Source organism: Lissotriton vulgaris, chromosome 7 (genome assembly GCF_964263255.1).
Source record: "Lissotriton vulgaris chromosome 7, aLisVul1.2, whole genome shotgun sequence".
NCBI lineage: Eukaryota > Metazoa > Chordata > Amphibia > Caudata > Salamandridae > Lissotriton > Lissotriton vulgaris.
In genome coordinates, this window is record NC_141695.1 from 1,502,963,317 (window position 1) to 1,503,233,373 (window position 270,057).

The window sequence follows — 270,057 nt, forward strand, 5'->3', positions numbered from 1 at the left end:
AGGCTGTCGCTCAGCAGGCCTATGATGATGGATATGCCGAAAACTGACCCTAAACCTCAACGAAATCACCCCCATGGGCAGGTCACACGAACTAGCCAATTCCCAAACCACCCCCACAGAAAAAGCATGGTGAAAATGGAACTATGAGAGAATGAAGAGTCAACTCAACGGATGAAAATGGAAACAGTGGACACCATTGCTTCTAACCAACACTCAAGATGACCCAAAGCAGGTGCAGGAACAGTGCCAGAAGCTCACAACCATGTGGGTACTGTAGTAGAAAACCCCTCTCTTCTACCGACTGCCCAGTACCAGACCCGACACGCTCTGCATGTGGCTGTCAAAATCACTTTGCGAGAGTATGCAGAGGAGTTCAAGGGAGAAGAAGTAGAAGAGGAACATTGCCAGCAAGTGTTAAGACTTTCTTTCAAATTAAAAACACACCAGCCCCACAAACATAACCAGCAAGTGAAGACTCAGTCCGCTGAAAGTCTTGTCTAGGCATGGAAAGTGAAGAAGATAAAGAGGTCTTCTTTATCTCCGACATCGACCAAGGGTCCAGTGGTAGATGGCCTTCTTCAAAATGAGAAGTCACCAACAACAGAACACAGATGGTCACTCAGATTGAGACAGGGGTGTCAATTTCATATGCAAGAAACCATTTTCACTCCTCCAACCCCAGCTCACACGACAGAACAAAAACTTCCATCTTCGCATATGGTAGCGTAATCTCTTACTGATAATAGGCCTATACCCTACTTTGGTACAGCACGAATCTCAGTCTCTGCAGACTAAATTCTTCATTGTCAACAACTGCACTGACACCCTCTTCAGCCATGACATTTACATATTGCAACAATACCAGGGAAATCAACTCGATCTTCAAGGAATCGAAAGATCTCTTTATAGGATAATGGTACCTGAAAGCTAGACCTGTTCAACTACACATCAACAACACTATTACCCTGATTTGCCATCCAACATTGAAGAGTCCCATTTTACTTTCAAAAGAAGGTTGAGCTTCATCTAAAATGACTGGAAGACATGGGAGTGATTGAAAGGGTGACAGGGCAGACACTATGATTAACACAAAACATAATCAACCTGGGGCTATCAGAATTCGTGCATGATCATTGACATGCGGCTACCCAATGCAGCAATCAAGGGAGAAAAGCACATAACCCACACTGACATATAGCAGATTTGAATGACGTGAAGAGGTTCTGTAGTAGGGGATCTCTGTGTATAGTCATAATCTAGTGAATAGTCCCGCCCATGTGCGTGTACCCCGGCAATCAAAAAATAATCTCTTAAGTTGTCGAAATGATGCAGAAACTGCAAAGACACTTAAGAGAGAATTTAAAGACAAATAATGCAGCCTATATCCACAGGCTACACTGTCCAGTACTTCAACTAGAAATTCCACCAAAAATCACCACACACAGCACAGCCTGCTAGTTTCTACCATAGAGAAACCTGCCTCCCCCAGTCAAAGACTCAGGAATGATAGAGAGGAAGGTAGGGACAGACAAGCCCCATAGGCTGCCATTATGTGGCTTAAATAGGATACTGTGCCTTTAAGAGAACTTTCCAGAACTTCTCCCAGTATCCCAGAATGCATAGCAGGTCCCTCTACTTTCAGTTCTTTTTTCCGGCTCCTGCTTACAGGACCCTGGCATTGAGCTCTCCCTTTTTCAAGGGTTTATTGAATTTGTTTTTGCACTTTTGAATTGTAAAAAGTGTTGCAGTTTACTTCTTGGTGTTCTCTTCTCCTTTTTGTACTGTTTTAGGCATTTTGGGGCTCCAAAATGCCTGGCCTTTTTGTTAAGTGCCCAGCATGTGAGAGGAAGAAGGCCAAGAGTGACCCCCATGATGTCTGCATTGTGTGCCTTCCAGAAGATCATGGCCCTGAGGATTGTGTCATCTGCCAGCAACTTTCTGCTCGGACCCTCAGGGACAGATTGAAGATCAGGCTGGCTGGCCTGGAGGATAGGCGTCTACGGGCTGCAGGTGGGTCTGGGCAGCCTGGGAAGGTTCCCTCTGCCTCTGCTGAGGCCCCTGGGGGGCTCCCCGGGGGCAGGAAGTCCAGCAAACGGACCGTTTCTCCGTCGACGTCGATGGCATCGACGACGGCGTCGAGAGGGATGACGACGGCGTGCTCCCCTTCTCCCCGGGGCTCCGGGTCGAGACGCCGTGGCGGCTCGCCGTCGAAGGAGAAACCGACGTCGAGGCCGCCGTCAACGTCATCGTCTTCGTCGACGTCGAGTTCTTCCTACCGACGCCGAAGGCGAAGTGACGGGTATCGGCGCTCGCCGTCGAAGCGGCACCGACGCTCGCCGTCGAGGCGACACCGTCGGTCGCCGTCGAGGCGACACCGCCGCTCGACGTCGAGGGGCTCCTCGACGTCGAGGACATCAAGACGACGGCGGCGTTCGTCGTCGAAGACGGAGCGCCCGACGTCGAGAGGGCGACGTGAGAAGTCGCGGAAGAGGAGGTCGACGTCGAGGAGTAGACGGTCGACGTCGAGGAGTCGACGGTCGACGACGAGGAGAAGAGGTTCGACGCCGAGGAGACGGCGATCGACGCCGGAGTCCAGGAAGCGTCAGTCGACGCCGGAGAAGCGTCGCTCTGCGTCCAGCAGACAGCGGACAGCGTCGAGGAGTAGGTCACCCTCTCCAAAACGGCAGAAAAGGGACTCCAGTCCCAGGAGTCACGCGGCTTCCAGTGGGCGCAAGAGGAAGCGGTCGCCTGCGGATGGGGATGGCTCTCCGCGCCCTTCGCCTAAAGGGTCACCGGGCTCGGTGTACTCGGAAGTGTACACCCCATCTCGGCCACGGACTCCGACTCCTCCCCCTGTTCCTAAGGAGGACCCTCCGCCCAAGCCACCACTGCCTTCAGGAGACCCTCCTCCACCTTCGGTCCCTCCGCATGGGCCAACCCCGCAGCCGAAGGTTCCTCCTCCGAGGTCCACTTCCCTGCCGTCCCTGCCTGTTCCTCCCAAGGGGACCCCAAAACCGAAACCCTGGGAGGAACCGACGAAACCCCGTGAGGATCCACGGAAGTCCCCTCCACGTAGACCGAAGGATCGCCCGCGAGCTGGCAGGTCTCGCTCTCGCTCGGGGAGGAAGGAGAGATCGCGGCGCAGATCATCCACAATGTCGAGGCACCGCCATAGGAGGCGTGAGTCTCGCTCGCACACGAGGTCCTCTGGAACCAGGGACTATTCCCCTACCCTATCGGGGTCACCGGACACCAGAGTGTCCCCGATAGATGACCTAGTTGCTTTCCACGACGTCCTGCTGAGGGGGGCGGCGAAGCTGGGCATATCGCTGACAGTGCCTGCGCCAAAGACGTCGGTCATTTTCGAGACTCTACATCAGAAGCACCTGGCTCGTCCTCTCCTACCTCTGGTACCGGGCCTGGAAGAACCGGCTATGGCTCTATTTCTCACCCCGGCGGTGACGAGGGCGGCTCCATCACGATTGCTAAAGAAGTACCGGGCTCCCGACTCGGATCCGGCCTTTTTGAGAGCGGAGCCCCCGCCTGACTCTGTCATCGTCACGGCAGCCCGCAAGCAGCATGCCACTACTCCGTCCTCCACGGTTCCCCCGGACAAGGAGTCAAGGTGGATGGATTCGGCGGGGAGAAAGGTCTGTGGAACCTCCGCTACATCCATAAAAGCGGCGAGTGCCACGGCCCTGTTGGGCCGATACGACCGCGCCCTCTGGGACTCCCTCGAGCGCTTTGCGGAGCATTTGCCTCGGGAGCAGCGTGAAGACTTCATGGAAGTCCTGAGTGAGGGGATGCTGGTGGCCAACCAGATAATCAGCGCGGCAGCGGATTCTTCCCTGCTGGCGGCTCACGGATTCTGCCACGGAATCAACCAGCGACGCCACGCATGGCTCCGGCTTACGTCCCTAAAACCGGACGCACAGCAGAGGGTGGCCAATCTGCCGTTTTCCGGAGAGACCCTCTTCGGAAAGCATGCGGATGATGAAATGGCCCGCATGAAGGCGGAGGCAGAAACGCTCACGGCTGTGGGCCTGGAAAAGCCCAAGGAGACCAAGAAGCAGTACCGCCCCTTCCAGCGGCGGTTCGGCGGACAGGGCCGAGGAAGAGGACAGGCTTCGGGGCACTCACAACAGCAGCAGCAGTTCCGTAAGCCCTTCCAGAAGCGCCAGAGGGGCAGAGGTGGCCAGCAGTCGGCCCCGGCGCCCAAGGGCCAGGCTGGGTCTAGGCCCTAGGAACTTACTTCCCCCGGATCCGTTACCCACTCCGGTAGGGGGAAGCATACAACTTTTTCTGGCAGAGTGGAGAAAAATTACTCAGGACAAGTGGGTGCTGAATATTGTTTGCAATGGATACAGTCTTCGGTTCACCAGCCCTCCTCCAGCGATTCCCCCGGTCAGCTCGCAGTTTCAACTGCGCGAGCTTCAGGCGGAAGCGGATGTCCTGTTAAGGAAAAGGGCGATAGAAGACGTACCTCGGTCTCAGAGAGGAAGAGGTCTGTACTCCCGGTTCTTTCTGGTTCGCAAGAAGGACAAGAACGAGTTCAGGCCCATTCTGGATTTGCGACAAGCAAACAAATGGATTCGCAGAGAAAAGTTCCGCATGCTGTCGTTGCATCAGATTTACCCTCAGTTGCAACAGGGAGACTGGCTTTGCGCTATAGACCTACAGGATGCTTACTTCCATGTGCCCATTGCACACAAACACAGGAAGTTCCTGCGGTTCCAAGTCGGCACCAATCACTATCAATACACAGTACTCCCATTTGGACTGAAGTCTGCGCCGAGAACGTTCTCGAAGTGCATGGCGGTGGTAGCAGCGCACCTGAGGAAGCACAAGGTGTTCGTCTACCCGTACTTGGACGATTGGTTGATCAAGGCATCCTCCTTCTCGGAAGCGCGAGCACACTTCCAGAAGACGTGCGTTCTCCTGAACAAACTGGGGCTGCACATCAACATGGCCAAGTCTGTCCCGACTCCGGTCCAATGCATACAGTACTTGGGAGCCTCCATCAATACGCTGTCAGCAAGCGTGTCTCCTTCGGAAGAGCGACGATTATCACTCCTTTGGAAGGCTCAGGCTCTTATGACGACTCCATCTACAACAGTGAGGACGGTGTCTTCTCTACTGGGATCGATGGCCTCTTGTATCTTCCTGACGCCACACGCACGGCTGCACATGAGACCGTTGCAGGAGTGCTTGGAGGACCAGTGGGATCAGAGGAAAGGATCTTGGGACGACAAGATTCGACTGTCGCTGCATGCTCTTCAGTCTCTGAAGTGGTGGTGTTCGGCGGAGAATCTCCTCAGAGGGGTTCCCTTTCACAAGGACATTCCCACGCAGACTGTCGTGACGGATGCGTCTCTTCTGGGTTGGGGAGCGCACTCCGGGACTCTACAGATTCAAGGCACGTGGTCACCGATGGAGGCCACGTATCACATCAATTTCCTGGAACTCAGAGCTGTTCACTTGGCACTGAAGGCCTTTCTTCCGACCTTCCAGACCAACTCTCTGCTTGTACGGACGGACAATACCACCACGATGTATAACCTCAACAAGCAGGGGGGCTCGAGATCGCGCACTCTGTCACTGGAGGCGCAGACGATCTGGCACTGGCTCCTAGCCAGAGGACTGACGATAACGGCCACCCATCTACCAGGTGTGCAGAATGTTCAGGCAGACGCACTGAGCAGGCTGCTTCAGGAAAACCACGAATGGGTCATCAACGACGAAGTACTAGGAGAAGTCTTCGCAAGGTGGGGAACTCCAGACGTAGATTTGTTCGCCACCGCCGAAAACAGCAAGTGCAGAGACTTCGCCTCCAGGTACTTCCAACAGGGGACGCTGGGGAATTCGTTATGGATCAACTGGACGAACGGCTTTCTGTACGCCTTTCCTCCCATTCCCCTGATTCCGGCGGTACTCATCAAGCTGGCCCGGTCCAGAGCTCGGATGATACTCATCGCCCCGGAGTGGCCCAGGCAGTGGTGGTTCACGGACCTACTTCACCGGTCTCTCCTTCCTCACATTCGGTTGCCGTGCAGGCCGGACCTTCTCACGAAGTTCGGGGACGGATGTTACACCCCAACCTCTCGTCTTTGAGTTTGGCGGCATGGCTCCTGAGATAGTGCAATATGGCCATCTGAATCTACCCGATGACTGCATGGACATACTGAGGGAGTCCAAGAGACCTTCCACTCGGACTTCACATGCTTACAAGTGGAAGAGGTTTTGTATCTGGTGCCAGTCTAAGAACCATGATCCTACGACCTGCAAGGAAGATGTCATCCTTCCTTACCTTTTACATTTGGCGCAGTCTGGCCTTAATGTCCATTCCATTAAGGTACATCTTGCTGCATTGACTGCCTACAGGAAATGCCCTTCACAGACTTCCTTTTTCCAGATCCCTGTGATCAAAGATTTTCTGGAAGGATTGAAGAAAGTATTCCCTCCTGTCAGGCTTCCTTCGCCTTCATGGGAATTGAATGTGGTGCTGTCCAGATTGATGAAGGAGCCTTTCGAACCCATTCATAAGGCTTCTTTGCAGCACCTGTCCTGGAAGGCGGCGTTCCTCGTGGCCATTACATCGGCCCGCAGGGTGAGTGAGATTCAGGCGTTATGTTGTAATGAACCTTATACTGTATTTCATGCTGCTAAGGTTGTTATGCGTACTCACCCTAGATTTCTTCCCAAGGTTATTTCTGATTTTCATGTCAACCAGACTATAACTTTGCCTACGTTTTTTCAGAACCCTTCTTCCCCAGCGGAGAGGTCTCTCCATTCCCTGGATGTTAGGAGGGTGTTGAAATTTTATCTAGATAAAACCAAGGATATTCGTAGGTCTGACCAGTTGTTCATCAATTATGGGTCGGTCAGGACGGGTCTTGCGACCTCGAAGCAGTCCATCTCCAGGTGGATTGTGTCCTGCATACAATTGTGTTACCAAAAGGCTAATAAGACCTTAGGAGGTAAGCCTAAGGCTCATTCCACCAGGGGCAAAGCTGCCACGACGGCTCTGCTCCGTAACGTGCCGATTGCTGAAATCTGCAAGGCAGCCACTTGGAAGTCGGTTCATACCTTTGCTAAGCATTACTGCCTGGACACTGACGCCAGGGCAGACGCTCAGGTTGGGCAGGCTTCTCTGCGGAATTTGTTCGCACAGTAGTGGCGTTATGTATTTTTTCTCCACCGCCGCGTTGGTGTGGGGATGGGCTTGCCATTCTATTCACTAGATTATGACTATACACAGAGATCCCCTACTACAGAAGGAGTAGTTTCTGTCCTGTAACTCCAGTTCTGTAGTAGGGGTATCTCTGTTATAGTCATAAGCGCCCGCCCTCCTCCCCGGTGGAGATTTTTCATCATGTAAAGAATGCGACAGGTCTGGCGTGCTTCGCCTTCAAAAAGAACTGAAAGTAGAGGGACCTGCTATGCATTCTGGGATACTGGGAGAAGTTCTGGAAAGTTCTCTTAAAGGCACAGTATCCTATTTAAGCCACATAATGGCAGCCTATGGGGCTTGTCTGTCCCTACCTTCCTCTCTATCATTCCTGAGTCTTTGACTGGGGGAGGCAGGTTTCTCTATGGTAGAAACTAGCAGGCTGTGCTGTGTGTGGTGATTTTTGGTGGAATTTCTAGTTGAAGTACTGGACAGTGTAGCCTGTGGATATAGGCTGCATTATTTGTCTTTAAATTCTCTCTTAAGTGTCTTTGCAGTTTCTGCATTATTTCGACAACTTAAGAGATTATTTTTTGATTGCCGGGGTCCACGCACATGGGCGGGACTATTCACTAGATTATGACTATAACAGAGATACCCCTACTACAGAACTGGAGTTACAGGCCAGAAACTACTCCTTCTCAAAGCTGGACCTCAATGTAGGGTACAACTAGTTGATGCTGGAACAGGACAAAAAGTTTATTACCATCTCCTCAACCCACATCTGATTAAGACAATACCAGAGTCTAAGCTTCGGGGCCTCCTCAGCTGTCAAAGTGTTTCAGAACACAATCGAGTGACTCTGCATGGGCTGCTAGGGTTTTTAACCTCAGAGACAACATCTTCATCTATGTCCAAACAATGACTTCGCATAACAAGAGATTTTATAACACCCTCAACGCCTTGAAAAAGGAGGCTTGACTTTACACAAAGAAAAGTGCATTTTCATGAGAAAGACAAATTGAAATTCTTTGGATATAGGTTCTATGATGAGCAACTCAGCATTGACCTCCAGAAGATTGTGGACATCAGGGTGGTGCAAGCACCCAAAACTGCTTCAGAGAGCCGTAGTTTGCTGGGCTTGAACAATTATTATGGACATTTTATTCCCAACTTGGGCACAATATCACAGTCACGCTGCAAGCTCACAAAACCATCCACTACATGGTCCAGGTGCCATGAACATTAGGCAGCGTCCAGGGACATTGGAACAGCCACCCCTTTGGAAGCCGCCAATGCACTGTTTTGACACTCAAGCTAGGACTGATCTGATTTTGGACACCAGTCCAGTTGGGCTGGGCAGTCCTATTCCAGGAGCAACGGTGGTAACAGTGGTATCCACACTGAGAAACGGTGCTCACAGTGTGAACAGGAAGTGTCAGCAATCAGAAGGTTGTGCAATAATTTCCACCTTTTTCTCTACGGAAGGGACTTGACTGTTGTATAACACTACATACCATTGGTTCAACTCTTTAAATGACCAACCAATTTCCTGCCACCACGGACTGAAAAATGGGACCTCTGGCTTCAGCGATTCAGTTTTGAGGCCAAATACAGACTTCGGTCAGACAATCTGTCTAATTACCTCTCTTGACACCTAGCGAGACACTCCACAGGGAGCCACCATTCGGCTGAATTCATGGAGGCCTTCGTACAACTCATATCCCAAGGATCCTGATGTAAAGCGACCTACCTGGAAGAGATCGAGTGCACAGCAAGGAGGATCCATTCATGCAGTTGGTGAAGACAGGATTACAAAACAATGGCTGAAAGACATTCCTAAGGGCAGCCCTAAGCAGAACTATGAAAAGTCATGATCTGAGTATCACTGGAGTGGCAAGGAAAGGAAAGGAAAGAGAGTGGCGCACCAGCAGAAGGACGGAAGACCACTTTACCTTGAAAACCTCCCTCCACCTGTACCGCCGCCTACTGAAAAACAACAAGAGAAATGCCCTGGCAGACCTCATCGAAGCCAGCACAAACCACAGCAAGGAGCTCTTCATCATCGTGAGGGGATTCTTCAACCCTGCAGCCACCGAGAATGACATCACTCCCTCCCAGGAACTGTGTGACAACCTTGTGGACTTCTTCCAAAGCATGATATCGGTCTTCTATGAGAACTTCAAAAGCTAACCCTCTGCCGTTCAAAGCATCCACAAACTCACATCTACAAATACAAACTCTAAAACCCTGCTCACCACTGGGTTCCCTTCACCACACTAGACGCCATCACCATCATGAACTCTGTGCACTCAGGACTACCCACTGACCCTGACCCCACATGCGTTCAACCTCTGATGCAAGACAATTTAGATGAACTCTGGAAAGTTCTGAACACCACCATCACCGCTGCCTCCTTCACAGAAGACTGGAAACATGCAGAAGTGAAACCCCTCCGGAAGAAGCCATCCACCGACCCAGCAGATCTCAAGAATTACCGACCCATCATGCTACTCTACTATCCAGCTAAAGTCCATCGAGAAATCAATCAACCAGCAACTCATCCAACACCCAGAAGATTACAACCTCCTGGACCCTTCCCAATCAGGATTTCGAGCCAACTACAGCACACACAGCCACAAACAACATCAGAAACAGCAGCCCCTATCCTTCTTGGCCTGTCCGCTGCGTTTGACACGGTCCCTCATCACATCCTGATCAATAAACTCCACCACATTGGGATCCAAGGAGACGCCCTCAAATTGATCACCTCATACTTCACCGACAGAACCCAAAGGATCCGCCGTTCACCTCAGACCACAAAAAATCATCTGTAGAGACCCCCAAACCCCACCATTGTCAAAACCTGCATGTACCCCCTGGCCGACTCTGTCAGATCGTACGGACTCAATATCATCTCCTACATCAACACCCAGCTCATCCTCTCACGGTTTGAAGACCCCTCCACCAACAAAACCAACTTCCACAGGTGCATGAGGAACATCGTGGACTGGAGAAAAACCGACTCTCTTAAACTCAACACGGACAAGACAGAGGTCCTCATCTTTGGAAACAACCCCTCGCCATGGAACAACATGAGATGGCCCGCAGATTTTGGCCAACCACCAGCCCCAACAGACCATGCCCTCAACCTAAGCATCATCCTGAATAGCAAGCTATCAATGAAGAAACAAGTCAATGCAAGATCATCCGCCTGCTCCCTCACCCTTTGCATGCTGCGCAAGATCTTCAGGTGGCTCCCGGTTAACACCATATGGACCATCACACAGGACGTTATCACCAGCAGACTGGACTACGGAAACTCGATCTATGTAGGAATCACCTTCCGCCTTCTGAGAAGACTTTAGACAATACAGAACTCAGAAGCAAGACTAATACTCGACCTCCCCAGAAAAACTCACATCACACCCCCTCTCCACATACTGCACTGGCTCCTGATCCAGAAGAGATGCCAGTTCAAGATGCTGACCCACGCATACAAGGCCCTGCACAACGAATGATTGTCATACAGCAACAAACACAAGACCTTCTGCCAACCAGCCAGACACCTTCGATCAGCTTCCCTCTCCCTCACAAACATACCACGTATCCACCGAACTAAGAGTGGGGGACACTCCTTCTCGCACCTGCCGGGCAAGGCTGGAATGGCACCCCCCCCTTCACCTCAGGACCACACAGTCACTCCAGCTATTCAGAAGAGAATGAAAGAACTTGTTATTTGAATGACAATACCACCATGCAGCAGCAACAGCTCTAGTGCCTAGAGACGCCTATGGTTGATATGCCATGCTCTATAAATGTATGATTAATTGATGAATTGAACCCTAAGAAGCTTCCAAAGTCAAATAGTCACGTTAAAAATGAAAGTCCGCAAAAGAAAGAAGGTGTGATTTCCACAAATAGACAAAATGATGGAAGCCATGATCACATCATGCCTACTTTGTCAAGCCACTGCTATACAACATGTGTTGACCCTGATCCAGCACGAACCCAATAAATTGATCAGGGATAAATATTCAACAACATCACATACTTTGGCCCATACACATTCACCCAAATCCCTGATGCACCGGGGTCAAGTTTGTTAACTTTACTTTAATTTACTCTTGTTTACTCAGACACACATTTTAAACATCCTGTACTTTTGGCGTATTTGAACAAATGTTAATCGACTTTTCATCTATTTGGTCGATGAACCAACTAGCTGAAGAGTTGATGGCAATGGTATAACACAAAGACATAAATCATAGAAACTGGCTAAAATAACCACAAACTCTTGTTGAGATTTAATAATTTTATCTAGTAATAATAAATGCTCATAGCGATTACATTCATAACTTCAAATACTGGAAACCTCATGAGAGAGAGCAGCAATCTAATCATAACAACAACTGAACTATCATTTCAAATATATGTTTCAAAGAGTGGATAGATGAAGAGACATTAGATACAAGTAAAAATATATCGATTTAAATTGATGGGGATAGATGATGAGACAAAAGTTTCATAGACAAGAAATACGACTGCAAAATAATTCTACAATGTTAAATTGGATCAGATGCAAACCCAAGGGATCTATAAGGGAAAGCCACCACCCAGGCCTAGGCAGCCGTGGGGATCCCTGAACCAAGAGTCAGAGATCAAAGATTCAAGAAGCAGGATAGGGACAGGACAGGAACAGCTAGGACTCTCTGCAAATCAACGAAAAGCGAGGCATACCTCTCTCTCTGACACCTTCAGCCTAAGGGACCTAACCACACCCCTAAGGCACCTATTCTTACACCCTAAAAGTACATGTCCATCCCACAAAAGTTGCTAAATTCACACTTTCTAGCTAAAAGATTGGTTGAATTCTAGGGGTGGGATGTCACCTCACTATGAACTCATGTACTTTTGACTACATCATTATTCTAAAAAAATGTTATATTGTCATGAATTAATCCCTCTCTCATAAGTACACATGTAACATAATTTTATTAACAATTCATAACATTCTTCAACTTCTTATGCCGTTCCCACCATGACGCTGGCTTTGGCTGGCTTTCGATGTTCTGTACTTCACCAGGTCAGGATTTTTCAGCTTTGCACAGCAGTTTAGTCAAGTGGTCACATGGATCTTGCTCACTCTTAATTCCACCCGCCCTCGGTTAAGCCAACTTTAAAAAATGGAGGACTCGTCCATTACTAAAAGAACGAAAACTAACATTTATTAACTATGTGACAATGCAATTTTCACTGTTTATCACCCACTTTAGTTCTACTTCATATTAATGGTTAGCCTAGCATAGCACAAGCAGAAAAGCTGCATTATCTATTAGTTTAAAACAACAACACACCATGTTTTTTACTAAATACGCATGCAGCCTTTCCATGCAAGCCTTCTAGGTTCGTTCTAAGCACAATATTATTCAATTTACAGTTATTTAGGCATTAATTCTGAATAGTTCATGCATATTGCAAAGCAAGCTTCCCGCGTGTAGTGTAAATGTGCACATTAGTTGTTCTAACACTGCTTACAGTTAGTACGTATTATAGGGGTGTTCAATTGAGCAGGTCTCTTTTACAAAATCCTGCTCCATCAACCCTGATCATCACAGACAAGGTCTGCATGTAACTCTGGGTGAATGTCAATGTCGACCTATGCAACCTATTGAATGGAAAACAACTTCTCGTTCTTATGGGCTCCTAATCCAAGAATCCAGTGGTTGAAACTGTTGAATCATCAACGTTTGAGCAGGTCAAGCCCAAGCTTGAGAAGATTTTTGTGGCGTACGGTCTTCCAGTTCTCCTCAAGATGGGCAATGAGACACCTTTCTGTGGGCAGGATTTCAAGGAGAACTTGTATGAACTTGGTGCAACACCACAAGATAACATATAAATAATCTCAAGCCAACAGAGATATAGAACTCTTCATGAATACATTAAATAAGACATAGCACATAGCAGTGGAAAGAGGTGACATCCTCCAGTGCTTCACAGTTTCTTGCATGCTTATAGGAACACCCCACATTGCACAACCAAGTGTTCACCCTCAACAGTACTGTTTAGGAACGCTTTGAGAGACATGATCCCTCCATCCCAAAGGTGGGTGCCGCATGAAAATGAGCATGAACAAAGTCAATGGCGACAAAAAACCAATAATAGTAGCGCGTCCAGAAAACATCAGTCTAATACAGATGTGCACACTAGCTATTAGGAGTTGCTCAGAGATTGGCATCCTGGTTGTAAATATCAGGTACCAAATGATTGCACCCCGTGATACAAAGGGTTCCATGGTTTCCTCCAACAGAAGAAGTGAGACTGTTACTGGTAACCTGTCAATGTTTCAAAACATACCCTAAAGTGAGGAGATGGACTATTCCCAGAGGCAAAGGGCAGTAAAGGACATCCAGCAGTGGGATTGGAAGAAAGGTTGGATAATGAAAGTAAAAACAAAGCAATTGCATACCACATACTAGCTCCAAACTCTGAGGAAGAAGTCACAGGCACGTTCTTCACTGTCAACTAACCCAATATTCCCTCTGGGAGTCCCCCTGACCTCCAAAGAAGCTTAGAGACTTTGTACGCCATTGACAACAATGGATAGATATGTTTGCTGTATTTTATTGGGTATTCATTATATTGGTGATAAGGGATGGAGTATGCCACCCGGCACAACGTAAAGGAAAGAGATGCACAGTGATGAGGGAGTGTAATGATCATACTTTTATAGCGCTGTCACCTTACGGGTATCCTGGCACTTGTGACTGAGAGGGGAACCTTGATGGAAAGAAGGTCAGGCCGAGTATATAGAAGGCGGAGAGCTAAGATTTTGGAAAGAGACAGGTTTTTAGGCTCTTACGGAATTCAGTCAGGGTGTCTGCTGGTCTTAGGTTCAGGGGAAGTTCATTCCAAAGGAGGGCACCCACCACATTGAATGCCCTCCCTCAAAAGACAGTGGCACTGCAGCCATTCCCCTTTTTCAGGAGCGTCACAAATAAAACTATATCCAGGTGATGCAGCTTTATATTTACGTCCGATAGATTGAATATAGCGACGGCCCTGCAAGCAATCCAGAGCTACACCACGTTGGGGGGGATATAAAATCAATGCACCAAAAACTGAGTCATTGTTGTTTAATACCTCTACTGACGCTTCACCCCCAGATGTTAGGCGAAACTATAATATGCACCCTAAAAGATATCTGGGGATATTTTATTCCAATTCTATTCTGGACAGTTATAGTTTAAACTTTGTCCCCTTGTTGACTAAGATTGGGTGCATATTGCTCTTAAAGATGATAGTCTTTTATTATTTCCTTTATTACATGTTACTACAAATTAATGTAAGTCTTCTTTCTTAAATTAGAGAGTCCTTTTTCATCATTTATATGAGGCAATAGATCCCCCTGGGATGTACCATGTTACAACGCATACCGTTACAACTACCTACCATTACAACGCGACCATTACAACGCATACCATTACAACGCATAGCGCTTTGGGGTGCTGGATAGTGGTAAGTATAATTTACTATTCTAACTCCAGTCCCCGTGGACCCTAGGGAAGGTGTTGGATAGTAAATTATACTTATTCCCTATCCTATAGCGCCCCCCAGCGCAATGCGTTGTAATGGTATGCGTTGTAAAAGTCGCATTGTAATGGTAGTGCGGAGTAACGAATGCGTTGTAACAGGTGCATACCATCCCCCTGGGATAGCTTAAACACACTCCAACTGCCTGAGACAGAGGGGGCTTAGCTCTTCGCTGTTTAAGGACTTATTATCTTGCATCCATTGTCCTACAGCTGCGTTGATTCTCTATGCAGGAATCTCAGTTCGATAACCCTTTGGTGATACATGTTAGATCACTGCAAGATTGCTTGCTTTCGAAGTGTTATCCACGATCCTAAAATGCCAAAGAAAGTAAGGTATAAGACCTTGCTGGCTATAAGAGCTATTAAGTTTAAAAAAAATGTAAATTTGAGCTAGCCATGGTTCATGCTGCTACCCCTTTATCTTGCAGCTTTAATCTTTCTCTCTGTTTTTAACCTGCGGTCATCAAGAACTGGGCAAAGCTTCATATTTATAAAATTGTGGATTTTTTGGCCTCAGATAGAGTAAAGATGCTGGTTGAGGTTTGTGCCAGCAGCCCCGCACAAGAAGCTATCTTGAGTTTTCCCTATAGACAGATGGTCTCTGTCCTCAATAGTCTGCCACTGTTCAATGTCCATAGCTCGGCGGGGCGGGTTGGAAAACTTCTCCAACCAGAGAATGTGAATGATTCTTTGAGCTTCTGGTATAAGGAGCTTCGTTTGAACAATTCCTGTGCCCAGCCCCCTAAAATCTGGATTAAATGGCAGGAATTTACACATATTGAGATCTACGCTGAGAGTTGATCAAAGTAGTTTGACTATGGATTTACACTGTTGTGGGGGAGGGGGGTAATTTTCATAGGATGATGTTTTTTAATGCCTGGATGTTATATTATACCCCAGAAAGACTCAAGAGAATGTTTCATACAGCCACAAGTAGGTGCCCCATATGTAAAGGATTGGGAGATTGGGGGCATATGTTTATGACCTGTAAAACAAACTCTAAATTTTGGCTGCAGATTTTTTAATATATTTCTTTCAAGGTCGGCTACGCGTCACTCCCGCACCCAGTTCCATTCTGCTTGGCCTTACTATTCCCACACAGGTTGAGGAATAGGGCGCCCAATTTAACTATATCTCTGTTCTGGTGGCCAGGTCTATTATCACCAGTCACTGGAGGTTCCCATTGAAACCTACATTTCAGGAATGGTTAAAGAAAATAAGCGAAGCTTGTATAAGAGAACATTGGCCTTTCGCCCGCTTGAATAAGATTCATTGTTATGAAAGAATTTGGGGGGCATTTTTCTGGGGAAGATGCGCAAGATGGGGGGGAATTGAAAATTGGCATAGATTCCTTGTATAGACTTACTGACATTTTGTACATTTTAGATATGTATGTTTACTGCATTTGCACCTTACCTGCCGGCCGGGTGCTGGATTACTTGATGCTGCCATTTGCAAGTAAGTATTAGTTAACTAGGGGATGTCGGCTCTTAGGGTAATAGTTCTATTCGAGGGCCCCTGGACTGCTTAAAAATGTATCATGTTATGTACCATCACTTTATTACTGTTATATACTTTGTGACGGGGTGCCACTACTACAGTGGCGTAACAAAACTTGAGGGGGCCCCACGCAAAGTACTTAGAGGGACCCCCCTCTCTGACCCACCACCTATCACTTTAGTTGAGGGTGGGCCCCCTGGAGCTCAACTCCCCCTCCCCCCCTCCTCCCCTCCTCCAGTCTGGCCAGACTCAGGTCACTTTTGTAATGGTTGGTCAGAGGCTGAAATTGGCATTGCACAGTCACTTTACTGTTCAATTTATCTAATTTACTGTGGCAGATCTAAATATTGAATCGAAAAGAGGAGAATATGTGAATATGATCATTCAGGGCATATGGCCTAAGAATGTTAATCGTGTATTTTACACTGCTATCAGCCAGTTCAATGCCTTTTTAAGCAGGCTGCTATCTGCCTGGCTATATCTTTTTGGTGTTGTTTCTGCACTCTCACTTTATAGGAGTGGGTAATCTGCAGAAATAAGTGCCTCGCGAAGGAGTCTGCATAAGGAGAATTCTAAATTGACAACATTTTTGGATTAGGATGAGTCACGTCTCTGGGGCAAATAATCTGATCATTCCTGTATGAAAATGTGGGAGTGCCTAATGCTGAGGTAATTTTTTGTACTGTATTCCAAGCAATTAAAAAATGTACTTAAAAAAAACACCTTGAACAAGCCAAGTAATTTGAACAAGTGAATGCTCTATCCATGTAATAGACATTTGTTATTAATTTGTAACCCTTTAAAGCACTCCGCTCTCAACATTGATGTGATCCATGCTAAATTAAACTTCAAATAAATAATAAGTATATCTATATTTTGTTAACGAAACAAAGTATGTGCTTTGAATATGAATATGGACTGAAGTGTTTTTATATTGAATAGTTATACTTCTCATATCAATCAATCAATCAATCAGGCGAATGTGTATAGCGCGCTACTCACCCGCTAGGGTCTCAAGGCGCTGGGGGAAGGGATCCGCTACTGCTCAAATAGCCAGGTCTTGAGTTGTTTCCTGAAGGAGAGATAGTCCTGGGTCAGCCGTAGGTGGGTGGGGAGGGAGTTCAATGCCTTGGCCGCCAGGTAGGAGAAGGATCTTCCTCCGGCGGTGGCTCTGCAAATTCGTTGGACGGTGGCGAGGGCGAGGCTGGTCGAGCGGAGCTTGCGGGTGGGGGTGTAGAATGTGAGACAGTTGTTGAGGTACTTGGGGCCCATGTCGTGGAGAGCCTTGTGTGCGTGGGTGAGTAGCCTGAACGTGATCCTCTTGTTGATGGGGAGCCAGTGCAGGTCTCTCAGGTGGGCAGAGATGTGGTTGCTGCGGGGGATGTCCAGGATGAGTCGTGCGGAGGCGTTCTGTATGCTGGAGTCTTTTCTGTAGTTTGGCTGTGGTTCCAGCGTAGAGGGTGTTCCCGTAGTCCAGTCGGCTGGTGACGAGGGCCTGGGTGACCGTCTTCTTGGTTTCGGTGGGGATCCACCGAAAGATCTTTCGGAGCATGCGCAGGGTGTTGAAGCAGGATGACGACACGGCGTTGACTTGTTTGGTCATCGCAAGGGAGGAGTCCAGGATGAAACCCAGGTTGCGTGCGTGGTCCGTTGGCTTGGGGGTGGTGCTTAGGACAGGGGGCCACCAGGAGGCGTCCCAGGCGGAGGGGGATGATCCCAGGATAAGGACTTCCATCTTGTCCGCGTTCAGTTTCAGGCGGCTGGTCTTCATCCATTCTGCGGCGTCTTTCATTCCTTCCTGGAGGCTGGCTCTGGCGGTGGCGGGGTCGTTGGTGAGGGAGAGGATCAGGTGGATGTCGTCAGCGTAGGAGATGATGTTTAGATTGTGTTGACGTGCGATGGCTGCGAGGGGGCTCATGTAGACGTTGAAGAGGGTGGGGCTGAGCGAAGATCCTTGAGGTACTCCGCAGATGACTTTGGTGGCCTCCGAGCGGAACAGGGGAAGGCGGACTCTCTGGGTTCTACCGGAGAGGAATGTGATGATCCACTTCAGGGCCTCCCGTTGGATGCCGGTGTTGCTGAGGCGCTGTATTAGTGTATGGTGGCATACTGTGTCGAATGCTGCTGAGAGATCCAGGAGGATGAGGGCAGCTGTTTCCCCGTTGTCAAGCAGGGATCTGATGTCGTCGGTAGCTGCGATGAGGGCGGTCTCGGTGCTGTGGTTAGCTCGGAAGCCGGACTGTGAGGGGTCGAGGGATCCGTTTGTCTCGAGGAAGGCGGCGAGTTGATTGTTGACGGTCTTCTCAATGACTTTGGCAGGAAAAGGGAGGAGCGAGAGATGGGGCGGAAGTTCTTGAGATCCGTGGGGTCCGCGGTGGGTTTTTTCAGGAGAGCGTTGAGCTCGGCATGTTTCCAGCTCTATGGGTAGGTCGCGGATGCGAAGGAGATGTTGATGATGTCCCGGAGTTTGGGTGCGATGATGGAGTCTGCCTTGTTGAAGACGTGGTGAGGGCAGGGGTCGGTTGGGGAGCCGGAGTGGATGGTGTTCATCATGCGGGTGGTTTCTTCGGTGCTAGTCGGGGTCCAGGTGCAGAAGGTGGTGTTTTGAGAATATTGAGGACAAATGCATATAAATACGTTTTGTATATGGAACAATATTTGATGAAAATAAAATTCGCTGAAATTTCATAAAAATGGCAGAAAACATAAAACAAAATTAAATAAAAAGGAAACAAACCTTTTATGCCGCACATTTATGTGAGCTTTGATGGAAGAATAAGGTTGCCGGGGGATTTTTGTTTCGAATGATGGTTGAGGTGCCAGGACATGTCTGGGTTCATGGAAATGTGAAAGCCCAAGTATCGGAAGCTCATCCGCCGAATGGGTAGGGGCCCTTACCATTCCACCATAAGAAAGTCCCCATGGATTGGGATGAGGAGGGACTTACTCCAATTAACTTTCAGACCGAAGGCCATTTAGTAGAGGCAGAGGATGTCTAGTGCTCGTGGCCCCGATAGGATTGGGTGTCCAAGAAAAAGGCGGATATCGTCCGCGCATAACACATTTCTGTCATCGTGTTCATCATCCTACTGCCATCCCCTCATCTGTACATCAATGCGAAAGAGGCATTCCAATGGTTTAATGGTAAGCGCAACAAGCATTTGCAATGCAATAGGTCTCGCATTAGGAAAGTTTGAGCTATTGGTATTGTGAATGACAATTTTTTTATTTATGTGTTGGTTTTGAAAATTGCGAAATTAATAGCTTTGTCATTTACAATGCCATTAGTTATAACTTTCCCAAATGTAACACCTATAGCATTTGTAATGCAATATGTGTTGTATTTACGTGACTTACATGTATTGCTATTACAAATAACAATGGCTTTTAATTTTTTTAAATAATTAATATTCAAATAAAAGTTATTGTAATTTATAATGGCAATAGCTTAAATTTTTGTAAATAACTCTTGTGAAGATTATGTCCAGTGTCAGTCAGTCAGTCAAATACCCTTTATTCAATTTGTTAAAATCATAAAAGGCATAGAATTTACATACAAGCATAAAAACAAGCAATTCATATATTTACAGATGGGTACAAGACCCTTGTAAACAGATACGGTGCAGTTAGTCAAGATAAAATCAGCATAAAAATATTGTTAATTAAAATAATACATTAAGTGGTGCATTTTTTGTCTTAATTCTGATTGCCGCCACTAGAAAACTGGCCACACAATAAATGATGCGGGTGTTACTCAACAGCTGGAGATAGATTAAAGCGGGCCTGACTTAAGTAAAGCCGGCCTCTCTCAGAATTGGTAACAGATATTTTTTCCTTATGCCCATGTAAAGCCCGCAAATCATGATGAAATGCATTGTGTCTTGTTGGGAAAATGTATCGCAGTTACAGAGTGGGCCCTCTTCTGGTTTAGCCCATGATTGGTAGCTACCCAGCGAAAAATGGATCAGATTGAATCTGAATTTAGTCAATAGAAATCTGTGAAAGGGTTTGGTTACGATTTTAAGATATGGCTTGAGTGAGGGGGAAGTTGTTAGCATAAAGTGCGATCTAACTGTTGGTTTCACAAATTCCTGCTCCTTGCGAGCCAATCTAGCCCTATCTAGAAAATGGTTCAGAGTTCCGGGCGTCCCAACTGTGTAAAAGCATTTCTCATATATTCCAGCCAGGGTATTTTTTTTTGCAAAATCCAGTGCCATGACGTCAGTCAAGATAGCGTGGTTCAGGGTTAATTCTAGATTGAGCCATGTTTTTGCCCAGAATGTTAATGGGGCCAGTTTCAACCTATATGTAACGTAGTCCAAGCCCACCTCAGAATGGATCGAAAAGGTGGGTTGACTTGGGGACAGACAAAAGGTATCTCAAGAACCCATTTTCCACTCTTTGAATCTTATCTTGAGGTACATAGCCCCACAGAGGTGAGCCATAAGTGGCAATTGGGATACATTTTGTGTTATAAACTTTTAAGAGAGCCTTCGTGGGCCTGGCCCCTAGCCTCCTTGAAAAACCCATAAGGGCTGACGTGGATTGAGCCACAGATATGCTCATAGCCTTAATTTGGGGGGCCCACGACCCCTTCTCGTCGAAGAGGACCCCCAAATAACGGAAAACGGCAACCCTGGAAACCACCTCACCCTTACAGACAAAGGTTTTTGATTTAGACTTACATCTGTGGTGACCAACCACCATTGAATAGGATTTTTTAGCATTTATCTTTAGATCTAGCCGATCCTTAAAGGCCCCAAATAGGTTCAGCAGTCTCTGGAGTCCGATGCCAGTACGGGCTATTAGTACTGCGTCGTCCGCGTATAGGAGAGCCGGAATTGTAGCCTCTCCTACACGTGGAACGTCAACCCCCGCTGCCTCTAGGTACTTTCCCAGGCCGTTAATGTAAATGGTGAAGAGATGGGGGCCAGAATACAGCCCTGGCGCACTCCCTTCTCTGATTTGAAACGGCTCGTACACCTACCCTCCCTGGTGACCTTAACTGAGCCAAACAGCTCCTGGTGAAGGGACGCCATGAAGTTAACAAGTGACGGGTCGATCCCAATCTCTAATAGGATTAACCACAACTTAGCCCTGTTTTACCAGTTCGAAAGCCGAGGAGAGGTCCATGAATGCCAAAAATAATGACCCCTCCTTGGCTACCGTATATTTAGAAATTAAAAGGTGCAGGTTAGAACATTGGTCCAGGGTGCCTCTTTTCTCTCTAAACCCATATTGTATGTTAGAAAGACCCCCGCTACTCTCTATGTTATCCCTTAGCTTAAGCAATAAGACTCTGCCTAGTATCTTAATCGCAGAGTCTAGGAGGGAAATGGGTCTATAGCACCCCATTATGTTCAGTGTATTTTATTGTGACGAAAATCCAAGAATAGAAGTGAAATATTAACATCTTTTTGTGACATTTGTAATAACGCTTAAAACATTGAGAGAACATATTTGAACCAGTGATGCTGTGGTGGTGCTGAGTGATGATGTGGTTGCGCTGAGTGATGCTGTGGTTGCGCTGAGTGATGCTGTGGTTGTGGTTGCGCTGAGTGGTGCTGTGGTGGTGCTGAGTGGTGCTGTGGTGTTGCCGAGTGATGCTGTGGTGGTGCTGTGGTGGTGCTGAGTGGTGCTGGGTGTAGGAAGGTACATCCTGACTATGGTTGCCCCCAACTTTTTGCCCTGTGTTTTAGCTGGTTTTGGACATAGTCGACCTGGGACCCTGCCAATCAGGACCCCAGGCCTACTGCTCTCTCTTTAAAATGGATTCCATGTACCCTAGGTACATTTCCAATTGGTACTGGGCCACCCTATCAGACCCTGTAACTCAGGGCATGGGTGTACCCAGGGCTGCCAGGGGCTGCAGCATGTATTATGCCACCCCTGGCTGGCCTCCTAAATTTGACACAACTGGCTGCATGACAGCTGGGGCAAAGTCGTGTAATCACCCTTTGCTGTAGGTGTAGTATACCTATACCTAACCCTAAAATGGACACACAGATTCCTATCAGTCACTCCTATGGCAGGCCTTGACAATCCTGAAGGCAGAGTGCTTGGAATCGTGTGAGATGGTGCTCTGGCATGAGCTGAGCCTGTCTGCAGCTTGCGGAATCAAGTCCTAATAGCTGTTCCATGATATCGCATACCATATACTCTTAAGTGCATTATAATCCTCGCGGTTAAATGCTATCTGTGGTATTGCTTTATCAAAACATGTCGAGTAAGGTGTCATACGAATTGGAATACTAACCCCTCGCCAATTCTGGCGACGGGGTTAGCATTCCACCCTTCTAGAGGGACACGACATGTATGTAACTGTGAACCCCGGTTAAAGTTAACTGAAGCCTCAGCTCCACAAAATGGATGCTGCCACCACAGACACGAGTCTGACCCCCTGCAGCTGGGAGTCCTTCCAGCGAGGGGAGCCTGGACAAAGGGTTTCCTGTCAGGGGCGGTGCTAGCACCGTCCCAGACATGGTTTTGTGTATCCTGGGTAGGCAGGGCTTTACAGGAAGGTGACTGCTGAGCGGCACCCCGGTGCTCACTACGCATAGGCCGGTCTGAACCAGTTCCAGGGGCACACCAGCCCCTGGCCTGGGGAAGTCCGGCATGGCTGAGGGGTGTAACCACCCCCCACCTAGTCCCACCCATAGGCAGGACCTAGTCACCGGGTCAGCCCCCTTTTTTAGTATAAAGATGGGAGCGGGCCCCCTGTTAAAATTAGATCATCTTTGGAATCAAGATACCACTTTCTTCGAAAGGACTTCACGATTTCTTCTTCAAGATTCTCCCTTGTGGCTAAGGAGTAGTCACCCTGCATCCGCAGGCACCATCCTAAAGAACACTGCGGTCTGCTGCAAGTCCTTCATCACGAACCCGACGACCCAGCTCGACGAGACCCGGCTTCCCTGGCACCTCTGACCTCTACTCACCTCTACAGCCCAGCTGAGAACCGTGAGTGCGACGAGACCTCAAGGGACCGACGATCGCCAAGACTGCACGACATCTTTACTGCAAGCCCACCGTGTCCTCCACTGGTGAGTGCTTTGGGGTCCGAGAAGCCCCGACCCTGCGCAGCTCCAGCACCCAAGATCAGCCCCCCTGCATCTCCACGATCTGCGTGGGGCCCTTCTGCTGTTTGCTGTGCACCGCGTTGTTTGGCTACTAGCCGGCTGGCTTGTGGCCCTCTGAACGACGCCCAACGACTTCACGACTGCTGGTCTGGTTGCTCCAGGCTGGCCTTTGCTTCCTTCTTCAAGAGAGGCACCCCGGACCCTCCTGGTCCACTCCAGACGCCATTTTAGGTCCACCGCGTGGGCTTGAATTTGCCAAGGCTTTGTTGCCCAATCCTGGGTCCAGCGACGCCGACAGCTTCTCTCTTCGTGGGACAGCTCGATCCTCCATCCTGGTCGCCGACAACGCCTCCTGGTCCGTGAGATCTTCGAGTCAAGCGTCACCCACTCACCTAGTCGAGGTGGCTACCATCCGGTGCCCTCCTGGTGCCCACTGACTACTGGCTAGTAGTCTCGAACTTGGTCCCCTCTGCTTTCAGGTGTCATCGATCTTCAAGATCCAGGCTTGGATCCGACTGAACTTTCTTCACTGGTCACCGGCCAGCATCTTTTCTTCCGGCTCCTGGTCCGTCTACGAGGATTCCCGACGTCTTTTCAGACCTATGCAGCTGCAGCCCCTGGGCTAGGTAACTTCGGCATTTCGGTGCCCCAGCATAGCCTCACTATCCAAGGGTCAGAATCTACTTTCGTTTTCTCCCTACCAGGTCGGGTTCGCCCGAGAACACTAACTTTCTAATTCCTAGCTACCATAGACTTTTGTCCCGCATCTCGCGTGAGAGTGCACACACTGCACCCGAGTCCCCTAGGCCTCCTAGACATAATCTAACGATTCCCTAGTCAAGTCCTAGCGATTCCAAAAGCTATTAGTACTGTACTTACCTGCTAGGAATTTCGCATTCCACTTTCAGAGTATATGGTTTTCCGTGCCCCTCGGGCATTTGTATATACTGTGCTAACTTAAGTATTTTTGTAAGAGTTTTGGTTTGTGCTTAGTACCCTGTCCTCATAAAGAGTACAGGGCTGTTGTGATCTTTAAATAAATAACTGTTTATTTTCATAACACTTGTGTGGTGTCCTTTCACTTGGTATTCAAGGGGTATATGTGTGGTAAACAGCTGGCTTAACGCGCCCTCTCGAGTCTTTAGCCTTAGACTGCTCGTATCCACGCTACTAGGATAGCTGGTCTATAAGGTTGACTTACAACCAATCATCAATAAGGGTTGCTGGACTGATACATAGTGTTCACTAGAATAGTGAGCACTGCATATCAGGCCACCTTCTCACATTGGTGAGCAGCGGTTGGGATTTGAGCTTGCTGTTGTTTTACCACACGTATCCTAAGAATATCTTGTTGAAAGATCACATAAGTACTGTTAGGTACACATAACTAAAGCTTAGAATACTCTGAGTTCTACTGAACCAGCTGTTGTAGCTCCTCAAGGCTTAGCACACCTTGGCTACAACTCTAGCAAGGGACCAGTAGGTAACACATAGTGTAGGTAGGTGCATCACTTACACCACACTAGAAGCAGTATGTCGGTCACAGGAGGAAACACTGAGTCTCCCCTTGTGTCAGTTGACCCTCCACAGGTCATCCCTTCAAAATATACTGCTCTTAGCTTCCATGAGATGAGACAAGTGTGTACTCTCAGGAAACTAAAACAGGGGTCTAACCCCACCACTTCCTTTCTGATTGGTCTCTTAGAGGCTTATGATGCCAGTAGGGCTGGTAACCCAGACCCTTCTAATCCAGAAGGAAGTATGCCCTCCTTACAGGGTCCCTTTGATATCCATCCTCTCCATGAGGCAGATGATGCTGAGGAGGAGGATGAGTTGTCTGGGGATGAGGCAGATAAGGGACAGCTAGAAGTCAGTAGACTAAGCAGGTCCAACTTAAGCAGACATGAGCTTGGTACTGGGGGACTCCTGGGCCCACTCTCAGGTCAGCTTAACATTGGGAATGGACGAGTTAGGTCTCTATCAAGAGGCTCTAGCAGATCCTTTCGAACCAATGGCTCTCTCAACTCTTCTCACAGAGGAATGTCTTCCCCTAAGAGGAGAGTGTATGAAGCTGAAGAAAGGGCAGTCAAACTGAGGATTGAAAGGGAAGAACTTGCCCTGGCCAAAGAGAGACTTGCCCTTGCTAGAGAGCAAGAATTATGTGGGCTAGTGCCCACTGGTGGCAGCAATAAACCTAGCAATAGGGAAAGGAGTTTTGATAAAAAGCACCTGAATAAGATAGTGCCCCCCTTTAGGGAAGGGGATGACATCCACAAATGGATTACTGCTTTGGAGAGAGCCTGCACTGTGCAGGGTGTTCCCCAAAGTCAGTGGGCAGCTATCTTGTGGCTCTCCTTTGACGGTAAAGGTAGAGATAAGCTCCTCACCACAAGGGTGGAGGATGCTAACAATTACCAAGTCTTGAAGAATGTACTGGTTGATGGGTTTGGTTTAACCACTGAACAATACAGGATGCTGTTCAGAGACACCCAGAAAACTCAGTCTCAAGATTGGACTGACTTTGTTGATTGTGCCACTAAGGCTTTTGAAGGCTGGCTACTGGGTAGTAAGGTTACTGATTTTAAAGGATTGTATAATCTAATTATGAGGGAGCAAATCTTAAATAATTGTCAGAACCAGCTATTACATCAGCACCTGGTAGACTCTGAGTTGACCTCTCCACAGGAATTGGGTAAGAGGGCAGACAAATGGGTCAGAACCAGGGTTAGGCCTAAAAACCAGGGTGGTGACCAGAAAAAGGAATCAACCAAGCCTCAAGAGAAGGGTGGGGATAAATCCACAGAGAAGACTTCCCAAGGGCCCCAAAATTCCAACAAGGGTGGTGGGTCCCAGAACACTCCTTCAGAGCAGAAGAAACCTTATTGCCATACCTGTAAACAGGTGGGTCATTACAAAAGTGATGCCAGTTGCCCTAAAAATGGTAATAAGGGAAATACACCCCCAGGTAATACTCCTAAACCTCCTGTTACCACTAGTGGTAATCCCCCAGGTGGTGGGAGTGCCCCCAAGAATGTGGTGGGCATTACTCTGGGCCAACAGGAGGACTATGGCTTAGCCAGGTTCCCTGACCACACTCTTGTCTGTGAGACTGGCATGGGGTTTGCCAACTTCACTACTGGACCCCACATTTTGGGCAAGTATAGACAAGAAGTTTTAGTGAATGGTCAGAAAGTTGAGGCATTCAGAGACACAGGGGCCAGCCTCACCATGGTGAGTGACCATCTGGTCCCCTCTGCTCAACTGACCCCTGGTTTTACTTATCAGGTGACAGACATTCATGGAATGAAGAGAAGGCATCCCATGGCAGTAGTCAAGCTCAGCTGGGGTAATGTCACAGGGCCCATGAGAGTGGCAGTGACAGATAACCTACCTGTAGATTGCTTACTGGGGAATGACCTGGAACTCTCAGCATGGGCTGAGGTGGAACAAGAAACTCATTCCAGAATGATAGGCCTATCCAGACAGGTTAGTGGGGCAGTAATAGCTACAGCCCCAGTCCAAGCACCAGTCCTCCCTGAAAAGGTTGGAAGGGCAGTGGTAGCCACTGCCCAGGCTCAGACAGACTTTCCAGAACAGGATAGGAGGGCTGTGACAGTCACAGCCCAAACACAAACTGAGTGCCCTCCTGAAAAGGTTGGCAAGGTTGAAATGGTCTCAGCCTCTACTCAGACAGATAGTGAGGTTGTGAAGCCTGAAACCATGGATCACTCCACTCAAACAGAGAGCATTGAGGAGGAAGAAGAGTCTTCCCCCTCCCAGACACTAGGTGAGAGCCAGCCTCCTCAGGGAACTGACTCTACCCCTGCTGAAGGAACTGCCCCAGAGGTAGTCAGGCCTAGCCTGGCAGAGCCCCTGATGTCAGTGGACCCTTCTCAGGTGGGACCCAGTCTGGAGCAGGTAACCTGCACCTCTCTACCCTGCCTCAGTCAGCCCAGGGCTGCAGAGACCAGGGAGGCCAGTGGTGGACCCCAAAGGGCCCCCTGTCCAAAAGAACCCCTTAATCAGCAGATTAGGATCACTGAAGCTGGTAAACCTAGCCAAGTGAAAATAGAGCAGACTCCTGAGGGATCCCCCTTAAAAGTAGTTAGGGAACTCCCACAGCTGGACACTGTTGGGCACAGCCAAACATGGGGCCTAAAAACCCCAGACCTGACCTGTCCCTCCAGTAAGCCAAACAGAGGGACTCAGCCTCCAGCTTTAGGTAGCCAGAGGCTGACCCTGAGAGCTCAGTGCATCTCAGCTAAAGAAAGAAAGGCACATATGATGGATGGTGATTGGAGGAAGTTGAGCCCAAAGGTAGAGGAGCCTCACTTCAGTACTCCACCCCAGCATCAGCCTTCTTCTTTCCCAAGACACACCAGAGACAGAGATTCCCTATGGTGGAGACCCTCAGATACCCTTAGGGTGAGGGGTTGCCTAGTGGACCATGACACAGGGGGAAACCAAGCCAGAGCTGGTACTTCCTTATATGGCCACTTAGGTAATAGAGGCTTACCTGGACAAGGATAGCCTTATCTCCTTTCGTTTGGGGGGGGGTTGTGTAGGAAGGTACATCCTGACTATGGTTGCCCCCAACTTTTTGCCCTGTGTTTTAGCTGGTTTTGGACATAGTCGACCTGGGACCCTGCCAATCAGGACCCCAGGCCTACTGCTCTCTCTTTAAAATGGATTCCATGTACCCTAGGTACATTTCCAATTGGTACTGGGCCACCCTATCAGACCCTGTAACTCAGGGCATGGGTGTACCCAGGGCTGCCAGGGGCTGCAGCATGTATTATGCCACCCCTGGCTGGCCTCCTAAATTTGACACAACTGGCTGCATGACAGCTGGGGCAAAGTCGTGTAATCACCCTTTGCTGTAGGTGTAGTATACCTATACCTAACCCTAAAATGGACACACAGATTCCTATCAGTCACTCCTATGGCAGGCCTTGACAATCCTGAAGGCAGAGTGCTTGGAATCGTGTGAGATGGTGCTCTGGCATGAGCTGAGCCTGTCTGCAGCTTGCGGAATCAAGTCCTAATAGCTGTTCCATGATATCGCATACCATATACTCTTAAGTGCATTATAATCCTCGCGGTTAAATGCTATCTGTGGTATTGCTTTATCAAAACATGTCGAGTAAGGTGTCATACGAATTGGAATACTAACCCCTCGCCAATTCTGGCGACGGGGTTAGCATTCCACCCTTCTAGAGGGACACGACATGTATGTAACTGTGAACCCCGGTTAAAGTTAACTGAAGCCTCAGCTCCACAAAATGGATGCTGCCACCACAGACACGAGTCTGACCCCCTGCAGCTGGGAGTCCTTCCAGCGAGGGGAGCCTGGACAAAGGGTTTCCTGTCAGGGGCGGTGCTAGCACCGTCCCAGACATGGTTTTGTGTATCCTGGGTAGGCAGGGCTTTACAGGAAGGTGACTGCTGAGTGGCACCCCGGTGCTCACTACGCATAGGCCGGTCTGAACCAGTTCCAGGGGCACACCAGCCCCTGGCCTGGGGAAGTCCGGCATGGCTGAGGGGTGTAACCACCCCCCACCTAGTCCCACCCATAGGCAGGACCTAGTCACCGGGTCAGCCCCCTTTTTTAGTATAAAGATGGGAGCGGGCCCCCTGTTAAAATTAGATCATCTTTGGAATCAAGATACCACTTTCTTCGAAAGGACTTCACGATTTCTTCTTCAAGATTCTCCCTTGTGGCTAAGGAGTAGTCACCCTGCATCCGCAGGCACCATCCTAAAGAACACTGCGGTCTGCTGCAAGTCCTTCATCACGAACCCGACGACCCAGCTCGACGAGACCCGGCTTCCCTGGCACCTCTGACCTCTACTCACCTCTACAGCCCAGCTGAGAACCGTGAGTGCGACGAGACCTCAAGGGACCGACGATCGCCAAGACTGCACGACATCTTTACTGCAAGCCCACCGTGTCCTCCACTGGTGAGTGCTTTGGGGTCCGAGAAGCCCCGACCCTGCGCAGCTCCAGCACCCAAGATCAGCCCCCCTGCATCTCCACGATCTGCGTGGGGCCCTTCTGCTGTTTGCTGTGCACCGCGTTGTTTGGCTACTAGCCGGCTGGCTTGTGGCCCTCTGAACGACGCCCAACGACTTCACGACTGCTGGTCTGGTTGCTCCAGGCTGGCCTTTGCTTCCTTCTTCAAGAGAGGCACCCCGGACCCTCCTGGTCCACTCCAGACGCCATTTTAGGTCCACCGCGTGGGCTTGAATTTGCCAAGGCTTTGTTGCCCAATCCTGGGTCCAGCGACGCCGACAGCTTCTCTCTTCGTGGGACAGCTCGATCCTCCATCCTGGTCGCCGACAACGCCTCCTGGTCCGTGAGATCTTCGAGTCAAGCGTCACCCACTCACCTAGTCGAGGTGGCTACCATCCGGTGCCCTCCTGGTGCCCACTGACTACTGGCTAGTAGTCTCGAACTTGGTCCCCTCTGCTTTCAGGTGTCATCGATCTTCAAGATCCAGGCTTGGATCCGACTGAACTTTCTTCACTGGTCACCGGCCAGCATCTTTTCTTCCGGCTCCTGGTCCGTCTACGAGGATTCCCGACGTCTTTTCAGACCTATGCAGCTGCAGCCCCTGGGCTAGGTAACTTCGGCATTTCGGTGCCCCAGCATAGCCTCACTATCCAAGGGTCAGAATCTACTTTCGTTTTCTCCCTACCAGGTCGGGTTCGCCCGAGAACACTAACTTTCTAATTCCTAGCTACCATAGACTTTTGTCCCGCATCTCGCGTGAGAGTGCACACACTGCACCCGAGTCCCCTAGGCCTCCTAGACATAATCTAACGATTCCCTAGTCAAGTCCTAGCGATTCCAAAAGCTATTAGTACTGTACTTACCTGCTAGGAATTTCGCATTCCACTTTCAGAGTATATGGTTTTCCGTGCCCCTCGGGCATTTGTATATACTGTGCTAACTTAAGTATTTTTGTAAGAGTTTTGGTTTGTGCTTAGTACCCTGTCCTCATAAAGAGTACAGGGCTGTTGTGATCTTTAAATAAATAACTGTTTATTTTCATAACACTTGTGTGGTGTCCTTTCACTTGGTATTCAAGGGGTATATGTGTGGTAAACAGCTGGCTTAACGCGCCCTCTCGAGTCTTTAGCCTTAGACTGCTCGTATCCACGCTACTAGGATAGCTGGTCTATAAGGTTGACTTACAACCAATCATCAATAAGGGTTGCTGGACTGATACATAGTGTTCACTAGAATAGTGAGCACTGCATATCAGGCCACCTTCTCACACTGGGGTGGTGCTGAGTGATGCTGTGGTGGTGCTGAGTGGTGCTGTGGTGGTGCTGAGTGATGCTGTGGTGGTGCTGAGTCGTGATGAGTGGTGCTGTGGTGGTGCTGAGTGATAATGTGGTGGTGCTGAGTGATGCTGTGGTGGTGCTGAGTGATAATGTGGTGGTGCTGAGTGATAATGTGGTGATGCTGAGTGGTGCTGTGGTGGTGCTGAGTGGTGCTGTGGTAGTGCTGAATGATGCTGTGGTGGTGCAAAATGGTGCTGTGGTGGTGCCGAGTGATAATGTGGGCAGCAACTCACAGTTAGGTCTGGCTGGACAGGTTTTTATTATTAGCAATGCTTCAGAGATGAAACAGCATGGAGGGCTGTGTGGGTGGGCGAAGAAATCCGGTGGCAAATTAAATGTGCGTGTGGTAATTATGAAAGCGGGCGCGTGCTAAACATAAAGGCAGCACCCGTGTACGTCAAATGTATGTGCGGCCGCCTTTAAAGTGTCTTCTGTTGCTACTTGCCAGTCATTACAATGTAATTTAAACAAGTCGGTGGGGGGCGAAGGGGAGTGCACGAGTTGGAGTGAAGCGCTGGTGAAGCGTTGCGCTTCAAGAGCCTGGTTGGGGGAGGCGGGGGAGCCAACGAGTGCCAGGAATCACACTGTCAGCGCTTTGCAAGGTACACTGCCCTTCCAGGTTCTGAAGAGACCCAGAGTGATTGTGAAGCCAGAGATGGTTAATCTTTGGTTCGATCTTTATTAGAATGAAATTCCAAGATGGCCGCCGCTATTGCCACGGCTTGGGAATAGGTATGTTCTAGTCTTGCGCTGAGTTGAGGAGCGAGCGCGCTGTGCATTGCGCACTTCAAAAAAGATTTTGTCGTGAGTGGCCGTTATTCAAGAGCGCTCACTAGTATTGAGGAAATTCTAGTTAGAAATTCTTAGGTGTGGATTGAGACACCGAATTCATGTGACCCATAGTTAAGACATTGGAGTTATAGCCAGTGCTCCTTGTTCATAGTATTTACAAGTTCGTGAATATCTTCACTTGCAATTGTGAGTAGTACATTCTTCGTTGAGAAAAGTGACTTAGCAGGGTTCCTTAGTCACCGAACTTAATGACCTGAAAAGAAACTCTGTCGAGTTGTTCCTCGTCAAGAAACCAATCTGGTGAATAGAGAATTCCAAGCTACGTATCTCTCTTCAGACCGGTGGTTCGAGGTGAGGTATTTGAAGTTTCATCAACGGACCAGTATCGTCGGAGGAAGATGAAGTAAGACTTTACTAACCCTTCCTTGCGCTGAGCTTCTGAGTACTCTACAAGCCAGAACTTTCCCCTTGCGCTTTCCCTGTACTTTCCTTCCTTTCTTCCCTTCCTTGTTCCTTTTTACGCGTTTCGGCAAGAGTACTGGAGACTTAAACACAGAGACAATTATAACTGTTCATTCCTTTACAAGAGAACCGACCAGTGAAGAAGGTAGCGTAAACCATCCCCTCAGAGTGTAACATTGAGAATAACCTCAATTGCAAGTTACTTAACTTAACATTCTTTCTTCCAGAAATATCTATCTCTTCACTGGTAGCTACTCACAATCATATACAGAGAGAAGCAAGACTCTGAAGACAGCTGGTAGGATAGATTTGTATTAGAATTGTCATTCAGGAATTGTATCTAGGAGGTTGTTGAGTTGTCTTTCTCCCTGTCTGTGTGCATTAGGAACCCGAGCGCAGTCCCGAAGCCATAACATATCTTGAAGGACTAGAGGGTGCCAGCTGTTGTCGGAGTGTCTCTCTTTTCTGTCCAATTCCCCTTTCCCCGTCTCTGGTGCAGTTGCTTGGCTGAGCGACGTCACCGGAGGGGGGCATTGGGAGCTAGCATCAGTTCTGCTTCTGCAAAGAATCTGGGACCTGACACCGAGTGGGAGGGAAGCGCTGGCGAAGCGTCGCGCTTCAAGATCCTGGTGGGGGGGCGAGCGCTCACTGCGCACACTGGGGAAGCAACAGATGCCTGTGGGAGGGAGGCTGATGGCTTTGATGTGGACGTGCTTTCCACACAAGTGCACCATACGAACTGTCCGAAATTCGAATTTTATAAAACACTTCACATCAAAGCCTGAATCGTCTAAATATTTAATCATTATTGTGTGTTTTTTCAGGCCTCTGTCTCTGTAATGGTTTACAAGCCGATACGGATATTACTGTCTAACTTATTTTTAGGGTGTGCATGGGTATTTTGTTTTATACTCTCACATTGACATCATGCTCCTGTTGAGTCAAACCAAATATTAGTAGGTCATCTTGATAGCACTTGACCCCTTTCACACCTTTCAAAATAGAAGACATTACCCTCTGAAAAACTGACGCAGCCGACACAAGACCAAATGGCATTCTCTTATACTTGAAAGCACCCATAGGAGTGATGAATCCCGTCAGATCCTAAGAGCTCTGCATCAGCTCTGATGATATACCTGAGTAAGGTAGAGAGTTGTAAAGAATTTTGCACCACACAACGTAGACCTAATTTCATCTATATTTGGCAGCAGAAACTATCCAACTACCTCTGATATAACCATTAGGTTTGTTCACGACAACAACTGGTGCCAACCACTCAGATGCTGCTTCCACAGGAGTAATGTTATCTTGTTTGAGTAATTTTTCTTTCTTTTCTTTATTTTTTGTGTCCTCATATTTGCCACCAGATGGAATGACTCTAGATGGAAACTCTCAATTCTGCCAACAAAATACCTAACTGTGCGCCCTGGAATACTCCATTATTGCGTTTAGCTTTCAAGAGGTCCCCCAGAGGTAGGTTCTATACCAGTCCAACTCCCCTGATCAATGTCTCGATACCTTGTCTTGTCTTGGGGAGGACCGGACCGCAAACCCCTGGCATAATCATTGGACGTTTGTTGTCTAACTGTCCGACCATCTTATCAGTGGAGCCCAGATCTTTACCGCCTCCTCTCCTCCATATAACAGGTCTATTTTGCTAATAGTCATAACATTTTTTAGGCAATCTGCAAACCTAGGGAGGAATGGGGATTTCCATTCTCTACATATCTCCCTCCTGGCAATAATAATCACATAGAATATAAACTGGGTGATGCTGTCTCTAATATCATATTCCTCTGGCAAACCCATAAAGATCAGTCTAAGGTTGCACATGACTGATCTAGACAATACCTCCTCCAAAAAGGTGCAGACCGATGACCAATAGTTCTTAATCTTTATGCAGTCTGCAAAAATATGTACATCATCTGCCTCTGTATTTTTACATCTGGGACAGAGGTGTGGTATTCCCGATATTTTTGAGAGCTTGGAGGGTGTCCAATAGACCCTATGTGCCGTGTAGAGGTGATTTCTTCTGAGGTTGGCAGGTTTCACTATTTTTTGAGATGTTGCAAATGAGTCTAACCAGACCTCCGATTGTTTCTCCGGGTTTTCTCCTATTGTATCCCCCCAAAGTTTCGAAATCTCTTCCTCCTGCCTATCCTTTGCCCCAATTAGTATGTTATACCATGCTGAAACCTCACCCTTCCACCCTTCTTGTCTGTTAGCTAGATCTAAAAATTCTCAGCCCACTGTTTCTGACACCCAATTTTGGCTTCCCCACCATGATGATATTTGATAGTATTTAAACCTCGCTAGGGACCCTCCCGTCAGATTAGATATAGATGTCCAATCTAATAGTTCTTGATTTACCTGGACATCTCCCCATCGTTTTAAACCAGCCTCTCTCAGGGGAAGGGAGAGTCGATCTAGTAAGCATTCAGGTGTTCCGGGGGAGTCCCAAATTGGTGCCAAAAAGTTATAGTAGGGGATTTTCCAAATTTTGCAGGCTGCTTGCCATAGTTTTAAGGCGGTTAATAAAATCTTAAGGCGGACTTTTTAATAAAAATTTTGGGTGCCAAATTTGAACAAAAAAAATTCAAGACCCTTAGGATGGTCGGATAACAAAGCTTGAAACAAACGACCATGTGATGATGAGTCTAACTTGTTAAGCAGGAGTCTAAAATTTTTCAACTGAAATGCATAACAGTAAAATAACAAGTCTGGGAGAGCTAATCCTCCTCTTTTTAGCCCCCTCCTCAGCTTCTTCCATGCTATTCTTGGTGACTTAGATGCCCAGATAAATGTGCCAATTTTCCCCTGAAGATTTGAAATATCTTTAAGACAAAATGTTAGTGGAATGCTATTGAATAGGAAGGTCACTTTGGGTAATACTACCATTTTAATTAAATTAACTCTTCCATAGATACTGAGAGGAAGGTTGGACCATCTTTGGAGAAGTTTAGTTGTCTCTTTTACCACGATCTGCCAGGATACTTTGGGTGTCTCTTGTAGTTTCTGAGTGATGTGTATACCCAGATACCTGATCTTTGTTTTTGTATCTGGTATAGGAAATGGACTATTCCAACTCATTACATCTGTTTTATTTTTGTTAATACCATAACCTGAGACTGCTCCAAATTCCTCTGCTAGATTAAATAGCTTCGGGATGGCCTCTAGAGGGTTAGTGGTATATAGCAACAGATCATCAGCGTACAATGCCGTCTTTAGCTCCAGCCCACCCATATTAAAAGGAAGAATTGTTGGATCAGAACGTATCGCTATCACAAAAGGCTCAATATACAAGTCAAAAAGGAGAGGAGACAGGGGGCAACCCTGCCTCGTCCCTCTTGATATCTCAAACCAATCTGACAAGGCCCCGTTAATTAAAACCTTAGCTCGTGGACGCCCGTATAAGTTTTTGACAGCCTGAATATAGAGTGGTGGAAAGCCGAACCTTGTAAGGGTGTCCCACAGAAACACCCAGTTAACTTGGTCAAAAGCCTTTGCGGCATCTATTGCCACGATGGTAAGTGGCAATCCCTTAACATCGGCATAATCGATTGCACCGATGACCTGAAAAGTCAACTCGTTCAGTTGTCGTCCTTATATGAAACCCCTTTGATCAGGGTGAATGGCAGTTCTGATAACTTTGGATAATCTCTCAGCCAAAATCCCCGAGAATATTTTAAGGTCCGAATTTAAGAGAGATATAGGTCTGTATGACTCTATGTACTTTGGGTCCTTATTTGGTTTTGCTATTAGGGTGATGGTTGCCTCAAACCAGGAGGGTGGAATATCTCCTCTTTGATGGTAAATATTGTTAAAAAGGGACAGTAGGTGTGAAATAGTCACCTCTTCATTATCTTTATAGATCTCCGTTGGCAAACCATCGGGGCCTGGGGCTTTATTCCTACTCATCTTTTTTAACTGAACTCTAATTTCCCCCTCAGTAATGTCTCTCGACAAAGTCTTTTTATCTTCTTCATTCAATTGAGGTAAAGTCCTTTGGTACCACCATTTCTCCAAGTCTTCTATTCCAACCTTGATGTTTTCCCGATATAATTCTTTCATAAATCCTCTGGTTTCCTCCCTGATCTCTTCTTCATCAGTTAGTTGATCTCCGGAAGACCTTTGGTTTAGAGTTTCGATGTTGTTTCTGGTCCTGTCTGCTCTGGCCTTCCACGCTAAGAGTGCCCCGCACCTCTCTCCATATTCAAAGTTTTTTAATTTACTAATCTCCCATCTATCATGGATCTGTTTGTCGACTCTAGCTTTAAGACTCAACTGTAATCTTTGAAGCTCCTTTTCTAATTCTGGAATCTTCTCCCTTTCCTCCAAGGCTGCGTACTGGAGCTCCTGCTCTTTCTTTTTAATAGAATCTAGTTCTTTAGTTTCTATATCTTTTATCTCTCTTCTTTTTAGCCTCATGTGATATCCCAGTAAACCTCTAAGGAAGGCCTTAAATGATTCCGAAACAAACTGCTCTGGTGCTGAGCCCTCATTAAATGAAAAAAATTCCCTTATGCTATTTTTAATTTTAACTCCAATGTTGTCATCTAAGAGAATAGTTCTGTCTAGGGTCCATCTTCGTTCAGTAGCAATATTTGTAAAATTAATATTAAGTTGTACTACTGAGTGATCAGAAAGGCCCACTGGAATATGAGTAACGGATGCCAAAACTGATTTCAAAGACTGGTCTATCAAAAATAAGTCAATTCTCGAAAATTGTTTGTATCTCTTACTGTAAAAGGAATATTCTCTGAGGTTGCCGTTCTTAGTTCTCCAGGCATCCAACAAGTTATATTCTTTCATTATATTTTTAAGAGCAGAGAGGCATTTTTTGGGCAAGATGTATTTTGCTACAGAGGTACGATCCAATTGGATATCTAAAATAAGATTAAAGTCCCCTCCAAGAATCAAAGGTGCCCTACTCGGGATTAAGGCCCTTTCAAGTTTGCCCAAGAAAATTTAATTGTCCTCATTCGGGCCGTAAAATACTGCAAAAGTGTATGGTGAGCCAGTAATTACAAGCTCGACTATCAACCACCTCCCGGTCTGGTCTGTATCCCATCTCTGTACTTTAATGCCCTTGTTTGCTCTAATAATTATTGCAACTCCTCTGGATATTCCCTTTTGCCTTGAGCATAGAATATCCTGAACCCAGTGCCTTTTCTCGAAAACCTTTTTACACTCTTTTTCTTCAAGATGTGTCTCCTGAAGTAAAAATATGCTGGCTTCGAGATTCTTTAGAAAGTCACATATTCTCTGTTGTTTCTTGAAGCTTCCTATTCCGTTAAGATTCCAGGAGATAATCTTACTGCTTGCATGGGGATTTACTGCCATGGCCAAATTTTATTCTCCTGATTAATCTCCAGGGTATTGTCAGAATATCCATATAAATATTTATATATCCGTATTTGTCTATATATGTAAATGTTAATTTTAGAGTTTCTGTGCAAAAATGAGGACTTTTTTTTTGCCCCTCCCCTCCCCCCCTCCCTCCCCCAAGGAACCCTCCCTTCAACTTGGGCGTTTGTCCTGCCCCTATGGAGCTCTCCACCTTACAGCACCTTATCTACCTACTTGTCCCTTGCCTCGTTAGCAATGTCTGCTATCATCAGCGTGAATTAGTGTAAGTTAGTGTAAGTTGGTGTATTTTTTTTAATACTTCCCTCCTTCCCTTCCCTTCTCCTTACCTGCCTTCTTCCCTTAAAAAATTTTTTTTTTTCATTTTTCTTTTTTCCTTCTTCTTTCCCCTTTCCCTTCCTTTTCCTTTTTTTTATATTTTATTTAACTCCCTCGGGTAAGATGTGCGAGCCCCATTATTATGTGTGAGTATTTTTTTTCTTCTTTTTTTTCTCTTCCTTCCTCCTTTCCTTTTATATACATCGTACAGTTTAATGTACAGATTTTATATTTATCCTAAATCTCTGAGTCACTAAATTGGATCTTGACTAACCTACTCCCTTACCTACTCCCTCATTTTCTGAAGCAGTTCATCTACCTCCTCCGGCTGGTTATAGGTGAAAGTTTTGTTATTCCACATAACCTTAAGCAGGGCTGGAAACTTCATCTGTACTTTTGCTCCCAGTGATCTTAGCTCCGGCATTCTTGATCCCAGTTCCCATTGTCTCTGGGCCGTTCTGCCTCCTATGTCAGACCTGATCTGATATGGGTTGGCCCTATAATGGAGAGAGGCACTTGCTAGAGATCTACTCAGAATTAGCTCTTTAACGGTGTAGGTCTGGAAATAGACCAATATTTTCCTGGGCCCTTTACGATCTTGGTGTATTCTAAAAGGGTCTGTGTGGACTCTCTGGACCTCCGCTTCAAGGTCTATATCCGGGCGGTCTTTCAATACCCCCTCCCTTAGCAGTCTGCAGACAAAAGCTTTTATATCCCCTACTTCCTCTCCTTCAGGAATCTTCCAAATGCGGATATTGTTCCTTCTCGAATGGGTTTCCAGTCTTTCCATATCCATCATTAAGGCCTTGTTCTGTTTCTTTAAGGCATTTAATTCCTCACTATTTTCTGTTTTAGAATCTGAAAGGGTAGAGACCTTTTTCTCCAAGGTAACTGTTCGCGCTTCTATTCCTTCTAATCTGGTTTCCAATAGATCGAACCTGTCGTGTAGTCTTTTCTGATTTGTCTCTGAAGTTTCGAACTTCTCCATCAGGTCGCTTCTTAAAGAACAGAGCAGAAGGCCAATCTTGTCAAACTCCTGGGAGGTAGTGGAGATTGAACCAGTTTCTTTCTCTGTGGCTTCTTCTAACGCAACATGAATTATAGGAGCTATTGTGGATGCACTTTTGAGGGTTTCCATAGACTCAATATTACTACTTCCCGCTTTCTCTAATATCTGTAGATTCAAAGAGTCTTGATGAAGAGGAAGATTCTCGGAGGGACTATTAATTTTATTACAGCTTATTAGAATGTCATTGTCTATATTGGCTGGACTCTCTAGGTCTTCAAGATTTTCCTCAGTTTGAATTTCAGCTAATGGGGTATACCTGTTAACTAAGACTGGACCTGGTAAGGGGGGGGTGCCGTATTCTGGATGGGCCGCCGGGCATCTCCCATATTAGCTCCTTCTTCTAAGGAATTCATTTTCTCTAACACCTTGAAGTAACTTTTAAGAGAAGGAGTACTTTTTTGCGTTGAAATCTGCTGGGGAGATTTACTACTAATGGCTTTCTTAGAACTCGTTTTCTTCTTACTTTTATGTGGAATTAGAGGTGAAGGCCTCACCTTCTCACCGAGTACGGCTGAATCTAGAACCCCCTGCTGTTTTAGCTCTAGTTTTGACCTCAGCTGGTATCTATTCTTAACTACCTCTCCTCGGCTCTTCGCCTGCTTACTGTTTGCCCGGTCTTTCCCCTTATATTCTAAGACTCTAGTAGTTTTAGCTGAATATAGTTCTACTTGCGTGGGAGTATCAGTATCCAACACAGTATCTGTGCTCCCTTCCCTCTGGTTCAGCAGAACTGGCACTACTACTTCTGCTACAGGTGAAGCTGCCTCCATACGAACACTACCCTTAGCAGGAGTAACTAGAGAAACTAGGGAAAGGTACTTATTAATTGAAAAATGCCCCCAGCAGACAGGTCCTCTATAGTGTTGCAGTGGAAAAATGCTTCTCCTGCGCTGCAAAATATCCCACTTCCAATTAACCCCCTCCTGAATTCCACCACGACGTCTTAATTTAGCACTTATCTTTGATTTGCAGGGGTGCCTTGGACAAACTCCAGCGTTTGTAGCAGACTCCGCCGCCGAGTTTCCCTGGCCTGCTCTCGCTGTTCTCGCCGCCTTGTCTCTCACGTCCGGCGTCCGCCCTTCCTCCGCATCCTCACAGCTCACGCCTCCTGCAACCATCCCCTTACTCCAGGGTCCTAGCGCCGACCGCAGCTCCCGTAGATCTCCACCGCCTCAGTTCTCCTCGTCAGTTAGTAGCATGTAAGTACAAATAAAAGCCTCATTTTACTGCTAAAATCCGACGCGCAATCTTCACGCTACCTGTTCTCACCAGAGGGGCTCAATCGGGACATCCCTTCCGTCAATCCGATGGGCTCAGGTGAAGAGCTCTGCGACAGCCGCTAGCCTGCCGCTGCCATGTTCCTTTCCCAATCAATGGTTTGAGTAATTTTTCTAATTCATGTTCAACCTTCTCTTGTAATACAATTGGAACTCCCCTAACTTTAGCCACAGAGGCGCAGCTCCATTTTTCAATTTGATACAATGTTTATATCCTTTCAAGCAACCTACGTTATCTTTGAACAAAAGTGGAAATTCTGTCGCAAAATCATTTAATTTGCTTTCTACACCTTGAACTTGTAATTGCGGATCAGCATTGGGATTTAAAGTAACTCCCAACAAACGTTGATGCGGCCAGCCAAGTAATCCATCACCTTGTTTGGACACATACATTTTACCAACTATCAACTTATTTTTCATCTCAATACATGCATTGAAGTATCCCAACCTACTAATAGGTTTGACCTCCATAACTCCTAGCTTCACTTCCATTCTTTTAAGACTATTTTTATCGTGAAACTACTTACAAAATATTTCTTTCGAAATTATCTTGAAATGCGAGCAAGAGTCAAATTTCATCTCAAGGTCAAGCCCATCAATCCTTACTCTTCCTATAAGATGATCAGTAGATTTACTCTCTCGGACTTGACAAATCATTTCCTTTATATCCTTATTTTGAAACTTTCTTTATTTAGATCTACAAAACTTGATAAAATGTCCCTTCTTCCCACAACCATGACAGACAAAACTCAACGCAGGACACGTTTTCAAATTTGCTTTGTGACCTGACCTTCCCCAACGAAAACACTCAAAAATAGTCTTAGAAGCATCTTCTTTCTCTATTTCTTTAGAAGATACTTTCTCATGTTTTACTAGACATACATTTTCCTGTACTTCCTCCACAGTAGATGAAGTCTTACTCTTTTCACACTTTAGTTCATTAACACATTTGAGCATGTGCTCAACCCTTTTTGCTATGGATATTACTTCTTCCAAGGGTGGTTCATCTTTAAGCCATAAATCTCAGATTTTATCTTCCCTACACTTTAATACAAATTGATCTTGTATTCTTTCCTCATTAGCCTCCCCAAACTTACAGCTTGCAGCTAACTTCCTTAACCCCGTCAAGTAATCTTCTACAGATTCCTCTTTTCCTTGCTCCCTTAAACCAAAATGATATATTTCCATAATGGTGCCGAGCACAAATAATGTTTATCCAATTGAAGGATGCACATTTTATACTCAAAAAGGTTCAGAATTTGCTTTCTTCGATTTTTGTGCAAAATCATACAAGCACATATATGTAATACATTTGATAAAACATTAAAAACATTTAAGAATAGCAATCATAAAAATTACACAAGCTAAAAAATGGTCGTAGTAAACAAACCATCACGTTATCTATGCTTAATCCATGCTTGGGGAAGAACAAATAAAAAGGTACACAAGTAAGCGGCTCTATTGACATAAGATTTAGGCAAAGATAATCAGCTGAGTTTCATAAGATCCATAAGTCTTTTAGAAGTAAAAAAACAAACAAAAAAAAACAGTTTAGTGTCACTACAAAGTGATTCCCACAGTACACATGGTCTTCCTCAGGGCAATTAGTTTTCTCAGATAAGAAGCCACTGCTTTTACCACAAATACTGTTTCCAGCAACTTCAGCCTGCAATAAGCGGCTCTACATCCCCTGATTCCCCATTTAGTGAAAATAGGCTTTAAAAACATTTTCCTATGTGCCACATAAAATTTACAGAAGAGGATGGAATGAATATTCGATTGATCCTATGAGCCATCACAGGGGCACTTCACCAAGTGTTTGGACCAATCATTACAGTTAGGGAACGTTACCAAGCGAAAATAAGTGTCCGCCCGAAAGCTAGTCAGTAGCATTCTCGAGAAAGGACTAGACTCTAGCAATAAGTATAGCTGTATACCTGTACGGAGAATAAAAGACTGACCTGTCTTAGCAGTAAATTTATCTTTTTCGACAAGCCATCTTTTATTGTCTAAAAATTCCAGGATCAGCTTTTTAAGCGTAAGCCTTGGGACAGATTCTAAGCACTTTGGGTTCTCAAAATATTCTTTGTGACCAATGTCTGTTGCCATGGTTTTAATATAATGCAACCATTTAATATTTAGCGCACCATCTAACTGTAGACAATCAGAAATAACATTCCTATTTAGGGATGTCTCTGGACTAACCCAGATCTTATGCCACAAGAGAAAAGGGGAGGATTTAATTGTATCCTCGATATAGGAGATCCCCAGTTCACTATGGCTAAAGTAAATAGACATCGATTTAGGAGTTGCCAATAAATAACGGATGAAGTCGTTTTCGGTACGTTGTATCTGGTTGGTTCTGGTAAAACCCCAAATACCAGCGCCATAAATGCCGGTGGAAATGCATTTGGCTTTATATATTTGAATACGTTCTTTTACTGGGCGACCACGTAATTTCCTTGAGAAGTTTATCAAGGCACCATTTGCTCTACTAAATGCCAGATTTCTAGCATGCACTGCCTTGGTCCAACTCCCCCTGCTGTCAAAATGTACTCCTAGATAAGAAAAGCTGGTAGTATTTTCAATTTTTTTCTTGTTCAAAAAGATTGCTTTATTAGTTTTTGAAGAGGCGCTACATCTCATAGAGTATGTTTTAGAGACATTGATTACTAGCCCACGTGTGCTCATGTAGTCTGAGAATTCGACCACCACCCTTTGTAGGCCAATGACAGTGCGTGATAGAATTTCAGCGTCATCCGCATACAAAAGGATGGGAATAGGACTTCCGCCCACAGCCGGATAGTCGTACTGAAAAGTCTTAAGGTGCTGTCCCACACTATTAATATATAGAATAAAAAGAAAAGGTGCTCATTTAACCCTCTTTGTTCTTCTGTGGTAAGATCAGGTAAATTCTCCAATACCTCCTGACCTTCACCACCTAGACAGTGTAAAACCAACAAATGTTTTCTTTCAGCACTTAGATTTGTTCCACAAAAGCTTGCATAATGTGCTAAAATCTTTTTCCACTTGTTCATTTAACAAGTGGCTCTCCTGGACTACACAAGAAAAACGTTGGTGCAGTTACATTTGGCATGACTCACTTACTATTCTTTTTACAACCCAGAAATGCACCAAAATACTAGAACAGCATAAGTATAATGAAAATGGTGTGACTAGACAATATTCTTTACATTTATAGTGAAGTATTATCACACATAAATAAAACCTTTTTTTATGGACCTAAAACAGAGAAAGCAAAACATTTTTTTTATAAAAGTGTTAGTCACAAATACTTTCAAAATAAATAAATATGGTTGAAATAGAAAAGCTTTCTTTAAATTCTTCCTTGAGAATCAAGTACGTTTTCTTACAGACCAACAAAGATATGATTCTATTCTCTTAAAGATTCCTTCCTAACTTCACTTCCTGGTGTGCGGATCACCGTCAATGCCCATGTGACACACACATGCTCCTTAGACGAACTCTTTGAATACAGTCAACAAGTTGAAGACTGCCAGAGATACTTTTTACTTATTCCAATCTTTATTTCGACCATTGGCCATAAAAGATAAACAATAAAACATATACATCACAGTAAATCAACACACTTAAACAGTATAAAACATTGGAATTACATGTTGCTAAAAAATGCCTTAAAAACTATGGATCTTAAAATTAAGAGGGAGCCAGCGTCTTTAAGATACGGTTGCGGGTGTGCCATACATTAGTAAGAAATTTTGCCAGTGCAAACACAGTTGGGCCTGTAACATCAGATTTTAAAATCCTATACATTGGGGTATATTCCCTACAACCCATGTTTCTAATCAGTGGAAGGAGCCAGTATTTCCTCGCAACCCTGTAAGCTGGTCAAAAGAAGGCCACGTGTAAATCAGTTTCCTCCGTGGCATCACAGGCCGGACACTGCTTGGTGGTGGGAGGTGATGACCAGGAGCTGGTAAAAGATCGAAAGGGCAATGTGCCGTATCTCCATTGGAGAAACAACTTCCTGGCCAGCACAGGGGAGATGGCATCTAAAACCCCCTCAAACCTGTATAAGTCCTTGCTTTGTGCAAATACAGAGGATAGTGACCCTTCAGCCTGGCTATCTAGGGCCCTAGCTAGTTTTTGTTCATGGTATGCATTGGCCAGGGATCTCTTGGAAATGTTTAGTGCGGCATTAGCAGGATCAGTCCATAGGTCAGAGAACCCCATTTCCATACAAGTATTTTGGATGTATTTTATCCAGGGGATCCGAAGCGCTTTCGGGTGGGTCAATAGTTCCATCAATTCCGCCCTATAGGCTGCAAGATCGTTGCTACTCCACAGCCTACGCCAGAAGGCTATGGGTCTCAAACCTATTTCATCGGCTATTGGTCGTAGACCCAGATCTAACCTCAAGGGGAGGAGCGGGGTGCTGGGCGGAAGTGCGACTATCTGTCTGATGAAATTATTCTCTGTTAAGGACAGACTACGACAGAATGTGTGTCCCCACAGTTCCGCCCCATACATAGTTGCTCCCCTGGCCTGCACCTTGTATATCTGGATAAGCGACCCCAGCGGACGGTATGAGGAGCCATTCATCATCCGGGCGATGCCCCCTGTAGTTTGTACCAATTTAAGGTTCACCCTGCTCTGGTGGGATCCCCAAGACATGGTTTCATTGAGGGTCACACCGAGGTATTCGAAGGTGGAGACTCTCTCGAGCCGTGCTGCTCCCAATAGCGGGTTCAGCCGCAGTTTTTGGCTCGGATTCAAAACCATAAACTTGGTTTTGGCCGCGTTAATTTCTAACCCCCTGTCAGTGCAGAAGGCCACAAATGAATCGAGGATCCTCTGTATCCCCATAGGGGTTTTAGACAGCAGCAGGGTGTCGTCTGCAAACATAATTGCAGGCACCCTGCTGCCATTCAGTTTGAGGGCGTCGGTATAGTCAATGGCATTCAGGTGGGCGATTACCCCGTTGACGAAGAGGCAAAACAGGGTCGGTGCCAGCACACAACCCTGCCTTACCCCTCGGTCAACGGGGAATCTGTCAGTAAGTTCCCCGGACCTCCCACACCTCATTCGAGCGTAGTTATTGTGGTGTAGTCTCTGTAAGATTAATAGGATGTCCGGGGGAACGCCCATCTCTGCCAGGACGCTCCAGAGTTTCCCTCTGGGCACCAGGTCGAAGGCGGCCCGTAAATCCACAAAAATTGTGTAGAGACTGCCGCCCTCGAATATTGCTGCCCTCCAATAGATGATGTTCAATCTAAAAACCTGGTTCACTGTGGAAACTCCCTTCCTAAATCCCGCCTGATAGGGGCTAAGGACGCCCACCTCTTCCGCCCAGTCCTGGAGCCGATTCAGCAATACCCTGCCAAACAGTTTCTGTGCTACATCAATTAAACTGATGGGTCTGTAGTTGGCTGGGAGGAGAGGCAAGCCCTTTTTGAATATGGGCACCACCTCCGCCCCCAGCCTAGTACTAGGGATTTCCATGCCGCTAAGAACTCCGTTGAACAGAGCGTCAAGGTAGGGGGCCCAAACAATGGGCTCCTGTTTAAACAGGTCCCCAGGTAGGCCATCCAATCCCGGCGCCTTTCCCGAGGTGAGTCCTTCTATAGCAGCAGTGACCTCGCCCAGAGTTATTGGATCCCCCTCATACTCTGGCCAACCAACCCCGGTGTCAGTGATAGATTCTCCCGGCTCAGAGCTGTAGAGGGACTGAAAATGTGCCTGCCACACCCCTGGTGCGATGTTTGGCTCAATTGCCGATTGGAGATTTTCCGACCCCCCACTCACTATCCTCCAAAACAGTCGATGGTCTTTGATCGCTAGGGCCTTAGTAAGTTCTTCCCATTGATTTTCCTCCCATTCAGCTTTAGCGTGGGCAACGAGTTTTTTATAGGCCCGTCTACTTTCTCTTAGGTTGTCCCCCCCTAGACCCTCCTTGATAGATCTAAGGAGTTCCCCTTTTGCCCTTCTGCAGGCTGTGTTGTACCATGAGGATTTGCATTGCCGCCCCCTACTTGAATTCCGTGTGTTACTAAAGAGGTTAGGGGCCACAGCTTTTATGAGGTCCTCATGAGCCTTATATAATTTAGCCTGGGAGTCTTTATTATTCACCCCGGTATCCAAGTCCCCCACAATTTCCAAGATGGGAATTATCCCGTCATAGAGCCTAGGAAGTTTCTCCTTACTTGTGACCAGATGCTCCCACCTGATTCTTCTCCTGCTATTTTCCAGGAGAAGTTCAGGTTTGCTCCCCTCCAAAGACATCGTGGGAGTCTGGAGGCCAGGGTGAACAAGATCGAGCTCAAGTGCATTATGGTCACTATCTAACCTTTCCGTTACCCTAAAGTCCCGGATGGTTGGCCACTTCACTATTTGGACCAAGACATAATCCAAGCGAGACTCTCTTCCCACTCTATTATAGGTGGTTCTGCTGGGTATGTCAGATCTCATTCGCCCATTACATGCTCTAATTCCAAACTTTAGTGTGAGGGCTGTGATTTGTAATGCAAGTGGAGTCCATGCCTTCGGGGGGGGGAGCTTCTACCGTGGGCACTGACCATCTAGCCTCTTCTTCCATTGGGAACCCCTCTAGAAGACCTGGCAGTGGCTCAAAGTGAGAGTTAAGATCCCCTCCCACCACATAGGATAAGTCACTTGGTAGCTCAGATAGATAGTTCGTGAGTTCATCTATGGTAGGTGATTCCTTGGCAATTCCCACTGGCCTGGAATAGATATTAATTAAGACAAGTTTAGCTTGGTTTGGCCAGGATAGTAAAACCACAAGAATATCATCGGAGGTGGCCGGTAACCGTGTTGCCTCGCAGCCTAGGTGGGATGCAACCCAGGTTGTGAGCCCGCCTGACGGGCGACCTTTGCCCTCCCACCTTGCTGGGATAAAAAATGACTGATAACCTTGGTGCCCATAGTCTTCTCTTGCCCAGGTTTCCTGAAACATACAAACGTCTCCAGTCTCAATGTAATTTGCCCAGTCTGGGTCGGCCAGTTTGTTAGCCAATCCGGCAACATTCCACCAGATTAATTTCAAGTGTTCATGGGTGTCAGTTGCCGTGTCAGAGGGGTGGGCGGAGACGGTTTCAGATGCTGAATTAGTCGGTGGATCAGGAACGTTTCCAACAATAAGGCCAGATGGGTCAGAGAGTCTGCAGGAGCCATTGTCCAGAGTCACTGGGTTGTTAGTGGGCAGTCAGTCAACCCCGTCCAGACCGTTCAAGCAGTTAAAGCGGTTAAAATGAAAATAGGGTGTGTCAGGTAGCTGAAAATTTGGGCGTTGGACATAATCTTTGTGTCTGTGTCTACGTTCCACCCTTGTCCATTCTCCCTGCGGTAGGTCATAATGCATACGAATAGGAGGAAAGAAAAAGGAGACTGGCAGGGTCTGTATGGTAGAATCCAATGAACGGTTTACCCCTTCACAAATATGTAAAACAGTACCCGGGTCTTTGAAGGTTACCAAAATACAATCCCCTATTATTGTTTTTCTCGTCTTCCCCAGCCAAGGCACCCTTCTGACCATAATAATCTCGTTATTAAATTGTGGTGGTAGGGGTCGTTTCCAATTCAGCCATTTGATGACTTTTTTCTTCAGGGATTGGAAATCTTCGTTTTCTCCTCTTTGTAATTGGGGAGCACCTGCTAAAACCACCGTTAGCCTGTTGGCTTCTGGGGGCAAATCTGGTCTCCGTGGTCTTTGGGCGGGCCGGACCGGAGAGGGAGAGGAAGTGCTAACAGCTTGGGGGAGCCCAGAGTTGGTCCCTGTCTGTAGGCTATGGGGGGCAGGGTCTATTAACTGTGGAGGCATATTGGTTAGGGTGTTTCGTGGGGCCGGAACTGAAATAGCCATGAGTGGCTGCAGGGGGGGGGGCAGTGGGTGCGCCCTGGGGGGGTACTTTGATGTCACCCTGTGAGACTCCTGTGTTGGGTAAGGTACCTGTAGGAGGATTGGGCCCCACATTTTTGGATTGCTTACTAACTAAGGTGTTCAAGGTAGTAAGAGTTGCCTCTAAAATGGTAAGCCTGATCTCGACTTTTTTCAAGCTTTCACTAATGGGCTGCAAAAGTGAGCGAAGTAGGAATGCTATACTCCCTGGAGATGTAAGTGAGGGGGCTATGTTAGACAAATTAGCCACTAGGTCACTGTTGGTAGCAACAGTGATAGCACTTGAATCCTTAGGGGAGGTAGCGATATGCACAATATCACTGTCCCTGCCAGGGGGGGGGGGGTGCGGTTTTATGTTTTTTTCCAAAATCTAAGTGGGATAGTTTGGTTTTCCCCTGCCCCCCCCTTGTCTTCCTTCTGCGTTTACTAGGTGGAGGCCCATGCAGGTCCACCACAACACTTTGCTTTGGCTTACTTTTCTTACATTTGTTCAGCGGGGGGGTTTGGGTAACCAAGTCAACTGCCATATTGGATGTTAAGGATGGAGTGATCTCTATGTTCTTTTCAGGCAGAATACCAGGGGTGGTTAGGGTTTCCCGTAGTAATAGAGGAAAGTCCTCTTGAGTTGGTGGATTTTGGCTATCAGTGGGGGTACCTTCCTCTTGGGAGATGGGATACGGGATTATCTCAGTCAGGGGTCTACTTTTCATAGATTCAATTGAGCGACGACGCTCTGCCCTGCGCCTCTCCAAGGAGTTTTCTTTGCCTCCATCTCCTTTGGCGGATTTAAAATAATTGTCCAGCGTCCCTGTGTTGTTTCCCCCCGCCCTTGATGGGGTTTCACATGGTGCCGGTGAGGGCATGTCCGTAATCAGTTCCTCGGTACAGCTGGAGTTGAGAAGAATCAGATGAAAGAGAGTGGGCCCAGCCCAGCCTCTTTCGGCCCCTGACGGCCACAAACGGTCCCGCCCTTGTCCCGGACTTCTCCCGGCGCGCTCCCGCTTAGCGGGGAGTGTATTCTACCTTATACTTTGGTGCAGCTAGCCAATTGGTGGGAGGACAGGGGGGTGTGTCCAGCGGGGAGAGCAGCCCAGGTGTGTTCAATGGGCGCGCAGGGGCTCCTGGACACTGGAGTCCCTTCCTGCTCGCAGCCCCGCCGACACTCTGACCTGCCTGCTCCTCCTCCACAGCAACAGCAGACCCACACTGTCAGGCGCCTCCAAGCACACGGCGCTGCGGGACCCGCGAAGCGGGTCCGGCGAGGTTAAAACGCTGGCAGCGCTTCCAACACTTACAGCTGCAGCGGCCTCAGGAGCAAGGAATCCTCTTGGGTGGGGTCAGAAATCCGAGGTCCGATGTGGTCCAAAAACCAGCAACCTGCTTGGCTCAGGGTAAGGGTTCCAAAGATTAATTACGAGTGCGGGCTTTTCAAACAGTCAGGCGGGGGGCGTGTCCAGCGGGGAGAGCAGCTCAGGTGTGTTCAATGGGCGCGCAGGGGCTCCTGGACACTGGAGTCCCTGCCTGCTCGCAGCCCCGCCGACACTCTGCCCTGCCTGCTCCTCCTCCACAGCAACAGCAGACCCACACTGTCAGGCGCCTCCAAGCACACGGCGCTGCGGGACCCGCGAAGCGGGTCCGGCGAGGTTAAAACGCTGGCAGCGCTTCCAACACTTACAGCTGCAGCGGCCTCAGGAGCAAGGAATCCTCTTGGGTGGGGTCAGAAATCCGAGGTCCGATGTGGTCCAAAAACCAGCAACCTGCTTGGCTCAGGGTAAGGGTTCCAGAGATACACTTCCTGGTGTGCGCGTCACTGATAATGCCCACGTGACACCCAGGCTCCTCAAAGGAACTCCTCGAATTCAGTCGCCGACTTGAAGACTTCCCGAAACAAACAGTTCACTCGATTCACTACACGGTAAAGTGTCCACATTTTTATTTCTTCCTTCTTCTTAAAATATCGCGTTACCAAAAACTTGAGCGACTGATGTTTCTTTTTTGAAATAGAATAACACTTCCTCGTGCACTCCACTTACAGAGATTTACCGCTTCAGGAGATCTTAATGAACGTGCATGCCTCTCAGAACACCAAGCAAACAATGCCTGGCTCGCGGACCATTCAAACTTGCGCTCACAATGAATTCCTCGCACTGTGCTGACCAATTAATAGAGCTCGAGGCATCCTCGTGCTGTCCTCTCTAACCGCCAGCCCCTCAAAATCGTCAGAAAACTTCAGTAAAATAGATTTACAGTACCTTGCGGGTCCGAACCTCCCGTATATTACAAGTTGCCACAAATTCAAAGCACGACACACTTCATTAAATAAGTCACCATACCACGGTAACCTATTCTTCAGATAATCTTTAGCTTGATGTTGAGGTATCCCTTCCATTTTTAGATCCATGGCTCATCGCCAGTGAAAGGTTCTCCAAATCAACATACAACACAGGATCAAATTGATAAGAGGGTTTATTAATAACACCTCATCCGTCAGCCACCAGGCAGCAAATGACAGATGAGAAATTCTGTACATTCTAAGTTCTATAGAACTTGCATCACCAGAAATGAGTGAAGGAAGACACCACACAAGTATTCTCTTTTAATTACCGAATATGTGTAACAGATCATATATAGATGAATAGCGTGGTCTATGGGTTCTATGCTTGACCTGAACCCTACCTGTACCTCAGATAGAATATTTGCCCTATCCACCCAGCCTTGCCATTAATATAGTATAGCTGTGCTAAACGTCTTGCCAACTCAATCCAAAATGGTAGTTGGAGGGGCAGCTGCGATCCCCATTCTTATATAAGGGCACTAGGATAGCAGACCGTCTGGACTAAGGAATATTGGCATTAGCACTGGCTACATTAAATACTTTTGTGAGCAATGTAATGTCAACAAGTATTGGCAGAGCCAATAGGTCTTGCCTTTGCAAGAGTTTTTTTTCTTTGCTTTACAGTAGTGTGGGCGTAGGGTAAGTGTAGATTGTATGTGTTTTTGTTAATGAAATAGTGTGGGCTAGAGGGCTGCACAGAAGCATATGGTACAAGAGTGACTGGGAACTGGAGGGTGTGGGTTTCAGAGAAGCAGACAATAGCCAACACTGATCAATGCCATTAAGAACTGAAATTTGCGGCACTATGTTGCCTGAAAGAGAGAGCAGAAATACGCCATATTTACAAAGATATGTCATACTTCTGCACTCTCTTTGCACTTGCATACATATAGCAGCATTACGACAATGCAGGCACCTTTGCACCACAACGCACGGGCCTGTGTTGTGGTCAGAATAGTTTGTGCAGGGTGGGGTACTTTCCTCCACAGAAACTATTTTTAGACCCTTATTTATTCTTCTTTGTATGTGTGCTGCAAAATGCAGCACCCATGCAAAGAGATAGTAACAAGGAAAAATAAAGATATTTATCTTTTTTATGCTAGCCTTGCTTAGGCGCAATTTTGGCGCAAAGGCAAATTTACAGACTTTAGTAAACCTGGGTGTGTGTCAAAATCCATGGGTGAATACACAGTAACACCCATTCTCCACTGAAGGAATGTCTCCCCGATGCAAGGTAATTCAAGGCAGAACTATAAAATGTGTTACTTTTTTTTTCATTAAGCCCTGCAAATTGAGGTTTGCATGTCTCAGTAAATCCTGAACTTCATTTTGTGTCGGGCTGCGTCAAACAGAAAGTGACGCAACCCTTACGCAAAATGTTAGTAAATCTGGGCCCAGGTATACACTGCTTTAGAGAAGAAATAGACAGCGGTAGGCTGTACAAAGGCCATGTAGGACGCCTGTAGGGCAGATATATACAGCAGTGTGTGCTCAGAAACCATAGAGACAGCAAGACAGATATGAGCAGCAGCAGGGCTCACGTAGACAGCAGCAGGGCACATACAGGTAGCAGCAGGGCACACACAGACAGCACCAACGCACATATAGACAGCAGCAGGGCACACACCGATACCACCACAATAAAAATTGATAAATAACAGCAGGACGCATGCAGACAGCAACACAACAAAAACAGTCAGCAGCAAGACACATATAGACAGTAGCAGGACACATACAGGCTACAGCAGGGCACACAAAGACAGGAGTGGGGCACAAAAAAGACAGCAGAGTACATACAGACAGTAACAGAACAAAAAATATAGCAGCAGGACACACAAACAGCAACACAACAAATACAGTCATCAGGCACATACAGTCAGCAACAGGGCACATACACACAACACCACAACAAATATAGACAGCAGCAGGACACATATAGACAGCTGCAGGGCACAAGCAGAAAGTAACAATACAAATATTTGGCAGCCAGACAAATACAGAGAGCAGCAGGGCACACACAGTGAGAAACACAACAAATACAAATAGCAGCACGTCACTGTGGTATATCCTTCTTCTCTTTCTGTAGTAGAGCTTTAATATGTCATTGTAGAGTGTTGCCCATGTAATTGAGAATGTATTACGTTTGGTGTTCTAAATCAGAGAAGCGGTTGGAGCTTATCTGATTTAGACGCTTTGCTCTGTGCTCTGGTGGGTCCTTGGATTGAGCTAAATAAATCCATACTTTAAAATCCTATTTTGCCTCCTCCGCATCTTTACAATGGCGACGAGGTTCTTTTTAAATATATAATTGGACCCACTATGATTTTGAGCACATTTTAAATTTTTGACGAATTCATTTGAAGATTCGGACTTACGCTGCAATTTTCTTCAAGCGCTGTTCATGATGCTGGTTGAGGTGATGCCTCTTTGAAGCTCTAAGGTACTGTGATTTACGATCTATTTTGGGATTCCCAGTCGCTTATTGCTTAAGCGTCTCTGTGGCAGTTGGTCATCACACGTTCCTGCCTTTTTCCCATCTGATGACGTCCGTGAATCACAACGGACTTCTGGTGGAACGCAGCGCGTTCAGCACGCAACGTCTCTTCTATAGGGAATTCCGTATGCATCACTGAGACGCAGCGCGCTTCACTGAAAGGCAGCGCACACTACGCTACGTAGCGGCCATTTTAACTTTTCCTTGTCAGCTGTTTTCTGAGATCGGCTTCACAGCGCAGCAACGTTCTCTTCCCGACGCTGTTAAGCGACTACCTCAAGATTTCTACTGGCGAATTCAGTGATTCGCTCACTTTTACTTCGACTTGTTGAAGATTTCTGCTGGCGAATTCAGTGATTTGCTCATGCTTATTTCAAGCCGATATTTCATTTAGTGTTCTTGATGACAGCGCAGGTGTGGCAAACTGGGAATTCTTAATTTCCTTCTGTCGTGTTCACTTGTGCTGGTTACAGTCATTACTTCTGTGATTTGCACACAATATTTAAATGAGGTTGCAGTCTTTACTTCTGTGATTTGCACACATTTTTTTTTCTTTTAAAAGAAAAGAGTTCTTTTACTTCAGTTATTAGCTAGTGCATTTCATCTTTTCTTTACTACAGTGATGTGCACACTTTACTTTTGCTGAAAGTGCATTTTGCCATTTTATCTCTACTGTGATTTGCACACATATTATAGCAATTTAACTTATTTGTTTGTATTACTGTTTAAAATGGCAGCATCTCAAATCTGCAATCAACCTTCCATATTTCTACAAATACCTGGCAAACCCAAACTTAGCTGGAAAAAATGGTTTGATACTTTTGAGAATTATATAGTTGCTATTGATGGTACTAAATTCTCAGCGGAGAGGAAGAAGGCCATCCTTTTCAGTTATTTGGGAACAGCTGCCATTGAGATCTTCAAGAACCTTATGCCCATTGCACCTCCACTTGAAGGTGGTGATGGATGGAACGTTTTTGTCGAAGCTGTTGCTAGACTGGAAAAACAATTCGAAGATGAGCCTAACGTCATGATTGAAAGGCATTCTTTTCATAAGAGAAAACAGCTTGCAGATGAATCTGTTGAGGATTATATAGCAGCTCTAAGAGTGTTAGCTGCTAATTGTGAATTTGGTGCCTATGTTGATACTGCTTTAAGGGATCAATTTGTTTTTAATTGCGCAGCTAAAAAAGTTCAAGAACGACTCTTAGCCTGTCGCAACCCCACCCTGGCTGAAGTAATTGATTTGGCCAAGGGGATTGAGAGATCTATTGAGTCTTCTAAAGTCATTTCTGCTAATGAAAACAAGTGTACTAATGATGCCCCGATTTGTGCTGTTCAAATGCGCAGTAAAAGTAATTTTCAGCCTGGTAGAGTTTTAAGCTGTTTTAGGTGTGGCTCAAAGGCACACTTGGCGAATTCTCCAGATTGTCCTGCTCTCAAGAGGAAATGTACCAAGTGCGGTAAGATTGGTCATCTTGCATCTTCTTGTAGGATTCAAAGGAAGGGTGGTAAATCTGATACCGCTGTTTCCAGTGTTTCTTGTGTTCAGGATGATTTGGAGAATTTAGTCATTACCATTTATGATGATTCATTTGACAGTCACAAAAATAGTGTTTCTCTTCCCTTCAAGGCTCCTTTAGGGATAGTTCAGGTTGGGAAGATTGCCTTTGAAGCTATGGCTGATTCCGGTTCGCCTGTGACCATTTTATCTGATATTTTCTTTTATGAGAGATGGAAGGATGTTAAACTGGCCAAATCTGATATTAATCCTAAAGCTTTTGGTAATTTTAAGATCAAAATGCTAGGCTTCTTCGAAGACTCATTAAAATTTGAGTCTCGTGTCATTTTTACCAAAATTTATGTCGCAATTGATGGGCAGAACATTGTTGGTTGGTATGACCTGGGTAAACTTGGCATTAATCTATGTCCTGGATCTGATCATCCTATTCAGTTGAGGGAAATGTCTGTACACAGTATTTCTTTGGATTATCCTATTTCTCCTATTCTCAATAAGTATAAGAATGTCTTTGAGGATGTTGTGGGGGAGGTCAAAGGCTTTTCGCACAGGATCAAACTTAAAAAAGGAGCCTTACCTGTGCAACACAAGGTTCGCATGGTACCGTTGGGGGTGAGAGACAAGCTCAAGTCGCATTTGGATGGTCTCTGTTCCCAGGGGATCATTGAACCTACTGATAGCTCCGAATGGGTTTCGGCTATTGTTATTGCTCTTAAAAAGAACCAAGAGATTAGGCTCTGTGTTGATCTTCGATCTCTCAATAAAAATATTGTAGTAGAAACATATCCTTTGCCCAGAATACAGGAAATGTTGGCTGCTGTAAATGGAGCAAAAAAATTTTCTATTATCGATTTAAAGGCTGCGTACCATCAAGTCACTCTGGATCAGGAGTCTAAGGATTTGACGGCGTTCATAACTCCGTTTGGATTATTTAGATTCCTGAGAATGCCTTTTGGCCTGGCGTCAGCGGCCAGCGTTTTCCAGAAATTAATTGAAAATTTGTTTCGTGGCGTGAAGGGTGTACAGTCTTTTCAAGACGACATTTTAATTTTTGCTAAGTCTATTGATGAACACAATGTCACTTTAGAAATAGTCTTGAGAATTCTTAGCAGCAAAGGCATGACTGTGAGTAAAGAGAAATGTAAATTTCTTGTTAAAGAAATTGACTATTTGGGTCATAAAATCACTCAAGAAGGGATCTTTCCTAAAAAGGATATCATCAGTAGTCTAGAGAATGCCAGTAAGCCTCAGGACAAGGATGCTTTACGTTCCTTTCTCGGGCTAGGAGAGTACTACGCCAAATTTGTTAAAGGTTATGCTTTGGTTGTGGAGCCTCTCAGGCAATTGCTTAAGAAAGGTGCTAGATTCGTTTGGACTGATGTTCATGATTCTGCTTTTCATGGTGTCATCAAGCTTATTGCCAATGCCCCGGGTCTCAAAACTTTTGATCCTGAGGGGAAATCTTTTGTTACTGTGGATGCCAGCGCTATTGGTTTAGGAGCTGTTTTCACCCAGATGGTTAATGGCAAGGAGAGAGTCATCTCTTTTATTTCAAGGGCTGTTAGAGGAGCTGAGGTGCATTATAGCACGATCGAAAAGGAGGCTCTTGCCTGTGTGTGGGCTGTGGAGAAGTTGAAGAATTTTTTGTGGGGTAGGCCCTTTGTTTTGGTGATTGACCATAAACCGTTAGTCTATATGATGGATGGGGTCAGGAGTGGTAGCGCTTCCTCAAGGTTGGTTCGGTTGATTGCAAGACTGCAGGAGTTTAATTTTGAGATTCAGCACATTCCTGGTGGGAAGAATTTTGCTGCTGACTGTTTGTCCAGGTTGCCTCCACTTGGTGATACTCATGATGAAGTTACTGATCTGCATGAGTGTGTTGTAGCTGCTGTGGATGCGGTGGAATCTAGCAATTTTGGTATTGATGCGTGTGAATGGAACGATCATGCTTGTAAGGACAATGTTTTAGCTAAGGTCAAGTCTTATGTGGTTAGTGGTTGGCCTTCTGTTAAGAATATTGAGTCTTCTTTGAGGAGTTTTGCGCAGGTAGCAAGTGAGTTATCCATTGAAAATGATATTCTGTTGAGGAATGATTTATTTGTTCCACCTGGTAGCCTTAGAGAGAAGATTGTCAGGTTGGCTCATTCTGGTCATCCTGGTATCTCTGGATAAAAGGATACTTAAGTGTCACTATTGGTGGCCTGGGCTGGATTCCTTTGTTGAGAGGTTTATCAACAACTGTGCAGTTTGTGTCAGGTCTGCCAAACATTGGAAGGTGTCCACTGAACCTCTGTCTGTTTGTGAAGCTCCTGCTGGTCCGTGGGAAAGCCTCTCTATTGACTTTTCTGGACCTTACGATTGTCTTGGCAGGGAGAACAGATTTCTCATTGTCCTTGTTGACGATTTTTCCAAGTGGCTACATTATTCTTTTGTGGAGCATCCTAGCACTGATGCTGTCATTGGTTTTCTGGACAATGTCTTTAGAATTGAAGGGGCACCTACCTTCATTAGGTCTGACAATGGTGTTCAGTTCACCTCTACTAAAATGGGAGCGTTTTAAAAAAAGTTTGGTGTGTCTACTAAGAGGGCCCCTCTTTATAGTCCACGTTCTAATGGTCAGGTTGAGAGGGCCAACAAGTTTTTTAAGGAGGGGATCCAAGCTGCATTGGAGAGTGATTTGGATGTTTTTGACTTTTTAAAAGACAAAATTTGGAGTTATCACATTACTCCCAATACCTGTACAGGAGTCTCTCCTTTTTTTCTTATGAGAGGCAGACAAGCTAAATCTTTGTTTTTACCTCATTTTGCAAACAAGAGCTGTGTGTCTGGGAATTTTGAGTCCTCTGTCTCTAAAGCTAGGGATAATATCACCTCTGCACGGTTGTCTGGCAAATCTTATCATGATGAGTTTCATCATTGTAAGAGCAAAGTCGTAAATATTGGAGATTGGGTCAGGATTGTTAATCCCTCTCATACTCCTAAGGGTTTGTCAATGTTCAGTAAGCCATTCCTGGTGGAACGAGTTTCTGATTCCTCTGTTTTCCTCAAGGGTAGAGGGTGGTGGTGTAAAAGTTCTGTGGTTGTTCTGAAACCTGGCCAAGAATTTTTTTTTGATAAAGAGGGAGATGGTGAGGATGATGTCTGGTTTGATGACTCTTGTGATTCGTCCCTCAGTCCATCACCTGAGGATTCATGTGATTCGTCTTCTAGTCCTTGTCCTGACCCTGTTTTGGATTCACATGTACTTGTTGATGAGGCTGCTTCTAGTTCACCTGTTCTAGATTCTCATGTTAACGCTAAAAGATTTGTTAAGTTGCCTAAGAAATTTGATGACTATGTTTTGGATTGATTTTCTTTCTTTTGTGATTTTCTTTCTTTTGTTTTACCTTTCTTTGTTCTTTTGTTTTCTTTTTTTTGTTTTCTGTAAAAAAGATACATGTGGTATATCCTTCTTCTCTTTCTGTAGTAGAGCTTTAATATGTCATTGTAGAGTGTTGCCCATGTAATTGAGAATGTATTACGTTTGGTGTTCTAAATCAGAGAAGCGGTTGGAGCTTATCTGATTTAGACGCTTTGCTCTGTGCTCTGGTGGGTTCTTGGATTGAGCTAAATAAATCCATACTTTAAAATCCTATTTTGCCTCCTCCGCATCTTTACAGTCACACACAGAGAGCAACACAGCAAATACAGACCGCAGCAGTGCACAAACGGACAGCTGCAGGTCACACACAGAGCGCAACACAACAAATACAGACAGCAGGAGGGCACATGCAGAGAGATGCAGGGTGCAGAAAGAGGGCTGTAGGGACCATACAGACACCAGCAGTGCACATATAAACAGCAGGGCACATCGAGACCGCTGCAGGACACATACAGATTGCAGTACAACAAATAAAGAAAAAAGCAGAGCACATACAGGCTGGTACAGGGCGCACACACACACAGAGCAGCACAACAAATACAGATAGTAGCATGGTACATACCGGCAGCAATATGGCACATTGAGAGAACAGTACAAGTAATGACAACAACAGTAGCAAAGTAGAACACAACTACAGACTAAGGCAGTTGGGCACAAACACACAGCTGCACAGCTAAGGCCTAGGAGTCCCGGTATCCGAATGGCCGAGGCACGTACTGATAGAAGACAAAGGATACGGACAGCAACACAGTGTGCAGCAGCACAGAGAGCAGTGCGGTGCACCCTGTAGTAGGTGTCAGCATTCCTACATTTTTAGGTCTCGCCTGTCGATGCGCATGCGCATCGAGCTTGCGAGACTATGGGGGCTTAAACAGTCTTTAACCAACTTGCAAGGAATCGTGGCGATTCCTTGCAGTGCCTGTGAAATTCAAGCTCAATGAGCATGCGCATTGAGCTTAAAAGCGCGTGCACATGCCCCCAGCCGCCTGCCTTGCATGTATTTTCCCTCAGGCGCACTCCTCCCACACCCCTGCTCCGCCCCCTCCCCTGCCTGCCGTGTCGCATTTCTTTAGTTCCCTCAGCCTCACTCCAGGCCCCTGCTGCTTTCACACCCTCTCCCCGCTCCGCCCCCTCCCCTGCCCGCCGTGTCGCATTTCTCATCCCCCCTCCCCTGCCCGCCGTGTCGCATTTCTCCTCCCCCCTCCCTTCTCTGCCTTCCCTCCGTCTTGTTTTTTTTTTTTTACCCGCTCCGCCCCCTCCCTTTTCCCCGGAGTCACTGACCAGAGGACTCTTCACCATGTCTTCACCTCTATGAACAAGGTACTGTTTTAAAAAATATATTTTACGGCACTGCTTGTTTTAAGGAGGATTAGACACCAATTACTGCTAATCCTTCCAATTTATGAATAAAAATGCCTTTGCGTTACTCCGATTTATACTTTTTTCTTGTTATTTACAGATCTATCTCAGATCGGTAAATCTTAAAATAAAAAATAAAAATCGCAGCGTGCATTTTTGCCAATGCCGTACATCACAATCAAATGAATACAAGACTTTGACAGAGCAAGTCTGTCTCAAAGGCAAGGCCTCTTGGTTTTGCCCATGCTTCTTTTCTCTTTTGCATTGATGAGTACTCTCCGCTGTGAGTAGGCACATGCGCAGTCCCGCTCCACCCTACCTCTGTGTGCCCCTTCCTGCCTTCACTCTGGTAGCACAGCTGCCCCGAGGCTGAGTTAAGTTGGCCCTGGGTCTGCCAAGGACTTTGATCTCCTTTAATGAACCCTCCCCAGCAGGACGTTCACTTCCTCCTCCCTGTGAACGGAGCCCCTCCAGCCGGACCAGAACGAGGGAGGTGATCCTCGACAGACCAAGGCCCCCTGGGAGCACCCTCAGCACAGCCCTAGACCGAGAATGAGTCTTCCAACACATTGCATCGTGTCCTCTACAGCAGAGACTGAGGCAACCCGACATCTCCTCAGTACAGATTGAGGCTGGCCCTTTTTTCTTGTCAATTGGAGCTCATGTGGCACCCTCCCCCACCCCCCAGATAAAGCAGGAGCTGATGCAGTAAGTGCACTCAGAGGCGGAGTTCAGTTCACGTGCATACCCCCACACAGGCAGAGCGCGCCCTACACTGATACTCACCCACTTCCCAGCCAGACCGAGCTGAGGTTGTAAACACCCTACCCCCTCATGGGCACAGACTGAGCTTATGTGGCCGTCTGAGCTGTGCTAGCTCACCTGCATGGATTTCTGGCAAACTTCGCCTGTGGTTCTGTGGTTTATTCCTAGCTCTGCTCTCTCTCCACAAGTGTCCCTGCCAAGGTGTGAGGCCCGGCCTACAGCATGGACCTGCCTCTGTCTCCCGTGTCTGTGTGACTTGTGTTACTGTGAGCTCTGCAGACAGTGCTGTCCTTCATGGCTCCCGCACATGAACTTATTACAAATAGTTCTACGTGCATCTCTTTACCCATGTGTCAGTGGGACTTTCTGCATGGTGGCAATGCACATGCTTGACAACCTCCATACTGGTCACCCTCCCCTTCCCTGCATGCTGTAGCCCTCCTCATCAAGGGCTTGAAGAAATATGGTGCATTATCTCCCCAACCACCCTCCTCCATGGAACTTCACACGCGCCCCATGCCAGCCTGCACCATCTTCTAAACCAGCTGCATCATCAAAGAAGCCATCACGGTCAGCACCCTTGCCTAGCTGGTTGACGAGCTCACCACCTCCAGTGGCTCTCTGCGCTACACTTCTCCTCCTTCACACCCAGGCAGGACCTGAAACAAAATCCCCATGTCCTTCAGGACTGTCCGTACAATTCTTCAATTTAGGAAAGAGCGAAGGACACACCTCTGCGATGAACACTACTTCAGGGCAAAGTAACAACCCGTCTCCATTCTCAGCACCCAGTGATGCCCTCCAGTACCTTGTTGACTTTCTTTGGCCGTCTACAAGGCTCTTTCGCCTCTCGTCTAGGTTTGGATTATACAAATATCACATGGATATTTCCGAGTAAAGGTGTGCAGCCACTGTCTCTCTCACACGATGATCAAATACATTCTCTGTGCATGGAGCCCCCTTCTGCCCTGTGACTTGTTACTGCGAGTTTTATAAGTACAAGATTTGTCCGTATGAGTTATGGGATATGATGTGTTGCTGAGCCTGTATGAATTGTCAGTGTTCGGCAAGTATGTGATGTGTCACTGCACCTGTATAAATTGTCCCTGCGAGGTCGGCTGGTATGTGATTTGCCACTGCACCTGTATAAATTGTCCCTGTGAGGTCGGCTGGCTCTGCCTGCTCTCCTCTCTCTCTCTTCCTCCCCTCTCTCCCCCCTCCATCCTTCGCTCTCGTCCTCACCCTCTCTTCTTACCCTCCCTCTCTCCCTCTCCCTTTCCCTCTCTTCCTTTACCTCACTTCCCTCTCCCTCTCTCCCTCTCTTCCCTCTCCTCTCTCCCCGTCTCCGTCTCTCTCTCCTCCATCCCCCTCGATCTCTCCTCTCTCCCCCTCTCTCTCTCCCCCCTCCCCTCTCTCTCCTCTCTCCCTCTCTTTACCCTCTCCTTTTTCTCCCTCTCCCCATCTCCCCCTCTGCCTGCTCTCCTCTCGTTCTCCCTCCCCTCTCTCTCCCCTCCGTCCTTCGCTCTCGTCCTCCCTCTCTCTTCTTACCCTCCCTCTCTCCCTCTCTCCCTCTACCCTCTCTCCCTTTCCCTCTCTCCCTTTCCATCACTTCCCTCTCCCTCTCTCCCTTTCCCTCTCTTCCCTCTCCTCTCTCCCTGCCTCTGTCTCTCTCTCCTCCATCCCCCTCTCTCTCTCCTCTCTCCCCCTCTCTCTCTCCTCTCCCCTTCTCTCTCCTCTCTCCCCCTCTCTCTCCACTCCGTCCTTTGCTCTCGTCCTCCCCCTCTCTTCTTACCCTCCCTCTCTCCCTCTACCCTCTCTCCCTTTCCCTCTCTCCCTTTCCATCACTTCCCTCTCCCTCTCTCCCTTTCCCTCTCTTCCCTCTCCTCTCTCCCTGTCTCTGTCTCTCTCTCCTCCATCCCCCTCTCTCTCTCCTCTCTCCCCCTCGCCCCTTCTCTCTCTCCTCTCTCCCCCTCTCTCTCCACTCCGTCCTTTGCTCTCGTCCTCCCCCTCTCTTCTTACCCTCCCTCTCTCCCTCTACCCTCTCTCCCTTTCCCTCTCTTCCTTTCACTCACTTCCCTCTCCCCCTTTCCCTCTCTTCCCTCTCCTCTCTCCCCGTCTCCGTCTCTCTCTCCTCCATCCCCCTCTCTCTCTCCTCTCTTCCCCTCTCTCTCTCTCCCCCTCTCTCTCCTCTCTCCCTCTCTTTACCCTCTCCTTTTTCTCCCTCTCCCCATCTCCCCCTCTGCCTGCTCTCCTCTCTCTCCCCTCCGTCCTTCGCTCTCGTCCTCCCCCTCTCTTCTTACCCTCCCTCTACCCTCTCTCCCTTTCCCTCTCTCCATTTCCCTCACTTCCCTCTCTCCCTTTCCCTCTCTTCCCTCTCCTCTCTCCCCGTCTCTATCTCCTCCATCCCCCTCTCTCTCTCCTCCTCTCTCCTCTCTCCCCCTCTCTCTCTCCTCTCTTCCCCTCTCTCTCCTCTCTCCCTCTCTTTACCCTCTCCTTTTTCTCCCTCTCCCCATCTCCCCTCTCACCACTCAACACTCTACCCTCTCACCACTCACCACTACACTCCCTCTCCAATCCCTCTCTCTCTCCTCACTCACCTCTCTCTCGCCTCTCTCCCCTCTCCTCACTCACCCCTCTCCTCACTCTCTCCAGGCCTGACTCTCTCCTCCTCTATCACCACTCTCCCCTCTCACCACCACTCTCCCCTCTCAACACTACTCTCCTCACCACTCTCCCCTCTCCTAATTGCATTTTTTCACGGCCGCCTGGCCGTGACACCACATCAAAGGGCTTCTCCTCCCCTAATTATTTTTTTACGGCCGGCCGTACTTTAAGTTTCACGCCCGCCATACAACATACAACCACACATACAACCACATGCACAACCAAATCAGTGCACGCTTTCACCAGTCACACACACACCACAAGCCGTCGGTGCACGCTTTCACCAGGCACACACCACCAGCGTCAGTGCACGCTTTCACCAGGCACACACACCATCAGCCGTCAGTGCACGTTTCCACCAGGCACACACACCACCAGCCGGCAGTGCACACTTCCACCACTCAGCACCACCACAGCACCACTCAGCACCACTACAGCATCACTCAGGGGCACCACAACATCACTATGTGCTACAACAGCATCACTGAACGCCACAGCATCACTTGTCCCCAAAACAACATCACTCAGCGCCACCACAGTCCACCACCACATCCACCACCACATCCACATCCACCGCATGCACCACCACCACATCCACAACATCCACATCCACCGCATCCACCACCACCACATCCACATCCACCACCACCTCCGCCACCACATCCACCACCGCATCCACCACCCCATTCACCACCACCACCGCATCCACCAACACCACATCCACCACCACCACCACATCCACCACCGCATCCAACACCACCACATACACCACCACATCCACCATCGCATCCACCACCACTTTCACCACACCCACCACCACCACATCCACCACACCCACCACCACCACATCCACCACCACATCCACCACACATCCACCAACACATCCACCAACACTTCCACCACCACCGCATCCACCACCACCACATCCACCACCGCATCCACCACCACTGCATCCACCAACACCACATCCATGACCACCACCGCATCCACCACCACATCCACCAACACATCCACCACCATATCCCCCAGATCCACCACCACCACATCTATATGTGTGTGTGTGTGTGTGTGTGTGTGTGTGTGTGTGTGGCTCTGTGTGTGTGTAGGTGCAAATGCAATGTTCTTGGATTTTCGTCACAATAAAATACACTGAACATAATCTTCACAAAAGTTATTTACAAACGTTTAAGGTATTGCCATTATAAATTACAATAACTTTTATTTAAGTATTAATTATTTACAAAAATAAAAGCCATTGTTATTTGTAATATCAATACATCTAAGTCACGTAAATACAACACACATTGCATTACAAATGCTATAGGTGTCACATTTGCGAAAGTTAAAACTATTGACATTGTAACTGACAAAGCTATTAATTTTGCTATTTTCAAAACCAACACATAAATAAAAAAGTGTCATTTACAATAACAATCGCTCAAACTTTCCTAATGCGAGACCTATTGCATTTCCAATGCTTGTTACAATAACTCGCAGTTGCGAGGATGTAACCCACGGAGTTGGAATCAGTGCTGGCACACAGTTACAATCGAACCCCCCCAAGCTGATACTACGGGCCGCCCCCAGAGCCGGTGCTGTCTCCTGAGCCCCCTCTGGAAGGGGAGCTGGTGCATCCTGCAGAAGAACTTAAGGTTTGTTCTATTTAGAGTGTATGACAACCTTCCCATTCCAACATGGCTATCATAGAGTGTGTCGGAAGATTAGTCTTCTTTCTAGGTCGTTGCTTATCTCTCGTACGGTTTCAGTCTAGACTGTAGAGGTAGTGTGATCTCGCGAGCAAGCCCTGTGCCTGAGTCTGGGAAACCCCGTTGTAACTCAGAGGCAAACGTCCGCCATTTTCTGGATCTGAATCGAAGAAGGGTGTAAACCGAAGAAGAAAGCCCAACCCCCGCCCTCACCGTGGTTCTACTGACTGCCTCTGAAGCACCTGAGTATCTTTTTTACCCCCTTGTTCTCTGTAGGTTCCTCAGGGAGCAACGGAGACAGACCGCCGATCTCAATTCCAGCCAGAGGCCTTGTTGAGGACGCGTATTTCCAAACCGAGCTTTGTTTCCACAGGTAACCTAAGGTGCTCTCCGGAACCTTTACGTAGGATCGGAGAGTGACTTGTATTCCAGAAAAATAACCACTATATATCGTTCAGTCTTATTGCGGCACCTGTATGTAACCACGTCGGAGCTGTGCGACATCCCTCTTTCCGCTATGCATTGGCTTCCTCCCTCCCCTTAGATGCTGTCTTATGAGCTTTCCGTTAGTAACTGTCGCTGCTGATTTCTTTAGAGGTGTGATGCTTTAACCCTTTGGCATTTCTGTTTTTTTTGTTTTTCTACTTGCCCGCTAACCCCATTCGTAGGTCCGGTAACGCTGACCCCCGGATTGGATAGTAGCACCCCTCCCCCAGTGTGCTCTGTGCATTAGGTGTTTCTTGAGAGACTCGTCATGTTAGCAAGTATTTACAGGGAATAAATAAACCGTTGTATCCATTTGTGCTCCATACATGGTACGAACTGACATCACATGTTTTGAAGGTGAACTTCTTGCGACTAGGAATTGGAAGCTTGGTTGTCGGTTCCAAAAGGATTACCCACAACTTTACTGAAAGTGTTGGAGCGCTGATCGTGTAATAACGAAACGCACGATAATTCTCTTCTCTCTCAGAATTTAGGAGGGTGGGATTGGTTAGTGTAATAAAGTATGAATCTTCATGAAGTCAGGTAGTTGGTTCGAAGTAGTAACTTTATTTGTAGGTAAGTTACAAGAATCTTAGATAAGCAAGATGGAATAAGCTGTATAGTATGCCCCATCAGGAGCAGGATAACCTTCCTGCTCAGCCTGCTGACATCAACTGCTTAACTCCCTGCACACCACATTCCATGCAGTCATGACATTCTATAGGCTGAACAAGAGGAATGAGCAAAGGAAGAAGAGCATGTAAATAACTTACAACAGTTAGGTGTTTGTTTTTGTATACCCTGGCCCCAGATGATAGCAGTCGGAAACATCAAGTGAGTTGCAAACTCTTGCACTGCTGCTGGATAATAACTTTGTTTTTTGCAATGGCTATGCAATTAGACAGTGGCAGACACAAGGTAAAGTGTTGGGGCACTTGTGGAAAAGGTAAAAATTGCTTTTTAGACATAGCTGATAGATGAATTATAACTGTTGAAGGAAGTCTAAAGGTTTGTTTAGATGGAGGGTTTTATCTTATGACAATGAACTAGTGTGACGCCCCTGAAGGTGCTGCCAGCTGGGGTTATCTGCAGTCACAAGGTTACTATCTAACAGCTGTATAGTTGGTCAATAGCGCCTAATCCATGGTCAGGTACTTGGAGGGTTTTCTGTGGATATCTCTAATTGTGACAAATGTGAGGAGGGCAATTGAAAAATGATACAGCTCTTTTGCTGTGCTTTGTTCATGACATTAAATGATCTGTAACACTTTCCGTTTTAGGTCTTGCATGAGACAGCGCATGCACTGTTGCTTTGGTGAGATTTTGCTAGCTTACAGGGGAGCTTAAAGAATGCCGATTGGTTGGCTTCATCACTAGAATTTCCTTGTTCTCATAATTCAGCGCATACCAGCTTCACTTCCTCTGTGTAATTGGCCCGCCTCTGGAGTGTAGCCCAAGTACTGCTTCCTTGTTCTTTCACAGCTTGCTTTTTTATTTATTTTTGCTTTTAGTTGCAGTGCTCTGTAAGAGTTTGTGCTTGCAGACTAGCTCTCTCCTGTTCATCTACCTCCCTCCGTGTTGTTGCTTGCCCATCTCCGGCTACTCATGTTATTGCTCCTCTCTCACATTGCTGCTTTTACTTCCTACAAACACAAGATTGTAAACCTCTGTCTCTCGGTGTGGGTTTATCAAGTGTTCAGAGATCTGAGGTTTCCTGCCAGTTTAAAGGCAGTTTTCGGCTGCTAATGGTGGGTAATGTGGGGTAATTTGAATCTGTACACGTATGCAAGGACTGACAGTTAAAATGCATGTTTCACCTCAGGAAAAAAGAGCTTTTCAGAAGTGTGTATTGAAATGCGAGAGTTTCTTTCATTTTTCATTTCATGAAGCTTTATTCGGTTCATATTGTACAATGACCATAAAAGCACAGAAGCAAAATGCATAATACAATGCAGTTAAAAGGTGCATGATAAAATACAATACAGGTTAAAGGAATAAATATTTTAAATAACATACTATTTCTCATCTGAACTGATTTGGCAATATAAAAACATTTGTCCGGAGAATTCATATTATAAATTAGCTTAATCGCATCTTCCACATTTCCTACACCATATTTTACAAAAATCGGTTTCAAGTAGGCCACCCTAACATTCAAAAAGAGAGTGCAAATTAACATAAAGTGCAGGGTACTTTGCTTGGAATGCCTATCACATTAGTTTATCTTTCAAATGTAGTGCAGATGATTGAATGTTTATTTCAGCCACCTCGTTATTACAGAAAGGCTGTTCACGATTTCACAGCAGTGTACATGATGAATGAGTGAATGGGTTACTACATCTAGGCCTGAATTACAAGTGTAGGTGTTATTTAGTGCACCTAGTAAGGTTCCCAGTGGTATTGTTCTTTAAGCAGGGCCCCTGGAATTATGCTGCAGGAAAGGGTCCAATTTAAAAGATTCCACAAGAAAAGGCAAATTATGTGGCAAATTTTATGATCGCATAACTTGATTATTTAGTTTTTTAAAAACTTTACAATGTCTCTTCATGAGTTGTACCCTACCAGTTTAACACCCAAATTTAGCAAAAAGCTACAGAAAGGTGACTAGTCAACCGTTGCAAAGGTCCTTCCACTGCCCAGCCACATGTGTCATTGCGTTTTTACTAACTTTTGGACTGTTTGAGCTAGAATTAAATCACATTTTGTTGAAATCTGCAGATTATGCAGCAGATGATTGCTCATGTGACAAATGTGGTAAATCTACAACTGTGCGAAAATCGCTGCGGCCGCACAATTCCAGTGGCCCTCGCTATAAAAAGCACCTATAATGAGTTTATGGAGAATAAAATGCAGTTGTTGGTGTTTAATGCACCAAAATTCTCATGATGCGATAAATACCATATTCTTGTCCACTGTTAAACATAGTTTAACTTGTAACAGGTGTTTACGCACATTCCGAATACACCAACCACATCATAATTGGACCACTAGATAGTCTAGGGTACTGCATTTGACGAGGAATTAGTGACAGGACTGTACATGTTTGCATTTCTATTTATGGTTTCACTATTATATGCAGCTCCGATATGCCAACTTATGGGCTTTTTGGTGCGCCACACAGACACGGAAAGCTTAATGTGGAAGATCTTTGCCTTACAAGTTGGCCTTATAGTGCGAATGCCACTCTTAATAGTCTGTGACCACTGGATATATTGCAGTAGATTGAAGGATGGGTGTGGTGGTCTCACTTAGGGAAGTTGCAGCAATGGAGGAGTCGGTCAGAGGGAGAGTTTATAGAAATAGCGCACCAATAGCAGTCTCGGACAAGTACGGCGTCCTCCTCCAAAACTAATAAAACCAGCATTGGCATAGCCAATAGGTCTCGCTTTTGGGACCGTATAAATGTTTAGCGAGAGCTATTGGCTTTGCAAATGTGTTTACGCCATGTTGCAGAGCAGTGTGGCTGCTGTGCAGCATGTTGAAAAGTTATGGAAATGTTATAAGCATTTTTGTTATATAACCAATTAAAAATTATGTACACATGAACGACCAGATAAAAAAAAAAAAGGAATTAACATATACGTCTTCCAGTTTGTCTGTTCTGGTGCTGAGGTGATTGAGTTATACTGACATGGTGCTGAGGTGGTGGTGTGCTTGTGCGGAGGTGGTGCTCAGGAGTTGCTGAGTGATGTGGAGGTGGTGCTGAGTGATGCTGAAGTGGTGCTGCATTGGTGATAATGTAGTGCTGAGCTAGTTCTGTGTTGGTAGTCATGTGGTCCGGCACTGGTGCTGTGCTGAGTTGGTGGTGCTATGCTGGGGCTGAATAATGAAGATGTGGTGTTGTGGTAGTGCTCGGGTGCTGCTGATTGATGCTCAGGTGGAGCTGAGTGGTGCTGTGCTGATGCTGACATGGTGCTGAGGTAGTGCTGCACTGATGCTGCGGTGGTGATGGGTGATACTGAGGTGGTGCTGTGCTGCGCTGGGGCTGAGTGATGCTGAGGTGGTGCTGTGGTTATGGTGGTGCTCAGGTGCTGCTAAATAAAGCTCTATAATCCTAACAAAGGTTCTTGAGCTATACAATCATACTTAACTACTTAAAAAAGAGAGGAAAAACTCAATCAACCAAGGAGAGAATAAAGGAAAAAACCTGTGAGTGTCACAATGTCACAAAAAACCAATACATAAAGAAATACTAGAATACATTTGATGCAGTTTAATGAAAACACAAGGGCGCTCAAATAATTACACTCATAATATACACTCAAAAGACCTAAACATATGTGAAATCAAAACAGTGGCAGAGACAATTAAACAAATAACAGTAAACACAGTACACAATCAAAAAATAGTGTTATCTCTGATTTTAAACCATGTTAGAGGCGTCAACGGCGTTTCAACCCAGAATTTCTTTGAGGCTCATCATCAGGACAGTAAAAACTTCAAGAGTGGTAGCGTCGACACATCTAACATGACATGGAACTCCCTCCCCATCCTCCTCCGGCTAACCCAGGACCATCTCTCCTTCAGGAAGCAACTCAAGACCTGGCTTTTCAAGCAGTAAAGTACCCCTCTACCCCAGCGCCTTGAGACCCTTCCGGGTGAGTAGCGCGCTAAAAAAAATTCGTGATTGATTGATTGAACATGGCTTAAATCAGAGATCACACTATTTTTTCATTGTGTACTGTTTACTGTTATTTGTTTAATTGTCTCTGCCACTGTTTTGATTTCACATGTTTGTTTTTTGAGTGTATGTTATGAGTGTAATTATTTCAGCGCCCTTGTGTTTTCATTAAACGTCATCAAATTTATTCTAGTATTTCTTTATGTATTGTTTTTTTGTGACATTGTGACACTCACAGGTTTTTTCCTTTATTCTCTCCTTGGTTGGTGGAGTTTTTCCTCTCTTTTTTAAGTAGTAAAGTATGATTGTATAGCTCGAGAACCTTTGTTAGGAATGTAGTGTTAGTTATCCCTGGTTCTTGTTCTAGGGTTGCCCTTGTGGTTCGTAGCTAAGTAAAGCTCAGCTGGGGCTGCTGTATTGGTGATGAGTGGTGCTATGCTGGTGTGGTGCTGCAATAGTGTTGCACTGATGCTGGGGTGTTGCTGTAATGCTGATCCCGTGGTACTAAAGTGGTGCTGTGCTGGTCTATTTCTTTTCTGAAATTCAGTATCTTAAACACTCTCGAGGTTAAAGTGCAACGTGTTGGCAGCCAAATCAATTAAACAAACATATTTAAATCAGCTTAAACACAACATCACCATCATTAATTTATAGTAAATACAATTTTACAGCTTAAAATAACTATAGGGGAACGGAGCTAAGAGAAGCCGCAGCTACAAAAACAAGGCTTTTTAACACTGACAAAAAGAGAAGTTCCTATTTAAAGTCAACAGCACTTAAACAGTATATGTGGTGCAACTGTAAGGGTATTAAACAGCCCATGAAAACAAATACAAATTCGAACTGTTGAGATCTGGGTACATTGATATGCCCATCATGGAGTGTAGGCAGAACACAGAGCTGGCTGGAAAGGTTAGTCTGCCTCAGCTCTCGCGTTCTGTTGATCTACCAGAAAGCAGATTTATGAGGAAGGTAATAAACAGCAAGAAACTTAACCCCCTGGCAGGAGCTGGGCAGCAGCTGTGTGTGGAGGAGGGGACAGACATTTGGCCCAACCCTATGGTGGCTTCAGATCTCCGATCCCTGATGTGTTTCACCCCATAATATTAAAATCTATGACTGACTTGGTGCCAATGGGGGAAGGCGAGCAATAGTAGCAGGAAGAGGGCAGGAGAGGGCACTGAAGGACAACGGGATACAGACATTGGACTTAAGAGCGTAAAAAAAAGAGACAGCAAGAGGAGGGCAGGAGGGGGCTCATAAGGGACAATATACCTCAGAGGAAATTTCAAGTTGGAACAACATTTCGTTGCCATTATCACTTCCATGGACTGATTTTTGCATGCTCCAGGAACTGTAATGTATTCCCGAGGCTCGGAAGTACACAGGAGAGAAGTTTCAAGCTGTTAGGCCAAAAGTCAAATTATAAAGGAACACTGCAAAACTCTATTAAAGTCCGCAGGGCCAAGGCGGCCGCAGAAAAGCGAGGCAACTATTCTATGGGAGGGGACTGGCCCCAGTGAGTGAGACTTCTGTTATCTGTTCATAATTATCACTTTTGCAAATGATGTTTGCACTTTGTTCAAATCATTCAAACATCTTTATGAAACACATAATACACCTCAAGAGCATTAACAGTGATTAAAAGCTGTATTACAAGGCTGAAAAACATATAAAGCCTGGGACTCCTGCAGAAGGTTGCTGCTGAGGAGAGCGGATTGTATAGGCAATCCAGTATAGGAACAGGGAATCCATGATAAAGAGTTATTAAAGGAGTGAGTAGTGGTGGCACAATTTAGACGTGAGATATCGTTTGAGTTAGAGAATGTGTGAACGAGCGTGTCTGTGTGTGCATGAGTTTGTGTGTGAGCGCGAGCCAGAACAGCACGTGCCAGAAGATAACCAGCGCGGCCAACAAAGAAATAAGTCTGTGCCAGGAGGAGGGAGTGATGTTGGACGAGGAAGAGGTTATGAGAGATAGGGGGAGCAAAAGGTGAGACCGCGAGAGGTGCGCGCGCTTGGGAGAGCAGTCTTCACTTTTCAAGCACTGCACTCGTGCTTGTTGCCCGCTGCTGCTCGCTCCCGCAAGGTGAATGCAGCCACAAGCACAAGTGCAGTGCTTGAAAAGGGAAAACCGATGGCTAAAGGCCCTCCTACGGCAGCGTATGCGGCTGCCTAGGCGAGACCTAAAAATCAGTGGACAGATATGTCATTGCAAACATGGATATGCCCCATCCAGGCAAATATTCACACAACCTCCAGCCCTGGCGCATTTACTAAGGACCTCAGAATCTTAATTAAGAGGCCCTTTGGGTAAAGCAACGATCATCTCACCGCACTCCCTTTGTGGTCCTGTCGGTCTATCCTGGTATGAACGGTTTACTCTGTTTGGTGCTAATTTGATGTTTTATGATGATTATGTAAAGTTTACTCCTTGATCCAGTGTGAAGTGCTCTAATGTACTTGGGCCAAGTGTCCACTATAGAATGCAGATAGAAAGACTGACCAACCTGCGGACACCAAGGATTGAATCATACATTATTCTCCATGTGTTAGAGACCTAGTGGTTTTGTAAAGTTGAAATCATGTAATGCATACAAGGCGGTATGTAGGGGTGCTGAAGCACAAATTAAAATCTCAGACTGTGAACCATTCAAGTAAAATACAGCAATAGAGTGGCTTCTGCTCAACACCCCCTCAATACCTGGGAGTTGAAGGTCTCACTGTGGTTCTGATTTATTTGACCAGAAAAGGTATTGCATTCTCACATGATGGTGGCGTCCACATTTTTGTGGACAAGCGTATTTACACATTTGCAGTGTTATTTGTTTTAGCAATACGGAATTGGGAAATAACACATCTTAACAGAAATTCTTGCTACCCGGTACACTCTCCTATCTACTTGTGCCAGGGTCCTTGTCAGGAGGTAGCTGCAGCTTGCACTACCAGTTGCCCCTTCCAGTGCTGCTAGTGACAGTCGAAACATATATACAAACCGTCACACACCTACAAGTGTGATCATTCATACTATTTAAGGCCCCCAAAGCTTTAACAATGGCTTGGGTGGCATGTATTAGTCATTTTGAAGGTGTATTGAATTAATGAATGTGTAGTTGTGAACAAAGCAAAACCAAAGGGGATGATGGAGTGTTGAACATTGCAAGCACTCGCCCTCAGTCAACTGGTCTGAGTTTAATCCATCATCATTCTTTAGCTCACTCCGCCACCCCAGTTCAGACATGGCCATATTCAAATCAGTCTGACCCTGTGCCTCATGGAACAGTCCATCCCGAACTGCCAAGCCATGTCTTTCCTGGACCGAGATGATGATGGATTAAACCCAGATCAGCTGACTGGGGGGGAGTTTTGCAATGTTCAACACTCCGTCCATCATCCCCTTTGGTTTTGCTTTGTTCGCCCATAGTTGGCAGGGTATGCTCTGACGCTGGTCCCTTTCTCACTTTGCCACTGGACTCCAGCTAGCCCCCCCCCCCAAATTAAAACGGAGTAAGTATTACTTTTATTTGATTTCATAAAAAATCGTAAAAGCATGAGAAACACATATTACATAATAATTAGCTAAGGTTAAAATCTATGAAATATAGACGAGTAAAACCAATGTCCTTTCATAAGCTTTGGTCACTGCGACAGTTTAAACGATAACCATATAAGAAGTTCATTGCAGTTGGATGTGAAAAGAGCAGTACTTGATACCTGTACAGAAAGGCAGTGACCAGTCAGTCATATGCCTTTGCCATGTGGACTATTGTCTTTTTTGTCCAGTTCTTTAGCTGCTATTTTCCAAAAGGTGATGTCTCGACATGACAGCTGGATTGACAGTCCACCAAGGCATTGTATCACTGCAGCTCTGCACGATCTCAATTGGTGCTTCCTAAAAATCTCCCGAAGAATTGTTTTACGATGTTCCAGTAGCGCAGGGCAGATGCATAAAAGGTGTAATAACGACTCTTCTCCTTGATCACACAGGCGACATTCTCTCGTGGGCCATGTAAACTTCCATTTCGGGGTTAAATCCTTTATAGGGAACGAACCCAACCGCAACAGCGTCAAATAGTGCTTTTTGTGATGCGAGAAGTGTTCGGACAAGTACGGTTGGGGTTTCAGAAACTGGTATGATTGAATCACTGCCCATGCATGTTTTTTCTTAGCGAAGGCAATTTTGTCCGTTAGTAGCGAAGTTCGTTTTATTGCGCTGTTCACCATATTTTTGAACCCGGAATATGACGTTGTGTGCCATGCCTCTTCAAGATGTAAATCAGCGAGTGATTCTTTTAGGACTGATGCAATGGAATTTTTTTGCCTCGCCTGATTTTTCGATTTCTTCCCAACAGCAGTGGGCTGAAGTGTCGTCTTCCGCTTGCCTCATCCGCCAATAATATTTTACCATCGCCCCTTGTCTTGCTGGTTTCTGATTTTTCAGCCCATATTCCAATCGAACTTGTGCCTGAGAAATGTGTCGAGGAATTAGAGGCGCTTGAAAAAACTCGATTGGGCTAGATTTAAGGCGGCTGCATCTTTGGTGTTCATAATTTCCGACCCATATGATATTGAGGGTAAAAATTTGGCTGCGATTATCTTAAGCAACTGGCCTGTTGGGCTACCTTTTAGCTTCTTCTGTAAAATTTTGAAGGCATACAGGAGTTGTTTTGCTTTGGTATTCCCTTGGTCCAAATGTAGCTTGTATTTAAGTGAGTGGTCAAGTTGGAACCCTAGGTATTTGTATGAGTCCACCTGGGATATTGGTTTTTAGGTCGAGCTGACGTTAGCATTCATGCGAAGCATGAATGCTGTCAGCTCGACAACTAATGCTATCCGTATTTGGGAAAGTGGACACCAAAGGTCACGAGCTTTCCCAGTGTCGGATTTCACCGCGGCAGCGAGCGCGCTTGCGCTGACCGCAGGGCTTGCATACAAACACGGCGCGCACACAGGCAGCCCCCATCCCCTGCACGCACAGGCACGCACAGGCACGCACAGGCACGCACAGGCACACACACACACACACACACACACACACACACACACACACACAGGCACATGCAGACAGGCACAACACACGCAGGCACATACAAGCGCGCACACCCCCCCTCCCCCTCTTACAAACCCGCACACACACACTCCCAACCCCGCTCACCGGGCACAAGCAGGGCTTCCATCACGGGGGGGGGGGGGGGCGGGCACCGTCAATGTGCCCCGACGCCCCCCCTCACCGGCTCCTCTCGTCCTGTCCCTCCGTGTCACACTAGACTCCGCAGCCCGCTCCGTTGTTTCTCCGCCCCTTTAGTGCGTGTCACGCCTCTCCTTTCTCCCGGCCGGAAATCCCTTTTGCTTGTCAGGCCTCGTTTTCGAAACCGAACTGACCCGTAACAGTGTATAAAATATCGGCAGTCGTTCTGCGCACTTGTTCTTCAAGCCGTGCTCTGGTCCTTTAGTTCTCACCTGTGTAACTCCAGCTCCCATCCTTGTTTTAGATGGGGACGGCAACTTGAGAACTTATCGAGACATGACTGGATATGTTATGAAGCAAATCTTCACACAGATTAATTTTATCAATAATTGTATAGGACTTTATACTGAAACGCGTGCTAAATGGCTGCCGTGTTCGAAGAAACACAGATAGCAACAGACTCGAGAAGGTACCACCTTGGCCGTTACCTCCGAAAGCAGGTTCAGGAAGGTTCTAAAAGCAGCAGAATATCAACAGGACATAGATTGACGGGGTGGGGCGCCTGCGCACCGTCGAGGGCGCGCGCCATCCTCAAACCTCTCAGACTCCTGGGTAATCTCGAGACACCAGCGCTGTGCTAAGACCTGACACCTGCCAGGGCATCCTCCCGGGAAGCGAGGTGCGAGAAGATGGAGCCTGGATGGGACAGGTGAGGAGGAGGGGGCCCGGCGGGCACTGCCAGGGGAACCAGACCTTTCTCCAATCCATCACCTGGAGTGACAGGCAGAGCAGGCAGTGGGGAAGGTGTGCTAGGGGCCTAGAACAGGCGCTTCCTGCAAAGCCTTTCAGAGTGAACTCCAGGCCCGTTAAGAGGTCCCCTGACAAAACAAACAGAGGCGTGAGCTGTTAAGAGATAGCTGCCCCGGAGGAGGCTGTGAGAGGAGCTGGGTGGCACGGCGAAGCAATGCTGCAGGGAACTGAACAGTCCCAGATAAAGAAGCTCTAAGAGGAAGCCATTGTTTCTAGAAATGTTAAATTGCCTTTCATCGCCTCCCCATTATGCTTCCTTTCCTCCGCCTCAAGGGCATCCCTTGTCTCCTCGTCTTGTGGACCCTCATTTTAGATTCTCAAATACCCCTCCTATCCCCGTCCTTATCTCCTCACTTTTCCACTCTATCTTTTTCAAACTGCAATCCCTCGTGTCCTTTACCTCACCTCAGTGTTCTATTAGATTTTTCGCTTTGACTTCCGTTCTCCTACTTCCTCTTATTCTGTTGCCTTGCCTTTATTATTCTTTTCAACCTTTATTCCCTTAATCTTCTCTAAACTATTCTTTCGGCTCCTCCCAGTTACTCTTCCATGGAGACTGGCCACTTAACTTCTTCACTTCTGGACTGACCTCTAGGTCCATCTTTTCAAGTAATATATAATTGCATTACAACCTCCAGACTATTGTACTCTCTAAATAACACAGCTGTCATTACTTTTCCTGATCCCAAACACCCTATTTGGAGAAAGAACACACCACTGCTAAGTATCTTAACCCACAATAACAGTAAGTCATTGTTTTCTGCGTGGCAAACAGGGGCGGCTGGTGACATTTGAAAGTGGTAGGGCGTAAACTAATTTGCATATTGCACCGCAGCGATCGAGCGCAGCGAGCGAGCCCGAACCACCTTGCATCCATCCATACATCATTCATGCATCCACCCATCTATCCACCCACCCACTCTGCATTTACCTCCTCCTCGTCTGCCTTGTTATTATGTAGTATGCCCTCCCCCACCACATATTGCGGCCAATGCTTGTCTCAACTGTCAGGGAGCAGTGTGCAATAAACATCAGCTGGTACCTTGGGGTAGTGATGTGCGCTGGGAGCCTGCCCCCATCCTGGCCATTCGTTACCACATAGAAAGACTCCTCTGACCCCCCCCACGCCCCCCCCCCCCACCCCTGGGAATGATAAAATCAGGGCTTCTTCCAAATTAAGACTGCACCTCCTGTAACTTAAGTGTGCTGAGGGAGGGACCCACTTAAACAATGGAAGCTTCCGAGGATGCTAAAGAGCTCTTAAACTACACGTGTGTTTAGGCGCTCACACTTATTCACTGACTTACACGAGTCTGCAACTTTCACTTTTTAGTGGTGCATAGACATATGTGCAGAATACACTGTGGCTAAAGGCACGAGTCTGTGACGTCCTCTGCATGTGTGTGAGCTTGCACCCTGGACTTTAACAACCTTGAGAAGAGCTGCTAAGAACGCCGTTTTCCCTGTAGCCCTGAAACAGGGAGCCGTGCTGCGTACACTGGGATGCCCGTGCCAAGCTGTCCGCCCCGAACAACGCGACTTTGTGGCCCCCACGAGCCGTAGCTCGTAGTCACGTAAATACAACACCTATTGCAGTGAAAATGCTATAGGTGTCACATTTGCGAAAGTTAAAACTATTGGCATTGTAAATGACAAAGCTATTAATTTCGCTATTTTCAAAACCAACACATAAATAAAAAATTGTCATTTACAATACCAATAGCTCAAACTTTCCTAATGCGAGACCTATTGCATTGCAAATGCTTGTTCCTCCAGTTTCCAGATGAATTTTCCTTTTGACCCATTTTTGTGGTGATTGCTAAAGCATAATACCATTTTGTTTTCTTAAGGTTTATTATTAATTGAGCAGAGGTGATATAAGATCCTAGTTGTGACAATGAACGCTGCAGGCCTAAAATGGTACAATTGGCTTATTCCTGAAAGCAACATTAAGTTAACTTGTAAGCCCCTTGTGTATGGTACCTCAGGTACCCAGGGCCTCTAAATTAAATGCTACTAGTGGGCAGCAGCTCTCATTGTCTCCCAGTAAAAGTAGCTCTTTGAAATCTGTCTCACGCCTACCAGTGCAGCCTGTTCAGTTTTAAACTTCAAGTTTAACCTAGTGAACTAGACGTTTTGCCAGGCCTAAACCACCCCTTTCAATACATATAAACTACCCCTAAAGTAAGCCCTAACCAGCTCATAAGGCAGGGTGCTTTGTATTAAAAAAAAAAAGTAAGACCTACTTTAAGTGTCACATGTCCTGGTAGTGAAAACCACCTAAACAAATGTTTTCCACTATGGTATGGACTACCTCTCCCATAGGTTAACATTTAGTTACCTAATTACTTTTAATAGGTGCTTACTTTTATTAAGTTGGAATTTTCCTGCCCTACATTTTTTCAGGCATTGTACGAGTTTCCAACTTCCTGTTAATTTTTCTCCTATCAGGAATGCATGTTGGGCCCAGACAGAGAACAGTAGGAACTGGGTGTAACTGGGAGAGGGCCATCCTGCCATGATGGGAGGATCTGTTCCCTACTCCACTTAGATTTGAAAGAACTGCTTACAGCACACTCGCAAAAGAACTTAACACCAGCTTTTTGTCACCCTAGACCTCCTAGAACCTGGGTAGGAGAAGGAAGGAACTTTCCAGAACGAGGTGTGAGGGTGGACTAAAAGTTTCCCCCACTGCAAAGGGATGGCACCAGGTTTAAATATTGGTACCCCTGAGCCCCTCATCAGTTGACTCAGACCTGTTGACATTACAGAAGGACTGCCTTGTTCCCCACAGGTGTGCCTTGCTGCTTGAGGCCTGCCTAGTTCTTCAGAAGACTGCACTGTTGCTTGAGGCCTGCCCTGCTCTCTGCAAAGGAAGACTGGGCTTGCTCCCTTTATCTCAAGCCAACCTGCTTGTCTCCAAGGGTCAGTTGGCTACAGTGACACAAGGTCCAGGGGCCTACCTGCAACTGCCCATCTGACCTTCTGCAACTGGCCCTGCTTGCCTATGCTGGTGTGAGTTCCTGATCCTCAAGAGGTGACTTCCTGGCTTGCATCAGTTGAGATCGTCCTGTGAAATCCTGCATGAACTCTGTGCCCTCCTTTGAGCACATAGTTTTCTCAGCTGGGCTAGCTGATCCCTTTGTCCGACTCAAACTCCATCGCAGTCAGCCTGAACTTGTGACTTTGTCCCGGTCACGCACAACCAGATATCCACAATCAGTGTTTTCTGCTTATTGGATCTGTCTTTATGAAAACCTTTTAAATTGTATGTCTTTGCTTCTTTTGACTGGATTTTTTGTCCTTTTGGTCTTATTTTAATATTACTTATAACTTTTTAGGTGGAGCCTGTGCAGCTCATGCGCTGCTCTGCGAGCCATGATGTATTGGAGTATGTACTTGAAGCAGCGCCTACTCTCCATCCATAGTTGTCATTGGTTTGTGTCATTGGCCTTCGTAAATGCTGGCTTATGATCGTTATTAGGCTTGTTAGTCCCTCCTTGTCTTCATTTGTAACCTCCCATGAGGACTGGACATTTTTACTTCGGTTGTTACACAGTACGTCGTCTTTAGTCTGTAAGCACTATTTTCTTTAATGCGTTTGACCTACTGCAGGCACACGTTTTCCCGCAACATTAGTGCGCCATGCTCGCTTTGACTTTACCAGCAGCTCGGGACAGTGGCAGCGGCTACTGAATAGGTCATGCATTTACAAAAGATTGAGTTATTGGCATTGTAAATGACACCTTTTATTCACGTGTTAATTATCAAAACACATAAACAGCATTTTAATTTACAATGCCAATAGCTTAAGCACTCGCAAATGCAAGACCTATTGCATTGCAAATTACTGTTTTTTTTTTTAAGTGACTAGGAAACGGTAGAAACCACAGACTGACAGCTTGTGCAAACCCGGGAGAAACTGTCACACACTTATGACTTGTGCACTAAAGTAGTTTATACCGCTGCATTCACCAGACCAAAGTGGCACGGAAAGCTACTTGCACTTCTTGCTTTTTATTTTTTTTAGGTCTCGCCTGTCGATGCGCATGCGCATCGAGCAAGCGAGAGTATTGGCACTTATCCACTCTTTATCCACACTGCAAGGAATCGTGGCGATTCCTTGCAGTGCCCATGGCTTTTAAGCTCAATGCGCATGCGCATTGAGCTTAAAAGCGCGTGCACGTCCGTCTTGGTTTACCCGCTCCGCCCCCTTCCCGCCGTGTCGCATTTCTCCCCCCCCTCCCCTCTCTTCCCTCCGTCTCGTTTGTTTAATTTAACCCGCTCCGCCCCCTCCCCTTCCCGCCGCCTCTCCCTACCCGTCTTTTTGTTTCTTTTCTTGTTGTTGTTGTTGTAAATCTAACCCAGTAATAACAGTGGGATGGAAATTGATTTTGGCTGTCCTTGGACGACTCCTAAACCTCCCTAGGTCATCACGGGCAGCTTGAGTGCATTATGATTTGCACGATTTCAAGGCAGGGCTGCCATTTGAAACGTAAGTGCCCTGTATTTTAAATTGATTTCGCTGAGGTTTAAACCCTCTTTTCGGACTACTCAGTCTTGTTTTTCACTTGAATATAAGGCGTGTGTGTGTGGAAACTTTGTCCTCCTGCTTCGATGTATATCTCCAAAAATACGTGGTTACTTGCATCGTTTGGTTCATTCTAGGTATGTTCTTAACTGGGATCTCTTGTGACAGTCCACGCGTTTTAAGTGGCAACCCCCATGCCAGATAGCCCCCTCCCTCTCCGTGACTGTTTTTATATTTTGTCATTTGGAAACTACTGCTACTCTTCCTTGATTAGATACGTATTTTCTGTCCAAGCCTTTTGGATAAAATGCTTGTATAGCCGCATTTCCAGCTTCTAACCTAATCGTTCATCAATTCCCTCAAACGTTTTGCGTTGTATATTTTCACACCTTTACCTACACGAATGTATGCTCTTAACATTCGTTGAGGATTATCGTTTTACTACATTTTGATTGAGTTCCCAAGCCCATTGCATTTTAGATTATATTTGGGATAGTTGCTAAACGTGTTTTTTGGATGCTTTGGTATGTCCACTTTTTAGAAATGGAATGAGAATGTAATTAGCAAGAAAGTGGACTGGGTGAATGGGTTACATGGGACTAAGTCACTTGAGTTTTACACCCCATCGGATCAAGATGTCACCTAAAGATTTGCATTTGCAAGGTTTGATTGGGCCAAACAATATTGCTGTATTCCTGCTGGAGTATATAGCATTATTTTGTTTCAGCCCTGTTGCAGAATATTGCACTTCTCTATTTTATTAATACCCCCTGTGTTTTGTGGCACAAACATTGAAATTGTGCTGCACACATTTGCATTTTTTTGCAGCAATATTTTGGAATTTTATTTTACTGATGTCCCTTAGTTTACCACAGTTTAAAGCCCCCAAAAAGTTATTCTCCTGTCATTAACTTACCCTGCCATAACCCTCCTATATCACCACCATCCCACTTGTCACCATCCTCAGCAAGCACCTCCTGTGATAGTGTCTTCCTCTGCCACCACAGTCATGTCATCACCTTTCCTTGCCATTCCCGTTATGTCACCACTCCTCCTCCCATGACCTGTCACTTAGCTTGCTCTGCCATCACCCTCCATGCTTCTCTGCCTTTACATCTCGCTAGTAATCATCTCGCTCTGTCCTAACCTCCCTCTATATCGCCTTCACCGTCCCGTTATCACACTTTTATGCCATTGCCAAGCTTTTCAGCCATAGTAATACAACATTGATTGGAACGCACAGTAAACACTTAATATTTTAGCTAATTTTGTGGTAACTCATCTTAAATTGCATTCACCTGCCTTTTGTACAGCGTGCGATAACATTTTCTATTTTTATTGTGGCAGCCTATTTTATACAGTCTGTAATACACTGTTTAAACTCCTGGTATGTGTTCATAGTACTTTGTCAGACGGGGCCCTCATATAACCATAGATACACAATGCTATTCCCAGGTGCACCAACCAGGATTCAGATCTGCGACCCTCCGGCTACACTGACAGAAACCTGAACTGATTGCAATAACCAGCTGGGTTTTCCTAGCAGATCAATGCATTTCTCAAAGATGAGTCTAACTTGCATTTGTCATTTTAAAGTGTGTGCATCACGTGCTATATACAATTACTTCTAGGTGGAAGGCCAACAAAATAGTTCCCAAATATTTTGTTTGTGTCTGACCAGCCCCCTTTTTGTTCAGTATCAGTATCATAGTCCCATACATTTTTTAAAACTCTTTAACCACTGCTTATAAGTTAATAATCAAATTATACACTTTTGTTTTGTGTGTGCACCATATCCCAGTAAGTTAAAATAAATATGCTGCACAGATAAGAGGCGGGTGCAGTGCTTGTGCTCTGCCCAATGATCATTTTAGGAGGGAAGAGGTGTGGAGGAAGTCCACGTCTTGCTTGTCCGACCTGCACGCATACCTGCAGTGAGAACTGAGCCTGTCCTATGCAGGTAAACAGTCTGTAAAATATGAAAAGGCGTGGACATAGCGGCAGCTATGACACTTAGACGCGCTGACCTGCTCCTGCAGAGAACAAAATTGAAACGATTCTTCAGCCAGTTCCACAGAGGCACACGCGGGCCTGTTATGAAGTGCTTTGTGCAGATATCTAATAGCCTTGTGTCATTGAAAACACGGAACCGGGGAAAAAAGCCTATCCCCGTGCGTAAAATAGCTTTTTTTTGTGGGTGCTGTCCCTAATCGTTTTTCACATTTTTTTTATAGCTAGCTCGTATGTAGTGTGTGTGTGTGTGTGTGTGTGTAGAGGGGGAGATCTCCCCACACACACTCCACCCACACACTATAATATCAGTGATGTAATATGTGAGGTAATAAGCAGTGCATTGCAGGGGCGTACGTTATACTTGGCTCAAGTAAATAACTGCCAAATGTCTCTGGTTTGGTTTCTCATACAAAACGAGAAACATTTGAGCTAACTATAACGTACGCCCCTGCAATGCACTGCTTATTACCTCACATATTACATCACTCATGACATTGGTCCTGCTCTCTAGAGATGTGGCCTAACCACCAGAACTGCAATCTAAGTAACGTAAATACAAAACATGTTGCATTCCAAATGCTATACGTGTCACATTCGCAAAAGTTAAAACTATTGACGTTGTAAATAACAAAGCTATCAATTTAGCTATTTTAAAAACCAACAAATAAATAAAAGATTTGTCATTTACAAAACCAATAGCTCCAACTTTTCTAATGCTCACCCTCACTCACCCTCAACACCTCAACCTCACTCACCCTCAACCCCTCACCCTCAACAACTCACTCACCCTCACTCACTAACGCTCACCCACCCTCACCCTCACTCACCCACCCTCACCCTCACTCACCCTCAACACCTCACCCTCACTCACCCTCAACCCTTCACCCTCACTCACCCTCAACACCTCACCCTCAACTCCTCACCCTAACTCACCCTCACCCTCACTCACCCTCAACACCTCCCTCACCCTTACTCACCCTCAACACCTCCCTCACCCTTACTCACCCTCAACACCTCACCCTCAACCCCTCACCCTCACTCACCCTCACCCTCACTCACCCTCACCCTCACTCACTCTCACTCACCCTCAACCCCTCACCCTCACTCACCCTCAACCCCTCACCCTCACTCACCCTCACCCACCCTCACCCTCACTCACCCTCAACCCCTCACCCTCACACAGTGCAATAGGTCTCAGACCATTTCAGTTAGAGCTTTAAGAAATGTTTATGGCTTTTTTTATTTGTAATTCTTTAGCATTGGCTACAGGAAACAAAAATGCTAAACATTTACAAAAAACCCCATAAACAATTCTAAAAGCACTAACTCTAATGGTGCGAGACCTATTGCATTTCCAATGCTTGTCTTATGTGTAGCTTTTTAGGTACAAGTTATTTTATTTGTAGTTGGAAATCACACTTTACCGCGCATTAAGTTTTATCTTACGAAAATGTTGGGAAGCCATCATTGCTATGAAGATAACTGGCTACATGAGATGGGCATGCAGTAGGGAATCTTCTCGAAGGATCTGTTGAGTTAAAGCTATTCCAGTTAAGGCCTTCCCAGATGCACTGCTTCTTAGAATCACATAAAGCATTTTGTCAACTCTACTCTTTTGTTGGGAGTAGCTTGTGAAATAGTGGACGTTCAAAAACCAAATGCACACAGTTACATGCAACAAGAGCCACAAAGACTTCTGGTTTCTTCTTTATCTTCTCTTTTTGTATCTTACTCCATCCTCTACGCTTTATATTACACTTTCTCTATTCCTTCCCTTTCTCTGTCTCACTTCATCTTCATTTTAACCTCTATATTTCTTTCTAAGCTCGTATTCGTTTTTTAGGTCTCGCCTAGACGAAAGCAAAAGCGAAGCTTTTGCTGTCTATGCGAGACAACTTATGTTGCCACTTTTCTGGGAATGGTGTGGACACCAGACTGTTACGAGCTTTTTCTGCTGTAGTCAGGCTGTCACGAGCTTCTCCTTTGGAGATTTGACCTCGTGAGCACGCCTTGACTGCATCTAATGTGTGTGCCTTTTTTTAACGTGGGCCGTGCGCTTCCTTTAGTCAGTTTCACTTTGTTTCATTTCACTTTGAAAGTGCAGGCGTCAATGTGTCTGGTAGTTGTTCATGTGGAGTGCCTTCTGACCTCGTGAGCGCGCCTTGACTGCATCTAATGTGTGTGGCTTTTTTTTTTCAACGTGGCTCGGGCGCTTGCTTCATTCACTTTCACTTTTAAGGTGCAGGCGTCAATGGGTCTGGTACTTGTTTAATAATACCAGACACATTTCTTGCATAGATTTATGTTCAAAAGGTGGTTTGTATTGTAGCACATTAGTACACTTGATTAAATAGCGGACACGATCATAACGGACCTGGGAGAGACCTTCTCTGCCCTCATCACGCCCACGCTTGAATGACAGGGTCTGGTAAACACTTCCAGCGTGTACAATGTTAGCCACTAAATGGCACGCTGGCTGGCAGTGTGTGCTAAGTTGTGCGTTCTGTAAACAGTCCAGCACTGCCTGGACGAAGGGTTGAGTAAACAAGAGGCATCTGAGGGACTGCTGCCCTCAACGAGTGACATGACAACTGTGGCGTCACTACTTTCTTGTTAACCGTGTTTATCATCTGTACAAATGACACATCGGCACTCTTTCTGGTAATATACATCTGTACAGTCCACTTCTATAGAGCCAAGAGCTCCCACTCGCTAGATGAATGCGTGTGACAGACAGCAAGCGTTACCATGCCAGCTTCTGCCAAGCGCTATATGCCAGCGTGAGTAACTCTTCCAAGCTAGGTTAATTCTATGCGCTTAGTTGAGTAAGAAAACTACAAGTCCCAGAATGCAAAGAGCGCATCGACATGGGACTGAATGAACTCCCCGTATCATTATAAAACTTAATTAGCAATAAATACCAAAGCATCCATGCTAACACGTGCCTGCCTGCCTGCACAAAAAAGCTACATTTGAACGAGAAACTCTGATCCACTCGTTTACAGCAAAACTGCACATACATCAAGCTGATAAAAAGAAACACTGTGCACACAACACAAGGGCATATTTGCAAAACTTTTAACTGATCTCCGCGACCCAAACTAGTTTTACTGACATGGGATATATGCAATTTCCATTATCTGTTGACGGATTACAATATACATTTTTATAAACAACGTGACTTCTTCTTAAACGTGGGTTAAAAGTAAAAAAAAAAAAAAAGCGCGAGTTAATAGTTTACCAATTCTGCTACAGGTAAAATACGGTTCGTGAACTTTTTGGAGACCCGTTGCGCCTCGCCCTCTGTACTTTTAGGCTCATTAGCAGACCACTTCTAAATACACCAAACTACACTTTACTGAGCCCATCCAATCCCAGAACGGCTTGCAGGTACCGGTACTCACGTTTGACCTTTCACGCAGTTGTAGAACATGACTGCAGCCCCGCAGCGGCTGGCATGCACCCGCAGCCGCGCTGCACGCACTGGCAGGCTGCAGACACCGCGTCTCGAGCGCCCGCACGCGCCCTGCAGAGCCCGCGTGCCGATGCAATTACAGGCCAGATAGCAATCCTGCTGTCAGGCCCGGGCCTCAGCTGCGGCGGTGGTGGCAGCCCTGCCTGGGCACGCCCCCTCCCCTCCCTCTCCGCCCTCCTGGGCCGCACGCGTCACGAGGGCCCGCTACAAGTGTTTGCTGGATGCAACATCTCCCTACAGGGCAATGCAGCGCCTTTGCAATTATTATCATCCGAAGCCCCAAGTTGTTGCTGTGGTAATGTCCCCGTGTGAGTGCCAGCTGAGGGATGTAAGCACGCCAATGACACTTTCTGAAAATGAAACACAAACCTAGCTGCAACGTGAAACTCTTTTCCTTAGCTTTCACTTTTGTAAAGAGGAAAATCACGCATTTTGGGAACAAAAACATTTAAATAGGCAATAAACAAGTTTACTCACGATTTTCAGTGGTTATATAATAGTGACACCTTTGTGACTCATTTTTATATCGCATAGCTTGCGCTCAGGGTGTCAGTGCGCATTACAAACACATGCCAGGATGTATCAAAGTCTAGAAATTCATAGTACATTACGAAAAAAAAGGAGGGTGCCACCATCAAAGCTTGATTTGCTAATGGTGGGGCGTGACGAGAAAGCTCGAGGAGCTTATAACACACCGAGCATCTTTACGTTAGAAAGGATGTCAGTTTCAGGGAAATACCTAATTCCCTATCTAAATTGCACCAATTTAAACCCTGTCAGTTTTGACAAAGATGTAAGTTGATGCCTCCAGTGAGTAAACAATGTGTTTAGGATGATATAGTGTGGCGAATTGGGGAGGCCAGGATTGGAACTTACTTTGTCTAAGTAGAGAATCCAGGATTGGAATCCCGATTCTTGGTCCCACAGCCGACAACGCAATATCCAGCTGGTGGAGGATTCCTAGCATTTATAACCCTAGCCCCTCTGTTATCTGACATGTCAATACACATACTTTTGTGACAAAATACAGTTGCATCATCAACAAAAAGAGACCAACACCTTTCTGTTTTTTTATGGGAAGTGGTTGCAAGTTTATTCTTATTCTGGTATGCAGTACACAGGTTGGGTTAATTTACGGGTGATCATAAGAGTGCAGCGCGCTTGTAGGACTAACCGCTGACACCCATCCTAAAACAAACTCCAGCCACTGGGCATTAAGTTGCCATCTCACTATGTTTCTGCTGCTGCATATTTCGAATTGGGGCTATGGCCCAATGATTTTCTATGGCCGCTGCATCTGTGCCACCACGGAGCTAGTAATGCCAACCCCAGCTGTCAGAATACCAACTGTCCCTTATGGGATGAAGGGGTTGCCGTCACATTCTTCACATGGCCCCCTATGGCCTGAGGGTCTCGTATTTAGCTGCCCTATCTGTAATGGCCGGATTTTCCGATTAGATGGGATCAGCCCCCAGGGGCCCCTATGACCCAGCCAAAACGTACTCACCTCCCTCCTTAGAACGTATTCACAATGGATATATATATATATATATATATATATATAGATCGCACCTAAGAATGGGGAATAGCAATACACATGCATAGATTTTCTACAATATCTCATTCACCTCAGTTGGTCTCGCGGCCGCCCCGACCCAGACCGATCTACCCTAGGGCAGATATGACACACAATCCGGTGCGTCTATACATGGGCCTGCAGAACCCGATGCTCCCTTTTCCAAACGATCCACAATCCGGTAGATCTACACGCCAGTGTCCTCCCTGACGCTCTCACTTATGCAAGCCACAATCCTGTGGGTATACACGCTGGTAATCCCCCCCAGCGTTCTCACTAACGCCGCATATCAACGACGACCACATTCCTATGAACACCTATTGGGACAATGTCTCAGTTATCTACTTAGGATAAAACTATAATAATGACTTTTAATACGGTTCCCAAATTATATGATGTACCTCCTATTCTTGGCATCAAAGGTCCACTCACTCCCTCTTTGTTCGATCACCATTTACCTGATCGGGATTTCACATCCGTTCATATAAACAATTTTCGACTAGGAGATCCATTTACCAAGATTGAACAGGAACACAAGGCACACGTTTGTTCTATAAGAACTAGGGTATTTATTAACAATAAACACATATCACATTACTATGCAGCATAATTTCTGTAAAGAAAAGGTAAAGATTAGAATGCGCGCTAACTGGGAAAAGGGGCAGAGATCACCTTGTTAATATGAAGTCTGGGCTCGGCAGTCATCTAGGTTCCCTTCTCGTCTCTGTGTCCTGGGTCGCCTCGCAGTCACACCCCAGCCGTCACAAGTACACGTCTGCACCGCTAGGCTCAACCTCGTCTGCTTCACTCCAGGCCACCGGAACCTTGCTGGTTATTAACTACCGTCTCTCTCTCTCTCTCTCTCTCTCTGTGCCAGTGCGCTCCGCGCTAATTCTCCTTCAGTCTTTCTCAGAGAGTTTTCGGTCTTAAATCTTTCTCGGACTTCAAAGATGGCGACTGTCCGCCGTGAAATAATTAATGGCAGAGATGCTAACGGCTAGATGCCGCCTACGGACTAACTAACAACTGACTAACACCTTCGCTAATATCAAAGCCCGTTCCTTCATGGAAAGTTACGGCCAGCAACCTGCCGCCCACCAAATTCTTGTACCTCCCCGTACCAAGGACACGTTCCCAGCCGGCCGGCCTGAAGTTGTGTCTTCGGAGTGGAGAAAAATACATTCCTTCGATAAGGGCCAGCCCGAGCCGGTTCTCTCCAAGCGAACAACAGCTTAAAACTAAAACACTACACTTGACCTAGAAGGCCTTCTCAAGCTACCAGGCAGAAAGCAAAATGGAGCCTGTCTCGTTTAAGGCCTACAGGGCCCGCAATATACGTAACTCCATGGAAAATATCCTAACACGTTAGCAAATGGGCAAATCATGATTAGTACTTATGTACCTATCCCCTAACTTAAATTCATAAGCCCTACATTAAGGAAAGTGACACGAAAATGCTCTAATATATGGAAGGCAGGGGTCCTGTCTATAGTCCTAATCCCTATGCTATGGGGGTGATAGGCTGGAGTCACTCTCCATCCTTCTCCCTCTTAAAAGAGCCAGAAAAAAGGCAGCCATTACACCTATCTCTCTCTGGTGGGGGATTAATCGCTTTTGCTGTAAGATCACCCTGTAACTCCCCTTGCGATGCTGTACAGCGATTAGCTGTTCTTCTTAACTCCCTTGTTTCTGCTGGGTGTGTGGGCGGCAAATTCCTCTGCTGCTTGCCAATGAAAGAGGAATGTCTAGGTGTTGCCCGCCGACCTCCCGGAAGTGACAGCATCCCTTTGGAGGGGTGGTTGGGGGGGTTGTGCTTCTGCCGTGGCCAACTTCCAGGCCAGGTGGGCACAGAAAAAATACTCCCCTTCATAGGCAGTGAGGAAACACTAAGGGGCTATCCTTTGTAATGTCCCCCTGCGGGGGACGTGGCCATTCAACAACTCCACCACAGTGCACTTCAAGTTGAGATCTAATACCCACAAATCCATGTATAGTTTCGTGCAGCAATAAGTTTGATATCCAATTTCTTATATAGCACTAAGCAAGTGAGTGCTCCCAAATTATGGATCTGGGAGCTGGGCATTAGAAGGATGAAGTGATTTTCCCAAGATTACACAAATACTGTATGCATGGCAAGTCAAAAATAGAGGCATTATATCTGTGAAAGAAAGCCTTAATCTTAGTCCACAAGACCATGGCCTACATGTGCTAACTCATTTCGACATAGATACAGATTGGGAAAAAACATTTGACTCATCAAGCTGCTCTCTCCAATATGCTCCATCTGAAGATTTGCACCCATCTTTCTTTCAATCTGTATATTGGCTCCAACAATGTGGAAGGGCCTGCCTCTTGATTACACCTGTTTTATAATTGTAGGCTCTTTCCTAAAAGATATGACAATATCCTAATCCAAACGAGCCATATTGAATAGATTCCTTGCATAGACCCCTCGAAGATACCCTCCTCAGGGCGGAAGGGTCATCACAATGGCAGCATTTTCTAGATTGGTCAGAAGCACGTCATTTACAGGAGAACCCTTTAAAAGGTTGGTCTGAATAGTTTCAGAGCAGCAGCAAAATAACCACCATGAGGATGCTAGAGCAATGCGGACTACAGCAATATTAATTGACTGACAGGCGTTTTATGTGATATCTGTTGCACCAGCCTACTGTGGCTCAGTACTTTTGATGTACCTATCTATACCTATCACTTTGTTCATTAAACCCTATGTAGAGCTCTCTGATACCCTTGGGTCATGTACACACTTTATAAAACACTCTAAATAAACAAATAACAATATTTTTTTGGTCTTGAAACCTTAGCTGCCTTTTCTTGTGCTCTTGCTGTCACCTTCCACTAGCATCCAGAATTCCTCAATGTGTTTGTCTGCTTTGCAGAAAAAGAAAATGCCACATCACTGTACATTAAAAAAATGTATTAGGAAACATTTAATGAAATGCTTTAAAGCCAAATAAATGGCCATTATCTCTAGTCTAAGTATTTGAAAAAAGGCCCTGGGCTAAGTTTTAATGCTCAAATATTGAGGGTTGACCTAAAGTGGGTAGGAAAGTGGTTGGGCTTCATGACCTTAGATTGGATATAGAGGTGGTTGCGAATAGATGAATGGCTATGTTTACTGGATGTCCATTCGATTTTTTTGTAGCCCTTAATACTGCTTTTCACAAAGAATTCCCACTTTTGGCAGATAAGGGTTTCAACCCACAGGGACAATATCTTTTTTGACCAGGCTCTTGGACTGAAGTGGGAGAACCCGGACTCAAACTAAAATCACTTAGATCTGCAGCCTCCAACCAATCGCATAGACTCAATTCTGTCCAGCACTGGGGCAAAGAGGTAGCAGATGCTGATACCACTCTCTTAGGTGGGATATTTTCAGGTCGAGCGTAGGCAGGCATGCGGTGCTGTGCGAGGCATGCTGTATTGAGGTATGGAATAGAAGCTCTGCCCATTTACCACCCATCTTTTCAATTGGCTCCTATTGCTCTCCTTTCTAAATTCCTGCTTTTCATTCATGAATAGGCTTAGTAGTCCCTCCTTGGTACCTCCGTGCCTGACTTTGTAAACTCCCATAACGACTGGACTTTTTACTTGTGTTGTTACATGGTCTGCTTTATCTACTCTGTGGATTTACAAAAGGGGGTGGTGATGAACAGAGTGTCTGAATTGAGCAGACCACTCTTACCCAGTCCAAAGATCAGGGCTTGATCCATCACCGTTATTTATCTCACTGCCCCATCCCAGCTCAGAACCTGGCTATATGCAAATCAGTCTGTCCCTGGCCCAGTGCATCATGGGAACAGGGCAGACTAAACTACCAAGCCAATTCTTTACCAGAAAGGAGCCAAGCTACCGGGGACCGGTTTCTGGCATTTCAGCCTCTTCGGCCCGGCTTGCTTGAATCCTGATGGAGCAGTGAGAAAGGGACTCATGTCTGAGTATACCCTGCCACACCTATAGTGGCCAAAATCGATTTACAAAAGGGGGTGGTGATGAACAGAGTGTCTGAATTGAGCAGACCACTCTTACCCAGTCCAAAGATCAGGGCTTGATCCATCACCGTTATTTATCTCACTGCCCCATCCCAGCTCAGAACCTGGCTATATGCAAATCAGTCTGTCCCTGGCCCAGTGCATCATGGGAACAGGGCAGACTAAACTACCAAGCCAATTCTTTACCAGAAAGGAGCCAAGCTACCGGGGACCGGTTTCTGGCATTTCAGCCTCTTCGGCCCGGCTTGCTTGAATCCTGATGGAGCAGTGAGAAAGGGACTCATGTCTGAGTATACCCTGCCACACCTATAGTGGCCAAAATCGATTTACAAAAGGGGGTGGTGATGAACAGAGTGTCTGAATTGAGCAGACCACTCTTACCCAGTCCAAAGATCAGGGCTTGATCCATCACCGTTATTTATCTCACTGCCCCATCCCAGCTCAGAACCTGGCTATATGCAAATCAGTCTGTCCCTGGCCCAGTGCATCATGGGAACAGGGCAGACTAAACTACCAAGCCAATTCTTTACCAGAAAGGAGCCAAGCTACCGGGGACCGGTTTCTGGCATTTCAGCCTCTTCGGCCCGGCTTGCTTGAATCCTGATGGAGCAGTGAGAAAGGGACTCATGTCTGAGTATACCCTGCCACACCTATAGTGGCCAAAATCGATTTACAAAAGGGGGTGGTGATGAACAGAGTGTCTGAATTGAGCAGACCACTCTTACCCAGTCCAAAGATCAGGGCTTGATCCATCACCGTTATTTATCTCACTGCCCCATCCCAGCTCAGAACCTGGCTATATGCAAATCAGTCTGTCCCTGGCCCAGTGCATCATGGGAACAGGGCAGACTAAACTACCAAGCCAATTGATCTCTTGACTGGGTGAGAACAACAGAGACTCTGTCCCTCACCACCCCTTGTTGTAATTATCTACTCTGTGAGCACAATTTTCTTCAATTATCTTCCAGTATTCAAGCCACAATGTGCTTTCCTACATGCCAGCATGCTGCACGCTTTTTTGTTTTAAATAGTAATACCCGCAGGTCCGCTTTAACTATAGTGGTTGTGCTTATTTATTTATTTAGTTTCCAGCGCGGTCCGCTTTAACTATAGCGGCTGCTTTTATTTGTTTATTTGCAGCACAGTCAGCTTTATGTATAGTGGGTGCGCTTTTTTTTACATTTAATTTTCGAGCGCAGCCTGCTTTAACTTTAGCAGCTACAGGTTATAGAACCCTCATTTATTTATCTATTTATTGGGGTGAAATCACCCCATACCGCGCTTTCACTTTAATGTTGGCTGTGTCCCTTTCTTTAGACACTGCTCACTGTAACCTGAATACGGCGAGCAGCGTGTAAACATAGGGGCATGGCAACCATTAAAGTGGTCTCGCATTTGCGAGAGTTTGAGCTATTGGCATTATAAATAACATGCCTTTTTTATGTGTGCTGGGTTTAAAAACACAAAAAGGCATTGCCATTTACAATGCCAATAGCTTAAACTCTCGTAAATGCGAGACCTATTGCATTGAAAATGCTTGTTTCTCTTTGCTTGCATTTCACTTTCTCCATTTTACTCTTTCTTCGCTCGCTAGGTCACACTCTCACCTTTTACATTGAGCTCTATATTTGTCTTACTTCCCTTGTTCTTTTTCTCGAATTCTTTTAGCATGTCTCGCTCGTTTTCTCTTCATCTCCCCATCTGCCTCTTTATTTCCCTCTCTGCCCTTCTCTGTTTAACCCACCTAGGCCTCCGTTGCTCACACCGTTTAATTCAGACTTGTTCCTTAGCAACACAAGAGCATGCAGAGTGAAAATATGCATTCTTAACTACCCTTGTTGGGTAAACCTCAACAAGGACGTGATCTGTAAAAAAACAGCCTCCTTTAAAAAAAAAATAACGCTGCTGCTACACCTGAAAACGTGCCAGGCTGTTTTGTTTTATTCTTTCCGCTGTAACCTTCATCAAAAGTTTAAATTACATTTGTATACTTTGCAGTTTGGTAACAGGCGATAGGTACACTATATAAAAGACGATATTAGCAGAACTGTTAAGATTATCACTGCTAAAACATGTGGTTTTTTGACAACTTCCACAGCATTGGAACTTACTATTCAAGAGGCTTAGTTATTGGATGTAGATTACAAATTACATTAGTGTGGTTTGGGTGGATTAAAAGTTTTAAATGAATGAAGGAAAAATTAAGTATTCATACTTTCATCTTTGTGCATGCTTTACTCCACTCCCCACCACTCTGCTTTACTCCACTCTGCTTTACACCACTACACTCTGCGCCACTCTGCTTTTCTCCACTCTACTTTACTTCACTCTGCTTTACTCCGCTACGCTCTGCTTTACTCCATTCCAATCTGCTTTACTCCACTCCCCACCACTCTGCTTCTGTCCACGTCAGTTTTACTCCACTCCATTCTGCTTTACTCCATTCTGCTTTACTCCATTCTACTCCACACCGCTCAACGCCACTCTGCTTTACTCCACTCCATTCAGCTCAATGCCATTAAGCTTTACTATACTTCATTCAGCTCAACGACACTCTGCATCACCCCACTCTGCTTTACTCCACTTAACTCCAATCCGCTCAATTCCACTCTGCTTTACTCCACCACATGCACTCTGCTTTACTCCACGCCACTGTGCTGTACTCCACTCTGCTTTACTCCACGCCACTCACTCTCTAATTTTTTCTCTATCCTCTCGCTCCACCCTTTTATTCTCTGTACACCCTTTCTCTCTCCACCCTCTCTAATTATCTCTCCTCTATTGCTCCACCCTTTATTCTCTGTACACCCTTTCTCTCTCACTCAGGAACACCACAGCATCACTGTGCAGCACCACAGCATCACTGTGCAGCACCACAGCATCACTGTGCAGCACCACAGCATCACTGTGCAGCACCACAGCATCACTGTGCAGCACCACAGCATCACTGTGCAGCACCACAGCATCACTGTGCAGCACCACAGCATCACTGTGCAGCACCACAGCATCACTGTGCAGCACCACAGCATCACTGTACAGCACCACAGCATCACTGTACAGCACCACAGCAGCACCACAGCGTCCCTGTGCAGCACCACAGCGTCACCTCGGCGCCACTCAGCACCACCACGGCGTCACTCAGCGCCACCACGGCGTCACTCAGGAACACTACAGCATCGCTCAGTAGCATCACTATGCGACCACAGCATCACTATGCAACCACCACAGCCTCGCTCGGGGGTCACCACAGCATCGCTCGGGGTCACCACAGCACAGACTGCCAATTCCTGATCCATAATGTGCTATTGCAAACTGGCAGCCAAAGGGTTTGTGCTGCAGGGGGTGGGGCCTATATGTCCAAGGACAAAAATCCACATGAAAACTTGTGGCCCTTGACTCCAAACAATATGTCCTAGGCTTCGGGCTATAGGAATACCCATCCCTGCCAAAGGCTGCATTGATGCTAGTAGGGTGGCTATGAAGAGAGTTTCGGGGTGGGGAGGGGGTGTTGTGGTATGGTGGTTGTAGGGGAAGCGTATCATATAGTATACATCTGGTGGCTGAATTGCACAAGGTGATAGTAGAAAACATGCGATTAATCCCAGCTTACCCCCTTTACCAAATTGTGTAATCCTAGACAATTGTTTTATTTCACGTTCCCTCCTTTTTTAGGTCTCGCCTTTTCCATTCTGGAGAGAATTCAAGTGCTCAAAATACTCGTCAAACCAAGGGGTTTTTGGTGCGGTTTTCTTCGAGTTCACGTGGCCACAGGCACGCACTTTTGAGCCATAAACTTTCACGGCCATCTGTTCCCCAGCTCCAGCACCTCCCCTCTCTCTCCCTGCACACAGCCTTACTTTGATTACTCCTCCCCCTCCGGCTTCCCTCCGCATCTCCCTAATCCACCTGCCACACTTCTCCTCCCCTTGCTCGCATTCCCGCCCCCCCACCAGGCTCTCCCGCCCCCATCCGGCTTCCCTCCGGCTGTTTGCCAGCATATTTTCATTTGAATGGAAAATCTAGTAAGCCCATTCTTCAATCGAGCATTTTGTATTTCTGTGCTTAATCCATGTGCCGCAACACCCCACACAGGACGCCTACGCGTTATGGCTACCGCCTTCAACTGGGCAACCCCGTTACCACAACCAACGTGAAATTTAACAAAGGATAGACATGACATGAACCTCTCATTTCCTGTTTATTTCATCTAGACCGCATCCTACAGTTTTACAATTCGTCACAGTTGCACGCCATATTGAATTACATAATCGCAGTATCTCAGTTCTCTTCGTGTCTATTCTGAAGTCCAATTTCTTGGACGTGCTGACTTTTGAGTTTGTTTCATTTAATGAGGGCCAGTTCGAATGAGACACCCGTGCAAAAAATGTAACGCAAGTCTACTAAAAAGGAATGAATAGCACGCACGAGCTCTTAAAGCTATGGCTCAAGGGAGAGCTTTTTTTATCTTTTAGTTTATAAAGCCTTTAAAAAGCAATTCAATGTGAACATTAAGGAGACTAAAATAAGAATATGTATTTAACAAAGAAGCTTAGCGCGTCACCCGCCTTGCAGATCTAAACACCAAAAGTGACAAATATTTTAGAAACAATTAGCAGTTAAATTTGCCGTTGGATTTTTCGTCCGTGGACAAACGTGCAACCACAAACAAGGGCAGATTTTAGCATTTGAATTTTTTTTAATTTGTTTTTAAAGCGCTCAGTTGTCGCAGGTAAGGGATAAGAGCACAACGAGGTGTAGTGTTGCCTTTTTTTTGGTTTCTGATCGCAACAGATCTCAAGATTACCTGTAATTACGGCCGCGATAAATGCGACTGCCGGGGGCGGGCAGTGTCCTGCCAGCTGTGGCGCTGCATCAGGAAAGGCGAGCAGAATCAAACGCCAGCGGCGGCCGGGCTGGTATTGTTGTTACTTATTGATATCACTTTGGCTGCAAGTTATGACTTGTTGCTATTTATTAGGGCGGATGGCCATTGTTGTCGCTTTAAAGGGTTACTATTATGTCAAAGCATTTTAAAGTGCATTGTCCCACATTACAATACGCTATGTTGCCTTACATTCATTTATTTTCGTTTCTGCGGGGCACATCCTATGCTGTCATTAATATCTACTTGTTCTAGTAGGGAGGAACTGAGCATTGTTTGCTTCTAAGTGCCGCGTGCTTCTACCGGGCTTGGGCCCTGTCCGATCAAGCTGAAAACATAGGGAAAACATTAATCCATGTGCCGCAACACCCCACACAGGACGCCAACGCGTTTTGGCTACCGCCTTCAACTGGGCAACCCCGTTACCACAACCAACGTGAAATTTAAAAACAAGCACTGGCATTGCCAATAGGTTTCGCATTTGGAAAGTTGGAGCTATTGGTTTTGTAAATGACATTTTATATTTCTATATTGTTGTTGACAATGCCAATAACGATATATAAATATAAAATGTCATTTACAAAACCAATAGCTCCAACTTTCCTACTGCGAGACCTATTGGCAACGCCAGTGCTTGTCTTAATTATAGTATATGAGGACCTCCACATGCATGACTTAAGGATGTGCAATGTGCAAAACTTTATCCTGTGTTTGATTTAATAAACTATATACTGTTGTTCGTGTACAATAGGAAATCGGGCCACCCTAAGAGTGCACATACTAACAGAGTTGCCTGTTAGTTCACTATTGGCATTGTTTTCAGGGTGGGGGAAAGAATGAATGTTTCTGAATTTGTTTGAAATCTATCACTTTAAAAACCAGCATCTGCAATGCAAAAAGTCTTTTATTTATGTTTTGGTTTTGAAAACTTAAATAAAAGGCATTGCCATTCACAATGCCATTAGTTTAAACTCTTGCAAATGTGAGACCTATTGCATTGCAAATGCTTGTTGTAACTTGGTTAAGGATTTTTTCTTCTGTTAAATAAGTGTAGTTGTGCTCATATTTAAATAAATCAAAAAGAGCCACCATCTAACGAGACTGTCATAAGAGCCAGTGTTGGCTATTAAGTGCTAGTGCCGAGCACTTGGAATCCATGGCTCAAATTAAGCATAGACTAATGTAAAACCATCTACCTTTTCCTCCATCCCTACTTGTAGTACCCTGATTTAATCTTTGTTGCATTTATTGTTATTACAAGTCATAAGGTCTGTGTAAGACCTTGTGTTTTATTAGTTAACTGTTAAATCGGGTCTCTATCTTTGATGTCTGTTGGACTTGGCCTTCTCAGTTGGGTCACCCCCAACCCTTTTGCCTTCAATTCCCCTGTTTTCTGAAAACGTTTTTGAGGTTTTTTTGTGAACCTATTTTGTCAGATTGCACAAAAGTCGCAGGGCTCTGAACCCCAGAGGCAACAGTAGTGTCAATGTATACATTTGCAAGGCAGCAACTGACTTTCTTTTTCATCAAAAAAAGCAACCAAAACACTTGACATAGAATATCCGTTAGGATTTTAAGCCCCCCTCCCCAACTTACCCTCCCCTGTCCCCCTCCCCCCGATTTGCGCAAATTCCACTGAGACCAGTCCATAGGCATAAACAATCAGGCTAGAAGAAACAGTAAAGTAAAAAGAACGGCAAAAGAAAGTCAGCCTTGGTACACACACACCCCAGGCAACTCCCCTACCTCACCTGTGCCAGATCCTACTGACCCGCCCCTGAACAAAGATTGGCTGTTCCAGCCCCATGCAGCAATCAAGACCATTTTTCCAGGCGGCCACCGAGGGGGCCTGTGCATCCTTCCACATCCTGGCTATATCACGCTTCGTTATATCAAAAAAGAGAGTGCGCTGTTCCCCCGTTTAAAATTTGACAGATGAAACCTAGTGAGTGAAGGCACAAAAGGAGGGGGATCCTCCTTGTTGGGAACTAGAGTCCTCCCACACCCAGAAACGCTAGGTGTCATGCTTCATCATATGGACTCGCTCCTCGTGGGGTCGGCGGTGCAATACCCGATGGGCACCCATAAAGGGGCTCTTTAGCGGAGATCTTTTGTTCCTTCCGTATGGTGTCGTGGGTGTGAGGGCCCTAAGGAAGGAAGTGAGTGGTGTAGATGTGTGTAGGTGGTTAAAGGTTGGGTCCTCCACAATGGAACTTTAATAAAGTGGAACCCACCTTACTAAAAAACAAAATGAGTGGCTGCTCTCTGGCCTAAGGGTCCAGAAAAGCTTTGTCCTACTCTATATCTGTGGTCGACATGTTTCATGCAGATATTTTCAAAATGATACAGTGCATTTCTTCAGGACCAAAAAGACTATCTCTACTCTTAAGGAAGGGTGAGTAGTGTCCACACCCTATTAATCAATGTGTGAGCATGAAGTCCCGCCAAGGCTGATTTGAACCTGGAGGGGATAACAAAAAACACAGAACAATAGTGTCATCCGGTACATACTCACTAGGTGTGATTCACCTGTGAGTGTGGAGAGACTCTGAAGTTACCTCTCCAAACTCTACAAGTATTAAAAAGAAAGGTTAAAAAGCCTAATGACTGGGGTTAAACACAGTAGGATTAAAAACAGCCGAGGGTGGCATGGACTCACCCGACTTAAATGAAGTGTCTGCTTCAGCGGTTTCCCTGGGCGTAGACACCTCAATGTAGATGTCCTGGATGAGGGTGATACATTAAAAGGGAGAAACCATGGGGGCTGGAAGAAAGAATTTAAACTGTTGGGGCCCTGAACTAGGACCCAAAGGGTGCCATGACCCTTAAAGATTCCCAGAGTCTGGCCCTGGTAGAGGGAGTCAGCGGTGTGATTTATAATAAAATTGTAGTTTTTAAATTAAGCTTGGGTCTGACTAATCGTCAAGGATCCTTGCTGGTTCAGTGCATGCAGCATTCCAAAAGGTAAAGCGCCCCTGTTGCTAATGCGGGGTTCGAGGGGGAAAGCAAGTATGAACCTGCGCTGGAGCTGTCCATCCATGTGCTCCCCGTCAACCGATGTAACCCCAAACCCCATACAGTGGAGCGGATCATTTTTTAAAACTGTCAATGACAGCGGCAGTCCGACAGAAAGCTGATGACCCCGCCATAAGAGGGGATGCACCGGGTAGCAGAGTTATGGTGCACACCACGTATTGAAGGATCCATGGGCCAACACATACAAACACCCTTCCCCAAAGCACTTACCTGTCCACAGTGGGACTCACTCCGGAATCCTCATATATCCTGCTTTGGCAATGTGAGGCCCAGCTGCATGAGATGCTGTTTATAAACATTAACCCCAATCCCTTCCATCACATGCAGTAGGGCGAATTGTTGTGTGCGTGGAAGTGTCCACCCCAAAACCTCCGATAGACAAGAGAATACCCCTCTCCAGAATCGATCAAGTGATGGACATTGCCAGACGGTGTGCAAGAATGTGCCCTCCTCCCCACCATACCGGAGGCCATAGTCGTACCGGAGTAAAGTAGACCCGATGGAGGTATTTAACTTAAATGAGGCGGAGCTGCATCGCTATGGCCTCTCCCCAGGGGCGGCTGGGGCCTCCCTCCAGTACTCCTCCTCTAGCGTACCCACATCCTCCTCCCATACCCCCTGAAGCTTCTCAAGCATAGGTGCGCAGTGGGTGATCAGGGACTGATATATCCATGAGATCTTCTTGGTCTCCTAATCCCTCATAAAAACTTACGCCTCCAATGGAAAATTCGGGTAGTGAGTCAAGACCCTTTAGACTAGGGGAAAGCGCTTGGCAGAACTGGAGGTACTGATAAAACTGGGACCGAGGCATACAAAATTCCACCTGTATATCCCGGAAGGACTTAAGGGACCCATCCCGTACAACATCCACCAGGGTAGAAATGCCAATGGCATCCCATCCCCTAAAGCCCTGCAAGGCCGCCAGCTCAGACAGGCGCCCATTGTGCCACTGGGGAGTCTCTCCAATTAGGGTATTCCACCACCCCCTTCGCCTCAATGACTGCTGCCAAATTTGAAATACTACCTTTGTCACCGGCGTCACTGAACAGTCGTGTGAGGCCCCATAAGGTGTCGCTTTAGCGCCTAGGCCGGATCCACCTGTCCCCCATACCACCACTCGTTTAGAACTAATAGATGCGAGGCCTGGTAATATGAAAGAATATCCGATGTCGCCAGACCACCACAGTAGGTGGAGAGGAAACAAGTGTGCAATGCTAAATTCACCCCCCCCCCCCCGATATTGCCCCAACGCGGAATTCACTAGCTGGAACCATTTTGGCGCGATTGGGTACGGGTGATTCTGCGGCTGGTACATCAAGCGGGGGAGCGCCACCATGTTAAAGATCGCTGATCTGACATATATTGTTAAAGGCATACACGACCAGATCTTTATATCCGCGCGAATGCGATCCCAGACCGGTGCCAAGTTCTACTTCCAAGATATGGCTGGCACATCCGATCTCCCACCGCCACCTGCAGCGCCGACGCCCGCGTTCACCCAAGCTCCTAAGACCCACAACGTGGACTTGGAGGGATTCATGTACAGCCCATTCGTTTCCACGAATATTTGCATGATCCTAAGGATTCGTGGCACCGATCTATCCAAAGCGGTTAGAAAAGAGAACATCATCCGCATATAGTGCAATCCTGTCGGATATACCCTGAGCCCACTCAAAACCCCTGAGCTGCGCATCGATGCATACCCAGGCCCACAATGGCTCCATGGCTAGGGCGAATAAATATGGCGACAGGGAGCACTCCTGTCTGGTGCCTCGTCTGATAGGGATGCTGGGCGAGACTGCTCCCGCCACATGTACCGCCGCTGTCAGATCAGTGTAGAGTAGTGTCATATACGACAAAACGTGGGCCGAAATTAAGTTGACGTAGGAGGGCAAACGGGTAAACCCAACTCAGGGAGTCAAATGCCCTGTCTGCCTGCCAGCAGGAGTGCAGCCGGGTCCCCCATCCGCCGAACAGCCGCCAGTGCCACGTGTTCCCGTCCGATGTTGTGTTGCGTCGCCCTCTGGGCCTGGTCCGGGTGTACCAAGGCCGAAATGTGCAGCAGGAGGTGGTTAGCCAGCGCTTTGACCAAGACTTTGGCCTCCACATTGAGAGGAGAGATGAGGTGTGCTGCTCCGGGGGCCGACCAGGCTTGTGGAACACCACCACCTCCTTCCCTGGCCTCCTACACCGCCCCTGGTAATAAGAGGCCAACTGTAAGTTATACCGGCGAAAGAACTCGCTGGGGAACCCGTTGGCCCGGACGCCTACTCGAGTTAAGCTCTCCCAGGGCCTTACTCTGCTCCTCTTCAGATAGAGGGAGCTCCAATTGTTGACGCGTCTCATCGGACACTGCTTTGGGCGGGAGGTCCGCAATGAATTTGTCGACCGTAGCCTCCGGCAAGCACTCCTGAGGAGCTTAGAGGTCCGCATAGTAAACGGCAAAGCTCTCTGCTATTGCCTTAGGGTTCATCAACGGTACCCCACCCTCCTCCAGCAACCCCGGAAGGGCCTAGGGATGTAGAGCACCCTGGCAGAGCTGGTGAAGCATCTTACTCGACTTGTAGCCCTATTGACAGATTCTGCTACGCTTTGCCAGCCCTACTTGTCGGGCCTCGTCCATTAGGAGCAAGGCGCAGGACTGCTGTGGTAGAATTAGTTGTCGCACTGCCGATCCCTCACCCTCCTCCCGGCTCCAACGCTCTAGCGCTTCCACCTCCGCCTTAGCCCAGACCAATTCCTCGTGGCGCTTCTTGGGGGCCGCCAAGCTATGTCCACCCCACGTAAAGTGGGCTTCAGCGCCTCCCAAAGTGTCACAGCGCTGGAGACCGACCCCACATTGGCGTGAGGTAGTCCGAGGCAGCCTTCCTCATGTGCTTCTCGTATTCATCATTCTCAAAGTTACATACGGAGAGGCGCCAAAAACGAAAGGGCTTCCGCCCCCTGCCTATCTGCAGATCAACGGCCACCGTAGAGTGTGGTCTACAAATGTGGTCTCAGCTGAGACCACATTTGTAACCATCGTCCGGAGAATGAATACATAGTCTATCCTAGAAAATGACTTATGAACCGCCGAAAGGTACGTAAACTCCCTCCTGTCCCCATAAGTGTGCCGCCAGGTGTCTACCCAGTCAAGGCTTGTAACCAAAGAGTGTAGTTTTGTGGGCTGAGTGCCACCCTGGCCCCCACCAGGCCTGCTCCTGTCCCTACCTACGTCCAGCACATCATTCCATTCTCCACCCACCACAGAGGCCACGTCTAGCATGCCAGCTCACATGGTAAGTAGCCGCTCTACCAAGGACCACTGTAACGGGGGGCATATACACAGCCCAACACAACCGGATCCACCCCAATCGTGCCCCAGAGAAATAGGTGCCCCCCCTGCGTGTCCAGTCATTGTTGCTCATGTACGTATGGGACCCTGCGGTATATTAAAATCGCTACTCCCCTGGATCCCTGCGTGAATCCAGTGTGAAAGACCTGCTGAAAGCCAAAATGCTACTGGCACCTGACCTTGGAGCCCATAAGATGAGATTCTTTTAAGAATAGGATGTCAGCTCTGACCCTCTTAGCCTGGCCCAGGACAGCCCCTCGCTTAATTTTGTCCAGGACCCCGCACACATTCCAACTGACAATGCAGAGGGTACCCGGGGACACCTGCCCAACTACAGTCCCACTAGCCATCGGGCAACAGACATTGACGCAGCACGGATAAGGGACCCTGACGGTGCGTGTGTGTGTCTTAATGAACCCAGTGAGATGGCCCAACTCGTACCCCCAATCAAACCCCCTCCCCATAACAAACCCCCACCCCATACCTCAAAAACGCTGAAGTACCTGTCGCGGCTGGGTTAGCGCCAAGCCCCCTATGGGGGGCTGGGGGGTCACAGGCCGCCCCCGCCAATGGATCCCCAACTTACAGTTCATGTCGTCCAGGCCCACCCCCCACAAGTACTAGAAATTTGGGGATTCAGCCCCCGTAAGGGCTCCCTCCTTACAGCTTAAATCAAACATGCACACAGTCCAATTAGAGAAACATCTCTGCACCATCCTGCCACAAAGGTTCTAGTGTCCGAGGCTAGGAAGCAGGGTCTCCCCTGGAGGAGACACCACACGACAGAGCGCGCCTCTGGGACCGAGATCTTCTGTGCCCCCTCCGACGCTGTCCTCTATAACATTTCGATGGCGCCTCACTCAGTGATGAATCAGAATGCAGCCCGGGCGGCGTGTGCACCCGCACGGTTTTATCTGTCCCCTTGAACACCTCCGGGGTGTCGAAGAAATGGGTACCGCAGGTTAGTGGTGCTACGATGCCCCCTCCAGGACAGCTTAAAGGTCCGAGGGAGCCAGGATTTTGGTAGGATTAATGTCTGGCTGGATGGACCTGACTAGCACATGTCCGCCATGCTGCCCTGCCAAGCCACGCCCCCCCAAGTTTTTGAGTTTTAAGTTCTCTGTACACTATATCACTGGTAACCTTTTGTAACTTTACTTTGGACTTTTCTTGTAACTTTAATTTGGACTTTTCTTGTGTTATTTCCACTTATTATTGAGTGTGTGCTACATAAACATTACATTTTTTCTCCAAGTTAAGATTGACTGCTTTTGTGCCAAGCTACCAGACCGGTTTATTTAGGGATTTTCGTGGTTCACCCTAACCAGGATTGTGGTTGTTGCGTTGAGCTTTGTGTAGAGAAAGTGCTCCCATATCACTTTCACGTATATGATAATAGAGAAATTGAAACTCTGCGTTTTTAAACAAGTACACATGATTATTTCATCTGGAAGTACTACTGAGTATAAAATCAGACATTTTGTCAGTTTAGTCCGGAACATTCGTGGTTTGCGTACTCCTCATGCTTAGGTGAGGACTTACTTATTGGTGACTTATAAAAAGAAATGGTGCTGCACATCAGGAACTATATTTCTAAAATCATTTCCACACAGTCCATCGTTCCAGTGACGGTTATTATTTACAAGTGACGAAAGTAGACAGCATTTTGCTTATGAAGATTTGAAAGAACTACTATCATTGATGTACAGTCCTCCGTTAATACAGTAAGTAGTAAAGTTCATGATTATACTTTGTTAGAGACTGAACAAGTACAGCTTTCATGGAAGGATAAAATAACTATGCTCTACAAAAAGAAGAATGCATAACAAAACAGAACCTGAATGCTTAACACGACTTCTGGATTAATGTCCTCTGGACAGACATTCCTTTATTGAAGTTGTATGGCTGTACAGCAAAACCTGTTTGGCAAAAGCAAGACCATGCTTAACACTTCACACACCTGATACCATCTGTCAAGCAAGGTTGTGAAGGGATGATTATTTTTGGCCTGCTTTGCAGTCGCTGTACATAGACGACTCGCAGGTATATAGTCGTTGAATTTCTTCCTCTACAAGTGCTTTCTAGATGGGAGCGTGAACTTCAATTCTTTTCCTGTAGTGGATCATGGAACATAACATTTAAAAACAAATCAGTGAAGCTACGCCACGCTGAAAAAGAAAATAACCAGGATTTTTAAATGACCATGTTCCGCTCCCAGTTCCATTGAGATTCTGTGATTGGACCTAAAGAAACCTCCTAAATCACTCCTAAACACAAATCATTTATTTTAGGTCAGTAGTTCTTAACCTGTGGTCCACGGACCACCAGGGGTTCATGATGTCTACTCTGGGACAATCTGCGACTTGGTAGAAAAGTAAATAATAGATTGTGTACCTAAAGAGACAAAGTACATAGGAAAATTAAAAAACATTCTGTTATTGTGAATGCATTTGAATTTGGAGGATAAAATGATGTTGGTATCCTTAGCTTGTCTTGCTGGAGCAGCAAAAGTACATCGAACACAGTACACTGTGTAGAATAGGTGGCCTCAATTTGAGCTCTGACAAAAAAGAGCATGTCTTTGGAGGAAATGAGACAGTCCTATACTAGAGTTTAGTATATTGCATTATAGAATAAAAAAAATGAATTAAGAAAAACTCCAACTTTCCCATTAAAAAAACGAAATAGCTATTAGTAATCTAAAAAAATTAAATGTTTGCTTAATGCGTACTTCTGTATTTATTTTTTCCCATTATTTTCAAGTTTAAATTGTAGCAATTGCTTAGGCTGGGTTCCCTGGCTTCCAAAAGTGACTTGGCGGGTGTCCTCTGATTCATTATGTATTCAGTGGAGGTCCACAGAAGTCAAAATGTTTATAACAGCTGCTTTAGGTTATTACTACTGAATGGGATACCACATACTATTGAATCGTGGAGTGCACTTCTTAACTCAGGACTACTGAATGTTGATTGCTTTTTTATTTTCTTTAAACAATGACATCATGAAATTTGTGTTACCTGTCGCAAAAGATCATATTTGCATATTCTAGCATAGAGATGGCTGAATGAATGTCAAATCTCTTTATATGCTGGACTGCAGAATGTTAAGGGGGTGCTTTCTTTTTTACATCACTTTATATGATTGTAGTTTAAGATTTGCCTTTTTACATTTACAAAATGTCAAAAACAAAATGAGAATGGGACAAAACATAAAATCAGCCATGCTTTACTAAAAGCAGTAGTTTGTGAAAGGGAGAAGAATTTCAGACGCAATTTTATACTTGGCATTAGCAATTTACAAATATCTGGTAGTAGTACATGTAAATGTAACGCAATAATCAATTCTGAGTTTTTAACTTCAGTATGTAAATAATAATTTTTTATTTTTTTATTTAAGGTCCGTCATAAGCTAAGACCTTTTTGATTTCACTATAATTGTATATATAATTAGGGCTCCCGGGTTTATGGTGTGTGTGTGTGTGTGTGTGTGTGTATATATATATCTTCCGAGATCATAATAGCATGCTCCTCCAGATGATTGAAACATGTTTATATAATAATTTATTTCCAGTTTCAAAATGTCATTTATCAGCAGCAGTTTGGTGTGGCCATGGGTTTGTGTTTCTCCCCCAGTTATTCATGTTTACATGTTGGCTGGTGGGAGGAGCACGAGCTCAGGACCAGACACGCTCAGTGGGGTCAATATTTGATACATTACTGGAGGTTTATTGACGATGTATTCATTGTTTGGAGTGGCTCACAACAGGCTTTAACTTTTGTCAGGGATGTAAATCAAAATGATCGTAATCTTAAATTTACAGCTACTGTCACCACTGACTCGGCCGAGTTTTTGGATGTCCATCTTTTTATTAAAGCAGGGCAACTCCATTACTAAATTGCATCGAAAGGTGACAGCCGGGAACTCCATATTACATGCCCGGAGTTCCCACCCTGCTCACACCATTAGAAGTATTCCCTATGGTGAATTCATCCGTATAAAACGTATATGTAGTGACACTGATTCTTTAGCCACCTGTCTCAATTAGTCTTATTCGAGATTCTTGTCACTGGGCTACAGTTCTAACATCCTGGACCAGGCTTTACTTAAAGTTAATGGCAAATTAAGAACTGAACTATTACAACCGAAGTTGCCAACCACAATTGAACCTAGTACAATTGGCCCTATACGTTTGATCACAACTTTCTGCAACCAAGAGAGAAATATCAGACGTATCCTCTATTCGGAATGGCCGATTATTCTCACAGATAACATCTTAGGACCTATTTTACAGAGACTGCCTAATATCACCTTTAGACGTGCTCCATCTATGAAAGATGCATTAGATAGATCTATGCCAGAAAGTATCTTGAAACCGTCTTGGTTGTTGAAGTTGGGCTTTTTTAAATGTACTTCGTGCCGTGCGTGCACTTTCGTGAAAAATGGCACATATTATCAGTCTGCCTTTAGCGAAAAAAGAATTCCAATCCGGGAGTATTTAACTTGCCGCTCTGAATTCGTGATTTATAAACTTAGGTGCACATGCAACTTAGAATACATTGGGAGTACGAAACTCCCAGTCAATAAACTTATTCTACAGCACATACATGCCATTGTCAATTCTGACAATAACTACCCTGTTGCACGCCATTTTCGAGCAATTCACAACAACCAGCTTAAAGATCTGGAGTGCACTGTCCTAGGCTCTGTCCCTAATCCCATCAGGGGTGGAGATCGTGATAAATTATTAAGGCAGAAGGAGACACATTTCATCTTACTGTTAGATACTAGAGCCCCTAATGGATTGAATATTAACGAAGGGCTGAGTAATTTCTTATAATGTGCTTCGAATATGTTAGATGCGTCTGATGACAATTTCTGTGTTAAATGCTGTGTAAGTTGAATTTAAATGAATTGAAAAAGTTTTTCTAAAAGTTGAATATATGAAAATCAGCGGCTGCTTTACTATAGATCAATTGTTTGGCATGAATATTGTCTGCATTGTATTAATTGCTTCATTAGGTTATCTACTGAGGGCCACTGCTAAACTGTTCTAGTGCCCTGTTTTAATAACCATCTAAAAATTCTTTTTATTTTTTCACTTTATATCGCCATGTTCAGATGAACTTCTAGGAAACATATTGAATGATGTAATTGATTTTACTTAATGTCTAAGGTGGTTATAATGATGATTTCTTCCACTTGGAGAAACTTTTTTTATAATTCAGTAAATGGATTTTGTGAACACATTTATAATATTTAGATAGCATTATCATTAGCTCTGTGGTTGTGGTGATTTACCTGTCAACATTAGAACTGTGACTTATTTAGTTTGAACTTATTGTTCAGATAGCGATTTCTGGCACTTGCCATAATTTTTTGCTGTAATACGAACATTTAGGTTCTTTCACTGTTCATTTTACATTTTTTTAGGTGAACACGCCACCTCGATTTCTATGGGTCACTTTTGTAACTGCCTAATTATTTGATCAGGGTCTTTGTATTTGCACTTTCAATTTGACCTTTCAGTCTTGTTTTTTAAGCTGATAGTCTTTTATTTCACATTTAAGGCACATTTAAGGGACAACCTACAGTGGCGCGTCATGTGATCAAGCTCTGCTTGTCAGAGCGAAACGCGTCAGGGAGGGCAGCTGCCTGTAATTTCACTGAATAAAGTATGACTGCTTGCACTTCAGTGTGTTGGATGGCCCGTTATTGAGCGCTTTCATTCTTGGGGAAGAGTTCTTTACCTGCTTGGTGCCGCCTGGAAATCAGCGGTTCAGGATTTATATATATAATCAAACCAACAGTTCGAATTCTCAAGAACCGCTCCTCAATTAAGGACACTCAAGTCATTCTTCGTAGTCCCATTGCCATATTTAATCATAGCGTTCACATATGCCAAGTCAACAGCGTTTCGGCGTTGCCGCCTTCGTCAGTGTTGACTGACTGAGACATTTTGTATATTTAAATAAAGTTACTCCGTGATACGTCATGTGATTAAAAAAACCCATTAAAACGGCACTTCAATTTCATTCATTGTTATGTAGCGGCCATCTTATAATGTCTAAATACTTCATTAATCATGTATAAGAAAGCACATTTTCAACATTACATTTCATGCATGTATTGCTTTTTACTCAGTCTTATTGTTCATTGATATTATTGCATCATACTCAAAAGAATGATATCTTTCATTTTATGATGCCCTGAATGGGCATCCTTGTTATTGTCACAAGTTGCTGCTTTTCAATAATGTTACATAAGTAACAGTATTTGGCCTAGGTGGTTGTGCCCGTTAAGTCACGTATAATTGAATGATTCTGCCCTGAATGGGCTATCTTATAATACATGTATTACGTGACCTGTAGAGACTAGGGAAAGAGTCCTGCTGCTGTGAAAAGTTGAATGGGGAAAGGAAGGGGGGGTAAAGGGAGGAAAAGGGGAAAGAATTCCGGGGTAGGGGAACCATAAGAATTTACATACTGTGATTGTGGTTTCGGTTAAGATCTCTAGTTTACCCAACATGCACCCACATTTCCTCTTCATTGTTAAGCCCTGCAGGATTCTTTGTTTGGAGTATTATGATATATTTGGATTCCAGGGTTCTGAGTTTCTTAACCCAATCGCCTCCCCTTTCTGTTCTTACAAGCTGATCCAAGATAAAAAAAAAGCCCAGTAAGTTACTATTGCTTTTATGCACTCTTTATACGCACTCAACCGTGCGGTAAGGAGGCACCAGAGGATAAGAGGAGCGACAGTTGGTGGAAAGGCGTTCTGATATATATATATATATATATATCTATATATATATCTTTTTTTACCATTTCTATCTATTTATTCATATTTCTTTTTTTGCCCTCTTATTGTTACTTATCCATAATTGTGTTTTTAGACTACATGGAGTTGTAAAATGGTATATTTCCACATTTATTTAACTCTTAGACGTGCGCTCTTGCGTGGAAGCCTGTCGCGTTTTAGCAAATTAAACCACATATAACATAAAACTACACCCATAGGTGCATAGTAGGTTTATACTACAAATATATGTTAACTTATGCTTGTATTAAAACGAAACCTGATCCTGTAACTCGATCTGCTTGGTTTTTGCCTGGAATTAATTAAATTGGCATCTCTGGCCACAGGTCAGCCCCTGGTAAATGGTACCACAGGTACCCAGGGCACTGTGACCAAAGAAGGCCCCTAAGGGCTGCAGCACTTATTGTGCCATCTTTAGGGGCCCTGTACCCCGACACTCACACACTGCCTTTGCAGGCTGTGTGTCTTGGTGCATAACAAAGTGAAGAGTCGACATGGCACACATTCCTCTGTGCCATGCCCACAAAACACTGCCCTTGCATACATCAGTCACCCCTCTAGTTGGGGACCCTATGCCAGTGGTTAGGGTACAGTGCTGCCATTAAGAGGATATGGTACTGGGTGTTTGTCATTACGAACTCCACAGCACCATAATGGCTGCACTGAAGACTGGGAAGTTTGGTATCAAACTTCTCAGCACATTAAACCCACACTGATGCCAGTGTGGGATTTAATGTAAAATGCACGCCAGAGGGCATCTTAGAGATGCCCCCTGCAACTCTACCAACACCCAGTGACCTGACTGAGTGACTGCCTAGGCTGCCACCACCAGACCTGTTTCTGGACCTCTGGGTCGAGAGCTTGCTGCTCTCGGGGGCCTGAAACAATGCACATCCTGGAACGAGGTGCCAATCCTCCTCCCCCAGGATGGGCAGGGTTCACGAAGGAGAAGCTTCAAGGGCATGCCACTTTTGTGAGCCTCTCCAGACCATTTTCTGCTTCAGCATCTGGTCCCCACTGGTTCTACCCCCCACTTTGGGCGGGAGACCCGGCGGTAAAAACAAAGTGAGGAAGAGAGGTGTGCCCACCTCTTCCAACTTCACCCATAAGGTGGGGGAGGTGAGGTGAAGAACAACCTTGAGTCCCCGCCATCTTGAGGATGGGGGGACCCAGCCAACCAGGAACAGGCTCCTGTCCCCCTCCCACTGGAGAGTGGCGGAATAGGGGGTGTATCCACCCCATGGAAGGGACCCATTGGTCCCTGCCCTTTACCTGCCTGTAACACCCCCTAAATTTACTATTTAGGGGCTCCCTGAACCTTCCTTCCTCAGATCCAGCAACCACAAGAAAAAAGAGAAGGACGAGAAGCCATGTAAAGCTAACAAGAGGACGACGCCCACTGACTTGGTGCCAGTCCTACAGGTCTTTCTCCCCTCGAACCTGCTCCTGCGAGATCCCGGCATTTCCAGCGGCCAGCAACCTCAAAACCCGGAGGACCTACCTGCATTCGCTTTCTAAGCTGTTTCTCCCATGAACAACGGACGTGTTTGAACTACATGTTCTGGTGCCAGCCAGAAAGCTCGAATCCAGCCCGCTTTGCACCCGCCGTGCCCGGCCCGAGTTTGAGTGGAAAAACGCCACTAGGAGGTCCCCCGGCGATCTTGACCCGAGATCCAGCGACCCCTGACCTGCCTTAAGCCTCCAGGCGAGGCCTGCAGCCTCAATCCAGAGGACCCCCCCCACCGCGACCAGAGAGGGTAAGAAAATCCGGCGTCATAAGGATCTCCTGCACCTGACGCCCCACAGCCTTGTGTGCCCAATCCAGCGGTGCCTAACCAACCCCCTACATCCCTACTTACTCCTCCTGGAGGATCCTCGTCCCCGAGCCTGCAGCGTTTCTTTGTCCTGGAGTATCTCCATTGAAATCAACAGGGCACCCGACCTCAAAACAGCACCCTGCATCCGGCTGCCCTAGTGTCGCTGAGGGTGCCCCTTTGGTGCTAACTTGGTCCCTAACTTGCCCTGAGCTTAACCCTAGGAGCTTTGATCCCTCAACCCCGTGGCCTGCTTGCCAGAAGCCACCAACCGGAATCCCCCTATCCTCCATAGGATAACATTGGGCCTCAACAATGCACCCGGCCGCCCTAGTGCCGCGGAGGGTGCAACAACAGTGCTTCACTGACCCTGGGAGACCCCGGAGTCTTACCCCCAGAACCCTAACTCCAAAGACCAATTACCTACCTGGAAACCGATAACCTCTTTTTCCTCATAGAATAACATTGACACTTTTTCTCCCAAAAGTTTTTATATGTCGACTTTTGCAAACTAGAAATATTCCTTTAAAATCAACCAAATTACCAAATCTCATTTTCTCAACTGTTTTCCCAGTGCTGGATCTAGGTAGTAAGAAAAAGTATTGTTAACATAACTTCACTGTTAAGTGAATTATCTCCCAGTGGTGACTCTATATGAAAAAGTTTCTAAGTGTCAACATTTGAAATGCAATAATAATACTTAATGGGTTCTGGAGTGGCGTGCTACTCGCCAGAAAAGTGATTTCAACACCCATGAAGGGTAACAAGTGCTATATGAATGCAAATCTTTCTTCCCCTTTTATCCCTCCGCTATCCTTCTCACTCCAAGTAACTGACTAATATCCACCACTGAAATTACTTTATATTTCACCATATTAAGCAGATAATAGCGTGCTGTAGAGGGAGTTCAGTGTGTAACTTTTGCTGGGCCCTACCTGGATCTTGAACTACGGACTTTGCACTTGAAACTTGCTGGCTCGCTGTCTCTGCCGGCCACTTCGCCACGCCTCGCGCCCCCCGCTTTGCGGGCGCCGCTCGTGGCTGCTGCACCCTGCTGTGGACCTGATCCCTGGGACCCGCCTGGCCGCCCGAGGCCCTGGATAGTGAGACCTGACCTGCTTTCCCCTGATCATTGACAGAGGCGGGACTGCGAGGACCAGCGTGCACAGCGGCGCTGATTGGCCGCAGCTGGTCCTCTTCCCGCCCCCTCCTGCTCCTCTCCTATTTAGAGAGCACCAGCACCGCGCTAGCGGGACGCGCGCGGGACTAAGCGCAGAGCTAAGCCCGGGCAAAGGGCGGGCCGTCTGTGGCCGTCCGGGGACGTACTAGGACGGGACGGGCCCCCCCCCCCTTCCACCTACGCACCAACTTGGAAATCTCTGTGGATGTACGAGAGTAAAGTCTTCTCCTGTAGACAATTGGTCAAAAAATCCAACTCATCACACACATTGCGAGCGAAGAGAAGGGCGGTTGGTGAACGCCAAGAATTTCCCAATAGTAATACCATTGTTATCCTATCCTTGGCGAATCAAGCGATATAGAAATCAAATAAAGCCGACAATTGATTAAGAAATGGGTTTTAAAAAACTGCGATCCCGTACAATATTTATGAAAAGAATGGGTACGGAGAATGCTGTACGGAAATCCACTGATAAAGCTATAAAACATGGTCGTATAACTCACACGCCGGCAATCAGTACATATTTCTCTACTCTTGCAGTTAGAGGAACAAGAAACACACACAACCGGAAAAGAAATAACTCTCAATTCATCAGTAACCACTAGAGTAGTAGAAAGTACCTCAACGATACTTAGTCAACAACAAAAACTGTGTCACTTGGAGTCCGATTCAAGTAACAAATTATTCTGCACCCCAAAAGATCTTCAAAACTCGGATCACGAATTGACTCATTTAAAAACCTCAACTCCTATAAAAAATAGTGGGAGCTCACCGCTACACGAGGAATCATGCATTAACAAATCAAACTTAATGACACAAAAGTCAGAATTTGGGCCAAACAATAGTATCCAGCAAAAAATATCTCCTCAAACTGTCTCACTCGACTCTTCGTTGGACCCTTTTTATCTCAAAAATAATATCATTCATACAGCTACACCAATGTCTAAGGCTCTCTTTTCGCTTCAAGAAATTCTGGAATCAGTTCTCTCTTTCTTGGGAAACATCTTAGAAAACTCCGATCAAACCTTGGATGTTCAAATTGGGATATTAAAACATCTAGTTGAAGAAAAAAGGAAAAAAGATTCTTCCGAAACAGAAAAAAGTGATACGTTAACTAAAACCAAACACGTGCAAAAGGACATTTTAAAAGATCATAACAAAGATCATGAGAAAATAAAACGTGAGTTTGGTACTCAAACAACAGATACCCAAATACAACAAAATCAGAAGTCGGATAACTTAAACGATTCGGTAATATACTCACTAAAAAAACTATTTAAAGAAAAACATCAACAAAAAATAAAACAATTTCCAATATTCACTAAAACAAGTGCAACAAATAAACCTAAATATGATTCTGTACAAGATACTCAGGAAACACACACAAAAGATATATCAAGCCATGGAAAAGGAGAAATGATAGATAATAAGAAAACGGAAAATAAAAAAGGAGGAAGGAGAAAAAAAATCAGTAAGAAGGATTCAAAAAAAGAAAACCCGTAAACTAAAATTTCAAAAATCAGTCATTATATATAAACCCGAAGAGGAACAACTCGATGACATAACAAAGCCTCAAAATATTGAAAAGCTAGAAATTAACAACAAAAATCTAGAAGAAAAGACGCCATACTTGGACCCAAGAGCTGAAGAGTACGTTCCAATCAGACTCTCCATACAAACAGATCAAAGTATTAAAAATTCAAGGGAAGATAACACCAGGCCTAGACAAAAGGGAGAAGAAACACACTCTAAAATCCTCCAATTTGAGGAACTTTTCCCTACCGACTCAGCTCCACTTAATAGAGGAAGGATTATAGATCTTTTACATCACATAAGGCCTTTACAATCAATGACCAGCAACGAACTTGATCTAGTGATCTTTCCTAAAAAAGACAATATCAAACTAGTGACGGTAACATTCTGGTCATCAGTTCTTCCAGGGATAATACTCAACGAAAAGGAGACACTACATAAACATGGATATGATGTGGTTGAAAGAGTGGAACCAATGGTCAATAAAATTCCAATTTGGTACAACGATCAAATACGAGCAATCTCAAATTCACATGTCAAAAAATTCCAGCGAAATTTTGATGTGACAAGAGACCCAGGAACCACGTACTCAGGATCACACTTTACAGGACAAGAAAATATAAAAATTCAGGTGGATAAAGGACAAAGGGCTGTCTGGTACCAAGTTCCAAAAGAATCCGACAATAGTAACAGTATAAAGTCTTGGGCTTGGATTTCGGAGACTTTGAACAGCCATAAAGTTACGACCACTCTACAACAATCTGTTTAGCACTGGTTTAAAAATTACATCTTGGAACATCGCCGGTAGAACAAAGAATAAACTGTCTGTAGCCACGAGTAATCTGCCTGATATCCTGATCCTACAAGAGACGTGGGCGACCGAACCCTTCACTCATAAAGGCTATTATGTATATGAAATCCCTGCAATACCTACCATACGAGGGCACGCTAAAGGAGGTTTGGCTATATTACTGAGGGAAGAATATTTGTGGGAGCAGGAAATAGTAGAGACTAAATCAGAAAATTTACAGTGCATCAAAATCACCGTAAAAACACATAGCACAGCTCCCCTAAAGGCAATCCTCCTCTTCAACGTATGTGCCCCACTGGGCAAAAAACTGGATATTATATTCTTAGATATCATGGAAAATATCAGGAAGATAACAGAAGACCATCTTTGTTTGTCCTTCTTAATTGTGGGAGATTTCAATAGCAAAATCTCCAACACCGAAATCAACAAATGGGCAAAATTATACTTAGAAGAATCCCTGGAAACTACAATTCCTCACTTTCCTGAGGGTATACTATCTGACAAAAGAGGTAAACTGCTAATATCAGCGTTGACTAATCTAAATGGGGTAATACTGAACGGAAATATGGAAGGGGATATCCCGGCAAATTACACTAAACTGGGCAACGGGTCCCTATCCATTATAGACTACATCATAAGTAGTATGGATCTGCTGGATACAATTACGCATTTGCTCACCCAGTTTAGTCAAGAGAGTGATCATGCATTAATGCATTTAACCACAGATTGGATACCCAAATCCTCACCAGCTTGTCACATCATATATCATAAAAGCACTATTATGGTTAAAAGCGAACAGAGACGCATTTTCTGGAACTCTTCGACTCTGGATAAAATCTCAACATTGATTGATCATTCACAATTTTTAGCAAAAACATACTCGGAAAATCCTATAGAAAATTTTGAAACTATTATCAAGGATATTAAAAACTTCATTTTAAATATGGTAATAGATGGTACAGTAGGTTATAGTAAGAAGAAAGACAAAAACAAGCGCACTTTCAAGAACTCTGAATTAAAGAAAAAGTTAAATAAACTTATACGTGCCCAATATAGGAATTCCTCGCCATCTACAAAGAAGGAAATAAATAAACTAAAAAATCAATTGAGACGTGAGAAACAAAGTAACAACAAAGCTTTACAAGATCGCAACTGGGTCGACATTCAGATAGCAGCGAAAAAACATAACCAGCGCAAATATTGGCTTCTAATCGCAAAAATAACTGGAACAAAAAAGAAATTGCAAACTATACCGGTCCCTCCGAACGACTGGGAAACTTATCTGACAGATCTTTACAAAGCAAATTTAATAAAACCATATGAAAATAGCGAGGTTAACACCATAGAAAAAGATAAACGTTCAATAATCAAAACTACAGCTATATCTGTTGAACTGAATATTCGTAAAGCAAGAAGCACTGGTGCCTCTGGCCCGGACCAGATCCCGATCAAGGTGTTGCAAGCCGACCCAAAGGAATGGAGTCAGTTGTTATACCCCCTTTTTAACTACATTTTTGATACTGGTCAAGTACCTAAATCGTGGCAAGGGAGCATTATTATCCCCATTCACAAAAAGGGAAGCAGAATTCAAGCAGGGAACTACCGCCAAATAGCACTCATGGACGCCGTAGGAAAAGTATTTGCAGCAGAAGTACTAGATCGCCTGAAAGAATGGGCTTTCTCGTCAGGTCTGATACCCATGTTCCAAGCAGGTTTTAGACCTGAACACTCTGTAACAGACAATATCGCAGTTATCCAGGTCACTCTAGATAAATATGTAACCCGAAAAACCCAGGTCGTCTACGCAGCATTCATAGACTACTCCACGGCGTTCGATCGGGTAGATCGACCAACATTATGGAGAAAATTGAGGAGGCTTGGAATACATGAACTGCTACGAACCATAGTAAACTTACATACCAATACTTGGTGTCAAGTCCAAATGGGGGGAGAAAAAGGACTAACAAAAAGAATCAAAACTGAGAATGGACTAAAACAAGGGTGCCTTCTAGCCCCGATTCTATTCTCCCTTTATTTAAGTGACTTGCCGTATCACCTGCAACTAGGCTCCAGTCTACCTCCTAAAATCGCTAAGCAAAGCATACATGCATTGCTTTATGCTGATGACATAGTGTTGCTAGACCTTACTCCTTTCGGATTACAAAGCTCATTGGATATTTTGCACAATTATTCCAAAGAAAACTATTTAGTACCAAACATAAAGAAAACAAAAGTGGTAGCCTTCTCGGGGAGGAAACAAAGCGCCAAATATAGCTGGAGGATAGGAGGAGAAAAGATTGAAGAGGTTAATGAATACCCCTACCTCGGCAGGATCCTTTCGAAGAACTTAACCAACAAAACACAGATAAAAAAATCTACAAAGGAAATCCGAAATACATGCCGCAGCACTCCAGAGACTCTACAGTGCCACAGGGAACAGGCATTTTTCCTCAATGATAAAAATTTACAGAGTAAAAATCCCACCTGTATTATCCTATGCGACGGAGTACATCCCCATAAAGCAATGGGCCTTTATGGATCGCAAAGAAGGAAAAATTTTAAGAAGGATTATGAAAGTCTCAGACGCCGTACCTGTTCAAGCACTGAGATTAGAACTATCAATCACAAGCTCCTATGCCACAGCAATTGCCAACTTAATTAGGTGGGCCTACAATCTACTACATGCAAAAGAGAATACCTTAAGATCGTTGCTGAATAAAGAGACTTTTGGGTCGGACGCCAAAAAACAAACCTTTCTAGAGAACATGACTATTGCATTTCGTATGGCAAATATAAGCCCAGACATATTGCTCATTTGGTCATCAGCGCAAGTAAAACTGTTCTTAAAATGTTTCACCCCAAAATTGAGCTATGAGCTGGACTCCCAACATTGTAACAAACTAGTTATTTACAAACCCTTCGTTGACTTACTGGAATACAAACAAAGCCAGTCCTATATCGGGTTCACCTTGACGCATGGCGCAAGGAGGGCCATCACCATGCTTCGATTGGGCATCCCACCTGTATCAGCATATACTTCAAAATGGCGCCCGGGAGGATCTCCAACATGTACATTGTGTGAAGGGGGTGTCCAGAATCTAGAGCACGTATTATTTGTATGTCCAAATCATAAAGTAACTACAGCTCGTGCAAGATACCTGGACCCTATTTACCGTTCTTGTAGAATTACAATGGTCAGAGAACTTATATTTTTGTGTAAGCAACCTCCGAACGAATTCGTTTGTTATAATCTTTACAAATGTTTTAAATCCTTTCTACCTTTATTTTAAAAAATTGATTTTCTTTTAATGTGCGTAAAATGTAAAATTTTGTGGTCCTCTCTCGAGTACCAACACAAATAAAACTTTTTGACTTTGACTTTTGACTTTGACCATATTAATTCACCACTAATCCTTTGTAGGCTTCTTGAATAGCGTGCGTCAACAAGCATTATATAAATACAAACCTTTGTCGTCCTCCTATCCTTCTGCTATCATTCCAAATAACTCACTAACCTATCCACCACTTAAATTGTACTTGCATGTTTCACTGAACTAATTCAACACTAATCCTCTATAAGTCCCGGAGTAGTGTGCTACTAGCCGAAAAAGCACTTTGACGCCTCGTCAGGGGTAGTAAGCGCTATATAAATGCAATTACAATACACTACTTCTAACTAAAACGCATTTTTACTCACCTCTTTTCAGGAAATGTCCCAGGGCTGAATATAGGATCCAGTCCAGTTTTAGCAAAAGTAATCTGAAAAGTAACTAACTTCAGTTTACTTAAAAAGCCCATTCATAGAAATGTACTTTACCTGCTAAGTGTTGCAAACTGCTTACTTAAACTGTAACCAAAACCAGTACAAGTTTTACTGCAATTTTGAACTGTGTTCATACAAGTAATTTACAACTGACAAGTATTTTATGCTTACCTGTGCCAGGCTTGCATGGTTCTAGAAATAAAACAGTATTTTTTATACAAAAACAATTGGCCTAGAGTTCAGTTCTTGTGTGTGTGTGTGAATTCATTTGCTGACTGAGGGTATACATCCAATGCTTAACACTGTCCTCTGATACTGCCTTACTGCTCGACTAAGCTACCATTTTAGAGAGTAATGTTCTATCTAACTTTAACCTCTGGAGACCCTTAGACTCTATACTGACTGCACCTCACTTTGGTGCAGTATATATAGAGCCAGTTTCTTACAACCTCCACCCAAGAAATCATTTTCTGGCCCCAGAGAACGATTGCTCCTACCCCAGGGGTCCAGAATCATGTCTTGTGATGGCAGGCTGGTGTTTACCAGTCAGCGAACCCACCAGAGGCTGGTCGTTTTTCAGGGGGCATCTCTAAGATGCCCGCTGAGTGCATGGTATAATAAATCCCACACTGGCATCAGTGTGGGTTTAATGTGCTAAGAAGTTTGATACCAAACTTCCCAGGTTTCAGTGTAGCCATTACAGTGCTGTGAAGTTCTGGAGTTTGTAATGACAACCTCCCAGTCCATATACTCTTTGTGGCTTTACCTCACTTACATTGTCTAAGAATGGACATATTCTGTATGGGTACAGTGCTCATTCAACTGTACCCTCGCCAGTGGTATAGTGCACCCAGCTAGAGGGGTGTCTTACCTATCCCATAGACAGTGGGTTGCAGGCATGACACACAGTTAAGTCGACTCTTCACTTTTCTCGGCACCAAAACACGCAGCCTGCAATGGCTGTGTGTGTGTGTGCGTATGTGTTAAGGTACAGGACCTCTAAGGGCGGCACAATATGTGCTGCTTCCCTTAAAGGCATTCCCTGGTCACAGTGCCCTTGGTACCAATGGTACCTTTTACAAGGGACTTAAAATTGGCCCGGGGTGCAAAAGTACAGTTTTGGGAAAGAATAAAGGCCCTGGGAACCTGATTGGCAGGGACCAAGGGCATATCAAGTCAAAGTGCATCTGAAGTCTGGCAAAATATGCGGGGTGGGGGGGGGTGTTACTGCAACAGAAACCCACTTTTCTACACAATGTGGAAAAAAATATGACGAAAGTTGACTGTAGTAACTTTCAACGCAAACAGCTGTGGGTCAGCATACAGTGCAATTGAACAATTTTTTTTGAAAATATTGGCAGTTTTGAGGCTGGTCCCTGGCACTAAATCAGATTCACGGTAATCTGTGTTTTAAAACTTGAAATATTCAGAATACTTATCCCACATTGTGGGTAGGTACTTGCCTGAATCCTGAAGTGTTTCATAGAAAGCAAAAAGTGGGCAAGCCTATTGGTTGTAGATTTCGACTGAAGTTAAAATAATTGGGATATATTGTGTTCTCTTTATTCACCAAATCATTGAATATGTTTAAGTTAGGATTGGGGGTGGAGGGGATATACGTATCGGATGTGAACGTATGAGAATTGTGAATAAAAAGATATTTTCAAAAGTCTTGTATCTCAATGCCTAGTGGAGCAGGAGTGCATTATGGGTAACCTGCATGCGGTACGTCGTCTGCTCAATAGGAATTTTAGAGCAAGAGAGACCAGGCAACATATATGAGAGGAAAGAAAGGAATGGCAAAGCGTGGTGTATTGACTAGAAATATGGGCTGAATTGGTATCAGTAGCAGTGCCTTTGACTGGAATTGGAGCTCTACCGTAAGAAATTCTTTAACTGAGGATGAGGAAAAATCCAGGGGTTAGGCAAAATCCGGGCTCAAAGGTGGTTATAAATGATGGCTTTCTTTTGTAGGGATAGTTTAATACGCATATAATACACTTCTTTTCCCAGGGTGCTCATGTATAAGAGAAGGCAGGTTGTCTAGTTCTGAAATAATCTCTGCAGGCGTCGAAGGTAAGCTTAGAGGCATCCATTTTAGGATTCTGAAAGCTAAACCATTACCATATTTGATTTCATATGCAGTATGTGGAGTACTCTAGGCCCAACAAAGTAATGAGCTTATAGCAGAGCATGCATTAATTGTGTGTAAAAACCTCGCGGGTTCAATTACCTGTCAGCAATCTTTTTTTTTTTTTTTTACATGCTTCTATGCATTAACAGAAACAAAATATTTTTGTAAACAGAAAAACAAAGTATTTTGTTTAAAAATCTCTAAGCCATGTAGGTAAGAAAGAAAGGTATGGTGCACATGTTTGAGTTTGTGCCTTTTGCGACTTATGTCATTATTGGAAAATGTTCAAAGCGCCTTCGCACATTCCCTTGAGTGCTGAAAGGTACCTGGTCCCTCTAAAACCCACATAGGGGGAATAGCATTGGCAAAATTGTTTACATTTGTTTAGGCCTTGTTCAAGTACGTGTGTCTGTGTAACTGGCACTCAGGAATTCTCATAGAAATCTAAACTGTTTAATGCAAGATAGCCAGCAAGCATTAAAAGCTAATTTTAGTTCGCAATATCAACAGACCATATCTTCGCACCCTGGTCAGTTGGGGCATGTGATCAGAAAATCCATGCCGTTGCGGTGCTTCTTTTATACACTTTTTGTCAATGCAAATGAATGGAGAGAAGAACTTGTGGTATAGTAGAAACTACAGATGGGCACTAATGGGCAGGTGCCGGGCTATTCTCTGGGAAGAATGTGAGAAGACAGTGAAATGTTGCAGTCAGCTAGGGTAAAAGGGCTGGCTTTACTAATTTCTGCTTCTTTGTGTCCGAGTCCGGATGAGGCTGTACTTACTACTCCAGTTAATAATAAAAAAGCAATTTGGATGGGTTGCTTGAAATAACGTCAGCCACTAATAATTACTCTAGGTAGGTTGCATTCCACCCATCCCTTTTTAGTCTCGCCTGAGCCAGTGCGCATGCGCTGCCCAGCGAGGCTTTAGTAAGGGCTTTAAATTAGGTCTTGCCTGAGCCGGCTCGCATGTGCTGCTCAGCGAGGCTTTAGTAAGAGCTTTAAACTAGGAATACATGCTCGTGCAGGTGCTTTTCTTTCTTTTTTTTTTTTTTTTTCTTGTTGTCCCGCTGTTAGCCTTTGCATGTGTCTTTCTAAGACAGACAGCACGCAATTGGCCAAAGGTGGGTGCATGTCCTGCCTTCCCTGGCCTAGGGTGCTTGGGAACGCGCAGGGTGCCATCTGTTCCGGATCAGGTTTTGATGGCAGGGGCATTCTTTACAGATCGATACTTGTTGATTCTGTCTTCTACTTTACATTGTTTCTTTCCTGACGCTTGTTATATGAATCGAGCGGTAGGCAGAGTTGTTGTTTTTTGTGAGTTAGGCAGGACCACGTGGGGTTCTGCCTAACGCCAGTGTGTATGTGAGAGATACAGTGGGGACAAGGGGGTGTGCGAATAGATAGGTGAGCTGTAAGCCTGGGTGAAAGCGTAGTGCAATGTGTGTGTGCGCGTGTTCCTCTGGGGATGTATGCTTCCCCTGGCTGTGTTCCGTATGTGTACTGTGTGCATTCGTTTTGTGTGTGTTTTATGCATGTGTGCCCGTTTTTTTGTTTCTAATATTCAGCCTCTTTCTGCTCTCCAATGTGCCCCCTTCGAGATCCTCCTCTCAATCCGCATTCTGCTATCACCCTCCTACCCAATATTGGTCCTCCAGCACCACGTCCTCCACCATACCCCTCCTCCACCATCCCCCTCCTGTAAAAGCACTCGCAGCATCTCTACCTTACAGTTGCATACCTGCACGAGCTACTCACTCACAAGCATTGGCATAGCCAATAGGTCTTGCCTTTGGGACCTTTAGCCATGAAACACATGATGTTGTTGCACCAAGGATATTGTGCTGTATAACTCAAGACCTAAAAGGTCCCAAAGGCGAGACCTATTGGCTATGCCAATGCTTGGTTTTTTTTTGGTGCCTAAGATGCCACCTCAGGTTAGACAGCTATACATAAATCAGCCTTAATCCTTTACCAGTAGGAACAGTCCAGCTCGAACTGGCAAGCCATGTCTTTTCTGAACCAGAACACAAGCAGCCCAAGATTTGGTTCGCTCTAGTTAGGGCTTTTCAGTCAGGTGCAGCCTGCTTCCAGTGGCATAGTGAACACACGTCCCTTTTCTGGATATACCTGCACTGAAGTAAACAAAAAAGTGATAGGTGGGATGCTTGAAACCATCTCAGCTGCTGATTACCTCATCCTACCCACCATGGCACCTTGGGTTAAACCCAGCCATATGCAAATCCTTGATCCTGCTTTATTAGGAGCGATCCAGCCCAAAATGCCAAGCAAGGTCCTCTCTAAACCAGAACACAAGCAACCCAAGACCTAAGTAGGTCGTAACCCTTCTTGGGTTTAGTTGCTTTAGTTCCATCTAGAGGGGACCTGGTCTGGCAGTTCTGGCTGCATTGTACCTTTTGATGCAAGACTAAGATTGATTTGTATAAGGCACAGTGGGCGAAACACGATGGTTTGGAATAAGACTAAGCGTGGCTGAGATTATTCCAACCTGGCTCACTTTAGATGCAGCAAGCCTGGGAGCATATTTCTGCAGTGATGGCAAAATTGACAAACATGGCTCTGGGACATAGGAAAATGGGTCTAGGAGCCTTTGCTTTGAAGTCACAGAGATATAACGTTCTATCTTGGTGAGTGTCTGACAATTACAGGCTATTTTAAAGGTATGCCCTTGCCCGTCCTCCAAATAAATTATCTCTGGAGGTTTGTAAGGGAAACACAACAATTTAAAAAAGTTACTAAAGTTGGATAATGCAGCACTTGATGATCTGTCACCTGTACAAGTTAAAAAACCAAGTAGCCTGCCAGGAAAGCTGCTGAAGCAGTGCTGTGACCCTAGTGCTACTTCTCAATTTGAGCCCTATCCCACTTAGGTCTGACTTCATTACTGCCTACGGAAACGTACTGTATGTTCTTTTTTCCCCAGAGTACATCTGCTAGCTATCTTAAGAGAGTCATTACAAAGGGATACATAGCCCTCTCAGTAATGCACCCGGGTTTCTGTAATGGAGGACCATCTTTATTGTACGTCAAACCTTCCACTCGCTTGGTCTGCTTGCTTCAAAATTCCTTACTGCACCCTCCTAAGACTCATGACATTCTTCCACAGAGTTTTGTGGTAACACAATTTAAGAGCATCCCTGAATGGTGCACAGCTTTTCCTTTCTTGTTAATGAGCACAACATTCCTCTCTACCCCTTATTAATTACCATTTTTGATTAATAGCCAATGGCCTGTCTGTTCCCATAGTAATAACTGATATGTGCGATTTTGATTTTTCCTTTTTATGTCGGTGCATGTTTGAAATAGTGCTTCTAGTGAAATCCAATTATATTCTGGTTGTCCTAGTGTTTACATTCGAATCTGACCAACAGAATGCTCTTAATTTTGTTTCAGAGTCCTGAGAATGGCAGACGATTTCGATATTGAAGCAATGCTTGAAGCTCCTTACAGAAAGGTGAGAAGTAGACTCCCCCTGGGCTTAAAGTTAAATACGTTTTAGCTTTTCTTGAAACTGCTGCTAAGTTTTAAACTAACATCCCTGGAACCCTCATGATTTATCTATTTGGATATATATTTGTATAATTTACTAAGTCGTTATGTATTGTTGATGTAATAATTTTGTGCAGTAGTTTCACTTCAGCGTGATGAATAAATGCCCATCTATCTCTCTTTGTAGACTTGCCTAACGATATCTCACCTCTACTCCCATGAATTCACCTTTGATTCCAGTGTGAACTGTCAATCATAAGGTAGTAATTGAGTGACGTATCGCTGTACCGTGGTCCCCTAGGTAACATGACTTGCCTACGAATTTCCGAGTTCCAGTTTGGTATAGCAACAAGGTGAATGCAGTGGTTTGGGTATGTAGCGGGGGTCCAAGAATAACTTTCACCCAGTCATGGAGAGTTAAAACACCAACAGTAGGTCTGCTAGTCTTTATGGAAGAGTTTGACAATATGGTTTTAAAAAGTGACATAAAATGATCAGGCTGTGTCCTCTTTAGTAGTGAGTGTAACCAAATTCTTGGATCCCTGAATATGTATATTGTACATATAACTTTCTTAAATATTCAGGTTATTCCGTATGTATGCTGTAATCGGTGTGTCCACATTTTAGATTGAAAGTTCTGATGTACTCTGTTGGTAGAGATATTGCAATGTGGTTGTAAAATGTATTGTACTTTACCTTATTATGGTGAGGTGATCAAATATGCATGCTTTTAGTTTTCATACAGTGTTAATTTCTTAATATATACCTGTATAGTAGCTGACTTTGCCAAAGCTACAGAAAACGGGTGTCATTGTTACACTTTATTTAGCATTTAGTGCTACCACCCTGCAGCAACTTTACTAAATAATATCTGTGTAGTTAAAACATTTGCATTTTTAATATTTTACTGTTTAGACTATCATAGCTGCTTAATGTGAAATTAACCACAGGCCTCTATTTTGAAATGGATATTTTACATGTAAACGGGCATGGCTTTAGGGAATGTGTAGGCTGGACTGGTGGATAATTGATGACCTTATTGGGAGTCAACGTTACTAAAGCAGTGTGAATCCCTGTTTGCTTCAGGGCGAGATGTGTGACAGAGGTGGCATCAAGCTCTTACTGCCCCAACCCTCCATCGAAAATGGGCGAAGATCTCAGGAATGGCATCGGTCACAGGAAATTGCTAGTGATTGGCTGCTAGCATGGCCACTTGGGACTAAGGCAGACATATAGCCTTGGTACTAATCTTAGGGACCCTTGAACAAAATGAAAGTTTAACAATTTTTATACAATTTAACCACTTAACCACTTGAGGGCCATAAAGCTACAGGCTCTTCACTATCTAAGTTATGTAAGAGAGCTATAGTTTAATTATGTTCAATAATTTAAAGATAATTGTAAAGTTACATTTTTATGATTTAATGTCCCTCTTAATTAACGTGAGCTGAAAAGTGGTTAAACATATGCCCCTTTCTTTATAGTTTTCCACATACAACTGCTAAGTAATTAGTTTTTAAATTATTTTGTGTTTTTTTTTCTATTCCTGTTCCCTTTACCCTTTGACAACTTGAAATTTTTCCACTTCGTCTTCATGATCTTCTTCTATCAACCCTGCTTAGGAGGACAAATTGGGCAGTGCCAATGGCCATGAGGAGCGCAGCAAGAAGTAAGACTTTAGCTTTTATTAAAACCACTAGCACTGTTTATCGTAGAAATATGAGAGAATGAGGTCCCTTCCCCCAACATCTAGACCTTTTGGATGTGTTTGCAGAACATTGTATCATGTTTGTTCATTACATTTTAGGCAGTTTAGCTAAAAAAAAATTATATATATATATCATTTTTTTTCTTCAGCTTTGCATTGGTGTTTAAGAAATGATTATGCATTCTGCCGCTGCTTTTAATGTAACATTTCAACAAACAGCATCCGTTTCTTTATAACAAAAAAAATTAAGCACCTGTTCCCAGAACCACCAGGGAACTATAAAAAGTCAATTATCCAATCAGATAACAGAAGTCCCAAACGTAGTTGCTGTCCACACTCACTCTTTCTTTGCTTGAATCGCACCACAGATTGATTTGTCACGTGTGCTGTTTTGAGCCATCAGTTCCATTGGAAAAATAAGCACTAAGCACCATAAATGACTAGTCCTCATATCACTACTGTAAGGTAAGCCAATCTCTGAGGAAAGTAAACATGACTGTACAAAATGCATACATGTCGTAAATCACTGACGACAACTAGTCGGAAAATATCCAAAATGAAGAGGGAAAGCATATGGTATTCATTGCTGGATGGGATAATCCCGCCTCGGTGTCCTTAATAGAATTGTAACTTTCAGTTACGAAAGCTAGGCAGATTTTCTTTCGAAAGCTAGGCACATTTTATTTCTCTTTCAGGACCGTAGGCTAGGATTATGCTAGCAACATCAATACAGACTACAAATGAAACCTTGTAAAGCTTGTCTCTGAGGACCAGTCTGCTGCACTTATTATAAATTCATGATGTTCTCTAAACGTGCACCCAAACATAAAGCTTTCGAGGACATTCCCCCTTCAAGCTGAATGTGTCCCAAATGTCTTGGTATCAATACCAGCCTCTTGCATTATCCAAATAATCCATTGGGCTATTGTAGGAGATGACACTGCTTTATACGGTTTAAGTAGTGCAGTGAGCAGTTGTCTTTCGCACGGAGGGCGCACTTCCGTCATCAACTCTTAAGCCTTGAGACACTGAACCACACACTTTAGGGACATCCCGAAAAGCAGAGTAAACGGTGAGGCGGGATGAAGAAGCTAAGGCCTTGGCCTCTTTTTTGATTTCTATTATCTTTGTCATGGGACCTATGGCATCTAATAACTTGACCTATCTGTGCCCTTTTTGGGATCTTTTATAACTTCAGCCAAGAAGGTGGTTATCCTGGGGTCTATGTTTGGGATTACGGAGACTCTCTGCCACATACTCTGCTACCAGGCGCAGTGCGTCCATTGAGGCGTGGGGGAGTAGCCCCCCTCCCGCTTCTCCCTCAGCGTCTTTGAACTTAAGTATCCTGAATCGGTTTACTTAAGTTCAAAGACGCCGAGGGAGAACTGACAATCATGTCAGTCAGCATGAAGTCGGACCGCCCACCCGTTCAGACTCTGAAGGGGGTGGGCGGTCTGGCGTCCTGTTGACTGACATGATTGTCAGACCAGTGGGAGGCAACCGGCAGCAGGACAACACGTGCGCATGAGTGGGGACGGAGGGCACATTTTTTGCCGGTGCCCAGTCATGCGCACTTGTGTTTTTACTTGTTTGCGCATGCCCATTAGGAGCCCTTTGGTCTCAAGGGGCAGCCGGCGGGCGAAGAATAACCGTGCCCTAAGCCCAGCAGTGCCAGGATTGGCTGAGAGGGGCTGCCAGTCCACTCCAGTGCCGATGTGAATGCGCCAAGGGGAGCAGAGGTGCAGCGGACCGGCTGTGAGGTAAGTAAGTTTTCCTTTTATATTTAACTCCCCGCGCACGCCGCGACTGATCCATTGTCATTTTTCCGGTTGGTTTTAGGTGACGTTGGGATGTTCTTGCTGTTAGAGGCTTTCTTCTAACTTCGTAGTCCATGTGTGCCGTCCCAATTGCCGAGTATTTGCACCCCTCTTATGTAACACGAGCACAACAAGTTTTAACTCTTGCCCGCAACCATTAGACCTTGTAGAAAAATCTGTCCACCTGCTAGTCTAGACCGAGGGATATTTGATATTCTTCACGCACCAGCAGCCCCTGGAAATTTATTGATCGCTTGGAGCAATTAACCAATCCACAAACCAGTTTTGCAGCATGGTGCGTATTCAAGAAAACACAGCACCGCGTAGTAAATTCCCCAGCAATGCGGCAGGGCAGGTAGAGCAGAGGACGACGTGACATCAAAGGGAAAGTCGTCGAAGGCGAGTCTTACTGCGTTTGAGAGAGAAAATATCAAATGTTTATCACAGTTGCACTCCCAAGGAAACTGTGCATTCCGTGCCTGATGAATATAATCTACAGAAGTTTCTTTCAGATTTTCATGGTTTTTGATTTTTTGCGCAATATGATTTGCATTTGAAAATGCCATTGGTTGTTTTCAAGGAGTATAAAGCAGCATACTGGTGTGATGTGCTTGCTGCTAACTAGTACGTTGCTGAAATATTGTGCATCACGTATTGTGATGTCAGGATCATTAGAGAAGCCTTTTGTATTGAATAGTTCATATTTTTCAGTAGGCATATATTTTATTTTAGGTAGTTAGGTCAAAAAACGTAGTTTTTAAAAGCCATACGTAAACATGATATAATAGAACATCCGTACACATTTACAATGAATTGGTCTGCATGGATTCTTTTTCGAAGCGTAAGTGTGAAGAACTCCAATACTCGAATAATTGCAGCCAGTAAGTTCTTTAATGTATTATCCAGTGCTCAAACGTTCCACTCTAGATGTCAGCCGCAAGTTACACCCGATCGTGTTTTCACCTGGTGGTGTAGAAACCATATGCATGCCATATTTAGTTTATTTCAAGATGTCTAGCGCACTTCAACTTTCACTCTCAGTGAGTAATGTTTGCGCTGCACAATGGGGTCACCACCTGCTTAATGGTGATTCCTAATGTTTCTGTACCCTCTGGTTTGCTGCTACCCCTTTATAAATCTATTTGATCAATACAAATAACATCCCCCTCCCCCACTAACCATTGTGTGTGCGCTTTTTGGGGTCCACTATACAACACAACACACTAACTAGAAAGAAGCACCCATTCATTGCACACGAGGGAACTTGCGGGCAACATGAAAGCAAAACATGCTTGTTAAAGTGGACAAACATGATGGGTATGTGGCTGGAATTAAAGGTACATGCTTTTTTAAGCTACCTACACTGTTATCATATAAAATCTCTGTCATAACTACACTTTCACAATTGCTTTATCAACTCTCTTGCTTCCTCAAAGTTACTTAAATGCACATTTGCGTGCTCTTTTTTCAAACTTTCGGGTGGGGGGAGGAGGCAGGGGTTTGAGGAGAATCTAAATTTGCCTAGCTTAGTAACAGTAACTTTCAATTCTATTAAGGACACAGAGGCGAGGATTATGCTTTTCCTTCTTCGCTGTTTATTACAACCAAAAACTCACAGCAGCCCAGAAAAGCATTTAAGTCCAGAAATTTCTATATCCCAAAACAAAAAGGATTCGGAACATTACATCAGAAAAAATAAATTTAAAAAACTACATATCCCATCAGTATCAACATAATATTAGTCCTTCCATAGTGTCCATAGCATGAAGATACGGCGTCCATCTTGTGCCACCTTCCTCTTTCTTTGTGCGAGTCACGCCAAAGTTTCAACGGTCCTGTTTCGAACCTTCATTACCTAGCGGATGAGAGACAACAGCGTAAGCGTTGTCAAACAAATAGAACTCTCAATGCAAACTCCTCACATGGATAAGAATTGCAGTAACAACACAAAAATGAAATTGACAGTGAAGCAAAACCTGCTTACTTACTTCCATAAGGGTGGGATCTCCCAAGGAGGTTTGGGAGGGATAATCCTGTCCTCCGTGTCCTTAATAGAATTGAAACTTACGTTACTAAGCTAGGTAAATTTCGAATTTGTCAGGACCGGAGGCTTCAGATTATGCTCGTTCAAAGCTTACTTACCACTACATTCGCAATATCCACCATCGGTTTGAAATAAAACCTTTTAAAGGTGGAATACGAGGACCAATCTGCCGCACGCATCAAGTCCTCCTAACGCACTCCCAATGAGAGAGCTTTCGAGGCCAAGGCCCCCCTAGCCGAATGAGCACCGAACATTTTAGTATCAATACCTGCTTCCTGTCTACACCCTGCGCTGCCCCAGAGCCCCCATCCCTTCAAACTTTTTTAGGCGCAGGTGGGTCTCCCTCTAAGGGCTCTGTGCTAACCCCAGGAGTCCCTAACTGCGCTTGCGCCAGCTTTGCACACTCTTCTACTATGCGAGCGGAGAGCCTGTCCTCCATGGGACCCACTATCTCCTGCACATATCTGTAACTTGAGCTGTCTACAGCCTCCTAAAACTCATCATCATATAAATACTGATGAGTTTCCTCCTCTTCTGCGTAGTATCCCTCTGCCATAATTTGTTACCCCCCTTGGCTATTAGCTTAAGGCAGGCTGCGGTCTGCACTGGTAACCGCAGTACCAGAGTATGGAACCAGAAATTCACTGAGGCAGTACCAGCCTCTCCTCATGCCGACCCTCTCAAAGAGACAGGGTCCAGGCCGCCTCTCTGCGTGCTTATTAAAAAAGAGCTAAGCCCTTGGTAATCGACAAACTCGGCCAGTTGACAAATGCGGTAAAAAACGCTGTTGGTGCACCTTTTCTGCCCGTAGCGTCCACGCGGTAGAACCGCCAATACCGACCCCGTTGGGGCGTTCAAAAGTGTGTAATTACAACAGGCATAGAAGGTGAGGCGGCGTGCGATGCTACTGCACGGCTCCTTCTCAGCACGGCTCCCGTCAGTGAGAGGAAAACCTCGCTGATGAGAACGAGACGCGACGGCTCCCTCTAGTGGCCAAACAGCGCCGCGACAACAAAGGGGACATTGTGTGAGGGGCGAAAACGTCCCTGCGATCAAAGGAATCTGTTGGCATAAACAAGCAACACACACTATTAAATCATTACAGAGCCCCCAACATGACAATAGAATATCAATAATACCGTAAACCAGTTACAATAAACATATGTAAGCAAAAAAAAAAAAAAAGACCAATCTAAGTGAGAGAGATGAGCAAAGGAACTTAACTGGCTGCGAAGCAGCGAAGAAAGAGGAAGGTAACACAAGATGGACACCCTATCTTCATGTTATGGACACTTTGGAAGGACTAATATGTTGATACCCATGGACTGATGGGATATGTAGTTTTTCTGATGTATTTTTTCTGATGTAATGTTCCTAACCCCTTTTGTTTTGGGATATGGAAATTTCTGGACTTAAGTGCTTTTCTGGGCTGCTGTGAGTTTTTGGTTGTAATAAACAGCGAAGAAGGAAAAGCATAATCTGAAGCCTCCGGTCCTGACATAGAATCTCCCTGAACCCCACCATATGGTGGCTGGACTCACTCGCTCGCCTCTGGGCACTCATATAAAACTTTTACGCCCTACCACTTTTAAATGTCACCAGCCACCACTGTCTGCTACCTTCTTTGCTGGGATCCACTCTGCAGATCTGGGGTGAATGAAGATGTCTGGATCCAAAATGTCCCACGCAACCTCAACTGTGAATCGAAACTGGTGCCAGGGCCACACCGCAGTGTCCACTGCAAACGAAGGAAATATGTTGTGTAAGGAGCACATTTGTTGCCCTGCGACCTGTAATAAAGTAATCGGTAAAGGAAATTAATCGCTGACAAGCAATACTTGCAGGACTATACCAGCAATATAGTATTTCTTGATAATTAAACAGAGAGCAGGAAAAGTGTCTTAACTGAAAGAGGGTCTGGACAGCAATGATGGACTGTTTGGGACTCTGGTTACTTGATTGGATAATGGACTTGTTATGGTTCCCTGGTGTTTCTGGGAAACTGATATTAACAATAGCTGCTGTTTGCTGAAATGTTATATTTAAGCAGTGTAAAAAAGCATTATCTTCGCTTCCGAATCTGATGTAGAATTGCAGTTCTCCTTTGGAAACTATTGCTTTGTCCAGTCTTGATGAACTAGATTACCTTGTCAGTTTTGTGTGTCTAGCCAAAAGTCTGTACTCTAATTTGCATTGCTAGAGTGCAAAAACAAAGGCTTTTTTTCTGCACCTTTAACTTGGTCAGTTTCTATGGGTAGCTGTAAATTGCTTTTCTGTGAACGATTAGTTTCTTTCAACTGCTGCTTGCATTCATGTACTGCTTCAGAGCAATCTAGCTATTATACACTTTAGAGTTCAATACTGTATTTGTTTTGTTAAGGCTTATTCTTATTTGATGATTGTAAAAATCTTTTGTTCCCGTTTTAGGAAAAAAAAGAGCAAAAGCAGGAGCCGCAGCCGGGAGAAGAAAAGAAGTAGAAGTAAAGAACGCAAACGTAGCAAAGATCGGGAAAGAAAGAAAAGTAAAAGTCGGGAAAGGAAACGAAGTCGCAGTAAGGAACGAAGACGAAGTCGGTCAAGGAGCAGAGATCGCGATCACAGATTTAAAGGCCGTTACAGGAGCCCGTAGTATGTTTTCATTATTTCTTTCTAGTGTTCATATGTGGTTGTCCGCAGACATGAGTTGGAACATAATCTTTTTTTTATGCAATGAAATGCTATTTTTAAATTAGATTTTACATTTTATCTATGTCAAATCTTATTTTCTGGTTAAGATCTTTCTGGACCACATCAAAAAGTTGGTAATATACACTGCATGTTCTTTATAGTACGTAGCAGACTAGGTCGAGCAGTAATAAAACGGTTTTACATTGTATCTGGAATGTAATGATCCCATTCAGCACAGTAGTACAATTCAGAAATATTGATGCGGCCAGGAAGAACATGTACATCCAGTGATTTCTATTACATAGAGGACAGTGAGATGAAATGGGTAGTTTCCAATAATTGTTCAAGCGAACAAGTACCTACTACAGCCTACGTTTATTTTGTCACAAAGCAATTTTTCAAGGCTGTGGAGAGATACAGAACAGCCACGGATGTTTACAGAACATATTGGATAGAAAGACCAGGAAAACCATGAGTGTGTGATAGTAATTTGTTTGGTTGAGTTCCCCAAGAGAGATTAAGATTGTATTGTATCTGCTGAATCGCCATAGTGTAATGAACATTTTAAGATAAGAAGAGAAGAAAACAATGCGATACATAAACAAAAGCATAGCTACCTAATGATATTGAAATAAGTATAAAGTACTGTCTAAGTCTTGCTGAAGAATATAGAACAAAGTCCTGTGCACACTTATAAGGATAGGTGTTTTAGTGTAAAAATGAAATAACTTTTCTTGCTGAAATTATGAAGGTCGACATCAGGAGTATCATATCATACATGGGCATTTTTAGATCACTCCAGATCAAAATTTTATTTTTGTGCAGAGTTTTATATAGCGCGAACTTGACCCGAATCGAGTATCTGAGCGCCTTACATAGCACCATTTACGTTACATGAGGCCACACATTCATTTCTGTTAGGCACAGGTAGATTAAGTGATTTGCCCAGAATCACAGGATGTTTAGCGTCATTACAGAGACTCGAACCCAGTTCCCGAGGTCGAGGCGCCCTAGCTGTTAGGCCAACTCCTCGCCAATCAGTACAGAAAGAACAAACCGGCTGACACGTGTTTCGTCACAACGTGGTACAATTGTGACTCTTCAGGGCTGGGAAGGACACAGAACAATAAATAAAACAAAAGAAGCCTCTAAATGGCGCATAGCATAAAAAAACAAAAATAATGAGCATGGGTGACGACAAGGAAAAACACCTCTGATCACGTGGAAACCTATGCTGTGGATAGTACAAGAAAAAGGTGACTTCACACCACACAGAATCAAAACTGTGGAATGGTGGTATGGAAAACAAACAGTAGATATTGATGGTAGCGCATCAGTATGTCAATCTAAAAGAAGACCAAGGATGCCTCGCAATAGATGAGCCTAATACTAATGTATGTTACATTGAGAATGAAATCATAAGTAACAAACAAGTGTGTGTGAATAGTGACATGGTACGAAATGGTAGACATTGCGACGTTTTTTTACACAGGAAACTAATTAAAAGCGGTATGCTTAAAGAATCCATCAAATTGTAAAATATAGCACTAGAGGTGACATTGCAACAAGGAGGCGGTTATAATTTGAATAATTGGCAGGCGAGATGCCGCAGGAATAGCACCAAAAGCAGGGAAAATTATTGCCCAAAGCAGTAATAATGTAAATCTAGAGTTCCTATAAGTAAAAGCAGATAAGAAACACGCTTTCATATACGCAACCCCCAAGTAAATTCAGTGTTGAAATGCATTTAGAAATAAAATTGTGACTTACGGCACATAACCAAGCCAGTTCGAATAACTGCATGTTCAATGAATATCAAGAGATAGCTGGTAAGAAAACAGGAGAAATGGAAAGCTAGAGTTGAAAGAAAAGTAAAAAGTCCTGCAGTGGCGGTAATAATCATTTTAGACGAACCAGCAGCCCATTGGTGTAGCATGAAACCTCGTAGTGGGCATGCAAAAGGTTCGCAAGCAAATTAACAATATTGGGTCTACCTGTATATTTGGCAAAAAGTCATGGAAATCTAAGGGAGAAGGTACAAAATAAGTCTGTTTAGGTATAAAGTCAAAAAGGCATAGGTGGAGTCACGTATAAAATTGAGCAGAAATTAACAAATAGTGCGTGCACTCACCGCAATACCGGTGATAATTCCGACCCGGGTTGATCAAAAGGAAATATCGGGAAAGTTGAAGGTAATCCTTCCTGGCGTCCCCAAGTTAAAGGGACACGAGTGAAAGGATGGGTACGTCCGTATAAGAGGAGATCTGTGGGGAAGGAAATGAGTGAGAAAATGGTCTAGAGATACAGTCTGCATACTGATGGTATGGGGAAGTAGGTAAGAGGGCTCCTTGTGGGCTTAGCTGCGCTCCAGAATCCGGCGTCTCGGATTCACGTTGTCCTATCCAGGGTACTGGGAGTGGACAACGAAGGCGGAAGCGTTGAAAGCAAGATAGGGGGGCAGAAAACTAGAGCGAAAACGCTCAACTGGTAAGGCAACTGGAAGTGAGTAGTTATTAGCCGGGAATAGAGCATAGCAACGGTATGTAGGGAGGAGTAAAAAAGTTCATGGTGTATTAGTTGTGGTGGCGCACATGTATGACAATTATTAACCCCGGTTGTGTCTACAAACAAGCTACTGTCACATGAGCATGTGATAAAAGGAAATTAAACTAATGCAGGACATCTGTGTGGTAGCCTCCTATGGGAATAAGCAAAATGAGTAAACTTGAAGGTAATTAGTGTACCGTGTACTCGTATTGAGTAATGTATAACATTAAACCTACCCAATACCCATGTTTTTTTTGTATATTACCGGATATCGTTTATGAGATGCCATAAATTGAAATGCAGAGGCTCACCTTCAGTAATGTGGAAAGAAAGGATATTAAAAATATGGTATATCTACAGGAAGTATCGCAACTTGAGCAATGATATGGGTAGAATTAACTTTAATTTCTGTGAGTCCACTACGTACAATGACCTAAATTGTAAAGTGTCAAAATAAAACAAAATCCATCATTTTGTGTTGGTCAGTTTGTTAATATACCATTTGTGAAGCATTACTAAGTTGAGTGAAGTTAATATAAACAGCAGAGATCACTGGCAGCAGTTTGGATGATAACTTTATTTAGAAGTTGAAGGAACGCAATACCGGAACAAATGTTCATTTGATCACTGTCTTGTTGATAGTCTGGCATAGCCTCTTAAAAGGGATTTGCACACAGTGGAAAGCAAAATCACATTTGTTACAATGTTCTGGCCATATTTAGGTGAAGATTTATACTTCAAATGCCCATTAAAATAACAGACTGGTTTAGAAACAAATAGCGGCATTGCCTTATAAACCACATTTTATATTCCCACTTTACAATTGGGAAAAAACCTGTTTCCATAGATGTAAGAAATTGGGTTATTACTTGAGTAGTGCAAGTCTCCCCTGTGAACAGCAGCTCTGTTCAAAAGAAACTCCCAAGAGAGAGACTGAGCCTGCTGAGGACAAAGAAACCAGACGCTTGGAACCAACACTGCACCCGACGCCTACTGAAGTCAGGAGTGGTCACTCTGGAGTAGACTCGAGCTCACAACTGCAGAGGAACCTTCTAGAGACCGGTGGGCCGTTTTTATTTGGGCCAGAGGCGTTGCTTCTTTGTGGACAGGACAGCTGTCCACCGGGGTTCTGGGCCTTTGGGGAAGGCAAGCAGCCCTTCCAGGGTTTGGGGGTCACTTGGCCTGCAGGACGAGTCGCTTTTTGGCACAGGTTTCTTCAAGGGCTGCAGACAGGCCAGTCGAACTAGGGCCTAGTCAGTTGTCATCGGGCATCGAAACTATTGGTGTCTCTTCGGTCCTTTTTCTTTAGATCGCCAGGAATCTAAGATTCAAGGTTTAGGGGTGCCCCTAAATGCTTAATTTAGAAGTGTTAAAGGTGCTGGCAGGTAGTAGCCAATTGGCTGCTTAGCTTAAGGGTTACTACACCCTTTGTATGTCCACTCCCTTTGGGGAGGGGCATACCCCTAATCCTATTAACTGAAATCCTCACAAACAAGTTTAGTATTTTCAAAGGAGGGGGTCCCTTCAAGAAACCTTCGGGGTGGTCCTTGCTGAGAAGGGACCTGCCTCTCTTGCTTAGTAATTTTTCCTGCCGACCTTCCTGTCAAAAGTGGGGCTTAATCTGGGGGAGGGGCGGGCATTTCCACTAGCTGGAGAGTCCCTGGTAAGCATTTCAAAGGGCAGGGAAGCCTTTGAGGCTCATCGCCCTTGAAAGCTTTTCCTGCATGGGGGTAGGTGTGAAGCACCTCCAACCAGAGCCGGTTTTGTTTCGGACCCACAAGAGCACTTGGTTCCCACCTCAGGGGTGAGAAAAATGTCTGGAAGTAGCATGTTGGTGCAGACCAGTCAGCCATACACGATGAAGTTTGGTAGGTTTTCAGGGGGCACTTCTGAGATACCCTCTGAGTGAATTTATTAATGAATCCAACACTGGCATCAGTTGGGGCTCCTTAATCTGAGATGTTTGGTACCAAGCATCTTTGCATTCAGTGAAGCTATCTTGGAGCTGTGGAACTGGTATTGACTAGCTCCCAGCACATGTATTCCGTACTTCTTTACTATGCGCTTAAGTCTAAGAATGGACTTCGACACCATAGGGGCATATCTGTTCATGCAGTTATGCCCTCACAAGAGGTAGTGCACCCTGCCTAAGTTAGGGCTATGAGGCCTGCTGTAGGGGGGGAACTTATCTATTTCTCTTGCAGTTCTGGTAGGCCTGGCACACAACAATGTGTGCAAAGTAGACTCTTCACGTTTAGCTGCACCAAGACATGCAGGCTGCAGTGTGCCTGTTTGGTGAGGGGTCTCTTAGGGTGGCTTAATACATGCTGGAACTCTTGGAGACACTTGCTGGTCACAAGGACCCTGGTACTACTGGTACCTTTTACTTGTCTGTGGGCGAGAGGTGTGCCTATGGTGAAATCTAAGGTACAGTTTTGGCAAAGAACAAACACTGGGAACCTTATCAGCAGTAGCTCAGTGGACCTTCAGTCAGTTGCATTCAGAGTCAGGCTAAAAGTGTGGGGGCTGGGAGTTAACCATACCAAAAAAGAGTACTTTCCTACATAATGCTAGTTATGACGAGTGCCTGGCAGCTCCCACAAAATATAGTTTTACAAAACCCATGTCAAAACTAGACCTGCATTGACATTGACCATCAATGTCATACATATTGGCTTTGGGAATGCTTATTTTCATGTTTTGTATAATTTTGTTGAAACTGGTTACACTGATTTTCCATTACGAATATATTTGGGAAATACTAGCTTGCATAAAACATTTTGCTAAACGAAGCTTCAAAGAGATGGTACCTAAAATTTTACAGTAGTGTAGCTAAATGTTTTTGTCAGACGAATGTGAGCTGTAGATCACATGTTTTGCAAACTCCTGCTATCTAGTGTTCGGTCCTGATGTTTGCAAGTTGTTTTTCTTCGAAGAAGTCTTTCCAGTCACGAGTTAGGTGACTCCTCCTATCGATGAGAGTGCGCATGGGCATCGACTCCATTGTTAGATTGTTTTTTCCCGCCGCGTGGTTCGGATATGAATTGCTGCGCTCTGGTTCAACACAGTTTCTCGGGTTCCCCTCGGTGCGCAATACACTCACCCTTGACTGTAATGTTTTCGATCTTGTATCTTCATTCTCCGCGTATCGTATTTACTCGAAATCCCTTTTTCGATCTGGTAGCTCGTGGAAGGCAGTCGGACCGACCTGTGTCGGTCCGCCTCGCAGTAGATGGAACGGACTCCATTTAAATTCTGCCCTCTGTGCCACATGTAGTTCCCCCACACCTACTATCACGAAGTGTACAACTTGTGCTTGTCACCAGAGCACAAAGACAAGGACTGCGACGCATGTAAGGCTTTCCGAACAAAGAAGATGCTTCGCGATAGTCTGGCTCGACGTCGCGACATGCAAAGCCAACACACAAGATCCATTCCAGAGCTCTTCGGAACAGGAAACCGGAGAAGCCATGGGAGCAGACGACAAACCGGATCCCGTCTCGTAATCAGGCTCCGATGTTGACTAAGACATCCCGCATGGGCAGCGTACCGTGAGTACTGATCCTCCCTTGCCTAAAAGTCCACTTAAGACTCAGAAGAAGGCTCCGGTCCAATCTCCGAGTGAGGGCCATGGTCTGCACCGAGAACCTGTTTCTAACGCGCCGGCTCAGCACCATAACACATCCCAAAGCCTTCCGGCTCCAAGCGGAGTCACTCAAAATCTGGCACAGAGCCAAAATCTTCGGGATCAAAGTCAGGCTCAGCCCAACCTCCTTTGACGAACACCTTGGCATCCAAAACACCGGCGCCGAAACAGAAGGATGCGAAAACTCCAGCGAAGGAGCTCCATTTTGATGTTCCACCCTCGAAACCGGATCCGAAACAAAGAACTCTGCATTCGTCCAATAACTCGACCTATTACCACAAAAGTGACACTAAAATGTAAACCAGAGACGGGGGGAAGTTTACCACGTCCCTTTAAAAAGGAAGAATGTGGGCACTAACCCTTCTCCTTCTTCTCCTTCTCCTCTTTCTCCTGAGTCTCAACCATTAATAATTTCACCTGCTGACCCACCACCACCATATATACCAGATAATCAGGTTGATGGGGATGGAGCTGGGGACAATGATCCACCACCTACAGAGCCCTGTGGAGATTATAACACTAAATCTCCCACAGGACACGATCCTGATCTGTGCCCTACTAAGCCCTCTCCACAAGACGACCGTGTAGGATACATAGAATTGTTAAACCGAGCTGCTAATTACCATGGGGTCCATTTACATAAGAAATCCCTAGAAGATTTCCTTTTCGAAACTCTTAGCAGTTCACAAAAAACCTGGTACACACATGCTCAAGGGTATGCTCAGACATGTACATGGCATTTTTAATCCTGTGCGCGGATGTATCCTCAACCCTAGGGTAGACTAGAAACCTAAATCTGCACCATCAGACCCAGCTTCCATCAGGGGACAGTTACCACTAAATTCTCTAGTTGTGTCCAATGCACTTAAGAGGACTAATTCCCAAACGTCAGGGGATGCACCCCCCCCGACAAAGATTCTGAATGGATAGACGCCTCTGGAAAAAAAATAGCCTCCCAAGCTGCAAAGTTGGCGCATTTCCAATACACAAGCACTTCTAGTTAGGTTCGATAGGGCGCATTGTGATGAAATGGGGCAGTTGCTCCAATTTCTACCCAATGAGCATAAGACCAAAACCGACCATTTAACACATGTCTTGGGGCATGTTTCACAATTCCTACCCGTCCTGAAGTCAATAACTACAGACAAATGGGTACTAGAAATTATCCATTCTGGTTATTGTCTGGAGTTTACCAACAATCCTCCAAACATTCCTCCACATATACACAAACTGTCACAAAACCTTTTACACCTCAACCAAGAGGTTCAGTCTCTCCTGTTGAAAGGAGCTATAGAGCCGAACCACTACAATACCACGGGTCGGGCGTACCCTCCTACTTTCTAATGCCCAAAAAGGAAGGTTCTCTAAGACCTATCTTGGATCTCAGAGAATTGAATCTTTACATACAATCATACCATTTTCACATGGTAACTGAAACTGATTGCAGTTCCCGGCTCCTCCCCTCCTCGAGGATGATGGCGGCAGGTAGCTGGCGTTCTGCTTGCTCCTGCCTTCGCTGTGCAAACTGAGCATTTTTCGGCAGCTGGGCGTCAGAGAAAAGCGGCTATGCAGCTCGTCCTGGCCTGGTCAGAGCAGCCAAAACAACTTTATCTCGGTCAGCCAGCAAGGGCAGGAGAAACGTCGCATTTTTCGTGCCCTTTTCATAACCCGGATACCTGCAGACCGGCAGATTCTTGGAACCAGCAGATTTTTGGAACTGCGTACTTACTTTCCGCCCTCTCTGCTCAAAAAGGGTGTTATTCATGTTCTGATTCCAGCGGACCTTACGGAGCTTACGGACCCATGGCCTGCAGATTCCAGAGTTCAGATTTATAGGATTTGTGGACCCGCTCTCCGCTTCAAAGGATTTTTCGTTCTACTACAAGTAATGCTTGGTGAGTCCTATGTGCCTTAAATATACTACCGCACAGAAACCCTGGGCATAGCAGTGGTACTAGTGAAGCGGCTGGGCTTGTGCAAAGTGAGGGCGGTTGTTTTCTCCTGTCGAAACTCACCCCGTTGCTCTGAACATCTGTTTTGACTCTCGTTCGTCTGTCCCGGTGTGTGTCAGTCAGCTCTTGCACATTCCTGGTCAGGGGAAGACGCATCGACCCTGCCACCAGTTGCTGTTTGGGGAGAGCGGGGGACGCAGCAAGACTACATGTCCCAGGAGGCTGCGGGTAGCGGACCGGCAGCCCCACCCCCTGGATACCGCGGAGGATAAAATCAACGCTCCATTTGTGGCCCTCAGAGACCCGAGGAGGACGGGACGGGGCTATCCCCCTTGACTCTTTGTTAAGAGGAGGTAACGGACACTTGCTTCCTTTTGGCTTGCCACCTACTGACTTTGCCTTTCTCCAAGGACATTTTTTGTTCCGATCTTTCTGATTTGTCTAACTATTTTGTTACACCCAAATCACACTATGACTCCCAAGGGGGATAATATAAACAGCACAACATTGCCCATTGCTACAGAAGTCGATAAAGGCATATCTCCCCAGCCCACACATAATAGATGGACTAAGCGATTGCCCTCACAAACAGTAGACTCAGACCAAGCTTTCTCGTGGTTAGATGAGTTTAACACCCTGTGCAAAACTACATATGTTTTAGTAGAATCACCGCTTCCCGCCGAAAGCTTCTGTGCATCACCCGATACCGACAGTCCCTGCCAACCCCTCCCATCATCCAAAGAAGCCAACGCTGAAAACTCCCAAAGGATTGCATTTCCCCAGTTCTCATCTGCTAAAAGGAAACGTAATGGGGTTAATAACATTGGGAACCAATCAAAACTCCAAAAATTGTGCTTAAGCCCCACAGTTCCAGTCAGCATTTCTTCCACGACCCCTGAGGCAGTCGAGAAATTAGTCGCTCTAGCATCTCCTATACAGCTGGATTTATTATCCCTTATTGAACAACTGGTCAGCTCTATTATATCACCACTGATAGAAAAAATAAACACACTAGGGGACAGGCTGACGGGAATGGAGGAAACCATCAAGTCTAACCTGATAACCAATAAAAGTTTTGCAACACCTAATTGTTCCCATCCACCTTCTACTCCCAATGACCCTAAGCCAATCACGCAAGACAAAAGGGTTTCAACCCAACCAATAGTCTCTAACGCACCAGCCCCAATAGCTCGCAAAACCTCTCTTACACCTGTTTTGCTGCAGCTTGCTGCTCCTAGAGCACAGTATAATAAAGTTACTCCTATCCAACTCCCACCGGAGGCAGCTCCTTTTGTGTGTGTCCTCGCTGGAGTACCAGTACTTTCACCTGGGAAAACCGAGAGACAGCGTGACCTGCTGAACAAGGTTAAATTTTGGCTGACAAAAAACAGACCCCTGCCACCTAACCTCGAGGGTACAATAATGAGTGTTAGAGGGGTGGGTTGGCTGGGCTCCCTCCAAAAAGATATCGCTGGTGATCTAGTACTCGTTAGATTTAGGCAGAAACACATTGTCCCGTACCTGTGCACCCCAAGTGGGAGACGGCCCAATCTCCATCTGGGATTTGCATGATTTTTACCCTAGAATGCCATGCATCCCCTCACCCAGTTTAAAGGTAGGGTGCAACATGTTAATGGGCAGAGGACTCTATTTATTGAGCGGCCGTAGTTTTCCCACTTATACCCGACAGGAATCATTGTTTTATAGTCCTAAGTATTGGAACCCCTATTAATTACTGTCTGATTAAATCTTAACCTGTGAAAAGTACGTTATAATTAAGATATTATCCCCACAGGTTGGGCAACAATTTTTAACTTGTAGATATGTGTTATTGTATGTATGTTTTTATGTATAACTGATTTAAATTGTACGCTTTTATGATTTTTGAACCAAAATCGAATGAAGCTATACAGACGGACTGAGACACATGGTAACACTTCCAACAAGTGCTCCCACTTCTGCTACAGGACGACTTTGTCTACTCTAGACTTAAAGGACGCATACTTCCATTTTCCAATACATCCTGCTCATCGCAAATTTCTCAAGATTTATGGTAGTGGCCCATCATTACCAGTTTAAGGTACTCCCATTCGGAGTTACCACAGCTCCCAGAGTCTTTACAAAGTGTCTTGCAGTGGTCGCTGCTCACCTAAGAAGACGACACATTCATGTTTTCCCCTACTTGGACGACTGGCTCATCAAAGCCAGTACGTATCCAAAGTGTCTCCAACGCACTTGCAGGACACTGCAGTTAATGCACCGACTGGGATTTACAGTCAATGTGCTGAAATCACATCTTCAACCTTCCAATGCTCAAAACTTTCTATGAGCCAGTTTAGATACTCAAAGGACTCTAGCCTTCCCCAGTGCAGCCAGAATTCGCAACATTCAGGCTCTAGTTCTCCAGTTTCTGGCCACTCACTCGCTGCCAGGTCACGTGTATATGCAACTGCTGGGAATGATGGCTTCTTGCATCATCCTTGATCCCCATGCCAGGCTTCACATGCGTCCCCTCCAGGAATATTTAGCAAGTTGGTGGAACCCATCACAGGATCTTTTACCAGATCTAGTGTTGGTAATCGGCCGTACTCATCGCTCTCCGCAGTGGTGGAACCCACAAAATTTATGAAAATGACTGCCCTTCGTAGACTTTGTTCTACAGACCATGTTAACAGTGGACTCGTCCCTCACTGGTTGGGGAGCTCATCTTAAACATCACACAATGCAAGGCCTGTGGAGTCAGTGTGAGAAAGTGGCTCTATATATACTGGCCCCATAGTAAGGTACAGTGTGTATAGAGCCCACAATCCCCAGAGGTTAAAGCCAGGTATGACCTTACTCTCTAAAGTGGTAGCTTGTAAGGCAGTACCAGAGGACAGTGTAAAGCATTTGTTGTACACACTCAGTCAGCAAAAGGTTTCACACACTCAAAGACTGAACTCCAGACCAATTGTTCTTATATCCAAAGATATATTAGTTTTATTTTTAAAACCAACAGGCATCAAAATATACTTTTCTCAATAGGAGAGGTCTCAGATGAGTGCTTTGCAGAAAGGCAATACACTTCGTAAACACAATAGGTACAGTAGTTGCAATTGCAACACAATTCTAAACACAATTTAACATTGAGCTCAATGTTTTTTTCTACATAAATGCAGTTGATTACTTTATAGATTACTTTTGTAACTCCAGGACTGGATCCTAGATGCAGTCCTGGGGTCTAAGCTGACAACAGTTTAGTAAAAACGTTTTGGGTATTGCAGTGATTTTTAAAGAATATAAAGGTATTTTAAAAGTTGACAAACTTTTAAGTGAAAAACTAGCAATGTTAATCTATGGAAGGAAATTCAAGTCGCAGGCAAAGTAGGCTCTTGTTACTTTTGTAATCCAGGACTGGACTCCTAGGTACAGTACTGGGGTCTCTACCTAAGACAGGTAAGTAATTACGTTTTAGTAATTGGTACGATTTTTAAGGAATATTTGTAGTTTGCAAAAATAGACACTGTGAAGAAATTTCACAGAAAAAAGTCAATGGTTTCCTATAGACGAAATTTAGATTACTAGTATACACGGTTGTGTTAATTTACGGGTTCAGTACTGGGCTAAAAGATACAGCACTGGCTTCTCTCCTGATCACAGGTGAGTACGTCGTAATTCGTTATTGGGCTGATTTTAGATGAATATTTCAACATTTCAAAACTTCACACTTAGAAGAAATGTCACAGAAAAACAGTCAATGGTTTCCTATGGAAGAAAATTCAGGTTACTGGTAAGTGCAGTTACAATTACTTTTGCTGTTCAGTACTGAGCTAAAAGATACACCACTGGCTTCTCTCCTGATCACAGGTGAGTAATTCGGAATTCGTTATTCGGCTGATTTTACATTCCCATTATAATGGAGTGGTGTGGCTCACTGGTTAGAGGTGGCAGACCTGGGAGCAGAAGTCGGCCGGGACCAGGGTTCAATTCCCGATGCGGCGACAGGGTCGTGGACTTGGGTCAGTGGACTCGATAATTCTCGCTTCGGTGCCTACTGTAATCAGGGGTCCCACTCAGCAACTCTGGGCATTAGCTTGCCTAATCGCCACAATGGCCCCATCAACGCCGGGGATGCCTGGCTCCACCTTGGGGACTCCCAGCAGGGACCATCCCACAGGGAAAGCCAGAATGGGTTCCCCAGCGTTATACAGCGCCAGGAAACCTACAGGTAGCAGTGCGCTTTACAAGCTCAAACATTAATTAATTTAATAACACAGCTCAAGGCCTACAACCTCTCGGGCCGGCCGCAATAGCAACACAGTCGAAATATCGTTATCAGGTTAACACAGCTGTGAAGCCAATAACCCTGGGGCTCGGCGGCAAATGGAAACATGTTGTACATAATTCAAACATTCCAAGTATACGATATGACTTAGGTCTATGATTTTTGTGTTTACTGTGTAACACAACTTTTCATTAAATTAAAATCACATTAAATACGCCAATCTTCGAAGGCGACAAAACATATGTTATATTTGCAGTATTGTTAGCATTGGCGGTGCAACAACGACCCCTCCTTAACATTATAGCACCCGTCAAGCAGTAGGGCGGGTTTTAACACAACAGGAGATACAACCACTGACATATAGATTTCAGGTCCAACCCTTAATCTGAAAGGCACTCATCCGAGTCTACCCGTGGCGGCTCACATATGCCCCCCTTGAATTTGTTCCATGCCCCCCAGATTTGTCCCCATTTTTCAGGGCATCCCCGATGGACAAATACTGCCTTCTCGGCCACCATTGCTTCATCCATGTCTCTACACCAGTCTCTCAATGTGTGCAGTACATTAGAACCCCACAGTCTGGCAATATTGCGTTTCGCCACCATCATTCCCAGCATGGCCCAGTCCTGTTGACGATGGGTTAAGTCCGCTGCTTCCCAAATGTTTAACAGACAGCGACGTGGGTCGGGTATCAGGGAAACAGTCGTGGTTTGGGAAATGGTTCGCATTACTGCTGCTAGATGAATATTTTAATGTTTCAAAACTTCACACTTTGAAGATTTTTTTAGTCAAACCAGTCAATGTTATCCAATGGAAGGAAAATGAGTTATCTGTTTTCAGGTGAGTACTCGACTGGTGAAGTTAAGGTTCTGGGCAAAGACTCAGGTGTCCCCCAGGGTCAGGTAGGTACAGTTGGTGCACCCTCAGCGGCACAGGGGCAGCCGGGTGCAGAGGTAGTTAGGCCCAATGTTATCCAATGAGAGGCAGGGGGCCTTCAGTTGGTGGCTGCTGGCTAGCAGGCCACGCGGCTGTGGGAGCTGGGCTCCTGGTCACTTGCTCACTTGCTCAGGGCAAATGGGGAAGCAGAATAGGGTACAGGTTGCACTGCCAGGGGCTCTCTGGCGGCTGGGTGCAGGGTGCTTTTGAGCCGTCGGGCGCTCAATGTTATTCAATGAGGAACTTGAAAAGGGCACAAAGGCTGCAGGCTCGGGGGCAGTGGATCTTCAGAAGCGACCAACACTTTGAGGGGTAAATTGGGATCTTGGAGGATAGGTAGGCACCCAGGAGTTGGGCACAGGGGGCTGTGGGGCGCCGGGTGCAGGGGTGTCTTTTAAGGTCTGGCAATCTTACCCCCTGCTGGTCGTGGTCGGAGGGGTCCTTTGTCCTGAGGCTGCAGGCGTCGGATGGGTCGTCAAGGAGGGTCCTTGGGCACTGGATTCAGAGTCTGAATCGCCGGGGGATGTCCTCAGGGTCTCGGGTTACTCCAGCACAGGCCAGGCTTGGCGGGTGCAGAGTGTGCACGGTTCGCGGTTCCGTCCTGATGCCAGGGCTTGTTACTTGCTTTGAGTAGTACCACTGCTCGTGGGAGACCCAGGTAGTCAGAGTCACAAGGCAGTCAGGTCCTCCAGGGTTTTTGAGGTTACTAACCACTGGAGACGCCGGGGTTTAGCAGGAGCAGGTTTGAGGGTAGACAGGCCGGGAAGGGCTGGGGCGAAATCAGTTGGTGTATTCCTCTTTTTAGAAGCTGCACGGCAGGTCTTCTTGTTTCTTGTTCTTTCAGTATCTGTATCTGAGGAAGGAAGGATCAGGGAACCCTTAAATACTAAATTTAGTGGTGTTACAGGTAGGGCAAGGGCAGGGACCAATGGGTCCCTGTCCAGGAGCTCCTGGCTGAGTATGCAAAAGGCCACCCCTCTGAACAGGGTGAAACCCAGTCAGAGGAACAAGAGGTGAAGGATGTTAGTAATCCCCCCACCATCTCTAGGGAAGTAAGGGTACCCGTACCCTTAACTCCAAGAGTCAGCTTCTGGGAGCCTGGGAACCACACAGGTGGACTAGGCCCCAGAGAATGCATTGGGGAGAGCCCCAATGAAGAGGACAACTTCTTAGCAAAGTTGGCCAAGAGATTAGATCTAGAGTCCAGATTCCTGGCCCTGGAAAAAGAAAGGAAAGAGAGGGCTCGTGATATCAGAAGATTAATGAAACCTCTCTGGGGGGGCACTCCTGTGAGAACTTTTCTCTGGTTACTGCAGAGACGGGCTTCTTACCCTCTTTGGGCCAGATGCAGGGTCCTATGATCTCATGAACACTCTGAGGGATTTGGACTCCCCACTGAGGAGTACAGAATTAGAATCAGGGGGCTCACAAAACCCAGAACCAATCTTGGATTGATTTTGTAGACTACTCAGTAAAGACACTGGATTGCTGGTTAACTGTAAGCAATGTGCATGACTTTAATGGAATTTACAACCTGTTTATGAAGGAACACATCTTAAGTAACTGCTTTGATGATAAATTGCATCAGTATCTAGTAGACCTGGGTCCACTTTCTCCCCAAGAATTGGGAAAGAAGGCAGACCACTGGGTCAAAACAAGGGTAACTAGGACGTCCACTGTGGGTGACCAAAAGAAAGGGGTCACAAAGCCTCCCCAGAAGAAAGATAGTGAACCCCTTAAAGAGAAAGTAAGGTGTACCAGGTAGCCCCCCAAAAACCTATCCAGGAGGGGGGGGGGGCCCCAAAGACACCTCACAAGCCAAACCAGGGTACCAAGGTAAGAATTGGGATCCCAAAATGCAAAACAGTTGATGGACAGAATGCAGAACAAGGTCATACATTCGCCCCAGTACAGAGATCTGGGCCTAAATCCATCGTTTTTTTGCACTCCACACCACCCCAGTTCAGACATGGCCATATGCAAATCAGCCTTGACCCTGTGCCTCATGGGAACAGTCAAGCCCAAACTGCCAAGCCATGTCTTTCCTGTACCGGAATCAAGCATCCTAGGACCGGTTTCTGGCTATCAGCCGTCTTCAGCCAGGATAGCTTGACTCCAGTGGTGTGGAGAGCATGAGACTCACGTCTGAGCATACCCATCCCACTACATGCCAAGAACGGATGCATAATGGTAAGTAGCATTTTCCTACCGAAGGTAAGTAACTTGTTCGTCTCTTCTTGTACCCTCCCATGAGAACCTCCCCTGTACATGTGGCGTTACGCCCTAGGTTTTAATTACAGCCTCAAGGCACTACATAAAGGCCTTCAGACAGGACACTCACTTAGTCTTAAACTTGATTGGCAGTGATTGCTTTACTCGCTAGCACATCTCACATTTATTTTCGACCTTCTAGATATTTCCCTTTATCAGCTCCACGTAGAGTGCCACCTAATCTGGAATTAATATAATGATTTTGTCACATTTCAAAGCTACTAATTGTATACATGGACATAGCTATCTAAATGTACTTGTGGTACTGTCTTGCATGCAGTGCATTATGGGTAGGATATATTTGCCAAATCTTCAAAGTTTATGATGCTCACTAAGTGGAGTGGAGTGGTGTGGCTCACTGGTTAGAGGCGGCAGACCCGGGAGCAGAGGACGGCCTGAGACCAGGGTTCAATTCCCGACGCGGCAGGGTTGTGGACCAGGTTCAGCGGACTCGATAATTCTCACCTTGGTGCCTACTCTAACTAGGGATCACACTCGGCAACTCTGGGCATTAGCTTGCCTCATCTCCACAACGGCCCCCCATATACGCCGGTGATGCCTGGTTTCACCTTGGAGATACCCAGTAGGGACCATCTCACAGGGAAAGCCAGGACGGGTTCCCCAGCGGTCTATTGCGCAGAGATACTCCTTCGGAAGTCGATTCTAGCGCGTCAGAAACCCACAATTAAATTAAGGACCTCTAGGCACAGCTTGTGCTACTGCACCTAGACAAGCAGTACTGGTGTCTTGCTCACTAGGGACGTCTAGGCACAGCTTGGTGTAATGCACCTACATCTCATTTATATTAGACCTTCTATACATTTCCCTTCATCAGCTCCACATAGAGTACAACCTAATCTGGAATTCATATAATAATTATTTTGTCACATTTCAAAGCGACTAATTGTATTTGTACTTTGTACTTCTAGTCGTTGCTTATGAGAATCAAGGTTGGCAGTAACTGCGCCTCTTTTACTGCCAGCCTTGCTGTTCATAAGCAAGGACTATAAGCACAAAGTTCGTGTTTAGGCCCTGCTTATTGGTTTTCTAAACACACAAATAAGACATTGCCATTTACAATGGCAATTGCTCAAATTCTCGAAATTCAAGACCTATTGCATTGCAAATGCTTGTTTCTATTGTTTTGGTAACTGCATATCGTTTTGATAATTGATAAACTTTAATTGCTTTGAAATTCTTTTCATGCCCTGTGGTTCCAGGAGATTTGAAATCAAACCTCCAATTCAAATATTAGTTCTTAGAATTGAGCAGCTTTATGAGCTTAGCATGCAACATTGACTTTGTATGCTTGCATGGTGCAAACAGATCGGAATGGAAAGTTATTTTGTTTTTCTATTGCAGTACTGGACCTCCAAAGTTTAACAGTGGGATCAGAGGGAAGATTGGATTGCCACACATCAAATTGAGGTTTTTATGTACAATTTTTTTTTTACTTGAATTGTTTTTCTTTTTGATAAGCATAACATCGTTTTTTTTTTGTCTTTAAAGTAGGCGACGGTCTAGAAGCAAAAGTCCTTTTAAGAAAGAAAAGAGTCCTGTAAGGTAGGCTTTTGTTTATTTAATGGATACTTTACCCCTGTCTTTCTTTTAATGCATGCCTCTTAAAGGTTTTCGTGGCAATAAGTTTAATTTTGATTCTGGAACACACCAAGTGTTTCTATTGTTAGGAAATAAAATAGTGTGGTACATTTTTTTGTCAGACTATAATTTTGTACTCCCTGCCTGCTATTTACCGTAGATTGGTAAAGCTTAACTTGGTGACATTTCAGTGAAAGAGTGCATCTTCTTTGTTCCTTAGTTAACACATTTGGTTGCAAGGGTAGTGCACTCTAATCTGCACAGTCAAGATAAGTCTACATCTCTATTATTTGAGTGATTTATTCCTGTTGCGCTAATTTGAAGATCACTGTACCTTCTTTTGGATTAGATACATATACACTTTGTCAATTGCTGTAAAGATTTGTGAATGAAATGGTCCCCTTTATTTTGTGAAACTTAACTAGCCATTATTTGTTCTAGAGAACCAATTGATAATTTGACTCCAGAAGAACGGGATGCTAGGACTGTCTTCTGTATGCAGCTTGCTGCTAGGATTCGTCCACGAGACCTGGAAGAATTTTTTTCTACAGTGGGAAAGGTAGGTTTTTTTTTTTAACTTTTGAGGATTAACCAATTTGGCAGGTGTTTTTTTGTGACAACAATAATAACCAAAGCCTTTCCTTTCATCTTCTTACTGATCAATATTGGATTAACATCATTTCACATCATGTTGTCCAAAGGCTAGATTTATGGAAGTGACCTTTGCCCCAGTATTGGTAACTTTCATAGATTCCCATGCTTTGTATCATTCCCAGTCGTCGGAATGGGAGCCTCTGTAAATAAAAATTACCATAGTAGTAAGCATAAAGTGAAAAAAAATAGGCCTAGGCCTCATCTCATTTTGTAGCTTATCCACCTTTTTGTAAAAGAGACCAAATTCTTGCAACTGCCAATCAGAGCAGCCTCACCCCACAGAACCTTCCTGAGAGAGCCTCAGATTTTCGTAGCCGTTGTGAACAGCAACATCATTGTACAATAAGGCTGAGCTTTCCCAGGGGAGGAGGGTGGGCGCATGGGAATCTATGAAAGTTACCAATACTGGGGAACCAAAGTTACAGGTAAGTAACTTGTTTTCTTGCCCCAGTATTGGAACTTTCATAGATTCCCATGCTTAGTATCAGAATAGGTAGCAGTAAAGAAAAAGCATATTTTGTCATTTGTATATCTGTAAATGTCATACATAATCCTGATAAGAAAAACAGATACAAATTGGCATCACAAAGCAGAACAACCACAAGTAATACAAAATATGCAATACAGGAAGGCGGGATAGAAAGGAAAGCTCACCGACTTATTGAAAAAGGTTCCTCAAAACCGCTTGACCCACTGCCGCATCCTCCTTAACAGAAGAATCCAAGAGCACTGTATGAAACAAAAAGCTGGGAAGACTTCCTGAACAGTTTTGTCCGCTCTAAGTAGAACTTGGGACATCTATGAATGTCCAAAGAATGTAGCGCCCTTTCCGCTGGCGTGGAGGGGCGCGGCAAAAAGGACTTTAAGATCACCGGCTCATTAAGATGGAAGTTTGAGGGGACCTTTGGAATAAATTTAGGATTTGACCGCAGGATGAGAACATCGCTCTTAAATTGTAGAAAGGGTTCCTCGATTGTGAAAGCCTGGAGCTCACTAACTCTTCTAGCCAATGTCAGGGCCAAGAGAAGAGCCAGTTTCCAAGACACAAACTTCATGTCAGCCCTGTGAATAGGTTCAAACGGTGCCTTCATCAAACGTGACAGGACCAAATTCAGATGCCAGGCTGGTGGTGGAGGCCTGACTGGAGGAAAAGCCCTGAACAAACCTTTCAGGAACTGTTTAACGATCCTCGCAGACCAAAGGGAAGGAACTGATGAAGATCGTCGAAATCTAGAAATAGCCGCCAGATGTACTTTTATTGAAGAGTGAGCCAATCCAGATTTTGCAAGAGACAGAATATATGTCAAGAGTTGGTGCGGTGCAGAAGCATATGGATGTAGACTTTCTCTGACACCAAAGGCAGAACCTCTTCCACTTTGTCCTATAGGTCTTATTAGTACTAGGCGCTCGGGCCTCGGCTAAAATGTCTCTACATTCTCCTGAAAGATTCAAACCCTGTAATTCTCTGAACTCAGGAGCCACACTGTCAATTGAAGGGTCTTCAGGTCTGGATGCAGAGCCTGACCCTGAGCCATTGTTAACAGTGACGGAACAGGCCGAAGGAGAATCAGTTGATCTTGGGAGAGGAGTTCTGTGTACCAAAACTGCCTGGGCCATGCTGGTGCAATCAGAATCATTCTGCACGGCTCCGCCTTGAGCTTGCGGATTAGTCTCTGGATCAGCGGAATAGGTGGAAAGGCGTAAACAAATGCGCCGTACCAGGCTATCAAAAGCGCATTCCCCAAGGATCCCTGATGGTGATCCCTGCTTGCGTAGCACTGGCATTTGGCGTTCTGAGCAGTCACAAACAGATCGATGGTTGGGGTCCCCCAATGTGAAAACAGCTCCTCCAGAATGGTCTGACCCAATTCCCATTCGTTGCTGATAGTCTTTTGGCGACTCAAAGCGTCTGCTGTGGCATTGAGTATGCCTGCCAGATGTTCCGCTGAAAGAGTGATATTGTGTTGGATCACCCAATTCCACAGTCGCTGTGCTTCCTTTGAAAGAGTGCAGGATCTCGTCCCACCCTGCTTGTTTATGTAGTGCATGGCCGTGGTGTTGTCTGTACGAACCAGCACCGAATGGTTGCGGATCCTTGGAAGGAAAGCCTGTAAGGCTAGACGGATGGCCATAAGTTCCAGTAGATTGATGTGGAACTTGCCCTGGACTGTGCTCCAATTACCACTGACTTTAAGTTCTTGGAGGACCGCTCCCCACCCTTCCATGGAAGCATCTGTTGTCAACACCATGGGAGATCGTGGAAGTTGAAATGGCAAAGTTACTGAAAGATTCTCCTTTAGTAACCACCAGCTTCTTGCTTTTCGCATTCCTGGTGTGATCACGATCTTGTCGTCGAAGGAGCCTGTTACCTGACGCCATTGCTTGTCCAGTTGTTCTTGCAGTGGACGCATTCAAATCTTGCAGTGTGGTATCAATGGTATGCAGGATGATATCGATCCGAGAAGCAATTTGCATTTGCGAACTGACAAACTTTCTTGTGTGCAGGAGGCGAGCTGAGAGAATCAGTTTGGTTTGGCGCTCCTCCGAAGGGAAGGCCATGCAGCAATCCGTGTCTAGGATCGCACCCAAAAACCTCGCTGTCTTGGAGGGGTGCAAAATCGATTTCTCCTTGTTGAGCCGAAGGCCCAGCTGCTCGAATAGTTGACTGCAGCTCGTGACTGCCCTGGATGCTTCAATGAATGAAGGAGCTTTTACCAGCCAGTCGTCCAGATACGGGAAGACTTCGAAAGACTGCTTCCTGAGAAAGGCTGCCACAGGAGCCAGTACCTTTGTAAAGATCCTTGGTGCGGACCGAAGACCAAAAGGCAGTACTCTGAATTGGAAATGGCTCTTGCCTACTGTGAATCGAAGATATTGCCTGTGAGCTGGATGAATGGGCACATGGAAATATGCATCCTCTAAATCCAGGGTTGCCATATAGTCCCCTGGATTGAGAAGACGGAGAATGTCCTGGAGGGTGACCACCCTGAAGGACAACTTGATGAGATAAGTGTTGAGCTTCCGTAGATCTAAAATTGGACGCCACTTCTCCTTCGTTTTCCGAACCAGGAAGAACTTGGAATAGAACCCCTTCCCCTTCTGGGAATGAGGTACAGGCTCTATTGCCCCCTTTATGAAGAGTTGGTGGGCTTCGAGACGAAGAAGTCCTAGATGTTTGGGTGTAATGGCGTTGGAGGAATATTTTAAACTCCGTGTGTCCTCTTTTGATGATGTTCAGGACCCACTGGTCTTATGTTATGACCTTCCAGCTGTGTAGGCAATGGGCAATCCTGCCCCCCACTGGTGTTAACGAGGGTACAGGAACAGTAGAAAGAGCCACATGGCCGCTATCGTCTATTAGTATTGTCTCTCCTCTGTTGTCCTTGACGTCCTCTCAGCTGCTGGCGAGAGAAAGATCCCGACTGACCCCTCTGTGAATATTGGGGTTTGTATGACTGGCCAGGTTGGGAGTAGGAAGAGTAACGTTAGTGATTGCCGCCTCTGTAGGATGAGAAACCTCTTCCTCTTGCCCTCCTAAAAGGAACTTTGCGGTATTGTAATGTTCCCAAGGACTTAGCCGTATCAGTATCTTTCTTTATGCCTTGTAGGGCGTCATCCACGTGTTTACCGAACAACATCTCTCCGTCGTAAGGTAGATCCAGAATCTTGTTCTGTACTTCCTGCCTAAACCACGTGGCTCGCACCCAACCCTGGCGTCGTAAAACAGCCGAGGCTGCTAGCGCTCGGAAGGCAGTAGTGGCTATGTCCATAGCGCAGTCGATTACCTCCGAAGAGGCGCGCTCCCCTTCCAGGGTGTTGTTTCAGCATGATATAATAAAAAATATGGAGACATTTTCCTTATTTAAATACATTTGCTCAATATTTGTTGCACGTCTCAAATGACGAAAGAAGCGATGTTTTGGATGTCTGCAGTTTGGCAGTTCGAAATGTTGTGGGTTTTCCTTGGGATGTAGCCTGCAAATCAGTTGGGTAACATTGGGCAAGATGTAGTAAGCTGGCTTTCTATATAGTGTACCAAAACGAGTTTCACTGTGCAGAGTCCAGGCAACCCTAATTGGCCCCAGGCCCAGCTTTCCTGTGCTGCTGCACTGCTCTTATTCCACTCCGTTTTTAGGTCTCGTAGAACCAAAATGCATGCGTTGTTCTTCAAAAGTATTGTAGGCAAAACATACTCTTGAAACCAGCGAGGATTGTCCCCAATGCATGTGAGGTACTGAACCGCGACGCTTCCCCAGCGAGTGCTTGGCCTCGGGCTGTTTCACTTTCACGGCCGCGAGGCAGTGCTTCAAAGGGATCCGCTCCCCCGCCCCCTGCTTCACACTTTAAAGGAATGCTCTCCCCCACCCCCCCACAGCAACGCCAAGAGCTTGTTTTTCTTTTGCTCTTACGTTCTCTTTATGCTCAATATTGAGTCCTTTGACCTTAATGCAGCTTTCTGTGATATCCTGCCATTCTTGCTTTCGTTACCATGGTTCCTATGTTACTGCCAACCCATGGTGGTTGTCTCCTTTCTCGTCTTCCCCTCTTTCTAGACCTGCTTCCCCTCACATGCACTGCTCACCTCCCCTTCTCTCTGATTCTCGCTTTACTTCCCTTATATTTGTCACTTGCTGTTTTTCCCCTAGTCGGTGATTTCCCCTCTATCCCGGCTCACCCACACTTTCTTTCTCATGCACTGACTGTGAATCCATCCCCTCCCCCTAGTCCACCCTGCTCGGGCCTTTATCTCTCTGGCCCTCTGTCCAGCACCGGTTCCTCGCTCTAATTCTGACCGAACATGCCCCGCCTTCTTTGTCACTGGTTCCTCTTTCTTTCATGAGCGCGCAGACACACTTTGTCACTGCCTCCACCTTGCTTGCTCTCCAATATTCCGTAGCTTCTCGTTCTTTCTTATCAAGGTGAAAAAAGGCAGCGCCCGGAGACGATTCAGTTAGCGACACGTACTTAAAGAGCAAGCAGCAAAAACAACACGCACGGATGCTGCACAATATCTCTTGCTTCCCAGTTCCAAGGTAGTCATCTTGCGGCCTTCTTCTCTGTGCAGCCATTCTTGCCATCTGTACTGTTGAATGTCTGTCAGACCACAGGCATGTTCATGCCCTCTGAGCAAGGGCTGGGCCTGTTGCTTCTCTGCCTGGCGGCTGCCCATACTGCCTATTAAAGTGATATGCTTTCTGAGCAATAATCCCCTGGCCCAGGCGTGGCCCTTTTTCGAACGCTTGCACTTTTTCTTATGCGGGCTCTCGCACACCCATGTCTTTTAAAAGCATTGAAACTATTTGTGCATCCTATTTTCGTGCTTTCGTTAAGCTTCCCCATGCCAGATCTAACGTTATAACACCGTACAAAATGAAAGCCTCCTCGTTTTTTGTTTTTTCGATTGAGTTCTTTAGGTGCAGTTGAGTTCTTTTACTGTTCTACGCTGGGTCAGGTGCTACATCTTACCTCATAACCGGTCTGTTCTCAATTTCAGGTAGCGTTAGCTTTTCACATGAAAACAATATGGTAGGTGACCACATGGTCATCCCCAATGCTTTTGTAACATGGTGTGCAAACTAGAATCCTGCAACGGCTCGAGGTATGTGGCAATGTTCACTAAAATTATTCGCCATGGAAGGCCATATTATGCAATTAAGTTATGCGCCCGTTTGTGTGTCACTAATGTTTGGTGTTTTTTTTTACATTTTAGCACACTTGTACAAAAATGATAGTATTATGAAATATGTAAAAGAAAGGACTAGTTTAAATTTTAAATCAACATGACATGTGCACACAATGGCGCCTGCCGCCCGCAGCCCTGTCCCGCACTCGGAAATGCTTTGTCTTAATCAGCATGTTTCGTTATCCTGTTAAAGTTGTAAACGTGATTACTTTTTCTCCCGAATTTCTGTTCTTAGTCATAAAGTGAAAAACACGCGCTTGTTGGCTGCTAGTAGCCTGACTCCCTTGGCAACAGCTTTACTAATGCCATAAGTCACACTGTAGCTATAATACATGTGCGACTTGGAGATTTTATTTTTTATTTCGGTTGCTGCTATTTAAAGAGGTGGCTTTTTAAATGGACCGAATTGGTGGAAAGAACATGTTGTCTCAAAGCCCCCTCTAACTCCCCTGCACACCAATCACAACCAACCCCATCCATCTTCTGTGCATCATGCTGGTACCAATGCATTTTGCACCAGTAAAGATATGTAAAAGGTGTCGCATTTACGCGAGTCTCACACTCACACCCCCTCACCCACCCTCACGCTCACACCCCCTCACGCTCACACCCCCTCACGCTCACACCCGCTCACCCCCCCACACACCTCCTCCTCACACCCCTCATCCCCACACCCCTCATCCCCCCTCACCCTCACACCCCCTCACAACCCTTTTACCCTCACTCACCCACCTACACCCTCACACACCCTCACAACCCTCTCACCCTCACCCAGCCACCCTCACCCTCTCAACCCTGTCACCCTCTCAACCCTGTCACCCTCTCAACCCTGTCACCCTCTCAACCCTGTCACCCTCTCAACCCTGTCACCCTCTCAACCCTGTCACCCTCTCAACCCTGTCACCCTCTCAACCCTGTCACCCTCTCAACCCTGTCACCCTCTCAACCCTGTCACCCTCTCAACCCTGTCACCCTCTCAACCCTGTCACCCTCTCAACCCTGTCACCCTCTCAACCCTGTCACCCTCTCAACCCTGTCACCCTCTCAACCCTGTCACCCTCTCAACCCTGTCACCCTCTCAACCCTGTCACCCTCTCAACCCTGTCACCCTCTCAACCCTGTCACCCTCTCAACCCTGTCACCCTCTCACCCTCTCAACCCTGTCACCCTCTCACCCTCTCAACCCTGTCACCCTCTCACCCTCTCAACCCTGTCACCCTGTCACCCTCTCAACCCTGTCACCCTCACAACCCCCTCTCACCCTCTCACTCCCTCACCCACCCTCACCAGCATAGCATAACAAAACATAGCATAACAAAACATGGCATAGCAAAACATGGCATAGCAAAACATGGCATAGCAAAACATGGCATAGCAAAACATGGCATAGCAAAACATGGCATAGCAAAACATGGCATAGCAAAACATGGCATAGCAAAACATGGCATAGCAAAACATGGCATAGCAAAACATGGCATAGCAAAACATGGCATAGCAAAACATGGCCTAGCAAAACATGGCCTAGCAAAACATGGCCTAGCAAAACATGGCCTAGCAAAACATGGCCTAGCAAAACATGGCCTAGCAAAACATAAAGCCTAGCAAAACATAAAGCCTAGCAAAACATAAAGCCTAGCAAAACATAAAGCCTAGCAAAACATAAAGCCTAGCAAAACATAAAGCCTAGCAAAACATAAAGCCTAGCAAAACATAAAGCCTAGCAAAACATAAAGCCTAGCCTAAAACATAAAGCCTAGCAAAACATAAAGCCTAGCAAAACATAAAGCCTAGCAAAACATAAAGCCTAGCAAAACATAAAGCCTAAAACATAAAGCCTAGCAAAACATAAAGCCTAGCAAAACATAAAGCCTAGCAAAACATATAGCATACAGCATCACTCAGGGGTACCACAGCATCACTCAGGGGTACCACAGCATCACTCAGGGGGCACCACAGCATCACTCAGGGGCACCACAGCATCACTCAGGGGCACCACAGCATCACTCAGGGCACCACAACATCCCTATGCGCTACCAGAGCATCACTGAACGCCACAGCATCTCATTCGCCATCACAACATCACTCAGCGCCACCACAGCATCAATTTGTGCAACCATTCAACAACAACTGGTTCAAATATGTTCTCTCAATGTTTCAATCTTTATTACAAATGTAACAAAAAGATGTTAATATTTCACTTCTGTTTTTGGATTTTCGTCACAATAAAATACACTGAACATAATCTTCACAAAAGTTATTTACAAACGTTTCAATTATTGACATAAATTACAATAACTTATTTAAGTATTTAAAGAAATTAAAAGCCATTGTTATTTGTAATATCAATACATGTAAGTCACGTAAATACAACACATATTGCATTACAAATGCTATAGGTGTCTCATTTGCGAAAGTTATATAACTATTGGCATTGTAAATGACAAAGCTATTAATTTCGCTATTTTCAAAAACAAAACCTAAATAAAAAATGTGTCATTTACAATACCAATAGCTCAAACTTTCCTAATGCGAGACCTATTGCATTGAAAATGCTTGTTGTCGGTGCTTTCTCCTGCTTTTCCCTAGCGTTTTACTTCTTTCTCTTCCAGTGGATAGTCATTAGCACTGAATAGTCCCACCTACGTGCGGGGACTCTGGAGCGTGTACAAAAATAAATATGTGTGTATGTTCAGCCAAATAAACGTGTACGCAGTACATTCAAATATACATATATACATGTAAATAAATAAACATGCAGCCTAACATTTTGCACAGGCTAAGAAGTCAAAATTGCATTGCTTTTTTCTTTAAAATAATATAACCTTATGTTCGAGGCGTGTGGGCTGCTGAATTCATATCTGTGCATAGATCGCCGCCTAGTGTTGGGTCCGGATGATTGCACAATGTTGTCCTTCGAAGTATCACAAGATAGGTGGCTCCTCCCCTGGACTACAGTGCGCATGGGCGTCCTCTCCATCCTCGGATTGTTTTTTTCCGCCATTGGGTTCGGATGTACTTTCTTGACTCAAGTTCGGAATCAACATAAAACTCTTTTCAAGCCCAAAAGGCCTTCGGGGCGTCTGTATTGTCTCGTTCGGTGCCTATTCTTCATCCAGTTCTTCGAACAGGACGTCTAAGGCCGTTTGCCTTTTCGACACTATAGGCCCCGACTGCAACGACGATGGAATGGAGCCCGTTCAAGAGATGCCCCCCGTCTGCAACTCTAAGTACCCTCACATTTATGTGCACCCAGTGTGCAATAAATGTTTTTCACCGGACCACGACGAGGCCAGCTGTATGGCCTGTTCAAAGTTCCGGTCGAAGAAGACGCTTCGGGTTTGACGCGCCGCGCGACAGTCGGCGCAAAAAGCGACGCCTGACCCGGAGAACATCTTCGAAGCCGATGACGATGAAGGCGTCGATGAAGAGGTTCCTGACCATCAGTCAGACCCCGAGTCGGAGCGAGATTCTACCTACCTTCGGTATGGACGACGATGAAGACTACGTCCATGAAGAAGACGTCGTCGAGGTAGGAGACGACGCAGATGCCATCGGAGCCGTCGATGACGACTCGAGCGATGAGCAAGGCCCAACCACAATCGTGGGGCCTAATATTGACACTGTACTCTCTAAGGCTCAGGTCGAGGCATCGCCGGAAGGCCTTAGCCGAGATCCTAAGTTACATTCTATAGCCCCGCGTCAAGGCCCGGCTAAGAATATGTCTACGGAGCCATCGGTCGATCTCCAAAAATCGAAACCGAAACTGGTTAAAGCAGTCCTTGGATCGACGACCTCGAACTCCCCAGCTCCAGTCACGTCTACTAACGTCATCAACCCTTCGGGGACACAAGGCGGCGCCGACCCCAAGGGCGCCGAAGCCAGTCTCGACGGTCAAGCACGTCAGCCTGACGACGTCTACGTCCAAACATGGCGACCCTGCCAAATGTCTCCAGGCTAAAAAGACTGTCGAACCGACGCTTGCATCCTCAAAGACTCTATTCAGTAAGGCCCTCGAGTCGAAGACCAAACCCGACCCGAAGGAGCATGTCGCGTCGAAGACCAAGACCGTACCTGCTGCGCACCATCAGCTCGAGTCGACGCAAGGCCGCAAGCATGCTGGTGATGCATCGAAGCCAATCGGATTGTAGACGGCATCGATCCCTAAGGCGGTCGGTTCGTCTACGGTGCCTCCACCACCAATTAAATACGGACTCCCCCCGACCGCTCGACCCAAAACGCACGAGCCACAAAGGAGCGCCGAACCCTCCAAAAAGGTATTGGGACCTCCTAAATCTCAGTCCATTCCGGAGGAGGTGATGTTCCAGGCACCCTCTTACGACAATCAGTCAAAGCTCTACATCGACTCTGATTCTGGCAGACTCACCATTCACAAAAGGAAAATTGCACCAGAACATCCTTTGGAGTCATATAAAATCCCCCTAAAAAAGAAAAAGGACTCTGCAACATCACCTGTTCTCTTTGAACATGTTCAGTCCTATGCACAACATGGTGCTGATTCTCCCGCACGCAGCTACGAGGAAGTGGGAGAGGATTATAGTCCTATGGGATTCATTTACAATTCTGAAGCTGATCAAGGGGAGTCAACACTGGACTGACCCTGATGATCCCCACACTACGCCCGACACTCAGTCTTATAGTGTCAAAACTTTGCCTACTGAAGACACAGCGGCTTTTAATGCATTAATTGAAAGAGCAGCCCTCAACCATGATGTTGACATGCACGCAGCCAGTGGAGGAGGACTTTCTCTTCGATACTTTCTCCCCCTCAGAAAGATCGGTAAAAACACTGCCTATGCTAAAGGGTGTCCTCAAACATGCTACTGAGATTTTCAAGGAACCCACAAGAGCAAGGGTTATAAACCTAAGGATTGAAAGAAAGTGTTAAGCCTGCACCTGTTTACCCTATGTACATCCAGGGCCAACTCCCATTGGACTCCCTGGTAGTGGCTAATGCTCGCAAGAGAGCAAACTCTCAGACAAGTGGTGATGCTCCTCCTCCGGACAAAGAATCTAAAATCTTAGAGGCTTCTGGTAAACGGGTGGCAGCTCAAGCGGCTAATATTTGGAGGATCTCAAACACACAGGCCCTATTAGCCAGATATGATAGGGCTCACTACGACACGCTAGAACAGCTGATGCAACACCTGCCTGATGCTTACAAGGAGGGAGCAGAAATGCTGATACAGGAAGGAAAGTTGATTTCAAATGCATCCATCAAGTGTGCACTTGATGCAGCAGACACAGCAGCTAGAGCCATCAACACTAGCGTAATGTTGAGACGTCATGCCTGGCTCCGCATCTCTGGTTTCAAACCAGAAATCCAAACAACTTTGCTCAATCAGCCTGTTAACCCTGACATTCTCTTTGGCCCTGATGTAGACACTACCCTTATGAAAATTAAAAAAGACACTGACAGCAAAATCCATGGGGGCTCTGCAGTCACAGCAGTTCAGGGGCAGTTCCTTTCGTCGCTCCGGTAACAGGGGAGCTTCTAGAGGTCAGGCATTACAGCAAGGCCAGTACAACAAGGGGACCACGCAAACCACCTATAACAAAAATAACGGGTGGATATCGTGGAAACGGCACCAAAGGCAGAGGACGTGGAAATAACAGTGCCAGATCCTCTGCCCCAACAAACAGTGACGCCTTGTCACTGCCCCCAGACCATTTAACACCGGTCGGGGGAAGACTCCAGCAGTTCCTGCCGGTTTGGGAAGGCATCACCACAGACAGGTGGGTGAGACAACTTATCCAATATGGCTATTGTCTGGAACGAACCTCCACTCCCCCAACATACCCCCAAGGCACCGTCCTATGTCCGCAGAGCACATGCACTTATTGCAGAAAGAAGTACTCTCCATGCTGCAAAAAGGGGCAATAGAACTCGTGCCTTTAGAACAGCAAGGTACAGGGGTGTACTCTCTGTACTTCTTAATCCCAAAAAAGGACGGTTCCCTGCGGCCCATTCTATACCTCAGACCCCTGAACCAGTACATCTTGTCAGAACATTTTCATATGTTGACTTTACAGCAAGTCATACCATTGCTCAGTCAGGTAGACCTCCTGGCAACCCTAGATCTGAAAGATGCATATTTCCACATTTCCATCCACCTAGGTCACAGGAAGTATCTCCGGTTCACCGTCAACAACCAGCATTACCAGTTCAAGGTCCTGCATTTCGGGGTCACCACTTCCTCCAGGGTGTTCAAGTACTTAGCGACTGTGGCTTCGCACCTTCGGAGACAACACATCCATGTCTATCCCTACCTGGACGACTGGCTTGTCCAATCAAAGTCAGCCCAGCAGTGTGCCAGCCACATGTCACTCACAATTCACCTCCTACACAGTCTAGGATTCTCATTGAATTACCCAAAGTCGCACCTTCAGCCCGCTCATGTACAACAGTACCTTGGTGCAACATTAAACACATTAAACTTTGCCAGAGTCAACAGCATGCAGTTGCTAATCCAGAAATTCAGGCCCCAGCACTCGCTCCCAGCGCAGGTATTCATGCAGCTGATCGGTATGATGACCTCCTGCATCTTCATAGTCCCGCACGCGAGGCTACACATGCGTCCGCTTCAGGAGTGCTTGGCACAACAGTGGAACCAGGCTCATGGGCATCTGAGAGACCTAGTGTTGGTGACCGGTCGTGCATACAACTCTGTGCATTGGTGGAACACACAAAACCTTTGCAGGGGACGACCGTTCCAAGAGCCTGTCCCACAAATAGTGCTGGCAACGGACGCATCTCTCCAGGGCTGGGGAGCGCATGTCCTCCATTATACCGTGCAGGGACTATGGACGTCGCAGCAGCAAAAGATGCATATCAATCTGTTGGAGCTGATGACAATCTTCATGGCGATGAAAGCATTCAAATTGCACCTGTGCAACAAAGTCGTGCTGATCCGGACGGACAACATGACTGCAAAGTATTACATCCAGAAGCAGGGAGGCACACACTCTCCGCAACTATCTCATCTAGCCCAGAGCATGTGGAAGTGGGCTATCCAGAGGAACATGTTCCTCATGGCAGAACATCTCCCAGGCAAAGACAACCAGATGGAGGACCTGCTCAGCAGGCACAGCCATCAGATGAACGAGTGGGAGATACACCCCTCAGTGCTCCAACCATATTTCCAGCAGTGGGGTCATCCAGAGATCGACCTATTCGCCACACAGGAAAACGCAAAATGCCAAACCTTCGCCGCCATGTTCCCACACCCGCAGTCTCAGGGCAATGCGTATGGATGAACTGGTCAGGCAGATTTGCGTACACTTTTTATCCAGCACCACTCATACCGCTAGTGGCACGCAAACTGCGACAACACTCCATGACGCTCATCCTGGTTTCTCCAACGTGGGCACGGCAAGCCTGGTACACCACATTCCCAGAACTTTCAGTGGTGCCCCACGAAAGGCTGCGCCTCACGCCCAGTCTCCTCACTCAGAGCCATGGAGACATTCAGCACCCAGATCCACAACAGTTGAGCCTTGCGTTATGGCTCCTGAGGTCATAGTTTGGCTACCTCAACCTACCCCCTGACTGTATGAACATCATCAAGGAGGCAAGGCGACCTGCAACTAGGGCATGCTGTGCGGCCAAATGGAAACGGTTTGTCATTTACTGTTCCAATAATTACATTAATCCGCTAGATGCGTCCACGCAGAACATCATATGTTATTTGTTACATCTCTACAGATGCAATCTGGCATATAGTTCCATCAGGATACACCTGGCCGCCATTGTGGCATATCTTCAAAACAGGCAGCATCTTTCCCTCTTCAGGGTACTTGCCATTAAAGCCTTTCTGGAAGGACTGAGTGATCCCTCCCTGGCACCGTCCTTCACCTGTCTGGAATCTAAACGTGGTTCTCACCAGACTAATGGGACCACCCTTTGAACCCCTTCACTCTTGTGAAATACAGTTTCTTACATGGAAAGTGGTTTTTGTGGTAGCCATCACATCGCTACAAAGAGTTAGTGAGCTTCAAGCCCTAACTATTCGAGAGTCTTCCATACAAATTCATGCTAATAGGATGGTGCTACGAACCAACCCTAAATTCATGCCTAAAGTGGTGTCGCAGTTCCACATTAATCAAAACATTGAACTGCCAGTTTTCTTCCCCAATCCAGATTATGTGGCAGAGCGAGCACTGCACACCTTAGATGTTAAAAGAGCTCTTCTGTATTACATAGACAGGACAAAAGATTTCAGAAAGAACAAGCAACTGTTTGTTGCCTTCTCTGCACAACACAAAGGCAACCCCATTTCCAAATCCGGTATAGACAGATGGATTGTTAAGTGCATACAAATCTGTTGTCAAAAAGCTAAACGCACATTAACAGTTCCCCCAAGAGCGCATTTCACACGCAAGTTAGGGGCATCCATGGCTTTCCTAGGTAACATTCCCCTAGAGGATATATGTAAAGCAGCCACATGGACCACCATACATACATTTTCCAAACACTACTGCGTAGATGTACACTCCAAACAGAAAGCTGCTGTAGGACAGGCTGTTCCCAAAACTTTTTCCGAGTGCTGCAGCTGGCACGGGCAACCACCGCTAAGGAGGTAACTGCTATTTATTCTATGCACAGATATGAATTCAGCAGCCCACATGCCTCGAACGGAATATGCTACTTACCAGTATGCATCTGTTCTTGGCATGTAGGGCTGCTGACATTCATATCGCCTGCCCTCCTCCCCGGTGCCTGTCGCAGCTGTAGCACTCAGAATCATTCTCAGGCATGGTCATCTCTTACTGTATTACACTCCATCTCTGCCACAATGGCGAAAAACAATCTGAGGATGGAGAGGATGCCCATGCGCACTGTAGTCCAGGGGAGGAGCCATATATCTCGTGATACTTCGAAGACTCTTCCAGGACAACAATGTTCAATCATCCAGACCCAAAATTAGGCGGCGATCTATGCACAGATATGAATGTCAGCAGCCCTACATGCCAAGAACAGATGCATACTGGTAAGTAGCATATTCCATAGCATTTTTGTAACAAAGAACATGCACTCCTCTAGTATTCTAACACAGCCTTTTATTTTCAAAGAAAAAGGCAAGCTATAGCTGGCAATTAGCCTATATGCTGTATAGATAAAACCACAACCGTAATAAAACTGACACTTTACCTTTAAGACCTACTAGAGTCCCTGCTCCCATCATGCACCACAGGTGACATGTCAGTTATTTTTTTCCGGCTCCTTCTGTGAAGATCCTGAAGCATTGACCTCGTCAATTTTTGATTGTTCTGGTCTGAAATGGGTTCCCTGATAATTCTTTCTATCTTCGTTTGACGTTTTTTGACTGCTTGTAGCTTTCTTAGTTTTTTTCCGACCATTTTGAAAACTTTTTCTGTCAGAAATGCCAGCTTTGTTCAATAAATGTCCTTCCTGTGCGAAGATGGCAAAGTCTGATCCGCATTCTGTTAGTATTGTGTGTTTACCATCCTCTCACAAACCAAAGAAGTGTAAATATTGCCATCAATTTTCCAAGAGAACACTTGGAGAGAGAGAGAGAGAGAGTTCTCATCCAGGGGATACTCATCAATAGTCCTAATCTATGAATAATCCCCGCCCAAGTGCATATAGTAAATATATATGTGTACCGATAGCACCATGAAGCAGTGCATTCACGGACAGGTGCTTTTAACGCGATGGTGCATTTGCGTAAATATCAGCGCTCACTCCTTTCTCCTTCTAGGTATCAGGAAAGCACTCCACAGGAACTGGGAAAAGTATAACATGACGCGTTTCGGCGATGCCTTAGTCGTATGTTGAAATTATATCTGCCGAAAAGCGGCCATTTTAAAACCAAGGTAAAGCAAATCACATGGTCAATCATTCATCAAAATCAAAAATGGACTATCTATTGCCAATTTTAGGCGCCATTTTAGAGTCTCAATATAACTTTATTGAGTGCACAAAACTCATGGGTCCTTGCAAATTGTCTAACACATTGTACAGTTATTTCATTAATGACAGTGTCAGTTTTGAAATTATCAATGTAACATTTGTCAATTACATTATTGCTTATGCTATGTTTAAGCATTCATGCAACAAAAGCATAATTTTATCAACTAATTACTCTGTGTATCGGCAAGATGACCAATCCATAATTTACAACAAGATAACGCCGTGTATCTGCTCTTAGCAGACCATATTTTATACAGTTAATATCAAGGCCACAACGTGAATAAGTCCGTAAATGCATGTTTCCAAAAGACCAACCCCATTTGCACTAAGTGCCATCACAGAATTCCAGTTTAGCACAATTTGAATGCCAGAAGCCCCCGACTATTCAGTTCCCCAAATGTACCGACAATTCCTCCCCTACATTCATCCCCTTCGGGGTCTTAGTTCCAAGGTCTATAATATATCTGGATTCGAGCCTACGGAGGTTTCTGATCCTGTCACCTCCTCTTACACTGATAGGGACAAAATCCAAGCCGTAATAACGTAACAGATCCCTAATACTATTATGCTTCTCTGAAAAATGTATAGCCACAGGGTAGGTGACATCGCCCTTGGCTATTACCCGCATATGTTCTAGGATTCTGAATTTAACTGAATGAATCATACTACCCACGTAGCGTGAGCCACATGGGCACTGCAGATAATACTTGTGGTACAAGTGAGAAACGTGTTGATTAATTTAGGCTTTTCTAGAACATCTACTTGAAAAGAAAGGGTCCTCTTACTACACGCCTTGCATTTTCCACAAGGAAAGAAACCCTTAAGCTCCCTTAAGGTTCCAGGATTTTTAACCGCCGGGTGTAAATAACTTTGTACTAGAGTTTCCCTTCAAGACCGTGCCTTCCTGAATGTAACTAGTGGGGCAATTCTTTTTCATAATCCTTCGTAACTGCATGGCATCACTTGGAAACGTTGTTACCATCCTGGATTTATTTTTACCTGTTTCATTCCTTTTGTTTTCTAAATCTGTTTTATTCAACAAATCACCTCTTGGTATGGCCTTGACTTTATTCAAAGCCACATCAAGCAATTCTTCACTATAGCCTCTGACAATGAATCTCTTAACCCCTTCGAGGCTGATGACGAGCTGGGCTCGTCATGGTGTAGCCTCCTCAAACACTGATGACGAGCCCAGCTCGTCATGAACAATGGGTTTTTTAAAAAGTCAGCATACAAGCAGAATAAGAGCAGCGCGCATGTGGTTAATACTGTCTTGGGCTGCTATATCAAAATCACTTTCTAAAGTACTGTTCCGTTTTAGACGTAGCAGCTCCCCATGGGGGATACTCTTTACCAGTCCTGGGAGGTGACTGCTAGTCGCGTGCAATATTGAATTGCCTGCGGTTGGTTTACGATAAAGTGATATCTTCAAGCAGTTGCCATTCACAATGACCTTAAGATCCAAAAAGTTGACAGTCTCAGAGCTTACGCAACCACTGAATTCCAAGTTCACACCATTCTTATTCACATTATCAATAAAGGCGGTTGCAGATTCAAATGAACCATCCCAGATAATACAGAGATCGCTATATCGATACCATGAGATGACCTTACCCATATCAATATTGCCCAGCACCCTGGACACCTGCTCCTCCCACCAGCCTACGAACAGGTTTGCATAACTGGAGGCGAAGCAGGTGCCCATAGCTGTGCTTGACACATGGTGGTAAAATTCCTCGCCAAACACAAAAATGTTATTCTTTAAACAGAACTCCGTGAACTGAAGAATCATAGTTATGTTCAGTGTACTTTAGAGATTCTTTCTTTAAAAAGTGCAACAGCTTCAAGCCCTTATTCATGCTTGATTTTCGTATAGAGACTGGTCATATCTAATAAAATCAGTTTGTAACCCGGATCCCACAGTTTGTTTCTCCATACATTAAAAAAAAATCCTGGGAGTCTTTGATGTAGGCGGGGAGAGTTTTGACCAATGGAAAAAGAAATGAATCGATAAAAATAGACAAATGTTCTGTCAAGCCTCCCTGGGAGGAAGCAATCTGCCTACCTGGTGGATTGTTCTGGTCTTTATGAATTTTAGGAATATGGTAAAAAGGAACAGATATTCCTCCATGTCCATAATAGATTTATTTATTTAGACATATGGATTAAAGTAATTTATGGCAATTGAAGTTCCTGTGGAGTACTTTCCTGATTTTTTTTTATATATATATATATATATATATATATATATATATATATATATATATATATATATATATATATATATATATATTTACTTTCCTCCAGTTTTGGAACTTTCAAAAATTCCCATGCTTTTGTATCATTCCCCATCGTCGGGATGGGAGTCTCTATAACAAAAATACCATAGCAGTAGGTACAAAAGAAAAAGGCCTAGGCCTCATTTTCTTTTGCAGTATATCGCCCTCTTTTTGTAAAAGAGACCAAACTTAGGTATCAGCCAATCAGAAGTGCCTCACCCCTTAGAACCCTCCTGAAGGAACCTCAGAGCCTCAGATTTTCTACTGCACGTTGTGCTTAGGGGGTCTCCTTTGAGCTCTGTTCAACTTCTACTCTTCAAGGAGTTTCTTCAAGATTTTTTCTTCAGATTCTTTTCAGATTCTTTTCAGAATTGTTAGCTGCCTTCCAGGATGTCTGACAAGGAGAAGAAGGCCCTTTTCAAGCCATGTTCCACCTGTGGCAAGAAAAGGCTTTTTGTGGAGGATAAGCATAAAGACTGCATCTATTGCCTCTATCCTGACCACAAGGCTGCAGACTGTAAAATCTGTTGCGCCTTTTCGACCAAGACCCTCCGGGACCGTGAGGGTAGGCTTCTGACATGGCTCGAAGTTAAAATATAGGAAGGAAACGGTCTCTAGTGACAGTGAGGATACAGCATCGGCATCTTCCTCAAGAAGGTTAGTGAAGAGGGGTAGGGGTTCCCCTTCTGTGGAGCGTCCTACTAAGGCCTCAAAGAAGACCCCCAGTGAGTCTGAAAGCCAGGGTCCCAGCGAATCTCCTCACCGAGGTGAAAAGGAGAGGGTAGGACCAGCTACGCCTTCCAAGGGTGAGAAGACTGACTCAGCCTTCAAGAAACCCTCTTCCCGGTCTTCTGAGAGGAGTATTAAGTCCTCGACGACTAAGGCATCGACGGCGGAGTTTCCGTCGACGAAGACATTGAAGCCAAAATTTAAAATTGGTTTCGTCGACGAGCTCGTCGACGGGGGATTCGTCGTCTAAGAAGGAAGCGTCAACAGCAGGTTCATCAGGGTCGACGGGAGGTTTGCCGAAGGCGTCGACGACTAAGGGCGTCGACAGTTTCATCGTCGACTACATAGACGACACCAATCTCGTCGACGTGTGTGCAACCGTCGTCGACGGAACCGTCAACGGTATTGTCCTCTGAAAAAAGAATTACAATTTCAGTGACAAGAATTACGCCGGAGATTACATCTTCTAGGAGAGTGACCCCCTTGCCACCTGCTTTGCTCTTTGAGGAAGGCGAGTCGGATAAGGATGACCAGGACTTGTATAGCTATGCCAATAGTCCCTCTCAACTTTTGGTCAAATGTCAAGAGACGGACTCTGAAGGGGGATATGACCAGGAGGATGGTGGACTTAATCAGGCGGCCCAGTCACAACATTATTCTGGGCAGGATATGGTTACAGTACCATCTTCTTTCCTTCAGGACCTGCCTTAAATGCTGCAGGACTACAAATCTAAAGCGATTAGGCCAATTCTGGTTCCAGCAGCGCCTGCTACGCCTGCCTTGGTTTCTGCCTCAACGGCTATGCCTGGATTGCCTGCTCAGGAATCACCTCACTCGGACATCTTTTCCACAGGATCCTTCCGGGCCGGCAGATGCCCATGATGATTCCTCGGATGAGGTTCAACATTCGGATCATGACTCTGTACATACAACTGAATGGGATGAATAGATCATTCCGGATCGCTCCTCTCCAGTTCCGGATCCAGTTGATTCCCCGCCAGCGGACATAGGAGGTTTCCATCAGCTGATGGAAAGAGCAGCTGGCCGGTTCAAATTGGCCATGCCTGCTGTGGCTACGGATTGTTTCTTGTATGACTTCAAGGAACCCTTCAGGAAGACAACAAGGTCCATTCCTATTGTAGATCATCTGTGGAAGGAGGGCCTGAAGGCAATGAAGAACCCAGGACGGTGGTCCCTGTGCTACCGCGTCTGGATAATAAATACAGAGCACCTGACGATGGACCGGCGGCCTTGACGGGCCATCCCAAACCAGACTCTGTCATCTCACAAGCAGCGCAGAGGAAATCCCGTAACCCCTCTGCTCCCTTAACACCTCCTCCGGACAAGGAAGGGCGGAGATTGGATAATGCGGGGAAAAGATTCTCGTCAATGGCGAGTCTTCTAGTGCGAGCTGCCAATGCCCTGGCGATCTTGGGTAGATACGAACGCCAGCTTTGGTGTGATGTTGCTCCGTTCCTAGACCAGCTACCTCCGAAGTCTACATCCGAGGCGAAAAGATCTTGCAGGAGGGAGAAGCTACGTCAATGGAGATCATTGACTGAGCCATGGACATTGCAACGACAGCCTTTAGTTCCTTGGCTGGGGCTGCAGTCCTATGTCGCCAGTGGTGGCTGAAGGCTACTTGGTTTCGGCCTGAGATTCAAAACAAAGTCCTGGATCTTTCCTTTGATGGGGAGGCATTATTTGGAAAGCTGATCGATGACACTCTTCAGGAAATCAAAAAGGATACGGAAACTGCCAGATCCTTGGGTACCCTTCAATACCGCAAGTCCCCTTTTAAGGGTTTTAGAGGCAGAGGTAATAACTATAGGGGATCCTATCAACGGCAGCGCTATTCATCCACAGGCTCAGGTTCCCAGCAATACCGTCAGCCTTATCAACAGAGGCAAGGCCAAACTTCGATTCTACTCCAGGCCTTACAATAAGGGGAAACGGGCTGGACGAGGACGAGATTCGTCCAAGCGCCAATAGCGGCCTCCTGGCTCTTCCTACTGGACCCTCCTCCAAGAAATAATCAGTTGGAGGCAGGGTAACCAAATACCTTCAGAACTGGTCCAGGATAACATCGGACCGTTGGGTGCTCAACATCATTCGAAAAGGGCATACCTTGGAATTTACGCAAGTCCCTCCACCCAAGCCCCCGGCAGCCATTCCATCGAAACACCTGCGGCTTGAAGTCCAACAGATGCTCCGGAAGGGAGCGATAGAGCCGGTCCCCTCCAATCAAAAGGGACAAGGATTCTATTCCAGGTTCTTCCACCTTTTCTGAACCCCCTTTTCTGAATCCACGCTAGAGAAATGGCGCCCCACTTTAGATCTCAGGGAGCTCAACGCCTATCTCATCTCATCTCCCTGTCCTTCCGGATGGTCTCTCTCAAAGACCTCTTGAGGCTCATCAGCCCGGGGGATTTCATGGCCACGCTCGATCTCGAGGACGCATACTTCCATGTCCTGATTCACCCAGCACACAGAAGGTTTCTACGATTCACAGTAGCCAAGAGCCACTTTCAATTCAGGGTTTTACCCTTTGGACTCCGCTGAGCCCCGAGGATTTTTACAAAGGTGCTGGCGCCAGTAGCGGCATTTCTGCGAAGAAACCATTTTCAGGTCTTCCCCTACCTGGACAACTGGTTGCTGAAGGCCCCGTCAAGGGAAGCAGCGCTGGACGCTGTTCAGGCTTGTACAAATTTGTTTCAGAATCTGGGACTCACACTAAACAAAGAAAAGTCATCCCTGGTCCCGTCCAGAAAGGCTTGTTTTCTGGGAGCCATCCTGGATTCAAAGCTCTCTCAAGCCTTCCCTACTCTGGAAAGGAGGGAGAAACTACAGACCTTGGCTCGGGACTTACAAGAAAGAAGGTGTCTTTCAGTACGCCGCTACAAATCTCTGTTGGGGGTAATTTCATCATGTATTCCCCTGATTCCTCACTGCAGACTAAGAATGCGTCCTCTACAGGAGCAACAAGACAACCAATGGAAGCAGGTTCACAGATCATTCAAGGACAAGGTGACCGTCACTCCAATGATGAGGGAAGCAGCCTTATGGTGGGCAGATCAAGACCACTTGTCCCAAGGTCTATCCTTCGTAAACGACCCGTCTCCTCAAGTAGTAACAACGGACGCGTCATTGGAGGGTTGGGGAGCAGTGATGCAAGCCCTACATGTCCGCAGTCATTGGTCTCCTCAGGAACAACAACTCCACATCAACCTTTTGGAGCTAAGGGCAATAAGACTGGCTCTGCAAGCCTTTCTTCCCCGCTTGGCGGGTTCGTAAGTGCTTATCAGGACGGACACCACCACTGCCATGCACTACGTGAACAAGGAGGAAGGAACCAGATCTCGTCCATTGTCGCAGGAAGCTCAACAGATCTGGGAATGGCGATCCTTCAGGGAATATCGCTAAAGGCGGAACACTTGCCAGGAGTTCTAAACGAGAACGCCGACAGACTGAGCAGGTCATCATCAGTCAGCCACGAGTGGGAATAGAACCAGCGAGTTCTGGAAGAGGTCTTCAGCCAGTGGGGCAGACCGGAGGTGGATCTCTTTGCCACACAGACCAACAAGAAATGCCGGTCTTACGCAAGCAGATTTCACCATCGAGGGTCACTGGGGAATGCGCTTTCGATAGCCTGGTCAAGGACTTTTGTACAGGCTTTTCCCCAATCCTTCTGATCCCGCGTCTCATCAGGAAGATCAAGGTGGAGCCGTGCAGGATGATCTTGATAGCCACTGCTTGGCCAAGACAGTTCTGGTACACGAAACTCCATCTGTTGTCGCTGGCTCCTCCTCTTCCTTTGAGGGTTGTACCAGATATCCTCACAATGTCCGAAGGACGAGTTTGGCACCCAGATCCAGTCATTACTCCTGAGCAGCGAGAGTTTATGAATCTCCCCATCTCAAGCGAAATTAAGGAGGTCCTCTCCCAGGCAAGGGCTCCTTCAACGAGCAGGACTTACCGTCTTAAATGGAAAAGATTTTGTTTCTGGTGTAGGAGAGAAAAGATTGACCCCTTTGCTTCCAAGCCTCATCAGCTCCTACCTTATCTGCTGTCCCTGGCTAAGTCGGGACTAGCCCATATATCGATTAAGGTCCATTTGGCGGCCATTTCGAGATACAGAAGGTCTGGGCCTTCCTTGTGGTCTTCCAGGATTGTCAAACAGTTTCTTAAGGGCTTGTTCAGAGTGTATCCACCAGTGAGGCCTCCGCCTCCTACTTGGCATCTAAATCTAGTCCTTTCTCAGCTTATGAAAGGCCCATTCGAACCAATTCATCGTTCTGACATGAAGTTCCTTTCATGGAAATTGGCTCTCCTCCTCGCTCTCACATCGGCTAGACGTGTTGGAGAGTTGCAGGCCTTTACTATCCAGGAGCCTTTCCTACAATTTAAAAGGAACACTGTAATCTTGAGAACTAACCCTAGGTTTGTGCCCAAGGTACCCTCGGACTTCCACTTGAACGAGCCAGTTATTCTGAAGGCGTTTTTTCCTCAATTGGCTACACCAGCAGAACAAACACTGCATTCTTTGGATGTACAACGATGCTTGAAATTCTATTTGGAACGTACTAAGGGATTTCGGAAATCCTCTCAGTTGTTTGTTGCCTTTGGGGGTCTAAGCAAGGGCCTCCTGCTATCTAAACAGGGTATTTCAAGATGGATCACAAGTGCCATTCTGCATTGCCACACTGCGGCAGGAAAACCTCTGACTGGCAGGATTCGGGCACATTCCACAAGATCTGTGGCATCTTCAACGGCCCTCTTTGCGGCGGTACAGATTAAATACATTTGCAGAGCTGCTACCTGGAGCAGCATTCACACCTTTACTAAGCATTTCTGCTTGGAATCCTTACAACAAGATGATGCGGCAGTGGGACAGGCTGTTCTGAGGAACCTCTTCCAATAATTGGTGAGTTTTCCTTTCTATCCCACCTTCCGTTGCTACACATTTTGTATCTGTCATGTTGGCTCTTGCAATAATTTTATGACCCATAATGTGTTTTTTTTTTATTGCTAACTGCTTTCTACTCTGATACAAAAGCATGGGAATCTATGAAAGTTCCAATACTGGGGCAAGAAAGCAAGTTACTTACCTGTAACTTTGGTTCCCCAGTATTGGTAACTTTCATAGATTCCCATGCGCCCACCCACATCCCGGAGGAAAGCTCAGCCAACAAAAGATATGGAGACTGGTACACAACGGCTATGAAAATCTGAGGCTCTGAGGTTCCTTCAGGAGGGTTCTTAGGGGTGAGACACTTCAGATTTGCTGATGCCTAAGTTTGGTCCCATTTACAAAAATAGGGTGATATGCTACAAAAGGGAATGAGACCTAGGCCTTTTTCTTTCTCTTTTGTACCTACTGCTATGGTATTTTTGTTACCCAGACTCCCATTCCGACGACGGGGAATGATACAAAAGCATGGGAATCTATGAAAGTTACCAATACTGGGAAACCAAAGTTACAGGTAAGTAACTTGTTTTCATATCGTCGCTTCCTCCTGCACCTACTCACGCACTCACACGGGTGCTGTTTGCGAGGGGTGCTCCCGCCAATACTACGCTTCTCGTCTTCCTCGTCTTCACAAAAGGACACAGCACTCACGGGGGAGAGTCTCAGATTTTATTCGGACTCTCAAACGCACCAGACGAGTTTCGGCATTCCTTCCTCGATGGTTTCTGATACCTAGAGGCATATTCTACTGTTTTTGTGTTTTTTTCCCAAATTTTTTCCAGTCCGAATGCCTGCTTTATTTCAGAAATGTCCTTCCTGTAGCAAGAAAATAGCACTGTCAGACCCACAATCTGTGTATTGTGTGCCTTCCAACTTCACACAATCCTGACCAGTGTTATAATTGCCAGAAGTTTTCCAAAAGGACTCAGCGTGACAGAACGCATCAAGCTTCTTGCCCAGCTGGAGAAGAACAGAAGCCATCATGGAGGGTACCATGGAGACTCCAAGGCACTTTATTCAGGTAAAGCAACACCGAAAACTGCGTCGTTCCACCTTCCCTGAGTCTAGAAAGAAGGTGACTGAATGTTCGCCGTCGAGATCGCTGTCGAAGATGCCGTGGCACTCTTCAGCGTCGAGGGACAAGTCATCGTCTCAACGTTGAGACTCTCCGCCGCATGCCAGTAAGTCTGCGTCGAGGCACAGCACTTCGGATTCGAAGGCTGTGGGTCCAGAGAGATCTGATAAAGCTACGTCGAAGCTTCCGTCGAGGTATTCTCCACCACCCTCGAGGGCGTCATCGTCGATAGTCTCGCTGGCAAAGACCATGCCGCGAGTGGACATGTAGACGTCGAGAGCGCCGTCTAGGTCCCTTCATTCGACGTCATGGGCGGTGTAGGTCTCCGGATCGACGTCAAAGTCCTCACATCTCTGTATGCGATCGACGTCGAGACCAACGTAGAGGACAGGACTACGTTCCCACAGCAGATCGCCGCGCACATAGACGCCGAAGGTGACGCAGACCTCATCGATGTCGAGGCGTTCGACGTAGAGGGAAATAATTGCAGAGGCCACTGAGGAGTACCAGCGCAAGTCAATGTCGAGATCCCGATCGACGTCAAGAGCCCAGTCATCATCTCCAGGGATGCTTATTGTGCAGATTTCTCCAGAGAGATCTCCTAGAGCTGGCGAGAAGAGTGCCTACAGTCTGTCGCCTCATGGCTGCAGGGTGTCGGATCAAGTGACTGCAGAAGTCCAGGCTTGGACTACTCTCTGACATACTCACCATCCAGAACTTCAAGAGATCCTGATAGAGGTGCAACTGCAAAGCCTTCCAAGTCCCCTCCCACAAGACCAAGGTTGCCTTCCACACGCCGATCATGGTCAAGGGGTTGCCACCGCTCGCACCACGAACGTCCACACAAGAGGAGACGCAGAAGGTCATCCACCTGTTCTTCTTCCATGAGGTCTTCTGTTCGGGACTATTTGCCCAACTTTTCATCGACTCCACCATCAGGGATATCTCCCATCGATGACATCAACACTTTCTCTGACGTACTGGGTAGAGGAGCAAAGAAGCTGAATATCACCTTGCACACCCCTGTGATCCCTACGTCCATTATTTTTGAGTCATTGCACCATTTTACAGCTCCCCGACCGCTCCTGCCTCTGGTGCCAGGTTTTTTAGAACCAGCTATGGCCACGTTCCTCACCCCTGCCACAGTGGGGTCAGTTCCGTCGAGGATCGCAAAGAAGTACAAGGCTCCAGCCGAAGATCGTTTCTTAGGTCTGATCCCCCAGCGGATTCAGTCATTGTGGCCGCCGCCATGAAAGCACACTCCGCATCCTCCTCATTGTCAATTCCTCCAGAAAAGGACAGTAAGCAAATGGACTCTTATGGCAGGATGATGTGCGATACTTATGCATCATCTATGAAGATTGCAAGTGCCTCAGCCCTTCTCGGGCGATATGACGGATCTCTTTGGGACTCCCTGGCTAGGTTTACCGACAAGCTCCCCAAAGAAGATTGGCAGGACCTCCATGAGATCCTGCAGGAGGGTGGTCTAGTAGCCAACCAAGTCATCAGCGCGGCAGCAGACGCCTCAGATCCCGCCGCACATGGCTACTCACATGGCATCTGTTCACGGTGCTCAGCGTGGTTGCGCCTTACAGGTCTTAAGCCGGACACACAGAAGAAGTTCCTTAACCTTCCTTTTAACGGTTCCTCCTTATTCCGGGCTCATGCTGATGAGGAGATGACTGAGATGAAAACCGAGCTGGATACGGTCAAAGCAGTTGGGCTGGAAAAACAGAAGGAATTTCACAAACGCTTCTGTCAGAACGACAAACGCCCCTTCCAACAAGGGTTCAAACCCCTCAATGGTCCTCCCAGGAACCAGCAGAGGTCCCAATTCCAGCAGAAGCGCCCTGGCAGAGGAAGGGAGAACAAGCAACAGCAGTCCTCCTCCAAGCAGCCTCCCAAACAGTGAGGCATTGCTTCCTCCGCACCCTTTCGCCACTCCGGTAGGAGGGAGTATCGTTTTTCACCTGGAAAAGTGGGAAACCATAACAAGAGACAGATGGGTGCTGAATATTGTGCAGCATGATTACTTGCGGAGCTTCAAGTCCTCCTCCGCAAATGGCCCCACAATTGAAGTACCTTCCTCAACAACACAATCTTCTGTTACGAAACAGTGTCTACCCTCCTCTCCAAGAAGGCCATAGAAGAGGTCTCACTACACCAGCAAAACCAGGGGGTATACTCACGGTACTTCCTGGTCCAAAAACAAGGAGTAGCCAAAGAGTACAGACCTATCCTCGACCTGCGCCTGCTGAACAGGTTTTTAAGGAAAGAGAAATTTTGAATGCTAGCTGTGAGAAGTTGGCCTGGTATATGATGATCACTATTCTAGTGAGCACCTTGCACCAGTCCAAACAACCCTTATGGTGATGGTTGTAAGTCAACCTTATAGACCAGCTATCCTAGTGGTAGCGTGGACAGAACAGTCTTAGGCTAAATGACTCTTGAGGGCGTGTAAAGCCATCTGTTTTACCATATGTAATCCCTTGAATATCAAATGAAAGGACACCACACAGGATATATATAAAATATATATGTATTTATTTACTAACACACTCATCTGAACTCTTAATGAGATCAGAGGCCAAAGCACATCACAAGATACTTAGTCAGAATACGTTAAGTTGCACAAATTACAATATATGGTTTGCTTCGCCCTAGGGGCGAAGCAAACCATATATTAAGAAAGTGGTACAAGTACCTCGTCACGAGCAAAGGAAAGGCCTAGGGCCTAGAGAATCGCTGGGGCTACACTATCTGAACCTTAGGTTAGGAGTAGGAGGCCCACAGGCGGCGCATGCGTCTTTACACACACTTGTGAGTCAATGGAAAGTCATTGGAAACTTAAGAGCTAAAAAAAGAAGGATGTAGGACACTTCCGGTTGAGCTAGGAGGAAACTACTAAAAACCTAGACACTTGGATAGTCAATACCCTTGGGAGCACCAAAGTACTCTAGTTACCTCACCCACGGACGGCGGGTGCATAGATGTGAAGATGTCTGGTTTCGTTGTTGGATCCTATGGAGACCTGGAGAAAAGATGCTGCAGGCGACCAGGAGGAAGATGTCCGGGTGGATCCAAGGGTGGATCGAGGATGAAGAGGACCTGAAAGCAGAGGGGACAGAGTCTGGGTCACTAGCCAGTGACCGGGGGGAACCAGGAAAGAACCAGACTATGTCTAGGAGCTATACGGTGTTGTCTTGAAGCTTGTCTCTTCAGCCACGCGGACCAGGAGGTGTCGAGGACGACCAGTTGTTGGAGGGGAGCTGTCCCACAAAGGTTCTCGCAGATGGAGGGGTCGACTGCCGAATTTGAGTCAACAAGCCTTGGCAAAGGCAACCCATGCAGGATTCAAATGCTTCTGGTGCAGACCAGCAAGGTCTGAGGTACCGCACGTTTGCAGGGAGGCAACGGCCAGTCTGGAGCAACCAAACCAGCGAGGTGGTTCTAAAGGATTGTCGTCACAGAGGCTACTAGCCAACGGGCCAGCAACCGGACAACGCGTCGAGCAGAACACACGCAGAAGGGCCCCACGCAGATCACGTGGAGGGTTGATCTTCGGTGCAGGTGGAGCTCGGGTTCGGGGTTTCTCAGTCCCCATTGTACAGCTTCAAAGATGCCTCAGGAGCTGCACAGGTAGCAAGTTGCAGGCTTTTTAAGATGCCCGGTCCCATGTGTCTCGTCGCCTCCACAGATCTCAGCTATGCTGCAGTCGTGAAGAGAGGGTCAGAGTTCTGGAAGGCAGGCTCTGTGCTCGGGTTCCGGCGGGAACGTCGACAAAGCAAGCCGTTGATTTGCTGGATGGTGCCTGGTTGCCCAGGGTGTTCACTCCTTGGCCACAAGGGAGATTCTTCAGTCTAAAGCTTCAGAACGTCGAAGGTCCCGATTTTCGTGTCAAGTTACAATTCAGGCTTAATCTAAAGTCTCAGGACTCAGCTCCTACCTTTATACAACTAAAAGGGGCTGAATTACTTTCTAGGTCCCTCCTATGGGTGGGACCAGGAAGGGGGGTAGTTACACCCCCTCTCCTTTGTTCAGTTTCGCGCCAGAGCTGGGGCTGGAGTGCCCCAGCAACCGGTTTGAACTGGGGTATGCATGGAGCTCCCAGGGTGCTCCAGGCAGTGTCTCATTCTGTTCAGCCCTCCCTGTCCCAATACACAAAGTCCTGTCTGGGGTGGTACTCACACCTCTCCAGGCAGGAAACCTATTGTCCAAACCTCCGTGACTGGAAGGTCTCCCAGCAGCAGGAGGTCAGACTTGTGTCTGCAGCAGCGTCCATTTTGTGACGCTGGGGCTCTGGTTAACTTTAACCGGGATAGTCAGCAACAACATGTCTCCTCCCTCTAGAAGGGTGGAATGCTACCCCCGTCGCCAGAATTGGCAAGGGGGTAGTATTCCAAAGCGTATGACACCTTACACAACATGTTTGGATAAAGCCAAACCAAAGTTAGCATTAACTGCGAGGATTATAATGCACTTAAGAGTATATGGTATGGCGATATCATAGAACAGCTGTAAGGACATGGTTCCGAAAGCTGCAGACAGGCTCAGCTAATGCTAGAGCACCATCTCACATAAAACCAAGCACTCGGCCTCCAGGATTGTTAAGGCCTGCCATAGGAGTGACTTGTAGGTTACTATGTGTCTATATATAGGTAGGTATAGGAATACTATACCTAAGCAAGGGGTGATTACACGACCTTGCCCCAGCTGAGTGGTCAGCCAGTTGTCTATTTGCGTGGCCAGCCAGGGGTGGCATAATACATGCTGCAGCCCCTGGTAGGCCTTGGTTACACCTATGCCCTGAGTACCTAGGGTACATTTCTACAGGGGCTGATAAGGTGAACCAACTCCCAATTGTGGATGTACCAAGGGTACATGGTGTAAATTTAGAGAGTGCGCATCTGTTGGTGGGTCTGATTAGCAGTCCCACAGCCATATCGAAGTCGAAAAGCCAGTAAAGCCAAGCAAAAAGTGGGTGTGACCATAGGAAGCAGACCCTACTCTCCTACTCCAGATTTTCCCACATCTCTACCAGGGAGACTAGATGTGTGCCATCGACCTGCAGGACGCCTACATTCACATTCCTGTTTCGGTGAAACATCGCAAATTCCTCCGGTTCCAGGTTTCTCGTCAGCACTACCAGTACCGTGTACTTCCCTTCGGGCACAAATCTGCCCCCCGGATGTTCTCCAAGTGCATGGCGGTGGTGGCTGCCTTCCCCCGCAGGCAAAAGATCTTGGTCTATCCCTACCTAGATGACTGGCTCCTAAAAAGTTCCACACCTTCACTACTCCAGAGCCATCTCTCATACTGTCTCAATCTGCTGTACTCCCTGGGGTTGCAAAGATGGCCGCCTGGTAGGAGCTCCCCGAAGGAGCTCCCCGTGCTTGGGATCCCTTAACCGGGTATATCCCTGTTAGCAGCAGCCATCGACCTCCCCAGGAGCAAGAGTAACAGGAGTAATGTTTTGGACACCGCTGTGACCCGCCAGCGTCTTAACAGAGAAGTCCCTGCAGGAACGGAGAGCTGTGAAAGCCTTGGGACGCGGAACAACGTTGGAAACGGCCCGCACCACAGCAGAGGAACCCAAGGGACATCGTTAGGCGGAGTGAGGCTCGGGACGGTGGTAATCGACACCCGATATCCTCCACAGCCAACACCGAGGACAGAACGGAAAGCACACCGGACCCTCCCCCCCCACCCCCAAACAGAAGGCAGACGCTGATATCGGGAGCTAGAGGGTCGCATCTCAGCGGACATCCCGGGACCGAAGGGGGCTGAGGCAACAACAACGGAACACCCGCCCGACTGCAGCAGAGGACGCTGGTCGCAGCACCAGGATCGGCAGGAGGATCACCGAGATCAGCGGGAGCAAGACGACAACGGAGCCCCCCCTCCCTCCACATCCTTGCCCCTCCCGCCGCAGCAGAGGAATCAGAGCGGGGCAGCGGGCACCAGGACCAAAGCGGGAGGAGCACCGGACCCCTTTCATTCCCTTTGGTCCCGACGGCAGCAAAGGCAGCACCGGGACATGACGACGCAACCCCCCCCCTCTCCCCCCACACACCGCAGCAGAGAAATACTAGCGGTCTGGAGAGCTGGGAGGGACGCCGGTTGCTGGCTAACACGGCGGGGTCACAAGCTATCGAAGCGGACCCGCGAGAGCTAAACACAGCTCAACTTCAAAAAGAACCTTTCTTTTAATAAGAGCGAGCGAGGAGCTGTAGGGGCGACAGAACACCGAAGCCTGCCCCTATTGACATCGGTTGATTCCTGGCAAATGGATGGGATGCTTTTCAATATAATACAGGCTGAGCTCTGACGTGAGATCAAGTATATACAGCCACATACATCTACGAAGAGGAAGGAAGCCAATCATGGATTAATGTAGTGCTTCTGTAAAACTCTACTGGCTATATTTACTGAAACACAGAAACTCAGGTATTTACTTCTCCCACCCGCCGGCTCTCTTTTGAAAAATCTAACTCCTTTGTACAAAATGGCTGGGGCCATAAAACTGTAACAATAAATCCCCCCATACCTCTGTCGTCCACGTGGCCCCGCAGCTTAACTCCCCCACACAGAGATAAGATTTCCTCCCAGCTAGCCTTGAGCTCTGTTTGCTTACACAGAAAGTGGAATCTCTTCCCCTGTGCTCAGAGTAATAGCAGAAAACAGAGGACTATTTTCTCTTTCTCCCAGCCTGCACAGCAACAAACAGAGGACTACTGGCTTGATCTGAACTATTTGGCGGCCATTTTAGTCTAGTTTCTAGTTTTATTGGATTATAGTATTTTAGAATAGTAGAACAGAATGCCGGCCTATGCCCGTAGTATTATACTTTTACTTATAGTTTTATCATTTGTTTAGGGCAGATTACTACCTCCTATATGAAAGAATGTCTGCCTATTATTGTATTATTGCAGTATTGCTCTCCTAGCCTATTCTGAATTTTTGTATTACACAGACTGCTACCTCATATATGAAAGAGTGTTTGCCATCATTGCATTAGTACACTCCTAGCTTTATTTTAAACATTTGTATTGCACAGATTACTACCTTAAATATGACAGAGTGTTTGCATACCATTGCAGTACTATACCTATATCGGTATTTTGAATCAATCAATCAATCAATCAATCAGTGACACTTATAAAGCGCGCTACATACCCGTGGGGTCTCAAGGCGCTGGGGGGGGGGGGGGGGGGGCCGCTACTGCTCGAACAGCCAGGTCTTCAGCTTCTTCCTGAAGGAGAGGTGGTCTTGGGTCAGGCGCAGGTCGGTCGGGAGGGAGTTCCAGGTCTTGGCGGCCAGGTGGGAGAAGGACCTTCCTCCTGTAGTCGCTCTTCGGATGCGGGGGACGGCGGCGAGGGCGTGGTTGGCTGATCGGAGGTGGCGTTTGGGAGCGTAGAAGTTGACTCGGCTGTTGAGGTAGCTCGGGCCTTGGTCGTGTAGGGCTTTGTGTGCGTGGGTGAGGAGGCGGAAGGTGATTCTTTTGTTGACGGGGAGCCAGTGAAGGTCTCGCAGATGTCCGGAGATGTGGCTGGTTCGTGGGATGTCGAGGATGAGTCTGGCTGAGGCGTTCTGGATCCGCTGGAGTCTCTTCTGGAGCTTGGCGGTGGTCCCGGCGTAGAGGGCGTTGCCGTAGTCCAGTCGGCTGGTGACGAGGGCCTGGGTGACGGTCTTCCTGGTCTCGGTGGGGATCCACCAGAAGATCTTCCGTAGCATGCGTAGGATGTTGAAGCATGCCGAGGAGACGTTGTTGACTTGCCTGGTCATGGAGAGGGAGGAGTCCAGGATGAAGCCCAGGTTGCGTGCATGGTCTGTCGGTTTGGGTGCGGTGCCCAGGGCGGGAGGCCACCAGGAGTCGTCCCAGGCGGAGGGAGAGGAGCCCAGGATGAGGACCTCCGTCTTGTCCGAGTTCAGTTTCAGGCGGCTGGTCGTCATCCACTCGGCTACCTCTTTCATCCCTTCGTGCAGGTTGGCTCTGGCGGCGGCGGGGTCGTTGGTCAGGGAGAGGATCAGCTGGGTGTCGTCGGCGTAGGAGATTATGCTGAGGTTGTGTTTGCGTACGATGGCCGCGAGGGGGCTCATGTAGACGTTGAAGAGGGTGGGGCTCAGAGATGATCCTTGGGGGACGCCGCAGATGACTTCGGTGGCCTCTGACTTGTACGGTGGTAGGCGGACTCTCTGTGTTCTCCCGTCGAGGAAGGAGGTGATCCACTCCAGCGCCTTGTCCTGGATTCCGACGTTGCTGAGGCGCCGTACTAGGGTGCGGTGGCAGACCGTGTCGAATGCCGCGGAGAGGTCTAGGAGGATGAGGGCCGCTGTTTCTCCATTGTCCATCAGGGCTCGGATGTCGTCGGTGGCGGCGATGAGGGCGGTCTCGGTGCTGTGGTTGGCTCGGAAGCCGGACTGTGAGGGGTCGAGGGATCCGTTCGTCTCGAGGAAAGCGGCCATCTGCTTGTTGACGGTCTTCTCGATGACTTTGGCTGGAAACGGGAGGAGCGAGATGGGGCGGTAATTCTTGAGGTCGGTGGGGTCCGCTGTTGGTTTCTTGAGTAGGGCGCTGAGTTCGGCGTGTTTCCAGCTCTCGGGGAAGATGGTGGTGTCGAGGGATGTGTTGATGATGTCTCGCAGGTGGGGTGCGATGACAGCGTCGGCTTTGTTGAAGAAGTGGTGAGGGCAGGGGTCGGTCGGTGATCCGGAGTGGATGGAGTTCATCGTGCGGATGGTGTCTTCGGTGCTGATCGGGGTCCAGGCGCGGAGGGTGGTGGTGGGGGGTGGTTGTTCGGTCATGGTGTGCGTTGGTTGGTTGTTGAAGCTGTTGTGTATGTCCGCGATCTTGTTGTGGAAGTATGAAGCCAGGGAGTTGCAGAGGTCTTGCGATGGGGTGATGTCGTTGTTTCCTGCGCTGGGGTTGGAAAGCTCTTTGACGATGTTGAAGAGTTCCTTGCAGTTGTGTGCGTTGTTGTCCAACGCCTGTAACGCACAGATTATTACCTCATATATTAGGATTCCTCACTAGTGCCACTTTTACCTGTTTTTTGAACATTTGTAAATGCACAGATTGCTACCGCATACTATTTGGGTTGACAACCAATGTCACCTTCGATTTTTGAGTTTTGACTCATGTAAATTGTTGTATCTGGATCCTTCCTCTATATTCTATCAATATTATACGTGCACTTGTTTTCTGCACTACTCTGCACATTTCCGTAACCTACTCCCTTTCCTACCTCTCTCTCATGTTATGCACAAACTGCTACCTCACACTTAATATACACCTAATGTAACCTACTCCTATTCCTACTTTCTCTCTCCTGTTAGGCACAGACCGCTACCTCATACTTAATATACCTCTAATGTATCCTGCACTATTGCACAGCTACACAACCTGCATCCATTTTCACTCTTCTCTCTAAGGCACAGACTACTATCCCATATATCTCTGGTTGCACACGTAACTTGATACGTGCATCTGTACCCTTTCCCAGGATTTTATTTTACTTGGGTACTTTGTACTACTTATATACTTGCTCTACTTTGTAATTTCGTAGGTATTTGCTATACTTTAATATCGTATGTATTTACTATATTGCACGCTCGCTTATCCTGGTTATGCCGATAGATCACTAGTGCCACTCGTGTACTTTATAATTTATTATATGTATATGTTTCTCTGCACATTCTTACATTTGGGCTATGCTGAGTGATATCTAGTATTATTCTTGCACTGTGTAACCGACTGCATGTATTTGTTTCTACTGCACATGTTTACCACTATACTGCATTCCCCCATTCCCTCCTAAACCATCATCGCAACATGGACCCTATCGGCAATCACACATATAAAATCAACTACCCACCGTCACTCACCAAAAAAGCCGCTAAACGCTTTAAACACAACTTCCTTAGGTCACACCCTGAAACACCCTTTGCTGACACCTACTTCTCACCGGTCAATGGATCCCTGAACACTGATATCATATTCCATACCGCACGCAGAGCTCAATGGAAAAAATCGTTCCTCACCCTACTCACCGTCTCCTCCACCAGGAAATCCGCTCACAGCCTAACTCTCTCCATCACACCATCCCAACTCTTTCCAGGCAGAGCCACCATCACTATTTACAATAACGGGATTGTCCTAACACAATCCACAGACAGGAACCTGGAACTGCTAGACAACCTGTTCCCCACTTTCAAAGAACACCTCTCCAATTCACGTACCAACACTCATATCTCCAGTACCACCAACCATGACCTCACAGCTACATACTCCTCAATCAGGGACACACCTACCACCCTTGACCTCTCATCCTCCACCCACAACACCACTATCCCAATTCAGCACCCAAGCACAGACACAGATCGCTCCCCCTCATACACCACTCACACCCCCGCCCCTTCACCCCAACTCGCGGACCTCCACACATACCTTCAACACTCCTTATCACACCTACAGCGGGCATTAACACCCCGCTCACCGCGGACAGCACAGCTCTCACCCATAACACACCTAACTTAGTCCAGCACCAGAATAACACGCACTCCGACAAATCCCCCCCTCTATCCCCCCCATTCTCAGTCCCCATTACCCTCTAACCAACTACGCAGAACATACCTCCTCTGTTAATTTAACTCCCCCCTCCCCTCAACAGGACCATCTCCGATCCCACTTCCCCTCCTACTCTCAGCCCCCATTATCCTCCCTGCACCCCCACCACGGCTATCAGTCTCCCAGCCTACACCTTGACCACCCCGCCTACCTCCAATGCCCTCACTCATACCACCAACCTCCTCCCTACCTCATCCACACCCCTCCCACTCAAAACCTCTCGCCTCCCTAACTCCATCCCGCACACGAACACAACGCAGACCTGCTCGAACACCAGCCCTCTCTCCCACCTGCACACGAATTCCCTGGTCAGCCATTCACCCCCGACTGCCACCCCCACCTCCACCACCTACCCCACGATGGACTACATCTTGGCCACCCTCTCTCAGATCAAAGAAGACATACACGCCATCAAAGAACTACTCTCCACACACCCCATACACACCCCACCCACCTCCACCTCCCCTCCCAACTTGTCCCCTACTCCGCCTGCTGACTCCCTCACTCAACACGCCCCACACCGGGCGTCAATCCCTGCTCATAGGCGCAGCGACTGCCCTCGTCCCCCGCATCGCCTCTGTAACCCCTCACACAACTACACCTCCCCGTCCAACTTGTCCCCCACCGACTAACTCTCTCACTCAGCTATCCCCCAATCTGACCTCAATCCCAGTCCGTAATCGCAACAACCGCTCTCGTCGCACCCACAACTCTTCTTCTGACCGCGACACACTCACCCTTCTCCGCTCCTATGACCCAGCCCCCCAAACTCACACAACCACCCCACACCTCAACGGGATTGTCCTAGCTCAATCCACAGACCGGAACCTGGAACTGCTAGACAACCTGTTCCCCATCCTCAAAGAGCACCTCTCCCATTCGAGTTCCAACACTCACATCCCCTCCAGTCCCACCATTCATGACCTCACAGCCACATACTCCACTGTCAGGGGCACATCTACCACCCCTGATCGCCCATCTCCCACCCACAACCCCTCTATCCCAGTTCAGCACCTAGCAGTTGTAACACACGCCTCAAACTCAGACACAGATCGCGCTCTCCCAGTCTCCACTCACCCCCCCCCCCCGCCCTTACCAACCCCCAGACCCCCATACATACCATCAACACTCCTCTCACACCTACAGCGGGCATCATTACTCCGCTCACCCCTAACAGCACAGCTCTCACACACAACGCACCTAACATAGTCCAGCACCAGAACACACACTGCGACAAATCCCCCCCCATTCTCAGTCCCCACTACCCTCTAACCAATCACGCAAAGCACACCTCCCCTCGTAATTTGACCCCCCTCCCCACAACAGGACCATACCCTATCCCTTTTCCCCCCCTACTCTCAGCCCCCACTACCCTTCCTGCTCCCCCACCACGACTATCAGTCCCCCAGCAGACACCCTGAACCCCTCGCCTACCACCAATGCCCTCACTCATACCGCCAACCTCCTCCCTACCTCATCCACACACAACGCACCTAACATAGTCCAGCACCAGAACAACACGCACTGCGACAAATCCCCCCCTTCATCCCCCCCCATTCTCAGTCCCCACTACCCTCTAACCAATCACGCAAAGCACACCTCCTCTCCTAATTTAACTCCCCCCTCCCCACAACAGGACCATACCCTATCCCATTTCCCCTCCTACTCTCAGCCCCCATTACCCTTCCTGCCCCCCCACCACGACTATCAGGCTCCCAGCACACACCCTGACCCCCTCGCCTACCACCAAGGCCCTCACTCATACCGCCAACCTCCCCCCTACCTCATCCGCACCCCTCCCGCCCGAAACATCTCTCCTCCCCAACACCTTCCCGGACACCAACACAACGCACACCTCCTCGAACAACAGCCCACGCTCCCACCTGCACACGAATTCCCTGGTCAGCCATTCACCTCTGACTGCAGCCCCCACCTCCACCACATACCCCACGATGGACATCATCATGGCCACCCTCACTCAGATCAAAGAAGACATACACAACATCAAGGAACTACTCGCCACCCACCTCATACACCCAGCACCCACCTCCCCTCCCAACTTGTCTCCTACCCCCCCAGCTGACTCCCTCACTCATCACGCCCCAAACCGGGCGACAGTCACTGCCCATAGGCGCAGCAATTGCCCTCGTCCCCCTCGCCGTCCATACAACCCCCCCTCACACAACTACACCTCTCCGCCCAACGGGTCCCACACTCCTCCGACTAACTCTCTCACTCAACTTTCCCCCAACCTGACCTCACTCCCAGCTAGCAATCGCAACAACCGCCCTCGTCGCACCCACAATTATACTTCTGACCGCGACACTCTCACCCTTCTCCGCTCCTACGACCCAGCCCCCCCAAATAACATAACCACCCCACACCTCAACATTCCCACGATACACTCAAATCCCCTTAGACCCCCCACACTAAACAGCAGACTCTCCATCCCCAATAACCTTAGAAAAGTCCCTCTTTCTCTAGAACCACCCTCAACACACCTCGTCTCAAATGCTCTCTCCTCAACTGTAGATCGGCCTCGAAACACTCTGCCGCTATTGCTGATCTCCTCTTATCAACGGACCTTGACCTAATCATCCTGACCGAAACATGGCTAACTGAATCATCAACACCTATAATGGACATTCTGGTTCCTCAGAATTACCACATTATCAGGCTAGACAGAGCAGGCAAATTAGGTGGTGGAATCGCATGCATCTACAGGAACAACTTCTCTGTTCAGAAAGTCAATTCTACCTCCGTACCATCCCCAACAACCTGGGAATACATCTGCCTTGACATTATCAGTGAGGGCAAACCGATATGTACTCTTCACAGCATCTACCACCCACCCAGGGACAACTCCACCTTTTCCCAACAAATCATGGATTTGATCTCAACCAACTCCGGACGGCAGCTCACCCAAATATACCTTGGTGACTTCAACCTACACTGGAACGATTGCAAGGACGCGGTGGTAAATAGTCTTAAAAACTTCCTCGATGCCCTCAACCTCACCCAAATATGCAACAGCCCGACCCACGAGAAAGGATCTATCCTTGACCTGGTCATCTCCAAAGAGGAATCTTTCCAACTCGACTCCATCCAACCCTGTGACTGGTCAGATCATCATACTGTCACATTCTTTATCAATGAAAAAGTTAAAGCTAACCCGGCTCAAGTATCCAAGCCTAAAGTCTGGAAAAGAGACTTGAAAAAACTCAACCCAAGCTCTCTGCCCCCTAACAGGTGCAATGTCTTACTGCCACCGACAGGCGATACGGATGTTCAAACACTGTGATCATTATCTCAACGCTATGACCCCTATAATTAATGAGGCTGCACCTTTGCAGCTAAAAAGAGCCTCTACTAATTGCCAATCCATGGTACGACGGGAGACTCAATGAAGATAGACGAGACATGCGAATGGCAGAGCGTACCTGGAGATCAAATCCCTCGGCAATGCACCTAAAAGATCTGAAGAGAAAGAGAAACGACTACTTCAGGAAAATAAAACGCTCAAAAGCAGACTTCTTCAGCCTCCAGCTCGACCAAGCAAAAAACCGTCTGAGAAAACTGTTTGAGCTAATCAGATCACAATCCAAGGATCAACCCCAACCACTCATCACTGCGCGTGAGGCACCAACCTGTGAAGACTTCGCTGCTTTCTTTTCTCAAAAAACCGACAACATAAAGAGCGATCTCCTCATTGACGCAAGCCTCTACTCCAAACCACAGTGCCTAGCAGCCACTGAACCTAAAAACAATGCCACATGGTCAACCTTTGGCACATTCTCAGAAGAAGAAATTGGCAAACTGCTCAGCACCCTGAAACCATCCAATCACCTCACGGACCCCCTCCCTGCTGCAGCAGTAAAAGACTTCACCCCGTGCTTATCCCTCTCTGGACTAAAATTATCAACAGCTCTCCAACAAGGAAGCATACCTGACTCACTAAAAGTTGGTCAGGTCACACCTCTCCTAAAGAAACCTACAGCCGACCCTTCTGATCTCAACAATTACCGTCCCATTACCAATATTCCCACTCTCGCCAAACTGCTAGAAAAATGCGCACAACTACAATTGACTAAACACATTGAACAATTCGAGCTCCTCAACCCGCACCAGTCAGGCTTCCGAGCAGGGCACAGTACAGAAACGGCTATGACTCACATAATTGACAACGCGCTTCAAATGCAAGACCAAAATGACACCTGCCTCCTCATCCTCCTTGATCTCTCTTCGGCATTTGATACTGTTAAACATGAGAATCTACTAGAGCTTCTAAACACAAGAATGGGCTTATCTGGAACTGTTCTCAAGTGGTTCACCTCCTTTCTTCACAACAGGGCGCAGAAATTCAAGAGCAACAACCTGATGTCCTCGCCAATACCCGTAACACTAGGTGTCCCCCAAGGATCCTCTCTTTCACCAACCCTGTTCAACCTAGTCATGGAACCGCTCACTACCTTGCTACAAGCATCCAGTGTACACTTCCACATGTACGCAGATGACACCCAGCTTTATCTCAAATTACAGTCCCCCAAGGACATCTTGCTCCTGAATTCAACGATCAGAAGCACCCAGTCCTGGCTGGCCGATAATCATCTCAAACTCAATGCCCTGAAAACAGAGTTCCTTTTGATCTCACCTCCAGCGAAGGTCTCCACCACTCAAATTTGGCTTAAAGACCTAACTGCACTCAATGTCCAACCCACCAGATCAACACTCTGAGGAAACTTAAACCTTACCTCCCAGCCAAAGACTTCCAAACCGCAGTACAAGCTCTAGTCATCCCTCGAATTGAATACGGCAGCATCGCCCTCTGCGGACTCCCCCTAACTACAACTGCACCCCTAAGAGCTTCTCTAAACGCTGCAGCGAGACTCATCACTGGGTCAAAAAAACACTCCCATATTACCCCTGACTTGAAAGCCCTGAACTGGCTGCCATTTGAAGCTAGAATACATCTGAAAATCGCCTGCATGACACACAAGGCGGTACATCCAAACTCACCAGGATACCTCGCTCAGAAACTGACAATCTCGGGAGGAGCTAGAAACACCAGAGGCACAAACAATCTTCTGCTGAAACCTCGAAGATTCCGGAAGGAAAAAACATATAAGCGCTCCTTCTCGGGAATGGCGCCTAGGATCTGGAATTCTCTCCCGGCCGAAACCAGACTTATCTCTTCCACCACACTCTTTAAAAAGGAAGTAAAAGCTATCCTCATGGCTAAATACACCTGAACCACTATCTTGATCACTGTTAGTACTCTGCACCGATCTATACTACATGTTTGACCCTTTTGCTTATTTGTATTAACTGTTTATTACTCACAGGTTGGCTCTGTAACCGCATATTTGTATTAGTCTGTACTCATGTTGGGCTTAGCTGCCACCAATTTGTACTTATTGACCTATTGTTTTATCTTTTTATCCATGCTCCCACATGTACTTCTCTTTGTAAAGCGCTCTGATATCTGCAAGGATCTTGTCCGCGCTATATAAAACTTTCAAAATAAAATAAATAAAATAAATAAATAAGTGAACTACAAGAAGTCAGTCCTCAAACCCCACGCAACAGATACATTATCTGGGTGCTTCCCTGGACTCCGCAAGGGCAAGCGTGTGTCCTTCGGAGGAGAGGTTGTCATCAATGCTGATCAAGTGCTGCCCTCTTCTCAGCTCTACACATCCCACAGCAAGGCAGGTGTCATCGCTGTTGGGATCGATGGCCTCATGCATTTTCATTGTGTCCAATGCCAGACTTCCCATGCAGCCTCTACAACAGTCCCTCGAAGATCAATTGACACAGAGGTCAGTCCGTTGGGAAGATTGTATCTCTCTTCCTCAGGCTGCCAGGGACTCCATCAAATGGTGGATGAAACGCTCACACCTTCTGCTAGGCTTCCCTTTTCATCAGGTCCCTCCGACCCAGACAGTGGGTACAGATGCCTCACTGCAGGGTTGGGGAGCTCACATGGACCAGCTTCAGGTACAAGGTTTCTGGTCCGAGACAGAGAGAAGTTATCACATCAGCTTCTTGGAACTAAGGGCAGTCCATCTTGCTCTCAAGTCTCTGTACCCGTCCCTACAGTCAAGCTCCATTCAGATTCAGACAGACAACACAACAACAATGTACCCATCTGAACAAGCAGGGAGGCACCACGTCACAGCTCCTGTCTCTGGAGGCCCAGACCATATGGAAGTGGCTTCTGATAAGGAGTCTTAACTATCGTAGCCGTTCATCTTCCAGGAACCTTGAACGTGCAGGCAAATGTTCTCAGCAGAGACTTCGTAGAAGCGTACGACTGGGTGCTCAACGACAAAGTCGCTCAGGATGTCTTTTGGCAATGGGGAGTGCCAGACATCGACCTGTTCGCAGATGCGGCAAATACAAAATGCCCCGTCTTTGCGTCCAGATTCCCTCAGCAAAGATCACAGGGGAATTTTGATCAGCTGGTCGCAGACATTGCTGTAGCTTTTCCGCCACTCCCTCAGATCCAGGCGGTCATACAGATGTGTTACAGGACCAACACCAGAATGATCCTGATTGCACCAGAGTGGCCGTGCCAGTGGTGGTATCTGGATCTCCTGCAGCTGACAGAAGCTCCACACCAGAGGCTGCCTTGTTACCCGGATTTGCTGACCAAGAACGAGGAGAGAGTATTTCATCCCAACCTCTCGTCCCTGCGATTGACTGCATGGCTCCTGAAGTCATCCAGTACGGACACCTAGACCTCTCTGCCGACTGTATGCACATTCTCAGGGAAGCAAAGAGACCCTCCACTAGAAATTCTTATGCTTTCAAGTAGAAGAGATTTCACCTGTGGTGTAAGGACAATGCTTTTGATCCTACCAAGGGTTTCCAGAATCTAATAACTGCTCCGGTAACTTAACGGTGATAGAACCGCTAAGGATGATCCCTGTCTTTCTAGCAATGAAGCTTTCGTAGACGGCATAGCTGACCACACTTGCAGTTGTGTACAAGCTGATAGAGGCGTCGTCGGTGCCACCGTTGTCGGTGTCGTGGACGGAAAAAAAACAGTAATGTAATGTAATGTATTGGCATTTATATAGCGCACTACTTACCCGTAGGGTCCCAAGGCGCTTCGACCGCTGCGAAACCCTTCCTGGCTTCCCTGAGAGATGGTCCCTTAATGGGTATCTCCAGGGTGAGACCAGGCATCCCCGGCGGTCTGGTGGGGCCGTTAGTGAAGATGAGGCAAGCTAGTGCCCAGAGTTGCCGAGTGTGATCGCTGATCAGAGTGGGCACCGAGGCGAGAGAATTATCGAGTCCGCTGACCCTGGTCCAGAAACCTGCCGCGCCGGGAATCGAACCCTGGTCCCGGGCCGTCCTCTGCTCTCGGGTCTGCCGCCTCTAACCAGTGGGTAACAGTCTGTGGAACATCAATCTTCTTCGACTATGCTTTCGTCGACGAGGCAATCGTCGTCGGCGATGATTTTGACGACTAAGTAATCTTTGTCGACTGTGTGGCTGTCGACGATGTAATAGTTGACTATTACGTCATCGGGAGTGTCTTCTTAGTCGATGACGTCGTTGACAGAAGTGTCTTTTTCATCGACGATGACGTAGACGGTATGGTAATCTTAGTCAACGAGAATGACGTCGACGGGCCCGAGGGGCACAGAAAACCATATACTATGGAAGTGGAATGCGAAATTACTAGCAGGTAAGTACTGGACTAATAGGCTTTGGAATCGCTAGGACTACGTTACTGGACCTTCAGATTACTAGTAGGAGGCCTAGGGGACTCGGGTGCAGAGTGTGCACTCTCACACGGGATGTGGGACAAAGTCTATGGAGGCTAGTAAAAGCAAAGTTAGTGTTCTCGGGCGAACCCGACAAGGTAGGTTGAAAACGACAGTGGATCTGGACCCTTGGATAGTGAGGCTATGCTGGGGCACCGAAATGCCGAAGTTACCTAGCCCAGGGGCTGCGGCTGCATAGGTCTGACAAGACGTCGGGAATCCTTGTTGACGAACCAGGAGCCTGAAAGGAGTTGCTGGCAGGCGACCAGTGAAGATTGTTCAATGGATCCAAGCCTGGATCGAAGATGGAAGACATCTGTAAGCAGAGGGGACCAAGTCCTGAATCACTAGCCAGTGATCAGATGGGCACCAGGATGGCACCGGATGGAGTCACCTCGACCAGGTGAGTGGGCGACGCTGGGCTCTGCAGTCTCACGGACCAGGAGGCATTGTCGGCGACCAGGATGGAGGTGCGAGCTGTCCCACGATGGTTGATGCGGTCGACGTCGCTGGACCCAGGATTGGGGCAACAAGTCTTGGCAAATTCAAGCCCACGCGGTGGACCTAAAATGGCGTCTGGAGTGGACCAGGAGGGTCCGAGGTGCTCCTCTTATGGAAGGGAGCAAGGGCCAGTCTGGAGCAACCAGACCAGCAGTGGTGGTGTCGTCGGTCGTCGTCGGGAAGGCCACAAGCCAGTGGGCTAGTAGCCAGACAACGCGGTGAGCAGCCAAAAAGCAGAAGGGCCCAACGCAGATCTTGTGGATGCTGGGGGGCTGGTCTTCGGTGCTGGAGCTGCTCAGGGTCGGGGCTTCTCGGACCCCAAAGCACTCACCAGAGGATCCCTTGGCGGTCGTGCTGGATAGAAGTCGTGCAGTTCTGATGATGGCCGGTCCCTCGAGGTCTCGTCGCACCCACGGTTCTCAGCTTAGCTGTAGAGGTAGGTAGAGGTCAGAGGTGCCAGGGAAGCCGGGTCTCGTCGTGCTGGTCAGTCGGATTCCGGAGGAAGGATGTGCAGCAAACCGCAGTGTTCTTAGATGGTGCCTGCGGGTGCAGGGTGACTACTCCTTAGTCACAAGGGAGAAATCTTGAGAAGAAGTCGAGAGTTCCTTTTGTAGAAAGTAGTTTCTTGATTCAAAGATCTAATTTGGAAGGGTCCCCGCTCCTGCCTTTATCCTAAAGAAAGGGGTGGGTACGCCACTAGGTCCTGCCCTAGGGGTGGGACCAGGAAGGGGGGTGGTTACACCCCTCTCCCATGCCGGACTTTCCCCAGCTCAGGGGCTGGTGTGCCCCTGGAACTGGTTCTAGCCGGCAGATGCATAGTGAGCACCGGGGTGCCACTTGCAGTCACCTTCCTCTAAAGCCCTGCCTACCCAGGATACACAAAAGCCTGTCTGGGATGGTGCTAGCACCGCCCCTGACAGGAAACCCTTTGTCCAAGCTCCCCTCGCTGGAAGGACTCCCAGCTGCAGGGGGTCAGACTCGTGTCTGTGGTGGCAGCATCCATTTTGTGATGCTGAGGCTTGAGTTAACTTTAACCGGGGTTCACAGTTACATACATGTCGTGTCCCTCTAGAAGGGTGGAATGCTAACCCCGTCGCCAGAATTGGCGAGGGGTTAGTATTCCAATTCGTATGACACCTTACTCGAAATGTTTTGATAAAGCAATACCAAAGATAGCATTTACCCGCGAGGATTATAATGCACTTAAGAGTATATGGTATGCGTTATCATGGAACAGCTATTAGGACTTGGTTCTGCAAGCTGCAAACGGGCTCAGCTCATGCCAGAGCACCATCTCACGCGATTCCAAGCACTCTGCCTTCAGGATTGTCAAGGCCTGCCATAGGAGTGACTGATAGGAATCTGTGTGTCCATTTTAGGGTTAGATATAGGTATACTATATCTAAAGCAAAGGGTGAGTACACCACCTTGCCCCAGCTGTCGTGCAGCCAGTTGTGTCAGATTTAGATGGCCAGCCAGGGGTGGCATAATGCATGCTGCAGCCCCTGGTAGGCCCTGGGTACACCTATGCCCTGAGTTACAGGGTCTGATAAGGTGGCCCAGTACCAATTGGATATGTACCTAAGGTACATGGAATCCATTTTAGAGAGAGAGCAGTAGGCCTGGGGTCCTGATTGGCAGGGTCCCAGGCCAACTAAGTCGGAAAACCAGCAAAACACCAGGCAAAAAGTTGGGGGCAACCATAGTCAGGTATCCACCTTCCTACACAGGCAGCATCTCTCACTTTTCAGAGGGCCTGCCATCAAAGCCTTTCTGGAGGGACTCAACGAGTTATTCCTCCCAGACACCCACCAGCACCTGTATGGAACCTAAATGTGGTCCTCACCAGGCTGATGGGTCCACCTTTTGAGCCTCTACACTCATGCGAGATTCAATTCTTGACGTGGAAAGTGGCTTTCCTAATAGCAATCACATCGCTACGACGAGTTAGTGAACTTCAGGCACGGACTATCCAGGAGCCATTCATACAGATTCACTCCAACAGGGTGGTACTCCGCACTAACCCTAAGTTTCTGCCTAAAGTGGTTTCACAGTTCCATATCAATCAGACTATAGAACTGCCAGTGTTCTTCCAGAATCCTGAGTCGGTGGCAGAGAGAATTCTCCACACACTAGACGTCAAAAGAGCTCTAATGTACTACATAGATAGGACAAAAGATTTTAGGAAAACAAAACAACTGTTTGTTGCCTTTTCGCCACAACACAAAGGCAACCCCATTTCCAAAGCAGGTATAGCCAGGTGGATCGTTAAGTGCATTCAGATTTGCTATCAAAAGGCTAAGCGCACATTAACGGTTCCCCCAAGAGCCCACTCCACGCGAAAGTTGGGGGCCTCCATGGCTTTCCTTGGAAATATTCCTTTAGAAGACATATGTAGAGCAGCCACATGGTCTACCACACACACATTTACAAAACACTACTGCGTAGATGTGCACTCCAAACAGCAGGCAGCTGTAGGGCAGGCTGTTCTCAAGACACTTTTCCAAACTGCTGCAGCTGGCACGGGCGGCCGCCGCTAATGGAGGGACTGCTGTATATTCTATGCACAGATATGAATTCAGCAGCCCACATGCCTCGAACCGAATATGCTACTTACCAGTATGCATCTGTTCTTGGCATGTAGGGCTGCTGACATTCATATCGCCCGCCCTCCTCCCCGGCGCCTGTAGCGGCTGCAGCACTCAGAATTACTCTTAGCATGGTCATCACTTACGGTATTACACTCCATCTTTGCCACAATGGCGCAAAAATCTGAGGATGGAGAGAATGCCCATGCGCACTGTAGTCCAGGGGAGGAGCCACCTATCTCGTGATACTTCGAAGACTCTTCCAGGACAACAATGTGCGATCATCCGGACCCAACACTAGGCGGCGATCTATGCACAGATATGAATGTCAGCAGCCCTACATGCCAAGAACAGATGCATACTGGTAAGTAGCATATTCGCTACCACTAGTGTCCGGGCTGAGTAGCTGCTTTCAGCTGCCACCACCAGACATGTTTCTGGACCACTGGGTGGAAAGCCTGCTGCCTCGGGGGCCTGAAACAATGGATATCCTGGGACGAGGTGCCAAGCCTCCTCCCCCAGGATGGGCAGGGTCCATGAAGGGGAAGCTTCAAAGGCTTGCCACCTTTCTGATCTTCCCCAGGCCACATACTGCTTTCAGCAACTGGTCCCTACTGGTTCTGACCCCTACTTTGTCTGTGAGAACCGGCGGAAAAAACAAGTGAGGAAGAGAGGTGTGTGCCCACCTCTGCCAACTCCACCCCTCAAGTGGGGGAGGCGAGGTGAAGCATAACTCACTGTCCCCGTCATCTTGCAGATTGTTCCTCCTTTATGGAAACCTTCAATAGATCTTTTCGCTTTAAATAATTTTCAGCCTATTTCTCTAATGCCCATCCCAAACTAGTTTCTATGGCCATGAATAAGTAGTTTTCCAGTTTCTTTGAGTCTAATTATATTCATGATATGGCTCAACCAAAGTTCAAATTTTCTTATAGTGCTGAATGTGCTCTCCGGTCTCTCCAGTCCGTCTCTGCTGTATACAATTTCACCCTTTTTCTTCTGTTTTCAACTTTGGAGTGTTTCTGGATCAGGACCTCTTACTGCTCACGTCAACAAAATCTTGTCTACCTGCTTTCCCTGAATAAAACTATATATATTTTATTTTGCTATTTCAATTGCTGCTTCTAAGATGCCATTATAAATTGGAATTACTTTTGTATTTGCAGCTTGGATCAGCCCATGGTTTAACGTTTCCTAGTTCTGTCTGAACGTGAATAATAGTTTCTCAGCATTCTCATAGTATTTGCATTGCATGATCCTGTCTCATCTTAACATATTCATATGAACAGTGTAGCAGCAAAGCCTGGTTGAATTGCACAGGTTGAAGCAAATGTTGAAAAGCTAGTGTCAAACACTACTAGAGAGCACATGCGGTTTACTGGTAATGTTCTCAGGCTGCCAATATCTAAGCTTTTAGCTGTGTACAGGCAACTAGCCAATTGGCTGCACTAGCTGGTTTATCTCTTGGAGGGGATTCTTCTGCAATCATAAATGTCGGCCATAGTGCCCAAATGTAACTCCTTTGTGTGCTTAATTGTGTTAATACATTTTTATATGATAATTCAATACTTTCTATTTATTTTAGGTACGGGATGTCAGAATGATTTCAGATAGAAACTCCAGACGTTCCAAGGGAATTGCTTATGTTGAGTTTGTTGATGTCAGTTCTGTACCTCTGGCAATAGGCTTGACTGGACAAAGAGTTCTAGGAGTGCCTATCATAGTTCAAGCATCTCAGGTAAGTACCATTTAATAGGTTAAGTATGAGTTTTTGAATGTGACTCTTCCACAAGCTATCAAGAACCATCTAAATGTATGATGAAGATTGAAATTGTAAACATATTTTAAAATAAAACAAAGATTTTTTTTTCTCTCAACTTAAAACTTGTGTAGATAACACCAGTAGTAAGTCTTAGACTGATCTAGGAGTGTGATATTTTGACGAAAGTCTAAAGTGTGGTGGGTAAAACTGGTCCCACCCGCCCCCCTTGCCCAGTCTCCATAGCTATGGCCAGTTGCTTTTTAATGTTTGGTAAATGTATGAATATTATATGCATGGCTGTCTAGTGGACTGCTGAATGGTACATTTGCACAATTGTATGTTCTCTGCATGGTGGTGAATTGCTTTGGGTTAGGTGGCTGTGTCTATCTAGAATAGTCTGCCCTGAACAGCACCTGGGGTGTGACAGTAGTTTGCCAGACCAGGGTATGTTTACCTACTGTAATAAAAACCTGAGCCCAATGCACCTGAGACCTAGGCTATTCTCAGCTTGTCTCGCTGGGGACCCTGGGAGCGGCCAATGTGCACTCATTTGATAGGGGTGCTTTATCCCCCTTTACCAAGCCTGTCAGGCTGACAATGGTGGCAGCATGTTACCTAGAAAGCTGCACAGGAATTTTCACCAGTGAGCCATTGTGGCATGCTTATTGATTGCCCCTCCCCCAGAATGTTTTGTTATGAGCATATTTACCATGCTTCAAAGAAAGTGCTCTTAATTGTTTGTGTTCTAATCTCTCCCTGGAAGCGCAAACTTTCAGGCAGGGGAATCCACATCCCCAAACTAAGCCCGCCTAAACTTTTCTTTGGGTGTTCATGAGGAAAGGAAAATAAACTTTTTGAAAAGCTGGGAGAAGATGCTCCTCCAATATTAGAGGGATCTTTGGCGCACAGATGCCATCTTCTTTAACATAATTCTCCAGTAGTGGATTGTGCCTAGATTCACATGCTTGAAACATTCCTGTCGAAGTGGGAGTCCTCAGCATCTTTGACAACGCAGTTTAAAGCCCTGACAGCTATCTGTAGGAAGCTGGTTCTGTATATACCATACCAAAAGGAGATATAGTGTACACAGAGTCCAGTGAAACCCAAAAGGTAGGAAGAGGTAAAAGTAGATAGCACCTTACTATCTGTTTGTGGTAGCGTGGGCGAGCAGTAAGGCTTTATCAGAGGGTAGTGTTAACCATTTGTTGTACACACTCAATCAGTAAATGTCTCACACTCAAAGAGCGAACTCAGACCAATTTGTTTTATATAAAAGTATTAAGCTAGTTTATTTTTAGAACCAAGCCAAGCCTGGCACAGGTAAGTGAAATGAATGCCTTGCAAAATCTTATGCAGTGTTTTTGCAATTGAATGCAGGTTTAAATGCAGTTGATTGAAATACAGGTGAGTTGAAATATCAAAATTACTTTTTAGATTACCTTTTAAGTTACTTTTTATGCTCAGTGTGATATTCCTAGCGATCACACTGGCACTTTTTTTTAGAGAAAAGGTAAGTAAAATCAGTTTTTACAGGTGTCGTTTTTGAGGATTTCATACAAATCAACTCAACTCTTTTCCCTTTAAAATTGTTCTAAGTGTGAACGTATTCCTATGGACAGAAATTAAGTTATCGGTTAACAGGTAAGTACTCAGTCTTTGGGGGTTTAGTTTCTGCGGTTAGAACAAGGGTTCCGCCATGGTCAAGGATGCACTCTCAAAGCACCCTAAGTGGCACTAGGGCGGCCGGGTGCAGAGGTCCAATGTTATCCAATAAGGGATAGGGGGCCTCCGATTGGTGGCTGCTCACGAGCAGGCTACAAACTTGTGGGAGCAAAGCTCCTATGCTTTAGTTCAGGGTAATGGGGAATAGAGTTTAGCACAAAAGGTGCACCCACAGTGGCGGCCGAATGCTTATTTGGCGTCAGGTGCCCTGTTTTCAATGGGAATTGCCGATTTTGGCTGCCGGGTTGGTCCAGGAAGACTTCCGGGAGGAACCAACAGCTGGGCAGGCAAGTTGGAGGGCTCGGGGATGTAGGTGCACTTCAGGTTCTCTTCTCCAGGGCGCAGGGCCACAGGAGGCAGGGGTGTCTTTTGAGGTTGGATTTCACTTTACTATTATACCTGCTCTACAATTTTTCAGAGCTACATTCTCTCGTCTCAGAGACGGTATCTTTGCCACATGTTTTTTTGTTCACATTTAAATAATGTTCATGTGACCTGCTCTGCTCTCATTGGCAGAGCAGGTCACATGAAGGTATGATAGTTCACATTGAATCAAGCCTTGTCTTTCACCAGCATGGGGTATTTATAAGAGGTTTTGTGAATGCATTTCAAACACGGAAGGGAAAGATCATGGTGGGTCAAGTGCGAGTCGCACATTGAAAAGAGGCCGGAGGTTTATGAAATGTTTGGGTGAATGCAGGGAGAAGGGAGGCTATCAGGGGTGATTAGGTTAGAGGCTTAATGAGGCCAAAGATATGCAGAGGGATGAGGAGGTGTGAACTGTGGGTTTTACATAGGCGTGTTGGTAAATCGTTCGTTATATCTAGAACATGAGAACCTGTAATTACAAGTAGATAACATCGGGTATAATGCAAGGGAACGGTCTCACAGTATGTATGGCTCGCCAAACGGAGAGGGAACTTAGATGCATTTCATCCATCAAGTTTTCGCTGAAATATTTAAAAGTATAATATAGATAATTATTTTTACACGGATAAGAATGTCTCAAAATGCACATTGTACTTTTTGAATGTGACTACATTAGACAGCTATGCAAGACAGTAATGGCTTTGTTCGAGGGCTGCTGAATTCATATCTGTGCATAGTTCGCCGCCTAGTGTTGGGTCCGGATGATTGCACATTGTTGTCCTGGAAGAGTCTTCGAAGTATCACGCGATAGGTGACTCCTCCCCTGGACTACAGTGCGCATGGGCATCGCCTCCATCCTCAGATTGTTTTTTTCCGCTGTTGGGTTCGGATGTTACTATCTTAGCTCAAGTTAGGAAAACTTTCTACAAAGCCAAAAGGCTTTCGACAGCGTCGGTATAGTTTCGTTCGGTACCGATATCATTGCTTCGAGGAGACATCGAGGAACCAGACGGTTTTTTTCCACACTCGACCCGATCTTCGATCTACGATGGAAAGAAGCCCATTTGCAATGCAAAATACCCGCACATCGATGTCCACCCAGTGTGCAACAAGTGCCTGTCCCCGGATCACAACAAAGCCAACTGTATGGCCTGTGCCCAGTTCAGGTCGAAGAAAACTCTTCGGATTCGACGCGCGGCTCTATTGGGGTCGCCGAGATCAGCGCCTAATCCAGAAAACATCTTCGGGACCGAAGACTATGAGGTCGTTGACCTGGAGGATCGGGAAGAACACTCGGATCATGTTTCGGGCATGACTCAGAGTATGACGCCGAAGATGAAGGAATATTGGAAGAAGAAAACGTCGTCTGAGGTAGGAGGCGATGCAGAGGCCCTTGGGGGCCGTAGAAGATAGCTCAGGCGAGGAGCTAGGCCCAACCGTCGATACGGGGGCCGACGATGAAGCACTCGATAAGGCTCAGGTCGAGGGATCGCCACAAGGCCTTACCTGAGATCTACGACTCGTTCTACAGCCCCGCATAAAGGCCCGGCTACGAACATATATAAAGAGCCATCGGTATCGAAAATGCCATCCGTCGATCCAAAGAAATCGAAACCGAAAGCATCACTGCCAAAACCGAAACCAAAAGTGCAGCTGACTCCTGTTGGTTCCATGGCATCAAACCCCTCGGAGCCGAAGAAACAGAAAAAGGCCGTCTATACCGAGAAGTTCAAAAAGGTCATCGAGCCGAAGGTTGGGGCACCGAAGACCAAAGTCAAGGCTGTCGAACCGACAAAGTCGGCGCCGAAGAGCGCAGACACAGACAAAGGGCTCGAACCAAGAGAGGGGGGCGATCCTCGGACAAGGCCTGCGGCCAAGACAAAGACTGGTTCCAAGGACCCTGTCGAGTCGACGCAGCCGACCCCATTCGTATCCAAAAAGGTGTCGGAGTCACTCCAACGCATCAGAGAAAAGGCTATAACGGTCAGGCCGAAGAAGGCCCCAACCCCAAAGTTGGTCGGAAACATTCAGACCTCATCGACACCAATCAAATTTGGTTTGCCACCGATGGTGTGACCGAAGATGTTCGAACCGAAAAAGGGTATCGGAGCCATTAAAGGAGTGTCGATGGGACTGGGGGCTACAGAGGAGCCTGAAAAACAGGAGTCGAGGCAGTTCATCGACTCGGACACTGGTATACTGTCCATGTATAAAAGGAAAATTGTACCAGAAACACCCATGGAGTCATATAAGATTCCATTAAAAAAAGAAGAGGGATTCAACCACATCACCAGTTCTTGTGGAACCTCTGCAATCCTATGGACAAGAACCTCAGTCTTTTTCACCCACATACTCAGATGTGGATGCAGGGGATGACTAAAATGAGGATGACACTTATCATGTGGACACTGATCTCGATGATAAGAACCAACCATGGGCAAACCCAGCTGACCCAAGGGATCCGCAAAATGCCCCTGATACACATGCATACAATGTAAAAACATCTCCTACTGAGGACACCACTGCCTTCAACGCCCTTATTGAAAGAGTGCAGGTAACCATGATGTGCAACTACATGCTGACCCTGTTGAGGAAGATTTTCTGGTCGACACCTTTTCCACTTCGGAAAGAACCGCCAAGACTTTGCCCATGCTAAAAGGGGTCCTGGTGACATTTTTAAGGAAACCACCAGGGCAAGGGTATTAGACCGGCACCTGTGGACCCTACTTGTATAAGAGGACAGTTGTCATTGGACTCATTAGTTGTTTCTAATGCACTTAAGAGAGCAAACTCTCAGACTACAGGTGATGCTCCCCCTCCTGACAAGGAGTCGAAAGTACTAGGCGCAGGCAGCTAACATCTGGCGCATTGCCAACACTCAGGCAATCTTAGCCAGATATGACGGGTCCCATTATGATACCCTTGAGACACTGTTGTAACACCTACCAGATCAATACAAGGAGGGAGCAGAGCTACTAATCCAAAAAGGAAAGCTTATAACCAATGCTTCCATCAAGTGCGCGCTAGACGCAGCTGACACTGCAGCCAGGGCCATTAACACTAGCTTCATGTTAAGAAGGCATGCCTGGTTAAGAATCTCAGGATTCAAACCGGAAATACAAACTACTATCCTCAATCAGCCAGTTAACCCGGACTACTTAATTGGACCTTAAAAAAGACACTGAGACTGCGAAGTCTATGGGGGCTCTGCAGTCACAGCAGTTTCGGGGTGGCTCTTTTCGTCGCTCCAATACTAGAGGACCTTCAAGAGGCTAACCACACAGCAGACGCAGTATAATAAAAGAGGCACACAATCCACCTACAACAAACACAACAGGGGTGGATATCGTGGAAACAACATCAAGGGCAGAGGAAGAGGAAACAACAATTCCAGATCCTCTGCCAGTAACAAACAGTGACGCCCTGTCACTGCCCCCCGACCATATAACACCTGTCGGGGGGAGACTGCAGCAGTTCCTGCTGGTCTGGAAATCCATCACCACAGACAGGTGGGTGAGAGACATTGTCCAGTACGGGTACTGTCTAGAGCTGACATCCACTCCACCCAACATACCACCAAGACACCGTCCTATGTCCGCAGAGCACTTACACTTATTGCAGCAGGAGGTCGTCAGCATGCTGCAAAAAGGAGCCATAGAGCTCGTGCCTGTAGAAGACCAAGGCTCAGGGGTGTACTCTCTGTATTTCTTAATACCCAAAAAGGACGGGTCTCTCAGACCCATACTGGACCTCAGGCCTCTAAACAGATACATTCTGTCAGAGCATTTTCATATGCTCACCTTACAGCAGGTTTTACCGTTACTCAGTCAGGGAGACTTCCTCGCAACACTGGGTCTAAAAGATGCGTATTTCCATATACCCATACACCCATCTCACATACAGTATCTCCGGTTCACTATTCAAGATCAACATTATCAGTTCAAAGTCCTCCCTTCCGGAATAACAACGGCACCCAGGGTGTTCACAAAGTGCCTGGCGACAGTAGCAGCACACCTAAGGAGACAGCACATACATGTCTACCCTTATCTCGACGACTGGCTTATTCAAGCAAAGACGGCCCAGCAGTGTGCCAGCCACATGTCCCACACCATTCATCTTCTTCACAATCTGGGATTCTCGCAGAATTATCAAAAGTCACATCTTCAGCCCGCCCACGTGCGACAGTACCTGGGCGCGACAATAAACACTCTGGCAGCCAAAGCTCAGCCAAATTCAGTGAGGATAAACAGCATGCAATTTCTGATACAAAAATTCAGACCCCAACACTCGCTTCCAGCAAGAGTGTTCATGCAGTTGATAGGCATGATGGCCTCCTGCATCTTCATAGTCCCACACGCGAGGCTACATATGCGTCCGCTTCAGGAGTGCTTGGCACGTCAGTGGAATCAGCGCTTCTCTCGTTGCTGTTATGGCCTCCAGGATACGATCTTGCAGCCGCTTCAGGTCTGAGGGCTCCCCCGTGTCTCCTTCCGCCGTTCCCGAGGCCGCTGCCTCCTCCTGCTTGCCCTTTGGCTTCCCCATGGTGGCCTGCGTGTATTCTCGGAGCTCAGTCCAGCGCTCGCCCTTCACACTGCCTCTTCAGCGTCATGCGAACTCTCGCAAAGCAAGGTCAATACTCCCTGTCTGGGCATCCAACGTTTGCAGTTAGCGTCGCTGGGTAGGGGTCAGACCCGAGGGGATACGTGCGTAGTGCCCCGGGCCGTGGGTGGTAGGGCTCCGATGTCCTAATGCCGCCGAGATCAGGTGCACTCCCAGCGGCCGCTCGCCGCTACCCGGGGGCGAGGCTCACTAGCCCTCGTGGCGGGAGTCGGCCAGGGCCCCCCAGCCGGTACCCACAGTCACCCCCTGGTGTGCTTGCCTCCGCCGTTAGCAACCCAGGTTGCTCCCAATCGTTCGCCGCTCTCTCCCGTCTCTCTTCACCCCCTCTGTGGGCTGCCCAGTGCTACAGCTTACCGCGTAGTTCAGGGGGGGGGGGGAGGGGGGAGCGTTCAGGATCCCTCCGGTTCGCCGGGAACAAGCCGCGCCAGTCTGGTGCACAGGGTGTCCGCAGCGCACAGCGCTCTTCTCGCAGCCTCCCCGGGCTGTTCATTCGCGGCCGCTTCGCTACTCCTCGGAGCTTCTAGGAGAGATCTCCTCAGGGCCTCCGGGGGGGAGGGGGGCACTTCTCCACTGGTTCCGATCCTCGGCGGGTCGCGGCCTCACCCCACAGGCGGTAGCACTCGGTCCAAGCAGCCGGGCGTTACAAGTCCGTCACTGCGGCCGCCATTTTGGGTGTTCTCCCGGCTCGGCTCTGGTGTCTCCGTGGTACGGCGGAGGCCGGTCTTCCCAAGGCCCCCTGACCGCCCCGCTATCGCCCCACCGATTCCAGTGCCCGGTTCGATGCTTTCCAGGCGCAGCGCTGGGCTCCCTGCTGCAGAAGACAGGATAAGTGCGGGGAATAGGCGCGAAGCTCCGGGCTCACGCCGCCATCACCCTCGGCGTGCAAGCCACCACGTCAGTGGAATCAGGCTCAAGGACAATCAAAAGACCTAGTGTTGGTGAGCGGTCGGGCGTCCAACTCTCTGCATTGGTGGAACACACGAAACCTTTGCAAGGGCCGACCGTTCCAAGAGTCTGTGCCACAGATTATACTGACCGCCGCATCTCTCCAGGGATGGGGAGCTTATGTACTTCACTACACAGTGCAGGGACTATGGACAGCAGAGCTAAAGAAGATGCACATCAACCTTCTGGAATTGATGGCAATCTTCATGGCAATGAAAGCTTTCAAAGTACACCTGTGCAACAAGGTCGTGTTGATCCGGACGGACATGACTGCCATGTACTACATACAGAAGCAGGGAGGAGAACACTCTCCCCAGTTGTCTCATCTGGCTCAGAGCATGTGGAAGTGGGCCATTCACAGGAACATCTTCCTCATGGCGGAACACCTCCCGGGCAAGGACAACCAGATGGCGGATCTGCTCAGTAGACACAGCCACCAGATGCACGAGTGGGAGATACACCCATCAGTACTCCAACTGTACTTCCAGCAGTGGGGGTCATCCACAGATGGACCTATTCGCCACAAGGGAAAACGCAAAATGCCAAAGCTTCGCTGCTGGGTTCCCACATACGCAGTCACAGGGCAATGCGATATGGATGAACTGGTCAGGCAAATTTGCGTACGCTTTTCCCCCAGCACCTCTAATACCGCTGGTGGCACGCAAGCTGAAGCAACACTCGATGACACTCATCCTGGTTGCTCCAACGTGGGCACGCCAGCCATGGTACACCACGCTAGTAGAACTTTCCGTGGTACTGCATTAACGACTGCGGCTAACACCCAGACTTTTAATGCAGAGCCATGGCGAAATTCAGCACCCAGATCTGCAACAGCTCAACCTGGCGATCTGGCTCCTGAAGTCTTAGAATTTGGCTACCTCAACTTGCCGCCAGAATGTATGAATATCATCAAGGAGGCAAGACGACCCACAACCAGAGCATCCAATGCGGCTAAATGGAAAACGTTTGTCGTATATTGTAACAATAATGACATTAACCCACTGGATGCATCAATTCAAAACATCTGTTATTTGTTGCATTTATACAGATGTAATCTAGCGTACAGTTCCATTCGTATACATTTATCCGCAATAGCAGCTTATCTTCAGAACAGGCAGCACCTCTCACTATTCAGGGTACCTGCCATTAAAGCTTTTCTGGAGGGACTTAAAAGAGTGATCCCTCCCAGACACCCATCTTCACTTGTCTGGAACCCCAATGTGGTCCTCACCAGACTAATGGGACCACCTTTTGAACCTCTACACTCTTGTGAGATTCAATTTCTGACCTGGAAAGTTGCTTTCCTAGTAGCCATTACCTCACTGAGAAGAGTTAGTGAACTCCAGGCACTAACCATTCAAGAGCCATTCATACAGGTCCACGCAAATAGTTGTACTATGCACCAACCCTACATTCATGCCTAAGGTGATTTTGCAGTTCCACATGAACCAAACCATAGAACTGCCTGTTTTCTATCCTAATCCGGAAAATGTCGCAGAGAGATCTCTACACACATTAGATGTCAAGAGGGCTCTCATGTACTATATAGACAGAACACAGGATTTCAGGAAGACAAAACAACTGTTTGTTGCCTTTTCTCCAGTGGGAGGAAGACTAAAGCATTACTTCCAGGAGTGAAAGGCAATAACTTAGGACAAATGGGTTCTAAACATCATGCAGTTCGGATACTGCATAGAGGACATCATCAAACAAAAAGCCAAAAAGAAGGCAGCTAGCAAGGAAAGAGCTGCAGCTACTTCAAGAGGAAGCAAGAGAGCTCCTGCAAAAACAAGCGATAGAACCAGTACCTTACAGAGAAAGGAACAGGGGGGTGTATTCAACATACTTCCTGGTGCCAAAGGTAGACGAAACAATGAGACCCATCCTGGACCTAAGGTTCTTAAACAAATTCATAAGAACGCAAAAATTCAAAATGACCTCCCTACAAGAGGTGCTTCCTCAATTGCAAAGAGGAGACTTCATGGTCACCATAGACCTAAAAGAATGCCTACCTACACATACCAATGAACAGAAGTCACAAACATCTGCTCATATTCGCCATAGGGGAACACCACTATCAGTTCACAACCCTAGCGTTGGTCTAAAGTCGGCGCCAATGTCTTCTCAAAGTGCCTAGCAACAGTCTCAGCACACCTAAGAAGGGAGAGAATACACGTATACCCTTACCTGGACGACTGGCTAATAAAAGCAAGGTCATACCAGATATGCAAGGAGCATGCACAGAGAGTGACCAGAAGACTGATGGACCTGGGATTCGCCATACACTGGGGAAATCCTCAATGGAACCAGAACAAATAACAAGCATTGGAAATGCAATAGGTCTCGCAGCATTAGAGTTAGTGCTTTTAGAATTGTTTATGGGTTTTTTTGTAAATCTTTAGCATTTTTGTTTCCTGTAGCCAATGCTAAAGAATTAAAAAAAAAAAAGCCATAAACATTTCTAAAAGCTCTAACTCAAATGCTCCGAGACCTATTGCACTGTGTGAGGGTGAGGGGTTGAGGGTGAGTGAGGGTGAGTGAGGGTGAGGGTGGGTGAGGGGTTGAGGGTGAGTGAGGGTGAGTGAGGGTGAGTGAGGGTGAGTGAGGGTGAGTGAGGGTGAGTGAGGGTGAGTGAGGGTGAGTGAGGGTGAGTGAGGGTGAGTGAGGGTGAGTGAGGGTGAGGGTGAGGGTGAGTGAGGGTGAGTGAGGGTGAGGGGTTGAGGGTGAGTGAGGGTGAGGGGTTGAGGGTGAGTGAGGGTGAGGGGTTGAGGGTGAGTGAGGGTGAGGGGTTGAGGGTGAGTGAGGGTGAGGGGTTGAGGGTGAGTGAGGGTGAGGGGTTGAGGGTGAGTGAGGGTGAGGGGTTGAGGGTGAGTGAGAGTGAGGGTGAGGGTGAGTGAGGGTGAGGGGTTGAGGGTGGGTGAGGGTGGGTGAGGGTGAGTGAGGGTGGGTGAGGGTGGGTGAGGGTGAGTGAGGGTGGGTGAGGGTGGGTGAGGGTGAGGGGTTGAGGGTGAGTGAGGGTGAGTGAGGGTAAGGGATTGAAGGTGAGTGAGGGTGAGTGAGGTTGAGGGTGAGTGAGGTTGAGGGTGAGTGAGGTTGAGGGTGAGTGAGGGTGAGGGGTTGAGGGTGAGTGAGGGTGAGTGAGGGTGAGGGTGAGGGGTTGAGGGTGAGTGAGGGTGAGTGAGTGAGGGTGAGTGAGGGTGAGTGAGGGTGGGTGAGGGTGAGTGAGGGTGAATGAGGGTGAGTGAGGGTGAGGGGTTGAGGGTGAGTGAGGGTAAGGGATTGAGGGTGAGTGAGGGTGAGGGGTTGAGGGTGAGTGAGGGTGGGTGAGGGTGAGTGAGGGTGAGGGATTGAGGGTGAGGGGTTGAGGGTGAGTGAGGGTGAGTGAGGGTAAGGGATTGAGGGTGAGTGAGGGTGAGGGGTTGAGGGTGAGGGGTTGAGGGTGAGTGAGGGTGAGGGGTTGAGGGTGAGTGAGTGAGGGTGAGTGAGTGAGGGTGAGGGGTTGAGGGTGAGTGTGAGGGTGAGTGAGGGTGAGGGGTTGAGGGTGAGTGAGTGAGGGTGAGTGAGGGTGAGTGAGGGTGAGGGGTTGAGGGTGAGTGAGTGAGGGTGAGTGAGGGTGAGTGAGGGTGAGGGGTTGAGGGTGAGTGAGGGTGAGGGGTTGAGGGTGAGTGAGTGAGGGTGAGTGAGGGTGAGTGAGGGTGAGTGAGGGTGAGTGAGGGTGAGTGAGGGTGAGGGTGAGGGTGAGGGAGGGAGGGTGAGGGTGAGGGAGGGTGAGGGAGGGTGAGGGAGGGTGAGGGTGAGGGAGGGTGAGGGTGAGTGACGGTGAGTGAGGGAGGGTGAGGGAGGGTGAGTGAGGGAGGGTGAGGGAGGGTGAGGGAGGGTGAGTGAGGGTGAGGGAGGGTGAGGGAGGGTGAGGGTGAGGGAGGGTGAGGGAGGGTGAGGGAGGGTGAGGGTGAGGGAGGGTGAGGGAGGGTGAGGGAGGGTGAGGGTGAGGGTGAGGGAGGGTGAGGGAGGGTGAGGGGTTGAGGGTGAGGGAGGGTGAGGGAGGGTGAGGGTGAGGGTGAGGGAGGGTGAGGGAGGGTGAGGGGTTGAGGGTGAGGGAGGGTGAGGGTGAGGGTGAGGGAGGGTGAGGGAGGGTGAGGGGTTGAGGGTGAGGGAGGGTGAGGGTGAGGGTGAGGGAGGGTGAGGGTGAGGGTGAGGGAGGGTGAGGGAGGGTGAGGGGTTGAGGGTGAGTGAGGATGAGTGAGGGTGAGGGTGGCTACGGTATGGGATGTCTCATATTAAAATTACGTGTGACCTGTGGAAACGTGAGTGAGATACCGGCATGCCATGTTCTCTTGTACAAGCGCAATCGGGTGTTCAACAATGCCATAGTGGGCCGGTTCATGGCTACGTGTTCTATCATAAAAATAGTGCAAATGCTCATGTTTAAAAACGTCAAAGCCAAAGGAAAGTGCGATTTAATTTTAAAATCAAATAACTGATTACGGCGTGGTGGCAGGAAAGTGAAAGTCCGATTGAAGTGGATATTTTTTTAAAACCAAACAACTGTCTAACTAAAGGCAGCGGGTCAAGCGTGTCAGTCCCTGGAGCTTACCTCCTCTCAATGTCCGTGCGGCTCTGAAAGTGAGCCGGCGGGCAGAGCTCACGCCTAATGTAGTGAGTTTTTCCGGCATGCGTGCACCGCGTGGTGCAGTAGCTGGATGGTTACTGGAGGCTCGACGTCCTGGTAACCAATAGTATGCAAGGGGGGCGGGGTTCAGTAGTAGGGCATTATTTTGAACGGGTTTACGTTCGGAGTTGCGTGTTGGCGGCTGCTGTTTGTACGAGGTAATTGCCATTGTGGTGCTCCGTTGGGGGTCACAGCATTCCTTTTGGTGGTGCGTGCTGGGGGGCGGGTGTTTGCTCTGCCATTTCGAGTGAAGTGATGCATTGATTGTCAGCATTGGGGCGCTTGAGCTCGGCGAGGCTCACGTGTACTGTGCCGCAATTGTATATTAGCGTTATTTTCTCCTCAAGCGAAAGGATCGGAGACACGGCGACACGGCGGGTAAAATAAACCAAAAAGAAGCCGGAGGGAAAAGAGGGGAGGGGGGAGGAGAAATGCGACACGGCGGGAAGGGGAGGGGGCGGAGCGGGTAAACAAAGACGGACGTGCACGCGCTTTTAAGCTCAATGCGCATGCGCATTGAGCTTAAGTCACGGGCACTGCAAGGAATCGCCACGATTCCTTGCAGTGTGGATAAAGAGCGGATAAGTCCCAATACTCTCGCCTTGCTCGATGCGCATGCGCATCGACAGGCGAGACCTAAAAATCTTCCTAGGGGCTCAGATTGACACCGTACAGAGCAAGGTGTTCCCAAGCGAGAAGTGGTCAGTTGCACTGGTGAAGGAGACGAAGCTCTACCAGAGGGGGCAAGCTCGGACAGTGAAAACAGCGAGCAAGATCATGGGCATGGTGGCATCATGCATACACCTAGTGCCAAATGTGCGGCTGCACATGAGACCTTTACAGGAGTGGTTACAAGAGCAATGGTCAAAAGCAACAGGTCGTTGGGAGGATCTAGTGGTTGTAACGCATGCAGTGCAGAAAGAAATGGCATGGTGGAACATGAGGAACATAACCAGGGGAAAACCTCTAACGCCGCCAACGCCAACAGTGTGACCATCACCACAGATGCATCCCGGAAGGGACGGGGAGCTCACATGAAGAAACTCAGTGAGGGGCCTGTGGACACCAGTGGATGCGGGCAAATACATCAATTACCTGGAGTTGAAGACAATCTTCCTCGCTATAAAGGCTTTCCAGAAAAAACTGTACAACCAGAGGAGTGTTGATCCAGACAGACAACACAACAGGGATGTTCTACATCAACAAGCAAGGGGGGACACAATCAGCCCGCTTTCAAAGCTAGCGCAGGAAATATGGGCATGGGCCATCCCTCTCAACATAGACCTGCTAGCCATACAACGTAGAGGCTGATTGGCTCAGCAGACAGACATCGGCATCCCACGAGTGGGAGCTCAATGCACAGGAAACAAGGAGGCTGTTCGACAGGTGGGGAACACCGTCGGTGGACCTATTTGCAACACGCCAGATTGCAAAATGCCAAAACTTCGCATCCAGGCTGCCAGGGGAGGGGTCCCTAGGGAATGCCCTATGGATAGACTGGTCGAGGACATTTGCTTACGCTTTTCCGCCGATACCACTGATGCACAGTTTACTCAGCAAGTGCAGAGAGAGCAACATGACACTGATACTGGTCGCACCGCAGTGGGCCAGGCAGACATGGTACTCTCAGATCATGGAGATGACACAGTGCACCCCACATATTCGGGAGAAGGAAAGACCTACTCTACATGCAAAACGAAGAGGTGCTGCACCCAGAGCCAGAGAGCCTGAGCTTAGTGGCATGGCTCCTGAGGACATAGAGTTTGCGCATCTGAAACTGCCAGACAGCACGAAGGCCCAGCACACGAAGGTGCTATGTATCAAAATGGAAGAGATTTACAGTGTGGTGCAGGAGAGAAACTTCACAACAAAATGCAAAAGGACTCAACAGTGCTAAGATACCTCACACACCTGCTCTGTAGTACTGTAGACTCTCTCGTCAGTTTTCTCTGCAGGTTTTTCCTATGGCACCACTGCGTGAACCTCTCCCATTTTTCCCCATAACACTTCCGCGTGCTGGGTCTCCTTGCTTCTCTCAGCACCCGAAGTGTGCTCTCTGGTAGTTTTAGATGTGCGAACTCTAAGTCCTCAGGAGCCACGCTGACAGGCTGAGGCTTTCTGGTTCTGGGTGTAGAACTTGTCCCCCTTCCATGGAGATGCGACATCTCCATAATCTGAGAGTACCATGTCTGCCTCGCCCATTGGGGAGCCACCAGGATGAGTCATGTTGCTCGACCTGCACTTGTTCAGGACTCTGGGGATCAGTGGCGTCGGTGGAAAAGCGTAGGCAAATTTCTTTGACCAGCTTATCCATAGGGCATTCCCATGGGACATCGGTTCCTGTTCCCTCGATGCAAAGTGTTGGCATTTTGCATTCTGGCGTGTTGCAAACAGGTCTATTGTTGGTGTGCCCCACCTCCTGAACAGTTTCTCTGTCTCCTGGCTGTTCAGCTCCCATTCGTGGGACACCGACGCTTGCCTGCTGAGCCAATCCGCCTCCACATTGTCCTTCCCTGGCAGGTGTATGGCAAAAGGTCTATCCTGAGTGGGATCGCCCATCTCCATATTTCTTGAGCCAAGCTCGACAGGGGGAATGACTGAGTCCCCCCTTGCTTGTTGATGTAAAACATCGTTGTGGTGTTGTCTGTCTGTATCATCACCCTTTTGTTGTAAAGGTGTTTTTGGAAGGCCTTGAGGGCCAGCAACATAGTTTTCAGTTCCAGGTAGTTGATGTGCTTGACTGCATCTCCTGGGTTCCACAGACCCCTCACTCTGAGCCTGTCCATGTGTGCACCCCATCCTTTCTGGGATGCGTCTGTGGTGATGGTCACAGTTGGGTCCGTTGGCGTTAGAGGTTTCCCCATCGTTATATTCTCCTTCGTCCACCATTTCATCTCCTCCTGCACATTGTGCGTAACAACCACTAGATCTTCCCAACTCCCTTCTGCTTGTGACCATTGCTGTTGCAGCCACTCCTGTAGTGGTCTCATCTTTAGACGAACATTGGGGACCAGGTGGATGCATGACGCCATGATCCCCAAGATCTTGCTCACTGTCAGAACTTGCCCCCTCTGGTAGTGACGTTTCTCCCTCAGCAGGCTGAGTGTTCTCTTCTCGCTGGGTGTTACTCTGCATTCGACCGTGTTGATCAGGGCTCCCAGGAAGATTTTCACTTGTTCTGGGTCCATGGAGCACTTTCTCCAGTGGATGGAGAAGCACAGGTTCGTGAGCGTTCTTGTGACTTGTTCTGCGTGAACTTTGCACCTCGTGTAAGAGCTTGCTTTCACGAGCCAGTCGTCCAGGTAGGGGTACACATGTATACCCTCCCTTCGTAGGTGTGCGGCCACCGCCGCGAGGCATTTGGTAAAGACCCTTGGCGCTGACTTGAGTCCGAAAGCCAGGGTTGTGAACTGGTAGTGGTCTTCGTTAACCTTGAATCTTAACATGTGTTTGTGTTTCCTGTTCATGGGGATGTGCAGGTATGCGTCTTTTAGGTCTATGGTGGACAAGTAGTCCCCGGCCCTTATTTGTGGGATGAACTCTTGCAGGGAAGTAATCTTGAACTTTTGAGTTTTTACGTAGGTGTTCAGGAACCGTAGGTCCAGGATGGGTCTTAGGCTTTCGTCCACCTTTGGTACTAGGAAGTAGTTTGAGTACACCCCCTTGTTCCGTTCTCTGTGCGGGACTGGTTCTATGGCCTCTTTGAGGAGCAGTTCTTGAGCTTCCTCTTGGAGCAACTGCAGTTCTTTGCCCTTGTGACCCCTTCTCTTTGGCTTTCTGCTTGGTGGATATCTTTCCAACTCTATGCAGTATCCGTGCTGTATAATGTTTAGTATCCACTTGTCTGTGGTTATTTTTCTCCACTCGTGTAGAAAAAATCTCAACCTTCCCCCTACTGGTGTTGTGTGTTCTCTTGAGCCGTGTCCGTGTGAGCCTCTCCTTAGCTGTTGGTGCTCTCCCCCCGGAGGGTTTGGGTGGGTGAGCGCCTCCTTCCTCATGGAGTCATTTTTGGGGGGGTTGATCACCACCTCTCCGTCTCTGGCCCCGTCAGTTTCCTCTCCCTCGAAAGGACTGGCCCCTATTCTGGGAGTTCCAATTCTGCCTCTGTTGACCCTGATGCCATTGGTTGTCACTCTGTTCGAATGTGATTGCTGGTTTCCACCTCTACCATTTGGTCTCCTTGTGGGGGTGCCTCTCCGCATCCCCCTGAATTGTAGGGCTCCCATCGATTTGGCTGTCTCATTGTCTTTCTTCAGCTGAGCCAGTTTGTCATCCACTGATGCTCCGAACAGCGTCTCCCCGTTGAAGGGGGTGTTCAGGATGTTGTTCTGCACTTCTGCCTTGAAGCCTGATATTCTGAGCCAGGCCTGCCTTCTCTCAGTGATACCTATGGCCATCAGCCTGCTTGATGTTTCTGCCCCATCTAGGGCTGTCTTCAGGCATGCGTTCGCTATGTCCTTTCCCCCCTCCACGAGGTGGGCTGCCCTCTGCCTGTACTCCTCAGGCATGTGTTTCAGCAACTGGCTCATCTCATCCCAGTGCTGATATTGGTGTCTATTCAGGAGTGCATTGGAGTTCGCCATCCTCCAATGCATAGCAGCATTTCTTTCTATTTTTCTTCCAGTGAGGTCCATCCTCCTGCTTTCCTTATCAGGTGGTGGCCCAGATGTGGTTGGCACGTTGGCCCTTCTCCTGGCCGTTGCCGCGATTATAGAGTCAGCTGCCACGGTGCCCTGGATATAAGGGGGGTCCTCGGAGGAGAACTTGTATTTCTTCTCCGTCCTCGGGGTCACTGACCTGCATGTAGCCGGTTCCTTGAAGGCTTCAGTCCCTTGGGTCGTGACGCTCTTCAGCATGGGCAGGAAACTGCTTTTCGTCTGCGAGGGGAGCAAAGTTTCTAGCAGGAAGTCTGCCTTTGTCTGTTCCTCCTCCAACTTCACATTGTAGACTGTTGCAGCCTTCTTGACGACCTCATAGTAAGCCCCGATGTCGTCTGGCGGCGAAGTCCTCGAAGGGTATGTCTCCACAGGTTCCTCTGGGTTATCGGCCTCGATCCTGCCATTCTTCCTCTAGCGACGCCGAGGATTCTGAGTAGTAGCTCTCGCGGAGGAAATCTCCTTCCGAGCGGTAGAAGTCCTCCTCTTCTCCCTCATCTGTGGGGTTTGGAGTTTTCGGCGGCTCCTCGGCCTCAAAATCCTCCTGCACCTCTACCTCTTCGGCGGCCGCAGCGGTCTTCGAGGGAATCGAGTAGTTCTTAATTTTCTCGTCGAAGTCTCTCTTCCTCTGGAGCATACTCTCCATTTTGGCCTCGAGCCTTCTTCTCTTTTTCTCCATCCCTGCCGCTTGCTCGGCGTCTAGCTTTTCGGCTGGTCTTTTCGACGGTACCTTCGACGTCGAGGCCATTCTGAGCGTCTTCTCGCTCGAGGGTCCCTTCTCGAGGGTCTGCTTCGACGACCTTTGCTTTTCGCTGGTCTTTGCCGTCAGGGAGTCCTTTTCGAAGGATCCGCTGGGCCTTTCGGAGGATGCAGCTTCGGACGTCGAAACTTTCGTCGCCGGCGCTCCTTTCGAGGACTTAGCCTCTGTTTTTCGGGGTTCTCCCTCAGGCTTTCTAGGCCCTGTCTAGGTTTTCGGGGTCGTAGACTCTCCTACCTTTTTTGAAGGTCTCACATCGGTCTCTGCGACCGTGAAGTCATCTGGTCCCTCGGCGATGTTCTCCTCTTTGTCGGAGGAGGCACCCAGCTGGTAGACGGTCGGCGTGGTCCCTTTCCCTTGCATCGTGTGGTGGGCCACCCTCTGCCTCTCTCGAACTCTCAAAGTCTTCGGCGTGAAGATTGAACAGGCGTTGCAATCCTCGCTGGAGTGGTCGATCAGCAGGCAGAGGTTGCAGACCGGATGCTGGTCCTTCTGCGCGTACTTGTGGTGGCAATTACGGCAGAACTTGAATGGAGTGTTGTCCATGTGCTCGCTCAGGGGGGCCCCTGCGCGCGAGCTTTCTCCTTGGCCGTCGAATATCACGAGGTTTTCTCCTCTTTCTTTCTTCTGGCTCTAGGTCTTCTTCTCCGACTTTCCTTGGTCCTTTTCCCTCAAAAACTTGGTGTATTTCCTTCTTTTCTCCTGAAACTTCTCCGGAGCTTCATGCGACGATCCAGACCCAACGGCGGAAAAAAGAATCTGAAGATGGCGCCCAAGGGTGGGAGCTTCCGCAGGAAGCGTGCCGACGTCACGAAGGTGCACCAAATTGTGGGACGTCGACGCCCACCTGGGCTACAAAAAAAAAAAAGGGGAAAAAAGACTACGAATCCGGACCCAACCACCAGATCGCGGAATAATGCACAGCATAGTGAATCCAGAAAGATTCACGCTGCAAAACTACACCGACAGGTAAGAAACTATTCGTCATCCTCATTGAGAGTTCACTTGGCAGCAATAGTCACTTACACAAGAGGAGAAACTTGTAGGAGTTTTCTCACATCACAAGTGATTAAGAGATTCCTGGAAAGGGCGGAGAGGTTCGCACCACCAAAGCTGGTGCCGCCTGCATGGAACCTTAACCTAGTCCTAACTGAGCTCATGAAACACCCTTTCGAGCCAATCCATAGGGCATCCCTAGAGATGCTGACCAAGAAAACAGCTTTCCTGGTAGCAATCACCTCACTGCGAAGAGTAAGCGAGCTACAGGCACTAACGCTACAGGAACCCTACATACAGATTGACAATGATAGGGTTGTAATGAGGACAGACCCACACTTCATGCCAAAGGTGGTGTCCAGGTTCCACATGAACCAGACCATATAAATACCTAGTTTCTTCCAGAAACTGGCCAAAAGCGCTGAACAAGCTCTGCACACCCTAGACGCCAGAAGGGCGGTCATGCACTACATTGAGAGAACAAAGGAACACAGGAAGACAAAGCAGTTCTTTTTGTCCTTTGCAAAGAGTTTCATGGGGAAACCAGTAACTAAAGGAACAATTGCGAGATGGATCGCACAAACAATACAGTTCTGCCACACGCAGGCAGGACAGGAACTGGAAGGGGGGACACATGCCCACTCTACCAGGAAAAAGGGGGCTACAATAGCCTTCCTAGCTTACACACCCATTCAGGACATATGCCTGGCGGCAACCTGGGCTTCAGTGCATACTTTTACGAAGCACTACTGTGTGGATATACAGATGAACAAGGAAGCACAAGTCGGACAAAAGGTTCTTCAGCACATATTCAATAACCAACGCTCATCTTCCACCCAGCCGCCACAAACATAAGAAACCTCTACAAAGTCTATGCACAGCATAGTGAATCCAGAAAGATTCATGCTGCAAAACGAACAGTTTCTCACCTGTCGGTGTAGTTTTGCAGCTTGATGATCTTTCTGGATTCACTAGCGAACCCGCCCACCTCCACAAGAAAGATGAGGCTGTAGAGAAAAGGGGGTTTAAACAAAGACAATACTTGGAAAAAAAACCTTAGAGGTTAAAGCGGTGAAGAATTTAGTTGAACATTGCCATAACTTTGGTAACAGAACGAACACGAGAAAAAAGAATCCGAAGATGGTGCCCAAGAGTGGGAGCTTCCGCAGGAAGCATGCCGACGTCACCGGAAATACACCAAGAGGTGGGTCGTCGACGCCCACAGCATAGTCAATCCATAAAGATCTTAAAGCTGCAAAACTACACCGACAGGTAAACTATTCGTTCTCTTGATACTATTCATACATACACATGGTCATCTCTGTTCTTTACTACTACTCCATTCTCTCACTCTCTTCGGGAAAACAATCTGAAGATGGAGTTGATGACCATGCGCACTATCGCCGAAAGGAGTCGCTGCTTACCTCGTGACTAGGAAGACTTTTTTGAAGAAAAACAAAGGGCGAACATCCAGGCCCAACACTAGATGGTGATCTATGCATAAGCATAAGATTCTACAGCTCTGCATGCCAAGAACAGATGCATACTGGGTAAGTACCATTTTCTATCTTCTTTACCTTTAATTGCGTAGTGGCAGCAACTAACTAGGCGAATGTCCTATAAACAGGTCTGTCCAATTAAGACGGGCAGCAATTAGCAGCTTCCCAGATGCATTACAGCCCAATCCATATACGTCTGAATTACCAAGCATTAGCAAAAAAGACATGGATGGAAGGAGAATATAAATGTCTGCATGTGTAAAAGCAATACATGAGGTTTTACCATATTCTAGTTGCGCTGTAGCTTGTATGTGTATTCTGAGTGATTGCTCTAACAGGAAGTTCATGTGATCTACCTTTTCCAAGCTGTAGCTTAAAATGCTTTCTTGGTTTCCCTGGATACGACAAAGTTCACCAGGCCAATTGTCAGGTGTGCCTGACTAACACCCAGTCAGTTCATAAATACATTATCCTTACTCAACCTGTGGCCGTAAATCTGAAACCGTCGGATGGAACATTCTAAACTTTCAGCCAGAAACATGTCTGGGTCCTGAAAAGAGCATAAATAGATCACTCTTACAAACTTTCAGATGTGTTGGAATTCTAACCAGAAGTGCAGGGTTGCCTGGAAACAGAGATCGACACATCAGAATGTTGGGAAGAACTGAGGCGTTCTCATGGACATGTATATAAAGCTACTGTTTTTTGCCAGTGGTAGAGCTTTGGCACCTCTGATGCTCTCATTAAACATGATCTAGATTCTTTGAACATCAGAGTGCTTGTCTCAATTTGTGAAGCTGTGTCTACTGTTTTTCACGTTATTGCAAGGTACTGACTTAGTAGTACAGTTAAGTCTTTGGTGGCAGCTGAACTCAATCCGCCTGCTGGATTGAGATTTTGCGAAATCGCATGTGGATATCCAGACAGTATTTGTAAAGGGGCAGTGGTAGATTAATGGGTGGTAAGCAGGGTGAGGACGTTCTGTACACCAGCAAATGTGTCTCCGGGGGGGATGATGATGAAGTTTGAAATGTGCAGGTTGTTGACACAAGTTAGAGGATGGCATGAATCCCAACGCATAATCTGTAGATGATCAAGGATGTATAATTGTTTTCTTTTCAGGCAGAGAAAAATAGAGCAGCAGCAATGGCTAATAACCTTCAGAAAGGAACTGCTGGGCCAATGAGACTTTATGTAGGATCGTTACACTTCAATATTACGGAGGACATGCTGCGTGGAATCTTTGAGCCATTTGGAAGGGTGAGCATCTTTTATAGTTTACTATGATACCTACAATATACCATATGTAATAATGTCTCCCTTATTTATATTAAGCTTTCAAAATCATAGTATCCAAATTATTTTTTCAAATGCTGTACCTGGGAAAATAGTTTAACTTTTAAAGAGCACATTAACATTTCAGTAAAGCAGGGTCTCAGACATTTAATATCATTCGACTCTTGTCTGCATCCTGAAAAAGCTTGTATTCCAGTGTAGCCAGTCTCCTGATTCTGGTATTCCAGATGCTTATTGTGAGAAAGTGCCCTCTTTCTGCATGGTTGCTCCCACTTTTTGCTGAATTGTTGATGTACTTTGACTAATTGTGCCCTGGGCTCCTGCTAATCAGGTACCCAGGGCCTATGTTCTTTCCCTAAAACTGCATTGAAGCCTAAACCCAATTGGCATTCCCGGCCACAGGTCAGGCCCTGGTAAATGGTACCACAGTTACCCAGGTAACTGTGACCAGAGAAGGGCCTCTAAGGGTTGCTGCACTTACTGTGCCACCATTAGAGGTCCTGTGCCGTTACACTCATGCACTGCCTTTGCCGTTAGGCTGATCAGAGGGCTGTGTTAAGCATTTGTTGCACACACTCAGGCCAAAAGTAACAGTCTGACTGAATCCAAGACCAATTGTTTTGTATAAAAAGTTACTATGTGGTTATTTTATTTCCAGAACCAAGAAATTCTCAGATGCAGGTAAGTTTTTAAAGCAGTAATACTTTCAAAAATGTTGTGCAATGCAAAAGATCTGCTTTAATTTCTTAATGCTTTTCTATTTGTCAATCAGAAACAGTAGCACTTAGCAATGTGAAAGATAGACAGTTGTATGCAACACATAGAAGACAAAGCAATCCTATGGGAGGAAAACCGGGTTATACATTAGCAGTTAAGTACTTGCCTTACAATCCCATTCTTCCAGGGTTTGGCTCAACACTAGGCAAGGTGAAGCCTACTCTTGGAGATGGCAGGCACTCTCCAATCCCAGGGTTAGCAATTGTGCCCACTCCTCCCCCCCCCCCCCCACACCCCCCCCCCCCCCCCCCCGAAACGTGGGCTGAGCACGCCAAGGGTGTAGTCACCCTAAGGTCAGTAGCGCATTGGCTACTGACCACGAGGCCAGTACTCCAAAGTCTGAGTCAAATGTGGGTTGACCCCTCCGGGATTCCCCGACGTCGCCTGCAGCCTCTGCAAAGGGACCCCCACCGCAAGTGGCCCGGTAAGGTAAAATCCGATCTCAAAACACCCCTGCATTCAGTCGTCCTGTGCCCTGTTGGCTTGCGGCTGGCTTCTCCACCGGCATCTTCGCCCTCCCCTCCGGCCCCTCAGGTTCCCCATTCCTCTGTGTATCCACCTACATATCAGGCCTTGCCGCTTCTTCCTGGACTTGGGGATGGGCCGCTCAGTCTGCAACCGTCACCTATGGAGCAATTACTTTCGCCTCTGCGGCGCCCTACTGAGGCCAGTGTTGCCTTTGTTCGGGCTATTTCCACGACTGCTGGTATTCTGAGGATGGGTGAACCTCTCGCCCCATATCCTACAGTCAACCTCTTGAAGATTCTCCACTAGGGCTCTGGTGGGCGGGAGTTGTTCCTTCCCTTTGAAGTGTCACTACATAATTCTCTTATCGGGTCTTGGGGGTTCCCTGCCATAGGCGATCAGTGCCTCAGAGGCTACTGCACCGTCATCGTCCTGCTCTGCACGACCCTGTCTGTCTTTATTCCCACCCTTCTACTCAAGGCTCTCTACTGCGCAACGCCTTTCTGTGTTTGCCTGTGGTGGTGTTCCCTCCATCTCGGGAGGCCCATGGAGGCTTAATGTCTTCGCTTCTTCCAATGCTGCCTTGAGGGCGCTTAACACTTTGTGTGTGCTGACCAGGGCTACTTCTGGACTGTGGGATTCTGTGGAGTCTTTTCTTTCTCATGAGGGGACCCGTGCTGATCTGAGGGGCCATGTGTTGGATGGCAGAGAGTTGGCCGAGTTTTTTCTTTCTGCGGCTTTGGATGTTGCCGATGCTGTTGGCAGTGCTATGGCCACTTCTGTGGCTCTCCGTCGCCATGCTTGGCTACGCAATGCTGTTTTCCTTGAAAATATTAGAGAGCGCCTGGTCGACCTCCCTTTTGACGGGTCTTGTTGTTTAATACTCATGCAGACTCAGCCAATCAGCGTCTTTTTGCGGGGCTCTGTCCTCCTCCTCCTCCTCCTCCTCCTCCTCATTAGGTTGGTCTGCTGATCCTCCAAGGCTTGGTGGGAGACGTTGTCCCACTTGCTCCTGATATTTGGTTTTTGGGCGAATGTTACACTTTCTGTGAGGGATACTGTGCCCTTGGGGTCCTTGATTGACCCCGCTCTTCAGTTGGCTGATGGTTTTCTGGCACCAGGGCTTATAAATGGAAAATGCTACTTACCAGTATGCATCTGTTCTTGGCATGTAGAGCTGCAGATTCACACACACCCACCCACTCCCCCGGGACCTGAATCTATTCTAGTTTTATCTCATTTAGATATACACACATGGGCATCTCTTTCTTTTCTACTAACCATCATTTCCCATCATGGCGAAAAACAATCTAAGGATGGAGTCGATGCTCATGCGCACAATCGTCCAAGGGAGGAGTCCCCTATCTCGTCACTACAAAGACTTCTTCCAAGACAACAACAAGGTGCAAGGATCAGTCCAACACCAGATGGCGATCTAATGCATAGTGTGTGAATCAGCAGCTCGACATGCCAAGAACAGATGCATACTGGTAAGTAGAATTTTTGCAGCGTGAATCTTTCTGGATTCATTATGCTGTGCATTATTCTGCGGTCTTGTGGTTGGGTCCGGATTCGTAGTCTTTTTTTTTTTTTTCTTTTTCGTAGCCCAGGTGGGCGTAGACGTCCCACCTTGGTGTATTTTCGGTGACGTCGGCACGCTCCTGGGCGGCACACTCCTGGGCACCATCTTCAGATTCTTTTTTCCGCGGTTGGGTCTGGATCGTTCCCGAAAGGGCTCCAGACATTTTTGGAGAAAGAAGAAAAAAATACGCACCTTTTGCAAGCAAAGAGATTGAGAAGACTTCAGGAGACTACATCATCGAAGAGGACGACTAAGGAGAAGAAGAACTTCAAGAACTTAGACATCAATCGGAGAATGCAAGCTCAGGGGGCCCCCTGAGCGCATGAGGTGGACAACACTCCGTTTAAATTCTGCCGTAACTGCCACCACAAGTACGCGCAGAAGGACCAGCACCCGGTCTGCAACCTTTGCCTACCAGCCAACGAGAACAAGGACTGCAACGCCTGCTCCACCTTCATGCCGAAGACTCTTCGAGTGAGAAAGAGACAGAGGATAGCCAACGCCACCATGCAAGGCAAGGGACAGCCACCGTCCCTTCGAGACCTGGGGCTATCATCAGAAGAGGAGGACAACGCTGCCGCCGAGGACGATGGCTACACGGTTGTAGAGACCAATATTACGAAGTCTCCAAAGAAGGTAGGAGACTCTACGGCCCCTAAGGCACAGAGAGACCCCGAGTCTCGAAAAATGGAGGGCAAAACCTTGAAAGCGCCAACGCCAAACTTCGGTGTCCGCGGCTACACCAAGGCACAGCGGATCCTCAGAGACTCCCAGGCGCCGAGAGCTGGAGAACAGCATAAGACGTCGAAAATTGCCCCCGAAAAAGAAGCGTTCGACGCCGAGGGAAAGGGACCCGAAGGGTGCTCCAGCATCTACGAAGGACCCGAGAGCCAGCTTGGCACCGAAAAGAGCGGCCGATCCATTCGACGCAGACCACGCGGACGAAATGGAGAAAAAGAAAAGATGCCTCGAAGCCGAGATAGAAAACATCCTGCAGCGGAAAAAAGATTTCGACGCCAGGATGGAGGAATACACAATCCCGACGAAACCTAGGGTACAGGTGGTCGAGGAAACGGAGGAGGACGACTACGACGTCGAAGGACCGTCTGTGGACGTCGAGACCTTCGACGACCAAGGAGAGGAGGCGGCCTCCTACTACGAGGATGAAGGAGATGACGACCGCAGGACACTCCTCGGGTCTGCATCCTCGGAGACTCAGGAAGTAGACTGGCATGACGTCCACACCGAAAGTCCAGAGGAAGCAGTCGTCACGTATCCCTCGAGGCCCTCACCGCCAGATGACATCGGAGTCTACAACACAGTCATCAGGAATGCGGCTGCAGTTTTCAAGGTAAAACTCGACGAAGGAAAGCAGAATTCCTTCTCGAGACACTGCTCCCTACACAAAGAGCCAGTTCCTGCCCATGCTCGACAGTGTCATGGCACATGGAAAAGAGGCTTTCAAGGAACCAGCTACATGCAAAGCCGTCACTCCCAGGGCGGAGAAAAAGTATAAACATTCCTCCAAGGACCCACCCTACATTCAGGGATCTGTCTCAGCAGACTTATCGCAGCCACAGCAAGAAAGAGGGCCAACGTGCCTACCACTTCTGGGCCACCTCCAGACAAAGAAAGTAAGAGGATGGACCTGGTGGGGAGAAGGATTTAACGGAATGCCGCAATGCACTGGCGCATGGCAAATTCCAATGCACTGCTCAACAGGCACCAATACCAGATCCTGGAAGAGCTGGGCCAGTTAATAAAGAACATGCCACAGGAATTCAAGCAAAGTGCTGAAAACCTTGTTGAAGAAGGGAAGAAGGTAGCCAATTCTTGCCTCAAGACTGCCCTAGACGGAGCAGACACCTCCAGCAGGCTCATGATGATGGGCTTCACGGAGAGAACACCATAGAAGCTGGAGTGAAGTTACACTCCACCGCCGGATGCACAGCTTTAATCACCACAGTGACAACTTTATCCACAGTTCAACAATTTTATTTTCATTCCATGTAATCCATTTAATATTCGTTAAACACTACTTTCCATTTTTCAACATTTCACATATGCGACCTTTTTCTGGCGCATGACGAATCCATAAAACATCCAGAAGTTCATAACTTTACCCAATGCATTTCGGGCTATTTATAGCCCTTCTTCAGGGGTTGCCTATAGATTTAAAATAATTAACATTAGTTTCTATATTTGGTCTATTCAGCCCTATGTACAACTATCTTTCAAATACATCAAACCATTCCTGTCTCATTTAAATAATCGACGTATACCATAAAGGAACCACTTTTACAAGTACACCAAAACAAAATGTTTCTTCTGACTAACCCTAAATTCCTACCAAAGGTCATTTCTGCCTTTCATATCAACCAATCTGTTGAGTTGCCTGTGTTCTTTCCTCAACCAGATTCCCAACGAAGAATGTGCTTTGCACACGTTGGATGTGAAAAGAGCACTACTTTACTATGGAGAAAGGATGAAACCTTTCCGCAAGACAAAACTGTCGCTTTTGCTCCACCACATAAAGGCAATCCTATATCAAAAACAGGTATTGCATTGTGGATAGTCAAGGGCATTCAAACATGCTATGCAAAAGCAAAACTAACACTAATAATAGGGCACTCCACACGCAAACTAGGGACTTTTATGGAATTCTTACAAAATATACCCATAGATGACCTCTGCAAAGCTGCAACATGGTCAACACCTCACACATTCATGAAACCCTATTGTGTAGATGTGTTAGCAAGACAGCAAGCTAGTGTGGGCCAAGCAGTTTATGTACACTATTTTAGACGACTGCAACAGCTACAGGTTAACCACTTCTTTGGGAGAATACTGCTGCATAGTCTATGCAAAGCATGTGATCTACAGCTCACATACCTCAAATGGAAAATGCTACTTAACCAGTATGCATCTGTTCTTGGCAGGTATAGCTACCCAGTATGCATCTGTTCTTGGTATGTAGATCTGTAGATTCACATGTGCCCACCCGCTTCCCCAGGTACCTATACCTGTTGCAGTAATATCTTGCTTAGATACATATATACATAGACATCTCTTACTAACTCCATTATCACCCTCTGCGGCAAACAATCTTAACAATGGAGTTGATGCCCATGCGCACTATCACTGATAGGAGGAGCCACCTACCTTGTTACTGGAAAAGACTTCTAAGAACAAAAATAAAGTGCAAACATCCGGACCCAACACTAGATGGCAGGCTATGCAAAGTATGTTAATCTACAGCTCTACATTCCAAGAACAGATGCATACTTGGTAAGTCGCAGATTACTTTTATTTTCTCCCAACTTTCACTGGTTCCATGGTCGTGACATCGCAACCTGCAGGCTGCATGGGGTGCAGACCAAGCATTTGCACTATAATAGGTTTCTCATTGTAAATGACAATGCCTTTAGTTTCTGTTTTAAAAAAACACATAAAGGCAATGTCATTCACAATGTCAATAGCTGAAACCCTTGCAAATGTGAGACCTATTGCATTACAAATGCTGGTTTCAAAAAGTGATCTGGCATTGGCTTGTTTACATACATGGAAAGTGGCATGCTGCATATGACCTGTTCATGCCTGGTTGACGTGTGCAGAACTCTATACAAAGGACTAAAATAAACCCCTTTTAATGTTTTTTTATCCCACATCTAAATAGCAGAATACACAGGTATAGGAAAGAGCTTTGGAGCAAAGAGTAATCAATTCACCATCACCGTAATCTTTTTCCATGGTGTTATCTAGAGTATTTTGCTTAAATTCATGTATTATGCGGATCAGACTTAGAGGGCAGAACCTTTGTTCTCAGGTATGTCTGCTTTTGTTTTTAATGTACATTGATTTTTTTTTTTTACTAAATGTTTGTTCGGTTGCATACGCTGAGCATATAAATCTTATGATAAACGTTTTTTGTGTTCTGTTAATTTAATATCGTGGAATAATGCATGATATTTGTGAAAATCAACTATAGAAAAAGAATAGAGAAATAGTTAAAACCTAGGCTCAATCCACATTTCTAAACAAATTTAAAAAACAATCAAGCCAATAGAGATTCCAAAGCTTAGCCCAGGATTAAAATGATTGTACTACTGTACATGCAATTAAATATCATAGAAACGTCTTCACATTTGTAACTTCAGTTTATCATTTGTTGTTGATATCTTAGTTGTATTGTCACATTATCTCCATGCCTAATTAAGGTAGTTGGAATTATGTTTGGCCTAAGAATTGTCAGACTATAGTAGCATTTTGTTTTGTTTTCATTTTTTTCAGATTGAAAGCATTCAGTTGATGATGGATAGTGAAACTGGGCGTTCCAAAGGATATGGATTCATAACTGTGAGTAGTTATATATGTTGTGTATCACTGTTTCCAAGTCAACCAATGATCCAGAATCACTCATTATAAATTGTTTTTAACGGCACACAATACAATATATATATATATATATTTTTTTTAATGAAAAAAGATGGACTGGTGCTTCTGATTGATAATTCTCCTTGCAGATTTGATTCTTGAACATTGGCAGCTTGTAACAGGACATTTTTTAGTACATTTACAGTGCCTGTAGGTGGCCTGGCTCCACCACTACACTGGTGCAGATGTGGCATTACTAGAGGCATGTAGAGGTGCACCAATGTAGCATCCCCCCCCCCCCCCCCCCCCGCCCCCCTTCCGACTCCGATCTGCTCTCCGTGATTGTTTTTCACATTTTCTTAGCGTATTTACGAAATGTTTCCAAATTTCTCAGTGCAGTGGTAGGTATCTTCCACCCAAAAACAACTGGACTAAACCTTGTTGGTCCTGTAATGGACATGTCCATTTTTGACTAGTGGCATTGTCTACCACCATTTGGTACTAGGTCCATCCCTTGTGTGATGTCAGTGCCCCGCAAGTTCCTATGTGTGGTAGCCATCAAAAAAAAAAGCATCAGCAAAGATCTTAGAAAAAAAACATGTTTATAAACATAACTTAAATAGCATTGACGACCCACCAATTAGAAGTACTTCACAAAGGCACATCAGTGAACCAACATACAACAAAGATACGTTGGAATTGGAAGTGATCCTGTTTAAATTGGAGGACTTTGAACTTATGTAATTTCTTTGAAAACGTGATGCCAGCAACAGAAGAGGTGGAAACACCAGAATACAAAGAATTCAAACCTCTAAGTACATACACTTCACCAGTTTCCCAAAAGATGTTGAATACCTTTAAAACACTGATAAAAAAAGACTTTGCAGCATTGAATTTTCAATCAACTTGCAGGTTTAATCTTTCTAAAACGGAACACGGAATTTTGAGGAATTTGTCAAAATACAAACATTTAATTTTCCAACCAGCGGGTAAAGGTGGCGCTTTAGTCTTCATGGACATAGATTTTGATCACAAAAAAGTAGAACAATTCATGGATGAGGCCACATACCCACGTTTAGACTTAGATGAAACAGTTGAGATAATGGGAACACTATCTAAAATACTTGAAAAAGCATTCGAAATGGAATGGATAACACCCACCACACAACAGTTTGTCACAGTACAACACCCTCGACGATCACGTCTTTACATGCTACTTAAGGTGCATAAAAACATCAATGATCCACCATTTCGACCAATTGTGTCTGGGTGTGACTCCCTTTTTGAACCGTTGAGCCGTTTGTTCAGACATGGAAATAATACATTAGACACTACACATTTTTTTGAAACCTCTTCAAATTCTCGAATGTGAAATGAGTAACCAGTGGTTACTCCTTTCAATTGATGTAGCATTGCTCTATATAAGAAAGTATTGAAGCAGAAGAAGCTTATTGAGCAATAAATAGCCACAGTGGACAATGACAGTGTGCCCTGGGCTCCTGCCAACCAGGTACCCAGGGCCAGTGTTCCTTTCCTAAAACTGTGTTGAAACTAAAACCCAATTGGAATCTCTGGCCACCTGTCAGCCCCTAGTAAATGGTACCCTAGGTGCCCAGGGCCTGGTGACCAGAGAAGACCCCTAAGGGATGCAGCACTGATTGTGCCACCTTCCGGGGCCCTGTGCCTTGACACCCACATGCACCCATCATTCCCAGTCGTTGGAATGGGAGCCTCGGTCCGAGGCTCCCATTCTGATAACTGGGAATGATACAAGCTATGTGAATCTATGAAAGTTACCAATACTGGGGAACCAAAGTTACAGGTAAGTAACTTGTTTTCTTGAGAGAGAACCGAACTAAATGTGCGCACGAGTGAGCAAAAGGCAGAAATATCAATATTAAAGCATTACCAAAGATAAATGTTGAATATTGTGGAAAAAAATGTCAGGGGGGGGGGTACTCTTGCTTCGGCTCTAAAATCCAGAAACCTGGCTCGGCTCTCCCCACAAATGTTCAGTCTCGCCCAGCTCTACCAACAACCTAGATTCCGGAGAAGCGACTTTCAGCAGAAACAATCGCTGCCCCAGTGCCAGCAGGGTAGAAGCGCAAGCCTTGTTCCTGGTGGAAGCACAGCTGGATGTACGCAGCCAGCCCGCGGGGACAGATCTGCGCATGGCTCAGACCACGCGCTGCTCAGACTCGGCTTCGGGTCTTTGAAGCTGGTAAAAAATAGACAAGAGTTGGGGGGGGGGGAGGGCTAGGGGGGTTAAATCTGATGCAGTGAACTTTGCCATCGCAGCCTCCTAAACTAAGAACATCCAGTCAAATTGGAGCTCATCTTGTCACACGCACCAGCCCTCTCCCACAGCAGAACACTTGGCGTTCGTTCTCGCAAAGGGTTATTTCTTTTAAAATATAACAGCATGTTCTGTAGTAGGGGATCTTGTGTATAGTCATAATCTAGTGAATAGTCCCGCCTGTGAGAAGGTGGCCTGATATGCAGTGCTCACTATTCTAGTGAACACTATGTATCAGTCCAGCAACCCTTATTGATGATTGGTTGTAAGTCAACCTTATAGACCAGCTATCCTAGTAGCGTGGATACGAGCAGTCTAAGGCTGTGAACCCCGGTTAAAGTTAACTCAAGCCTCAGCATCACAAAATGGATGCCACCACAGACACGAGTCTGACCCCCTGCAGCTGGGAGTCCTTCCAGCGAGGGGAGCTTGGACAAAGGGTTTCCTGTCAGTGGCGGTGCTAGCACCATCCCAGACAGGGTTTGTGTATCCTGGGTAGGCAGGGCTTTACAGGAAGGTGACTGCAAGTGGCACCCCGGTGCTCACTACGCATCTGCCGGCTAGAACCAGTTCCAGGGGCACACCAGCCCCTGAGCTGGGGAAAGTCCGGCATGGGAGAGGGGTGTAACCACCCCCCTTCCTGGTCCCACCCCTAGGGCAGGACCTAGTGGCGTACCCACCCCTTTCTTTAGGATAAAGGCAGGAGCGGGGACCCTTCCAAATTAGATCATCTTTGAATCAAGAAACTACTTTCTACGAAAGGAACTCTCAACTTCTTCTTAGGATTTCTCCCTTGTGGCTAAGGAGTAGTCACCCTGCATCCGCAGGCACCATCTAAGAACTCTGCGGTTTGCTGCACGTCCTTCCTCCGGAATCCGACTGACCAGCTCGACGAGACCCGGCTTCCCTGGCACCTCTGACCTTTACCTACCTCTACAGCTAAGCTGAGAACCGTAGGTGCGACGAGACCTCGAGGGACCGGCCATCATCAGAACTGCACGACTTTAATCCAGCACGACCGCCGAGGGATCCTCTGGTGAGTGCTTGGGGGTCCGAGAAGCCCCGACCCTGAGCAGCTCCAGCACCGAAGACCAGCCCCCCAGCATCCACGAGATCTGCGTGGGGCCCTTCTGCTTTGTGGCTGCTCACCTCGCTGTCTGGCTACTAGCCCGCTGGCTTGTGGCTTTCCCGACGACGACCGACGACATCACCACTGCTAGTCTGGTTGCTCCAGACTGGCCCTTGCTCCCTTCCAAAAGAGGAGCACCCCGGACCCTCCTGGTCCACTCCAGACGCCATTTTAGGTCCACCGCGTGGGCTTGAATTTGCCAAGACTTGTTGCCCCAATCCTGGGTCCAGCGACGTCGACAGCATCAACCATCGTGGGACAGCTCGCACCTCCATCCTGGTCGCCGACAACGCCTCCTGGTCCGTGAGACTGCAGAGCCCAGCGTCGCCCACTCACCTGGTCGAGGTGACTTCGCCCGGTGCCATCCTGGTGCCCACACAATCACTGGCTAGTGATTAAGAACTTGGTCCCCTCTGCTTTCAGGTGTCTTCCATCTTCGATCCAGGCTTGGATCCATCGAACAATCTTCACTGGTCGCCTGCCAGCAACTCCTTCTTTCAGGCTCCTGGTTCGTCAACGAGGGTTTCCGATGACACTTGAACCCTATGCAGCCGCAGCCCCTGGGCTAGGTAACTTCGGCATTTCGGTGCCCCAGCATAGCCTCACTATCCAAGGGTCCAGATCCACTGTCGTTTTCAACCTACCTAGTCGGGTTCGCCCGAGAACACTAACTTTGCTTTTACTAGCCTCCTTAGACTTTGTCCCGCATCCCGCGTGAGAGTGCACACTCTGCACCCGAGTCCCCTAGGCCTCCTACTAGTAATCTGAAGGTTCAGTAACGTAGTCCTAGCGATTCCAAAGCCTATTAGTTCAGTACTTACCTGCTAGTAATTTCGCATTCCACTTCCATAGTATATGGTTTTTCGTGCCCCTCGGGCATTTGTGTAAATTGTGCAACTTAAAGTATTTTCGTAAGAGTTTTGTTGTGTGCTTAGTACCCTGTCCTCATAAAGAGTACAGGGCTGTTGTGATCTAAATAAATACACTGTTTATTTTCATAACACTTGTGTGGTGTCCTTTCACTTGGTATTCAAGGGGTATATGTGATGGTATAACAGCTGGCTTAACACGCCCTCTAGAGTTTAGCCCGAAGACTGCTCGTATCCATGCTACTAGGATAGCTGGTCTATAAGGTTGACTTACAACCAATTACCATAAGGGTTGTTTGGACTGATACATAGTGATCACTAGAATAGTGAACACTGAATATCAGGCCAACTTCTCACACCATTCAGGAGGAATTGGACGTACAGTGCGTCAGGTCACCGGTTCTTTCAACGACCTCGTGGGTGTCACAGCTCGCATGACAACAGCTCTCCAATGGTGGGCGCAACCGTCCAACCTTGCGACAGGAACTTCTTTCCTCTCCACCTCTCTAGAACTCCCGCTCACAACAGACGCCTCATTAGAGAGCTGGGGTGGTCACCTTCAAGGCCTCCATCAAGGACAAATGGTCTCTGCTTCAACGTTCCTGGCACATCAACAGGCTGGAGTTGATGGCAATTTTACTGGCACTCAAGTCGTTCCTTCCTGTGATTCAAGGGGAATCGGTGCTCATTCAGACAGACAATACCACCAGTATGCACTGTGTCAATAAGCAGGGCGGAACCAGATCTCCACTCTTGTCTCGGCTGGCTCAGTCGATCTGGGATTGGGCAATCCATCATCAAGTTACCCTGGCGGCGGTGCATCTGCCGGGCGTCCAACATCCTAGCGGATTCCCTCAGCAGGTCCACGTCATCGACCCACGAGTGGGAGTTGCATCAACCAACTCTCGACCTCGTTTTTTAACAATGGGGTCGTTGGTCTCTGGATCTCTTTGCAACCGCTGAGAACCGGAAATGCCCATCTTACGCAAGTTGGCATCCCCACCAAAGGTCGTGCGAGAATGCCCTTTTGATGAATTAGTGCGATCTATTCGCCTATGCTTTTCCTCCGAATCCGTTGGTGCCTCGTGTGCTGTGAAGATGCGGAGGCAGCCCTGACACATTCTCCTGATCGCCCCCAGATTGCCCAGAGGAGGTCCAGTCGGGGATGAAGGAGGATGGCCTCGCCCTGGGAATCTATGAAAGACACCAATACTGGAGAACCACCTGTTTACAGGTAAGTAACAATTGTTCTTCTGGACCCTTGGGTCGAGAGCTGGTCACTCTCGGGGGCCTGAAACAATGCACATCCTGGGAGGTGGTGCCAAGCCTCCTCCCACAGGATGGGCAGGGTTCACGAAGGAGAAGCTTCAAAGTCATACCGCCTTTGTGAGCCTCTCCAGACCACTTGCTGTACTCAGCAACTGTTCTACCCTCCACTTTGGGCGGGAGACCCGCGGGAAAAACAAAGTGTGGATGAGAGGTGTGCCCCCTCTGCCAACTCTTTCCTTAACATGGGGGAGGCGAGGTGAAGCACAACCTCCAATCCCCGCTATCTTGAGGGTGGGGGGACCCAGCCAACCAGGGACAGGCTCCTCCCCCCCCCCCCCCCCCCCCCCCCCCCCCCCACTGAAGAGTGGCAGAACAGGGGGTGTACCCACCCCAGGGAAGGGGTATTTAGGTGCACCCTGAACCTTCCTCCCTCAGATCCAGCAATCACAAGAAAAGGACAAGAAGCCGTGCAGAACTAACAAGAGGATGTCGCCTATTGACTTGGCCCCAGCCCTACAGGCCTGTCTATCCTCCAACCTCCTCCTGCGAAACCCCGACGTGTCCAGCGGCCAGCAACCTCCAAAACCCCAGAGGACCTGCTTGCATTCAGCTTCTTTTGCCAGCCAGAAACCATGAATCCAGCACTCTGCACCTGCCGAGCCCGGCCCGTGTTTGAGTGAACAAACACCAGGAGGAGGTCCCCCCGGCGATCCTGACCAGAGATCCGGTGACACCTGACCTGACTCAAGCCTCCAGACGACGCCTGCAGCCTCTTCCAGAGGTCTCCTGTTTTGCAGTTTAGGTCTGGTGCCCTGTTGATTTCAAAGGGGATTCTCCGGGACAAATAAACACTGCAGGCTCGGGATGAGGATTTTCCAGGAGTGACCACCACTCCTGTACAGTTTCTTACAGTGTTGCACTGCCAAGTTAACACACATCTGGGGTAACTGTCAAGCTGGAAGTGAATACGACCATAGAGATTCCACCATCTTGTATGTGGTGGAATTAGGAATTCTGGGGCAGGGAGATGCCCACTACCAAAAGGAAGTGGTCATCTAGGGGGTGTAGTGATCCAGTGATAAGTAGCCCTTTGGTTACTACCCATCCCTCACCTTAAACCCTTCGGTGCGGCCGCGATTCTGCGCCTGTGCGGCAGATTCCGCGAGTGGGCGGGTTCATGACGGCCCCCAGCCGTCATCAGCACACGAGCACCGTAATGCATGATGGCTGGGGGCCGTCATCAGCACTGAAGGGGTTAATGCCCCTAAATGAAGTGTTTGGGGGACACCCTGATACCAGGACTTGAGATTTCGACAGACACTAAAGTGTACTAAGAAGACTGCTGACCCAAGAACTGAGGAGCACAACTGATTTGGCGCCATCTCTGCCAGCATGCCTGCTACACCAGACCCTCGTGGAGCATCGGACTCATCTTGCTGCTGTGCAGACTCCAAGAAACCCATAGGGCTGCCAGTGCTTTGCCAATTACCAAAGAAACTCCCTTGGAGTAGAGGAGCTACTCCCCTGTAGCCTCAGGCACCAAAGAAGCAAGATCCGTACACCGGCCTGCCGCCTGTGTAGTCTACAGATGCAGCAACCGCATAGGAGGTAGTAGTTCTCCCACTGGTCAGATCAGTCTTCTCTCAATGTGTGAGGGAACCAGGACCGACCGGAGCTGCACAGTACGAATACCTGGTGTACTGGATCCCTTGCTGCAGCCAAGGCTTGTTGTGTCCAGTTTGGATACCAACGCTGAGGAAAACCGACCGCATGTCGAGGAACTTCAGGACAGTGAGACTCACATGGTGAGTGGCCCAGCTGTACTACTTGCCCCTCTGCAGCAGAAACCGACAAATGTGAGTCTGCGACCTATGCCTCAAAGCACCTATGCACCTGTGCCCAGAGTCCGAGAGGCCACCCGATGCCTCAAAGCACCTATGCATCTGTGACCCACAGTCCAAGAGAGGTGACTGTGCCAACGGGATCCCTAGATGCACAAGAGCTCAGGTCAAACTTTGGTTTGTCCAGACTGAACCATGAGAGACTCCAGCACCGGAACAGACGCTAAAATACATCACTGCATCTGAGCCCCACAGCCCGAGGAGAATGTCCCAAGGATGTTCCTATGTACCCGATGATCTCGAGGGTCAAGCCCTCTTGTGCGTACCCCCGGACTGGTCTTCCAGTCCCTACTTAAAGCCTATTTATAACCAAACCGTCCTCCCATTGAAGTGAATTGGACACCGATGCCGTGACACATCTCTGCACCCGGATGCCCCATAGCTCACTAGGTTACTTGTGGCCTTGGACCTTGCACCATACTAACCTTAAGAACTGAAGAACTGTCCCGTAAGTTGCTGCTAAGTGCTCAAATGCAATACATGGGTTTTCCTCCATAGGATAACTTTACCAATCCAGAAATTGCAGTGTTCTTTTTGAAAACTGTAATAATTCGTAACTCAAAGTGCTGACACGATTCCGATTGTCTTGATATGCAAATTTACATAAAAGTACATGTTATTTTTATAAATTAGTGTCTTATTTCTTGTAGTGTATTCCTTACTGTTGTTGTGTGTATTCTAAATGCTTAGCACTACCCTCTGATATGCCTAACTGCTCGCCCACACTACCACACCGTTTGGGTGTCATTTATGCCTCTGTAATTCCTTTGGGGTTTGCCTGGACACTGCACAGGGTACCTCAGTCTGGTGCACTATATAGTTAGCTTCGTACAAAAAGCACCTTTTCCTATTGGTTTTAGGTCTAGCGTTGATTGATTTGAGTCCTAACATAATTCTATTTCAATAATTGATTGGATTTGTTTTTAATGAAACTGTTTTTGTTTTAGTTTTCAGATTCAGAATGTGCCAAAAAAGCTTTAGAGCAACTAAATGGTTTTGAGCTAGCTGGTAGGCCGATGAAAGTTGGCCATGTTACTGAACGAGCTGATGCTTCTAGTGCCAGTTCCTTTTTGGATAGCGATGAACTTGAAAGGACAGGAATTGATTTGGGAACAACTGGTCGCCTGCAGCTGATGGCAAGACTGGCTGAGGGTAAGTTTAATCTATCTAGGAGAGGAACTAGTTGGTAACTAACTGGGTTTGTTAGAATCTCAGATTGTTTCCTCATCATGGGATTTTCTTCAATATTCATAAACAGATTTATCATACATGCAGGAATTTCAGCCTATTTAAAAATGTACTGTTTTTTATTGTCAAAGGCATTTTCCCATCAACAAAATGCCTATAATCAAACCTGTTTTCCTTATTTGTTTAAATTTTCTATTGTTACATTATTTCATTTGGTTAATCAAAACATGTAAGCCCTCCCCTACTTTGGAAAACAAAATTAAAAAGAAATGGTGGCCTCACACTGTTAATAAACAGTAGAATCTACTTTGTGAACCTTTTCTGCTGCTGCATCACTTTGTCCTGTAATGTACAGCTGCATACTGAATGGTTCTTGAATATTCATTCCTTTTCAGGTATTATTTTAGCCCAAGATCTAATTTATTAAGGCAACTTGTGATTCCAATCAAAGTAATCTGAAAGAATCACGTTAGTTAGATTCCTTACCTTAGAATAATCCCCAGGCATCAGTGGATCCGGAAAATTTTGCGTGGCAGTACCCCTGCATGTCTGTAGGCGTCGTCTGCAGCTTCGCGTGCGTCGTCGGTGCCGGAATGACGTCGACGGAGTACTTAGACGCCGCCCTCGCGCGCTGACGTCAGTTTTTGTTTTTTCCTCGCCAGCAAGCGCAAGTCCGGAGAAAGCAGTACTTAGTCACTTTTTGACTAAACTTTTTCGATCCTTTTTGATCACTTCTCGAGTCTTTACGACTCTCGGTGCCGGTAGGATGCCCGGGTTCAAGCCCTGTGAGGATTGCCACCGACTGATGTCGGTTACCGATCCCCACCGCCGGTACCTTTATTGCCTTGGGGCCGACTACGACGACCGGAGGAGGGGGCTGCTTATAGTGTGGTACTGACGAGGGCGGCCAAGGCCTTGGCGCCTACGCTCCCCGTCGCAACTGTGAGGTCTAATATCCTCACTGAGGTCCTCAAACCGCAGACAGGCTCTCCGGAGCCTCTACTGCCGTTTAATGAGGCTCTCATGGACGTCCTGTTGGGCACCTGGTCCAAGCCCGCTACAGGTCCCCCTGTAGATAGAATCGTCGCCAGGCGCCACCGCCCAACTCCGGGCGACCGTAGCTTCCTGTCCACCCACCCCACCCCTGAGAGCCTGGTTATCCAGGCCTCTACTTCCCAATCCGCATTCCCGACTGCACCCCCAGATCGGGAATCCCAAAAGGTATGAACAGTTTGGCAAGAAACTGTTCTCCTCCCTCAGTTGTGGGTTGCGTTCCGTCAACACTGCGTGCCTTTTGGGCCGTTATACCCACTCTCTGTGGGATATGGTTGCAGCCGTGCTGCCTGAGTGCCCGGAGGAGGCCCGGGCGAAGCTCGCTCAAGCCCTCGCGGAGGGACGAGACTCAGCGTGATACTCCATACGATGTGGGCTGGATACCACGGACTCGCTGGGAAAGGCGATGTCAACGACTGTGGCGGTTCGCTACCACGCCTGGCTGAGGTCCGCCAACTTATCGGCTGATGTCAGAACACCCTCATGGACATGCAGTTCGATGGCAGCCACCTCTTTGGTGGGAATGCAGATCATGCGCTTGAACGCTTCAAGGACTCCAGGCCTGCGGCCAAGTCCTTGGGCCTCTGAGGCTAGCGTCAGCAGCAGTCTGCCTTTCGCGGCCAAGGAAGGGGTGCCCCTTCTCGTCCTGACAGCCACCGTCCGCAGTCTAACATCCAGTGCGGCGGCAGACAGAGTAACCGCTGTGGCGGTGCCAGGGGACAACGGCGAGGCCAGCCCACATCCACCCCACAGCATCTGCCTCAAATCCTTCCTAGTCCGAGCTTTCAGGCCCATTTGACGCCAGTAGGGGGCAGGGTTCGCCATCACCTCCTCCACTGACGCACCATCACATCGGACAGGTGGGTGCTGCAAATTGTCCGAAGGGGCTACTCCCTCCCCTTCGAGGCGACCCCTCCAGCCATTCCACCGCAGTACCACTGTGTGTCGGGGGATCACTTGCAACTTATGCAAGAGGAAGTATCGGCCCTCTTGGCCAAGGGGGCCATCGAGCACGTTCCTGGCCCAGAAGTAGGGTGTGGTTGCTATTCCCACTACTGTTTCCCAAGAAGGGCAATGGGGGCTTACGCCCTATCTTGGACCTGAGGAACGTCAACGGCTTCCTCCGGAAGGAGAAGTTCAATATGCTGACTTTAGCTCAGGTCTTAGCTGCCCTAGACCTCGGAGACTGGATGGTAGCGTTGGACTTTCAGGACGCTTATTTCCACATTCCCGTCCTGTCGGGACACCAGCGTTACCTGTGGTTCACGGTAGGCCACGAGCACTTTCAGTTCACCGTGCTCCACTTTGGCCTTACCAGTGCCCCACGGGTGTTCACGAAAGTGATGGCGGTGGTGCAGCTAATCTGCGCAGATTAGGGGTGTCCGTCTTCCCCTATCTAGACGACTGGTTGTTGAAGGTGGGCCCGCCCCAGACAGTCGTCAGCCACCTTCAGACTATGGCCGACCTCCTGCACTTGCTGGGGTTTCCCATCAATGTGCCAAAGTCACACCTGTGTCCCTCTCAAAAGCTCCTTTTCATTGGAGCGGTTCTGGATTCGGCGCAGTTTCAGGTCTATCCTCCAGAACAGCAGGTTTGGGATATTCAGGCTCTGATTCCGATCTTTCAGCCTTTATCCCGGGTCTCGGTCAGGTTGACGCTGCGGCTTCTGGGACTGATGGCCTCCTGCATCCTTCTGGTGCATCACGCCAGGTGGCGGATGTGGGCTCTGCAGTGGGACCTGAAGTTTCAGTGGGCCCAGCATCAGGGCAACCGGTCCAACCACGTCCGGATCTTGGAGGGCACTGCGCGGCAGTTGCGGTGGTGGCTCACGGACCGCGATTGGGTCAGCGGCAGATCCCCCTCCTTACTCCAACCGGAGCACGTAGTTTGGACGGATGCGTCCCTTCTGGGCGGGGGAGGCCACATGGAAGAGGCGGAGATCAGACGCCTCTGGTCTCCGGTGGAGTCCCGGCTCCACATCAACCTTCTGGAGCTGAGGGCTATCTGGCTTGCACTGAAGGGATTCCTTCCCTCTGTCCGGGGAAGTGTGGTGCGGGTTTTCAGACAACACCACCGCCATGTGATATTGCAACAAACAGGGCGGACCCTTTGCCAGGAGGCTCTGCGCCTCTGGCAGTGGCTGGAACACCAGGGCGTCACCCTGGTGGTTCAACACCTGGCAGGTTCCCTGAAATCCAGGGCGGACAAACTCAGCCGTCGGTGCATGATGGATCACAAATGGCGTCTGAACTCCGACGTATTTACAACAAGGGGAACTCCGACGTGGCGCAAGGCCTCCTTCAGCAATGGGGAGAGCCTTGGTTAGATTTATTCGCCACAGAAGAGAACGCGCAATGTCTTCAGTTCTGCGGGTTGGAATTTCCAAGGCGGCATTCCCTCGGAGACGCTTTTTGTCTAAAGTGGAGCTGCGTTCTACTGTGCTCTTTTCCGTCTATACCACTTCTGCCCAGAGTGCTGAAGATCAGGCGCAACCGGGTCCAAGTTATTCTTGTGGCCCCTGACTGGTAGGGATCAAGAGGATGACTTTTGCCCGGAAATGGTTACTCCAGCACAAGATCCAATCCCTACGGCCCAAGTTCCTTTGGCTCTTATAAATAATCTGCAGAATATGTTGGACGATATTATCGCCGATTCCCCCCCCCCCATCGGAATCAGCTGCTTCTTTACCGCCCACACCTGTTCCACAATCCTCATCAGCCTTGAGGTCACCCAGGCCACATTCTTCAGTTCCGTCTCATCGCTCGCAGTACGTTCACACCTCTGACGACGATAGGGAGCATGAAGAATTGGATGACCGATTACTCCTTACGGAATGGGATGATTCCCAAATACAAACTCAGTCTCCAACTCCTGCTCCTGCCGACTCTCCTCCTGTTAACATTAAAGGTTTTCACCTTCGTATGGAGCGAGCTACACAGATTTTTCTTCTTCCTATGGAAACAAAGAAGGATGATTGTTTTCTTAACGATTTTAAGGATCAACTACAAACAAATACGGTCTATTCCTGTTGGAAAACGAGGCAGCATCTGTGAGGCCTGCACAAATAACATGACTACATTTTTCCTTCACTGGGAACCAAACACCCAATTGTAGCACCGCATGACTCTCAGAGGGTAGCGTTGCAGAGCAGTCTGAGGCTTACTCAAGGGAGGTGGTGTGGGCTAGTAATCGCCATATGCAGGTGCGCAAAAATAACACTCAATTCTGTAGTAGGGGATCTCTGTGTATAGTCATAATCTAGTGAATAGTCCTGCCCATGTGCGTGGACCCCGGAGCAATCAAAAATAATCTCTTAAAGTGTTGAATAAATGCAGAACTGCACAGACACTTGGAGAATTAAAGACAGATAATGCAGCCTATAAAACCAGGCTACACTGTCCAGTACTTCAACTAGAAATTCCACCAAAAATTCACAAACAGCAAAGCCTGTCCAGATTTCCCTTGCCTCTGCAGCAAAACCCCTCTGGAATGATAGAGAGGAAAACCTGGACAGACAAGCCCCATAGGCTGCCATTATGTGGCTCAGAACAGGATACTGTGCCTTTAAGAGAACTTTCCAGAACTTCACAGTATGCCAGAATGCACTGCAGGTCCCTTTTACTTTCAGTTCTTTTTTCCGGCTCCTGCAAGCAGGACCCTGGAGCATTGAGCTCTCCCTTTTCAAGGGTTTATTGGTGATTTTTCACATTTGTTTCAAGTGAGTGCTTTCTAAAGTACTTTGGTGCTTTTCTTCTTGGTTTTTGCAACCTTTTGATGTCCAATATGCCTGCATTATTTGACAAATGTCCGGAGTGCTCCAGGAAGAAAGCCAAATCAGATCCCCATGAGGTGTGTATCCTCTGCCTTCCCTCTTCCCATGTCCCAGAGGAGTGTGTGATTTGTCAGGGCTTCTCTGGCAGGACCCTGAAGGACAGAAAGATCAGGCTTCAGGGCCTTGAGGAAAGAAGGCTGAAGGCGCAAGGTGGGTCTGGAGGGGCTTCCTCTGCCCCTGCTGAGGCCTCTGGGGGGCTCCCCAGGGGCAGGAAGACCGGCAAGCGTCCCTATTCTCCGTTTGGGTCGATTGCACCAACTACGGTGTTGAGAGGGATGACTACAGTCTGTTCCCCGTCGTCTGGGGCGAAGCGACGCCGGCGCTCGACGTCGAAGTAACTGAACAGACCGCTGTCAAAGTCTCCTGGGACGATTTCCTCGTCGTCCTCGCCGAAGTAGTCGTCGAGTGATTGACGTCGAAAGGCCCGGCGTCGGCGCTCGCCGTCGAGGTGAGACACCGCCGTTTGCCGTCGGCGAAAAGGAGAAGATTGTCGTCTAAGAGATCCTCGTCGGAGTAGATCGCCGCCGAGGCGCAAGAGGTTGCCGCCGAGGCGCAAGAGGTTGCCGCCGAGGCGCAAGAGGTTGCCGCCGAGGCGCAAGAGGTTGCCGCCGAGGCGCAAGAGGTTGCCGCCGAAGGAGAGACGGTCGACGCTGAGGGACCAACGCTCGCCGTCCGGTCGCCGTTCTTCAACACCGAAGAGACGTGGAAGGAGGTCTGACGCCATGGGAGGCAACGTCCCAGGCTGGATAGGAAGGCGGATCACCTGGCTCGGTGTACTCCGAGGTGTATACCCTGTCACAGAGGCCGGTTAAACCCCGCCTCCATTGCCGAGGGGTCTCCCTCCGAGGTCCCCTACTCCTCCTCCTCTACCACCACTTCCGCAACCTTTACCTCGACCTCAGTTGCCAGAAAAGCCTCCTCCGAGGTCGGTCTCATTGCCCAGACTTCCAACCCCTCCCAAGGGGACCCCTAAGCCGAAGACCCCAGCCAGACCTAAGTCTACCACTCCGGTGGAACCGGCGGATCGACTGAAGCCAAGGAAGTCCTGATCACGCTCCGGACCGCGAGGGAGATCGAGGAGTCGGCGGAGATCCTCCACCAGGTCAAGGCGTCGCCATAGGAGGCGGGGATCTAGGTCCCGCACGGACTCCTCCAGGACCTATTCACCGACCTTTTTGGAATCCCCAGGGACAAGGGTGTCTCCGGTGGAAGACATCAGCACGTTCCAGGAGGTTCTCTTGAGGGGGGCTGCGAAATTGGGAATCACGGTGACGGCTCCAACGCCCACGACGTCCGTGATATTTGAAACGCTTCACAAGAAGCATTTATCTCGCCCTCTACTGCCACTGGTGCCTGGTTTGGTAGAGCCTGCGGAGGAGCTGTTCCTCACGCCAGCGGTGGTGAAGGCCGCTCCCTCCTGACTTCTGAAGAAGTACAGGGCACCGGATTCGGACCCGGCTTTTTTGCGGATAGATCCGGTGCCTGATTCTGTGATAGTGACGGCGGCCAGGAAGTTACATTCTACCTCCCTGTTCTAAACTGTGCCGCCTGATAAGGAGAGCCGATGGATCGACTCAGCTAGAAGGAAGACTTGTGGGACTGCATCCACAGCCATGAAGGCGTCCAGCGATGCAGCGTTGTTAGGGCGGTATGACCGTGCCCTGTGGGACTCCCTGCAACAGTTCACGGAACTTCTGCCACGAGAGAAGAGGGAGGACTTCCAAGAGATCCTCAGAGGGGATGCTGGTGTTAAACCAGGTCATCAGCGCGGCTGCGGATGTCTCTCTTTTGTCTGCCCATGGGTACTGTCATGGGATCAACCATCGGCGCCATGCTGGCTCAGGCTCACATCACTCAAGCCGGAGGCCCAGCAGCGGGTGGCCAATCTGCCTTTGTCCGGGGAAACCCTGTTCGGAAAGCATGCCGATGATGAGATGGCCCGCATGAAGGCGGAGGCAGAGACCCTGACGGCTGTGGGCTTGGAGAAGCCCAAAGAAAAGAAAGCCTACCGCCCGTTCCAGAGACGGTTCGGTGCACAGGGAAGAGGACGAGGTCAGTCTTCGGGACAGCAGCAGCAACAGCAGCAGTTCCGTAGACCCTTCCAGAAGCGCTAGAAGGGTAGAGGGGGACAGCAGTCCTCTACAGCGAACAAGGGCCCGGCTGGGTCTCGACCCTGAGCGGTTACTTCCATGCATCCGTTACCCGCTCCGGTGGGGGGAAGCGTTCAATTTTTTCTGGCAGAGTGGAGAAAAATTACTCAGGACAAGTGGGTGCTGAATATTGTTTGCAATGGATACAGTCTTCGGTTCACCAGCCCGCCTCCATCAATTCCTCCGGTCAGCTCGCGGTTTCAACTGCTTGAGCTCCAGGCGGAGGCCGATATCCTGTTAAGGAAAAGGGCGATAGACGTACCTCTGGCTCAAAGAGGAAGAGGTCTGTACTCCCGGTTCTTCCTGGTTCGCAAGAAGGACAAGAACGAGTTCAGGCCAATTCTGGACTTGCGACAGGCAAACAAGTGGATTCGCAGAGAAGTTTCGCATGCTGTCGTTGCATCAGATTTATCCTCCGTTGCAACATTGAGACTGGCTATGTGCAATAGAACCTACAGGATGCGTACTTCCATGTGCCCATTGCACATAAACACAGGAAGTTCCTGCAATTTCAAGTCTGCACCAATCATTATCAATACACAGTACTGCCATTCGGGCTGAAGTCTGCGCCCAGAACATTTTCGAAGTGCATGGCAGTGGTAGCAGCACACCTGAGGAAGAACAAGGTGTTTGTCTACCCGTACCTGGACGATTGACTGATCAAAGCATCCTCCTTCTCGGAAGCTCAGGCACACTTCCAGAAGACGTGCATTCTCTTGAACAAGCTGGGGTTGCACATTAACATGTCTAAGTCTGTCCCGACTCCGGTCCAGTGCATTCAGTACTTCGGAGCTACCATCAATACGCTGTCAGCAAGCGTGTCTCCGGAGGAGCGACGGTTATCACTCCTTCGGAAGGCTCAGGCCTTTATGACCACTCCATCTACAACAGTGAGGACGGTGTCTTCTCTACTGGGATCGATGGCCTCTTGTATCTTCCTGACACCACACGCATGGCTGCACATGAGACCGTTGCAGGAGTGCTTGGAGGATCAGTGGGATCAGAAGAGAGGGTCTTGGGACGACAAGATACGACTGTCTCTGCATGCTCTTCAGTCTCTGAAGTGGTGGTGTTCAGCGAGGAATCTCCTCAGAGGGGTCCCCTTCCACAAGGACATTCCCACACAGACTATCGTGACGGATGCTTCTCTCCACGGTTGGGGAGGGCGCACTCCGGAGACTTAGATTCAAGGAACGTGGTACCCGATGGAGGCCACGTATCACATCAATTTCCTGGAACTCAGCTGTTCATTCTTTCAGACCAATTCTCTGCTTGTACAGACGGACAATACGAACCCGATGTATTACCTCAACAAGCAGGGGGGCTCAAGATCGCGCACTTGAGAGAAAAAAATACGTTTAAGTTGCACAAATTACAATGGGGCCCTAGGGGCACGACAAACCATATACTAAGTAAGTGGAAGGTGAAAGTCGATAAAAGGAATGGAGCTGTCCAGAGGCTGTTGGATCGCTGGGACCACGCTACACTAACTCTAGGTAGGTAATAGGAGGCCCACGGAACGCGTGTGCAGAGTGTGAACTACACGTGAGATGCGTAACAGTGTCTACGGACAGTACAGTTCAAGAAAAAGGTGAGTACGGACAATCCTGACTAGGTAAGACAAAATCAACTGTGGAACTGGACACTAGGAGAGTCAAGCTACCCTTGAGCACTGAAATGCTTGTTACCTCCCCCACAGGCTGCGGGTGCATAGGTGCCAAGTCGTGTCTGGTTCCGGCGTTGAAGTCTATAGAGCCTGGAAGAAAAGATGCTGCAGGCGATCAGGAGGAAGATGTCCGTTGTGATCCAAGGGTGGATCAGTGAAGAGGAGAACCTGATAGCAGAGAGGACAATGTTCAAAGTCACTAGCCAGTGACTGGAGTGGAACCAGATGTCGTCGTCGTGATCAGGTGAGGGTGGACGCTGGTCTCTGCAGCCACCTGGACCCGGTGGTGTCTTCGACCAGGATGGAGGCACGAGCTGTCCCACGCAGGCTCTCGCTGTTGGCGGTTTCGGATCCGGGTTTGGAGTCAACCGGCCTTGGCAAAGGCAACCCACGCGGTGAGTGGAAACGGCGTCTGGAGTGGACCAGGAGGGTCCGGGGTGCTCCTCTTTTGGAAAGGGAGCAAGGGCCAGTCTGGAGCAACCAGACCAGCAGTGAAGATTTCGAAGTTCGTCGTCTAGGAGGTCACTAGCCAGCCGGCAAGTGACCAGACAACGCGTCGAGCAGCAAACAGGCAGAAGGGCCAAACGCAGATCTCGTGGATGCTGGAGGGCTGGTCTTTGGTGCAGGAGCTGCTCGGGGTCGGGGCTTCTCAGTCCCCAAAGCACTTGGACGAGGTTACCTCAGAAGTCGTGCTGGAGTGAAGTGCTGCTTCTTTCAAGATGGCCGGTCCCACGTGTCTCATCGCACCCACGGATCTCAGCTGTGCTGCAGATGTAGGTAGAGGTCGGAGAGGTCTGGGAATCCGGGTCTCGTCGGGCTCTGAAGTCTGGATCCTCGAGGGAAGACGACAAAGGGAAGCCGCTGGACGCTGATGGTGCCTGCTTGTGCAGGGTGGACACTCCTTGCCCACAAGGGAGATTTCTTCAGTCTTCTGTGGAGCAGCACGTCTAAGTCCAGAGTTTCTTCTTGTAAAATCAATTCAGGATAATCTAATTTGGAATGGGACCAGCTCCTACCTTTATTCTCCTAAAGGGGGCTGAACTATCACTAGGTCCCTCCTATGGGTGGGACCAGGAAGGGGGGGGGGGGGTGATTACACCCCCTATCCTTTGTCCGGTTTCGTGCCAGAGCTGGGGCCGGAGTGCCCCAGCAACTGGTTTGAGCTGGTGTATGCACAGGGCACCTTGTGTGCCCCAGGCATGTCTCATTCCGTTCAGGCCTGTCCTACCTAATACACAAAATCCTGTCTGGGGTGGTGCTAGCACCTCCCAAGGCAGGAAACCCTTTGTCCAAGCCTCCCTCGCTGGAAGGACTCCCCGCAGCAGGAGGTCAGACTTGTGTCTGTGGTGGCAGCATCCCTTTTGTGATGCTGAGGCTCGAGTTAACTTTAACCGGGGTTCACAGTTACATACATGTCGTGTCCCTCTAAAAGGGTGGAATGCTACCCCCTTAGCCAGAATTGGCGAGGGGGTAGTATTCCAATTCGTATGACACCTTACTCGACATGTTTTGATAATGCTATGCCAAGATTAGCAATAACCGCGAGGATTATAATGCACTTTTGAGTATATGGTATAGCGTTATCATGGAAACAGCTAAAGGACTTGGTTCCGAAAGCTGCAGACAGGCTCAGCTCATGCTAGAGCACCATCTCACATAATTCCAAGCACTCTGCCTTCAGGATTGATAAGGCCTGCCATAGGAGTGACTGATAGGAGGATATGTGTCCATTTTAGGTTTAGATATAGGGATACTATATCTAAAGCAAAGGGTGATTACACCACCTTGCCCCAGCTGATAGATCAGCCAGTTGTGTCAGATTTGGATGGCCAGCCAGGGGAGGCATAATACATGCTGCAGCCCCTGGTAGGCCCTGGGTGCACCTATGCCCTGGGTACCTAAGGTACACTGTACAGGGGCTGATAAGGTGACTCAGTATCCAATTAGATATGTACCTAGAGTACATGGAATCCATTTTACAGAGAGAGCAGTGGGCCTGGGGTCCTGAATAGCAGGGCCCCAGGTCAACTAAGTCGAAAAACCAGCAAAACACCAGGCAAAAAGTTGAGGGGCAACCATAGTCAGATATCCACCTTCCTACAGCACTCTGTCGCAGGAGGCGCAGGCGATCTGGCACTGGCTTCTGGCCAGAGGACTGACTATAACGGCTACCCATCTGACAGGTATGCAGAATGTTCAGGCGGACGCACTGAGCAGACTGATTCAGGAAAACCACGAATGGGTCATAAACGACGAAGTACTAAGAGAAGTCTTCGCAAGGTGGGGGACTCCAGACGTAGATCTGTTCGCCACCGCCGAAAACAGCAAATGCTGAAACTTTGCCTCCAGGTACTACCATCAAGGGACGCTGGGGAATGCGCTATGGATCAACTGGTCAAACAGCTTTGTGTACGCTTTTCCACCCATTCCCCCGATTCCAGCAGTGCTCATCAAGCTGTCCCAGTCCAGGGCACGGATGATCCTGATTGCCCCGGAATGGCCCAGACAGTGGTGGTTCACGGACCTGCTTCACCGGTCTCTCCTTCCGCGTATACGGCTGCCGTGCAGGCTGGACCTTCTCACGAAGTTCGGGGGTAGATGTTGCACCCCAACCTCTCATCTTTGAGTTTGGCGGCATGGCTCCTGAGAGAGTGCAATATGGCCATTTGAATTTGCCCGAAGATTGCATGGACATACTGAAGGAGTCTAAGCGACCTTCCACTCGGACATCATATGCTTACAAGTGGAAGAGGTTTTGTATCTCGTGTGTGTCCAAGAACTTTGACCCTACGACGTGCAAGGAAGATGTCATCCTTCCTTACCTTCTACATTTGGCGCGGTCTGGCCTTAATGTTCATTTCATTAAGGTTCATCTTGCTGCATTGACTGCCTACAGGAAATGCCCTTCACAGACTTCCTTCTTCCAGATCCCTGTGATCAAAGACTTTTTGGAAGGCTTGAAGAAAGTGTTCCCTCCTGGTAGGCTTCCTTCGCCTTCATGGGAACTGAATGTGGTGTTGTCCAGGCTGATGAAGGAACCCTTCGAGCCTATTCACAAGGCTTCGCTGCAGCACCTGTCTTGGAAGGCGGCGTTCCTTGTGGCCATTTACATCGGCCCGCAGGAGGAGTTAGATTGGGCATTGTGTTGCCAAGAACCTTATACTGTGTTTCATACTGCTAAGGTTATGTGTACTCACCCGAAGTTCATTCCCAAGGTGATTTCTGATTTTCATGTTAATCAGACGATAACTTTACCAACTTTTTTCCAGAATCCTTCCACTCCAGCCGAAAGGTCTCTTCATTCCCTGGATGTTAGAAGGGGGTTGAAATTCTATCTTGGTAAGACCAGACATACGCAGGTCCGACCAATGGTCAACTATGGGTCGGTTAGGACTGGTCTGGCTACTTCGAAGCAATCCATCTCGAGGTGGATTGTGTCGTGTATCCAGCTTTATCAGAAAGCGAATAAGACCTTAGGGGGTAAGCCTAAGGTTCGAGGCATGTGGGCTGCTGAATTCATATCTGTGCATAGATCGCCGCCTAGTATTGGGTCCGGATGATTGCACATTGTTGTCCTGGAAGAGTCTTCGAAGTATCACGAGATAGGTGGCTCCTCCCCTGGACTACAGTGCGCATGGGCATCGACTCCATCCCCAGATTGTTTTTTTCCGCCATTGGGTTCGGATGTGTTTCGGTTCCCTCTGTCGGAATCGATAGTTGTTTAACTTCTTTTACTCGAGACCAAAAGGTCTTTAGGACTCGCGTCGGTATTGTTATCGTTCGGGTTCGTTAGTTTCATCGACTCCGAACCAACATTGGCCTTCCGCGTGCTTTCGGCGCGGACGGGCCTACACGACGCACTAGACTACTTCATCATGGAACGAAGTCCATTTAAGAGGTGCCCGGTGTGTGCCTCAAAGTACCCACATATCGACGTGCACCCAGTGTGCAATAAGTGTTTGTCGCCGGACCACGACGAGGCCAAGTGTATGGCCTGCTCCAAGTTCCGGTCGAAGAAGACACTTAAGCTCCGCCGAGCTGCACGACTGCAGGCCCAGCGATCGGCACCCCCTCCGACGGACATCTTCGAAGCGGAGGATGTCGGCGACGACACTATCCAAGATATTACGGAATCTAACCCGGCGTCAGAGGTCGAGGAGGACTACGACGCGGAGGACGAGGATTTCGATGAAGTCGTCGAGGAGGTAGGGGACGACGACGGGGTCATTGCCACCGTAGAGGATAGCTCGGAAGAAGAGCTTCCTCACACTGACTCCGGGGCCAGCCACCATTCTAAGGCCCAGGCCGAGGGATCGCCTTCGGGCCTTACCCAAAGCCTTGATTCCCGTCCCACAGCCCCGCCTCCATGCCCGGCCACGGACATTGATACAGCACCACTCACGGTACAGAAACCGAAAGTGAAACCATCGGCTTCGACGCCGACCGTATCGAAACCGAAAGCGCAAGTCACACTGGTCGGGTCGAAGGCTTCGGAAGCCTCGGCGCCGAAGACATCCAAGATGGCCGTCGAGCTCAAGAGCCGCGCCAAACTGCCCGACCCGAAGACTACGCGATCGAAGCCGAAGGTGAAATCGGCCGACGCGGCTACGTCGGCGCCGAAGTTGGTCGACGCACTTAAGAGTCGCATCGATACCAAGAAGGTCGACGACCATAAGAAGGCCACAAAGAGGCTGCAGGACGACCCCAAGTCTCTCACTGCCACGCTTCCGCTCGATAAGGCCAAAGGGGCAGCTGCGTCGGCTCCGAAGACTGCGTCATTGGTCGCCGCACCAAAACCGGCTTCAGAGGACTCTCTCGAGTCGGTGCGTCCCTCTGCCTCGTTCACTAAAAAGGTCACGGAGTCTCTTCAGCGTATTAAAGAGGGGACCGCGGCAGTCGAGCCGAGGGATACTATGCCGCCCAAGCCTATCCAAAAGACAATGAAAACAACAACGCCGATTTTGTTCACGTTGCCGCCAAAGGCGGCGCCGAAGGCTTTCACGGCGAAACCTGGGGCCAGTGTGCCCTTGAAGTTTTCTACGACGCCGAAGGCATCGTCGGTGTTTCCGAGCCCTCGCCACCAACCACTGGCTGAAGAAGAGCGTCAAGAGGTGATCATCGACGCCAACACCGGAAAGGTCTCCCTCCTTAAAAGGAAGATCACCCCTGAACCGGCATTGGAACATTTCCATATTCCCCTTAAGAAGAAGGTGGACTCTGCTGGTGCCTCGGCCCCTATGGAACCTGCATCACCTCAAGGCCATGAACTTTCACCCACTCATTCCAATGTTGAAGAGGGTGATGGTGATGACGAAGATGAGTAGGCCTATCCGGTCTACTCGGACCCTGAGGATGGAACTGAGCCTTGGTCTGCTGGTGGCGACCCTGGAGACCCGCATTCAGGACAGGAGCCTCAGCTTTTCTCGGCAAAGACTTCCCCAACTGAGGACTCTGCAGCTTTCAATGCTCTAATTGAAAGAGCGGCAGCCAATCATGACGTCCAGCTCCATGCTGACCCCGTGGACGTCGATTTTCTGTTTGACACCTTCTCGGTTGCTGAAAAAACTGTAAAGACCTTGCCCATGTTAAAAGGGGTGTTAAAACATGCGCCGGAGGTCTTCAAGGAGCCCACCCGGGCAAGAGTCGTCAACCCACGTATCGACAAAGTACAAGGCAGCGCCCACTGATCCAACATACATCAAAGGACAGTTGCCTCTAGATTCCTTGGTTGTCTCCAATGCTCGCAAAAGAGCCAACTCGCAGACTACGGGTGACGCTCCTCCCCCAGACAAGGTTAAGTGTTTGAGGCTTCGGGGAAACGTGTTGCTGCGCAGGCAGCCAACATATGGCGCATATCCAACACACAGGCGCTACTTGCACGTTACGACCGGGCACACTACGACACTCTAGAGACCCTTCTACAGCACTTGCCAAATCAATATAAAGGAGGAGCCGAAATGTTGATACAGGAGGGGAAGCTTATCACCAATGCTTCAATTAAGTGCGCTCTGGATGTGGCTGACACCGCCTCAAGAGCGGTAAACACTAGCGTTCTACTGCGTAGGCATGCATGGCTTAGAATATCCGGTTTCAAACCAGACATTCAAACTACTATCCTCAACCAAACTGTCAACCCAGACCACCTGTTTGGCCCAGAGGTAGATACCACCCTCGAAAAAATGAAGAAAGACACCGACACTGCTAAGTCTATGGGTGCCTTGCAGTCACAGCAGTTTCGGGGTGGTTCCTTTCGCTGCTCCAATAATAGAGGCACCTCAAGGGGTCAAGCGTCACAATCAACACAGTTTTATAAAAGTAACACCCAACCCTCCTATACCAACAAGGGTCGGGTGGATACCGTGGCAACAACGTCAAAGGCAGAGGACGTGGAAATAACAGCTCCAGGTCCTCCACCGCCAACAAACAGTGACGCCTTGTCACTGCCCCCCGACCACGCAACACCGGTCGGGGGGAGACTCCAACAGTTCCTGCCCGTGTGGAAGTCCATCACCACGGACAGGTGGGTCAGATCTCTTATCCAATATGGTTATTGTCTGGAGCTCACATCCACTCCACCCAACATACCCCCAAAAAGCCATCCTATGTCCGGCGAGCACTTGCACTTGTTGCAGCAGGAAGTCAACGTCATGCTGCAAAAGGGAGCAATAGAGCTCGTGCCCCTGCAAGAAAGAGGTACAGGAGTCTACTCCCTGTATTTTCTAATTCCAAAGAAGGACGGATCCCTCAGGCCCATCCTAGACCTCAGACCTCTCAACTTTTACATTCTTTCAGAACATTTCCATATGCTCACGCTGCAGCAGGTTCTCCCACTGCTTCAGCAGGGGGACTTCCTGGCAACTCTGGACCTCAAAGGTGCGTACTTTCACATCCCACTGCATCCTTCACACAGAAAGTACCTCAGGTTCACCATTCAAAACCAGCACTACCAGTTCAAGGTTTTGCCTTTTGGGGTCACCACAGCGCCCAGGGTCTTCACAAAGTGCCTAGCGACGGTGGCGGCGCATCTCCGACGTCAGAACATCCACGTCTACCCCTATCTGGACGACTGGCTTATTCAAGCGAAGTCGGCCCAGCAGTGCGCCGACCACGTTTCCCACACCATTCACCTTCTGCACGATCTGGGGTTCTCACTGAATTACCCAAAGTCCCATCTCCAGCCCGCCCACATACGGCAGTATCTGGGTTCGACCATAAACACTCTGGCGGCCACTGCGCAGCCAAATTCAGTGAGAGTCAACAGCATTCAGTCGCTGATCCAACGATTCAGACCTCAGCACTCGCTTCCAGCAAGAGTGTTCATGCAGTTGATAGGCATGATGGCCTCCTGCATCTCCATAGTCCCACACGCGAGACTACATATGCGTCCGCTTCAGGAGTGCTTAGCACGTCAGTGGACTCAGGCTCACGGGCAGTTGAAAGACCTAGTGTTGGTGAGCGGTCGGGCATACAACTCTCTGCATTGGTGGAATCCACGAAACCTTTGCAAGGGCCGACCGTTCCAGGAGCCTGTGCCACAGATTATCCTGACGACGGACGCTTCTCTCCAGGGATGGGGAGCGCATTTACTCCAAAACACTGTGCAGGGACTATGGACACTACAGCAAAAGAAGATGCACATCAATGTACTGGAACTGATGGCAATCTTCATGGCCTTAAAGGCATTCAAAGTACATCTGTGCAACAAGGTTGTGTTGATCCGGACGGACAACATGACGGCCATGTACTACATTCAGAAACAGGGGGGCACACACTCTCCGCAGCTGTCTCATCTGGCTCAGAGCATGTGGAAGTGGGCCATTCAGAGGAACATTTTCCTCATGGCAGAACATCTCCCAGGCAAGGACAATCAGATGGCGGACCTGCTCAGCAGGCACAGCCACCAAATGCACGAGTGGGAGATACATCCATCTGTACTCCAACCGTACTTCCAAAGGTGGGGTCATCCAGAGATCGACCTGTTCGCCACAAGGGAGAACGCAAAATGCCAAAGCTTCGCCGCCAGGTTCCCACACCCGCAATCGCAGGGCAATGCGATATGGATGAACTGGTCAGGCAAATTTGCGTACGCTTTTCCCCCAGCACCTCTAATACCGCTGGTGGCGCCCAAGCTCAGGCAGCACTCGATGACTCTCATCCTAGTTGCTCCAACGTGGGCTCGCCAACCATGGTACACCACGTTTCTGGAACTTTCCGTGGTACCGCATCAAAGGCTTCATCTCACACCCAGCCTTCTGACGCAGAGCCATGGCGACATTCAGCACCCAGATCCGCAACAGCTCAACCTGGCGATCTGGCTCCTGAAGTCCTAGAGTTTGGCTACCTTAACCTTCCTCCCAATTGCATGGACATCATTCGGGAGGCGAGAAAGCCCACTACTAGAGCATGTTATGCGGCAAAATGGAAGCGGTTTGTCATCTATTGCGCAAACCACATCATTGATCCACTAGATGCTTCCATTCAAAACATCATCTGTTACCTGTTCCATCTATACAGGTGTAATCTGGCATATACTTCCATTCGCATTCACCTGTCTGTGATGGCCGCATACCTCCAAAATAGACAGCACCTTTCACTTTTCAAAGTGCCTGCCATCAAGGCTTTTCTGGAAGGCCTCAAAAGAGTCATTCCGCCACGGACTCCACCAGCTCCGGAATGGAACCTCAATGTGGTTCTTACAAGACTGATGGGTCCTCCCTTTGAGCCACTACATTCTTGCGAACTTCAATTCTTGACATGGAAAGTGGGTTTCCTGGTAGCAATTACATCGCTACGGAGGGTTAGTGAGCTGCAGGCCCTCACAATCCAAGAACCTTTCTTCCAAGTTCATTCAAACAGGGTAGTGCTCCGCACTAACCCTAAATTTCTACCCAAGTTTGTGTCTCAGTTCCACATCAACCAAACCATTGAGTTGCCAGTGTTCTTTCAAAATCCAGAGTCACTGGCGGAGCGCATGCTCCACACCCTTGACGTTAAACGGGCCCTAATGTATTACATTGATAGGACCAAGGATTTTAGAAAGACTAAACAGCTTTTTGTTGCCTTTGCGCCACATCACAAAGGTAACCCTATTTCCAAAGCTGGTATTGCTAGGTGGATCGTGAAATGTATTCAAATCTGCTATGCGAAGGCAAAACGCACTCTTACCATTCCACCAAGAGCCCACTCCACCAGAAAGTTGGGGGCCTCTATGGCTTTCCTTGGAAACATTCCCTTAGAGGACATATGTAGAGCAGCCACATGGTCTACCACACATACATTCACTAAGCAGTACTGTGTAGACGTGCACTCCAAACAGCAGGCAGCTGTAGGGCAGGCTGTTCTCAAGACACTTTTCCAAACTGCTGCAGCTGGCACGGGCGGCCGCCGCTAATGGAGGGACTGCTATGTATTCTATGCACAGATATGAATTCAGCAGCCCACATGCCTCGAACTGCAAATGCTACTTACCAGTATGCATCTGTTCTTGGCATGTAGGGCTGCTGACATTCATATCGCCCGCCCTCCTCCCCGGCGCCTGTAGCAGCTGCAGTATTCACATATCATTTCATGGCATGGTCATCATTCACTGAGTTTCACTCCATCTTGGCCACAATGGCTAAAAACAATCTGGGGATGGAGTCGATGCCCATGCGCACTGTAGTCCAGGGGAGGAGCCACCTATCTCGTGATACTTCGAAGACTCTTCCAGGACAACAATGTGCAATCATCCGGACCCAACACTAGGCGGCGATCTATGCACAGATATGAATGTCAGCAGCCCTACATGCCAAGAACAGATGCATACTGGTAAGTAGCATTTGCAGCTCATTCCACCAGGGGCAAAGCGGCCACAACTGCTTTGCTTCGTAATGTTCCCATTGCAGAGATCTGCAAGGCTGCCACTTGGAAGTCGGTCCATACCTTTGCTAAACATTACTGTCGGGACTCTGATGCCAGGTCAGATGCTCAGGTCGGACAGGCTTCGCTGCGAAATCTGTTTTTACCATAATAGTGGTGTCTTTTTCTCCACCGCCGGGTTGTTTTTTGGATGGGCTTGCCATTCTATTCACTAGATTATGGCTATACACAGAGATCCCCTACTACAGAAGGAGTAGTTTCTTACCTGTAACTTCAGTTCTGTAGTAAGGGTATCTCTGTTATAGTCATAAGCGCCCGCCCTCCTCCCCGGTGGAGAAAGCGATGAAATTATGAATGCTACAGGTCTAGCTGATACAACTCCAAAAAGAACTGAAAGTGGAGAGAGTTGCTGTGCTGGGATACCAGGAGAGTTCTGGAAAGTTTCCTTAAAGGCACGGTATCCCTTTTTAGCCACATAATGGTAGCTATGGGGGCTTGTCTGTCCTGTCCTTCCTGTCTATCATTCCAAGGATTTGGTGAAGGGGGAGGGAAGTATTTTTCATGGTTAAACCTGGCAGACAGGTCTGAAGTGGGATATTTTTGGAATATCCTTGCATTTCCAGTTGAAGTACTGGACAGTGTAGCCTTGCATGTATAGGCTGCATTATTTGTCTTTAATTTTCTCTTAAGTGTCTGTGCAGTACTGCAAAGAAGACCGCTTAAAAGATTATTTTTGATTGCTCCGGGGTCCCCGCACATGAGAGGGACTATTCACTAGATTATGACTATAACAGAGATACCCCTACTACAGAACTGGAGTTACAGGTAAGAAACTACTCCTTCTCTCTTTATCCGACCTTCCTCTTGTATACACGCACATTTCTTTCTGATATTGCATTTTGGTACCTTTTGCATTCCACATTGATATGTTATTATCTGGTGATCTTTCATATTGTACCATTCGAAATGTACTTATCATTGCTTGCTACTCTGATTCAGGCATGTGAATCTATGAAAGATACCCTAATACTGGATAAGGAATGCGTTACTTACCTGTAACTGCAGTTATCCAGTATTGGTATCTTTCATAGAGGCACATGCAACCCACCCACCTCCCCTGGGAGGGCTCACTTTAGTTCTCTCAGTAATACATTGTGAGAAGGTGGCCTGATATGCAGTGGTCACTATTCTAGTGCCCACTATGTATCAGTCCAGCAACCCTTATTGATGATTGGTTGTAAGTCAACCTTATAGACCAGCTATCCTAGTAGCATGGATACGAGCAGTCTAAGGCTAAAGACTCGAGAGGGCGTGTTAAGCCAGCTGTTTACCACACATATACCCCTTGAATACCCAGTGAAAGGACACCACACAAGTGTTATGAAAATAAACAGTTATTTATTAAAGATCACAACAGCCCTGTACTCTTTATGAGGACAGGGTACTAAGCACAAACCAAAACTCTTACAAAAATACTTAAGTTAGCACAGTATATACAAATGCCCGAGGGGCACGGAAAACCATATACTCTGAAAGTGGAATGCGAAATTCCTAGCAGGTAAGTACAGTACTAATAGCTTTTGGAATCGCTAGGACTTGACTAGGGAATCGTTAGATTACGACTAGGAGGCCTAGGGGACTCGGGTGCAGTGTGTGCACTCTCACGCGAGATGCGGACAAAAGTCTATGGTAGCTAGGAAATAGAAAGTTAGTGTTCTCGGGCGAACCCGACCTGGTAGGGAGAAAACGAAAGTAGATTCTGACCCTTGGATAGTGAGGCTATGCTGGGGCACCGAAATGCCGAAGTTACCTAGCCCAGGGGCTGCAGCTGCATAGGTCTGAAAAGACGTCGGGAATCCTCGTAGACGGACCAGGAGCCGGAAGAAAAGATGCTGGCCGGTGACCAGTGAAGAAAGTTCAGTTGGATCCAAGCCTGGATCTCGAAGATAGATGACACCTGAAAGCAGAGGGGACCAAGTTCGAGACTACTAGCCAGTAGCCAGTGGGCACCAGGAGGGCACCGGATGGTAGCCACCTCGACAAGGTGAGTGGTTGACGCTGGAGCTCGAAGATCTCACGGACCAGGAGGCGTTGTCGGCGACCAGGATGGAGGATCGAGCTGTCCCACGAAGATAGAAGCTGTCGGCGTCGCTGGACCCAGGATTGGGCAACAAAGCCTTGGCAAATTCAAGCCCACGCGGTGAACCTAAAATGGCGTCTGGAGTGGACCAGGAGGGTCCGGGGTGCCTCTCTTGAAAAAGGAAGCAAGGGCCAGCCTGGAGCAACCAGACCAGCAGAAGAGTTGTCGTCGGGCGTCGTTCAGAAGGCCACAAGCCAGCCGGCTAGTAGCCAAACAACGCGGTGCACAGCAAACAGCAGAAGGGCCCCACGCCGATCGTGGAGATGCAGGGAGGCTGACCTTGGGTGCTGGAGCTGCGCAGGGTCGGGGCTTCTCGGACCCCAAAGCACTCACCAGTGGAGGACACGGTGGGCTTGCAGTAAAGATGTCGTGCAGTCTTGGCGATCGTCGGTCCCTCGAGGTCTCGTCGCACTCACGGTTCTCAGCTTTGCTGTAGAGGTGAGTAGAGGTCAGAGGTGCCAGGGAAGCCGGGTCTCGTCGAGCTGGGTCGTCGGATTCGTGATGAAGGACTTGCAGCAGACCGCAGTGTTCTTTAGGATGGTGCCTGCGGATGCAGGGTGACTACTCCTTAGCCACAAGGGAGAATCTTGAAGAAGAAATCGTGAAGTCCTTTCCAAGAAAGTGGTATCTTGATTCCAAAGATGATCTAATTTGAACAGGGGGCCCGCTCCTATCTTTATACTAAAAAAAGGGGGCTGACCCGGTGACTAGGTCCTGCCTATGGGTGGGACCAGGAGGGGGGTGGTTACACCCCTCTCCCCTGCCGGACTTCCCCAGGCCAGGGGCTGGTGTGCCCCTGGAACTGGTTCTGACTGGCCTATGCGTAGTGAGCACCGGGGTGCCACTCAGCAGTCACCTTCCTGAAAAGCCCTGCCTACCCAGGATACACAAAACCATGTCTGGGACGTTGCTAGCACCGCCCCGGACAGGAAACCCTTTGTCCAGGCCTCCCTCGCTGGAAGGACTCCCAGCAGCAGGAGGTCAGACTCGTGTCTGTGGTGGCAGCATCCATTTTGTGGAGCTGAGGCTTCAGTTAACTTTAACCGGGGTTCACAGTTACACACATGTCGTGTCCCTCTAGAAGGGTGGAATGCTAACCCCGTCGCCAGAATTGGCGAGGGGTTAGTATTCCAATTCGTATGACACCTTACTCGACATGTTTTGATAAAGCAATACCAAAGTTAGCATTTAACCGCGAGGATTATAATGCACTTAAGAGTATATGGTATGCGATATCATGGAACAGCTATTAGGACTTGGTTCCGCAAGCTGCAGACAGGCTCAGCTCATGCCAGAGCACCATCTCACACGATTCCAAGCACTCTGCCTTCAGGATTGTCAAGGCCTGCCATAGGAGTGACTGATAGGAATCTGTGTGTCCATTTTGGGGTTAGGTATAGGTATACTACACCTACAGCAAAGGGTGGTTACACGACTTTGCCCCAGCTGTCATGCAGCCAGTTGTGTCAAATTTAGGAGGCCAGCCAGGGGTGGCATAATACATGCTGCAGCCCCTGGCAGCCCTGGGTACACCTATGCCCTGAGTTACAGGGTCTGATAAGGTGGCCCAGTACCAATTGGTAGATGCACCTAGGGTACATGAGGTAATTTAGAAAGAGAACAGCCAGGCTGTGGGTCTGATTGGCAGGCCCACAGCCAGAGAAAGTCGTAAACCAGTGAAACAAAAGCAAAAAATCTGGGTGATCATAGGATTGCAGACCCTACTCTCCTACATACATCTCCTTAGCAATGTGCTTACGAAAATCTGAGGGACTAGAGCGCCTTCCAGGAAGGTTCAGAGGGTGGTAATAGGTGATTGGCTCTTCGCCAAGTTTGGCCTTTTTTTTCACAAACGGACATGGATATGTTACTAATGAGAGGCCTCTGGCCCATTACTATGTGTATGTATATATATATATATATATATATATATATATATATATATATATATATATATTCACAGAAAAAACCATAGGTTATAGACCATATATAGTTAGGAATTTGCATTTACAAAACCTTGAAAATTCACTGAAAAAACCATAGGTTATAGACCATATATAGTTAGGGATTAGCATTTAAAAAACCTTATTTTATTTGCACAAAACCATTGAAATTCCATATATAGTTAGTTGCACTAACTATATATCGCGGACCCGCAATCCACTGCTAATGATGTCACATATTACATCATTCATGACATGGTCAGTGACATCACTGATATCACTGATGACATCTCAAATGACATCACTGATGACATCACTGATGACATCTCAAATGACATCACTGATGACATCACTGACATCTCATTTGACATTACTGATTACATCACTGATGATATCATTTATGTGATAATACATCTTCAGACTCTAATATAACCTTAGATACACTCAGTGTAAACAGGCACTCACAGACTGTCACACATCCATGGAGTTACTCACACACCTAGTCAGTCATGCAAAGAATCAATCACACCTCCATTTCCTCAACTATACAGTTATACACACCTTACTTATTCAAACATATACTAACACATATTTACTCTCTTATACAATCCTTGATACAAGTTCACAATGATTCATACAGCCACTCTCACATTCACTGGCTCTTATGTTCAGTTATTTATATATGTCAACTCTCACATGGAGTGTGTTTTACATATGTACTTACTTTGACATGTAGAACTGAGATATCCATTCACTCACCAATACACTCATGCACACAGTCAACTGTCCATACAGCTGTTTCTACATGCACTTTTGAACCCATACACCTAGGGAATCAACTGCTCACACATCTATGCACAGAGTTATACACCTCCCAGCCACCCACACACATACTCAGTCTCCCATACAAATACTTGGGCAACCATTCAATAACCCATATAGTTACTGATATAGCTACTGATTTAAACATGCAGCAGTTTACAGAAGAACATAAATAATGATTGCCAAATTAAGACACTTTAATCACTAACCCATGCACTCAGTGAGACACATTTAATCATTCTCTCATACAGTCAGTCATGCAGCTACTAAATCCTTCATCCAGACACTTATACATCCACTCATTCTTCAATATGTAAGACATATTTTAACTTTACAGAAACATACAGTCACTGGGTGTTGTCATCAGTGATGTCATCAGTGATGTCATTTGAGATGTCATCAGTGATGTCATCAGTGATGTCACTGACCATGTCATGAATGATGTAATATGTGACATCATTAGCAGTGGATTGCGGGTCCGCGATATATAGTTAGTGCAACTAACTATATATGGAATTTCAATGGTTTTGTGCAAATAAAATAAGGTTTTTTAAATGCTAATCCCTAACTATATATGGTCTATAACCTATGGTTTTTTCAGTGAATTTTCAAGGTTTTGTAAATGCAAATTCCTAACTATATATGGTCTATAACCTATGGTTTTTTCTGTGAATTTTATTGGTTTTTTAAAAGCTAATATCTATAGCTGTAAAATATATTCTTTATTAAGTGACGTATCACGTAGCCCGTGAGACGCCTCATGATGCATCGCATAACCGTGACGTATCGTCTCTGCAGCGCAAACCAAACCCAAAACGTAAGCGCACCAGAACACGCTTAAAGATATATATATATTTTTTTAACCTTAATGAGACAAAATCCACACGTGCACATATCACAAACGTTTTATAATGTAACTAAAGTCCTAAAACCCTCTATTAACTACAATGCTTTTTAATGAGGTGCTATCATGTATATTGGTCCCAAGATGGCTGCCAACACTTCTTGGATGAAGTGCTTACAGCCAATCAGATCAGATGTGTGGTTAGGCTCCGCCCAGATATATATCTTTTTTTGAACCTAAATTACTCAAAATCCACGGGAGCACATATATTGAGACCTAGCAAAGGCACATCGGGCTAACAGTCCCTACAATTTTGCCAAGTTTCGTGCAAATCCATTCAGCCGTTTGAGCTAAAAGTGAGGCCAACCGCCCTATGGAAAAATGAATGGGAAAAACGCGTTTTGGGACCCTCCTTTTTTCCCGGCCCCCCCTTGACGACCCCCCCCCCCAAATTTTCAGGGGCTGCTCAGAAACAAAATGTGCCATTTTCCTGAAAATTTCAGCCAATTCCGTCCACAAACGCCAAAGTTATTAGACATAGAATTTTCAAAAGTTCCATAGAGAAAAAATCCTAACTATATAGAGACAAGATGGCGGCCGCTCCGGACTGTTTACAATGTTGACAGCCAATCAGCTACTCCTCAGACTCCCGTTACACTGCCGGTTAGCTGCCCGGTTAGCTGCCCGGTTCGCGTACCGGGACGCGTCTCTACGGCGAAAAAAATCGGAATTTTTTTTTTTTTTTGGGCCCCGCGTGACTCTATAATATCCCCCTCATCAATCCTAGGGGGTCAGAAGGGGTCTACCTCGCCCCCTTTCCTTCATTTCCCCCTTTGTTTTGGCCTCCTCTTGTCTCTCGATCCTACCGAGAGACAAGATGGCGGCCGCTCCGGACTGTTTAGAATGTTGACAGACACCGGAGAGCCAATCAGCTTCGCTTCGCAAAGTTCCGATACGCGAAAAGTACGCGAACCGGAGCGCTGCCCGGAGCGCTGTTACAGATATATATCTTGTTTTAAACGTTAATTTCTCAAAATCCACTGAAGCACATATATTGAGACCTAGCAAAGGCACATCGGGCTAACAGTCCCTACAATTTTGCCAAGTTTCGTGGAAATCCATTCAGCCGTTCGGGCTAAAAGTGAGTCCAACCGCCCTATGGAAATTAACATGGGAAAAACGCGTTTTGGGACCCCCCTTTTTTCTCGGCCCCCCCTTGACGAACCCCCCCCAAATTTCCAGGAGCTGCTCAGAAACAAAATGTGCCATTTTCCTGAATTTCAGCCGATTCCGTCCACAAACGCCAAAGTTATTAGACATAGAATTTTCAGAAATCCCATAGGGAAAAAATCCTAACTATATATACCTACTGGCTATCGCCAGTAGGTAATATATATATATATATATATATATATATATATATGACATTACTTTATTTATGTACCGTATACTCCCATCCTGACGACGGGGAATGAATCAGGCATGTTAATCTATGAAAGATACCAATACTGGAAAACTGCAGTTACAGTTAAGTAACGCATTCCTTTCTCTTCCCAGCTTCAACAATCTTTCAGACCGCAACCATCTACCTCCTACTCGTAAAACAGAAGGAAGTCGACTTAACGCTGGCATAATGCGCCCAAGAAGCAGTAATATCTGCCACCTGCTCTACCGCTTACCCTTCAAAAGTTGGAGGAAGAATCTCCCGTTTCAACTCAAATTGTTCACACATAACCGACAAATGGGTCTTGGACATTGTAGCCAGAGGCCTTGTTCTAGAATTCCCTCCGAATTCTCCTCCCAAAGGACCACCTCCAGCTCACCTCTTGGAGCTTTTTGTTAAAGGCGGTTCACATGGATCACCCTTTTGGGTGTCCTGCTTGTGCCCAGGTCAAGCAAGTGGGTGACCGTGCTTTTCTTCTCTAAGATGGGGTAAGGGTCACTCAATTTGGCCTGGGGAGCCCTTGGTGCCACTGGCTCCAAAGCCCACACCTTTTGCACTGGTTGAAATTCTACCAGTGCAGCTCTTTGGTCATACCAGTGCTTCTGGAGCTCCAGGCAGGCCTCAAGATTTTTTGAAGCTCTTTCCATGTATTCTGCCTTCGCGACCTTATGCCTAGTACATAGACCACAATGTCTTGTTTGGGTTCCTGGAGAGGCTTCTCCCAACCCTCTTTTACAAGACAGTGGTCCCCTAACAGGATGGCCAAACAGAAGTTCAAAGTTGTAAAACCCTCCTCCATTCTGAGGCACCTCTCTGTAGCGAAAAGTAAGCATGGTAAGAGGACATCCCATCTCCTTTTCAGTTTTTCAGGGAGACCCATAATCATGCCTTTCAATGTTTTGTTAAACCTCTCTACAATACCATTGGTTTTTGGGTGATAGGGTGTAGTAAACTTGTACTGCACTCCACACTCTTCCGCATATGTTTTAGGTAAGCAGACATGAAGTTTTGCCCTCTGTCTGAAGCCACCTCCTTATGAAACCCTACCCAGGTGAAGACACCAATGAGGGCCTAGTGGCTACCACTAATATAAATTTGTTTCCTGATGCTGTGGGAGGTTCAAGTGGACACACTATGTCCACACCTACCCTTTCAAAGGGAACCCGACCACTGGTAGTGGAATCAAGGGGGCCTTTGGGTGTCCACCTGTTTTGCCACTGGCTTGATGGGTGACACAGGAGCTGACAAACTCCTCTACTCTGAGGCATCTGGGGCCAGTAAAAGTGTCTATCTAGTCTTTTATGGGTTGTGGTTGGGTCCAGATGTACAGCTAGGGGGATGGCAGGCGGCTAAAGTTCATAAGAAGTCCCTGTACTTCTGAGGCACTACTACTCTCATAGTGGCTCCAGGGTTGGGGCCTCTGGCCTCAGTGTACAGTAGTCCCTCCTCCCAATAGACTCTGTAGTACCACTAACATCTCCCTCTTCCTGTGCAGCAGCTTGCTGCCTTAGGCTTTCAAGAGTTGGACAGGTCTGCTGCCCAAGACACAGCTCATCCCTATAGGGTCCCCATGGGGCTAAGAGCTCAGTCTTGTAAGGGTCAAGTTCCATAGGCTCAGTTCCTTCAGGGGTTTCAAAGTACTGTCCTGAGGAGACGGATCCTGATTCATTTGCTGTATAGGAGAAGGTTTCCCAGACTTCTTACATTTCCTCTTGGACGGTTGGGCCATTCTTTCAGGATCCAACACTTCTTGTTCACCCTGCTTTCGCCTTTGTGCTCTAGTCTTTACACACACCATCTCAGAGGATGTCCAGCAATGCTGCATGGGTTTTAAATTCTACCTCTGCCCATGCTGAGGTTTCCAGGTCATTACCAAGCTGACCGCCACCTGGATGCTTTGGGCTACCACTACCTGTTTCAGGCCAGTAACCCCCACCCCAGTCTGTCGCCATGGCATGGGTAGTAGTAACATTGTCCGCATTGGTGACTGGGTACGTTTTCCCAATCGGGTATTGCTCTGGGGAAACCAGTGCATCTCTCACCATAGTGACACTGGCACCTGTATTCCTCAGGACTTCTATTCTAGTCCCATTGATCCAGGGGTATTGCAGATACTACTTTAATTTGGGTGGCCACAAAGCTAAAGTGGCAAACTCAACTTCACCCTTCGTAACTAGAACTGCTTCAGTGTGCAACCTGATTTGCTCTGGGACACTGTTGATCCCATCTGCAGACTGACTACACTAGGAGTAGCTGTAGGGGGACTAAGGGGCTTCTTGATAGGACAAGTAGCATCTCCAGTTGTTTCCCAACTTCATACGGTTGTTACACCAGAGGATCCAAGTTATTTCCCTTGTACCTATTATTGGACAAGGGTGAGTTTTGGGACCCATCCCCAGTGCAGTTTTTTGGGCCCTTTTTGCATACTCATGCTTTTTATCTTGGGGATTCTCACCACCTTTCCCCTGGGGATGTTTCATGATACCTTTCTTTTGGTCAACCCCCGTGGCTGTTTTTGTTTCCCTTGTCCTGACCCACTGGTCTGCCGCCTTTCCCAATTCTCAGAGAGAAATTTGACCTAGGTCTACCAAATGCTGATGTAACTTCATTAGTGTAATTAAAGTATGTTCTTTCATGAACAAATTGTGAAGTCTTTTGAAATCGTGCACATTTCCAGTTAACCAACCATCTTATGTCTTAACTGAGTAGACAACTAAGTCAATCCAGGATTGGTTTTGGAGTTTGTGAGCTCACCTGAATCTAATTCTGTATTGCTCAGTAGAGTCCAAATCCCTCAGAGTTCTCTTCATGAGGTCATAAGACACAGCATCTGCCCCTGGAAGGGTCAGGAGTCTGTCCCTGCAGTTACCAGTGAACAGTTTCGAAAGGAGAGCACTCCAGTGTGACTTTCTCACTTCAAAGCTCTCTCAAAGGCTGTGAACCATGTTGTGAGATCCCTAATTCATATTTGGGGATAATCCGTTTGGGGATTTTGGAGTCCTAAGATTGTTCTTTATCCTTATTTAGTAAATTGCTCCCACCATGGATGTCAGTTAAGCCCATTTCTGCTCTTTTTCCAGAGTCAGGAGTCATGTCCATAGATTCAATCTTTTGGTCAACCTTGCTAAAAGGTTGTCCTCCTCATTGAGGCACTTGGACCCTTCTCTCCTTTTGAAGTGGCGTGGGGGTTGATAGTTATCCCCATCCCCAACTTCTTCATCTGAGAGGTCTTCACCATTCTCAGCAGGAAGGTCCTTACCATAGGTTGGCAGGGAATGCCCAGGCGTGGGTTCCTTGCTCAGTTTACCACAGGATTCAAGCTAGCTTGGCTGATGACTGGTGTTATCCCGTATCCGGTCCTGGGAGGCTTGTTTCCGGTCCTGGGAATGCTTTGTAGGTCGGGTTGGACTGTTCCCATGAGACACAGGATCGGGACTGATTGCATATAACGGAGTCTGAACTGGGGTGACTAAGTGAGCTTAAGAACAATGATGGATTCAACCCAGATCTGTGAGTGTCAAACATTTCAGCGCTGCGTCCATCTCCTTGTGTTCGGGTTCTTGAGGTCTGTTGGCTGCAGGACACACCAGGATTTCGCTGGGGCTGGTTCGATGTGCAGACAGGTCGGTAGGGCTGGGGCCAAGTCAGTGGGCACCCCTCCTCTTCTTAGTGCAGCACAACTTCTTCAGTCCTTCTTTTCTTCTGGTCGGTTCTCGTCTGAGGACGCAAGGTTCGGGGTTGGCCCTAAATACTAGATTTTGGGGCCTTACAGGTAAGTAACAGCAGGCAGGAGAAAGTGATTTGAGAAAATAGTGCTCACTAGCTGTAAATAAAACATGTAGAGTAACACATGCAACAGGGGCAGTCCTCATAGGAGGTTACAGCAGGAGAAAAGGAGGTACTAAGGAGGGACTCCTAAGCCCGTTGACTAATTGTGAGAAAGTTCAAACTCTTTCCTGCATGGTATGCCCCCACTTTTTGATGAATTGCTGATATGCTTTGACTGAGTGTGCCCTGGGCTCCTGCCAATCAGGTACCCAGGACCAGTGTTCCTTCCCTAAAACTGCATTGAAGCCTAAACCCAATTGGCATCACTGGCCATCGGTCAGCCCCTGTTAAATGGTACCACAGGTACCCAGGGCACTGTGACCAGAGAAGCCCCCTAAGGGCTGCATCACTTATTGTGCCACCCTTAGAGGCCCTGTACCCTGACACACACACTGCCTTTGCAGGCTGCGAGTCTTGGTGCAGAGCAAAGTGAAGTCAACATGGCACACATCCCTGTGTGCTATGCCCACAAACCACTGCCCTGGCATACATCAGTCACCCCTCTAGCTGGGTGCCCTATGCCAGTGGTGAGGGTACCGGCGCATGAGCCCTGTACCCCTACAGTACCCAGGTCCATTCCTGGGCACTGTAAGCGCAGTACTGCCATTAAGAGTATATGGTGCCGGGAGTTTGTAATCACGAACTCCACAGCACCATAATGGCCACACTGAAGACTGGAAAGTTTGGTATCAAACTTCTCAGCTCATTAAACCCACACTGATGCCAGTGTGGGATTTAATGTAAAAAGCACCATAGAGGGCATCTTAGAGATGCCCCCTGAAACTAGACCAACCTCCAGAGACCTGACTGAGTGGCTGCCTTGGCTTCCACCACCAGACATGTTTCTGGACCCCTGGGTCTAGAGCTTGCCGCTCTCGGGCCTGAAACGATGCATATCCTGGGACGAGGTGCCAAGCTTCCTTCCCCGGGATGGGCAGGGTTCCCGAAGGAGAAGCTTCAAGGCTTTCCGCCTTTGTGAGCTTCCCCCGGCCACTTGCTGCACTCAGCAACTGGTCCCTACTGGTTCTGCCCCCTACTTTGTGCGGGAGAACCGGCGGGAAAAACAAGTGAGGGAGAGAGGTGTGCCCACCTCTGCCAACTCCACACCTAAGGTGGGGCAGGTGAGGTGAAGCATAACCTCGAGTCCCCGTCATCTTGAGGATGGGGGGACCCAGCCAACCAGGAGCAGGCTCCTGTCCCCCTCCCACTGGAGAGTGGCAGAATAGGGGGTGTACCCACCCCAGGGAAGGGATCCATTGGTCCCTGCCCTTTACCTACTTGTAACACCATGAGATTTAGTATTTAGGGGCACCCTGAACCTTCCTTCCTCAGATCCAGCAACCACATGAAAAGAAGAGAAGGACATGAAGCTGTGCAGAGCTAACAAAAGGACAACTCCCACTGACTTTGCTCCAGCCCTACAGGCTTGTCTCCCCTCGAACCTGCTCTTGCGGAACCCCGGCGTGTCCAGCGTACAGCAACCTCAAGAACCCCGGAGGACCTGCCTGAATTCACTTTCCAAGCTGTTTCTCCGGTGAACACTGGACGTGTTTGAACTGCAGCTTCTGGTGCCAGCCAAAAACCGCGAATCCAGCCCACACTGCACCTGCCAAGCACGGCTCAAATTTGAGTGGGAAAACACCACATGGAGGTCCCCCCGGTGATCCTGAACCAAGATCTGACGACCCCTGACCTGCCTCAAGCCTCCAGACGACACCTGCAGCCTCAATCCAGAGGACCCCCCCCCTCTCGCGACCAGAACAGGTAAGAAAATCTGACGTCCAAATGCACCCCTGCACCCGACGCCCCACAGCCTTGTGTGCCCAACCCAGCGGTGCCTAACCATCCCTCTACATCCCAACTTACCCCTCAAAGTGGTGGTTGCTCCGAGAGGAGCCTTGTCTCCGAGCGTGCAGTGTTTCTTTGTCCCGGAGAATCTCCTTTGAAATCAACAGGGCACCTGACCTCAAAACAGCACCCTGCACCCGGCCACCCTGGTGCAGCTGAGGGTGCCCCTTTTGTGCTAACTTGGTCCCCAACTTGCCCTGAGCTTAACCCTAGGAGCTTTGCTCCCACAACCCCGTAGCATGCTTGTCAGCTGTCACCAACCGGAGCCCCCTTATCCTCCATAGGATAACATTGGGCCTCAACACTCTGCACCCGGCCGCCCGAGTACCGCTGAGGGTGCAACAGTGCATCACTGACTCTGGGAGACCCATGAGTCTTACCCCAGAACCCTAACTCCAAAGACCAATACCTGGAAACCGATAACCTCTTTTACCTCACAGAATAACATTTTTCCTCCCAAAAAGTTTTGACTTTTTGAAAACTGAGAATATTCCTTAAAAATCACCCGATTTACCATAGCGGATTTTCTCAACTGTTTTCAGGAAATGTCCCAGTGCTGAATCTATGTATCCAGCACTGAGTAAGAAAAGTATTGTTAAAGTAACTTACCTGCTAAGTGAATATCCTCCCTTAGGGTAACATTGATGATGATTCTATGTGAAAAAGTTTCTAATTGTCAACTTTTGAAATACAATAACATTCTTTAAAAATCGTACCTCTAACTAAAACTAATTTACTCAGCTGTTTTCAGGAAATGTCCAGTGCTGAAAAGTAATTAATTGCATTGTACTTAAAAAGCCCTTTCATTCAAATGTTCTATACCTGCTAAGTGTTGCAAACTGCTTACTTACACTGTAACCAAAATCAGTACAAGTTATACTGCAATTTTGAACTGTTTATACAAGTAACTTACTACTGCAAAGTATTTGTATACTTACCTGTGCCAGGCTTGCTAGGTTTTAGCAATAAAACAGTACAAAAAATGTATACAAAAACAATTGGCCTAGAGTTCAGTTCTTGAGTGTGTGAATCAAAAGCCACAATTTACAAAGGACAGTAACAGGAGCCAATTGAAAATATGGCCATAACTAAACATCCATACCTGAATACCTAATGTCTTGAAGAGACAGCGCAAGCAATACATCTCCAAATGTACTTAGCTGATTCAGATTATCTTGATGTCTAAAATTATATAAAAAGATGTACTATTTTTCTAAATTGGTTTCAAGTTTCTTCTGGAGTGTGTATCTTTATTGAGTGTGCACCAAATTCTTAACACTCCTCTCTGATGAACCTAAGCTGCTCGATTACACTACCACAAAGAGTACTTGGGATTATTAAAGTAAGCCCTGTAAACCAGTACGGGTCGTTTGGAATTTTTGCATAGTGTTCCCCTACATTGGCCCACTACATAAGAAGCCAGCGTTCTACTTTAGTGGTTCAGCGGTGGGATACAAGACATCACATTTGATAATACCACTCTGTCCATAAGCTCCTCCTTATTTACGTCTCCTACTGTTATGCGTTTTCTGAAGAGGGATTTATTTTCACCCATTTAACTCGTGCTCATGTTCTTGTTGAGTTTACCTTCATAGCCCATGGGCAGTTTTCCTTTGCAACTGCTAACTGTAGGAAGGTGGATACCTGACTATGGTTGCCCTCAACTTTTTGCCTGGTGTTTTGCTGGTTTTCCGACTTAGTTGGCCTGGGACCCTGCCAATCAGGACCCCAGGCCTACTGCGCTCTCTCTAAAATGGATTCCATGTACCTTAGGTGCATTTACCAATTGGTACGGGGCCACCTTATCAGACCCTGTAACTCAGGTCATAGGTGTACCCAGGGCCTACCAGGGGCTGCAGCATGTATTATGCCACCCCTGGCTGGCCATCTAAATCTGACACAACTGGCTGCACGACAGCTGGGGCAAGGTGGTGTAATCACCCTTTGCTTTAGATATAGTATACCTATATCTAACCCTAAAATGGACACACAGATTCCTATCAGACACTCCTATGGCAGGCCTTGACAATCCTGAAGGCAGAGTGCTTGGAATCGTGTGAGATGGTGCTCTGGCATGAGCTGAGTCCGTTTGCAGCTTGCGGAACCAAGTCCTAGTAGCTGTTCCATGATATCGCATACCATATACTCTTAAGTGCATTGTAATCCTCGCGGTTATATGCGATCTTTGGTATCGCTTTATCAAAACATGTCGAGTAAGGTGTCATACGAATTGGAATACTAACCCCTCGCCAATTCTGGCGACGGGGTTAGCATTCCACCCTTCTAGAGGGACACGACATGTATGTAACTGTGAACCCCGGTTAAAGTTAACTCAAGCCTCAGCATCACAAAATGGATGCTTCCACCACAGACACAAGTCTGACCCCCTGCAGCTGGGAGTCCTTCCAGCGAGGGGAGCTTGGACAAAGGGTTTCCTGTCAGGGGCGGTGCTAGCACCATCCCAGACAGGGTTTTGTGTATCCTGGGTAGGCAGGGCTTTACAGGAAGGTGACTGCAAGTGGCACCCCGGTGCTCACTACGCATCTACCGGCTAGAACCAGTTCCAGGGGCACACCAGCCCCTGAGCTGGGGCAAGTCCGGCATGGGAGAGGGGTGTAACCACCCCCCTTCCTGGTCCCACCCCTAGGGCAGGACCTAGTCGCGTACCCACCCCTTTCTTTAGGATAAAGGCAGGAGCGGGGACCCTTCCAAATTAGATCATCTTTGAATCAAGAAACTACTTTCCACGAAAGGAACTCTCGACTCATCTCAAGATTTCTCCCTTGTGACTAAGGAGTAGTCACCCTGCACCCCCAGGCACCATCTAAGAACACTGTGGTTTGCTGCACGTCCTTCCTCCGGAATCCGACCGACCAGCACGACGAGACCCGGCTTCCCTGGCACCTCTGACCTCTACCTACCTCTACAGCTAAGCTGAGAACCGTAGGTGCGACGAGACCTCGAGGGACCGGCCATCATCAGAACTGCACGACTTTAATCCAGCACGACCGCCGAGGGATCCTCTGGTGAGTGCTTGGGGGTCCGAGAAGCCCCGACCCTGAGCAGCTCCAGCACCGAAGACCAGCCCCCCAGCATCCACGAGATCTGCGTGGGGCCCTTCTGCTTTGTGGCTGCTCACCTCGCTGTCTGGCTACTAGCCCGCTGGCTTGTGGCTTTCCCGACGACGACCGACGACATCACCACTGCTAGTCTGGTTGCTCCAGACTGGCCCTTGCTCCCTTCCAAAAGAGGAGCACCCCGGACCCTCCTGGTCCACTCCAGACGCCATTTTAGGTCCACCGCGTGGGCTTGAATTTGCCAAGACTTGTTGCCCCAATCCTGGGTCCAGCGACGTCGACCGCATCAACCATCGTGGGACAGCTCGCACCTCCATCCTGGTCGCCGACAACACCTCCTGGTCCGTGAAACTGCAGAGCCCAGTGTCGCCCACTCACCTGGTCGAGGTGACTCCATCCGGTGCCATCCTGGTGCCCATCTAATCACTGGCTAGTGATTCAGAACTTGGTCCCCTCTGCTTACAT

The 270,057-nt window shown here is 47.3% G+C and overlaps 1 protein-coding gene across 1 annotated transcript; it reads left to right on the forward strand.

The window, feature by feature from the left end:
- The first annotated feature begins 64,204 nt into the window (after positions 1–64,204).
- Positions 64,205–235,337, forward strand: RBM39 (RNA binding motif protein 39). The gene is made up of 11 exons (XM_086932346.1): positions 64,205–64,509; positions 123,569–123,629; positions 125,287–125,333; positions 131,661–131,861; positions 148,879–148,944; positions 149,026–149,079; positions 149,557–149,674; positions 197,533–197,685; positions 219,064–219,201; positions 226,352–226,417; positions 234,847–235,337. The coding sequence occupies exons 2-11, from the start codon at positions 123,579–123,581 to the stop codon at positions 235,087–235,089; spliced, it is 1,137 nt and encodes a 378-aa protein (XP_086788472.1). The 5' UTR covers positions 64,205–64,509; positions 123,569–123,578; the 3' UTR covers positions 235,090–235,337.
- The last annotated feature ends 34,720 nt before the right edge of the window (positions 235,338–270,057 follow it).

What these genes read in the sequence shown, in the direction of transcription:
- RBM39 (XM_086932346.1), top strand. Translation starts at nt 123,579, where the DNA reads ATGGCAGACGATTTCGATATTGAAGCAATGCTTGAAGCTCCTTACAGA. An exon ending in TCATAGTTCAAGCATCTCAG is followed by an intron (nt 197,686 to 219,063) that starts GTAAGTACCATT and finishes TTTTCTTTTCAG; the next exon opens with GCAGAGAAAAATAGAGCAGC. An exon ending in TCTTTGAGCCATTTGGAAGG is followed by an intron (nt 219,202 to 226,351) that starts GTGAGCATCTTT and finishes CATTTTTTTCAG; the next exon opens with ATTGAAAGCATTCAGTTGAT.